This window comes from Schistocerca cancellata, chromosome 8 (assembly GCF_023864275.1).
Source record: "Schistocerca cancellata isolate TAMUIC-IGC-003103 chromosome 8, iqSchCanc2.1, whole genome shotgun sequence".
Lineage (NCBI taxonomy): Eukaryota > Metazoa > Arthropoda > Insecta > Orthoptera > Acrididae > Schistocerca > Schistocerca cancellata.
This window is the reverse complement of record NC_064633.1, coordinates 131,938,071-132,226,428: the sequence shown is the minus strand read 5'-3', so window position 1 is coordinate 132,226,428 and position 288,358 is coordinate 131,938,071. Positions and strand designations below refer to the sequence as shown.

Sequence of the window (288,358 nt, the reverse complement as noted above, 5' to 3'; positions counted from 1 at the left end):
CATGAGCCGTATGCGTGTGTTTGAGTGGCATGCTCAGTTTAGGGCCGGACGTACAGATCTCGAAGATGTTGCTCACACTGGAATGCCCATTAGCTGCACAACACCAGACATTGTTGCCAAACTTCAACAATTGGTTCGTGTGGATCGACGTCGAACTGTTCAGACCTTACATGTTCAAGACCTTGCAGATGAAGTGGGTATTGGCTATGGGACATGTCAACGAATGTTGACTGATGAATTGGGCATACACTGTGTCACCACAAAATTTGTGCCATGGATGTTGACTGCCAATCAGAAGGCACAGCGTGTTTAAGTGTGCACGGACCTTCGTCAGACCACATCTGATGATCTAACCTTCTTGTCACGAGTTATGACCCAGACACAAATCAACAATCGTCCCAGTGGAAGAGCCCAGGCTCTCCAAGACCCAAAAAAGTGAGACAGGTGAAGAGCAAAGTGAAGAGCATGATCATCGTTTTCTTTGATACCAAGGGAATTGTGCACAAAGAATTCATCCCACCCAACCAAACAGTAAATTCCACATACTACTGTGACATTTTGCGATGGCTCCATGAAAACATGCATCGACGATGGCCCGAACACTGGCCTCGACGTAACTGCTTGCTGCATCACGACAATGCACCCTGTCACACATCCTTGCTCACCAGGACCTTTTTGGCAAAAAACAACATGGTGGTTGTACCCCACCCACTGTACTCAGCAGATTTGGCATCTTCCACACTCTAGAGAGGATTCAAGAAGCATGGCTAGTGGTGATAAACATGTGCAAAGAACAGGACTTCCAGAAAACTGACCAGTGGCAGAAGCGCTGGGACTGGTGTGTACATGCGGATGGGAACTACTTCGAGGGTGATGGTGACCATAAGTCCAAAGGTAAGGTTTTCAACAGATGGCAGCACCAGTCCTGAAAATTTTGGATATCACCTCATACTCTGGCCACATGGCTGAGAAAACCCAAGCGTACAGCCATTGGCATGAAATATGGAGATGGCTGAACTATTACCAGCACAGATATTAAATAAGACTGAATCCAATAAAAACTGAACCCATCTTGTAACAGAGAAGCCACTAACATGGGTGATAATGATCGCTTGATCTGAAGAGTAATTTTTTAGTTATTTATTTAAAAATAAACATTGAAAATTAATACACTGACAATGCCTCAAGTGCTTTTCACAAACAAAGTGTCTATGGACAGGTCTCACTGAGCACTACCAGGAGATAACAGCAAATGTTTTTGTAAACATTGCCCACATTAAAGTGCAGGCTGGAATGTACATTCCACAGGTAAAAAGCTTGAATTTTTATCTAAATAATAAATCAAACATTGAGAGTAATGGCAGCACTAATAATTAAATATATACTACTGGAAAAAATGTTAGTACATCTGGAAAGATGATGTTGATTTTGATATGATGAAGGCATATGCCACCTGGGGGATAGTAGATGTGCTGATAGTAGTTTCAATATCATCTGTTAACAGACAGCTTAGTGGCATAGATAACAGAGCACCATCTGTGTCTACTCTTCACAGCCAGAAGGCTTAGTGTGGGGCAAATGTGTGAAGTAAGCAGGCAATCATGCCACAGAGATGCACTGGAATGACATTAATGTGGTCAGCTTGTGGCCTTCTGAGTGCTTGGATGATCCTTTCAGAGAATTGCTGTATCAGCTGTGCAATTATTCTGGTATCAGTGGTCACATTATAACGTTCTTCTCAAATTGTTGCATTTAACTTAGCTTTCTATTGCCTGGAGTTCATTTGATGAAAGAATATAACAGTTTCCGACTTCACAAAATTTATTGACAACTGAACTGCATACTCGTCACATTAACTAAACACTGACTGACATACTTCACAGATCTCTCTGTCTGACTAACAAAACAACAACTCAACAACTAACTAACCCTCTCACAGCATCGCTGCTTTTCTTTATATAGAATTTTAACAATAAATTTCAAAATAACCCATTATTAATTTTGTACAAGTTTGATGTTAAAATTAAAATTTACAAAACGTAAAGAAACTGATGTTACAGCCGAATAAGGTATAAAATACAATATTAATTGACATAACTTTTATAGAATCATCACTAGTTTTAAATATGAAAATTTATCTAAACTTTTATTACAGTAATGTCTTTTTTTATTATTTTAGTTACATAATTAGTTACACTTTACATTTGGTTACTAACATTCAATGACAGTACAAATCTCGTGCTTTATCCAACCACATATGTAAAACTTACAAATAAGGCCTCAAATTCTGAAAATAGGAAAGTTGTGTGATGTAAACAATTGAAGAGTTACTTAGAAATGTAATTAAAAAGGATATTAATTACACAGGACATAAAAATAGATAACAAATGAAAATACTTCGCTTGGTAATAACATTTAAACTGTTTCTCAAGATAACGATGTTCTCTGTGTCAACCCACCAATCAACTGCAATTAAGGTAATTAGAGATGCCAACCACCTATGCCAACATTTCCATAGCCTCTTAATATTTGCCACCAGATATTTAACACTTCAATTTCTTGATTTAACATTTAACTCAGCACCTGTACATAATTTTGTTAATGACAACAATTCCTTGATAATCATGATAATATACGTCCTTCCAGAACATTCTACGTGCTTTCAAGTATTTTAGCTATTTTAGCAAAGTGAATATCAAGTGTTTTAGCAAATTGGACAGAATAATACATATAAAGACACACGTACAAGTCCCTAGGAAGCGCTGACTCAACCGATAACTATCCGGATTTGTATATAAAAAAGACATTTCATATGGTTCTTTAGGAAGGCCATATCGTTATAACATGAACATTCTTACAAGTGTAGATGACGTTCTGGATGTCCACACAGCACAGACACCTGCCAATATCATTGCACTGTAAGGACAGAAATGGCAAATTGTACAGCTACCACAGCACATATAAGAGGGCTTGTGAGCCCAGTCATGTCAACACACACTGTTGCAAACTGGGTGCTAGCAGTGGGACTTCATGCACAAAAACCTCTAACCTATCTTCCACACTCACAACAGCATCAACATGCATGGCTCAACTAGAGCTGTCAGAAGATCACTTGGAAGATGGAATGGCACTCTCTAGTCTTCATTGCTGAAGATTTTACCTGCATGCAAGTGATGGTTGTTTACACGTACAACATAGTCCTGATGAGCACTGTTTTGTAGAACGCAATCATCCAATGGACCCACTCTAGGTCTTATAGTCTGGGGGGTGATAAGCTAGAACTCTCAGTCACCTTTGCTGTTTCTGGAGGGTGCTAACGAGTGCTGAGTAAATGCAAAATATTTTTAGACCCATTCTTTCGCTGTCTTGCAACAGGAAGGTACTGTGTTGTTCCAATAGGATAATACGTGCCCACACACTACCCATGAAGCTGAGTGTGGTGTGCAACAACTTCCCTGGCCAGTAGCAGATTTGTCTCCAATGGAGTACATGTGTGATACGATGGGACAGAAGTGACTCGTGCGACTCATCAACCGACAGCTCTTACAGAACTATGCGAACAGGTCAAGCAGCCATGGCATAATGTGTCCCTGGACAATATTCACTACCTGTATCATTGTGTAAAGGATGAGCCAGGCAATAGGGGATTTTACTTTATTATATGAGCACCCAAACGGTAACTTAATTTTTCTATTGCGGCCAAGTCACGGCCGGCAGTGTTAGCTGCCTGTAAATTCTTTCATTCCACGGTCTAGTAACAGGAAGTCAGCACCGAGGAAGGGCACCTTGATCACGCGCCTCTCTCATGTGCTTACGAGGTAACGCCGCCCCAGGCGTTGCTTAGCAGGCAACGCTCTGGAAAGTTCCCTGTCGCCCGCACGGTTTGCTCGGTCCTGAACAATCAGGGCTGAGGAAGCCACGTGGTGCGTCGAACATAACCGGCCACCCGTCGCCGTGCTCGCTCTCTCGTATTCTTGCTCACCCGCGAGTCGGATGCGCGCCCTGTAGCATCGAACATCTCCCGCTTCTCCCGGTGCTGTGGCACTGAGGACTTAGTTTTGCCAGACAACAACTTTCGGTAGCTTCGCGAACAATGTTCGTCAAATTCTAAGCTCTGGCTCACCCTCACCTCCCTAGACCAATGTAGCCCCTTTCAACATGCTTTAGCCAATAAATGTCCTTTCTCTAAAAATTACACTATTATTTCATAACGCCCACTGCCTGCCCATACGCCCATCCTGTACAATTGACTCGATGCCAGAATCAGTGCCTGTACTACTGCCTGTGGAAGCTACACCGCATAATAACGTGGATGTTTCAGCATGGGTTGATATCTGGTACCTCAAAACACTTGCGCTATTGATGTGTAAATGTAATCATTTTGTCTGCTCCATATGCTCTGCTGTAACAATAAATCTTGCATCAACTGTAAACCTCTAAAAGAGAATACTAATTCTTTTTCTGGCAGTGTAGATAGGGATGTATGAATGTACTCAGTTTTAATTTTTTATATTTTTTAGCAACAAAACAGTATATCACAGTAGTTTTTATTGTTGTAAAATAGTTCTTTGTGAACAAACTATTTAACATAGAGAAAAACCAAATACAGCAATAAAAAATTATGTTGCAAAGTCAGAAACGTGTGGTCTTGATGTAAAATTGAGGCCTAAATAGGGGCAGCCATCTTGCATGGAGCATTCGTTTGGCAGCCGATTTTTGGTTCAGAAGCAGAGGCAGTCAGGCTTGAGATCTGGGAAAGCGAGTACATATGAACGGTAATATGTCATGTCGCAAGTTTGTTAATATTTTTCTAAGTACTAAGTCATGCATACTTTACCTTAATGATCTTCAGCCTTTCCTTCTCAAGCCATATAATATACCATTTTCAAAAAGGAAAGGTGCAGAGAAAGAAATTCAGAAAAATGGAAGCATGGGGTGTAATTGAGAGAAGTAGGAGTGCTTACAATAATCATTTAATTGTGATAAATAAGAGAAATTGTGGAGTGAGAATTGCTTTGGACTCTAGACATCTTAATAAATTTTTTATCAGAGAGAATGACCATCCTGAGAACATGGACGAGATGTTACACAAATTTGATTATGTAAAATACATGAACAGTTTGGCAGTGTAGATAGGGATGTATGAATGTACTCAGTTTTAATTTTTTATGTTTATTAGCAACAAAACAGTATATCACAGTAGTTTTTATTGTGATAAAATAATTCTTCGTGAACAAACTATTTAACATAGAGAAAGATGGCAGAATGTGTAGATGTAGTGTGTGTTAGCTCCGCAAATGTGAACAAAAACAGTGGTAAAAAGTGTGCAAAATGTAAAAAACAAAACATTTATAGTGAAGTGAAATGTGTTACATGTCATATGACTGTAAAAATATGAGAAGAAAGGATGGGAAAATCAACAAATTTCGTTAACGCAATCATCTACATCTACATTTATACTCCGCAAGCCACCCAACGGTGTGTGGCGGAGGGCACTTTACGTGCCACTGTCATTACCTCCCTTTCCTGTTCCAGTCGCGTATGGTTCGCGGGAATAACGACTGTCTGAAAGCCTCCGTGCGCGCTCTAATCTCTCTAATTTTACATTCGTGATCTCCTCGGGAGGTATAAGTAGGGGGAAGCAATATATTCGATACCTCATCCAGAAACGCAACCTCTCGAAACCTGACGAACAAGCTACACCGTGATGCAGAGCGCCTCTCTTGCAGAGTCTGCCACTTGAGTTTGTTAAACATCTCCGTAACGCTATCACGGTTACCAAATAACCCTGTGACGAAACGCGCCGCTCTTCTTTGGATCTTCTCTATCTCCTCCATCAACCCGATCTGGTACGGATCCCACACTGATGAGCAATACTCAAGTATAGGTCGAACGAGTGTTTTGTAAGCCACCTCCATTGTTGATGGACTACATTTTCTAAGGACTCTCCCAATGAATCTCAACCTGGTACCCACCTTACCAACAATTAATTTTATATGATCATTCCACTTCAAATCGTTCCACACGCATACTCCCAGATATTTTACAGAAGTAACTGCTACCAGTGTTTGTTCCGCTATCATATAATCATACAATAAAGGATCCTTCTTTCTATGTATTCGCAATACATTACATTTGTCTATGTTAAGGGTCAGTTGCCACTCCCTGCACCAAGTGCCTATCCGCTGCAGATCTTCCTGCACTTCGCTACAATTTTCTAATGCTGCATCTTCTCTGTATACTACAGCATCATCCGCGAAAAGCCGCATGGAACTTCCGACACTATCTACTAGGTCATTTATATATAATGTGAAAAGCAATGGTCCCATAACACTCCCCTGTGGCATGCCAGGGGTTACTTTAACGTCTGTAGACGTCTCTCCATTGATAACAACATTCTGTGTTCTGTTTGCTAAAAACTCTTCAATCCAGCCACGCAGCTGGTCTGATATTCCGTAGGCTCTTATTTTGTTTATCGGGCGACAGTGTGGAACTGTATCGACCGCCTTCCGGAAGTCAAGAAAAATAGCATCTAACTGGGAGCCTGTATCTAATATTTTCTGGGTCTCATGAACAAATAAAGCGAGTTGGGTCTCACACGATCGCTGTTTCCGGAATCCATGTTGATTCCTACATAGTAGATTCTGGGTTTTCAAAAACGACATGATACTCGAGCAAAAAACATGTTCTAAAATTCTACAAGAGATCGACGTCAGAGATATAGGTCTATAGTTTTGCGCATCTGCTCGACGACCCTTCTTGAAGACTGGGACTACCTGTGCTCTTTTCCAATCATTTGGAACCTTCCGTTCCTCTAGAGACTTGCGGTACACGGCTGTTAGAAGGGGGGCAAGTTCTTTCGCGTACTCTCTATAGAATCGAATTGGTATCCCGTCAGGTCCAGTGGACTTTCCTCTGTTGAGTGATTCCAGTTGCTTTTCTATTCCTTGGACACTTATTTCGATGTCAGCCATTTTTTCGTTTGTGCGAGGATTTAGAGAAGGAACTGCAGTGCAGTCTTCCTCTGTGAAACAGCTTTGGAAAAAGGTGTTTAGTATTTCAGCTTTACGCGTGTCATCCTCTGTTTCAATGCCTTCATCATCCCGGAGTGTCTGGATATGCTGTTTCGAGCCACTTACTGATTTAACGTAAGACCAGAACTTCCTAGGATTTTCTGTCAAGTCTGTACATAGAATTTTACTTTCGAATTCACTGAACGCTTCACGCATAGCCCTCCTTAGGCTAACTTTGACATCGTTTAGCTCCTGTTTGTCTGAGAGGTTTTGACTGCGTTTAAACTTGGAGTGAAGCTCTCTTTGCTTTCGCAGTAGTTTCCTAACTTTGTTGTTGTACCACGGTGGGTTTTTCCCGTCCCTCAGAGTTTTACTCAGCACGTACCTGCCTAAAACGCATTTTACGATTGCCTTGAACTTTTTCCATAAACACTCAACATTGTCAGTGTCGGAACAGAAATTTTCGCTTTGATCTGTTAGGTAGTCTGAAATCTGCCTTCTATTACTCTTGCTAAACAGATAAACCTTCCTCCCTTTTTTTATATTCCTATTAATTTCCATATTCAGGGATGCTGCAACGGCCTTATGATCACTGATTCCCTGTTCTGATCTTACAGAGTCGAAAAGTTCGGGTCTGTTTGTTATCAGTAGGTCCAAGATGTTATCTCCACGAGTCGGTTCTCCGTTTAATTGCTCGAGGTAATTTTCGGATAGTGCACTCAGTATAATGTCACTCGATGCTCTGTCCCTACCACCTGTCCTAAACATCTGAGTGTCCCAGTCTATATCTGGTAAATTGAAATCTCCACCAAAGACTATAACATGCTGAGAAAATTTATGTGAAATGTATTCCAAATTTTCACTAGTTGTTCTGCCACTAATGCTGCTGAGTCGGGAGGTCGGTAAAAGGAGCCAATTATTAACCTAGCTCGGTTGTTGAGTGTAACCTCCACCCATAATAATTCACAGGAACTATCCACTTCTACTTCACTACAGGATAAACTACTACTAACAGCGACGAACACTCCACCACCGGTTGCATGCAGTCTATCCTTTCTAAACACCGTCTGTACCTTTGTAAAAATTTCGGCAGAATTTATCTCTGGCTTCAGCCAGCTTTCTGTACCTATAACGATTTCAGCTTCGGTGCTTTCTATCAGTGCTTGAAGTTCCGGTACTTTACCACGCAGATTCGACAGTTTACAACTACAGTACCGATTGCTGCTTGGTCCCTGCATGTCCTGACTTTGCCCTGCACCCGTTGAGGCTGTTGCCCTTTCTGTACTTGCCCAAGGCAATCTAACCCAAAAAACCGCCCAGCCCACGCCACACATCCCTGCTACCCGTGTAGCCGCTTGTTGCATGTAGTGGACTCCTGACCTATCCAGCGGAACCCGAAACCCCACCACCCTATGGCGCAAGTCGAGGAATCTGCAGCCCACACTGTCGCAGAACCGTCTCAACCTCTGATTCAGACCCTACACTCGGCTCTGTACCAAAGGTCCGCAGTCAGTCCTGTCGACGATGCTGCAGATGGTGAGCTCTGCTTTCATCCTGCTAGCGAGACTGGCCGCCTTCACCAAATCAGATAGCCGCCGGAAGCCAGAGAGGATTTCCTCCGATCCATAGTGACACACATCATTGATGCCGACATGAGCGACCACCTGCAGATGGGTGCACCCTGTACCCTTCATGGCATCCGGAAGGACCCTTTCCACATCTGGAATGACTCCCCCCGGTATGCACACGGAGTGCACATTGGTTTTCTTCCCTTCTCTTGCTGCCATATCCCTAAGGGGCCCCATTACGCACCTGACGTTGGAGCTCCCAACTACCAGTAAGCCCACCCTCTGCGACCACCTGGATCTTGCAGACTGAGGGGCAACCTCTGGAACAGGACAAGCAGCCATGTCAGGCCGAAGATCAGTATCAGCCTGAGACAGAGCCTGAAACCGGTTCGTCAGACAAACTGGAGAGGCCTTCCGTTCAGCCCTCCGGAATGTCTTCACCCCCTGCCACACCTTGAGACAACCTCCCACTCTACCACAGGTGAGGGATCAGCCTCAATGCGGGCAGTATCCCAGGCAACCACAGTCGTAGTCCGATCGGGGGATGCGTGGGACAAGCTGGCCGTCCCCGACAAACCCCCATCCGGACCCCCACAGTGATGCCCATTGGCAACAGCCTCAAGCTGTGTGACCGAAGCCAACACTGCCTGAAGCTGGGAGCAAAGGGATGCCAACTCAGCCTGCATCCGAACACAGCAGTTGCAGTCCCTATCCATGCTAAAAACTGTTGTGCAAAGAACGTCTGAACTAATCTACAGAGAGCGCAAACGAATCGACACAAAATTTAAACGGTTATTAAAATACAAGATTGCCTAGTAAATGCAGTAAATGCTGCTACATGCGCACTGCTGACACACTGCTCGGCGGCGGAAGGAGACTACGCGATTTTACACTATTCAGGTACTAAAACGCGATGCTATAACTCTCAAATACTATAATACGCCCGAAATTTGTGAATTAAACAATGCAAGTACCAAAAACACGCAAAGAAATTAAGAATTATACTATGTAACAAATGAGTGAGCTAGGAGTATACGACTTGCTGCTGCAGCTGCTTATCCAAAGGCGGCAGGGAGCACACTGACTGTGACCAACCGACACTGGCCGTTCAAAACAAAAACAGAAGACAGACGACTACGCGAATTTACACTATTCAGGTACTAAAACGCGATGCTACAACTCTCAAATACTATAATTCGCCCGGAATTTATGAATTAAACAATGCAAGTACCAAAAACACGCAAAGAAATTAAGAATTAATCTATGTAACAAATGAGTGAGCTAGGAGTATACGACTTGCTGCTGCAGCTGCTTATCCAAAGGCGGCGAGTATAGCATCCACATCGTCTTCCGATCAATCTCGTGGTGAACATTATCGTGTATACTCAGACTTGACTTCTGGATTTCACCAGATCCCACTTGAAATTAATTCTAGAAAGTATATAGCATTCTTGTATGGAGGCAAGTGTTTTCAATATTGTGTGGCGCCATTTGGGCTAAATGTCTCTGTAGGTGAATTCATTACAGCTCTGGATTCTGTCTTGGGAAGTGAAGTGAGTTCAAAATTAATAGTGTATGTTGATGACATGTGGCTGCTGAAAAGACTTGGGAACAACATTTAAATCTGTTAAGAGATGCATTTTCAAAATTATAATCAGGGAGCATGACTTTGAAAATAGGTAACTATGAATTTGATTTGGAAGAAATAAAAATTTTAGGACATATTATATCTGTAAAAGGAATTGCACCTGATAAAGAGAAACGTGATGCTATTGTTAATTTTCCTCCTCCTTGCAATAAAAACAGCTTAAATCTTTTTTTTGAGTTAACTGTATTTTATAGAAAATTTTGTAGCAGCCAAGCTTTGAAAGCTCCGTGCTTGTGTGAACTTTTCAAGAAGAATACTGTATGGGATTGGAATCAGGGGTGTCAGGCTGCCTTTGATGAGATCAAATGACAATGTTTTCAAAGTCAGAGATTGTTCAGACCAGATTTGTCTCTTCCTTTTTTGTAATATGACAGACAGTAGTGATGCTGGATTCGGCGCTCATTTATTTCAGGAGACTGAAGTTGATGGTGTTATTCAAAATAGATCTCTAGCATTTGCTAGTAGAGTATTGCAGAAACATGAAAAGACATACACAGTAACTGAGGAAGAACTTTTGGCTGTACATTGGACATTCAACAAATTCAAAAATTATTTACTAGGTCAAAAAGTCATCACCTATACCGATCACAAAGCATTATGTTATCTTCAGGTGTGTACGCTGTAACATAACAGAATTACTTATTGGGCCTTGTGTTTACAGCAGTTCAACTGTGAAATCAGATACATTTTAGGGCACAGACAATGTAGTTGCTGATGCTTTGTTTAGGCTACCTTTAGGAAGTGAACACCAAACAGCTTTGGAGAAGGAGAAAAATAGTTTAAAATTATGGACTTGAGAGGAGTGAAGGAGGAAAAAGAGATCTTGAAAATTTGCAAAGACATCTGTAGATTTCAAAATCATGATCAAAATTGGAAATTGGTTTAAGAGCATGTTGGGTAAGAAAGGAGGAGAAAAGACAGAACAGTATCATAAGGTACCCAAGGCTATTTTATTCAGAAGGCACAAGACTGACCCAGAGGATTGGAAACTATGTTAGCCAGAACAATGTATTGATACTTTAATTACTTATACACGTGGGAGTTTTGGTCATTGTGGATCAACCAAATGCACACAAAAGATTCAGGAAAACATCTATTTTTATAACATAGGAAGAAGAGTCAAGAAGATTGCCAGCTGTGACAAATGTCAAAGAGTGAAGGTAAGTAAGTAAACAAGTAGAGGCCAAATGCAAAACATACTTCCTAGTAGTAACCTAGATCTCACATCTGCAGATGTTTATGGACCCTTACCTAAGTCCAAGAATGGATTTTGTTATGTTTTTGTGGTGGTTGATGTATTTTCAAAATTCATGGAGTTGTTTCCTCTCAAAGAAGCTATCAGTAAGCAAGTCATCTCTGAGTTTGAAAACACATATTTTCATCAGGTGGAGATTCCGAAAACAATTTTATCTGATAATGGTTCTTAATTTACATCACAAGCCTGGAAAGTTTTTGTTGATCATACAAAAATAAGGCATATTCCAACCTCAGAGTATCATCCTTCAAGCAAGCCTGCAGAATGATACATGAGAGAGATTGGAAGACTGTTTAGAACATATTATAGTAAGAATCATACCAGTTGGATAGAGTATGTCAGTGATTTTGCGGATATTGTGAACAGCTTACAACATTCTTCAATAGGGTTTTCACCATTTGAAGTCACGTTCAATTGCAGACCAGCTAACTTTATTTCTGAAAATGCCGGACCAGTTGACTTCCAGGAGAATATAGGTGCTGGATAATGTACTCGAGCATCTGTCAACTAAATCAGTGCTGTGTCTGATATTTGTGAATTGTTAGCCAAGACTGCTAAAGACAGTGTTATTCAGCATACATGCATGTTTTTTAAATAGAGGGATTGACTTTCCAATACATTATGTAGCTTTAAATCAGTATTTATTTTTTATCATTTGTGAATGAATCTTCTAGGTCTTTGTATATGTAGGTTAGTTTGTATGGACAATTAGCTAATGGTGTAGAAGACATTTATTAGTATAAACAATATAACAAGGTGTATACATGTCTGCTTTCATACTCTAATTTCGTCCTAAAACTACTGAATTGCGTCTTCATTCAACGCTATTTATGAAATGTTTACCTGAATTTTGACGACGCGCAAGTCGTTGAAGTTGTGTCAAATTGAAAGACTTGCACCCAACGAATGGTCTACCCAATGAGAGACCCCAGTCACACAACATTTTATGTTTACCTTAATTTATCCTGAGTATTGCAATAATGTATCTGATTGGAACTTGAGTTGTGGACACTCATGCTTAGCTCTGTTTTGGGTACCCCTGGTTATCATGACTCTGTGTGTGTGAACTCAAGGAGAGCGAACAACCATTGACTGAGGCTATATGCTTCTTACAATTACTCTTTGCATATAATTGAACTTATTGATATGATTATGAACATTATTCATTTTGTTGTGCCGAAACATTTTTGCTGATTTGCACCCAGTGTGGTTTGGAATCAGGGTCAATCCCTACATTGTAAACTTAAGCCCCAATATTTTTCCATTATTTTGTTCTTTTATGAGTCAACATATCATTGAATACTATGGTTTAGGAGGTTGATAGATTCCTACTCATGATTGAGCATATTCTTTTGGTCTGTACCCATCATTGTGAGTCTTTCAAGTCAGCTCACTCACTGTGCACTTGGACTCTGAAATTTTTCTCTTATCTTTTGAAGATTTTGAAGGTTTGGTTGTATGGATTAAACTTAAAATTTGTTATTTTAGTAATTTACATTGTCTCTGTAATTATTTCTATAGTTTAGTGTTGCAATGCTGTAGTTTTGATTTTGTAGTATTTTCTTGTATTTTCAGTATGCTCCTCTAATCTGAAAATCTGAATGTCATATCCTGATGTACATATAGTTTATGATCTGTATAGTATATATTTTTCTTACGTTTCCTGTAATATGTTATGTATCTTATAGTTCTATACATCTATATATGATCCTGGGCATCATTTTGTTCACTGTTTGGCAATCCTTATAGTCTGTCACAAAATATTGTAAGCACATTGTTTCCAAATTCTGTGAGGGGGGATATTGTAATGGGACACCCTAAAAGAATTCACATGATTTTTTACATGGTGTACTATATATCAGGCTTAAATGTATAAAAAGAAATTAATTTGTTACAATCAATATGTACTTGTGGTTAAAATTACTCTCTTTTTGGAAATGTTTGAAATTACAAAATTTCTGGCATACTTAAAATTCATGTTATTAATTTCACAATCTAATGCTTATTTCTGGATTCATTTATAAAATAATGATGTGGCTTAGTAAAGTTTCTTCTCTCATCAAGAATGTATATAAACTCTGTTGCTTTGTAAACTCTTCAGACTATTGTGAGTACTGCAGAATTTAAGTAGTAGGGGCATGCCTTTGATGGAGACAGATGTATTTGTACGATCAGCACTAACAATGAATTTGGAACATTAAGTGGAAATTGTAAAAATGGTGTGATATTGAATAATGTGACAAAGAATAAAATTCAACAAATATACAGGCAAATCTCCATCAGTTATTTAGTCATCAGGAACCCACAACATTAAATCAAAATTTCAGCCACAAGAATGTATCCCCTAGATGCAAGACTTGGAGCCAACAATAAGAGATAATGAAGATCAGCAAAAAGTTTTTCTGTTGTATATCTTATGCCTCTCGAAGCATTTGAAAATAATGAAGACACTAAGAAAAATGTAATAGTGATGTGTGTGAGAGTAAGATTACAAAGCACATAAGAAGACAGCAATGGTGTTCTGATAAGTGTTTTGTTTGTGTTTGAAAAATGTATATGAAAAGTGTGATGACATAAATAATCAAATGGATAAGTTATTACAAAAAGAAAAGAACAATATATAGTGAACTTTAAGCAGCTTGATAGTGTTATATTAAAGCAATTTGACAGTGGTACTGCAACTACAGAAGTGAAATTCTTGATTCTCTTTTCTGTATTGTCTTTGCCATACATGTTGTAGTCACGCATGCACACAAATATGAGTAAGTTTAGAAGAATTAGTTTACTAGGATGTACGTTGTTGTTTACAGGTATGTGCTGACTTTTTGGGATGCACAGGAATATCAATATTTAAATACATTTCAGATAATGTTTAAGGAAGAAGATGCTTCTGCATAAGTTAGCTGATACATTTTTCATAAATTTTCTGTTTTAAAGATATGAATATAATTTTTTGTGGGTATATCAAAGTATTGGTGCTGCTTGCGACACCATCCACTATACGTATGGAGTTGGGGTACTCTCTGTAGATGGGAGTAGAAACTTTAAAAACAGGTATGACCATGCATGCATTGTTGTTGTTGTGGTCTTCAGTCCTGAGACTGGTTTGATGCAGCTCTCCATGCTACTCTATCCTGTGCAAGCTTCTTCATCTCCCAGTATCTACTGCAACCTACATCCTTCTGAATCTGCTTAATGTATTCATCTCTTGGTCTCCCTCTACGATTTTTACCCTCCACACTGCCCTCCAATGCTAAATTTGTGATCCCTTGATGCCTCAAAACATGTCCTACCAACCGATCCCTTCTTCTAGTCAAGTTGTGCCACAAACTTCTCTTCTCCCCAATCCTATTCAATACCTCCTCATTAGTTACGTGATCTACCCACCTTATCTTCAGCATTCTTCTGTAGCACCACATTTCGAAAGCTTCTATTCTCTTCTTGTCCAAACTAGTTATCGTCCATGTTTCACTTCCATACATGGCTACACTCCATACAAATACTTTCAGAAACGACTTCCTGACACTTAAATATATACTCGATTTTAACAAATTTCTCTTCTTGAGAAACGCTTTCCTTGCCATTGCCAGTCTACATTTTATATCCTCTCTACTTCAACCATCATCGGTTATTTTACTCCCTAAATAGCAAAACTCCCTTACTACTTTAAGTGTCTCATTTCCTAATCTAATTCCCTCAGCATAACCCGACTTAATTTGACTACATTCCATTATCCTCGTTTTGCCTTTGTTGATGTTCATCTTATATCCTCCTTTCAAGACACTGTCCATTCCGTTCAACTGCTCTTCCAAGTCCTTTGCTGTCTCTGACAGAATTACAATGTCGTCGGCGAACCTCAAAGATTTTACTTCTTCTCCATGAATTTTAATACCTACTCCGAATTTTTCTTTTGTTTCCTTTACTGCTTGCTCAATATACAGATTGAATAACATCGGGGAGAGGCTACAACCCTGCCTTACTCCTTTCCCAACCACTGCTTCCCTTTCATGCCCCTCGACTCTTATAACTGCCATCTGGTTTCTGTACAAACTGTAAATAGCCTTTCGCTCCCTGTATTTTACCCCTGCCACCTTCAGAATTTGAAAGAGAGTATTCCAGTTAACATTGTCAAAAGCTTTCTCTAAGTCTACAAATGCTAGAAACGTAGGTTTGCCTTTTCTTAATCTTTCTTCTAAGATAAGTCGTAAGGTCAGTATTGCCTCACGTGTTCCAACATTTCTACGGAATCCAAACTGATCTTCCCCGAGGTCGGCTTCTACCAGTTTTTCCATTCGTCTGTAAAGAATTCGCGTTAGTATTTTGCAGCTGTGACTTATTAAACTGATAGTTCGGTAATTTTCACATCTGTCGACACCTGCATATGCAATGTGTTATTATGTCAGGAGCAAGCGCAGTCAGACCAGAATATGTTTTGACAGTCAGGATGGTAGTTCGGCGAACCAGGCAGAGCTCGGTAAGGCACATGAGCTTTGCAGTGTCATCAATAGATGGTGGCATCCTTCGAGCCCCAGTAATCAGTGGACACTCTTGAGTATGTGAATTTCCAAGACTACAGGACATTAGTTGGTAAGTAAATGCATGCTCTGGCTCTGTGGTCAACAAAACCTGAGTGTCCGGCCATTCGTGTGAAACATGGAGAGGGTAACCACCATGGCTGAATTGAATGATCAATACAGATATTAAACATGACTTAATGTAATAAAAACTGAACCTAATTAGTTGTAGAGAAGCCAGAATCATGGTCACGAACACAAAAATAATACAAGTACATGAATTAACACGTGCCCTTGATCCGTAGATCATTATGACCAAATTACAGGAAATACATTTCCTCAATAATTTTTAAATTATACGTCTTAACTTCACCTTTATAGATTTTATTTAGATACTAATATGAATAATTTGTCTTTATGATCAGATGAATAAAAATTACTGCTATTTTTCTGTGTATGAATTTTATAAATACTGGTTTCAAAAATTGTTTACAGTGGTTTTTACATTTCTTCAGTTAGTGATTAGATATAATGATATATTAATTATATTTTATGTTGAATACTTTCCAGATTACTGAACTTCATCACTACAGTCAACTAATATCAGTACAATGTATGTTCATTTGTATATAGCAAAACTATGTCATACATGCTGCTTCTTAAATACCTGGAGTATGTTGTTCTAATGATGAGGAGGCATGTGGAGCCAAAGTTTATAATATAAACTGATAACTATTGGTAATTCATTTTTGAAAACCACAACTTTTATGTACATGACTTAGGTATATCTACCACTTATAAGCTACCATCAAGAAAATCATGTATTTACAAATATAATAATAATTTTCTCATCAGGAAATATATGAGCTATAGTTTCTCTTGATAACATGTAAATCCTTTCATTCTTATGAATACTCTTCAAAAGTTTTACTTCATATCAGATAAGTGTCAGAGTATAACTTTCAATATTTGTAATTTCTGTAGCTTACTCAAGAATGGTCTTGTTGTATAATATTCATTTCATAGTGTTACAGTAAATTTCATCTTCATTAGTTAAGACACAAGTCATTTCAGTCGATTTCAAACACGTGTACATGTAAATTACAGTATAAATCAGTTCTGATTCGTCTGATACAAGCTTATGCAAGTGTTGCTTTCACAAAGATATAGATCAGAAGCTATAACTGTATGTGTCTTACTTCTCCCATATAATTTCATAAGGTAATGAAATCCAAGTTCAGGGTGTTTCACATTTCTTTCATTTATCCATAATGTAATTATCTTGTGTTGGCAAGAACTAATATGGCATAAACTTTCACAGATTCTTTTATACATATTGCTGTGTTAATTTTCCATTTTCAGATTGATCTATTTAATTTCAAGATGCATATTTTCCATTTCATATAATAACTCTGTCAATAAGTAGCGACATGAGTATTTCTTTAGTTTTATCATAACACAGTCAATGGATTTTGTTAAATAAGTAGATCATTATTTGCATTGAGGTAGGAATGGCCAGGAAGTCCAGAAATAACAAGGATGACCCCCTTCGTAACAGAACTATCATCCAAGTTGGTGAAACACCATGCGTATAAAGAAAATTCATGTAAATGCTTATACTTACTCTGTGTAGTGCATAATTTCACAATCCTTCTTTATTCAGAATAAATGTGTTCTCATACAAATTGCAAGGTACAAGTTTTTCTAAGTGTATCAGTAGTATAACAATTTCATGGCATATTCACAGCATAGCATTTACATCATGAACAATAATTGCAGTGATAATCAGGGTACTCATATACTATATTTCATGTTTTCGTGTGAGCGTCTAAATCTCTATGATTAATGCATATGTAACTTGCATAGGTGTACACTCTTAAGTCTCAAAGTACTAACAGTACTCAGCATTTCTTACAAAATGTATTTACAGATAATGAACATATTAGTCAAATCAGTGCTAGTAGATTTATGAGGTAATTTCGTGTGTATATTATTGCATGATAGTGTGTGTGTGTGTGTGGGGGGGGGGGGGGAGTGTGTGTGTGTGTGTGTGTGTGTGTGTGTGTGTGTGTGTGTGTGAAATATTTCGTTGGTGCAAAATATGTACCTAAACACGATTTACAGTACCAATAAAGAAATACAAATACAAATACAATTAAGTAACAATAATCAATACATGTATTCAACAAACTTTGCAATGCATACAAATTCAACATCATGAGCAGCTATAGTTCATCTAGAATTGACCAGAATCACTCCACAAATATAATTTGAAATGAGTATCTGACTCTTTCAGTAACATGAAATATTCTAATCTCACCATCTGTACTTTCATTACTAAGTTTTCACTTTAGGTGCAAAACATATATTATGATAATACTGTAGTCGTGCAGATCACATACAAGAAAAATAACATTTTAGCCATTCCTGCCACAAATGTGATACACATGTGCGGCAACTACATTATCATCCTGCCTGGCTGTGAAAACTTCACCTTCAAGAACTGAGATTTTACATTGTTCACTACTCACTAAATGTATTGTATTGTATATTTATTGGTCCTGTGAATCATACATAATGATATATGACAAGTCAAATAATTGCAATAAAGTTTAACAGAAAACTGTTGTATGGTTTCCAGTACATAGCAATATAAGTCTAACATATGTGAATAACATTTCACAAATACAGAAGTAAATTTTACACCTACACATTTCTTATTTTCAGCCTTGATTATCAGATACACAAATATATGTAACAGACCACATATAATACACAGATAAATCTACATGTACACATTTCTTATTTTGGCCTTATTTGTATAAACTATTTAAATTTTCAAATATTTACATTGTAGATAAAAATTCATCAACACTATAGTAGCAATTCTGTAGCAAGTAGTCACTCACTGCAGTCTTGAATTTATGCATGCCAGTTATTGCCTTAATTTTTTTAGGTAGTTCTTTATACAGTTTTTTCCTGCTTTCAAGGGTCCTTTTTGTTTTAGCGTTGCATGTGAAAACTGCATATGTAAATCCTGATTATTCCTTGTGTTGTATAAATGGATATTTAGATTTTTTGGAACAATCTTGCTATTTTCATCTATGATTTTCCTTATAAACATTATTGTTTCTAGGATACATATGCATGGTAATGGAAGAATATGCAGCTTTTTAAATGAGGGTTTGCATGAAGACCGAGATGCTGTGCCTTCCATGGCTCTTACAATTCTTTTTTGTGCAATAAAACAGCTTTTGCTGGGTGGCGAATTTCCCCAGCAAATTAAACCAAATCTTAGTAGCGATTCTGCTTGGGCATAGTACACATTTTTTATGACTAGCATTGATGTGCATCCAGCAAGAATTTTTTTACTATAACAAATGGTATTTAATTTACTACATAGGTGTTGTGTGCGTTTCTGCCATCTTAGGTCATCTTGGATCCAAACTCCCAGAAATTTTGTGCTATTTACAATTTCAAGTCTTTTGCCTAACAGTTCTATGGTTGCAGTTTATTCTACACTGTGTGTAGATGCATAGTGTTTGTTTTATGTGTGTTTATTGTTAAGTAGTTCACTGTGAACCATTCTGATAAATGTGAAGTGTTCTTTTTTATTTCATTTTGGAGCTCTTCTGGGGTCTTTCCTCGACAAGTATATTTGTATCATTGGCATATTTAATGTACTTATAGTTATAGCTGGATGTTTCCAAATCATTTACAAACAGCAAGCACAAGATTGGTCCCAGCACGGAACCCTGCAGCACACCGTATTTAACACACTGTTTTTCTGATTGATAGGAAATTGAATTTTTTCCTTCTTTGTACGATACTTCAACCATTTGGTGTCTGTTTTGTAGATACGACTTTAGCCACTCATAAGCTGGGCCTCTGACACCAACATTTTCTAGCTTTCCAAGCAATAGACCATGGTTAATGACGTCAAATGCTTTTGAAAGATCTGGGAATATTGCTGCTATGTGTTCTTTTTTATCTAATGCATTTAAAGCTTCATTTAAGAAATCGATAATAGCTCTCTCGGTGGATTTACATTTTCAGAAACCATGATGTGTAGCTGAGAAAATGTATTTTTTTCAATTAAATCTACAAGTCTTTTATAAAAGATTTTTTCAATTATTTTAGAAAAAAACAGGTAGTTGAGAGACTGGCCTATATTTTGTTATATCTGTTTTTCACCCTTTTTGTACAATAGCTTCACTTTAGCTATTTTTAACCTTTCTGGGAAGATTCCCTGAGAAAGTGAACTATTGCATATGTCTACCATGGGCCTAACTACTAAGGGTGCACATTTTTTAATGCTATGGTCTGGTATCTTGTCAGTACCAGAGGAAAATTTTGATTTTAGCTCCCCTATTGTTTTTAGCATTTCCTGTTCATCTGTTAGGTGTAGGAAGAGAGACTTGTTACTAGGAATAGTTTTAATCTGATTTGCAGTGGCAGCATATTGAAAGTTTTGCTTCACCAGAGTCTCAGCTGCCTCATAGAAATATGAGTTAAAATTATTTGCTATATGCTGTGGATCAGATGTTACAGAAGAGTTATCTTTCAGTTTGATATTATGGTATTCTCTCCATTTTACTCCTGCTTCATGTCTTACAATGTCCCATGTGGCTTTCATTTTATTTGATACATTTGCTATGAAGGAACTATTTGCCATTCTTTTTGCTTCTCTTATAACTTTAGGTAAAATCTTTTTGTAATTCTTAAAATAGGAATCAAATTCTGGGGATGTTGTGTGCTGTCTAGATATTTCATGAAGTAATCTCTTTTTCTTCACAGATATTTGTATCCCTATTGTGATCCATTTTATTTTCAGATCCTTTTTTGTGACTGTCTTTTTATGGAGTGGAAAGCAAAGTTCAAAATAATAGCTAAAACTATTTTGGAGGTTGCTGAATTTATCATTTGTACTTTTACATTCATAGAAGTATTCCCAAGTTTCTTAACTCAGGTAGTTAAGGAAATGTTGTATATTCTGGTCATTATACTTCCTAGATGTAGTCGTTAGACATTCAGTTGAACCAAACTGTTTTCTTAACCTTATACTAATTTATTGGGCTGTGTTGTCCCCAAAGCCTCTATTGTGAGTTTGTGTTGAATATTGCAAGGGCGCATTTGTAAGTATTTGATCATGAATTGTGGCTGATGATTTTGTGATGTGTGTTGGTGTTTCTACAGTAGCCTTTAAATTGAAAGTTGCTAAGAGGTTCGGTAAAGCAGTTTTTTGTTTGGACTCATTTGCAAGGTCAGTGTTGAAATCCCCATGTATAATTAGTTTTCTATTTTTTTGTGTAGTCTTGTGTACGATATTTTCAAGGTTCTTTAACATGATGTTAATATTGCCAGTTGGTGCCCTGTGTAGACAAATTATAGTAATTTTTTCATCCATGATTTCAATTCCATTTACCTCAATATCTTTCTCTATGGATAATTTTTCTATGTAAGGCATACATTTAAAATTTATCGTATTTTTAACATAAATGCAACTACCACCATGTTTATACAATTTCCAACAAAATTACTACCCAATACAAAATTTGAAATGCATACCATATGAATATTCTCTTTGTCAAGCCAATATTCAGTAAACATAATACAGAAGTATTTTTCATGTCATTTTCTAACAAAATATGAAATTCATTTACTTTGTTGGATAGCGATTGTACATTTTGATGAAATACCAGCAGGTTTGGAGTTAACACAAGTTCTGAAACTTACTGTCCTTAGTACTTATATTTGTATTGGAAATTTTGCCTGAAAGATATTTTTTAGTTTCAATTTTCGCTTTTGAATTTTCACCCCCTTCACACGGTATCAGTTTCCCTTGTTCTTAATGATTTTACAGATGTTTGTAATCATTTTACTGAAATTCATTGAGCCTAGTCTGTTTAAATGCATGCCATCCTTTCACAAGCATTTGTCACTTGAAAATTTGTTGGGGTCAACAAATATTGTGCTGAGTTCATCGCACTGTTCCCCGATAGCATTGTTTATGTTGTTCGTATAAGAATTGCTTAACTGACCTTTTGTGTAGAATTCCACTTATAACCAGTCTTGAGTTTGTGTACAATGCTTTGGCTGAATGAATTATGTTTCTCGTCTCACTCACAATTTCTTCCTGGAAATGAAATGAGCGTTTGGCATCATTGGCTGGGAGGCCCCTTGTGAGGCAGGTCCGGCCACCTTGGTACAGGTCTTATTACTTTTGACACCACATTGGGCGACCTGCGCGCCGGATGGGGATGAAATCATGATGAAGATAACACAACATCCAATCCCTGAATGGAGTAAATCTCCAACTCAGATGGGAATCGAACCTGGGCCCGTAGGACAGCAATCTATCACGCTGGCCACTCAGCTATCAGGGCAGACAATTTCTTCCTGAGTGCTGCTTTGTATTTAATTCGTCCCAGAATTAATGAAAACACCTTTGTAACTGGTGTTTAGATCATTTCCAATTTTAGTTGTAGACTGTTTTGCACATAAGAGGTTTTTAAAATGTTTGTTGAGCTGCTGAGGTCAGATACCAGGGTGAACATTGATTTCACAGTTTGCTGAAACCACATTTTTAATATAGAATTGCCAATAACAAAGAATTCATTTTCATTAATCTGCATTTGTGCAGTAATTTCACGTTTCACCCTTTTATTATATGTCACTGTTTTCCAGCTGTATTTACTTATCAATTTTCCACAGTTAAAATCTCTGCACCTTTTTTGATCGTATTTTGCCCATGAGAATTTTCACTGTTGCTTTCCACACTAGGCACAGGATTCATAGATTGCACACTAGAATTTCACAGTTTTTTCCTTGGTTGGTAGGCTACTGGATTCCCACAAGCACAGGGTGCCAAATCTCTTAGTAACTTTGCGTTTGCTTCCTTGAGAGACACAATTTCACTTCTAAGCAATTCAATATCACTTTGCAGCAGTTTGATTATTTTGTCCTTCGATTTGATCATAGTTTCTAGGTATGTTGTTTCACTTTGTAAACATACTGGGCACATCCACAGAGAACTGTTGTTTATGAGTTTTAGATTTACTTTTACACACTTCTCGTGCAGCCAGAAATTGCACTTTATGCATAAGATACCTTTCATAACTTGCTTGTTACCCTGTTTATACAATGAACTGATTGTTTTTTTCCTTTTTGTGGCAGAGCAATGTTTCGTTACACTGTATACCGGGTGCCATCTTAACATGGAGCCACAGCTGCAGATCATTTTTTTGTTGGTTTCACCTGCTCATAGAAAATATCAAAAAGACTCTTCATGATGAACAAAATATCAGGTACAAACTTTTTAGTGGACACTGGGCCAGCATCAACAGTTTACCAATGACATGGTTTCAAACAGACTGTATGGGCACTACCCTCCACATCATGGCAGACCCATCTCAGGATATAGTGAGAAGAGGTTGTGCATTGACATAGGCCTAAATTGCACATGCTACATGGGCTAAAAAAATGCCCAGATGCGGCAGCATTTCATCCACCAAGTCCTCTGAGGTCTAAAAGGTTTATATTGTTATACGGACGATATTCTCATGTTTTTTCATTCACTGGCTCAACATCCTAAACACCTACAATTATTATTAGAATGAAATTTTCACTCTACAGCGGAGTGTGTGCTGATATGAAACTTCCTGGAAGATTAAAACTGTGTGCTGGACCGAGACTCGAACTCGGGACCTTTGCCTTTCGCGAGCACTTGCCCGCGAAAGGCAAAGGTCCCGAGTTCGAGTCTCGGTCCAGCACACAGTTTTAATCTTCCAGGAAGTTTCATATCAGCACACACTCTGCTGTAGAGTGAAAATTTGATTCTAGAAACATTCCCCAGGCTGTGGCTAAGCCGTGTCTCCGCAATATCCTTTCTTTCAGGAGTGCTAGTTCTGCAAGGTTCGCAGGAGAGCTTCTGTAAAGTTTGGAAGGTAGGAGACGAGGTACTGGCAGAAGTAAAGCTGTGAGGACAGGGCGTGAGTCGTGCTTGGGTAGCTCAGTCGGTAGAGCACTTGCCCGTAAAGGCAAAGGTCCCGAGTTCGAGTCTCGGCCCGGCACACAGTTTTAATCTGCCAGGAAGTTTCACCTACAATTATTGTTTGAATGCTCAAACAAGCAGGAGTTATGGTAAAAACAGCTAAATACATTTTTGTCCAGGGTAGTGTCAAGTTTGAGGTACTGATAGTGGGCATCTTCCCTATAGCAAAACAAGCCAGAGTGATTCAGGAAGAGATGCAACCAAGGATACTCAAGGATCTTAGACAGTTGTAAAGTATGCTCAACTACAACCGGTGCTACCTATCTCAAGCAGTACCATTGTTGGCACCACTGACTGAATTACTTAAGGGAAAAGACAGAGCAGGTACTAGGAAGGGCCCTAGAGAGAGGAAACTATAGCTGCATTTGAGTTAGTGAAAGAATATGTTGCACATGCCATACTATTGAATCATCTACACAAAAAAGTGCACTGACAGCTGTTATGGTGGACACAAGCCAGCTGCCAGTAGGTGCCAGTGTCTCCTTCTTCTGGTAGAAGGATTGAAGGGGAGAAAAACCCAATGACTCCGAAAGCTTGCAAACTTTAATATCTTTACATGTGCATTCTCCTGCCACAGCTTGGTGAGCAGATTTTGAAGGGAAAGGAAAAGGAGTGAAGGAAAAAACTGACAACCCTTCTGCTAGAAGAAAGAGCCACTGGCTCCAAAAGCCTGCAAACTTTAATACCTTAACATGTGTGTTCTCCTGTCAAGGCATGGTGAGTATATTTCTTACCTGCCCACTTACATTATATTTTCAAAAATTGATCATCTTTGTTGACATAGATCATGAGCTGTATTCTGTCTACCTGGCTGTTAAGCACTTCCACTAGTGTGTGGAAGGCAGAGGCCACAATTTGCACAGGCCACACCCATAACACTGCACTGTTTCAAACTGAGTCGCCTAATGGTTGACTTCAACAGATCGGACAGGGGCTCATTTCCCAGTTTACTACCAATGTGAGAAGCCGCAAGAGTTTGCACCAATATTAGGTCAGTATGGTGGGACCACATTGCAAATGCACAGGTGATGGACAAGGAGCTAGACATGCAACAGGAGAAGCAGAGTTCAAGCCTACAATCACAGAAAGTCAAATCAGCACAGGCAAATGTAACTCTGTGGTGTGATGTGGCACATGATAGCACATATGTCTACATTTTTGCAACTATTGGAAAATTATTTTCTGTCCTTCCATGATCTCATGTATCCAGGAGTATGGGCTACAGCAAAACGAGTGAAGAATAAGGTGGTGTGACTCAGGATTCACAGAGATTGCCTCATGTGGGCAAAGCAGGGTGACAGGTGTCAGCAGAGCAAAATCAGCCACCATGTCTTTGGCTCACAAAGATCATTTGTTACATGTTTGGCCAGATTCGGGTATATCCATATAGACCTCATGGATCGCCTTCCATATTCCAGTGGCTTCTATTAGCTAATAACCTTTGTGGATCACTTTATTTGGTGGTCAGAGGCCATTTCTGTGACAGACATCATAGCAGCTATGGTGGAAAAGAATATCTTAGGGGTTTGGATCATGAGGTTTGGCACACTGCACATCGCCATGACTGACAAGGGCTGGCAGTTCATGGTGTCCTTACTTCAGGAAGCTGTATGTTTATGTGGCTGTTCCCATATACACCACACCAGCTATTGTCCAATCAGCAGTGGTATGGTGGTTAGGTATCATTATACCTTGAAGCCAGCATTGATGTTTGCCAACACTACATAGTCAGAGGTAATGCTGCTCATCCTGTTGGGTTTGCGATCACCAGTCACAGAGGATCTGCAACATTCACCAGGTCAACTCGTTTATGGCCAAGAGCTATGCCTACTGGTAGAAATAATTACTGAGAAGCTTTCCAACCTCCTCCTGCCAGCCTCCATCACCAAGTTCCATCAGCACCAGTGAAAAATGAAGGCCCAAACACACCTGTCCATGCTGTCGTTACATGGACACAGGGACATCTACATAAACAAGGCCTTGTACAGTGTACCTTTCATCTGACTGCAGGATGACTCAGTTGCCCCACTGGTTGCACCACCATATAGTGGCCTGTAGAAGGTTCCGCACTGTGGACCACACTCTATTAAAGTTGATGCAGCAGACAAGAAAAAATGGTTTCCGTCAAGCAGTTGATGACACCATACTTGGGCATGGAGAAAATAGAGATCACCACTCAAGTACCACCAACTACATCACCACGACAGCACAGCGGAGAGGAGCACACCCTGATCAGCTATCACCAGTGAGAAGCCCCCTCCCTCCCACTGGAACTGGTTCTAAAGACTAGAAGATCTGCCCACACTGTTCCCTGACATACCCAGGGCTCCAGGTTTAAAGATAAAAAAAAGGGGGGGGGTGATGTAGTGACACAGATGAACAAACTAAAGACAGTGTGAAATAACTGTAACTGAAGGATTTTGGATCAAACTCTGCTGGCAGTGTTCTCCATGTTGTTACTTTGTACTTAGTTCTGAGAGAGAGTGTGTAATTTAAGAGGTTATAGTGTGCAACCTATGTTCTCCATTCGATTACCTCCACCTTCAGTGACCTCCCTACAATATTATTTCTGATTCAGTTTCACTTGAAAGGCAACTTCATCACAGAGAAAGAAAGAAAGAGGTATCATCAGTGGTAAATGTGTATCATTTGTAGTATCAAACAATGGAAAAAAGAGCCCCTACAGTGAATACACTCTTTTGACACCAACTCTACCAATCAGACTCAACTCAAAACCAATGTTGAACCCTGCCTGACTCAGTTCACTCATCCACCTAACTATGATCCACTCTCGCTGCCCTCAAATCACCCCTCTTAACATTCCACAATTTCTTAACCTCAAATCTTGCCTCAGCATCACTCCCCAAATCTCTCAACACGCAAGCTAATTTTACGAGGTGTGCTTGCAAAGTCTTAAGAATGGGCTTGAAATTGTACAATGGTGGTACTTACATGCTACTGTGATGCATCTCCTTCAAAATAGTCCCATTCTGACTGAAAACACTGACTCCAATGGTGTTTCCACTTTTGTAAACGTTCCTGGAAATTTTTGTCCTGAAGTGTGTTAAGGACACTCTCCATATTTGCCTGGATGTCTTCAGTCGAGTCAAATTGCCTTCCTTTCAGTGAAAATTTCAGTTAAGGAATCGGGTAAAGTCCGCAGGGGCCAAATCAGGGGAATATGGCGGTTGTGGAAGCACAGGAATTGTGAATTTGGTCACAAATTCAACAATGGAGAAGGCACAATGAGCTTGTGTAGCACCCAACTCCAGTCGTTCCACAATTCAGGCCTTTTCTTCCGCACCTATTCATTCAAATACTCAAGGGCAGATTTGTAGTATTTTTGGTTAATTGTCTGTCCCCCACAGGTAAATTCATGATGCACAATACCGGTAGAATCGAAAAAAAATCACCAACATTGTTTTCACCTTCGACCGACTTTGCCATGCTTTTTTTGATTGTGGTGAACCTGGAGTCTTCCACTGCGAAGACTGCACTTTGGTTTCAGGATCATATCAACATACCCATGATTCGTCACCTGTAATTACCCTATTTAACAAATCTGGGTCATTTTTAGTCCAATTTATCAGTTCTTGGCACACTTCAAGTCAGTATTGTCTCTGGTCAATTGACAACACTTTATGAATGATTTTTTTGGACACTCAACGGTTGTTCAGATCTTCAGTTAAAATTGACTGAACTGCATAGAATCTTAAATTAAGTTCATCAGCCATCTCCCTAATTGTAAGTCTACAATCAGAGTGCACTAAGTTGCAAACTTTCACAACATTTTCATTCGTTTTTGAGGTGGATGGACGGCCGGACCATGGTTCATCTTCAAATGATTTGTGGCCATTTTTCAATCTGTTGAACCAGACAAAAACATTTTACTGCCTCATACAATTGTCTCCAAAATCTGTTTTTAATAGTTCGTAAGTCTCAAAAACTGATTTCCCGGTTTTAAAACAAAATTTGACACAAACTCGTTGCTCCATTTTTATGTCCATTTTCACGCAGACAGAATCCAGCAACAAGCCCTAACAGACCCACACTCAACCAGCTGCCACAATGAACTGAATAAAGGAAACACAGTTTCCTGTCAGAGGGTGTTCAAGGAAAAGGCAGTGACTCACTCCCCACCCTCTGTGTACCTGCCCGCCAAACCAGTAAGCAGTAATAGATCCATTCTTAAAACTTTCCAATCACACCTCGTACATCTTCGGAAAGAACTGCAATCTACCACTTAAAAACTGATACCAGCCTTATAATACTACATGCTGACAAAGGCTCCACCATTGTGGTTTTGAACTGTAGGAATTACCTAGTGGAATGTCTCCACCAGCTGTCAGAGTCATCCACTTACAAACTCTGCCACAGTGACCCAGCTCCAAAAAGCCAACAGGGTCTCTAGTTTCTCCTCAAATCCTTAGGCACATCCCAGAAGCTCTCCCCTATCTCTCTCTTCACTCCTACCACTTGCCACACTCCTATCGTCTACATGCTTCCTAAAGTTCATAAACACAACCATCCAGGATGCCACATTGTGGCCGGTTACTGAGGCCCTACGAAGAGACTCTCTGCTCTCATAGACCAAGCCCTTCAGATTATTTCCTGCAACCAACTCCCCCCATACAAAAGGCACCAACCATTTCGTTTACCATCTCTCTGTTTCACATACTTCCCTGCTCATCACTTTACACTAACACCCCAAATGTCCATAGCCTTGCCACTATTGAACACTACCTGTCTCAGTGCTCCATGGATTCCAAACCTACAACCTCTTTCCTGGTCACCATGATTAACTATATTCTCACACATAATTGCTTCACCCTTGAAGGCATCACCTACAAACAAATCCATGATACAGCAATGGGCACCTGCTTGGCACCATTCTGTGCCAACATACTCACAGGCTATCTAGAGGCATCCTTCCTAACCACCCAGAATCCCAAACCCCTCACTTGGTTCAGATTCATTTTTGATATCTTCAGTGTCCGGTTCGAGAGCAACGACACCATATCCACATTCTTCCAGAATCTCAACACCTTCTCCCCCATTCGCTTCACCTGGATCATCTCAACCCAACAAGCAACATTCATCAATGTTGACCTCCACCTCAAAGATGGCTACATCAGTACCTCATGTCCATATCAAACCAGCAGTAGCTCCACTTCAACAGCTGCCATCCATTCCATACCATTAAGACCCTTCCATACAGCCTAGCCACTCATGGCCATCGCAACTGTGATAACGAACAGTCCCTCTTCAAATACAACAAGGGTCTCACAGAGGCCTACACAGATGGAAATTACCCTCCCAACTTTCTACAGAAACAGATCCATTCCTTGTCTCTCCAGTTACTTACCACCTTCCAGATATAGACAACCTGGCCACAAAAAAGCACTTCTTTCATGACTCAGTACCACATAGGACTGGAGCAACTGAATCACATTCTCCACCAGGGTTTTGATTACCACTTGCCATGCCTTGAGACGAGGAATATCCTACCCACTATCCTTTCCATCTCTCCTGAAGTAGTATTCCACCACCCACTGAACCTGTACAGTATCCCCATTTATCCTTACTCCACCCTTGCTCTCAAGCACTTGGCTAATATCCTTATAATAGACCTAGATACAAGACTTGTTCCATACATCCTCCTGCCACCACCTTCTCCAGTCCAGCCAGTCACAAGCATCACATATCCCATCAAAGACAGGACTACCTGTGAAAGTAGTCATGTGATCTACAAGCTAAGCTGCATCCACTGTACTGCATTCTCCTTGGGCACGACAACCAACAACCTATCTCTCTGCATGAATGGCCATTGGCAAACTGTGGTCATGAGATAGCTGGACCACCCAGTTCTCAGTCATTGACATGAAGAACATTATGTTGGGCAGCATGCTCAGAAACTGGGTTGTCTGGCTATTTCATGGCCACAGTGGCCATTCATTCAGAAGACTCAAAATTTGTATTGTACAAAAAAGTTGTGTGGAGCAACAAGTACTCCTCATTTGCGCCAGGCAATACAATAGAGACAAATGTCGCCAACGTACCGCTGTCATCTCAGTGTGAACCAATTAAGTTGTTTCAACTACTTTCCTATGTGATCCACCAACACGGGTTGCTTCCATGTCACATCGCATATCGTATCATATATTAAATCGATGGAAAAAATTCTCAATACCTAAAAATAATTAAGGTAGAATAATGAAATTTTAATGGCTGCGTAATTGGCTTAGGCGCCTCGCATACTGCCACGTCGCCTCCTGTCTTGACCAGCCCTCTGCTATCACAATCACACCAAATCCTCCCTCCCTCCCCCCCCCCCCCCTCCCCATGGTGCCTTCTCCACTCTCCCTCTTCATCTTTCCTCCTCTTTTCCCATTTTTGCCAAATGTGATTTGTTCCTATCAAGTGAGAGAGGAGCTATCCGTATTTTTCTGTTTCTGGTTTTGAAGAGTAAAATTTAAAGCATTATCATCATTCAATTTAACTACAGAACTTTTTGCTGTACTAATGATCGGATTCCACAGGCATGTATCCTGTGCCATCTGTATCCTTATTCCCACCAACACCAGCTTTTCTAAACTATGTGGGTGGGAACTCTCCTTGCTATATATCCTATGTTCCCGTAACCCCCTAGCTTCAACCTTCCTGTGTGTGTGTGTGTGTGTGTGTGTGTGTGTGTGTGTGCGTGTGTGTGTGTGTTGTCTACTTTAAAAGAAGGCCTTTTTGCTGAAAGCTCACTTGTTTAGTAGTCTCTTTGTTGTGCCTGTCTGTGACTCAATGTCTCTACTACATGGGGAGTAGCAATCTGTCCTTTTCAAAATGTTGCATCATTTGTAGTGTATGTTTGTCACTTACAATTCTACTGTGTTAAATAGATACAGTGTGTACGTGAATATTTCCTTTTGAATCATTTGTTCAAAGTAAACACTTGATTTATTAAAAGTTTTTAACGCTATCCTCCAAGAGTTAGGAAATGTCTTTAATTCTACGGCTTTAAAAATGCCACTGAATAAGTGAAATTTTATTAAACTTGTAGAATAAAAAAAAATTGTTAATGCTTCACAGTACGGTTACTTGTGGTTGCATCAGTGCATACCACAGTTCTGGGTCCAATCCTATTTATTATTTATGTCAATGACCTGCCATATAATATAACGTGGCCATGTCCTTGTTCTTAGTTATTTATTGATGATCTAGCACTGGAAACAACAGAAATGTAGAAATATCAAACAGAACACTGATATTATTGAAGCTTGGCATAAAGCAAACTCAGCATGAAGTGCAGGACCTACATATTATCTGGAATCATAACACACAATTGGAACAGAAATTAAAAGTTGTTAATTTTCATGAGATAACAATTGATTTCAAATTTTCTTGTGACAGTCACATAGAAAAACTGATATTTAAATTAATTACAAGTATATTTCTTCTGAGAAGACCGCACCTTTGTGTTATTAATAGAGAGCTTAAAATTGTCTATTATGCCTTAATACATAGTCATATACCATATGGTACCACTACAGAGGGCCACCAAAAGAACAGAACATACTTGTATTGTATTGTATGTTAACCAGGGCCTAGAAACGACGGAGAGGCTCCATCCCTGCCGCAGCTGAAGTGGTCTACAACCCCACAACGACTACCGCAGTCCACTTCACCCCTCTGCTGCCCCACACCGAACCACTCGCGTAACCACTATGTTTGCGTGGTATAGTAATTGTGGTGTACACATACATGGAGAACTTGTTTGTGCATCAATCGCAGACATAGTGTAGCTGAGGTGGAATAAGGAGAACCAGCCTACATTCATCAAGACAGATGGAAAACTGCCTAAACACCATCCATAGACTGGCCATCTCACCAGAATTCAACACAAGTCTGCCGGGCGGATTCGTGCCAGGGACCAGGCACTCCTTCCCAATCTGGAAAGCCATGTGTTAGGCCACACGGCTAACTGGGTGGGCACAGAATATACTTAGTTAAACGAGAAAAGCAGCTGGTAAAGATAAAATGGCACTTCATTGTAGACCTAACTTCAGAAAGTTAAAGATTATGACTGCCGTCGTTACATATCTTCCATCCAGATCTACATCAATATTCTGCAAACCACTGTGAAGTGCATGGGCAGAGGGTACTTCCCATTGCACTAGTTATTAAGCCTTCTCCCCTTTCCATTCACATACAGAACACAGGAAGAATGATTGTTTGAACACCTTCATGCATGCTGTTATTAGCCTAATCTCTGGGAGTAATATGTAGGGGGTTGTGATATATTCCTAGATTCATCATGTACAATTGGTTGTAGAGAGTTACTAAGTTGGTTTTTGCATGAGAGTTTGCATCTACACTCCTGGAAATGGAAAAAAGAACACATTGACACCGGTGTGTCAGACCCACCATACTTGCTCCGGACACTGCGAGAGGGCTGTACAAGCAATGATCACACGCACGGCACAGCGGACACACCAGGAACCGCGGTGTTGGCCGTCGAATGGCGCTAGCTGCGCAGCATTTGAGCACCGCCGCCGTCAGTGTCAGCCAGTTTGTCGTGGCATACGGAGCTCCATCGCAGTCTTTAACACTGGTAGCATGCCGCGACAGCGTGGACATGAACCGTATGTGCAGTTGACGGACTTTGAGCGAGGGCGTATAGTGGGTATGCGGGAGGCCGGGTGGACGTACCGCCGAATTGCTCAACACGTGGGGCGTGAGGTCTCCACAGTACATCGATGTTGTCGCCAGTGGTCGGCGGAAGGTGCACGTGCCCGTCGACCTGGGACCAGACCGCAGCGACGCACGGATGCACGCCAAGACCGTAGGATCCTACGCAGTGCCGTAGGGGACCGCACCGCCACTTCCCAGCAAATTAGGGACACTGTTGCTCCTGGGGTATCGGCGAGGACCATTCGCAACCGTCTCCATGAAGTTGGGCTACGGTCCCGCACACCGTTAGGCCGTCTTCCGCTCACGCCCCAACATCGTGCAGCCCGCCTCCAGTGCTGTCGCGACAGGCGTGAATGGAGGGACGAATGGAGACGTGTCGTCTTCAGCGATGAGAGTCGCTTCTGCCTTGGTGCCAATGATGGTCGTATGCGTGTTTGGCGCCGTGCAGGTGAGCGCCACAATCAGGACTGCATACGACCGAGGCACACAGGGCCAACACCCGGCATCATGGTGTGGGGAGTGATCTCCTACACTGGCCGTACACCACTGGTGATCGTCGAGGGGACACTGAATAGTGCACGGTACAACCAAACCGTCATCGAACCCATCGTTCTACCATTCCTAGACCGGCAAGGGAACTTGCTGTTCCAACAGGACAATGCACGTCCGCATGTATCCCGTGCCACCCAACGTGCTCTAGAAGGTGTAAGTCAACTACCCTGGCCAGCAAGATCTCCGGATCTGTCCCCCATTGAGCATGTTTGGGACTGGATGAAGCGTCGTCTCACGCGGTCTGCACGTCCAGCACGAACGCTGGTCCAACTGAGGCGCCAGGTGGAAATGGCATGGCAAGCCGTTCCACAGGACTACATCCAGCATCTCTACGATCGTCTCCATGGGAGAATAGCAGCCTGCATTGCTGCGAAAGGTGGATATACACTGTACTGGTGCCGACATTGTGCATGCTCTGTTGCCTGTGTCTATGTGCCTGTGGTTCTGTCAGTGTGATCATGTGATGTATCTGACCCCAGGAATGTGTCAATAAAGTTTCCCCTTCCTGGGACAATGAATTCACGGTGTTCTTATTTCAATTTCCAGGAGTGTATATTCACATATCTGCCAGATCAGTTCTTTTGGCTCATGACATTCTGCCACTGGTTAAACAAACCTGTGACCATTTGTGCTGACCTCCTTTGTAAACATTCAGTATCCTCTGTTATCCTATTTGGTATGGGTACAAACACTTGAGATATTTCTAGGATGAGTCCAAAGAATGTCTTATAAGCAATCTCCTTTTCAGGCTGGTTACATTTTCCTTCTTTTCTACCAATGACCTGAAGTCCACTATTTGCCTATCCCTACAAACTGTTACACTGAGGTATTTGTGTAAGATGATGAATTTCAATCTGTGACTGGATATTGTAGTCATAGATTACTATGTTTTCTCATTTTGTGAAATGCGCAATTTCAAATTTATCAACATGTAAAGCAAGTTCCCAGTCTCTACACCACTTTGAAATGTTATCTAGATCTGACTTGTGCAGGTTTTAGATAACTGTGCCACATGTGAGATGTATGAGATCACTATTAATATTGCCTGCAAGGTCATTAACATACATGAACAGCACGAATCTCAACTCTCTTTCCTATGACACAAGTGAAGTGAAATCTATATTTATCAATGACTCTAAATCCGAGACAACATGCTTCATCCTCCCTACTGACAAGTCTTCAATTCAATTGCTGAGACTTGAAACTAAATTAAAATCAAATGGTAATTTTTGTAATCTGTACCAAAGTTAAGCCCGCAAATTTTGATTTATTTATTTTTTTATTTTCATGTTCCATAGATCCTCAATGTGAGCATATCTCTAGGATGTAGAACATGTTAGATTATTACAGTAATAACCATATCTAAATGGTCATGTGGCTTACAAAGTAAATCATATATAAAAGATACATGAGGTTCAAGTGTTTAAACAACAACATAGATTATAGTGGTAATAATGATTACACAAATGAACTGTAAGTCTTACATTCTAATGCATATAAAAAGCATTATGTCTTTAATTGATAGGCCAGTGCTACAGAAGTAGTCCTTATAGGAATGCTTAAAATTAAATACACTGTACTAATTGTTACACACTGTCAAAAAATTTCTGTAAAGAATAGAAAGAACTATTCAAAAGATAAAGTTCCAGCTGTTTTTTGAATTTAGTCATATCCTCAATGATCGATTTAAGATGAAATGGAAGTTTATTGTATACTTTTATGCTTGAATTATGTACTCCTTTCTGTACCATGCTGAGATTTTTTTTATATCTTTGTGGAGATCATGTTTACTTCTTGTATGATGACCACGATATTCACTGTTTGTTTTGTAAATTGTATCATTACTGTTCACAGAACACATTAGTGAAAAAATGTGCTGAGATGGCATGGTGAGGATCCCAAGCTGTTTGACCAAGTTTCTGCAAGAGCATCTGGGCCACACTCTAGCCATAATTCTGATGACTCTTATCGGTCCAACGAAGACTTTGTTAGCTCATAACTGGTTACCCCGAAATATAATGACATATGTCATAAGTGAATGGAAATATCCTAGGTATGCAGCTTTAATTGTTTCCAAGTCACACACAGATGAAATTGATGTCAACTGAACAGTTTAGATTGTTGTTTAGAGTAATCCCAGGAATTTGGAAGACTCAACCCTCAATATTTCTTTGTCACCACATTTCATTTCAGTATTTTACTGTTTTTTATTTGCTGTTTGAAACTGTATGAATTGAGTCTTGTTCACATTGAGTAATAGACCATTTGAAGTGAACCAACCTAGAGCTTCTTTGAATACAGTGATCGCAGTGTTTTCTAGACTTCAATTGGGTGTTTGGTCAATCACAATGGTTGTGTCATCAGCACACAGGGTGAAGTGTGCTTTTTGTGTCATACACATTGGCAGATCATTGATAAAGATGAGGAAGAGTAAGGGACCCAGCACCGAACCCTCCACATTTTACTGTGGAGCAGGCAGGTGCCATTGCAGAATTGTTCATTACTACTTTCTGCCTTCTGCCATCAAGATATGACTTGAGCAACATTTCATCCATACTGCTCAGCCTTTGTCAGTAGAATTTTGTGATTACACAGTCAAATGCTTTAGACAGATCACAGAATATTCCAACTAGTGACATTTTATTGTTCATGGATTCAAGGAGTTGGTTGACAAATGAGAAAATGGCATGTTCAGTTGAAGTACCCTTTTGGAATCCAAACTGATTTTTGCTAAGGATTTTATTTTTATTAAGATAATTCATGATTCTCCTGAATATTAGTTTCTCTAGGATATTACAGAGACTTGTTAACAATGAAATTGGCCGGTAGTTGGAAACAACAGCTTTATCACCTTTTTTTTTTAACAGTGGTTTCACAATCACATATTTGAGTCTATTAGTGACAGTACCATGACTTATGGACTCATTAAATATGTGACAGAGAACTTGAAGAATAAATCTGAAGTAGTGCTTTAGTACTTTGATAGATATATTATCAACACCAGTGGAATTTATTTTCATTTGCCTTATTACCTTCTTAATCTATTCAGTTGTAATATAGGGTACATGCACCTGACTAATTTTGTTCTGTACACCCTTTTGGTAGAAAACTCATGGCTTCAATTCTAGATCCTTTACAACCAATTTAATCTGCTGCTGTCAAAAAATAGTTATTGGAAGATATTGCTAATTACATCACCATCATCTGCCATGCTTCCATTACAACACACTTCTACACTGTCGTATCTTCTGTAATTTTTCCCTTCTCCCTTTTGACCATCTTCCAAATAGTTTTTATTTCATTGTTTTAATTGTTAATTTCAGACTTAGTAAACATGCTCTTGGATTCTTAATGACACTCTTTAGGATGCTAAGCATAATTTGTAGTGCTCCTTATCCTGTGGTTTGTTAGAATTTCTGAGTGAGACATAAAGCATTCTCTTTGCGTTACAGGATGTTTTGATTCCCTTAGTGAGCCATTGTCTCCTGTAATAATTCAGATTGCCATTTTTTTTAATTCTCTTGAGAAAAACAGCTTCAAAAATCGTAACAAAATCATTCAGGAACATGTTAGATTTATCATTGACAGCTTTAGCCTGATACACTGTATTCTGTTCTAACTGCTGCAAATGTCTGCTGAAGGTTTCAAGATTCTCACTATTGATTAGTGTGAAAGCTCTATTGGTAAAACTGCTTTTGTACATGCTCTTTTAACAACTGCCCATCGAGGTCAGAAAATCCATTTAAGATTTGTGTTACACATATGTTATCAATTCTGTTATTCTCTACAAAAATATTGTCAATCAGACTTATGCAGTTCATAGTCACACTTGTGGGAAATTCAACAACTGCCGTCAGATTAAAAGAGCTCATTACATTCTCCAAACCTGTTCAATCATTATTACAGGAGAGGAAATTTACATTAAAATTACCAAGCATGATTATTTATTTGGTTTTTGACAATGGGCGAGTTAAAAGTGACTCTATTTACTTAAGGAATATACTAAGCTTTCCTGAGGGTGCTCTGTAAACAGTAATCACATAAACAGGCAAAGTATTAATGTGGAGTTCAATGCAGAAAGCCTCAAAATGTTGATCAACACAATAATTTTTTACATCTACAGACTTGTACACTATATTATTTTTAACATACATTATTACTCCACCTTCATCTATTGTATTTCTAGTATAATAAGCTGCTAGGTTGTACGTATATAGTTGAAAATTTTCAATTCATTCCACTAAATGATGTTCAGTAAAACATAATATATGGGCATTGTTTACTGCATCAGTGTCACTGATGCAAACAAACAACTGGTCCAGTTCGTTTCTTAGACTCATTATTTTCTGATGAAAAATACAAAGTTTGTCATTTCTTAAACTCTTTGTTCTGATGTCACTGTTCTGTTGTACATTGAAATTAGAGATTATAGGCAATGTACCTGCAGATTTTTTACTTAAGTTAATCCTGGAACTGAGGCTGGATACCAAAAATCCTGTAGAGTTCTGCATTTCCTGGTTCTTGCACTACTTCTGCTTGCCTCTGTTACTGTTGACGATGGTGGAGACACATCAGGTGGAGCAGGATCTTATACTGCTGTAGCTTGTGGAGGGACTAAAACTGATGAAGCATCTTGAGCCACTAACGGAAGGTCAGCAGTAGATGAAATTTCTACCATTGCTGCTGGTGAATGAGGGGGACAGCAGTTGCAGGTTTGATGGCTGTGTTTAGAGATTCCACTCTTGCCACATCTTAAGTTTGTGTTAGTGTTCCTGTTGAGTAATCTATTTGCACAAAAAAGTTCACTTGGACCCGAATCACATTAAATGATATTCATAACTCAATAAACAAATTAAGTAATTCCAAAACAGAAGATTATTATGGACTCAGTAATCTCATCAGTAAATATATAACAAAAGAAATTGAAATGCCACTTCTCTCACTATCAAACAGAGTACTTGATGGAGGAATATTCCCCGACTGTCTTAAGCTGACAGTTACATTGCCTGTGTATAAAAAAGGTGAAAGAAACCTCCCAAATAACTTGTAATATCTCTTTATATTCGATGAATTATTCTGATACAATTCTACCCTTGAATAACGTTTACAAATTTTCTATCTTCATACTCGCAGAATCCATGCGCAAAATAGTTTCATACAATAGCTATGCCATGAGCGCATAATTATTCTTTGTAGTACTCTCTCTGGTGGTTGTTAGAAGAAGAAAGTTACCGAGATTGTCTTAGAGCCGATTAGCCTCAGCATTGTTTGAAGAACATATATATATATATATATATATATATATATATATATATATATATATATATATATTGCTCCTTCATACAAAAGGTGAGTATTTGACATTTGAGAATTAATGATATTCATCGATATATTGCGTAGTTGTTAATCGGAAGGGAGCTTCCGAAAGACTGGATACGAACCTGCATTTAATAATCCAAGACCTCCATTACTTCTTCGGAAGGTTAAACTTCATCAAAGCCAAATATCCGCTTGATCTGAAGTTTCCCGACTGATTATACAACGCTCCCAAAATTACGAGGCATTTTATTTGCACAGATTAGCAGACTGCCGCAAAGCACGAGCCTGCAGAGAAGAAGAATCATCGCCTGATTTCATCCTAACAAGTAAAATTTCTGAATCATTTTGAGTGACTGAGCTATGTCTGTGTTTCATATTATGAATGATTGATTGCTCGAACGAATTGAGAACTACATAGATAAGAGGAAAAATTACAGTGGCGCCAGTGTGACAGGACACTCTTGGATTGTTATATAATATAGGTTTTTTTTTTTTTTCATGAAAACCAACGAGAACGAGAGGTAACTAATCTGAAGAGAGATTCGTTGCCCATAGTAAAAGATTGCTGATACCTAGAAACGATTTCAACTATTGGACAATACCGAGACTACAGAACAAGGCCAGAGAAATCTAATTTTTTTATCCTGTAGTTAAAATAGTTTGAAATCAATTTAGAAAGAATTTTTTTCCAGATAGTAGTTAGATTGTAGAACTGTATATTGTGTGATTTTCGTATCTGGAAATTGAACTTTATACCATCTGTGAAGTAATTTGAAAGCTAAGTGTGTCTACGATAGTAAATTTGAAACTGTATTTAGTGATTAGAACCTGATATTGACAGTTATTTCATGGTATTGACTAGAGCGGCATTTAAAATGTCATTGAATCAGCAACGAGACGTGCAACAGCCTTCATCTGTTTTCACAGAAGCAGAGGCCACGGATAGCAATTCTGAGACTGTTGTGGCTAGCGGTAGCAATATAAATAATCCCGCTGGTTCAGAAAACATTCATACAACAGCTGATCACAGTGTTGTTGACACATTAGTTGTTATTATGCAACAGTTGTCTCAATTAGCCGAAGGCCAAGCGGAGGTAAAACGAGACTAATCCGTTATACAAAATGAACTCCAAAATCAATTAGCCGAAAATCAAACAGAATTACAAAATCAATTAAGAGCAACCTTTCCGAATTAGATCAGAGATTAAATACCCAGACACAGGAAATAAAAGAACAGGCAGTAAGGACCGAACAGAATCTTATTGCCCAAATTGAGCAGGTCCGCCAACAATGCCAAGAAAACAATAGTAAATTAAAAGCGGAACTAACCGGATATGTATCCGTCAAAATTGACACGATACAAAAACAAGTAGAATTGTTTCCTCAAGTAATACAAGCTCAAGAGGACATACAGTGTTCCGTAGCTATGATACCAGAAATTATAGAATCCCAAGATAATCGAAAGAAGCAATTTGACGAAGTGAAGGAAAAACAGGCGACAGTGGAACATAGAATGAATGTACTTGCGGGGAAGTTTTCAGAAATGACATTAGAGCGGCAAAATTTTCCTTCGGAAACGATAGAAGAAACTGTGAAAGTAGCTTTACAGTCAATTTCGAAGAGTTCCGAGGAGAATTTTTTCAACAAAGGGTTAAAGGAAGTTCGTGAACAACTTGGCGAAGAATTCTCGCATTGGAAAGAAAATATAGATAGATCACTAAATCTCTCACAGGAGGATTTAGAAACAGCGAGAAGTAGGAAACAAAATTCTCAATCTGCGCGTGACATTCCGTCCACGTCAAGATCCGATGTAGACAGAACTGGAACGTCACAAGTTAGATTCGATATAACGGATAGCCACAGGGAAAAGTACGAACAGGATGATTTTTGGAATCGTAGTACCGTTGAGGAGAAGATGATTAAACAGAGACAATTTCAAATCTTTAACCCTGACAAAAAGAATGTTCATCCTGTAGTCTTTATTCGAAGTTTCAAAGGTCTGTTTCCACTATCTTGGACAGAATGGCAAAAGATTAGTTTTGTATCTGGATATATACAAGGATCAGGAGCATTCTGGGCATCCAAACAAACATCTTCTTGTAAATGTTACTAAGAATTTGAGCAGGCTTTTCTAGCAAAATATTGGTCTGCTGGAATACAAGAAAGACTTAGGCAGGAAGTATTAGATCCTGAGCCTTTCTCATTTTCTAGAGGACCTCTAAAGAGATATTTTGAGAAATACATTAATAAATCTTTGTATTGGGATGTACCGATTCCTTTGCCAGATATACTTAGAATACTCAAGTCCAGATTACCAACCAGTATAAGGAATCAGCTGTTATATATAAATGATAAGGATATAGACTCATTTATGACTACACTTGATCATATTGATATAATTGAGGAGGACAATAAAAGGGCAAGAGAAATGTCATGTCAAAGAGGAGCAATAGAAGCGAATCCGAGCTGCGACACTAATGGGAATGGCAGTAATGGTAGCAGTAACAATAATCATAACCAACTACACTCTCCGAGGAGACTTAGAAATGGACAAAATGCAAACAATAATTATTACCATAATGGAAACTTTAGTAATGGTGCAGCGAGGGGCTATTTTAGGAACAATAGGAATTTTAATCGATATAATCCAATGTATGACAACACAAGACAGTTCTACCAACACCAGCAGAACAACAACAATAATTACACGAATCAAGCAAGACAATATAGACCGAATTCACCACAACAACTGATAATCACTGAAGTAGCTGAAGAGACAAATACCAATCGGATCAACAATCAGTCAAACTAAACATGACCGCATCGTGACCCGGAGGAGCGGTCAGGGGATCTGTTAGGGGCGAAACAGTAAAATTACAATTGTTAAGATATAATGATGGTGAGCTGAAGAGTTAACAAAGGATTTAATAACGTGTCAAAATGACAGATCAAGTGTTCCGGTATCGGAAGTATTTGTTGAAATAGAGGAAGTTCCAACGAATGTGATATTAGACACCACCACTTCCACCAATGTCATCTCAGGCGCTCTTTTTAGGAGAATTATTAGGAAGAAGAAGGTACCAATTCTGCTGGTACAGAACTGCAAAATCATCGGAGCTGTTGGAGCACGTTCTCCCAATGTCAAAATACAAACACAGTTAGAGATGAAAATGGGAAACTTAGCAATAAAATGCATGTTCCTTGTAGTGGAGAAGTTATTAGTGGACTGTATTCTTGGTATTGGGAGTATGCAGGAGTACGATTGTCAGATTAATTTTTTGGAAGGAATAGCTAAATTTAGATTAAATGGAGAAGAGATAGCACTGGCTTTAAATAGAAAGGAAACGGTGCATGAGAAATATTGTGGCGGTGCCATAATTCAATTAATTGACACTACAAACGGTCATTGGAAGGAGCTTTCAAAGGATTTGATAGAACAGAAGGACTATAACCAAACAACAATGATAAAAGCTAGTGAATCAAATCAGTTTACCAGATAACAAAGGCAGCAGCTTCGTTATTTGTTAGAGGCATATGAAGAGATTTTTTATGAGAAACCAGGAATTATTAAAGGGTATATTTGTCGCCTACAAGTGAAGCCACATCAGACTTACTGTTACACGCACTATTCGATCTCCTGGCGTTTAAAACAATCTGTTCAAAGGGAGATAAATAGAATGTTAGAATGGAACTTGATTGAGCCATCAACTAGTCAATATTGTTCTCCGCTCTTAGTCGTTCCAAAACCTGGAGGCAACGTAAGATTAGTTCTGGATGCGAGAGAGATTAATAAAATAATATGGAGAAAAGGTTTTATTGAGGCGATTCATCCATTCCTCGAAACTGATGAAGAACATAAAGAAATGGAATCTTATTTATACCAGACCATATGTTATTGTAAATATACCAAATCCTGGATCATACTTGTTGGCATATCCCAAATCGAAAAGAATAAAGGGATTATACCCGCATAATGATATTAAGAAATTCTTTGAAGGATCATAGATCTGTGATGCCAAATATGGAGAAGAATTTAGAGTGGAATTTGACTATGAGTCGAATGTGTATATAAATATCAAGATGTTTATGTTGTCTAGAGGGTAAGAGCAGTGAGATTGCTCCTGTGATAGGTTAAGAGACAGTGAGATTACTCCTGTGATAGTTTAGCACAAAATTTTAAGATAGGTAGAAGAATTTGTTAATTACTAGGGTTTGTAAGTGTGGACTATGAGCAGAAGCCATAGTGATATACAATGAAAGTGTATCTACATTTCCTCAAGACATGGCACTTATGTGAGAATTGCATGTGAAACTTGAACAGTGCGGGATATGCAGGTAAATACGCTGTGTGTATCATGTGCGCTGTTCGCTCGAGAAAACAAATGAACTGTGAAACGAAGCAACAGTCGATAATGTCACTGCTGCAAACAATTGAAGAAACTCTCTGGTTGCGCGAGAGAAAATTATTATAATTTTTAGATTTTTTATTATGCCAGGAGGATTAATTTAAGAATTTTAATTAACATTTCAAGAAAAGCAGTTTGTGTGTTTCATATTATGGACATAATTGTTGAAATATATTTCCATAAATGTTCATGAGAGAATGAAGACGATTCTGCGAGTGGATGATTTGTTAAATGAACATATGTCATCATTAATGATAATTATTTGCAGGTCGATCTATAAATCAATTAATTATAAGAATAATGAAAATTTTTTAGAGAATATTTTTCTAGAAATTATTCCGTTTGTGGAGTCAGTCTCATATGCCTATGTTTAAAATTTTTCATCAGGTGTAAACTCAAATTTTATCCATAATTTCGTAATTGAAAGCAAACCTCGGACAGATTCAGTGCTCTACTTCCACCTGCACTATAACAAAACGAAGATTAGATCTAAAAACTTTTTTGAGAGGAATACATTCGATATGAGCTACAACAAAATTTTAATGCCCACAGTCTATTTGACAATGTTTTGGACAATCAGCAGTTGTAATGGAAAACAACTTTGGTATTGAGGACTACAAAAAAATTCACGATTGTCAGGACTGATGGATATTCCAGTCTAGTACAGATGGAAGAATATAAGAATCCACTCCGATTTTGAGTTCAATGATGAAATACGGACTTCGTTGCCTTAATCCACTCTCTTCCAGCGATTTATTCAGTCAGAACCTTTTCTTATTCCACTTTAAACCTGTTCCATGTTCACGTCCCTGACCATCTGTTCCTGAGATCATCTTGCTGTTTCTACGGCACATTAACAGCTTCTATCCTGTACCATAAGCCATCGCCTGTCCTCCGTGCCGCCTCCACCAAACGCTGTACGTCACCTACCCCCTATCCATACCCAGTGTTCCTGTTCCATCCACTTCACGAGATCACCGACTACGTCGTCGAAAGAAGAATTTTGAAAATTTTTTTGAGCAATATTGTAAAATTTTTTTGGCTATGAGGCACTTTTCCTTCGATCTAATCTATGGAGTTTCTATATATTTCAAAATTACTGGATTTAGGCTTTCCTATCTTCTTTAATACCTGAGCTGGGGTCTATTCTTCTGGGTTTTCCAGGGTTTCCCTGTGAAGGCCAGTTCCAAAATGGGTAGACCTTATTCGTAATTACACCAATCTACATATTCCCTGGTTATGTACTCAGGATGCGGGTATACCCCGGTACATGTAAAAGCTACAGCTTAGATATTCTCGTAACTTACTGTCTTAACATGATACCCATATTCTCTATAGTAAAATTCTATTAAATCAAAATATTCCTCTTTTGAATAAACAACCCAACAAATTTTTTCTGTTAGCTCGCAAAGTGTATTATCATTAACTTTGCTCGCTGCGAGGGGCTATTGTAATATCTCTTTATATTCGATGAATTATTCTGATACAATTCTACCCTTGAATGACGTTTACAAATTTTCTATCTTCATACTCGCAGAATAAATGCGCAGAATAGTTTCATACAATAGCTATGCCATGAGCGCCTAATTATTCTTTGTAGCACTCTCTCTGGTGGTTGTTAGAAGAAAAAAGCTTCCGAGATTGTCTTCGTGTCGATTAGCCTGAGCATTGTTTGAAGAACTGTAATTTGAATATTGAGATTTATGACAGAAGATAACTCATACGAAATTGTACGATTAAAAGGGATATATATATTGCTCCTTCATACAAAAGGTGTGTATTTGACATTTGAGAATTAATGATATTCATCGATATATTGCATAGTTGTATAATCAGTCGGGACCACTGTAATTTTTCCTCCTATCTACGTGATTGTGTAGCTCTCAATTCATCCGAGCAATCAATCATTCATAATATGAAACACAGTCATAGCTCAGTCACTCAAAATGATTCAGAAATTTTACTTGTTAGAATGAATTCAGGCGATGATTCTTCTTCTCTGCAGGCTCGTGCTTTGCGGCAGTCTGCTAATCTGTACAAATAAAATGCCTCGTAATTTTGGAGTATTGTGTAATCAGTCGGGAAACTTCAGATCAAGCGGATATTTGGCTTTGATGAAGTTTAACCTTCCAAAGAAGTAATGGAAGTCTTGGATTATTAAATGCAGGTTTGTACCCAGTCTTTCGGAAGTTCCCTTCTGATTAACAACTACGCAATATATCGATGAATATCATTAATTCTCAAATGTCAAATCCACACCTTTTGTATGAAGGAGCGATATATATATATATATATATATATATATATATATATATATATATATATATATATATATATATATATATATATATTTCCCTTTTAATCGTACAGTTCGTATCAGCTATCTTCTGTCATACATCTCAATAATCAGATTACAGTTCTTCAAAACAAAGCTCAGGCTAATCGACACGAAGACAATCTCGGAAGCTTTTTTCTTCTAACAACCACCAGAGAGAGTACTACAAAGAATAATTATGCAATTGTAATATCTCTTTATATTCGATGAATTATTCTGATACAATTCTACCCTTGAATGACGTTTACAAATTTTCTGTCTTCATACTCACATAATCCATGCGCAAAATAGTTTCATACAATAGCTATGCCATGAGCACATAATTATTCTTTGTAGTACTCTCTCTGATGGTTGTTAGAAGAAAAAAGCTTCTGAGATTGTCTTCATGCTGATTAGCCTCAGCATTGTTTGAAGAACTGTAATCTGAATATTGAGATTTATGACAGAAGATAACTCATACGAGATTGTACGATTAAAAGGGAAATATATATAGATATATTGCTCCTTCATACAAAAGGTGTGTATTTGACATTTGAGAATTAATGATATTCATCGATATATTGCGCAGTTGTTAATCAGAAGGGAACTTCCGAAAGACTGGATACGAACCTGCATTTAATAATCCAAGACCTCCATTACTTCTTCGGAAGGTTAAACTTCATCAAAGCCAAATATCCACTTGATCTGAGGTTTCCTGACTGATTATACAATGCTCCCAAAATTTGGAGGCATTTTATTTGTAAAGGTTAGCAGACTGCCGCAAAGCACGAGCCTGCAGAGAAGAAGAATCATCGCCTGATTTCATTCTAACAAGTAAAATTTCTGAATCATTTTGAGTGACTGAGCTATGACTGTGTTTCATATTACGAACGATTGATTGCTCGAACAAATTGAGAACTACATAGATAGGAGGAAAAATTACAAACTACACACCCATTTGAATAGTACCAATCATATTCAAGTTAGTAGAAAATTGTGTGCATAAGCAGATATACAGGTATTTTGAAACCAACAAAATTTTAAATGAACAACAGTTTGGCTTGAAGTCACACCTATCAACCGTAAAAGCAGTAGAAGCTTTGGTAAGCAATGTTTATGAACGGTATGAGAAAAGGGTATCAATGTCTGGAACACTTATTGACCTAAGTAAAGCTTTTGACTCAGTGTCACATGACACACTCATCAAAAAGTTAAAATACTATGGCATTGAAGATGACACACTCCGACTATTCAGATCTTATCGAAGCAATAGGTTACAACTTGTAGATGCAAATAAGCAGAGGTCAGAAATACTCCCTATAGAAATAGGAATACCCCAAGGCTCTGTTCTTGGACCTTTTCTGTTCATTGTCTATGTTAATGACTTCTCGAATTACATACCGTGTAAGAACATACTATATGCTGACGATATGACATTAATAAGTACAGGAGACAAAATGAGTGTACTGGACAAAAATAGAGAAATGGTGCAAATGCCTAATTACTGGTGTCAGGCTAACCAGCTGTGCATAAATCAAACAAAAACAGAAGAATTAATATTTAATCTCAAAGTAACTAAAAATGAAAACAAAACAGTGAAATTACTTGGACTAATCATAGACCAAAAGCTCTCATGGGAAGGACACACCAATTATCTATGTAGTAAACTAGCATGAGTACTTTTCTTATTGTATAAATTAAGAAACAGCATGAGCAAACAACTGCTACTCCACTCACACTATGCTTTTTTTCATTCCCAACTGCAATATGGAATATTGCTTTGGGGTAACTCCCCAGGGGCTGAATGTATTTTCAGATGGCAGAAGAAAGCAATCAGGTGCATGGAGGGGTTAGCACCCAGAGAGTCCTGCAGAAATTATTTTAAATCTCTTGGCGTAATGACAGTGCCAAGCATGTGCATATATAACTGTCTAATATATGCCAGAGAAAATCTGAAAAAATTGAACATGAGATGTGATGTGCATGCACACAGTACAAGAAACAGTCACCTGCTGAACTTGCCTTCCACAAGACTTGCTGTAGTCTATAATAACTAAAAGTACTTAAGCATAAAATTTTTCAATAAGTTACCATACTCAGCTCGTACAGTACCACTAAATAAATACAAGAATACATTGCAAACCTGGCTAAAAAACAAGGAATTCTATAGAACTGAAGAATTCTTAGAAACTAATTATCAAAATATTTTTTACCTAAGTTATGAAGAAAACCTTTTGATATTATATAAGCAAGTTATTTACTGTGATTCTTTTCTTATGTGTGTATTTAATTACTGTATAAAACATTGTTTTACATAATGCTGAAGAAAAGGTCTTTAGTTTCTTTCCTCCCCTTTTTGTAACTATTTGAATATTGTACTGAAACTAAAACCCTCTGTAAACTTTGACGAAGCCAATTGTATGAAAAATATTGAAAGGCTAATAAAATTATTCTATTCTATTCTATTCTGTTCTATGAATGGATCTTCAATACTTGTCACAGCTGGCAGGAGAATTGGGATACTGTTGACAGCAATGAGCCTTTTTTTTTCTTTTTTAAAGAAAGGAGTAATAAGTTATTTTTACTCCAATGAACAGTATTTTGCTCTGTGATTTTCTGCCAAACACAATTAAAGACTTCAGGTTATGGGCCCAGGCAAACGCATACATACAGTATTTGTTTCTGTTCTGTGAATTCATTGCTTTTATCAGAGATTTATTCGCATGAACCATGATGCTCAAGTTCTGGAACCGTCATATTTTGCTGGTCTATTGTGGAAAACCTTTGTTTTCATTTAGAACTGAGAATTTAAGTTTGACTTACATTCAGCCTACACAAAGATGGATAAATTGAAAACATACAGTATCCAGAATTTTGATGGTAAAAATTTTCAGTTGCGGAAATATCAGTTGCAAATTATTTTTTGTGCTGAAAAAGTTCTCGATATAGTTGAGGGAAAACCTAGGCCAAATGAAGCTGGTGAGAGTCAAACCACTTGGGACAACTTAAATGTGAAGGTGATGCTCATTCTATCTACTGCGAGGGAATTTGACCGATTTCAATCTGTTATCATGTGCACAAATGCAGTGGAAATGTGAGCCAGACTAAAGACTATTCATGAACAGCGATCCGCAGTTAAGAAAATGGCCCTGAAGCAGAATTTTTTTGATTACAGTATGTTGCCAACAGACACAATCGCACAACACATCAATCGAGTCCTTGGCACAAGCATTAGCTGATGTTGGGGAGTCTGTTGCAGAAGATGACAAAATGGCCAAAATTTTGGAAAGTCTGCCAGCGAAGCTCACAGTTTTTGCAACTGCCTGAGACTCATGGGCTGAAGATCAACAAACGTTCAATAATTTGACTTTAAGTTTGCTAAAAGAAGAACAAAAACTTTTACAATGTGATGAAAAATCAGCAGCCTTCGCAGCAGTTAATGTGGACAAAACAGGCAAGTTCAGTTCAAATACCAATAACAACAGTACATCTAACATGGGCAACAGAAAAGACAATGAATGATATCACTGTCACAAAAAGCGACTTTTTAAATCTGAGTGCAGAAAACCTTTAGCAAAACTTAATACGAAAACCGATACGTCTGAGCACCAAGCTCTGAGTGCAGGATATGCATATCTTTTTGCTCCAGGTTGCGAAAACATTTGGTTAGCTGACAGTGCTGCATCAAAACACACAACGTCACACAAAGAGCGGTTCAACACATTTAGGCCAATTAAGGTGGATAACTCATTTGTTCATACTGGAGACAACTTGATCATCAAAGCAGAAGGCATTGGATCAGTTGAAGTATTGTCATTAGTTCGTCTACCTCTACATATATACTCCGCAAGCCACTCAACCATAAGTGGCGGAGGACACTACGTGCCACTGTCATTCCAGTCGCGTATGGTTCGCAGGAAGAACGACTGCCGGAAAGCCTCCGTGCACGCTCGAATCTCTCTAATTTTACATTCGTGATTTCCTCAGGAGGTATAAGTAGGGGGAAGCAATATATTCTATACCTCATCCAGAAACGCACCCTCTCGAAAGCTGGACAGCAAGTTACACCATGATGCAGAGCGCCTCTCTTGCAGAGTCTGCCACTTGAGTTTGCTAAACATCTCTGTAACGCTATCACGCTTACCAAATAACCCTGTGACGAAACGTGCGGGCTCTTCTTTGGATCATCTCTATCTCCTCCATCAACCCAACCTGCTCCGGATCCCACACTGATGAGCAATACTCAAGTATATGTCGAACAAGTGTTTTGTAAGCCACCTCCTTTGTTCATGGACTACATTTTCTAAGGACTCTCCCAAGGAATCTCAACCTGGTGCCTGCCTTACCAACAATTAATTTTATATGATCATTCCGCTTCAAATAATTCCGCACGCATACTCTCAGGTATTTTACAGAAGTAACTGCTACCAGCGTTTGTTCCACTATCTTATAATCATACAATAAAGGATCCTTCTCGCAATACATTACATTTGTCTATGTTAAAGGTCAGTTGCCACTCCCTGCACCAAGTGCCTATCTGCTGCAGATCTTCCTCCATTTCGCTGCAATTTTCTAATGCTGCAACTTCTCTGTATACTACAGCATCATCCACGAAAAGTGGCATGGAACTTCCGACACTATCTACTAGGTCATTTATATATATTGTGAAAAGCAATGGTCCCATAACACTCCCCTGTGGCACACCAGAGGTTACTTTAACGTCTGTAGATGTCTTTCCATTGAGAACAACGTGTTGTGTTCTGTTTGCTAAAATCTCTTCAATCCAGCCACACAGCTGGTCTGATATTCTGTAGGCTCTTACTTTGTTTATCAGGCGACAGTGCGGAACTGTATCGAACGCCTTCCCGAAGTCAAGGAAAATGGCATCTACCTGGGAGCCTGTATCTAATATTTTCTGGGTCTCATGAACAATTAAAGCGAGTTGGGTCTCACACGACCGCTGTTTCTCGAATCCATGTTAAAACAGGGTAGATTCTGAGTTTCCAGAAACGACATGATACGTGAGCCAAAAACATGTTCTAAAATTCTACAACAGATCGACGTCAGAGATATAGGTCTATAGTTCTGCGCATCTGATCGACGATGCTTCTTGACGACTGGGACTATCTGTAATTGGTATCCTATCAGGTCCAGTGGACTTTCCTCTGTTGAGTGATGTCAGTTGCTTCTCTATTCCTTGGACTCTTATTTCGATGTCAGCCAATTTTCATTTGTGCGAGGATTTAGAGAGGGAACTGCAGTGCAGTCTTCCTCTGTGAAACAACTTTCTAAAAAGGTGTTTAGTATTTTAGCTTGAGGGCCAATGGCAACCTCGCACTTTGGAAAACACATTATACATTCCTAAGCTAAAGAAAAATGTATTTTCGGTGGGAGCAGTCACAAAAAGATGAATGAAAGTAATTTTTAATGACAAGAGAATGGAAGTTTTAAGTTCAGGTCTAATTCCACCAGGAATTAAGATGGACAATTAGTGTTATCAAATGTTATTTAAATGTCCAGATGTACTACAGGCAAATCCTGCTTCTTTGAATTCCACCATGATCTGGCATTAGAGAAGTGGGCACATTAATTTCAGTGGTCTCAAGAATATGGGTGATCTGAACTTAATACTTGGTTTCAATATGAAGGAAATTGAAGACCTTCATTGTGAACCATGTCAGTATGGCAAGATGAAAAGAAAATCTTTTATTTCAAATTTGGAATCAAGATCAAGAGTTCCTGGCGAATGTATTCATGAAGATTTCAGCGCCTTCTAAATGAGGAAGTTTGGATCAGCAGCATATGTCCACGTTCCTGATAAATTTAGATCAAAATGGCATACTAAATCAAAGAAATTGATCATCGTTGGCTGTGATGGGTATAGTACGAATTATCACCTCTACAATTATGAGTCAAAGAAAATTACAATCTCCTGCAATGTCTCTTTCAATGAAGAACAAATACATAGCTTAAACATAGAACAAAGATATACTGAGTTTTACCTGCGAGACCATTCTGCAGAAGATGTTCAAGAGAAATCTGAAGAGGATGGTACTGGTGAACAAATGAAAGAAAATCAAAAGATGAATCTGAGAGACTGGTCTAATCTGTGAGCACCTGCGCAATTTTGGGGCCAAGATATAGCTTGTTCTGCCATTATCTTTGAACCTCAAACTTTTGAAGGAGCAATGGCATCGAAAGAGTCATCCAAGTGGAAACGGGCAATGGAAGAGGAAACGACATCCCAGAAGAACAAAACTTGGGATCTAGTACCATTACTACACAATCTCAAGGCAGTTGGATGTAAGTGGATCTATCGTGTGAAGTAGAATTCTGAGGGAAAAATTGACTGCTTTAAAACTAGATTATATGGAAAAGGTTATTCACAATGAGAAGGCATTGATTATGAAGAGACATTCTCTCCTGTGGTCCAATATGATTTAATCTGAGTTTTATTAGACATAGCAGCTTCACGAGACATGTAAATTAGGCGTTTGATGTTAAGACTGCATTCCTGAGTGGGGATTTGAGAGAAGAAACTTACATGGACCAACCAAAATGTTTTTTTTGTAGAACGCCCAAATAATGTTTGCAAACAGAAGTAGAGTCTATATGGACTCAATCACCACGTTGTTGGAAACAAAAATTTGTACAGGTTTAGTCAATGTTTGACTTTGTGCAACTGAATGCAGACAAATATGTTTTCCATGCTTTAACAGATGATACTTATGTTTACCTGGCTCTTTACGTGGATGATGGCTTGCTTATTTGTAAGCATCCAAAAACACTGGAAAATGTTTTGACAGCACTGGGATCAATGTTTAAAATTACTGTGGGCAATAGAAAATACTACTATGGATTGGAAATTGAACACAGCCCTTCTACAAAAGAAATCTATATAGGCCAGCATAGATACATGAATTGTTTACTTCAGAAGTTCAACATGGATGATTCAAAACCCGACTCCACTCCTTTTGACGTTGGAACCATGTTGCACTGTGGCCAGTCTCCTGCAAACCAACAGGAGGTAAAGTAGATGGAAAGCAAACCTTATCAGCCGACAGTTGGCAGCTTAATGTGTGCAGCAACTGTCTCACAGCCAGACATCATGTTCGCTGTGAGCATGGTGAGCAGATTTTTACATAAATTGGCGTGCTGGTAAAAGGATTATGAAGTATCTACAGGGGACCAGGGACCTGACCATAAGGTACAAAGCTGACTCTACTGGACTGGTGGTCTACTCGGATGCCGACTTTGCTGGTAATTGTGACACTCGTCGGTCAACAACAGGCTATGTGAGCTTGTTAGCACGTTGGCCTGTGACATGGTGTTCATGTCGGCAGAAATGTGTAAGCAGATCAACAACAGAGGCCAAATACATAGCAGCTTCAAGTGCTACTGAAGTTGATTGGTTGCGTAGTTTTCTCAGTGAACTTGGTTTTCAGTTAGACAAACCAACAACACTCCAGGTTGACAATCAAAGTGCTATTCGCCTGATTAAAAACACAGAACATCACAAACACATCAAGCACATTGGCATTAAATACCATTATATCCCCTACACGTGAACATGTTGACAATAATGAGATCGAAGTCTATCATGTTTATTCTAATAAACAGTTGACAGACTCATTCACAAAACCTTTAACTAGACATTTTTTTCCTTGCTTCATTTTCTGTTTTAGTGGTGTGAGTGCACCAGATATTTATATTCATTCCATCTGTGTGCAGGCCTTTTTTTTTTTTTTTTTGTCCTGTTGTTATGGTTACGGTGTAACTTTTGGTTGCAATAAAGAAAGGAGCAATAAGTTATTTTTACTCCAATATACCGTATTTCGCTCTTAATTTTCTGCCAAACACAATTAAATACATCAGATACTGTTTACTTTACTTATTGATAGAAGAGCTTTCATTATTTCAGCACACATGGCATCTTTTACCTCTGGTGTTACTGTGCAGACCGTGTTTTGTAAAGTGCTCTCTCGCAGAGCTGTTCAGTGGTATGAAAGTTGCATTGGGAAATGATTTACAAATTTCGTGATTTCAATATTAACACACGATTTTTCTATTAAGTCACGCCTCCATGGAGTAACAACAACAAAAAGGTAATATGTAGGTTATTTCGAAGTTTGTCTTTCAAAACCCTCATTGCCCACCTACTTTCATTACAGTAGATGTCATTTGCGCCTCCTATCGCAATGCGTTTGCTTCCAGACTGAAGGGAGCTTCTACAGTATTTTAGAATTTCAGATAAAGGCGCTCCTGGTTTGACAATGCTAGTTATGTCAAGTTTGGCGATTCCTTTACCATGGATATCTGCAAGAACATGTATTTTGCTATTTTTTCGGTATATGGGTATATACACGATTTACGTGATGTACGTTTTTGTTAGCTATATCTTTCACATTCATATCATTATTACGTGCAATGCACTGCTCCTCAACAGCACTGTCTTTCCTAATGCACAATTTAGACGATGTTTCACCATTCTGTCGACACGGGTGTCATTCAGTTCAGTATTCCCCAAGCCACCATATTTTGTGTGGCTGAGAGAGTGTACTACCTGTACCAGTGATTTGTGCTCCCTGTCCTCTTCGAATTGTGGGCGCCAAATATTAGCAGAGCTTGCCGATCTGCCACAACAGCACGCGCATCGCGTTACCCTTAGGGCACTATCTGCTTTGTCTCCATTGTCGTCGTTGCTACTATTGTTAGACTGCTTGTCCACAATTCAGGAGCCAAACAAAACGGTCTGGGTGCCTTCACGTGACGCCACCGAGAAGTGCTTCTCTGCAGCGCCCGAGCCTTCTCGCAGCACCGCCATTGTGAACAATTGCCACTGTTGCTGCGATCAGATTTTGATGTTACCACGAGCAGTTTTGTTGGTGCAGTTACTGCTACTACTACGCTGACTTCACGTGCCGGCTTTTCATAGGAAGCGATCCGAGTTTGGTCAGTCAAATGCGCCACCGAGTGGTGTCATGTCAAGGCCGATATTGAAAACAAATGTCTGCCAGCGGTAGCTCAGCCTGAAAGGAACTTTCGCTTTGACAGTGTGCAGTTTTTCAGTTTTGCGCGACATGAAACTAGTTTCAAAAACTTCTCTAAGAAACAGAAGACAACATGTGACTCCTTCTGTATTATGTTGACCAGCGCTTTTATTTCCTACATTACTTAATTTCGGAATAAATGGTAGTAAACTAACATTATTTGAGATTACAAATTTTTATATGTTCTCCTTCATAGTGGACTGCTTTTCATGCTGCGACTGTAAAGTTAAATCAGAAAGTACATAAATTTCTATGTCAGTCGTTTTAGTTGATAAGATATTTTGATGTTCACCCATCTTCAGGTTGTAAATGGATCAAACTAATTGATGAAACTAAATTAGTTTTACTGTATTTACTTAGGCAGCGAAAAGTGAGCTTTCGTGGACAGTGAGTCCTCTTGGGGGAATGACTGTATATTTCCTTGATTTTTTCCAAACGTCTGTACCCAGATCAGAATAACAAAATGATTGACAGCGAAGCACAGTTGATCATGGTAGGGGCTGATGTCGTCAGTTTGCCGATGCGTGTGATCGCAGTATGGCTGTAGAAGGAACAGCTGTGCGGTTCCTATATAACTGGGCTACGTTTGAAAAAAAAAGCACTTAGATAAATAGAAATCATGGTTACCTTTGTCACCATCAAAACGGCCAATTTTGCAAAGTATGTCCTTTTCTTGCGCCTGCTCTTAAGGGTGGTCACCATAGAGGAATGAAACTAAACATGTTATTGACCGTACTCCTAACAAAATTCTCAAGTTACTGGGAAGAGGCGGTGACTTGGAATGCCACAGCAAACGCTGCTTCATCAGCAAACTTTAGAACATGCTAACGACTTTTTTATTTCCTGCAGAAACCCCTAGAAATCCATTGAAAATAAAGTGGACACATACAGATTGAAAAGGGCAAAATGAAACCGAAAAAAGTTGTCATTTTCTTTGCAAAACAATGTATTTCTTGGAAGGCAGAACATACTTGTTTTGATAGCTCTGTTTTCTCAAAAGATCCCAGAATATAAATAAAGGCAACTTTAAAGAACAGACGAAATTTCCTGCAGAAGATTGTGGAGCTACTGAATTAGCTACACAAAATATCTCTGAGGGCAAACGAGGTACATTCCTTAGTAAGCCTATACAAAATGATTTGATTGAATGTTGTGGCAAAGAAATTATTTCGCAAATATTAAAGAGAATCCGAGAAAACAGATTCTATAGCTTTGGGTTTGATGAGTCCACTGATATAAGTCGCAAAACTCAGATGACAATTTTTCTGAGAGATGTATTTACCAATATATGATCAGAGAAGATTTCATACGTTTTATCAGTCTGCGAAAGCCAGAAAAAATTGTGCAAACAAATAATCCAAGATCACAACAAACGTAAAGTAAACAACGATTTCTCTTCAGTTTCTGAAAGCCTAATCCAAAGGCAGCATGTAATAATGCTGAATGAGCCCCTTGTTTTAACCATTCTTTGAACTTGCCTATGTCTAAGTGCTCTGAGATGCAATTAGTGCAGAACTCAATTGGTGTCATTAGAGATGTTGTCTCTATTTTTACAGATTCGCCAAAAAGAAATGCTGTGCTCATAAAGAATGTAAGGTACCAGCTAGTCTCTATGTGTGAAACAAGGTGGGTAGAAAGGTATCATCTATCTGTAGCGTCTTTTCTAAAAAAAAAAAAAAATGAAAAAAACAGTCTCATACCTTGAGGGAATTTCGCAATGGTCACATTTTTCAAGTGAGACCTCCAGTATAACATCTAGGATCCTTTTATTTGCAATCAGCAGTGGAGAATGCATCGTAACTCTCATGTGCCTTGCTGATCTGCTTGGCCAAACATAAGCTCTCAGAAGGCCGGGATCTAGGGGAGGGAGGGTAGCAAACCTGGTTATGTGCCCCGGGCGGCAATTTCAGGGAGCGCCAAATTCATATTCTTGAAGAAAAAAAGCCTTGTTTCGCAAAGAACATAACATGCAGTGCACGTTGGTCTATCGATTATTTATGTGATTCTGAAATGCATCCCAGTTGGTTTTAGAACATTCTTGAACACATTCTAAGTTGATTTCTGAACGAATCATAAGTTGATTTTTCAATGCCGCCAGGGGAATCCCTATCGCGTCTATAACTAAAAAAAACTTTCAGCAGACAAAAGGGGACTGGGCTATAGGATCTGAGCCGAATGAACCCGAACGGGTGAATGCGAATCACTGTCTGCTGCTGTGGTAGTGCAAATAACCAGCGAAATCCATAGGTTCACATTACTAGAGTGGAAATAAACGACTGTAACAGTAATAACAGGTAAGGAAGATTACGTATTATCTTCTCAGTGTATCCAAGAAAATGAAGATTTGACAGAAATTTTTTGCCAGATCGCTATACTACTGAGGACCAGTTGTACAGTCCCCGGTTAGCAGCCTCCTGTTTTCGGAATAGCGCGGAGAATGCGTTGTACGAACACACAATAATGCCGAATCGGAGAATAAGCGCTGGATAACTAAACCGGTGATAATGACAGGGTTAGCGAAGTTAACCGTAGCATACGTTTTGACAATGGCAGTAATATTTACAGAATTACTGATGACAAGATTGTTTATTAGAACGAGGAAGAAGAAGAACCGAGGATATGAAATGGGGACGTTTCACGAATTATATGGGAGAATATGACGATCCCAAATGTTTATAAAAATTTCGTACTACTACTTTTCGATGTCGCTTGAGAAACTGGAGCGTATGAATCAAATGTGAAGCTATTTCCTAACGTAAAGCTTTTTGCTTATAGTAGTCCTTATAGTCATTTGACATTGGTAATTCGTGAATTATATTGTGCCGTGTTATTTATGTAAATGAGGTACATAAAAATGGCCATTTGCGCCAAAACAGTCTCGCTTATCTGGCGTCTGTTAAAATTGCTATAATATTAGGAAGCCCTATTTTGCTTTATCAAGCAGGCAGTGACAAAACAGACGTAATCAAATCGAGAAACTACACCAGTCTTGGGTACTATTTGTATTAACAACTTTTCCAGTATTAAAAAACAACATTTTGATTTTTCATGTAGCAAAACGTTTGACGAACTTTGATGAGGTAATAGATTCATTCGCAGAAAGGACAGTACGCCGCGTAAAGCTGTAGCAAGATTACAGACAAAAAGAAAAAAAAAATGCTGTGGCCTAAGAATTGAAGAAATTTGTACTGTCTTGCTTGGCTCTTGTCTTTACTAGTTTTGTGTTTCCTATAGTTAATTTTGTGTCAACAAAAGAGTAAGTTATTAGCTAATAGCCAACAAAGGGTGCAAATTTTCCGAAGAATTCCTATTCTCCCGGTTACAAATAATCTCTCTCTATTGGTTATGAATTGTAGATTAAAACTGAAGAAACTGCAAAAAGATGGGAATTTGAGGAGATGGGACCTAGACAAACTGAAAGAACCAGAGGTTGTAAAGAGTTTCAGGGAGAGCATTAGGGAACGATTGACAAGACTGGGGGAAAGAAATACTGTAGAAGAAGAATGGGTAGCTTTGAGACATGGAATAGTGAAGGCAGCAGAGGATCAAGTAGGTAAAAAGACGAGGGCTAATAGAAACCCTTGGGTAACAGAAGAGATATTGAATTTAATTGATGAAAGGAGGAAATACAAAAATGCAGTAAATGAAGCAGGCAAAAAGGAATACAAACCTCTCAAAAATGAGATCGACAGGAAGTGCAAAATTGCTAAGCAGGAATGGCTAAAGGACAAATGTGAGGATATAGAGGCTTATCTCACTAGGGGTAAGATAGATACTGCCTACAGGAAAATTAAAGAGACCTTTGGATAAAAGAGAACCACTTGCATGAATATCAAGAGCTCAGATGGAAACCCAGTTCTAAGTAAAGAAGGGAAAGCAGAAAGGTGGAAGGAGTACATAGAGGGTCCATACAAGGGCGATGTTCTTGAGGACAATATTATGGAAATGGAAGAGAATGTAGATGAAGATGAAATAGGAGATATGATACTGCGTGAAGAGTTTGACAGAGCACTGAAAGACCTAAGTGGAAACAAGGCCCCAGGAGTAGACAACATTCCATTAGAACTACTGACAGCCTTGGGAGAGCCAGGCCTAACGAAACTCTACCATCTAGTGAGCAAGATGTATAAGACAGCCAAAATACCCTCTCACTTAAAGAAGAATATAATAATTCCAATCCCAAAGAAAGCAGGTGTCGACAGATGTGAAAATTACCAAACTATCAGTTTAATAAGCCACAGCTGCAAAATACTAACACGAATTCCTTACAGACGAATGGAAAAACTGGTAGGAGCCGACCTCGGGAAAGATCATTTTGGATTCCTTAGAAATGTTGGAACACGTGAGTCAATACTGACCCTACGACTTATCTTAGAAAATAGATTAAGGAAAGGCAAACCTACGTTTCCAGCATTTGTAGACTTAGACAAAGCTTTTGACAATGTTGACTGGAATACTCTCTTTCAAATTCTGAAGGTGGCAGGGGTAAAATACAGGGAGCGAAAGGCTATTTATTATTTGTACAGAAAACAGATGGCAGTTATAAGAGTCGAGGGACATGAAAGGGAAGCAGTGGTTAGGAAGGGAGTGAGACAGGGTTGTAGACTCTCCCCAATGTTATTTAATCTGTATATTGAGCAAGCAGTAAAGGAAACAAAAGAAAAATTCGGATTAGGAATTAAAATCTATGGAGAAGAAATAAAAACTTTGAGGTTCACCAATGACATTGTAATTCTGTCAGGAAAGCGTTTCTGAAGAAGAGAAATTTGTTAACACCAAGTATGGATTTAAGTGTCACGAAGTTTTTTCTGAAAGTATTTGTGTTGAGTGTAGGCATGTATGGAAGTTAAATGTGGACGATAAATAGTTTCAACAAGAAGAGTATAGAAGCTTTCGAAATGCGGTGCTACAGAAAAATGCTGAAGATTAGATGGGTAGATCACATAACTAATGAGGAGGTATTGAATAGAATTGGAGAGAAGAGAAATTTGTGGCACAACTTGACTAGAAGAAGGTATCGGTTGTCAGGGCCTATTCTGAGGCATCAAGGGATCATCAGTTTAGTATTGGAGGGCAGTGTGGAGGGTGAAAATCGTAGAGGCAGAACAAGAGATGAATACACTAAACAGATTCAGAAGGATGTAGACTGCAGTAGGTACTGGGAGATGAAGAAGCTTGCACAGGATAGAGTAGCATGGAGAGCCGCATCAAACTAGTCTCTGGACTGAAGACCCCAACAACAACAAATAATCCCAACTAGTATTAATTGTAGGTTTTTTTAAGGGGGTAGGACGTCAAATTCCCCGACTGGAAGCAGCAGAAGTGCCATAGAACATTTTCATTTCCACAGTCTTGAATATAGATTTGATGGCCTCCATTACAAAAACTATATATTTTAATTCCACAGAGCGAAATACAGTGACAGGCGATAGGAGTATGCTGTGTGAAGAAACATGGCACTGCACTTTGGCACACTTAAGACCAAACAACACCGAGCGAGGTGGCGCAGTGGTTAGCTTACTGGGCTCAGATTCAGGAGGATGACAGTTCAAACACGTGTCCAGCCATCCTGATTTAGGTCTTCCGTGATTTTCCTAAATCACTTCAGGCAAATGCCAGGATGGTTCTTATGAAAGGGCACTGCCAATTTCCTTCCCCATCCTTCCTTCATCTGATGGGACTGATGACCTCGCTGTTTTTTTCCTTCCTCAAATCAACTAACCAGCCAACCAAATAACATGTCTTACATTTCCGTGAACATTTAGGTTTGATATATAAAACACTTCAGAAAGATGTGCACTAAAACATGAATATATTTTTGTAAAATCGATATTTTATGTGCAATATCAAACGCTCGAGGGGTGGGGGCTGCCTCTATCAATTTTTGCCCCAGTAGTTTGGACATAGCGTAGATCCAGGGATAGCTTTCAGTAGGTTTTTCCAAAAAGAGACCATTGGTGATAGCAAAGCAACTGAGATGTTGACTAATACTTTTTCGGCATTGAAATTAAAGGGAGAAAATGTGGTTGAATAATTCAGACTGCTGTATGATCAAGCAAAAAAACTGGAAGATGATATAGGAAACATCACTCAAACACCCAGGATCACATCTTGACAAGTCAGCAGGCCCAACAATGCTCCATCAGGTGTGGAAACTATTTTACGGTGAATGTCTTTATCCTTTTTCTTGACACCATAAACACTGATCTAGGAAACAGATTCACTAAAGGCGTCCTCAGTCTCTGTAATCTCAACATTCTTCTACCAAAAATCTGCTCATCTTCAACAATGTCTGCTAGTAGGGATGTAGAAACTCTGGCTAAAAAGTACTACAAAGTAATTGGAGAGGATGAAAGTGTCTGCATTCCTAACCCGAAGGCAGAGATTAAGCGGTGGGTGACAAAATGGAGAAGGCAAGAGTCAAACAAAACATTTCTACTAGCCTATGTAGTTGAGTGTTTGCAGTTCTGCACTCCAGACATTTTTCACACAGTTAGATCTTTGATGTAGATTCTTTCTTCTCTTCCTGTATCAACTGCAACAGCAGAAAGATCTTCCTCAATGTGCAGACTCATTAAGAATTGGTTGAGAAACCATTGTGGGTAAACATGCTTAACAAGGCTTTCTTTGTTGTATGTCCATAGAGACGTCATTACCAACAAAGAAAAAAGTATAGATAGATATATTGAGAAGGGTGGAAAGAACAGAAAAAATATGTCTTCTTAAGAACAGATAATATTCAATGTAACGATAGTTGTTCTTCAGTGATGTAAAAAGATTGAGCAATTAGCGGTCACACACTTAGAGTACAATTTTGTATAAAAACTGAAAAAAGTGCGAATCAGAGCCTAGTGTACATGAAGCATGCCACATATACACAGTATGTGTAGAGAAATAAAATGAAAAATATAAACACGACTGGTTTTTGTAAAAAGATCTTCTTTACTAGATTTTAACCACTCAGTGTTTCAAAGAAACACAACACGAGGTCCATTCAAGTTCTAAGGCCTCCGATTTTTTTTCTAATTAACTACTCACCCGAAATCGATGAAACTGGCGTTATTTCTCGACGTAATCGCCCTGCAAACGTACACATTTTTCACAACGCTGACGCCATGATTCCATGGCAGCGGCGAAGGCTTCTTTAGGAGTCTGTTTTGACCACTGGAAAATCGCTGAGGCAATAGCAGCACGGCTGGTGAATGTGCGGCCACGAAGAGTGTCTTTCATTGTTGGAAAAAGCCAAAAGTCACTAGGAGCCAGGTCAGGTGAGTAAGGAGCGTGAGGAATCACTTCAAAGTTGTTATCACGAAGAAACTGTTGCGTAACGTTAGCTCGATGTGCAGGTGCATTGTCTTGGTAAAACAGCACACTCACAGCCCTTCGTGGATGTTTTTGTTGCAGTGCAGGAAGGAATTTGTTCCTCAAAACATTTTCGTAGGATGCATCTGTTACCGTAGTGCCCTTTGGAATGCAATGGGTAAGGATTACGCCCTCGCTGTCCCAGAACATGAACACCATCATTTTTTCAGCACTGGCGGTTGCCCGAAATTTTTTTGGTGGCGGTGTATCTGTGTACTTCCATTGAGCTGACTGGCGCTTTGTTTCTGGATTGAAAAATGGCATCCACGTCTCATCCATTGTCACAACCGACGAAAAGAAAGTCCCATTCATGCTGTCGTTGAGCGTCAACATTGCTTGGCAACATGCCACACGGGCAGCCATGTGGTCGTCCGTCAGCATTCGTGGCACCCACCTGGATGACACTTTTTGCATTTTCAGGTCGTCATGCAGGATTGTGTGCACAGAACCCACAGAAATGCCAACTCTGGAGGCGATCTGTTCAACAGTCATTCGGCGATCTCCCAAAACAATTCTCTCCACTTTCTTGATCATGTCGTCAGACCGGCTTGTGCGAGCCCGAAGTTGTTTCGGTTTGTTGTCACACGATGTTCTGCCTTCATTAAACTGTCGCACCCACGAACGCACTTTCGACACATCCATAACTCCATCACCACATGTCTTGTTCAACTGTCGATGAATTTCGATTGGTTTCACACCACGCAAATTCAGAAAACAAATGATTGCACGCTGTTCAAGTAAGGAAAATGACGCCATTTTAAGTATTTAAAACAGTTCCCATTCTCGCCGCTGGCGGTAAAATTCCATCTGCCGTACGGTGCTGCCATCTCTGGGACGTATTGACAATGAACGCGGCGTCATTTTAAAACAATGCGCATGTTTCTATCTCTTTCCAGTCCGGAGAAAAAAAAATCGGAGGCCTTAGAACTTGAATGCACCTCGTATTACATTCAAACTATGGTTTTATGTACCTGCAATTAAGCTTTGAGCTACTATAATGATGTAATATTATTCTCACTGTCTACATTGTACTTGTTTGGAGGTATTAGTGTCAAACACATTGTTTTGAAAATGTACCGTAATTAATATGGATATTGCATTTTTATTCCCGCTATGTTTGCTTAAAAAGAGTATCATTGTGAATTGTATTAAAAATAAAAATTAGAAAAAAATGGTGTATCTACTCTAGACTTTGCAATTATTATATTTAAGAATTATATATATAAAGAGAGAGAGGGCGAGAGAGAGAGATAACTGTTGTGTCTAGGAATCCTGCATACTCGGTTCGCTACACAAGCAATCAAACAACTCGCATTAATAACTTTTATCACAACAAGACAAGTACAAATACTTAAATTTGATCTGACAATTCTAGCAGTCCTTTATACATGATCATCCACAAGTGCAGTTACACAGACGTGTCACAAGCAAAGGGCGACATTCAAAATAATCAGTCTTCTTTAGAATTTAGAATAGACAAACACAAGTAACACTTCTGGTACTAGTGACTGCTACTAACTAGAGTCTGTCAACTGAACTGCAGTGACTGATGATCTCTCACTCTGCTATGTAGAGATTGCTAATGAAGAGGCTATGGTGCATCGGCTAACAAAATGGCTAATGTTGAAGCTGCTATGAAAGGGGCTGCCATCAGACGGGCGTGGTGCTTATGTCGTCTTTACCTAGGGGCCGCTGCTGTCACGTTGCTGTGCTGGAGGGAGGTCAGTCAGTGTGCAATTGGCTGACCTCTTGTCACAGCCTTCTCTTCCCTGTAATTCCCAACTGGCGTGCCAGTGCTGACTTTACACTGTAATAATAAAATTATAGAAAAGGAGTTACTCAGAAAAAGATTGTGAATGCTGCCCATTTCAAGAAATTTAAAACTTGTTTGTCTGAAATAAAACACATGTTTGCTATTGTTTGGTTTCAAAACAGCTTAAAACAGTAGTTTTTGCAGATTTTTTTCAATAACTTTCAAGGGGGGACCCCTGGGTCTTCTCTCTCTTGTAGCCAACTGGCCCATCCACTTCTTTAACCAGTCTCTGCTGATGTCACCGACTTGAAGGAAGCATATAAGGGCTTACCTAACAAGATGTCACAAAGTAACAACTGTTACAACTTATATGTACCATGTTATGTAAAAGTAAATCACCAAGTGATTACCACTGCATGGCTGCTTCAGTATTCTTCCACCATTCAAAGGGGGGGGGGGGGGCAATATTAATAACTATTTCAATATGAATCACAGATTCTACAGCAATCACTGGTATGAATTATGACTTTCTTTTGTAAATAAGAGAGGCATGATTCATTTCGAAAATTTGTCACTTCTCCATTACCCATCTTGCTTACAGCAGCTTAGCACGTAAGCATCTCTGAACTTATTTAAGGAGTTGGAAAACAATTATTATAAAAGATACTTCTGTCTGTTTCATTTTTAAAGCACTGTTGATATCCCTCGTCAATAATAATAACAAGATTTCTATTGTTTTAGTGTAATCGAAGCTGGAAGGAGATCAGGTTTGAGGTTTGTTGATTTTTGCACCAACCACATGTCATTTCAAGCAGATATGCACACTTCAGAAAAGTCGAACCTTTGCAATCTTTGCAGTCCTTGCTATACCACATAATGTGAAATTATTTGTTGCACCACATATAATACAAACACAGTCTGCATTCACGAAACTTATCTGCTTGCCAAAATTGGTTTGGCACCTGGTTAGCAGCATTTCTAATAACAAAATCAATCATAAGAGACCATACACAGTAGAAACTGCAGTGTATCGGCATTACTTGATTTGCTTCTGATTTTCGTACATGATTCCTGTCGTATCATTGTGACTCATCCTTTCTTCTGAATACTCAAGATTCAGAAGAATGCTACATCAGGAGTTTCTCAATTTTAGCTTTCCAAAAATGGTTCAAATGGCTCTGAGCACTATGGGACTTAACATCTGTGGTCATCAGTCCCCTAGAACTTAGAACTACTTAAACCTAACTAACATAAGGACACACACACATCCATGCCCGAGGCAGGATTCAAACCTGTGACCGTAGCAGTCACACGGTTCCGGACTGAGTGCCTAGAACCGCTAGACCACCATGGCCGGCTTTGGCTTCCCCTTTCCTTTTGCTTTATTACAGATAAGTAAAATCACCTATACCAGTTTCAATGTGAACAGCTTCAAAGGGGTTAGGTTTATTCATTGCCATTAGATCTAACATATTTCAATCACAAGTGAGTTTGCAAACCATCTGTTCTATTTAGTTTTCAGAGAAATTTTTAACATTATTTTGCAGTATGTATTGTCAAGCCACTACTTAAAACAGGCTGTATACACCCCGGGGCAACCGGTAGATCTGGGAAAAACCTGGGAATTTTTTTCATCCGGGAGAAAAGCGTGAAAAACACGGGAATTTTTCAGTTTTAGTTTCCAATTAAATTTTTGTAATTTTAATTGCTAACAATTGATAATCTAACAAAGAATATTACTTTACCTCACTACAGCAGTATTAAATTGCAGCAATCAAACATAAACGGGAGAAAAAAATTAAGTAAAACTGATGCTGCAAAGGAAATGCACTATTTACAACAAAACAAACTGCGCACGCATACGTCTGCCAACAACAAAACATGTTAAAGGCACTAGGACGAAATACTATGCAATACTTCATAACAGCAAACTGCTTGCGATTAGCGTGACATCACAATTGTTTGCGTTAGCTTCATTAGAGAAGATGCCAGTCGGGTATGAACAGTACATTCTCCCACTTCTGGCTACTTGGAAGTGTGGCTGTAGCAAGCAGCCAGATGCCACCCGGAAAATTTTTCTGGGATGCAGTGTTTACATTTAGTTATTTTGCCTGTTTCCTCTTCATTTACAGATCTCACGTCAAATGAAAACAAAATGGATTTCTGTGGCCGGGAGCCATCAATTAATAGATTTCATAGATAAAATTGATCACATAATTATGGAAGCCATTTCAGTTTTTTGGTTTTATTTTAATTCCAGGTTTTTAATAGTCAAGCATTAACTGCTTTGCAGAACGGTGAAGCTATTTTCATCGGTTTGCTAAAGAAATTTTGTTGTTATTAATCTTTTCCACTGAGGCAGTTAATCTGTTTGAAACAAAGTGTTTCGTTTCATACTATTGGCTAGTTTCAACTGGATTTCAAGTGCACGTTTTCATTTTCTAACACGTATGGCACTATCGATAAAATGAAATGAGTGTACGGCATCGTTGGCCGGGAGGCCCCTATTCGGGGAAGTTCGGCCATCAGGTGCAAGTCTTTTATTTCATTCGACGCCATGGTAATAAAGAACCAAACTTGAGATAATGCAGTATTGATACTTCAAGAAAATTTACATGCCGAAAACCACACCGAAAAGTTTAATTTCAGGTTGGGGCCTACTTCATTGTGAATCTGGACATACGAATGTACACTTTAAGTGGAATTGGGTATTTTAGTATGGTTTACGAAATTCTGATGCTCTTGGATTACAACACTCGTAAAAAAAAAGACCAATTTATACGTGAAACCTTAGCTTTTCTTGTGGCTAATTGATCTTCGAGACCAGTACTATATGTGAAAGCGTCGCCACACTTGTATTTTAATTTAAACCATTAACTTTCCCTACTCGTGTGTTCGCACTATTTAACAGTGATGTTGCTGTTGGCTGACTACATCCATATTTACTCTATGAGTACATCATGTGTTCTATGCTCTGAATAACTGCTTTCATTGGCTGATGAGATCACTTGGCATGAGCTATGATTGACTTACAAAAGTGCATTGCAAACTCGATTTCAATGCTTCGGAAACTAACATGCCGAGTTTGGTGGAATTCGAATTTATACTTTCGTATTATGAAAATATGCACCGTACTTGAAGCTGCTGCATATAATGAATGAGATTATCACTCTGCAGGAGAGTGTGCACTGATATGAAACATCCTGGCAGATTAAAAATGTGTGCCCGACTGAGACTCGAACTCGGGACCTTTGCCTTTCGCGGGCAAGTGCTCTACCATCTGAGCTACCGAAGAACAACTCACACCCGGTACTCACAGCTTTACTTCTGCCAGTACCTCGTCTCCTACCTTCCAAACTTTACAGAAGCTCTCCTGCGAACCTTGCAGTACTAGCACTCCTGAAAGAAAGGATACTGCGGAGACATGGCTTAGCCACAGCCTGGGGGATGTTTCAAGAATGAGATTTTCACTCTGCAGTGGAGTGTGCACTGATATGAAACTTCCTGGCAGATTAACACTGTGTGCCCGACCGAGACTTGAACTCGGGACCTATGCCTTTTGCGAGCAAGTGCTCTACCATCTGAGCTACCGAAGCACGACTCACGCCCAGTACTCACAGCTTTTCATATCAGCGCACACTCCACTGCAGAGTGAAAATCTCATTCTGGAAACATCCCTCAGGCTGTGGCTAAGCCATGTCTCTGCAGTATCCTTTCTTTCAGGAGTGCTAGTTCTGCAAGGTTCGCAGGAGAGCTTCTGTAAAGTTTGGAAGGTAGGAGACGAGATACTGGCAGACGTAAAGCTGTGAGTACCGGGCATGAGTCATGCTTTGGTAGCTCAGATGGTAGAGCACTTGCCTGTGAAAGGCAAAGGTCCCGAGTTCGAGTCTCGGTCGGGCACACAGTTTTAATCTGCCAGGAAGTCCCATTCATGCTAATTGATAATTTGGTGGTAGTCATGCCACCATAGAAAGCCGAACAGTGTTTATATAATACCTCGTACTGTATATGACGTGTCATTTCACAGGTGGCTCTCCCTTTGATAGTATGAGTTTTGCCAGTTATAGGATTGTTATAGGTGGTGGTAGGAGGGTGCATGTCTGACAAGAATATTGAGGGGGTTGGGAGGGTGATGGAAAGCTATTCTAGGTGTGGTGGGCAAAATTTCAGACAGAATGGATCTCATTTCAGGGCATGATTCTAGGAAGCCACGGCCCTGTCAAAGTAGCTGATTAACACATTCCAGACCAGAATAATACTGAGTCACCAATGGTGTGCTCCTAAGTTGTTTTTTGGAGGGATCAGCAGTACCAGGATTGGAAGTGATGGTCCAGGAAATCTGCTTTTTAACTAGGATGGTGGGGTAATTATGTGCAGTGAAGGCTGAGGTGAGGATGGTGGTTTATTGCTCTAAAGAGTCTGCATCCGAACAAATATGTTTGCCTCAGATGCCAAGGCTGTATAGTAGGAAACATTTGGCATGGAAAGGATGGCAACTGTGAAAATGTAAGTACTGTTGTTTGTTGGTAGGTTTAATGTAGACGGAAGTGTGTAGCTGGTCTTCGGTGAGGACGAGATCAACATCAAGGAAAGTGGCATGGGATTCAGAACAGGAAGATGTGAAATTTAATTGGGAGAAGATGTTCAGAGATTCCAGGAATTTTAGCAGATCAGCCTCACCATGAGTCCACATGGTAAAGATGCCATCAATGTATCCAAATCAAACCAGGGGCTGAAGACTTATGGATCCCAGGAAAGACCACTCCAAGCAACCCATGGAAAGGTTGGAGTAGGAAGGAACCATCCTGGTACCCATGGCCGTACCCCTGATCTGTTTGTATGTCTGCCCATCAAAAGTAAAGTAGTTGCTGGTAGGTGTATAGTTGATTAAAGTGAGTAGGAAGGATGTCATAGGTTTGGAATCAGATGTGCGCTGACTGATTAAATGTTCAGCAGCAGACAAACCAAAACCATGTACATGAGGGATGTTGGTATGGAGGAGGTGGCATCAATGGTGACAAGCAAGGTGTGTGGTGTGAGTGGGACATCCTTCCTACTTACCTTAACCAACTTTATAAGGCTATTAAGTGTCAACTATTTTGTGCACAGTTTGGATATTTGCTTATCTTCCTCATAGAGGGTGACTGATGAAGATGCACATAGTAGCAGGGCAAAGAGCCACAGTTAGTGTACATTATTATGTACAAGGCTTACAAGAAGGTTCCAAGAAATGTGCCATGAATAGTTCATTCAGTATACAACAGTGGTACAAGGCATTAATTTGATGCCTATCTGTCAACCGTTACTCAACATATGCAATCAATTCATCATTAAATCTTTGCATTTAACTGTTTCTTTCCATTATTTTCAAAGAAGTACATAACAATGTAACTGTAATGGGATTGAAATCATTTTTTTCCTATTGGGTGATAGCATTAGGAATGGATGACAGGTCGAGTTGGAGGCTGTGTCACAGTTTGGTTTCCTCATAGTCGCACACGTGCAAGCTTAGAGTGTGGCCGAACAAAGATGTACACCATCCATTGTGATGGGTCTGGCTACTTTCTGCATGATGTTACACTCTTCATGATGGGGCCAATGGGATATAGAAGCCCAGAAACACTCTCATGGTATCACACTAGTCGGCTTGTCTGCCACACTTTATGGACACTCAGCTCCATAGGGGGCCCGCGGGAAATCAATATTTAATTGAAAAGGTACCAACACTACAAATTTGCACTCAGTGTGTTGTACCTGCAACGCATCCATCATGAAATTTATTGGTATTCTCAGCTTACAACCGGGTTGCTGTGTCCTAACAGGATAACATTATGGCAGTCTCTAGGTAGTGCCTGGGTGCATTGCATGAACCCAGGTTTCTCACAATATTCCTTGTGGTACTGTACTACATCTCTCGGCACTGGTGAAAATAAACTTACTCTGATTGACTCCTAAGTTCAGAACAGGTTCCTGTTATTGCAAAGATGTGGATTACTAAGCATGGAAGATTTTATCACAACTAATTCATTGAAAAGCAACTCATTAAAGGAGTGTAAAATGATTGCCAATTACATCACCTACTTCAGAATCAGTTTCCTAAATAATTTGAACAAATGCAATTACTTTATGTAGTATTAGTTGTTTCAGTGATTGTACCTCAATTAATTGTCATTCTTCCTAATGTTGCTATTTAGATATGGCCATCTGCTTATTCAGTTAAGAAAACATACCCATTCAACAATGTAATCTTAATTTCTCAATGTTCTACTGTGTCCAATAGGTCACAGCTCAGTTGTGCAGTAGATTGACTGAGAATAAATAGTTAACTGTGCAGTGGTACAGTGTTAAACTTGCTATATGTCAGTATCACTGTGAGTTGCATGGAAAGATAAAATTGGTAGACTTTCTACCAGAGAGTAATTCACATCCTTTTTGTGTACACAGACATCTAAGTGAGACTCATATAGAATGTAAGTATTAAGTGTTCTTTTGAAATTAATTACTGGTAAGCATATGAGAGGCACTCCATAATATATGAGCACTCTGTTTTGTTATGTTAATTAACTCTATTTAATATTTGTCTGTCAATTCAATGACATTTGACCTAAACAGCAAAATGCAGTACCTTCCTTAGTAGCGAGCTTTAGGTCATTTACAGCTTAACAGTTGCTAGCCATTTGACTCAATAACTAATGTTCTCATATGCCTAATAGTATCTTCACAGTTATTCCTCAACTACTTGGCATAAATTACCATAGCTCCCACCATTTAGTAGATCATCATTTTACCCACTTTCTTGTTTAAGACAACAAAGTTCATTTTCCACTGCTCCAAGTTACTTATACTTAATGCTACAACTTATACTACAGCACAGCACACTTATATGTGATAAAATGGTGCAAGTATATTATTCTATCATTTTGAGGGGAAGCATGGATTTCCATTGCAATTAAATCTGTCCATCTGATACATGTTTATAAAGACAATTCAAATTGTTGTGTCACACTTATGATACAACCACAGAAGGAGATTCACCTCATTGCCACCCCAACTATTTATAGTGTGCTGAGGGAAACACTGAGAGGAGAATGAGGAGAACACTGAAATACTGATGATGATTAGTGACAAGAACAAACACATTTATTGGCAGACACTCAACTTCGCAGAAAGCAGTGCAGGCAGCAGATCCTGGATTTCCATCAGTATTCCAGAAGATAAAGCAGGATAGTAAACAATTCTTGTCCTACTAGTATTTTCACTGAAGATGGTCTGGTGTCGACTCAGTAGAAGCAGATGTTGCAGCGCAAAGTACACAAGTAGGAGCGGGCTTCTCGGTAGTTGAGCTGACTTGGAACTGCCCACCAGGTTGTGGCGCTGGTGCATATCGCTTCTCTATTGGCACCACTACTGTAACTTCTTGGTGCCACAATTCCTCGGCTATACACTGCCTCTAGAATGCTTTGTCAACCTATTGACATCTATGGAGCTGCTTAGTGGTGCATGCTGTGCTTATGACACCACATTCCTCCCCTGCCCTCTCCCCCCCCCCTTCCCCCCTCTGAAAAATCTCCTGGCCACGATTGCATATGGTTGTTGTGCAAACTGATGGCAAGGGGGAAGTCTGGGTGCAGGTGCAGTAGATGGGATGGGAACCAGTACTGTAGCCAGCTGCAGGCTCCCGTGACTGCCCTGACATTTGCCCTGAGTCCCCATGGGAAAGCCTTGTAAACTGCAGGGAGAGCACAGCCTACAACCAGGGCAAGAGTCTTGAATGCTGAAGGACTCCCCTCAGAGAGGAAGGTGGCAGGGCACTGAAGCGTCATCCATGGCAACATGGGGTGCTGTGATCATGGCATCAAGGATGAGGGTGTGTCCACCTTCATGGGAAACACCTCTTCCTCTGGTCCATGGTGGACAGCTGCAACCCTGGCTCCTGGTTTCGTGCTGAATCTGTAAAACAAAATGTGGTGGCAGAATCACGGAGTCAGAGAGGGAAGCTGGATATGGTGTCATTTGAGCAGTGACCCTCTTGGGGAAAAAAACCAAGAACATGATGTGTCCAAGAACATGATGTGTCCAAGAACATGCAAAACATTCCCCTGTTGCCATCACTGTCTGGGCTGGAAGAACCTGAAGAGTTCTGGGTCCTGGATTTGAAAATGAGAATCTTTGCACTGACCAGTACTCCTCATTGGTGGGTGCAGCAGATGAAGCAGCATGCGTTGCCAGTGGCCATGCAGGAGTTTGGCCAGAAAAGGTCCATCTCGAGGCATAGCATTGTAGGTGGACAGGAACAGCTGCAAGGCCTGCTCCTGTGAGAGAGTTCCACAGAATTTATTCACCTGCACCTTGAATGTTTGTACGAAACATTCAGCTTCATCATTTGTTGTGGGTGGAATGGCGCTGTGGTCACATTTTCAATGCTCTTGACCATGCAAAATTGTTCAAATTCCTGTGAGGCAAACAACTGTCCATTATCAGACACTAACACTTCTGGGAAGCCCTCGATGCAGAAAATTGGAGTAAGTGTTGTAATAGTACTGGCTGACTTTGTAGCATTCATCGGAACCACAAATGGAAAACAACTAAAGGCATCCACTACAATAAGCCATCATGTGTTCCAGCAAGGTCCAGCAAAATCAATGTGGATGCATTCACGTGGACGGCCGGGGCATGGCCAGTCAGAAAAGCACTGAGGTGGAGCTGCCTGTTGATTCATGTAAGTGGCACAGTGTGGTGTCACATCTTCAATCTTGGCGTCCATCCCTTGCCAAGAAAAATGGCATTGAGCAAACTGCTTTGTCCTTACACTATCCCATTGTCCCTGATGCAACAACCTTAATACATCTTGCTCAAGGGTACATAGGATGATGACTTGGTAGTGGCCATTTTCAATGTGTAACAGTAAAACATCATGCAGTACTGACAAGGCTTGACGGTAAGCAAAGTATCGACTTACTTCTGGCTGAATGATGTTGTTCATGCTCCTTGGCCACCCTGTGCACATTTTATTCAACACAATGCTTAAACCTGCATCCACAGCTGACTCTTGTGCTACACAATGAAAAGTCCATGGGAAAATTGTGAACTGTAGAAGCATTCAGAGCTTCTATCTGACATGATGCTTCAAAGGAGGCGAACTGTTCATCCATGTCCACCAGTGACCTAGACAACACATCAACATTGCAGTGTTGAGCCATAGGGTGGTACAAGATTTCATATTTGTAGCTCAACAGCAGTTAAGCCCGTTATTGCAATTTATGCACCATTTGTTGCAGATCAGGCTTTGTTGGATGGAAGAGTGAAGTGAATGGCTTATGATCCTTGACCAACTAGAGCTTCCTTCCATAGAGGTAATGATGAAACTTGATTACAGCATAAATGATCATCAATGCTCCTTTTTCAATTTGACTGTAATTTGTCAGAAGTTTGGAGGCAAATGCTACTGGATCATCCATTGATCCAACAGAACAGTACCTAGGCCAATAGCAGAAGCATCAACTGCTAAAACTACTGGTTTAGCTGGATCAAAATGTATGAGGCATGTGTCACTAAGTAGCGCCTATTTCAATTGATGAAAATCAAACTGACATTCCTTGGTCCACACAAATGGTACATCCTTATACCATAAACTGTGAAGCAGAGCTGCAATGTGAGAGGCATGAGGAATGAATCTGAAGTAGTAGTTGGATGGCTTGCAAGTGAGTCTAGATAGGGTGAATACCTTGCATATTAATGACATGTCCCAGATATTCTATTTTTGTGTGGAAAAAAGAGCAATTGTCTTTGCAACATTTTAGGCCTACCAATAACAGTACTTGAAAAAGGCACTCAAGATTGGTTAAATGTTCTTCTGCAGAATGTACATACATGACAGTGTCATCCAGGTAATTTGAGTGTGAAGGCACCTTGGCAGTCACTTTTTCTAAAAAGCATTGAAAGCTCCCCAGTGTTGAGGCACTACTGAAGGGCAGACATTGAAATTCAAATAACCTGAGAGTAGTCATCGAAAGGCAATTTGAGGTAAGAATCCACCAAATCCACCTTGGAAAAATAATGACCCTCACTTAGTCTGTCCATCAGTTCCTCTGGGCAGGGCGAAAGGTACACGCCTACCACCGTCTGAGAGTTTACAGTCAACTTAAAATCAACACACAGTCAAAGACATTATGAAGGTTTGTGAAGGATGACTTAAAGGTGGAAGACACCTTTAAGCTCTCAGGTTTTCAAAACTCATCTGGTGTAGTCCCCAACAATCAATCTTTCCTTCTCATCCCGTCTGGTAAGTCTCCTCTGACCCAAGGTTTTGGGTAACTTTCCTGAACTCTACCTCTTTTCTCAAATCTCTCCAGTTCCTTTCCCTTCACCCCTCTTCCTTCCCCTTCAATCCTTCTGCTGGAAGAATGAGCGACTGGGTCCAAAAGCTTGCATAAGTGAAACCTTTTTTTATATGTGAGTTCTCCTGCCGCCACTTGGTGACTAGATTTTTTTATCTATCCAATTACATTATATTGTCAAAAATTGATTATTTCATTGTCATAAAAATAATAAATGGCATTGCAACTTGGGCACTGAGCATGCTTATGGTGACTAAAGCACTTTAGGAAAGATTTTTCTATATTTTTCTCTCTACCAGCATTCTGTGAGAGTGGTGTGGCACTGTCTGTCTCTGTATGTGATGTCACATGCTTTGCTGTGTCTCACAGGCCGGGGCACAGGACTCTTTACATTCCACAGCACTACTAAGTCTGTCATTATGCAATTCATTAATATTTGACATCTGCATCTCACACTTAGCTAAATCATAAGTGTCATGAGCCTCAATTAACTGTAACACTGTATCTAAAGAAGGATCAGGTTGTTTCAAAATAGCAGCACTAATTCTATTGTCAAAAGTATTTTGAGTTATAGCGTCATGCAGCATGACATTACTGTATAATTATCCACAATGACACAAAAATTTGCAGTGCCTAATCAAACCTCGTAATTCAGTGATCCACTCTTTGAGTTGACCTGCTGCCCACTGAAGATGGAAAAACTTGAACCATACAGCAGCCATGATCATCTGTTCATCAAAATAAATGGTTAACTTGCCAGCTAAAGTTTCAAACTGGTTGTTTGTCAGGAAACAATTTCACTATGAGCATGTAAACTTCCATGCTCACTATGGGAAAAAAAATATATATATGCTTTACTCTTCATACATTGCAGTTGTGTACTCCATGTGATTCATCAATCGAGCTAAATATTCAGACCAGTCCTCATGCTGTTTGTTGATACTGCAGAATGGTGGAATGGCTGATGGAGGCTAAGGTTGAGGCTGTTGTGCTGCTTGTACATTCCGTTGTGATAGCTGCATCACGACATGAATAACATGCGTTAGAGGGTCGTACTGTTATGCAAAAGGCATGCCTGTAAGGAATTTGGATTAGATGTCGCAGACAAAATAACACACTCATCTCAGTAGTAGTGCCCATTCTGAGTCAAAACTCCACACACTAATGTGCTAGACAAGTAAAAAGAAACAACAAGAAATAAATAACAAGTAACGAGGGTGGGTGGGTAAAAACAAAACTTAATCCTGTAAGTTGCACATCCCTCTTTGGCCACAGCTGTTGTAGCAGACTTTTGATACAACCACAAAAGGAGATTCTACTCGTTGCCACCCTCAACTATTTATAGTGTGCTGAAGGAAACACTATGAGAGGAGAAACAGGAGGACACTGAAATGTTGTTGCTGTTGTTGTGGTCTTCAGTCCTGAGACTGGTTTGATGCAGCTCTCCATGCTACTCTATCCTGTGCAAGCTGCTTCATCTCCCAGTACATACTGCAGCCTACATCCTTCTGAATCTGCTTAGTGTATTTATCTCTAGGTCTCCCTCTATGATTTTAACCCTCCACGCTGCCCTCCAGTACTAAATTGGTGATCCCCTGATGCCTCAGAACATGTCCTACCAACCGATCCCTTCTTCTAGTCAAGTTGTGCCACAAACTCCTCTTCTTCCCAATTCTATTCAATACCTCCTCATTAGTTATGTGATCTACGCATATCAGTGCACACTCTGCTGCAGAGTGAAAATCTCATTCTGGAGGATGAATGGGCATAGGCAGAGGATGTATAGTGGCAACTTGCAATATCCTGTTGTGAGTAGATTTTTTATCTATCCGATTAAATAATTTAAAAAGAAAGATGATGAGACTTACCAAACAAAAGCGCTGGCAGGTCGATAGACACACAAACAAACACAAACATACACACAAAAATCTAGCTTTCGCAACCAACGGTTGCCTCGTCAGGAAAGAGGGAAGGAGAAGGAAAGACAAAAGGATATGGGTTTTAAGGGAGAGGGTAAGGAGTCATTCCAATCCCGGGAGCGGAAAGACTTACCCCTTTTTTCCCCCTAAGGTAAGTCTTTCCGCTCCCGGGATTGGAATGACTCCTTACCCTCTCCCTTAAAACCCATATCCTTTTGTCTTTCCTTCTCCTTCCCTCTTTCCTGACGAGGCAACCGTTGGTTGCGAAAGCTAGATTTTTGTGTGTATGTTTGTGTTTGTTTGTGTGTCTATCGACCTGCCAGCGCTTTTGTTTGGTAAGTCTCATCATCTTTCTTTTTAAATATATTTTTCCCACGTGGAATGTTTCCCTCTATTATATTCATACGATTAAATAATTTTATCAATAATTAATTGTTTTTGTTGTTATAAATACTGACTGAATACCTTTCTATACTAGAATAAAAATCAATTCCATGTATGCTTCCTGCACATACAATGAATGAATACAGGTGTTGATGCTGCCTATTAAAATGGAATGTTGCTGCCTACTAGCCATGAATATTCTTCATAACAACCGCCTGTTGAGCCGAAGCAACACACTGCTATGAGCCACCTGAGTGGCGCAAAACCTGACACTGCTGAGATGGAACACATCAAATGCCAATAAGCAATGCACTCTGGTACGAGCCAGGTGCTAAACAGCACACTAGTGACCCAGTGCACTCGACTTTAAAAACTTTTCCACTGTGCACTGTTTAGCTCCTAAGTGATACAAAATTACTTCTTAATATGCTTACCCCTGTGCTCATTGGAGTACCTGCACTGGATTTGCTGGCAAAAACTATGACTCCAAGGAGGTTTTACAAACTTTTAGCCTGTTGTTAGTGTGTACCCTATGCCCTGGAATTAGGCTGCCCCTAACCTTTTGAACAAAAGAATACTAGCACAGCACACTGGAATAATGTGTTTGGACACATAGTTGACCTTTAATGTTCAAACACAGCATCAAAGCTGTAACAAATTTTTTTATAGTTAGTAGTGTATCCCACCAAACTGGAGATATTCTTTAAATTTGTACATTCTATCCTATTGCATTGTACAATATGACAAGGGAAGATGTACAGAGCCACTGAAAACACTACAAATGAATCATGTGTTGCAGCACTACACATAAACCCAATATTGAAAAGCTGATTGTTATTATATTATTAGTAGTACCATGATACACTCACACTTGATCACGAACTAGATATTCATGAGCCAGACATAACTTGCATATTTGGCACCAGACCAGTCCAGTGCTACTTTAAGAGGCCACACTACATATTATGTTTATTACTGAGCTCCCATTATTTGTTGCATCAGTTAGAAACTTCCAATCTACACAGGTAAGGTCATCACTGAAGGACTGTCAATGCTACCTACAAGAGTTGTTGACTGAGCACAGCTGATTGTTACAGTTGCAGGTAAGCTGAGCACAAATGATTGAAGTACAAAAACACATGAGGATTCATATTCGAAATAAAGGCACCCTGACCCAGTAACAATGACTATGATAGGAGGCTCCATAATGGAGGTTCCATAAGGAAACAAGAAAATATTTATTATTATTATTATTATTATTATTAACAGGACTCAAAGAGCAATGATAACATGAGCTGTAAAGATGTAAAGCAGTACTTTCAAAGGAAGCAGACAGTTTCAAACTACCTCAACAAGTTTGAGAGTTTAAGAAATAAAAGATGGGAGGAAATTGCATCAAAATTAATAACAAAAGAATTGACTATGCCCACTGCTGCTCTAGCTACTAATAATGAAGCTCTGCCTTGCTGTTTTTGCATTTGCGTGTGTTAGATTCTATGATTTTGTTACATTAAGAGAGACAGTTTTCTCCTCCCTCTGAGCTTGGCAATAGACTTAAGTATGCTTTGTGTTATGTGTATACTGATAATTAATGAAAGGAATTACCTTAGTGCAGCTAGGTGTTGATCAATATGAGTGAACATTATTTTGATAAAAGTGGGTAAAGTATGTCAGTTATCATTTGTTCATCTATAAATAAAACTGTCAGGGAGTTTATTTATTTATTTATTTATTTTATTTATTTATCTCTTGTTCTGGTGATCCATGTTGTGACAGTATCACAGGATATGGAACGTGTCAATTTTACAAGCTTTTGGCCAGAATTTATGGTAATACATAAAACAAAACAAAAACAGTAAACAGTAACTTAGGTCCCACTACAAAAAAAATACATTTTAGATATAGATAGAGATTACAAAACAAAAAACAGTGAACAGTAACTTAGGTCCCACTACAAAAATACATTTTAGACAGAGATAAAGATTACAAAATAATAAGTGTTACAAAGAAATAAATATTGCAAAATATATGTTCACGATAAAAATATTCGGTATTACAAATACAAATTTGGGCATACATTTGCAATTTACAATACAAGAGATGTTAAACACTGTAGTTCAGGAACTCTTCTAATGTATAAAATGATCCTTGCAATAGGAACTGCCTTAAGGTTTTTTTAAACAGGAGATCATCATCTATCAAACACTTAATTCTTGAAGGGAGGGCATTAAAAATCTTACAGCCACTGAAATGGACTCCTTTCTGCACCATACTTAGATTTGGCTGTTCATAGTGGATATCATGTTTCCTTCTAGTATTGTGACTGTGATACGCACTATTCAGCTTAAAGATGGATTTTTCTTTCCTTATGAAGCACATCAATGAGAATATATATTGCGCAGTGGATGTAAGTATTTCAAGCTTCTTAAAAAGATTCCTGCATGTGGCTCTAGGATGGACTCCACACATGATCCTTATGGCTCTTTTTTGTACACACAGTACTTTTTTAGCCAGTGGCTGATTTCCCCAAAATATAATTCCAAATGCCATAATTGCATGAAAGTAACCATAATATGCTGACTTCATGGTTTCCATATTTCTATAAGAAGAAACAATGCGCAATGCATATGTTGCTGAACTTAGTCTTTTGCACAGATCCACGACGTGGCTGGACCAATTCAGTTTGCTATCAATATGCAAGCCTAAGTATTTTGAGGAATCTACCCTGTTTATTGTCTGCTCACCTACCTTTACAAATATTTCCTCATCTTTGGATGTTTTGTGGAACTGAATGTAGTTTGTTTTACAGTAATTTAAAATAAGACCATTAATGTTGAACCAGTTCACCGTTTCATTTAAAACCTTATTTGCCGTTACCTCAAGCTTATCTTCCGAATTATCAATAAGTAGTGTAGTGTCATCCGTGAAAATGGTGAATCTACAATATTCCGTAGAGAGAGGAAGATCATTTATAAATATAATAAAAAGTAGCGGGCCCAGAACTGAGCCCTGCGGCACTCCACATATGATGGTACCCCATTCTGAAGATATAGGGACACCATCTTGACTATCTACTACAACTTTTTGTTTTCTGTTTGACAGATATGAGTCGAGCCATTTCCCTGCTGCACCACTTATACCAAGATGTGCAGCTTTTTGTAAAAGAATTTGGTGATTTACACAGTCGAATGCTTTTGTTAGGTCACAAAATATGCCAATCACTTTCAGTTTTTTGTTGATAGATTCCAAGAGTTTGCCAGTAAATGCAAATATTGCATCTTCTGTTGACAAATCTTTTTGAAATCCAAACTGACTTTTGCTGAAGCTATTGTGTTCACTGAGATGCTTAACTATCCTGGCATGCATTAGTTTCTCTAAAACTTTTGAAAAGCTTGTCAGTAGTGATATTGGCCTATAGTTAGCAGTATCCGTCTTATCCCCCTTCTTCTACAGCGGTTTTAGAACTGCATACTTAAGCCTCTCAGGAACTATTCCTTGCTTAAGTGATGCATCAAAAATGTGGCAAAGGACTTTACTTACATGGCTGGAGCAGTATTTTAATAATTTGTTAGAAATGTTGTCAATTCCAGCAGAGTTTTTACTTTTCAGGGATTTAATAACTCTTTCAATTTCTTGAACAGTGACTGTTTTTACCTTCATGTGTTGCACTAAACCAGGTACTCTAGCTTTCAAAAGATTGATGGCTTGCTTCATGGACCCTTGTAAACCTATTTTTTCTGTTACTGTTAAAAAATTGTAGTTGAATGTGTCTGCAACTGTTTTTGGATCGCTAACAAGATTACCCTCACTTTTGATTTGGATATTTTCACTACAAACTGCATTTTTCCCCGTTTCCTTCTTTACAAATTTCCAGATAGTTTTTACTTTATTGCTCGAGTTGTCAATTTCTGCCTTCAAGCACATGTTCTTTGCTGCCTGAATTGTCTTATTCAGAACTTTATTGTAGATTTTATAGTGTGTAATCCTACTGTTATCATTTGAACTCCTGGCTGCAGCATATAGTTCTCTTCTTGTTTTACAAGAGATTTTGATGCCTTTAGTAATCCAAGGCTTGTTTCCAGATTTGCACAGGTTTTTCTCTCACTGATTTTTTAGGAAATGCTTCTTCAAAAAGGCTTGTAATTTCATTGATAAATATATTAAATTTTGAATTAACGTCAACTGTAGCATATACAGGAGACCAGTCCACAAGCCGTAATTGCTGATTAAAGGTTTCAGTGGTGTGTCTGTTTATAATCCTAAATGTTTTCCAAATGAAATTTTCTTTTCTTTGTACATTCATTTGGTTTAGAGTGAGGAATTGCCCTTCATGATCAGAGAGACCATTTATAATATTTTTCATGGTTAAATTATTGCAAATATCCTTATCTACAAATACATTATCTATTAAAGTGCTAGAGCTGGCAGTTACTCTAGTTGGAGTGTTCACAAGTGGTACTAAATTGTAACAGTACATTAAATGTTCAAAATCTGTCTTGTTTCTATTTTCTGTTAAAAGGTCCACATTGAAGTCACACATAACAATGATAGATTTAGTTTTCCTACATAGGTGGGCCAGAAGTGATTCAGTTTGTCTTAGAAAAACATTTAGATTTCCAGCAGGTGCCCTGTAAACAGCCAGAACAATAACAGTTGCACTATCTGCTGTTAACTCAATGAAACACACCTCAAAATGTTGTTCATCACAGTATTTGCTTAAATCTAGGGGTTTATACACTATATTATTTTTTATAAATATTGCAACACCACCTTTTTCCATAACAGATCTACAGTAATGAGTAGCTAAACTAAAGTTCTCAATCTGTATCATGTGGATCCCATTCATAACGTGATGTTCTGAGAAACACAGTATATCAGGCTCACTTTCACACTCGTCTTTTAAATTTATTAGCAACTGGTCTATTTTATTCTTGAGGCTACATATATTTTGGTGGAATAAAGACAAAGTTTGATTTTTTCTCACCTCTGCATTTGCGTGATGTTTCCTAGGAGTGGCTTTTTTCAGTACATTAGTTGATAGTATTGCTTGGGGTGTGGAAAACTCATATTGAACACACGAGAGAGATGCTTCACGCAACTTTGAATCCTCATCTCTCGTGTTACTCACAATAAAAAAACGCTGAGTTTGTTTTCTGTTGCGTGTAGGACGGGCAATAGTTACCACTGAATATGTTGTTTTAGCTGTTGGTTCCGCCACTGACGATTCTGCTGCTTTTGAGGATGCTTCTTTTTCTTTTGCTGAGACTGGTCCCATACCGGTACATGGAATTTTTCTGTTCGCTCTCTCTCTGTTCGCAATGATTTCTTTTATCATTTTACATACAATGTTTTTTCCTTCATAATTTAGATGCATTCCGTGTTTGGTATGCTGGTATCTGTCCAATTTGCCTATATCAAGGACGCTACATTTTCCAAACAAAGAACACATCTGTTTTATTTTAATGTTAGTTTTACGAATTTCTTTATTTACACACGAGTGATACATTAGATCATATCTGTGTGGTAATGTTGCAACTATCGTATTTTTTTGTTTACTGCGTTCCAGGAATTTCTTTAGTTCAGTGAGACAGTTATTTGCTTCGTTTTTCGCAACATCATTTGCACCCGCTATACACATGACGTAGTCATTTTTTCCTGACATTTTGTCTTGTAAATCAACACCAATAACTTCCCTCTAACTTTAATGTCACTTCCACTGCTTTGACTGATTCAGTGATTTACTGTTTTCTGCGGTGGTGTGCATACCTTCTTAACTTGTTGGATTTGAAATGAACATGCACATCCTAACATGAATTGAGATATTACCCTAAGATTTGGCCTATGGCAACAATTCTAACTGAGCACAAGGTAGAATAGGGTATTTCTATAAGAACTAGCAGTAGTCGTCTGTGACAAGGAATGTCTGTGGTGGGTTAACAACATTACTGCACTAGTGGCACCATCCAAGACATATCACCTTACCATAGGCTCACTGAGTGAAAATGATGGACTGTACTTAGGGAGCGATCAAGTTTTGTGATACAGCATTTTCTGGTTGACGTGCAAGAGAGCGTTTGGTCAAGAGAGTGGACTGGAATGAAGTTTTGTTAATGTGGCTCCTTACGCTACTGACGGGGCATGGCGTGTGTGTATCCATTCTGCCAGTGAAAGCCCATTGGATTCCCATAACTGCATGCCACCGTAGTAATTTTTTGAGGCCCCCCTCAGTATCTCTTACCCTACCACCATGTTACCAACTCTACTCTGTACTTCCTTCTTCTGTCAAGGGTTGGCTAGCCAAGGATAATCTGGACTGAGTTGCTCTGACAGCACTGAATTTATCTCACCTTTTCTATCCAACGGCAATGAGATATTGTTCCTCCCTTACTGCAGCATTTCATACTTAGGTTCACCCTGGTTTACCAGGAAGAATGGGTGACATCTCAGTCTGTCAACTGAGCAGATGACCAATCTGTTGCAGGGCAAAACAATGTATTGATGACAGTAAATATTGGGGCAATTCTCAGGAGGAAAGGAAACCTTTTGATTGTGGCTCACACTAGGCCTCTGACATATCTTTCGCTAGCTGTACTTACTCCCTGCCGATACTACTCCTGTTACTCTACATTCTGTCCTCCACAATTACATATGAATGGCTGTCATACATCTCTGCTTTTTCCATTAGATATTTTTATTTTGAGGAGAACTGAGTGGCCTACTCAATTGTTGTAGCTTGAGTAATGGACAATGAATGACACTATTTTTGCTGTATCACTTATGTATGGAATGAGTTGTAGGTTTCCAATTACTCTCTCGTCTTCCAGGCATGTGCTCTGGCATGGTATGACTAGCAACTGCAGAGATGCTGAACTGCTCATTGTATTTTCTTCTGCTTCATGTTCATACTATGGCCTGTCTACTCTCTGTTGCCTTGCTGTTCGGCGAGAGATACACATGTCTTCTCTGCACACTGAGTGCTATGCCACACCTATTAGACTGTAGTGGCTCCACACACACACACACACACACACACACACACACACACACACACACACACACACACACACACACACATCTCAGGTCCATCTGACACCTCTTCTAGTCATGTTTACCTGTGTTTACTGGTTGCAACATAAGCTGCAGTCAGCATCTGTGTATTCAAAAGATTCACAGACAGTGTACCACTCTGATGGTTAATGCCTGTATGCATAGCCATAACAGTCACTGTCCCCTGTTTGCAGTCCTTCAGTTACCACCAAAAATTTGGTACCCACCACATCTCATCAGTGTGATACTCTGTCATCATGGAGTGATCAAGTATTATAGACTGGAAAGAGCTATCAGTCAGTCAGTCATTCTTGTGTCAAAACTTGGTGTTCTGACCAGCAGAATTGTAACTCTACATGCATATTCAGTCCCTCACGTTTTTCATGACCTATGGACGTCACTGATGCCCACTGGTCACTAACATGATATATTGGTTTTAAACTTCTGTATACATCTTGTTACGTCTGACATGTATTCTGCAAGCACTACATCGTTTCCCTCAGTCATAGCGTACATACCTTGTTTGTTGACTTATTGCAGTTGCTCCTTAGATGGCTACACAGTCATTTGTTCTAGGTACAGAATGCGCTAGCATGTAGCATGGGGCTCTCAGCTAATGAGATGTCCATAAAGAGCATAATCTGCTCTGAAAACAGTATTTGTTTTATTTACGCTTGGCAGAAAATATCCCCACAAGGGCAGTTGTATTCATTTTGCAATTACTCCACCTTTCCTGAGGTGACCTCTCAGTTTGTCTACACCCTTGCACTGTGTTCTCAACTGTATCCTGTGTCATTTTAACTGGGTAGTGACTATGTACACGCATAACAATATTCCCAGTTTCTTTCAGAGTTCCAGATAGCTCTATATCTCGGTGGAACCCGTAGCAGTACTGTCAAAAATGTTATGATGGAGCTTATATCAGTTGGGGAGAGAGACATATGCAGTAATTATCATTAAGCCACACCAATAATTGTCTGCCCGGAAATGTGCACAGGCATAGATGTGTGCATGTTAAGAACATTGTGGCAGAACTAAAACATGAAATTCTTGTGATTCTTCAGTTTCTCCTGGCCTATTTGTTGCTCGAAAAGTCCACGGGTATACTGCCGGTTCATAGTGTCCAACGGGCACAATATTTCGGCAATTAGACATGTCGCCATCGTCAGGTGTGCTGACAAACTGAGCTCCTGAGGGTGGGCAGCCGATTTAAATCCCCTCCCCCCGCGGGCTGCCCTCTCCACCATCTGTGCCCGCGCACTGGCAGTCACGAAGACAGAATCCGTCGTAGCGTCTCAGCAAGGCTTGGGACCCGGCATTGAATGTAATTAAGAAGACTCTCAGCACAAGTACAAACCGGCAACCAGGGCGGATGTAGCAAGCACATCGACGCTATGACAGATTCCGACACCCACGTCTTTGCGACCGCCAGCGCATGGGTGTGGGTGCAGACGGCGGAGAGAGCGGCACGAAGGGGGAGGGGATTTAAATCGGCCGCCCGCCCTCAGGAGCTCAGTTCATCAGCACACTTGACGATGGCGACATGTCTGATCGTTGAAATATTGCGCCCATTGGACACTATGAACCGGCAGTATACCCATGTACTGTTTGACTATGAAATTCTTTTAGTTAAGTGTGTGGCTTGGTAATTTACCTTTTCTCCCCAATGATGCACAACAGTGCCGTCATGGCTGCGACAGTTATTTTCTCTTAGTGTTGACTTTGCCTCTGAAAGTGTCCATTTAAAAATGTAAGTCATCATCACATCAGGAGAAAGAAAGTAGGATGTAGCTTGGCAGTAGAATGAAAACTTACAATTCCTGTATATTATAGCTTTCACTTAACTCAGTACTAAGTGAGCACTATTACATATGCCTTTCTTGCACCAGCTCAAAAAACCAACAGACATGATTGGTGAAAAAAGACAAATGAGATACATAAAATAATTGCTATTTCTGCTCTTCAGTTTTCTGTCACCATATATATAATTATACATACCTACGATATCTGCGCCATACAGAGATGATGCAGATATTTATTTATATACGTAGGCCATTTAAAGAACCTACACAAGTTCTTGTCTTTGTGGACGTAAACTACCAATAGAGTAGAATTCTTTTGCTCAAGGGTAGTGACCCCCTTGTTAATTCATCACTTTATGGGGCAAAAAAGTCAAAGTAAAACATAGACAGTGTACCAACGAACTGGTCACAACATGCTCATCCCTTATCTACACATGGAATGTGCTAGTCTGTCTTCAGCTCATACCGGTGCCCTGTATTCATCTGCAAGATGCAGTGTATTCACATAAGCTCAACATCTTGCATGTCAAGCTTTTTATTTGTTTTACTGATATACATGTTTTCATTTTTTATGCATTCTGTGTGTTTGGACACTTATACAGTAATGTGGCATGACAAGTTTTTTCCCCTTGACTAATTTTGATACTATGAAAGTTAAAAGGGACATTGCTGTCATACATTAAAAAATGCCTGTACAAGATCCTCTGCAAAACAGATGGCATTCTGAAATGGGATTGTCATCTGGATTTACTCCAACATATCAGGTAGTGCCATTTGGTCACACTCGACAATTATCTTCTATATAATATTACTCTGCACCTCCTTAGTACACTACCAAATACACTCTTTGCACACCACTAAAAAGTCATTTCATTTTGTTCAGTGAGAATAATTTGGCATTATTGCTATAATTTTACTACTAGGGGTATAGAAAACTGAATTTATGATACCTCAGGGTCAGGACACCACTACTGATGGGTTCCCATTCTATACCTGGTATCCATTTTGCTGAACTACCTGTATGAGCATCCTGCTTCTCTTGTAACCACTGTTAGGAAATATACACTATTGATTAACTGTACACCCAAGCTTGCAGCTGAGACTGCTTGGATTTGTCCATTACTTGCCAGTCTGAATCAGCACTGCTCATTATCCAATCAATTTTGCTGACCAAATGTGTAGGTTATAATAAAAATGATTTCAGGCATCAGACTACACCTGCTTCCATATGAACACCATCTCATGTGATTTGTAAGCATTTATAACTGCACAATGCCTCATAATTCCCCCCCCCCCCTCTTGTTTTCCACTTCTGGGTGGATGCAAAGTATTATCATCACACATGTGAACGTGGCTCACTCCATCAGCTGCTGTCCAGGTTCAGTGTTTCATGCTGCCACATTTGACATAGCCTCCTTCAGCAGTTTGTTTAATGACATATGGGTAACTATCTGCCAACATTCTCCCTGTTGCTAGTTATCTTATGTGAAATAACTCTTCTGCATTATAAGCTGCTGAACTGAAACAGTGCTAGGACTTACTTACCCTAATGTAACATAGTGTGTATTATTGTAGGCATTGAGGCTAGTATCAGATGGTGCTGCTACTAATGTATCATAAACAAGTGATAACCACATTCACCAAGACATTTCAGTACCATTGCACTCTCATCAGCTGCTGCCAATCCTCACCATGAGGTGCTGTATTATGTTTGCCCTACTTGCATGCATTGCTAGTGCCCCACCATTCCAAAGCTATCAATCATCATAGGGTTTGGTATTTGAGCAGTTGGATAATGTACTGTTTGCCCCTCACCAAGTCACATAATGATTTTAAAAGAAGAAGAAGTAGCTCTAAAATAAATTACCAATCATTTATGGCATGTGAAACTTTGTTATGAAGATTGTACCACAGCAGAATGCTTCACACCTTATGGAACATGAAACAGGTGCTTATTACCACCCAGGAACAATTGCAAGTACACCATGCTGCTGCAACATACCAAGTGAGCTGGGTTCAATTTAGGCAGCATAGTACTGAAAACAATATTCGACACCCCTGACCAAGCTGGTGCTGGTTGTTGGGTTAAAAGTCTTCGATAGTTCACTTCTTTTAGTGCCAAAAACCCTGAAACCCTTGTATGCCAGCACTCACACTTATTGAGGGCAATCTTCTGTCTACCACAATACAAGTTCATAGTGTAGCTACTGAACATTTACAGTAATATGAGGAACAAGGAATTCAATCCAGCATGAGTTGGTTACTATGCACCAGGAGCTATCAAACTTAACCACTTCTGTGGAAGAAACTAAGGCACTAAAAATTCTATTGTATAACAACCATGCAACCTAATTACATGTTGCTACATTGCATGCTATTATTCAGCTAGGTTTAAACTAAGAACTTAGCCCTAGCTTACTGCCTGCTGAACTGTCCTTGCAAATGCTTACTAACATTTTTTTTACAGGCACTAATACCTCTACCTGTCACTTGCACCAGTTGTGAATTCAAGTGTTACCATCTATACACTCTTTCCAGGTGCCTGGTCAGCTTCTCATAAAACACATCCTCCAGCAGTCCCAGGATGTCCTGATCATTCATGAAGATCATCAAACACATGTGATGATATCTCTTACAGCCTTACAGTCTTGTACCCAAAGCAATTATTACAGGTTTTCTATGTTATCTCTTAATACTAGTGTAAGGAACTGTGAAATTGCACTGGTCTAAAAGAAACTAAAACTTCTACTTGCTCTTGTACCGTCCTTATGATGCATGAACCTTGGTTTGTCCCTGTCAGAAACAGTTTGTTGTACTCTGTGCCACAACCTACCTCAGCAATTTTGATCTGCTATTAGTCTATACTCATGTCTCAGACCTACTGGGCCATCATAGCTAACAGTGGATTACTGTATAATATTTTTCCTTGCAACATTGTTATGCCCACTACTAAGCTTCCTGATTATTTAATCTGCGCCCAAAAATCTGGTCTCAAGCCTTTTATGTTATATCTGCCAGAAGCACCTACTGTGTTACCACACACAGACAGCTTCCCACTGTTACCCAACACATCTAAGACTCAACTTTTAGATGCAGTTAACAAATTATTAGCTAAAGAGCATAGAGAAATCCCACTTGATTGCTCATATCATGGAATGGATGACAAAGATTACATGCACCAAGTGATTATTCCCAGTTCTATGAATGTCCCTCTCACTCTAATCTCTGTTTGCCTTGGTTTATGGAGCTTGTATACCTGTGGCTATTATATAACCCATTACCTGACCCAATACCTGAGCAAAAGCCATTGGGCAATTATCAAGGTTAATACTGAGGGGCATGTTAGGCGTCTCCTCTCCTTATGTTAAGACATAGAGATTATTGGTTTGTTTTATTACACTGATGTTTCTCCTAAATGGTCAAATTTTGTGTCTTATCATGGGGTCATGCATATTCACTATAGTGGATGATTGTGTACCAAAGAATTTTGTATTTCTACATCTACATCTACATCTACATCCATACTCCGCAAGCCACCTGACGGTGTGTGGCGGAGGGTACCTTGAGTACCTCTATCTGTCATTTGAACATTAAAAGTCCTGCATATCAGGCACATGGCTTATTTTGCAATTTTTACTAAGAAATGTAGATGATTTTACATTTTTGTAAACCACAGTCATGGAGAATGCCTAATTTTCTTTATTTGTTGAATGAACCCAATTATGTGGCATTCATGTTAATGAAAAAAATGAAATGGTCATTTGGCATTGATGGCCGGGAGGCTCCATGCAGGGAAGTTTGACAGCCAAGGTGCAAGTCTTATTTCAGGTGATGCCACATTGGGTGACTTGCGTGTCAGTAAAGATGAAATGATGATGAGGACAACACAACACCCAGTCCATGAGCAGAGAAAATTTCCAACCCAGCTGCAAATCAAACCCTTGCCTGCTGCACGGTAGGCAAATATGTTACCACTCAGTTGAGCAGGCATACATTCTTGTTAATAGTAACTGTGCTACAGCTACTTTCTAAAGGGCCCTGCACCCTGAATCTTCTGTGGGCCCTCCACTGATGTGAGTCCTATCTTTGAGTTTTACAGTTGCCTGTTTTATCTGGGGGCTTACTCATCAAGCCTGACTATCCCTCTATGGTAGCACAAGCCCTGTCAGTTTTGTCCACAGCCTGCTGTGTGCCACTCGGCCCTGTGCGCCACTCAGATGCTGTTCTGCTGGCTGCCTTGAGTGCACCCTTGCACCATCCACTGGCTTTGACAGCAGTCATCCTCCTGACACCATCGTCACACCAACGGCATCACATCAGCGGCCTCATGTGAAGACCCAACTCACAGGGCCTCTTCACTGTAATTTTGTGTAATTTTGTAACAGGTTGTATGAAGTCATTCTACACTTGACTTTCACAAGTGTCAAAACCAATTCAATGTAAAAAATTATATGATTTTTAAACCATGTCCTTTTTAAATGATTTGCTATAACTCAATCCTCCCAAATTTCATAAGGTCCCATATTACTCTAAAGGTCAGCAGAACTTTCCACAAGTGCCATTTAAATTTGCATTAAGTTTTACAATTTGTAACTCATTTTTAAGATCCATAAAATAGCTTCCAAAGAAGGAGGAGTGTGCATGGTGAGCAGTTTTATTGCGAGGAAAAATGGTTCTTCAACTTTTTTTTAAATTTTTCCATTTTAATTGTCTTTCATACGACACATGGTACTGCCTTTTTGGTAAGACTCTGACTGAGCCTGGGCCAGCATAGTGGTGAATGTCTTGCATAACACCCTCTCTCAGTCGATATGAACATCATTCCACAGTAGTACCATTGACTGTGATGCTATATTGGGTACTACTGATGGAGGGACTCGCACTGAAGCACCCTCTCTCTACTTGTAGAAGGACTGGGGGGGTAGTCATATGGAGTGTATTTGATGGGTTTGTGAGAGTGCATTGGTACTGAGAATGCTCTCTTGCCTGCCAACTCATTCTGCGACCGGACGTGTCCACTAGTGCCTCCCTTTGGGGGCACAATGCCTGTCAGTTTAACTGTGGCAACCTCCCGTTACCATAGTTAGTTTGCGTTTAGTGTCCCCCTTAGGCATAGGCTTTTTGAGAACTAAAACCTCCCTGGTAACAGTCTTTTCTTTCAAAGGTTTTCTCCTAACAGCACCAAACATCCCACTTCCTGTTCGTTTTCCCATCCTGACCAAGTCCAGAACATTGCTTTCATTGCTCCACCAATATAGTTATAGATAAAAATAGTACTGAATTAATTTTTAAAAACATTAATCTACTGCTGGTATACAAATTGTCCTATTGTTTATCTTAGACTATTCAATGTCACTTTTAACACATTCCAAATTATTTTACATTCTTGACTTGCTTCAAACTTTACATATCATCACTCATTAAAAGATTTATTATTTTCCACACAGTTTCTATCATAACTGGTTTGCATATAACATAAGACATTTCTCACATCTTAAACTGACATAACATAAGTTTCTATCCTCTTTAAATGACATTTGGTGTACAGAAAATTCCATTATTGAAGTGAACATTTTGTATGCATATGTACTGGAAGTGTCAGAAGATAATTACCTTCCTCTAACGGTATGTGAATAGGATAGTTAGGGAATAGATTGATCCAAAAAAAGAATTTTGTGATACCCAGATGGGGAAGGCACTAGTTGTGAAATAGTGTGTTCACTAAAGTTTTTTTTACCAATACTAAATCCTCTATTTTGAAACTAGTTGGCTTTACTTCAGCATCGTGTCTCATTTTTCTTTCCATAGCCCTTTTCTTCATCACATCTTTTGCCATTCTAACTTTTTCATCCTTAGCTAATTCACTTGAGGAGGAAGTTCGGGTCGGTTACACCAAACAACACTCCCATTTTGCAGTAGTTTGTTTATTGACATAAACACATCAAAGGCTTACAAAGAACTTACATGGTGGAACTGCACAAATATAATGTTTAGCTTATTTCAAAGATGATATTCAGATCGATGCTGGTGTCGACCTCATTGGCGCCTGAACCTGGAAGTCGTTGAAGCGCGCTGGGTGTCGTACTGGGCGTGACGGTCGTGCGGCGACAGGTAGGCCAGCGTTTAGCAGGTGGAACAGAGCGACGACAACGATGTCTCTGGTGGGTGTGGTGAACACGCGAAGCATGTCCAGGTCAATGTCAAGCAAGAGGAGAACACATTTCACTAGGTGGCAGGGATGGCGGAGGTTGTGTCATGAGCACTGGATGAAGGGAAACACACGATGAACAGTGTATCATCACATAGTATTATAGAGATGTTGTGGATTATGTCCAGGGGAACAGGCACAAACACCTCGAGCGAGGGCACGTTCAAGATGGGGGGGCATGAGAAACCTCAACAGGGTGAGGCAGGCGACAGGGGAGAGGTCGAAGGGACCAGCGAAAGGCCCAGCAGTGAGGGCATGATTGTAGGTAAGCTCAATGTGGGGAGCATGGGGTCACTCGACGGAGTGTGTGAGACAGGAGTAGGGGGCGAGGTTGGGGGAGACCTCGACGATTGGAGCTGGAAGTCAATCGACCGAGTGTGTAAGCCCGACGTACAGGGAATGGTCGGAGCGTCATGAGCCATGAAAGTGAGTGGCTTGGTCGTGGCCTGAAGGGGGGTAGAAGAAGGCTCAACATGAGCAGGTTTAAGTCTGTTGAGAGAGACTGTAACAGTTGAATCTTTTATCTGGATGTCATAGGTGTTGGCTGAGCGCCGGAGAACTCGGTACGGGCCGGTATATGCAGGTTGGAGGGGAGCACAGACAATGTCATCTCGAAGCATGATGTATTCACAATTGTCCAGAGATTTCAGGATGTGAACCTTATAGCGGGAGTGGCTAGCAGGCAGAAGGATATGGAGGTTGATGAACTGGCGTCTGACGCAGTCCACGAATTAAGGTAAGTCAGACTGAGGGAGAGAAGTGGAAGGGCTCCAAGTTCACCAGGGAGAACAATGTTCTGGCCATATACAAACTCGGCTATTGTGCCTTTGAGGTCTTCCTTATAGATCTGTCAGGATTAAACAGCGGCAGCATCGGTAAGCGTTGTAGAATGTTTGGAAGAAGAGGTTGAGTTGAGTTTGTCAGGGCACTGCCTGAAACGAGCTGTTGTTCCTGTAGTATTCCAGGAAAGTGTGCCTCCAGGGGATGTGGCAACGATGGCTGTTTGGGAGGCAGCATGAAGGTGACATGTGGTTGAGCGCGAAGTCCGACGCGGGTGAGACACCATAATGTGTCGATTGCGGTTGGGGAAGCTCAACACGTTGCAGGTGTGTTCGAATTGACATGTCGCGGAAGACTGATGCGGATGAGGCACCGAGATGTGCCAAGAACAGTAGCGGAAGTTCAACTGGAGCCGGCACGTAGGCGACAGGTGCGAAAAAGTTCAAAGTTTGAGAATGCGTGTTAGTCCGTGGAAAGCTCGACATATGATCAGAGCCAGGGCCACCTGTGTTGCAGGAAGGCTGCAGAGGTGCGGGCTGTCCAGAAGCACAGTGTGGGAAATGATGTTGAACGTGGGACGGAATGTGTGAAAGTTCACCGTTCATAGTCACTCCACTCAAAACGGTGTGCGGATAAGGTGAATGTCACGGTACAAAACACTGAGGTGTAGCAGTGGGACGGAGGTGGAGGTCAGGCACAGATAACAAGTTATTGTTCCTGTTGCAGACCGAGGTATCGAAGTAGGAAGGCAAGTGCTGATGCAGAACCAAGGCAGGTGCAGGTGTGGTCGGATGCTGAGTAGGTTGACCTGTGAACAAAGCAGTTCTGGCCACGTGGCAGGTATCCGCGTGGTGAACACGCGAAGCATGTCCAGGTCAATGTCAAGTGAGAGGAGAACACATTTCACTAGGTGGCGGGGATGGTGGAGGTTGTGTCATGAGCACCGGATGAAGGGAAACACACGATGAACAGTGTATCATCACATAGTATTATAGAGATGTTGCGGATTATGTCCAGGGGAACAGGCACAAACACCTCGAGCGAGGGCACGTTCAAGATGGGGGGGCCAATTCACAAGGAGCAAACCCAAAGACTCACCCCATAGGTTGTTTATTAAGGTCTAAAAACTTTGTATGTGTAGACAAGGCAGTGTGTTTTTGCTACAATACATGCAGTGTGGTCTACTGATCTCTTTCATTACTGTTTCACTCATATTCTCTTGTGGAAAATAAGTGGATACATTAATTGGTTTATTTTGATCATTCCCATACATTGCAAAAATCTTTTAGAAATAAACTGAGGCTCACTGTCTGACGAAAGTGATTTTGGCACCCTCATGTTATGTAAATAACCAGTTTCCAATTTTTCTACTTTAGTTTTAGTGTTGGTCTTATCAAATAAAGTTTTAAATATTTTGAAAAAGTATTTGACACAGCAAAATTGTGTTCCCAGTAGAAGTAGGTATGGTCCTGGCAAATCCACAGAAATTAGTTCCATTGGAGCATTAGGAAGGACAGAATGCATTAAACATTTTGATGGTATGGTGGTGGGTCTTCACTCTTTGACATTTATCACTTCCAGCTAGTCTTTTCTTGACTCTTCTCCACAAATTATTGAATATTGCTGTTTCCTGTATTTTAGCGTGTTTTCTGGTCCCATATGACCATAGCTCTGATGTAGTATATAGTTAATCAATCTATCCACAAGTCACTCAGAGAAACATAACTTCCAATCTGGTTTACACACAGATTTTCTACTAAATAATAGTCCCTTGTGGATAATATGATACCATTTTACTTTCAGGTAACCATCTGAATTATAATATTATTAACTTTTTCTGAGATTTGTATCTTTGTTCTGCTCCCACAGCATGCACTTACAAACCTGGGAATTCCAAGTAGGTTGGCAGTAGGAATGACATTGCAGGTAAAGTATTGACTATTTATTCACATAATTGCAGAACACTTGTACTAAGCACATAGGAATGGAATGGGATAGACCCACGAATACAGAAGAGCTGTTATGTGGGTTGGAGGAAGCTCAATTCTTCTCAACTTGGTAAGTCCTATTACAAGAACAACCATGACTATACATGGCTTTTATATTTGAGAGGAAATCATTTCAATGTAAAGTATTACCATTCAGTCTGAACATTTCACTGGCAGTTTACATCTGCACTTTTGATAAATCACTAGCCATGTACTTGGTACAAGCCTCTAAGATGTGAAAAGATCATTGAGAATTACTGAATCATGCCCTAATGCAATCAGAAGAAATGCAGATAACAATAAAACTTTCCAAGACACACTTTGGGTGACAGGAATTGAAATTTCTAGGTCATTTTGTAAAAATAAAGGGCATACAATATAATCCAGAAAAGATAGAAGCTATAAAAGACTGTTCTGTGCCAAAGTACATAATATAATTGTGATCATTTTTAGGTTGAGCCAGTTTCTATGGAAGATATGTAAGGGCCTTGTATATTAAATTTATTAGAAGAAAAAGCTGCTTGGATCTGAGATTACTGTACAGAGGAAGCATGTAATAATATTAGGGAAGCTCTTTCAGAATCTAAAATTTTATATGATTTTAAAATGTATCAAGTGTTTAATTTGGCCACTTGGCCACATGTGTCAGAATATAGCTTAGGTTGTGAGCTATTCCAAGGAGAAGGGAATTGGAAGAGGGTGACCATCAAACAGTAGTTGAAGTCTTAATAAACATGGGCTGAATTACTCATCTACTGAGGAAGAATTGTTGCCCACTGTTTGGAGTCCACAAAAGTTCCACACTGCACTACTGGGCTCCAAAATAGTGGTATATATGGACCATCAGACTTCTTAATGGAAAGTAAACTGTTGTATAATAGACTAATGAGATGGTTTATAAGAATTTAAGTAAGAGATTATCTACATCTATAATTCACTTAATGTAGTGCCTGATGCTTTATTTAGACTACCTTGGATATGGACAATAAAAATAGAACTGTAGGACCAAGAACCACATTTAGAGTAAGTTTTGTTCTGGTAATATATTGTAATAATGATGTAGCATTAGTAGCACAAAAAATGAGAAATAGCTTCCAATCTAATGAGTATTTTGGTCCTATTGTAATTTTATGTAACCAATGATCACTAACTGAAAGTGAGAAACATAAGTGGTCAGTGTATAGTGATACTATATTTTGGAGAATTGTTTGGTTATCAAAGCAATGGAAAAATGTGTGGCAGTACTGATTATAGCCACTAATTATCCTGTATGGTATATACACAAAGGTTATAGGCACTTTGGAATACATACAGGGGTTGGATAAAACTATAGAAACACTGCAAAAACATAAATGCAGATGCTAGCCTAGCCTGCAGTTTGCACTGTTGTATTTATCCATGAATGACACCTGTGTAATGTCCTTAATATGTTGCATGTGCCAGTTGTGGTCATAACAGTGTTCTGTTTAGTAGTGAGTGTATTATGTCAAAGCTAAGTGAATTCAAAGATGGGCAAATTATTGGTGCTTGTATGGTGGGTCCTTCTGTGACCAAGGTAGCTGAAGGGTTTTGTGTTTCAAGAGGCACTGCATCAAAGATTTACATCACAAGCATGGCTTCAGAAAGCATCACCACTAAGTCACAACACAGAGCAAAAGTGTGTCTTGAGTGATCGTCACAAACAGTCACTGAAGAGGATTGTGTCAACAAATAAGAGGACGACAGCTGCAAAAATCACTGAAGAACTGAATGTTACACTCATGAACCCTGTCAGCACCAAAACAACATGAAGGGAGCTCCATAAGCAGCAAATTGCCTCAAAGTCATAAACATGAACTATGAGCAACAGAATCTGTAACAGGAAACCATGGTGGCAAAGCCTTAAAACCTGGTCTATGAGCAATAGAAGAATGTCGTTTGGTCAGATGAGTCTTGTTTCAAACTGTTTCCAACTTCTGGTCAAGTTTAGCCCAAGAGTGAAACACATCAGGGGCTTGGTGATGATCTGGGCAGGAGTATCATGGTATTCCATGGTCCCCATGGATATTCTGCAAGATCGCAATACTGTCAAGGAGTACGTGCCCATTTTGACTGATCAGATCCATCTCATGGTACAATATTTGTTCCCCAATGGTGATGCTGTGTTCCAAGACGATAGTGCTTCTGTTTACACAGTTCACACTTTCCAGGACTGGTTTTGTGAGCACGAGGAAGAATTGTCACATGCTTCCTGGCCACCACAGTCACCCAATCTCAGTATTGTTGAGCCTTTGGAGTCTACTTTGGAGACAAGGGTGCATAATCACTATCCACCTCCATATCATTGCCACTACTTTATGAGAATAATGGTATAAGATTCTACTGAAAACCATACAGCACCTGTATTTATCCATTCCATTTTGCATTTCATCACATGCTCAGTGCTCGCTAATTTAGCACGAAATGCTTCTTGACATACAGAACAGTGAATCCTGTCTACTGATTACTATAATTTTTTGTTCTTTCATCATCAAGTAAATCTTTAAATTATTTCTGCATGGTGTTGTAATATCATTCCATAGCAAATTTGTGGTACCTGTTGATTATGTGACTACATAATAGGTATTGAGAAATCTCACTGTTCCATGTGTCATTCCCATTAATTTTTAAAGAGTTGTGATGATATATTTCTAGACTAAGACAGCCCCTTTTGGTGCAAACAACCACTGGACATGTGAAATTTTTACATGCCATGAACAAATAGTGAAATATTATGAATAAATAGTGAAGGGTGAACAGCACTCATGTGCTAAACTGAAGAAAGTTGTGCTGACTGAAAAATGCTAAATGCTAACTAAAAGACTGCACTGTGCCATGTACTTCTGAGAAATACCAAGCATTTACATCTACATCTACATCCATACTCCGCAAGCCACCTGACGGTGTGTGGCGGAGTACCTCTATCAGTTCTCACTTCCATTCAAGTCTCGTTTTGTTCGTGGAGAGAAGGATTGTCGGTATGCCTCTGTGTGAGCTCTAATCACTCTGATTTTATCCTCATGGTCTCTTTGTGAGATATACATAGGAGGAAGCAATATACTGCTTGACTCCTCCGTGAAGGTATGTTCTCAAAACTTCAACAAAAGCCCGTACCAAGCTACTGAGCATCTCTCCTGCAGAGTCTTCCACTGGAGTTTATCTATCATCTCCGTAACGCTTTCACGATTACTAAATGATCCTGTAATGAAGCGCGCTGCTCTCCATTGGATCTTCTCTATCTCTTCTATCAACCCTATCTGGTAAGGATCCCACACTACTGAGCAGTATTCAAGCAATGGGCGAACAAGCGTACTGTAACCTACTTCCTTTGTTTTCAGATTGCATTTCCTTAGGTTCTTCAAATGAATCTCAATCTGGCATCTGCTTTACCGACTATCAACTTTATATGATCATTCCATTTTAAATCACTCCTAATGCGTACTCCCAGATAATTTATGGAATTAACTGCTTCCAGTTTCTGACCTGCTATATTGTAGCTAAATTATAAGGGATCTTTCTTTTTTGTGTATTCGCAGCACATTACACTTGTCTACATTGAGATACAATTGCCATTCCCTGCACCATGTGTCAATTCACTGCAGATCCTCCTGCATTTCAGTACAATTTTCCATTGTTACAACCTCTTGGTATACCACAGCATCATCCGCAAAAAGCCTCAGTGAACTTCCGATGTCATCCACAAGGTCATTTATGTATATTTTGAATAGCAACAGTCCTACGACACTCCCCTGTGGTTCACCTGAAATCACTCTTACTTCAGAAGACTTCTCTCCATTGAGAATGACATGCTGTGTTTTATTATCTAGCAACTCTTCAATCCAATCACACAATTGGTCTGATAGTCCATATGCTCATACTTTGTTCATTAAACGACTGTGGGGAACACTCTTCTAGAGACCTACGGTACACCACTGTAAGAAGGGGGGGGGGAGTTACTTCGCGTACTCTGTGTAAAATCGAACTGGCATCCCATCAGGTCCAGCGGCCTTTCGTCTTTTGAGCGATTTTAATTGTTTTTCTATCCCTCTGTTGTCTATTTCGATATCTACCATTTTGTCATCTGTGCGACAATTTAGAGAAGGAACTACAGTGCAGTCTTCCTCTGTGAAACAGCTTTGGAAAAACACATTTAGTATTTCGGCCTTTAGTCTGTCATCCTCTGTTTCAGTACCATTTTGGTCACAGAGTGTCTGGACATTTTGTTTTGATCCACCTACCGCTTTGACATAAGACCAAAATTTCTTAGGATTTTCTGCCAAGTCAGTACATAGAACTTTACTTTTGAATTCATTGAACACCTCTCGCATAGCCCTCCTCACACTACATTTCGTTTTGTGTAATTTTTGTTTTTCTGCAAGGCTTTGGCTATATTTATGTTTGCTGTGTAGTTCCCTTTGCTTCCGCAGCAGTTTTCTAACTCGGTTGTTGTACCCTGGTGGCTCTTTTCCATCTCTTAACGATCTTGCTTGGCCCATACTCATCTAACGCATATTGTACGATGGTTTTGAACTTTGTCCACTGATTTTCAACAGTATCTGTACTTGAGACAAAACTTTTCTGTTGAGCCATCAGGTACTCTGAAATCTGCTTTTGTCACTTTTGCTAAACAGAAAAATCTTCCTAACCTTTTTTAATATTTCTATTTACGGCTGAAATCGTTGATGCAGTAACTGCTTTATGATTGCTGATTCCCTGTTCTTCGTTAACTGTTTCAAATAGTTCGGGTCTGTTTGTCACCAGAAGGTCGAGACACAGCTACTCCCTCCATAAGATGTTAGTAGCAGGTTGCCAGGACCAATTTTTGGGATTTGTGGAGGTGAAGGTGGTCGTGTCAGTCTGTAAGACTGATGAACATCTTCATCCTCTGGCCCGCTTGTGAAGTATCTCCCAAGGAGGAATCTTTGTAGTGGGGAGTGGTATGGGCATCTGGTTTTATGGACTCTCTGTTCTTCTTCAATTCTAACATTCCTAGTCCCTCCTTTCCTTTATTTCCTGTCCACCAGGAGTACCATGCCTATCCTCCCTCTTTCATATTCAGTAGTTTCCATCATGGAAACCCTTCTGCTATCCATATAATAAAACCTGTTTTCACAGGAGTGCCAGATGTGTAGTGCACACACAAGTAGCTTCTGAAAGTAATCAGACAACATTAAATGGAAAATAGAAGATGACACTTACTGAAGGATTCTGTCTGCATGATTAAGCACTGAACACTCACCCAATTTAACTACATAATTGGTAATTACTTTTTGCAACTAGTCACTCACCAAGTATAAACCAGATGCCTATCCCACTCCCCACTACAAAGATTCCTCCTTGGGAGATACTTCACAAGTGGGCCAGAGGACGAAGAAGTTCATCAATCCTGATACGACTGCCTTCACCTCCACAGGTCCCAAAAATTGGTTCTGACGCCCTACTACTGACATCTTATGGAGAGAGTAGTTGCGTCTCGACTTTGCTCGGTATTTCTCAGAAGTACATGGTACAGTGCAGTCTTTTAGTTAGCATTTAGCATTTTTCAGTCAGCACAACTTTCTTCAGTTTAGCAGAATCATGCTTTGTAATGCTGTTTATATAATTTTCTCCAGAGGAATTTATTGTCAGGTATATTGAAGTAATTGATTGTGCTGATCCTTTGTGAGTAGTCCACATGCAATCATTTATATATGAAGTGACTTCTTATTGTAAAATAAGAATAGGTATATCAGTGTTTATAATGTGCTTTCTATTTTTTAGTAGAGAGTTGGTGTTTAGGTAAAGTTTATAGCCTCCAACACGGAAGCAGTTACAGATGTAAAGAAGTTCACTGTAGAGAAAGAAGAACTTAACACTGTAATCCTGAATGTTGGATTAAGAAGCAACAGTATAACAATCATGCTCCAAATGTACACACACCATCATGTCAAACTAGGAATCGCTTGACAGTTGACACATCACCTAAACCTATCATGCTCTGAAAGATGGAGCAGCAAAATTGGCCACTATTGTTGCCTGAAAAGATTCCTGGACATTGCCACATTGTATTTTTGTCCGCAGTAATAGTTGGAAGGTAAAGTCGACAAAGTCAAAGTAAGTACAAGAGGTTAATTGATCGTTTGGATTATGAGTAACACTGCATTCATAAAAGAATGCCAAGACCATCTCAGAAAGCATTTAGTTATAACGTGGATCCAAGAAGTAGTGAACAGCAAATTGAATGTGCACTGTTGTGCTACAGAGGCCATCCCTCTCAAGGACAAAAATAATGAATACTTGGGAGAATCAACCATGAAACGCCAGGTCGGTAAAACAATACATCAGCAGCATGAGATTTTCACTCTGCTGCGGAGTGTGCACTGATAGGAAACTTCCTGGCAGATTAAAACTGTGTGCCGGACTGAGACTCGAACTCGGGACCTTTGCCTTTTGCGGGCAAGTGCTCTACCAACTGAGCTACCCAAGCAGGACTCATGCCCCGTCCTCACAGCTTTACTTCTGCCAGTACCTCGTCTCCTACCTTCCAAGCTTCTGCAAAGTTTGAAGGTAGGAGACGAGGTACTGGCAGAAGTAAAGCTGTGAGGACAGGGCGTGAGTCGTGCTTGGGTAGCTCAGTTGGTAGAGCACTTGCCCGCGAAAGGCAAAGGTCACGAGTTCAAGTCTCAGTCCGGCACACAGTTTTAATCTGCCAGGAAGTTTCAATACATCAGCAGTACAAGTGCGATGTTTTTTAGAACAATAAAACCTTCCACCAGTGCAACACCAAATGCAAGTGTATGTGTTTCATATGTGCCCCAAACAGACTTCAATCCACATGAAAATAATTTATCACTTTTGCATTACGATGTACAGGGTTTAGGAACAAAAATATATGCTTTTGAATCTTTTATCACAGGACTATCTCCATATGTAGTTACATAATACTAGAAAACAGTGGACAATATTCAATATTGCAAATTAGAAGGCTACAGCCTAGCTAAATTCTACTGTAGAACACATAATAAAGGTGGTGGTGTTGCCATTTATTCAAGAAACTGTAAGTTCATTATCATCACAGAAAAAGTGCTATGGGGGAACAATTTCTGGTTGACAAAGATTTTGAAATTGCAGTTCTTAAACTCACATTTTGCACCATTCCTTTCTATGTCTTAGGTGTATATACGAGGTGCGACAATAAAGTAATGAGTCTGATTTTCTTTGCAAGATGTGGCAACCCTGCAGGCTTGCATAGGCACAGTATCTTTGACCTTGGTCTACTCTATAAGCTTCTTCTAGCCCAAGCCGCACATTAATGCAACTACTCAATTGTGAGTTGTGCTGTAATAAGTTAACATGTGTTTGTGTCTCTTGTCATTGAAATGGAACTGCATAATATTGCACAACAGTATGCAAAAACATGTGTTTGTGTTTCTTGTCATTGAAATGGAGCTGCATAATATTGCACAATGGTATGCCATTTCTTTTTGTGTTAAATTGGGTGAAAATGTAATGACAACTTACAGTAAGCTTCAGAAGGCTTTTGGAGAGGAGGTTATGTCAAGAGCTCAAGTTTATCGTTGGCATAAAATGTTTAGTGAAGGCAGAACGAATGTTGAAGATGAAGACCGCAGTGAACGACCATCAACCTCATGGACGGATGTCAACTTGGCCAGGGTGTGTGAACTTGTTCGATCTGATCAAAGATTATCTGTGAAAATGATTGCAGAAGAACTGAACATCAATGAAGAAATGGTTTGTCTGTTAATAACTGAACTGATAATTGGATTCTGTGTCATGATAATGTGCCATCCCATACTGCTCTGTCAGTACAGCAATTTTTAACCTCAAAACAAATTTCAGTACTACCACGGCCACCTTATTCACCAGATATCGCTCTGTGCAACTTTTTTCTATTTCCAAAAGTCAAAATGGTGGTCAAGGGACACCATTTTCAAAAAAACACAAGATGTCCAAAAAGCTGTGACGTGGATCTTGGAGGATATTACAGAAGATGAATTCCAGAAATGTTATCATCAATGACAGAAGTGCTGGAAAAAGTGTGTGCAATCAGAAGGGAACTACTTTGAAGGAGGCAACACTAAACTTGACTAAAACGGTAAGCAACATTTTTTTTCACATCAGTCTCATTACTTTATTGTCACACCTCGTAGGTGCCACTGTGGAAATTTTGATGCTTTTCTGAAATCACTTGATGGAGTCAGGTTGTAGAAATGTAAATCTTGTCATATTGGGAGATCTGAACATCAACACTTTACATGATGGTCAGGAAGGCAAATGTTTTACAGATTGTATCCTGTTTTATGGGGCTAAAGATCTTCTCGGACTAGTACCCACCAGAATAGCTAACACACACAGTAGTTCAATTGATCACGTTCTTATAAATTATGACCACATAACAGCAGACGCCCTCCCCATGAACCATGGACCTTGCAGTTGGTGGGGAGGCTTGCGTGCCTCAGCGATACAGATAGCCATACCTTAGGTGCAACCACAATGGAGGGGTATCTGTTGAGAGGCCAGACAAACGTGTGGTTCCTGAAGAGGGGCAACAGCCATTTCAGTAGTTGCAGGGGCAACAGTCTGGATGATTGACTGATCTGGCCTTGTAACACTAACCAAAATGGCCTTGCTGTGCTGGTGCTATGAACTGCTGAAAGCAAGGGGAAACTACAGCCGTAATTTTTCCCGAGGACATGCAGCTTTACTGTATGATTAAATGATGATGGCGTCCTCTTGGGTAAAATATTCCGGGTGGGGACTACTCAAGAGGATGTCATTATCAGGAGAAAGAAAACTGGCATTCTACGGATCGGAGTGTGGAATGTCAGATCCCTTAATCGGGCAGGTAGAGAGAAATGGATAGGTTAAAGTTAGATATAGTGGGAATTAGTGAAGTTCGATGGCAGGAGGAACAAGACTTTTGGTCAGGCGAATACAGGGTTATAAATACAAAATCAAATAGGGGTAATGCAGGAGTCGGTTTAATAATGAATAAAAAATAGGAGTGCGGGTAAGCTACTACAAACAGCATAGTGAATGCATTACTGTGGCCAAGATAGACACGAAGCCCACACCTACTACAGTAGTACAAGTTTATATGCCAACTACCTCTGCAGATGACAAAGAAATTGATGAAATGTATGATGAGATAAAAGAAATTATTCAGGTAGTGAAGGGAGACAAAAATTTAATAGTCATGGGTGACTGGAATTCAAGAGTAGGAAAAGGGAGAGAAGGAAACATAGTAGGTGAATACGGATTGGGGCTAAGAAATGAAAGAGGAAGCCTCCTGGTAGAATTTTGCACAGAGCACAACTTAATCATAACTTGGTTTAAGAATCATGAAAGAAGGTTGTATACATGGAAGAACCCTGGAGATACTAAAAGGTATAAGATAGATTATATAATGGTAAGACAGAGATTTAGGAACCAGGTTTTAAATTGTAAGACATCTCCAGGGGCAGATGTGGACTCTGACCACAATCTATTTGTTATGAACTGTAGAGTAAAACTGAAGAAACTGCAAAAAGGTGGGAATTTAAAGAGATGGGACCTGGATAAACTAACTAAACCAGAGGTTGTACAGACTTTCAGGGAGAGCATAAGGGAACAGTTGGCAGGAATGGGGGAAAGAAATACAGTAGAAGAAGAATGGGTAATTTTGAGGGATGAAGTAGTGAAGGCAGCACAGGATCAAGTAGGTAAAAAGACGAGGGCTAATAGAAATCCTTGGGTAACAGAAGAAATATTGAATTTAATTGATGAAAGAAGAAAATATAAAAATGAAGTAAATGAGGCAGGCAAAAAGGAATACAAACGTCTCAAAAATGAGATCGACAGGAAGTGCAAAATAGCTAAGCAGGGATGGCTAGAGGACAAATGTACGGATGTAGAGGCTTATCTCACTAGGGGTAAGATAGATACTGCCTACAGGAAAATTAAAGAGACCTTTGGAGAAAAGAGAACCACTTGTACAAATATGAAGAGCTCAGATGGAAACACAGTTCTAAGCAAAGAAGGGAAAGCAGAAAGGTGGAAGGAGTATATAGAGGGTCTATACAAGGGCGATGTACTTGAGGACAATATTATGGAAATGGAAGAGGATGTAGATGAAGATGAAAAGGGAGATATGATACTGCGTGAAGAGTTTGACAGAGCACTGAAAGACCTGAGGTGATCAAGGCCCCGGGAGTAGACAACATTCCATTAGAACTACTGACAGCCTTGGGAGAGCCAGTCCTGACAAAACTCTACCATCTGGTGAGCAAGATGTATGAGACAGGCGAAATACCCTCAGACTTCAAGAGGAATATAATAATTCCAACCCCAAAGAAAGTAGGTGTTGACAGATGTGAAAATTACCAAACTATCAGTTTAATAAGTCATGGCTGCAAAATACTAATGCGAATTCTTTACAGACGAATGAAAAACTAGTAGAAGCCGACCTCGGGGAAGATCAGTTTGGATTCCATAGAAATGTTGGAACACGTGAGGCAATACTGACCATACAACTTATCTTAGAAAATAGATTAAGGAAAGGCAAACCTACATGTCTAGCATTTGTAGACTTAGAGAAAGCTTTTGACAATGTTGACTGGAATACTCTCTTCCAAATTCTGAAGGTGGCAGGGGTAAAATACAGGGAGCGAAAGACTATTTACAATTTGTACAGAAACCAGATGGCAGTTACAAGGGTCGAGGGACATGAAAGGGAAGCAGTGGTTGGGATGGGAGTGAGACAGGGTTGTAGCTTCTCCCCAATGTTATTCAATCTGTATATTGAGCAAGCAGTGAAGGAAACAAAAGAAAAATTCGGAGTAGGTATTAAAATCCATGGAGAAGAAATAAAAACTTTGAGGTTTGCCGATGACATTGTGATTCTGTCAGAGACAGCAAAGGACTTGGAAGAGCAGTTGAACGGAATGAATAGTGGCTTGAAAGGAGGATATAAGATGAACATCAACAAAAGTAAAACAAGGATAATGCAATGTAGTCGAATTAAGTCGGGTGATGCTGAGGGAATTAGATTAGGAAATGAGACACTTAAAGTAGTAAAGGAGTTTTGCTATATGGGGAGCAAAATAACTGACTATGGTCAAAGTAGAGAGGATATAAAATGTAGATTAGCAATGGCAAGGAAAGCGTGTATGAAGAAGAGAAATTTGTTAACATCGAGTATAGATTTAAGTGTCAGGAGGTCGTTTCTGAAAGTATTTGTATGGAGTGTAGCCATGTATGGAACTGAAACATGGACGATAAATAGTTTTGACAAGAAGAAAATAGAAGCTTTCGAAATGTGGTGCTACAGAAGAATGCTGAAGATTAGATGGGTATATCACATAACTAATGAGGAGGTATTGAATAGAATTGGAGAGAAGAGAAGGTTGTGGCACAACTTGACTAGAAGAAGGGATCGGTTGGTAGGACATGTTCTGAGGCATCTAGGGATCACCAATTTAGTATTGGAGGGCAGTGTGGAGGGTAAAAATCATAGAGGGAGACCAAGAGATGAATACACTAAGCAGATTCAGAAGGATGTAGGCTGCAGTAGGTACTGGGAGATGAAGAAACTTGCACAGGATAGAGTAGCATGGAGAGCTGAATCAAACCAGTCTCAGGACTCAAGACCACAACAACAACAACAACAACAACAGTAGACATCATAAATGGTCACCTCTCATATCATTAAGGCCAAATACTAGTGCTAAAATGTAATATCAAATTCAAACCAAGAAAAGTGTATGAGCACAGGTGAATACCATCTGCAAACAACATTGCTACACTAATACAATTCAAGACAGGAATCATGGGAATCAGTTATAACTACCATTGAGGTCAACAATAAATGGAACATGTTCATAGAAATTCTTACAGAGCACTTAAATAGAGCCATGCCTAAAAGTGAGTATCCAGAAAAATCAGCCTTCAAAATCAAAACCTGTGCCACTAGATTTTAAAATGAAAGATCTGAAAGATAAATGGAAAATATTTATAGCTTACACAAACTGGCTAACCCAAGGAGTTACATAAAGAACTCTACAAGCAGTACAAAAATAAGTACCAGAAAAAAGTCAGGAGATTAAAATCAGGAAGAGTCAGCCAACAGATACAAGGTACAGATAATGTTTCAAAGAGTTGCTGGTCAATTGTTAATAAAATCAGAAGCAAAGAAATAGAAACTAAAATTAATAATGTACAATTAACTGTGAATAATAATGATTTCTCTGATCCCCTTTTAGTCAGCAATGTTTTTAATTATTATTTCATAGATACTGTTGAAAATGATGTCTCTTTGAAACAGGATATACAACACACATTTGAATTTAGTAGCAAAAAATTGCAGTACACTACCCGTATAAGTGAAGAAATGCAAACACGAACTAATCAAACCACTAGTTTACCTAATAAACTGTGTTCTTAAAGATGGTGTGTTCCCTGACAAATTAGACTGGTTGTAGTTAAACCAGTACACAAAAAGGGCAGCTGTACAATTTTCAATCATGTACTTGAAAAAAATAAATTAAAAATCCCAAACAGCAGGAGTATTCCTAGACCTCTCAAGGGCTTTTGGTAGGGGGCATGCATCATGACGTGCTTATCAAAAATTGGGAAGAGTGGTGTCACTGGAAAACTAAAGCAATTACTAGAAACATGTGTAAAGGGTAAACAGCAGTGCATGGAGACTGTATACACTAACGGAGAAACACTGGAGAGGATAAGGTAACATATAAGAAATATACATTTTTTGTGTCCCTCAGGGCTGCATTTTAGGTCCAGTCCTATTCATATGCTATGTAAATGATTTCCCAAGTTCTCTTGACAATCAGCAATAGATCACTATGTATGCAGATGATACATCAGGTGTCTGCTATGCAGACAGTGAGCCCAGCCTAGTTGAAGAGATACATAACTTTACTGAAAAGGCAAGAGCTCACATTAAAAGAGACAACCTAAAAGTAAACATAGAAAATACTAATATTATTCTTTTTAAAACAAGTGGTCCAATGAAATCAAATGAAATGAGTGTATGGCATTGTTGGCCGGGACACTCCATCCGGGGAACAGACAAAATACTGTGATTTATGAAATTCTACCAACAATCTGTACAGATCTACCAAAAACCTGTACAGATTGTAAATTTTTGAGTTTATGTATAGATGATCGTCTTTCATGGAAGCAGAAAGCTGATTATATCTGTAAAAATGTAACACCCAGTCTATATGTATTAAGGTTACCACCATATCTTAATTCTGATACACTAAGGGCTGTATATTACGGATTGCTGTACTCCTTGTTTAATTGATTAGTAATGTGGGGTGGGACATACCAAACTAATATGAAAAGGGTTTTCATACTGCAGAAGTGAGCCTCGAGGATCATAGCAATTGTAAAACCAGGAATTTAATTCAAACCCATATCATTAGATACAATATTCTCACAGTTAATACCGTGTATAGACTAGAAACTATAACGATAGTGAACGAACACACTTATACCACAAAAAGAAACATGGATATTCACAACTATGAAACAAGGCATAGAAAAGCCTTTCCTATGGCTAACAGAAAATTAACTTTAACAGCAAAAAGCCCCTGTATCAAAGGAGCTGTTTTTAATAACTTATTACCAAATGAAGTCAGGACATTTACAGGTGATACTTTTAAAAAGAGAGTTAAGCAGTGACTTATCCAAAAATGCCCTTATAGCTTGAATTTATCGTGAATTACAATATAACAAGAAATAATGTAAACTAAAAAAATTGTAATTGTAAAAATTTTATACTTAGCTGAAAATGCACATGTATTTAAAATTACATGTTACGAGTAATAAATTGAAATTGAAACTGAAATACAGTATTGTCAGCGAAAGTGCAATGCGTGTCCAAGATTGATTTATAAAAATCAACCTAGATCTTAATCACTTACCTTTGCATAACACTTTCTGTGAGTATTTGTTTGGATTACATTTTGACTGCTTCACCTCTCTAAGCAATAAAAATTTCATGTCATATGGAATGTTTTGTTTGAATGTCTGTACTATTACCTCCTAAAATATTTACTGTTTCCTGAAACATCTCATATTTTGTAATACTCTCATTGCTACATTTCAGTGACACTGCTTATGTCAACAGAGATGAAGATAAGCATGATCCACTTTATAAAGTGAGATCATTCTTCCACTTGCTTGTATGAAAGGGTAAAAGCTGTTGTCATTTGCATTGTTGCTTCAACCCTAGTAAAGGCTAAAGACAACACAACAGAAATTGTGAAACCAGAATTGACCTATGACTGTACTGTCAACAAAACTTGTTTTGACAGAGCAAATAAAATATACAGCTTTTCTGACATGCTCAAAGATTTTGTCACACTGAAATAAACTTCCTTTCCAATCATTTTTACGTTCCCATTCAATAGCTTCTACAAAGGAAAGAAAGCAAAAATTATCCCTAATGGTCTTCACGAAAACAGTGGGGAAGAAGTGGGCTGAAAACAAAGAATTCAACCTGCAACAGTTCACAAAGAAAACATAGTTGTGCAAATGCACACAGTTTTCAGTTTTTCAAAGGAAAAATTGTCATAACTTCCAAGTACTCTTCCAAGTTCTCATCTGTCAATGTAGTAACTTGCACATTACTGTACTTCTGCAACCACTACCGTGATGCATGTCAATACACACACTCATTTGAGTAGCATACCATTTGGCTGCTCCAGGTCCCCACCTGCCTTGGCTGTCAACCTTGGTACAGCACCTCTATAGCTTTCAGCCAATAGTGAATGACCCGTGGTGGGCAAATGCTTCTTATACAGCCACGTACTGGCACTGGCTGGCAGTCTTGTGTACGTTCTTATGCTGTCATGCCATGATTCAATAAATAGTTCATTTCTTATGACCATGTAATTTATTGCATTTGGAGTTAGAACACGAGTGGCAATGAGTAGAACTTTCTTGTGCTCAACTTCAGTGATTGTTTTTTTCATGTGACTTATCCATGGATGTGATACTTCAATCACTTCTCCAGCAGCAGCAATTTACTATGGCCATCTTGAAAAGACTCAGAGCTATGTTGACTGTTTGGGCTTCACCATCCCAGGTGCACCCACAAAGCTAGAGAGAAATGGCTCTGCCAGCACTTCGTTGCATTTAGGATGACAGACAAAGAAACATTTAAGTCTTTGTTTTTATCACGAATTCCTCCTTGCATGTACCAACATGTCAATGAGCCACTTTGCAGGAATCATCCTCAATCTTTTTCAACAAAATGTGTACTTTTTTGTCTCTGTATCGTCGCAACTGCACTCATGTCATTGCCAGTCGCATTGTATTGTACTAGTGCCACAAGCAACCACATCAGTCTTACTGGGCTCAGGCAGTTGAGCACCACAGTTTGAGACATAAGTGTTGCTTTATTAATAAACATCCAAAGAATCATATGCAGCCTCCATAGTTAAAAATGTGATCATGCTCCTAGCACCCAATAAGGAAGTTTATCTGAGAGCCCTTCACCATAAGGATCAGTCCTTGGAATAAGTTTTAAATATTCCTCCGTCCCTTGAAGTCACTCGCCCTGCAGGCCATCAAATTGAAACGAAGGGTGCTGTTATCATCATTGAAAGTGAACCCATTGGTATATAATAACAAGCTCGCCAAGCAAAGAGGAAGTTGATGCCCTTCAATCCGGCAGACATAGCTGCAACAGACAAACCCATTGGCAACAAGGACACTGTGTGGCACTTCTGTCGTACCCCTCTTGCTTTGTGAAACTCGAGATAGCTGTATGCTCCAAGGCTTGGGCATTGTGCCACAAGAAAGGTCACATTGAAACTTCCTGACAGATTATAACTGCATGTCAGAGTGAGACCTGAGTGAGGGAACTTTGCCTTTTCCAGGCAAGTGCTCTATGGACTGAGCTACCCAAGTATGACTCACAACCTGTCCTCACAGATTTAGTTCCACCAGTACCTCATCTCCTACCTTCTAGGCTTCACAGAAGCTCTCCTGCGAAACTTGCAAGACAGTCACTCCTGGAAGAAAAGTTATTGTGGATATATGGCTTGGCCAAAGCCTGGGTGCTGTTTCCAGAATGAAATTTCTACTCTGTATCAGAGTGCATGTTGATATGAAACTTCCTATCTGATTAAAACTGCGTGCCAGTCCAAGACTCAAACTTGTGACTTTTGCCTTTTGTGGGCAAGCTACCCAAGTGTGGCTCTTGAACCATCCTCACAGTTTTTCAGGAGAACTCTTGTGAAGTTTGGAAGGTAGGAGACAAGATAGTGGTGGAAGTAAAGCTGTGATGATGGGTTCTGTTTGGGTAGCTCAGTCAGTAGAGCACTTGTCCGGAAAAGGCATAGGTCCCTAGTTCAAGTTTCGGTCCGGCACACAGTTTCAATCCGTCAGGAAGTTTCATATCAGCAAGCACTCTGTTGCTGCATAATAGAAACAGCACCTAGGCTGTGGCTAAGCCAAGTCTCCACAATATCCTTTCTTCCAGGAGTGCCAGTCTTGCTAGTTTCGCAGGAGAGCTTTTGTGAAGTTTGGAACGTCTGTGGATGGTATTTACGCGGTTTTCCATCTGCCTCGGCAAATGCGGGCTGGTTCCCCATATTCCGCCTCAGTTACACTATGTCGGAGATTGCTGCACAAACAAGTTCTCCACTGGTGCGAGACGTTCCTTGGGGGGCGGGGGGGGGGGGGGGGGGGGGGGGTCCACCGGGGGCCGAACCACACAATAACCCTGGGTTCAGTGTGGGGCAGCGGAGGGGTGAAGTGGACTGTGGTGGTCGTCGTGGGGTTGCGGACCACTGCGGATGCAGCGGGGACGGAGACTCTCCATTGTTTCTAGGTCCCCGGTTAATGTCACATAACATAACCCCATGTATTGTCTGCCCGCAGTAGCTGAGTGGTCAGCGCAACAGAATGTCAACTCTAAAGGCGCGGGTTCGATTCCCTGCTGGGTCCGAGATTTTCTCTGCTCAGGGACTGGGTGTTGTGTTGTCTTACTCATCATCGTTTCATCCCCATCGACGCGCAAGTCGCCGAAGTGGCATCATATCGAAAGACTTCCACACAATGAACGGTCTAACTGATGGGAGGCCTTAGCCACATGACATTTACATTTACCCCATGTATTTGTCTCCTCACATTTTTCTTAAGCCTTCTGGTTTCATATGAAAAAATGCCTTTTCCCATAATATTGAAGCCATCTTTGAAGCGTGTTAACATGGAATACTCATAGAATTAACAGTCTGGTATGCCAATGTCACATTTCCTGATACTTTTTCACAATAAATTGCACCAGGAATGATGCATTTTTGAGAGAACCGGCATAGTGCCCGACAGCTATCCTGTGCTGCGATTGGTTGATAGAAGTGAACATAGCAGGTGCCATGTTGCTTTACCTGTCTGTGAAGCAAAGTGTTTTATTTGGAGGATTTTGCATTTATACATGCATATTTCAAAAATATGCAATTTAATTGATGCATCACATAAAGGTCTCTCAAAAGCTCCACATTTGTGGTACATTTTGTTGTGAAAAAGGGTTAGGAAATGTGATGTTTGCAAGTACAACTGTTACCAGAACATGTTTAAATGGAAATAGGGTATTTTTATTTAGCATTACATGTAGGGCATTAGTTCTTTATACTGGAAGTGAATGGTCATTTTAAAATTATGCTTGAACTTCAGCCTTGAGGAAACAGTCAAGGTCCAATTTCAACATTAAATAACTATCAGGTACCAATACCAATAAACTGTTTCCCAGATTTATGACACTTTTACATAGGAACAGGGGAAATGCCCAGTTACATGGCATTCTGCAAAAAACACCAATTCAACATTATTTTACCAGTTATCACTTTATGTGAAATTTTCATGTCGTTAACTATTGGTCCTATGATACGAGGGTCACTCCAAAAGGAATGCACACTATTTTTGTAAAAATACGTTTTCATTCTGCATGTGTGAAAGTTTTACAGTGTGTAGATACATCCTTCCTGCTCGTTTTTAAACTTAGTTCAACCTGTTCCCATGAGTGGCGCCATCACAGCATGTCTTCAAGATGGCTGTTACACTTGACGTTCGTCAGGAGCAACATGCTGACATAGAATTCCTGTGCAATGAAAACGAGACAGTGGGAAACATCCACAAGAGGTTGAAAAAGGTGTATGGAGATGCTGCTGTTGATCGCAGTACAGTTAGTCGATGGGCAAGCAGGTTACGTGATGAAAGCGGGCACGGCAAGACTGAGGATTGTCCTCGCAGCCGCAGGTCTCGTACTGCACACACTCCAGACAATGTGCACAGAGTTAACAAATTGGTGACTGCTGACAGATGCATCACAGTGATCGAGTTGTCACGCTACGTTGGGATAGGGGAAGGAAGTGTTTGCAGAATACTGAAAGTGTTGACGTTAAAAAAGGTTTGTGCCAGGTGGGTTCCCAGGATGTTGACAGTGGCTCACAAAGAAACAAGAAAAACGGTATGCAGCGAACTTTTGGAACAGTATGAGAATAGTGGAGATGAATTTCTTGGAAGAATTGTGACAGGTGATGAAACATGGCTCCATCATTTATCACCAGAGACGAAGAGGCAATCAATGGAGTGGCATCATGAAAATCCACCCAAGAAAAAATTTCAAAACCACAACTTCTACTGGAAAAGTTATGGCTACGGTGTTTTTTGATTCCGAAGGACTCCTGCTTGTGGACATCATACCAAGTGGAACCACCATAAATTCTGATGCATATGTGACGACACTGAAGAAACTTCAAGCTCAACTGAGTCGTGTTCGACCACTTGGCAAAAGCAGGGTGTTTAGCTGTTGCACAACAATGCACGGCCACATGTCAGTCAAAAAACCATGGAAGCGATCACAAAACTCAGATGGACAACATTGAAACACCCGCCTTACAGACCTGACCTAGCTCCATGTGACTATCATCTCTTTGGCAAACTGAAAGACTCTCTTCGTGGAACAAGGTTTGAAGATGATGACTACCTTGTGCACACTGCCAAACAGTGGCTCCAACAGGTTGGTCCAGAATTTTACCATGCGGATACACAGGTGCTGGTTCCAAAGTGGCGTAAGGCAGTTAGAGGGATGGAAATTATGTGGAGAAATGAAAATATTGTTCCTAAAGGATGTATCTCCACACTGTAAAACATTCAAACATGTATAACAAAAGATGGATAAAAAAAATAGTGTGCATTTCTTTTAGAGTGACCCTCATACAATAGCAAAAAAAGACACTGCTTGCATCACACATGAACAACTTAAGTACGCATTATGGAGAAGTTCATTAAAAACTTGTGCATCATATGGGTGTCATAAGGAATGTCGTTGGCCAATAATACATTGGCACTATGCACAAATCGTACACTAAGATAAAAAATAAAAACAATTACAATTATATTAAGGGCAGCCAAATTAATACATGACTATCTGAATGCAATGCTAAATATTTATTCTTGGAGCTGAAGGTATCAAAAGAAAACGAGAGCAAAGGAAAAAAGATCAAGAAATATATTTCACAGTTCTTTATTGAATACAACTAAAATAAGAAAACCTTAATCATAACTGAGAACAATAAACTTATCGCCAGAGAATCACTTCACTAAACAAATCATGCAAAGCAATAATTTCTTACAGAACACAACAATATCACTTCATTGATTTACACAAGATGAAAGAAAAGAAAGTTTTGCCTCAGAAGGGCAGTTAACAATGAACATAAACAGAATCAACAGTCTCAAACATGCCATTTCAATATAATAACAGAAAACACTGCAATATTTACAATCAACCTCTCTGCCATATTAACAATACAGAATAATGGCATTAAAATTGCATATCTAGAAGAGTTTAATCTCTTCGTGAACAGAAACAATGATATGTTTCTGAAGGAACTTTAATGTTCTCAATGGCATATTTCTGTAATTGGAACACATTACAACCTTAGCAACTAGCACAAAGATGTTCCTATGCCTGTTATATAGTGCTGGTGTATACATCATACAACAGAAAGAAAAAACAATTTAACCAATATATTACAACATATGACCTAACATATTTGGCACCAAAACTGTTTTCTAATTACAACAAAAGTTTTCAAATTAAAAAATGCATTAAACAAATACTGCTGAACAGGAAAAATAGTAAGAAAGGATATCATTAGGGAAGAATTCTATTATTTAGAAACTTAACTTTCATACAAATATGTAATATCTTACACTGGCACAGCATGTGTCTCACACTTTTAGTTTAAAGATGACTGTTCAAATATTGACGGCAATGACCAACTGTCTGGCTAAACAGAACATGTATAATCCAAATCTGGCAGCATTCAGCATCTTGTTCAATTGTCTTTATACCCATAATCATAATGACAACTGTTTTCCTTTACACCTGTTGTTCAAATCAGTTTTCATCAGCTTTAAAACATTTGTGCAGCTCTTTAACAGAAGTTTTGAGAAGAAATGAGTCATGATTAGAAATTTTTTAAAACTAGTGTTTCCAACTTTATCAACAACATTTTGCACCAAACCTTAAAAAGGAAAGTTTTCATAGGGGTATTCTCTATACTGTGGTGTTCTTAAACACCAGCTCAAAATAAAAACCACTGAGGTGTAACTTGTAGCTATCAATTAATATTTTCAGAAAAAAATGCAACAAAATTGTGCAAATTTAAATGGGTGGTGATTTCAACATCTCCAAAAAAAGGCAGACCTTATTATAATGATACATGCTATTATTAATAGTAAGAATATGTGGTATCCAGAATGCCAAATGAGCCCAAGCATGAATATTATGTTAGGACAGTAGCCAATGCCTTCTGATGTTAAAATTTGTTCCTCCTGTATCTGGCAGCGTATAAAGGAAGAATAACATAAATACCAATGAAAATTTTCTCTCAAATCTACTAAAAAGCATACATTTAAAGTTATCATCACAGTTAAATCCAGATGAAACCCTTAAAGTTGATACCAAACCAAACAAACACAATTATCAAAGATACTGATCCAGTCACAAGATGCAAAATGACATATAAAAGTTGTTCAAAAGTGTTCTGCTTTGCCGCAGACCTGAAGACTCCACCATAAATGGCATGCAGCGAGCAATTTGATTTCTTGCTTAGTTTATCTGGAGACAGCAAAAACAGTTCCACAACAAATCTGCAGGAAACTAGTTCTGGTACATGTTTCCCAGTTTCTTCTTCTGCCATCATTGTGCTGTTTCACTTGCACTCCGTTTCTTGTTCTAAAACAAAAAATTAAAAAAAAATGGTCAAAAGTTCCCCACTTAAAATAAATAACAGTAGACTAATACAAATCAAAGTTTTGTGCAAAGGGAGCAGCAATGGCCATGTATATTGTTTGTATTCACATTTCATATTGGGGACGGGGGGTGGGATTAGGGGAGGTGGATGTTGGAGTTGAAGAGAGGGGAGGAGAGGGGGAGAGAGAGAGAGAGAGAGAGAGAGAGAGAGAGGTGTGTGTGTGTGTGTGTGTGTGTGTGTGTGTGTGTGTGTGTGTGTGTGCGCGCGCACATATTAGAACTCAGCTTGTGAAATTTTGTTGTTATTATTCACAGCACAGATATCCAATGCTTGCGCGCAAAACAACAAAATTTCACAAGCTCCGCAAGCATTGGATATCTGTGCTGTGAATAACAACAAAATTTCACAAGCTGAGTTCTAATATTCTTATGGGTCATTGTATCTAACACACAACAAAATGTTTCTGGTGGAAGGGAGGTAGATGTACAACAACAAAAGCACCGGAAAATGTCTTGCTGTTTGTGACTATGGCAACTAACAGAGAGCTATTACAAACAAAACCCTGTCCAAATTATACTTATGAGGCCTGAAACAAACCCAATACCAACCATCATCGTGCAGGTTTACAGAACCACACCAAAATTTAATGATGAACAATTGATAGAATACGTGAAAAATTAAGAAATCTGATAGTCAGATGGTTAGACTATAATTGAGGGGAGAGGGGGAGGGGAAGGGAGAAAGGTAGAATTATGGGAGATTGAGGAATGGTGAAATACGTAGGAGAAGAGAGGCTTCTGGAGTTTTCCAACAAAACGCTAGGAGCATAATTATCAGGTAAAAATTGCGCCTTTCTGTTGAAACAGTACCCTGTTACTTCAGTGCACCACATCCAGCATTATTCCACAGAGTAGGTAACATACTTTAATTGTAATTCTGGAAAATCTTCGAAAACCTTTCTAAGGCAGCCACAAACTTCCCATTTGATTAGAAATGTTTTCCTAAACCCAGTTCCTCAGATCAAGTTGACACTTGAGTTATTCAACATATATATAAACACAGAATGTCATCAATGTCACCTCTATGCCAGTCAGAAATTTATTTCTGGCCAATGTAGATTTCTACTTTCAAAAATTAAGTAAAGTGGATACCACAATTACACAAAGATATAGAGACTAAATTGCGGACTGCAAAGTATGCACACAAATATGGGCAACAGGAATTCAGGAGAAGGAACTGTGTATTTTATAGTTGTTACACATTAGGCAAAAAACTGATGCACAAAAAGTTGTTAGAAGGAATAGGAGAGAATATGTTGATGAATAATATTACCAAGAGGAGGTGGCATTATTGGAATATCTACTGTGTGCAACAATGAGCATTTTACTTGTACTGTAAGGGGTAAAAGAGGAGAGAAATTTTTGGAGCAAACCAATATTGTATAGTATGTAGGTAGTGTAGTAGACATGTAGTGATGAAAAGGAAACAGTTAGTTAAAATACTACTAGTGACTAGAAACAATTTAAATGCATCAAACTAATAGTAAAAGAAGAAAATTTTTCAAACTCTTTTAAAATAACAGCATTCCAGAAAATTGAGCAGCTGCAAAACAAATATTGACCAAGTGTTAGACAAAATGAATGGCCGTCAGTTACTATCAACATAGTCTCTTTAGTGATTTGATACTTATTATTTTACATTTCTACAATGATTTTTCAAACAATTTCTTTATAATTAAACAGCCAGAAGTACAAATAATTGAACATTTGTAACTGAAAGCCTACTGACACACACCTGGGATTTGTTTTTCGTATCAGAAGTTAGGGCCCGTACTTTTGAACGTTCTTGCTCTAACAAAGTGTGAAGACTGGATACTTCTGATGACAGTTCATCCCTCATTTGTTGGAGGCGGTCAACTTCTAGGAGAACTTCTGCCTTATCTTTCACTGTAATAATGATTCCAATTAATTAAACTGCACTCCAAAATCACAACTACTATACACCACAAAAAGCGAAAAAATGCAAAAACCTATGGTCACAAAAAATTACATTTATGCTGCTACGTCACAGGGCAGTATTAAAAAAATGCCTCTTTCATTTTCATACAGAATTAGCATGACAGAAAATTAATTGTAGTTATCGAAGAATTTTTGTCAACATAAGTGCAAAACAGTGTTTGATTTTTAAATTGTTCTCTCAATGTCACTTAACTATTTGAAATTATTCACTTAAAGTTAATAGCATGGTGTGAAGGTCATTGCTCAGGCACACACACAACAGAAAAAACACATGATCCTTACATATAGTAACTATGGTCAAAAATACTGCACCAATACTAAAGACCACAGCACTTTCAAAAGAATTATACACTCCTGGAAATTGAAATAAGAACACCGTGAATTCATTGTCCCAGGAAGGGGAAACTTTATTGACACATTCCTGGGGTCAGATACATCACATGATCACACTGACAGAACCACAGGCACATAGACACAGGCAACAGAGCATGCACAATGTCGGCACTAGTACAGTGTATATCCACCTTTCGCAGCAATGCAGGCTGGTATTCTCCCACGGAGACGATCGTAGAGATGCTGGATGTAGTCCTGTGGAACGGCTTGCCATGCCATTTCCACCTGGCGCCTCAGTTGGACCAGCGTTCGTGCTGGATGTGCAGACCGCGTGAGACGACGCTTCATCCAGTCCCAAACATGCTCAATGGGGGACAGATCCGGAGATCTTGCTGGCCAGGGTAGTTGACTTACACCTTCTAGAGCACGTTGGGTGGCACGTGATACATGCGGACGTGCATTGTCCTGTTGGAACAGCAAGTTCCCTTGCCGGTCTAGGAATGGTAGAACGATGGGTTCGATGACGGTTTGGATGTACCGTGCACTATTCAGTGTCCCCTCGACGATCACCAGTGGTGTACGGCCAGTGTAGGAGATCGCTCCCCACACCATGATGCCGGGTGTTGGCCCTGTGTGCCTCGGTCGTATGCAGTCCTGATTGTGGCGCTCACCTGCACGGCGCCAAACACGCATACGACCATCATTGGCACCAAGGCAGAAGCGACTCTCATCGCTGAAGATGACACGTCTCCATTCGTCCCTCCATTCACGCCCGTCGCGACACCACTGGAGGCGGGCTGCACGATGTTGGGGCGTGAGCGGAAGACGGCCTAACGGTGTGCGGGACCGTAGCCCAGCTTCATGGAGACGGTTGCGAATGGTCCTCGCCGATACCCCAGGAGCAACAGTGTCCTTAATTTGCTGGCAAGTGGCGGTGCGGTCCCCTATGGCACTGCGTAGGATCCTACGGTCTTGGCTTGCATCCGTGCGTCGCTGCGGTCCGGTCCCAGGTCGACGGGCACGTGCACCTACCGCCGACCACTGGCGACAATATCGATGTACTGTGGAGACCTCACGCCCCACGTGTTGAGCAATTCGGCGGTACGTCCACCCGGCCTCCCGCATGCCCACTATACGCCCTCGCTCAAAGTCCGTCAACTGCACATACGGTTCACGTCCACGCTGTCGCGGCATGCTACCAGTGTTAAAGACTGCGATGGAGCTCCGTATGCCACGGCAAACTGGCTGACACTGACGGCGGCGGTGCACAAATGATGCGCAGCTAGCGCCATTCGACGGCTAACACCGCGGTTCCTGGTGTGTCCGCTGTGCCGTGCGTGTGATCATTGCTTGTACAGCCCTCTCGCAGTGTCCGGAGCAAGTATGGTGGGTCTGACACACCGGTGTCAATGTGTTCTTTTTTCCATTTCCAGGAGTGTATGAAGAACAATTTACAAGAATTTTCGTTCATAGCCTACATTGCACTATGTGGACACCTTAGTTTTCTTTCATGGCTCATGTGCAAACAAATCGTTCACATATTGTCATTAAATTAATTTATGCATAAAAATTTGAAATTTGAATATGATGATTTCAGTGTCTGCTACAGTATAGCCCACAGCAATATGTAGCACCAACAAAAATTTCACTACTGATTACAAATGAACAAGTTAGTGACTTTGCTAAAAGTTTTCCAGGTTGAAATTTCACATTCCTCCAAAGCAATTTTTGTTGTGTATAAGAGCAACTTTTAGATTAATTGTTATCACGTTTTTTGAGGTGCCACATGACATACTGAGATTATTCCAAGCACAGCTGGAACTGAAAACAACATATACACAAAAGAGAGAATTTTAGGTTGTTCAAGTGTCCAATTGCAATACTTTGTAACACAGTTACTTTAGATAAATTTAAAATGTTTTATAATAAATGTTTTGCAATGAGAAAATGGTTACTGGGTATAGAGTCTCTATTAATTTATTGTTCAGATCCATAGCATTAACTAAGCAGTCAGAACACATGAATCTGCTTCTTGTTGCAATATCAAATGAAGCCACTGACAATAAATTTACCAATAGACAACTCTGCTCATTCCACAGTACGAAAGAGCAAGACCTTGATAGCACCCTCATTTTTTTCCAGAGTAAAGACAGTTTTCATAATTAAACTTATTCTAGAGCCAATGCAATGGAGTAGTCACTTTGAAACGTGCAGCAACAGTGGCAAATGAAAGCACATCACATACGTTTGTCAAAATAATTTAGTACCTGTTCTTAATTATGTTGTACGACTTCTTGAGTATGACAAAACTAATCATATTACAGAAATGATCAGAAATCCCTATGACATAAATTACCTGAATATACTGATGGAGCAGTTTGTGACTAAATCACAAACTAGATGCCAAAACAATGAAAACAAAACAGTAGTGTATTCAATTTTATTAACAACTAGTGGAGAAATCTGGCATTGCCCAGATATTTATCTATAGTTGTGCATCATGCCAATATCATGCAATGTCTGGCCTTGTGCTTAATGTTTATGACATCATATCTCCTGAACTATGAGTCATACAATGATATAATTTTGTAGGTACATTCAGTGGCATACATGGATACTGTCTGCAACATGTTTTGCAAATGCAGTTAGTAGCAACGAATTAATAAATTTAAACATCATGCGGAGTGCGACAGTTTTTCATGACTCTCTCAATTTATATCTCCTGAACTGTAGGTCCTACTATGAGATAATTTTGCATTTATATTCAACTATAAATGTGCATAGTGTCTGTGAAATGTGTCATGAATGCAATTAGTGGTAAAGAAGTAGTAAATATGTGGTACTTTTACTGCATGAACAATGGAAAAGTAGTATGTGACAAATATTTCTCCTTTTATCATTATGAAAGAAAGAGAGAAAAAAAATTTGTCAAGGTTTGAAATTATGTGTAAAGTTTGTTTCAAGTCACTAAATGCTCTCATTCTCAAAAAAATGGATGAATGAAATCTGGGAATTCAACCATTGCAGGCTACATTTCTTTTTGACCCCCACACCCACAAATTTGACAGGTAGGTGGTTCTTATTCCCTCTGTGATTGTCACCTGATGATATGGTATACTTGTACCAAGTTTTGTTGAAATTGTTTCAGTGGTTTAGGAGGAGATATGGAAAATGAGCACGTGTGCGCACACACACACATGCACAATATGTATTGAGTCTGCAAGTTTCCAGAACAAATTTAGCTTTGTAGCAGTGTGTGCACTGATCTGAAAATCCCTGGCAGATTAAAATGGTGTGCTGAACCAGGAGTCAAATGTGGGACTTACGTGTTTCACAGTCAAGTGCTCTACCAACTGAACTATTCAAGCACGACTCTCAACCTGCCCTCACAGCTTTAGTTTCGCCAGTACCTCTGCTACCTTAAGTTTTCCTGCACTCTTGGAAGGAAGGAAAATGCAGACATGGCTTAGTTACAGCCTCGAGAATTGTTTCCTAAGGACTCAGGTTCAGTTCCCAGTCCAGTACACAGTTTTAATGTGACAAGAACTTTCAATTCTATTAAGTTAAAAGCTCTCGCTGCACCTGGAAATTCCTTTGTTGCCGCTGTCTGTCACCTTTCCATACCACGCAATATTACTGTGTGATATCCTCACGTACATGAGAAATTCTTGCCAGAGGAACTGTTGTCAATATCAATAAACTTTGATAGGAACAATAGATCATGTTTCAAATCAGACACTCTTCAACCAATGGTCATTGTTAACTTGATTCATGACACTGTGATAAAGTCAGTATAGTTCTACTATAAATTGGAATTGTTACAAAAGAACCAGAGAATGAATATTTGAAGCTGCTCTACAAAACACCCACAACACTCAAAAATGGTATTTAAATATGTATATCTTTTAAACTGCTTTTATGTGAATGACGAATTGACATCTACATGACAAATTCTCAAGCACGTTATCTTCTTTTGCACCTACAATCATGCCATAGAGAGACAGACCTGGACTCCAAGGACCCAAAGACAGTAACAGTGTTTCCCTGGACTGGTGAAGGCATCAGGGGTAGCAGGGATCAACAACAAACACAACAACGATTCCTTCCTTATGTGAATCCACAACTGATCATTTTCAGAGCAGAAGTTCACAGTGATTTGTAACAAAACTGTTCGGTACTTTTCCTTTCATTAACAACCCATTCTTTTCCTCCAAGAATCTCTAAAAGTTTCCGAATTTTTCCATTCACTGAGAATTCCCGATTTTCCAGACAAGTAGCCATCCCACTGAAGAACTGTTTACACCTTTCACAATGTCTATTTTGCTGTTTCTCATTCATCTGAATCTACACAGCATTTACTGTTTCTTTAACATCTATAATCAAGATCCTTTCATAAAATTAAGGGGGAAAAATCCTCTAAATAGTTTTAAATACACTGCCTACAGCTTCTTCATCTACATCTATGCTCTGCAAACCACGGTAAATGCATGGCATTCGGTACGACGACACATTCTGTTGTAGTTTTAAATATAAGTTCAATTATTCATTCATTTTTTGTGTGAAACCAGTCTATGGGAGCAACTCAATCAAAACAACTGATTCAGGCAGTTGTAGTTTAGTTTTATATATTGGTTGGATTATTATTCATTCATTATTTTCAGATGAAAGAAGTTTATAGGAGCTCCCGAATGAAAACAGTCAGTCCACTGAAGTCCTGCATACTGACTGAATTACTCAATCTTTCTTTTCAAACAAAACCAGTTTAATTTTTCTTTCAGTAGAACCATGCATTTGTTCTCTCATCTGCAAAAACTCTTTAGTGCTTTAGTTGACTGATCTATCCATTCTTTTTTTTTTAGTGAAACTAGTCTGTAGTTGAACTAGAGCTGTGGTATACAACTGGGATACCCATACCCCCCGGAGGGCAATCCAGCACCCACGGTACATGAAGATATCTAAGGGCTACATCAAACTTAAAATAAGCATTATACAGATTCATTTAATTATCTACTAAATAAGCTAATTTTTCTTTTCGCTTAATATATTGCTAAGGATTAAGTTGTTCCAGATGCGATTAACACATAACTAATTAAGCTGATGTAGCACTGCGGATACAAAGTTGAGCATAACAGTTCTGTTAAAGAGTATGTGAAGAAGAAAGGAACAGTGCCACATTTCCTGGAGAAGGGTGCATCCTACCATCGTTATGGGGCAGGGGTGCTACTTACTACTTTCAATGCTGCATCATACCAATGATGTGGGACAGAGGGTGCATCCTACCGATGTTGTGTGGCAAAGGGTGCATCCTACTGAAGTTACATGGCAGAGAGTGTTTCTTACTGATGTTATGTGGCAGAGGATGCTTTATACTGCTGTTGGATCACAGAGAGTGCATCCTACCAACGGTCTCTGCCAGAGTGTGCATCCTACCAACATCTCTAGCAGTGAGAGCATCCTACCAATGTTGAGTGGCAAAGAATGCTTCCTACCTATGCTGCATTGCAGAGTGTATTTCCTAGCAATGTTGAACGACAAAGTACTTCCTGCTGATGTTACATGGCAGAGTGTCCTTTGTACCATTGTTGCACGGTAGAGGGTCCAGATCATTCCATGTGAAATCAGCCAATTAAATAGATAAATAAATAAATAAATTTGAACCTAGATGATTTAGAATTTTGTAATTTTTTGTCATTTTATTCAACCTATCAGAATAAAATAAGATATAAAAAAAGAATTTTTTTGGGGCGTTTCGTTTTCGAATTATTAATTTTTAAAGTTTCCAGAACTGTGCAATTTTTGCCATGTTTTGAAAACTTAAAACGGTCATGTCTCAAAAACTATCTGCCATACAGACCTGATATTGTATGCCGTTTTATCCAGTTTATTGTTGTTGTTGTTGTGGTCTTCAGTCCTGAGACTAGTTTAATGCAGCTCTCCATGCTACTCTATCCTGTGCAAGCTTCTTCATCTCCCAGTACCTACTGCAACCTACATCCTTCTGAATCTGCTTAGTGTATTCATCTCTTGGTCTCCCTCTACGATTTTTACCATCCACACTGCCCTCCAATGCTAAATTTGTGATCCCTTGATGCCTCAAAACATGTCCTACCAACCGATCCCTTCTTCTAGTCAAGTTGTGCCACAAACTTCTCTTCTCCCCAATCCTATTCAATACCTCCTCATTAGTTATGTGATCTACCCACCTTATCTTCAGCATTCTTCTGTAGCACCACATTTCGAAAGCTTCTATTCGATTCTTGTCCAAACTGGTTATCGTCCATGTTTCACTTCCATACATGGCTACACTCCATACAAATACTTTCAGAAACGACTTCCTGACACTTAAATCTATACTCGATGTTAACAAATTTCTCTTCTTCAGAAACGATTTCCTTGCCATTGCCAGTCTACGTTTTATATCCTCTCTACTTCGACCATTATCAGTTATTTTACTCCCTAAATAGCAAAACTCCTTTACTACTTTAAGTGTCTCATTTCCTAATCTAATCCCCTCAGCATCACCTGATTTAATTTGACTACATTCCATTATCCTCGTTTTGCTTTTGTTGATGTTCATCCTACATCCTCCTTTCAAGACACTGTCCATTCCGTTCAACTGCTCTTCCAAGTCCATTGCTGTCTCTGACAGAATTACAATGTCATTGGTGTTTTGTTTCCTTTACTGCTTGCTCAATATACAGATTGAATAACATCGGGGAGAGGCTACAACCCTGTCTCACTCCTTTCCCAACCACTGCTTCCCTTTCATGCCCCTCGAATCTTATAACTGCCATCTGGTTTCTGTACAAATTGTAAATAGCCTTTCGCTCCCTGTATTTTACCCCTGCCACCTTCAGAATTTGAAAGAGAGTATTCCAGTTAACGTTGTCAAAAGCTTTCTCTAAGTCTACAAATGCTAGAAACGTAGGTTTGCCTTTCCTTAATCTTTCTTCTAAGATAAGTCGTACGGTTAGTATTGCCTCACGTGTTCCAACATGTTTACGGAATCCAAACTGATCTTCCCCGAGGTCCGCTTCTACCAGTTTTTCCATTCGTCTGTAAAGAATTCGTGTTAGTATTTTGCAGCTGTGACTTATTAAACTGATAGTTCGGTAATTTTCACATCTGCCAACACCTGCTTTCTTTGGGATTGGAATTATTATATTCTTCTTGAAGTCTGTGGGTATTTCGCCTGTCTCATACATCTTGCTCACCAGATGGTAGAGTTTTGTCATGACTGGCTCTCCCAAGGCCATCAGTAGTTCTAATGGAATGTTGTCTACTCCCGGGGCCTTGTTTCGACTCAGGTCTTTCAGTGCTCTGTCAAACTCTTCACGAATTATCTTATCTCCCATTTCATCTTCATCTACATCCTCTTCCATTTCCAGAATATTGTCCTCAAGTACATCACCCTTGTATAAACCCTCTATATACTCCTTCCACCTTTCTGCCTTCCCTTCTTTGCTTAGAACTGGGTTGCCATCTGAGCTCTTGATATCCATACAAGTGGTTCTCTTCTCTCCAAAGGTCTCTTTAATTTTCCTGTAGGCAGTATCTATCTTACCCCTAGTGAGACAAGCCTCTACATCCTTACATTTGTCCTCTAGCCATCCCTGCTTAGCCATTTTGCACTTCCTGTCGATCTCATTTTTGAGACGTTTGTATTCCTTTTTGCCTGCTTCATTTACTGCATTTTTATATTTTCTCCTTTCATCAATTAAATTCAATATTTCTTCTGTTACCCAAGGATTTCTATTAGCCCTCGTCTTTTTACCTACTTGATCCTCTGCTGCCTTCACTACTTCATCCCTCAAAGCTACCCATTCTTCTTCTACTGTATTTCTTTCCCCCATTCCTGTCAATTCTTCCCTTATGCTCTCCCTGAAACTCTCTACAACCTCTGGTTCTTTCAGTTTATCCAGGTCCCATCTCCTTAAATTCCCACCTTTTTGCAGTTTCTTCAGTTTCAATCTGCCCTTCATAACCAATAGATTGTGGTCAGAATCCACACCTGCCCCTGGAAATGTCTTACAATTTAAAACCTGGTTCCTAAATCTCTGTCTTACCATTATAAAATCTATCTGATACCTTTTAGTATCTCCAGGATTCTTCCAGGTATACAACCTTCTTTTATGATTCTTGAACCAAGTGTTAGCTATGATTAAGTTATGCTCTGTGCAAAATTCTACAAGGTGGATTCCTCTTTCATTTCTTCCCCCCCAATCCATATTCACCTACTATGTTTCCTTCTCTCCCTTTTCCTACTGACGAATTCCAGTCACCCATTACTATTAAATTTTCGTCTCCCTTCATTACCTGAATAATTTCTTTTATCTCGTCATACATTTCATCAATTTCTTCATCATCTGCAGAGCTAGTTGGCATATAAACTTGTACTACTGTAGTAGGCATGGGCTTTGTGTCTATCTTGGCCACAATAATGCGTTCACTATGCTGTTTGTAGTAGCTAACCCGCACTCCTATTTTTTTATTCATTATTAAACCTACTCCTGCATTACCCCTATTTGATTTTGTATTTATAACCCTGTAATCACCTGACCAAAAGTCTTGTTCCTCCTGCCACCGAACTTCACTAATTCCCACTATATCTAACTTTAACCTATCCATTTCCCTTTTTAAATTTTCTGACCTACCTGCCCGATTAAGGGATCTGACATTCCACGCTCCGATCCGTAGAATGCCAGTTTTCTTTCTCCTGATAACGACGTCCTCTTGAGTAGTCCCCGCCCGGAGATCCGAATGGGGGACTATTTTACCTCCGGAATATTTTACCCAAGAGGACGCCATCATCATTTAATCATACAGTAAAGCTGCATGTCCTCGGGAAAAATTACGGCTGCAGTTTCCTCTTGCTTTCAGCCGTTTGCAGTACCAGCACAGCAAGGCCGTTTTGGTTAATGTTACAAGGCCAGATCAGTCAATCATCCAGACTGTTGCCCCTGCAACTACTGAAAAGGCTGCTGCCCCTCTTCAGGAACCACATGTTTGTCTGGCCTCTCAACAGATACCCCTCCGTTGTGGTTGCACCTACGGTACGGCCATCTGTATCGCTGAGGCACGCAAGCCTCCCCACCAACGGCAAGGTCCATGGTTCATGGGGGAAGTTTATTATAGGCTTTAAAACATTTTATTTTACTGCAATTCACATTGCAAACTGTATCTCAACTGCATGATTTGCAAGCTGGTTCATAAAACTTGTTAAAAAGAAATTATTGAGTATTAATTAAGCACACATCAGTTTATCACTTTAAAACTGTACTAAACTATGTTATATAACAATTAACGTAAATAATGTATGGGATGATATGCCTTTTCCATTTCATATAGTTTTAATTTAATTTTAGTTCCTATTTCTAGAACAACAGAAATTATATATATATATTCCCACGTGGAATGTTTCAATATATATATAATAGAGTGAAACATTCCACGTGGGAAAAATATATCTAAATAGAAAGATGATGAGACTTACCAAACAAAAGCGCTGGCGGGTCGATAGACACACAAACAAACATACACACAAAATTCTAGCTTTCGTTACCAACGGTTGCCTCGTCAGGAAAGAGGGAAGGAGAGGGAAAGACGAAAGAATTTGGGTTTTAAGGGAGAGGGTAAGACATTTCTGTCTGCTTGTGTCTGTGTATATGCGGATGGATATGTGTGTGTGTGTGTGTGTGTGTGTGTGTGTGTGTGTGTGTGTATGTGTGCGCGCGAGTGTATACCTGTCCTTTTTTCCCCCTAAGGTAAGTCTTTCCGTTCCCGGGATTGGAATGACTCCTTACCCTCTCCCTTAAAACCCAAATCCTTTCGTCTTTCCCTCTCCTTCCCTCTTTCCTGATGAGGCAACCGTTGGTTGCGAAAGCTTGAATTTTGTGTGTATGTTTGTGTTTGTTTGTGTGTCTATCGACGTGCCAGCACTTTCGTTTGGTAAGTCAAATCATCTTTGTTTTTAGATATATTTTTCCCACGTGGAATGTTTCCATATATATATATATATATATATATATATATATATATATATATATATATATATATATATACAGGGTGTTTCCACTTCAAAACACTGTCTGCTAAGGTTCTGGAGAAAATGACTACAAAATTCAGAGACTGGTGGTGGTGGGTGGTGGTCATGACGATTTATGGTGGAGGATGCTAAACAGCAAGGTCATCAGCACCCTTGCATTAATGATATACCAAAGAAGATTGGGAAAAATCTATGGAGAAAGATCACTAAACTGAAAAATTACGTTTCATCCCACCACAAGAATCATAAAGCAGCCCCGAGAAGGCAAGTTTCAGAAAAATCCATAATAAAATGCCAACAAGTCATAGCTGAATAACTCAGTAAAATAACTGATAAAATACCTATAAAGATGCTGTTAAGAAAGGGATAGACAACCGTTTCTGGATGATGACTTAGAAATAATACATGACCCAGCAACTCTGCGACACATTAATATCTCACACCCAGTTATTTTGGGAAGAATTCTGGACACCACACAAAATATTAAGACAAGGACAACACATGCCTCACTATCAGTTAAAACAGAGGGAAGATCCTGTGGGATGCCCAGTTCAACCCTCAGATCATCATATAAAACACACTCACTTAAAATATGTTGTACTGACAGCTGCGTCCTGCATTCTCTGACAGACTGGGGGCTCCTCTCAATGTAAGTGGAAGCCATGCATCAATGGGCAATGTCCCACTCTAAGCTGAGTAAGGGCTACTTATTCACACCATCGCGAGCAGATGGAGGTAATCCATGGTCGCACTGAAGTCTTTATGGAACATACTTTTATTATTCCTCAATTCTAGCCACTGAGGCTCCCACCAACATATGGCCTTCCTGATCACAAATGAAGTGACAGCCCACAGAGGGACTGAACAGTGAGCAGGAGGAGGAAGCAAGCAAGTTTCCTTGGCAGCCGCATCAGCCGTTCATTTTCCCTATGTGCCCTGGAACCCAGCAAAAAAATGATTTCCTTGTTATGCCTTTGCAAGAGAAGGAGAGCATCTTACACCTGTTGCACCAACCAATCTGCTGCATACATCTGTCCAATAGCGAGAAGAGCACTTTGAGAATTGGAGCAGGTGATAAATTTTTTGACACGACACCGTCTCATCTAGTCAATTGCCCTCAGGATAGCAAACAGTTCTGCATAATAAACTGAAGACTGCTCTGGGAGCCCTATCCTGAGGACAATGTTGGGGAACATGACAGAGCAACTGAAAAAAATCTCCCTGCTTAGAACCATCTATGTAGACAGTAATAAAATCTGGATGGCAATGTAAAATCTCATTAAACTTAATTTTAATTAATAAAAAAGCTAGCAACAGGGCTCATGCAATAGGCCCCTTTTGACAGCCTAATATCCTCGTGGTAAACTGCATTGAGCATTTTAAGGTATGAAGGCCTTGCTGACCCATAAATCTGGCATCTGTATTCAAGCTGGGGTCGCACAAGGGCCTTATAAAAGTTGTATGGCCAAACTGCTGGCATTTGAAGCAGCACATAGGATTAGGTACATAGGACCTAACCCTAAGTCGTAGGAAACCTACCATGATGTGTTCAGGTAGTATTGGAGAACTGAAGGTCACAATGAAGGTGGCAGTCATCTCAAATTCTCCACTGTTCTTACCTGTCCTTTGCTCCACATCTATTATCTCCTGTGGTGTCCATTCTTGTTTGAGTTCAGCAGCATATATGTACATAATGTCACCGCAGATTACCACACCTTTACTGGAGTTAAGAGAGGTATGTAACTCAACAATGATGTGATATTCACCCAATTTTTGTGACTTCTTAAGTAGTTCCACCTGCTTTGCCTGGTTAGTCTCAACCAGTAAGGAACCATTTCACAACCGCTTAATAGTCTTTAGAGTACCAGCGAGCCCTTCTAAGCCTTTATAAATATAGAAGTGGGACACTTTTTCAAACATGCCCTCCTTCCTCTTGATCACTACAAAGACTTTCTGATTCATGACTCCTTGAGTCCTGTTACTAACAACAAATTGATAATCAGGAGGACTAGCCTCCCTCATTCTTTTTGATTAGTGGGTATGAGTACTCTCAGGCAGTACACACTTCCCACTGGGAGGAGAAGAAGAAGAAGATTTTGAGGGTTCCATCTTGGTCCCATGAGCAGCTAGAGAAATAAGGGTCCACTCAGACAGAGTGCCTGCCTGAGTAAGCCTTATACAACTTAGATGGGGCAGGCAGGTTCCCCAGATGCTGCCTGTTAACGACTGTTTCTCCTCAACAGCCATGCATCTCATTAGCACACAGCACACCTTGGAATTGAGTTTTTATATATATATATATATGAATATAATAGAGGGAAACATTCCACGTGGGAAAAATATATTTAACAAGAAAGATGATGAGACTTACCAAACAAAAGCGCTGGCAGGTCGATAGACACACAAACAAACACAAACATACACACAAAATTCTAGCTTTCGCAACCAACGGTTGCCTCGTCAGGAAAGAGGGAAGGAGAAGGAAAGACAAAAGGATATGGGTTTTAAGGGAGAGGGTAAGGAGTCATCCCAATCCCGGGAGCGGAAAGACTTACCTTAGGGGGGAAAAAAGGACAGGTATACACTTGCACACACACACACACACACACACACATCCATCCACACATACACAGACACAAGCAGACATTTGTAAAGGCAAAGAGTTTGGGCAGAGATGTCAGTCGGGACGGAAGTACAGAGGCAAAGATGATGTTGAAAGACAGGTGAGGTATGAGCGGCGGCAGATTGAAATTAGAAATTAGCGGAGATTGAGGCCTGGCGGATAGCGAGAAGAGAGGATATGCTGAAGGGCAAGTTCCCATCTCCGGAGTTCTGACAGGTTGGTGTTAGTGGGAAGTATCCAGATAACCCGGACGGTGTAACACTGTGCCAAGATGTGCTGGCCGTGCACCAAGGCATGTTTAGCCACAGGGTGATCCTCATTACCAACAAATACTGTCTGCCTGTGTCCATTCATGCGAATGGACAGTTTGTTGCTAGTCATTCCCACATAGAACGCTTCACAGTGTAGGCAGGTCAGTTGGTAAATCACGTGGGTGCTTTCACACGTGGCTCTGCCTTTGATCATGTACACCTTCCGGGTTACAGGACTGGAATAGGTGGTGGTGGGAGGGTGCATGGGACAAGTTTTACACCGGGGGCGGTTACAGGGGTAGGAGCCAGAGGGTAGGGAAGGTGGTTTGGGGATTTCATAGGGATGAACTAAGAGGTTACGAAGGTTAGGTGGACGGCGGAAAGACACTCTTGGTGGAGTGGGGAGGATTTCATGAAGGATGGATCTCATTTCAGGGCAGGATTTGAGGAAGTCGTATCCCTGCCGGAGAGCCACATTCAGAATCTGATCCAGTCCCGGAAAGTATCCTGTCACAAGTGGGGCACTTTTGGGGTTCTTCTGTGCAAGGTTCCGGGTTTGAGGAGATGAGGAAGTGGCTCTGGTTATTTGCTTCTGTACCAGGTCGGGAGGGTAGTTACGGGATGCAAAAGCTGTTTTCAGGTTGTTGGAGTAATGGTTCAAGGATTCCGGACTGGAGCAGATTCGTTTGCCACGAAGACCTAGGCTGTAGGGAAGGGACCGTTTGATGTGGAATGGGTGGCAGCTGTCATAATGGAGGTACTGTTGCTTGTTGGTGGGTTTGATGTGGACGGACGTGTGAAGCTGGCCATAGGACAGGTGGAGGTCAACGTCAAGGAAAGTGGCATGGGATTTAGAGTAGGACCAGGTGAATCTGATGGAACCAAAGGAGTTGAGGTTGGAGAGGAAATTCTGGAGTTCTTCTTCACTGTGAGTCCAGATCATGAAAATGTCATCAATAAATCTGTACCAAACTTTAGGTTGGCAGGCCTGGGTAACCAAGAAGGCTTCCTCTAAGCGACCCATGAATAGGTTGGCGTACGAGGGGGCCATCCTGGTACCCATGGCTGGTCCCTTTAATTGTTGGTATGTCTGGCCTTCAAAAGTGAAGAAGTTGTGGGTCAGGATGAAGCTGGCTAAGGTAATGAGGAAAGAGGTTTTAGGTAGGGCGGCAGGTGATCGGCGTGAAAGGAAGTGCTCCATCGCAGCGAGGCCCTGGACATGCGGAATATTTGTGTATAAGGAAGTGGCATCAATGGTTACAAGGATGGTTTCCGGGGGTAACAGACTGGGTAGGGATTCCAGGCGTTCGAGAAAGTGGTTGGTGTTTTTGATGAAGGATGGGAGACTGCATGTAATGGGTTGAAGGTGCTGATCTACGTAGGCAGAGATGCGTTCTGTGGGGGCTTGGTAACCAGCTACTATGGGGCGGCCGGGATGATTGGGTTTGTGAATTTTGGGAAGAAGGTAGAAGGTAGGGGTGCGGGGTGTTGGTGGGGTCAGGAGGTTGATGGAGTCAGGTGAAAGGTTTTGTAGGGGGCCTAAGGTTCTGAGGATTCCTTGAAGCTCCGCCTGGACATCAGGAATGGGATTACCATGGCAAACTTTGTAAGTAGTGTTGTCTGAAAGCTTACGCAGTCCCTCAGCCACATACTCCCGACGATCAAGTACCACAGTCGTGGAACCCTTGTCCGCCGGAAGAATGACGATGGATTGGTCAGCCTTCAGATCACGGATAGCCTGGGCTTCAGCAGTGGTGATGTTGGGAGTAGGATTAAGATTTTTTAAGAAGGATTGAGAGGCAAGGCTGGAAGTCAGAAATTCCTGGAAGGTTAGGAGAGGGTGATGGTTAGGAGAGGGTGATTTTGAGGAAGAGGACGTGGGTCCCGCTGTGACGGAGGATGGAACTGTTCCAGGCAGGGTTCAATTTGGATAGTATCTTGGGGAGTTGGATCATTAGGAGTAGGATTAGGATCATTTTTCTTCGTGGCAAAGTGATATTTCCAGCAGAGAGTACGGGTGTAGGACAGTAAATCTTTGACAAGGGATGTTTGGTTAAATCTGGGAGTGGGGCTGAAGGTGAGGCCTTTGGATAGGACAGAGGTTTCAGATTGGGAGAGAGGTTTGGAGGAGAGGTTAACTACTGAATTGGGGTGTTGTGGTTCCAGATTGTGTTGATTGGAATTTTGAGGTTTTACAGGGAGTGGAGCTGGAAGTGGGAGATTGAGTAGATGGGAGAGACTGGGTTTGTGTGCAATGAGAGGAGGTTGAGGTTTGCTGGAAAGGTTGTGAAGGGTGAGTGAGTTGCCTTTCCGGAGGTGGGAAACCAGGAGATTGGATAGTTTTTTAAGGTGGAGGGTGGCATGCTGTTCTAATTTGCGGTTGGCCTGTAGGAGGATGCTCTGAACAATCGGTGTGGATGTGGGAGAGGAAAGATTGAGGACTTTTATTAGGGACAGGAGTTGATGGGTGTGTTGATTGGCTGAGTGGATGTGTAGGTGAAGGATTAGGTGGGTGAGGGCAATGGATTGTTCGGTTTGGAACTGGTATAGGGACTGATGGAAAGAAGGGTTGCAGCCAGAGATGGGAACTTTAAGTGTGAGGCCTTTGGGGGTTATGCCAAATGTCAGACAAGCCTGAGAAAATAAAATATGGGAGTGTAATCTGGCTAGGGCGAAGGCATGTTTGCGGAGGGAATGTAAATAAAACTTGATGGAGTCGTTGTGGAGGTATTGTGAGGGTGACATGGTACTAGGAGGTGGAAAGTGGAACACGAGGCTGAAATGAAAATGAATATAAATATAAAAATATATGGGGAGAGATAAAGGTAAAACTAGAAAGCAAATGGAGATCTGGTGTGAAAAAAGGCGAAAAAGGGTTGGTTAGAGCTGGGCTATGTTGATCCTGTGGTGAACTTGTGTAGGTAGATAATGATGTGCATAAAGGTTAGGTGGTTGTGTTGCCGCCAAAACACGTTAAAGGGTGGAGAAATACAGGAAAATTTCGAAAAAACTACGTGAGGATGTATTAAAAGGGTGGTTTGGTGGTGGCAGATTATGGAAATGAAGCTAACAATTGTCTGATGAAGAAATAATGACGTTAAAACCTGTGGGAAGCGGCTAAAAATGATCGATGATGTGAGAAAAACGGAAATGGAAATAAAGCAAAAGATATTAAAACTAGCCGAAAAGGTTGTTTAACAGCTGACAGGAACTGTTTGTGAACTGGAAACGTTGGATTTTATAGCAGCGGTAGAGTTGCAAGCGGAAAAAAAAAAATTTTTTTTTGGTTATGGTTTGGAAGTGGGTTACGTATTATAACGTATTATTGAGTATATATCGGCGGGATAAAATTGTATACTGGATTACGGTAAAAAAGGAGAAGGTGAATAGAAAGTAAAACTGCTGGCAAAAACAGAAGGAGGAAATAAGATGACAGAAAAGACTACGAAATGTAACAGTGACAATAACAATAACAATAACAAACGTGATTGTTGGGTTCAAATTAATGATATGAATATAATAGAGGGAAACATTCCACGTGGGAAAAATATATTTAACAAGAAAGATGATGAGACTTACCAAACAAAAGCGCTGGCAGGTCGATAGACACACAAACAAACACAAACATACACACAAAATTCTAGCTTTCGCAACCAACGGTTGCCTTCCTCAAAATCACCCTCTCCTAACCTTCCAGGAATTTCTGACTTCCAGCCTTGCCTCTCAATCCTTCTTAAAAAATCTTAATCCTACTCCCAACATCACCACTGCTGAAGCCCAGGCTATCCGTGATCTGAAGGCTGACCAATCCATCGTCATTCTTCCGGCGGACAAGGGTTCCACGACTGTGGTACTTGATTGTCGGGAGTATGTGGCTGAGGGACTGCGTCAGCTTTCAGACAACACTACTTACAAAGTTTGCCATGGTAATCCCATTCCTGATGTCCAGGCGGAGCTTCAAGGAATCCTCAGAACCTTAGGCCCCCTACAAAACCTTTCACCTGACTCCATCAACCTCCTGACCCCACCAACACCCCGCACCCCTACCTTCTACCTTCTTCCCAAAATTCACAAACCCAATCATCCCGGCCGCCCCATAGTAGCTGGTTACCAAGCCCCCACAGAACGCATCTCTGCCTACGTAGATCAGCACCTTCAACCCATTACATGCAGTCTCCCATCCTTCATCAAAAACACCAACCACTTTCTCGAACGCCTGGAATCCCTACCCAGTCTGTTACCCCCGGAAACCATCCTTGTAACCATTGATGCCACTTCCTTATACACAAATATTCCGCATGTCCAGGGCCTCGCTGCGATGGAGCACTTCCTTTCACGCCGATCACCTGCCGCCCTACCTAAAACCTCTTTCCTCATTACCTTAGCCAGCTTCATCCTGACCCACAACTTCTTCACTTTTGAAGGCCAGACATACCAACAATTAAAGGGACCAGCCATGGGTACCAGGATGGCCCCCTCGTACGCCAACCTATTCATGGGTCGCTTAGAGGAAGCCTTCTTGGTTACCCAGGCCTGCCAACCTAAAGTTTGGTACAGATTTACTGATGACATTTTCATGATCTGGACTCACAGTGAAGAAGAACTCCAGAATTTCCTCTCCAACCTCAACTCCTTTGGTTCCATCAGATTCACCTGGTCCTACTCTAAATCCCATGCCACTTTCCTTGACGTTGACCTCCACCTGTCCTATGGCCAGCTTCACACGTCCGTCCACATCAAACCCACCAACAAGCAACAGTACCTCCATTATGACAGCTGCCACCCATTCCACATCAAACGGTCCCTTCCCTACAGCCTAGGTCTTCGTGGCAAACGAATCTGCTCCAGTCCGGAATCCTTGAACCATTACTCCAACAACCTGAAAACAGCTTTTGCATCCCGTAACTACCCTCCCGACCTGGTACAGAAGCAAATAACCAGAGCCACTTCCTCATCTCCTCAAACCCGGAACCTTGCACAGAAGAACCCCAAAAGTGCCCCACTTGTGACAGGATACTTTCCGGGACTGGATCAGATTCTGAATGTGGCTCTCCGGCAGGGATACGACTTCCTCAAATCCTGCCCTGAAATGAGATCCATCCTTCATGAAATCCTCCCCACTCCACCAAGAGTGTCTTTCCGCCGTCCACCTAACCTTCGTAACCTCTTAGTTCATCCCTATGAAATCCCCAAACCACCTTCCCTACCCTCTGGCTCCTACCCCTGTAACCGCCCCCGGTGTAAAACCTGTCCCATGCACCCTCCCACCACCACCTATTCCAGTCCTGTAACCCGGAAGGTGTACACGATCAAAGGCAGAGCCACGTGTGAAAGCACCCACGTGATTTACCAACTGACCTGCCTACACTGTGAAGCCTTCTATGTGGGAATGACCAGCAACAAACTGTCCATTCGCATGAATGGACACAGGCAGACAGTGTTTGTTGGTAATGAGGATCACCCTGTGGCTAAACATGCCTTGGTGCACGGCCAGCACATCTTGGCACAGTGTTACACCGTCCGGGTTATCTGGATACTTCCCACTAACACCAACCTGTCAGAACTCCGGAGATGGGAACTTGCCCTTCAGCATATCCTCTCTTCTCGCTATCCGCCAGGCCTCAATCTCCGCTAATTTCTAATTTCAATCTGCCGCCGCTCATACCTCACCTGTCTTTCAACATCATCTTTGCCTCTGTACTTCTGTCCCGACTGACATCTCTGCCCAAACTCTTTGCCTTTACAAATGTCTGCTTGTGTCTGTGTATGTGTGTGTGTGTGTGTGTGTGTGTGTGTGTGTGTGTGTGTGTGTGTGTGCAAGTGTATACCTGTCCTTTTTTCCCCCCTAAGGTAAGTCTTTCCGCTCCCGGGATTGGGATGACTCCTTACCCTCTCCCTTAAAACCCATATCCTTTTGTCTTTCCTTCTCCTTCCCTCTTTCCTGACGAGGCAACCGTTGGTTGCGAAAGCTAGAATTTTGTGTGTATGTTTGTGTTTGTTTGTGTGTCTATCGACCTGCCAGCGCTTTTGTTTGGTAAGTCTCATCATCTTTCTTGTTATATACATATATATATATATATTTTAATTCCATCCTTGAGATTCGTTCAGTCAAACCAAAATCTCCGCTCCCTGTCACACACAACATTCCAACATGGCGCCACATGGTGTTTGCTGAAGCATGCCCTGAGCTTACAGTGATAGAGGAATGGCAGCACTTAGCAGTCCCCAGCTCAGGAACACTGGGGTCACCAAGCACATACTCAGCAAACAAAGAGACAGTTTCCTTTGAAGTGCAATGTGGCAGAGGGAGGAAAGCTGGTCATCCGACACCTGTCAAAGATATGGCCACAGCAGGTGAAAATGTGGCCACAGCATTGCAGGACAGGACAAATGGCGGCGTGCAAACATGCAGTGAACGGGGCACTGCCCAAACGTTGGACATGACTGCGAGCACAGTGCACAAAACCCCATAAAACACCATGCACTGCTAGCCACACAAAATCATCCACATTCAGGAGTTGCTTCCTGCTGACCTGCCAGCAACACAAACACTGTGGAATTTCTCGCTCGCATGGAAATGGACAATGAATGGCCATGGAACATCCTGTATATAGACAAAGCTCATTTCCATCTTCAAGGGCATGTCAATAAGCATAATTGCAGAATATGGGCAATGGAAAATCTGCACACACATCAACCAGTACCACTTCATTCAGCAAAAGTAACTGTGTGGTGCAAGTTGACGGCATCATTTATTGTAGGCCATATTTTTTTCGAGGAGATGAGTCCTGCAGGTTCTGTTAACTATACCATCACTGGTAAATGCTATGAGGGCCTGTAGTGCATCAATGTCATTCCAACCCTTCAACTGCATGTATGTGTGGGTAGGATCATTTTTATGCAAGATGGCAGTACTCTGCACATAGCACAGCCAGTGAAGCAAAGGCATTTCGGTAGTGCTAGAATTATCAGCTGTCATTTCCCTACAGACAGGCCGTCCAGATCACCTGATCTTAATCCATGTGACTTCTGGCTGTGGGATAATCTGAAAGACATTAGCTCAGTGCTCCAATTATGAATGTAGCTGAACTGAAGGCACACGCTGCGCAACACATTCTGAACAAGACCTCCGAGGCACTCTGATCTGTTATGTAACATGCTGTTCCTCAATTCAACTTGTGGCAGAGAATGGTGGACAGCTTACTGTACATGCCTTGCACCATTCTCATTACAATTATAAAGTGATATTTTCCTTTTTATGCGTTTGCGGCCTCAGGACAATTAAAAACCAATTCATTTTGCTTTTCATGCAGTTTTTGGTCCCAGGACAATTAAAAACCACTGTTGTTTTGCTTTCTGTGCAGTTTTCGGCTTCAGGACAATTAAAAACAAATTTTTCACATCTGATGTGGTACGATCTTGCCATGATGGATGCACTTACCTATTAGTGTCATACCTGTTGACTGCTGAACTTGTGGAGTCACACACATTGATCAGTGTGAATGGTGTAATGTGTAACTCAAACCATAGTCATCATATTGTGATTTGTCTGTCATTTGTAGCTGATTCCACATAAGTTAAGATGCTCACAGTGCAATCTGTTGGTAAAATTTTCATTGACTGTTTTTGTTCCATGACATTTCCTCTTGTATCATTAATATGCTGCTTAAATTTGATGTCATTCTGAGCACTAGTTCTCTTTCTAAAGTTTTTTAAAACCGGAACTTTAATTATGGATACCTTGTATAATAAAACAAAAAAAAAACATTCACTTCTCTTGACAGTAATTCACTTCAGTAAAGATGAATACTGAGATCAAATTAGTTAAGCACTGGTGAGGGAAAGAGGAGCTGGTTAATGCTTGTATGTATAAGTCATTAAGCACATTTGCTCAGGGGATAAATAGGCAGAAAAATGTTATTGCCATGATTTAACATGCTTAACTGTCCAATAAAAAGAAAGACACATGTTGGAATACAAGTACCAAGCACAGCTAACGAAGTGGAGTACTGTATTTGCTGTACTCCAAAATTTGCCTTTCTACATTTTACTGGGCAATTTAGGGCTTTAAATTATGACACTGGCACATATTTGCCATCTGAGAACGTTCATATTGAATGACACCAGAGGCTTAACAAATGTACCTAAAATAAAATTTGAGGAGACTTTCTTAATACTTATAGTAATCAATTGTGCAAGCAAGTTCTGAGGCATCAAGAGATCACAAATTTAGCATTAGAGGGCAGCGTGGAGGGTAAAAATCGTAGAGGGAGACCAAGAGATGAATACACTAAGCAGATTCAGAAGGATGTAGGTTTCAGTACGTACTGGGAGATGAAGAAGCTTGCACAGGATACAGTAGCATGGAGAGCTGCATCAAACCAGTCTCAGGACTGAAGACCACAACAACAACAAAGCAAAACCTGATCAAATATTAACTTTCTTCCAATTGTCTGACTGAAGTATAGATGCCATCAGACATTTTCTATGTGACAAATGATGAGCATCCAGCATAAAAAAGGAGCCAGGCAAAGAGATTTTATAAAGCTATAACAGTCACAGGGACACAAAGTATCGAACATTTATTCATATAAGCAAATACTGTTTCTCATCTTAAGGATTTTGCTGTTCATATAATTCATGTGAGTCTAGATGACGATAGCATGCTTTTGAACAAATTACAGGACTTCTTCAATGGGCCTATGCAAATGATGGATGGTTTGTGGGCTATCAAAAGGAGAAAAGGGAAAAGTACAACTTTTATTTATGCATCCTTGTGGACCAGCAATTTCTTTTTCATAACCAAGAAGACAAGATGAATTGAATGTACTTTTAAAAAAGATTCATATTTCGTAAATTTGATCTCACAACTGCCACTGGAAGTACATAAGGACTATCAGATAAGAGCTGTGAAAGCCTTGCATATTATAATGTAAAAGAATGTGTTGTTACATCACTAATGTGTCATTATTGATTGGGAGAACTACGACTTGGTTATGTCAGTCAAAAGAAAATTGCAGTATATTATCTTAGACTCTAAGATTGTTACTGGATCACTATAATGATTCCCACTGCAAGGCATTCATAAATAACACATTGTTAAATAATGACAGCCACACCATTGTTTAATGAGTAATACTGATTAATATTACTGTATTAACTTCTGCATACATGGTGGGGTCTAAGCAGAGCCCATGACACATAGTTTGATTATAATTTCTATTGTTGGTACACTACAGACTCGTCATTTTAGTTATTCTTAGTGTGCCGCGGTGGCTTGTGAAAGGTGGATGTGTGGCATGCTCTCGCAACAGTACATACCTATTTTATATTGTCGCGGTTTCTGTAGACCACATGCACGCTTTAATGCAGTATGTATTTACAATATGCCAATTTGCTTTTATTTCAGTATATTTATAACAATGGCTCACTTTCTCTATGATGAGTACATTTCACGACTGTCAGAAGGACAGAAAGGACTCAGAAAGCTAAGACATAGAAAGAAATAATCCAGAAAAAGAAGTTAATGAAAGTAGTGATCATGATTCGGTACATAGTGAACACCTTTCTGATTCAGAGATTGAGCAAAGTGAAGGCTCTTCTTCTAGTGAGGAGGGGGAGGAGGAGGAGGAGGAGGAAGAAGAAGAAGAATGCCCAGGGAACTATTTTTATAGTAAAAACAGACATAAATAAAGTAAATCTGCTCCACACTTATCTCATATATGACAGCACAATATCGTATGAGTGTGTGTGGGATTGAAACAACATGCTCCTTGTAGAAATAAAATGTCACCAATAGAGAGTTGGGAACTATTATTTACCAATGATGTGATTGAGACTATTGTGCACTACACCAACAAAAAACTTGAGGACAGATATTCAATTCCATTATTATGGCCATATTATTGCTGTGAGTTATGAGCTTACATTGGATTACTTTTGTTTACTTCGATATTCAAACTAGGACACTATTGCCATGATGTCCAGAAGCTGAAAGGCTTTCACAAAAAAAAAAAAAGGTTAGATACATCTTAAAGTGAGAGAACCATGTGATCCACACTGTGGTTCCTGAGAAAGTGCATCTAAACAGCATTGAGGCAAACATCATCATTCATCAGCTGAGATGGTTAGATCATGTTCATCCCATTAGTGGTACAAGATTTCCCTGCCAAATCCTTTATGGTGAACTCTGCTCATGCAGTAGACATGATGGGGCTCCTCTGAAACACTTTAAGGACCAGATAAAACCCATCTTGAAGATGACTGGCATAAACATACAAATATGGGAAGAATGTGCTGTGGACTGTTTCCAGTGGAGGAACACTATGTCCACTGCTGTAAACTTGTTTGAAGAAGAGAGGTGAACTGACATGCAAGAAAGTTCCATCAATTACACCCCCCCCCCCCCCCCCCCTTCCAACAATTCAGTCCGATGTACATGGAAGCATGTTTTATGCCAGGATTGGTCTGTTCCGCCACAGAAACACTTGCACAAGTTGAAGTGAAATGCTCATAATATGCAGGAAGAAGCTGTGCATACTTGACATCATGCTGAATGCCAACGATAAAAATCAAATTGTGCAGATGTTAGATCACAGAGGGCAACTGATTTTACTGGTAGAGATATTTTTCGAGGAGTGATGGGAATAAACAGATTTTTATTCATTGATTTGAAATGTAACTTTCGATGACATCGGTGCACGAGAAGAAAGAAAATCTACAGATGGCCTTGATACAAGAAAGTTTTGAAAAGTTTATTATCAATTGTAGCACAAACTATTCTTGTTTGGAATATTTATGTGTTTATGAAATGTTGGTAAAATTTTGAGGAAGGTGCACTTTCATAATGTTTATCAAAAGTAAACCTGGAAAATATGGCCTGAAAATGCATTATATTTTCAATGCAAAAACTTATTACTTATATAATGTATTTATATACTCTGGAAAGCTGCTTAGCCAGAGAAATATCCCTTTTGCAGTGCAACACAGGATGTTCTAAAACTTGCACAGTCATTTTATGAAAATAATAGAAATATCACTGGAGGCAGTTGGTTTAGATCTGTTGAGTTAGTAGATGAATTATTGAAACGAGGACTAACATATGTGGGTACTGTATGAAAAAACAAATGAGAAATTCCTCATTAGTTTTTGCCTAATAAAACGAAACCCACTGAATAATCTTTATTTGGATTTGTATGAGACAACACCTTTGTGTCGTTCGTTCCAAAGAAAAATAAAAGTGTAGTTTTACTTTCTCCTATGCATCACAAAGTGTCTGTAAATCACAAACTACATTATACTCCGGGCAACTGCAGCTGTTGAAAGGCAAGATGTTCAGAAGAATTCTGCTCACAGCTTCTTCTTTACCTTTCGCTTGGCACACTGTTGACGACAATCTCTGAATAGAAACTCTTGAGTAGAAGCAATGGGTATGCCTATATGCTTTTAACACTGTGAGTATATTTTAAACATCCCTTTGGTAATTTTAATATCCGTAAAAAATTGTGACACTGTACTTTGCTTTATATGGCGTAAGTACACCTGACATGTGGCTTAAAGCCGTGAAACTGGTGGTGTTATAATAAACAACAATTTGAATTACTGAATTTTACAGTAACACTAAAGGAGTAGTTGACGTCTTAGATTTGAAATGCTCAAATTACGCTTGTTCACACACAACAAGATGATCAAATGCAGTCTTCAGTGCTATGCTGAGTATTTCCCTTGCTAACGGATATGTTCTTTGGGTTGGTTCTAACCCAAATAAAAAAATCAGCAGCAGAGAATGCATTAACTCCATTGCAATGAGTCTTCTAAAGCCATACATTTGCATCAATTAAAAAATAACCCACATTTGGCCAAAGATGTAAGGTAAATAATGTGCAAATTGATTGGCAGAGAACACATTTTATCAATGCTTAATGCGGATAAGCCTGGTCCTAGTGCTTCTAAAAAGCAAAGGGGTTATATTTGCCTGAGGTCAAAAGATAAAAAGAGCTCTCTAATATGTAAAACTTGCAAAAAATATATTTGTAAGCCTCATTTGGAGAAAATCAATTGTCGTTTGTCCTGTGAACTCAAAGAAAACTAATGAGTTTGTAGGCACACAATAATTTGCTACAATCATTTTTATTATTAGTTCTTTTCATTTTATAATTTTAATTTCATGTTCCCATTCAGAAAAAAAGTTAAATTAGAAGCTAATTTTTGAGATGATTTTTGTGTCATTTTATCCAACCTTTAAAAATAACAAACCAAAAACATATTTTTGTAAATAAGTTACAATTTCTGTTAAGACTATACGATTTAAATAATAAATATGTTTTTTTTATTAAAACATATAAATTTGCATCTTATTTCCAATAATTATTTATAAGCATACCTAAACTCTGTTTGGGTATATGTAGATCCCACAGGTGACTGTTTGTTACTAAAAACAGTGCACATACTTAAAGGCTAAGTCAATTATTCATAATCTTTTTTGACCATGTGTATGGTGTATGATAAAAGAGTTCCACAGGAAAGACACATCTTAATTTAAATTTACACTTATATTTCTAATAACATACTAAATTTATTGTCACCACATAAAAATAATAATGATTTGGCAGCCTTACCTGATTTCTGACATACAAAGTTTGCAGTAAAACTTAGTAATAAGTCCAAAGCTCTACAGATTATGCATTAGGTGCTGTGCACACCAGAAAAATAAAACTTATTTTAATATGTTCCCACTGAAGCACCATCACAAAATTTGGCATGTACATCAACTGACAATATGCAACTAACATGTTTTAAAAAAATAAAGCAATAAATAAGTAAATAAATAATATCCATTTTGAGATTTTCAAAATAAAAAAAAAGTCTGTTTGGAAAAATTCTGTTTTGTTATGAATAACACAAAGTAGGATGTACTTTTAAAGCTTATAATACACTGAATAAAATGGCACAAATTTTAGTTCTGTAAATCAAACAGTTTCTGAAATATGGTGATTTTAAGTTTTCTAAACATAACAAAAATCATATATTTTTGGAAGTTTTTCAAAAAATGATAAAAGAAAAGATCACACATTTCATGCAAACAAATACTACTACAAATGTAAAAAAAAATCAAACTCTGAGATTTCAAGATCCACATTACTGGTTGATTTCACATGGACTGACCCATGCATCCAACTGATGTGTTGCAGAGAATGCTTCTTACCAATGTTATGTGGTGGAGGGTGCTTCATTCCAAGGCTGCATAGCGAACAGCACTTCTTACCAATGTTGCATGGCAGAGACTGCTGCCTACTGATGTGTGGCACAGGGTGCACCCTACTGAAGTGTCAGAATTTCATGTGCGCAACTTTTCAATAATAACTTGGCAGAGGAGACTAGGCCTAGTTCTTACATGGAGTAATTTGTAACACACGAGTTTTGAATTAATGATTGGTAGTAACACATTTTCCTTCCAGTATATGGTAGCACATCATAGTACAGCTCTCCTGCTGATCGCTTGAGGGCAGGCTGTAACTGTGATGTAATGTCCAATCGTGCTTCCTAAATTAAGAAAAATCGTCATGTTGATCTCATTAAAGTTTTAAGTTTGTGAAAACTTAAAACTTGCCCAAGATTGACAATGATACAGTTGAGACTCTTCTTTTACATTCGTCTAGAAAGGGCTGGAAAAATTAACCTTACAGCTGTCATGAAAGAATTTGTTTCCTCATCCGTGGAATGGAAATCTATGTTTGGAAATGGTATATACAATTTTTGGAGTCTAAAAAGAAACATGTAAAAGCACAGTATTCCTAAAATAATAACAATAATAATAATGAGAGCTATGTCAATGGCTGTTTGGTATTGCTGTCTACAGTAAATCAGAAATACGGTTCATAACTAGTCTCAGAGAAAAGTACAACTAATTCTGTCCAAGCTAAGTGATCTCTTTTTCAAAATTGAAAGAAAGAAATTGTTTTCAAGAAGCAAGCTCTATAAAACTGGACAAATATTTAGGACTTCTAATATAAATGAATTGCTTCTCTTTGTAAACAACATGCCGTAACACCTTCCCACTCTATCTATATACATACTTGCTTAAAGGTTTTGCTGAAAGATACATATCTAATTCACATTACACAAAATCAGTGACTATGTTTGCTTGCTGGCAACAGCCCCCCTCTGTCCACCAAACAATCACTGATTAGGCTTCCTTCCCCCTCACCCCTTCCAACAATCAGTAGGTAGTCTACTGACAGTGGTAGAGGTGATGCATTAAAAGCAGCATCTTTACTAATATATTGTTGTTGTGGTCTTTAGGCCAGAGACTGGTTTGATGCAGCTCTCGACTCTACTCTATCATGTGCAAGCTTCTTCATCTCCAAGTACCTACTGCAACCTACATCCTTCTGAATCTGTTTAGTGTATTCATTTCTTGGTCTCCCTCTATGATTTTTACCCTCCGCGCTGCCCTCCAATACTAATATATTATGAGACCAATATGGATAAAACTGGCAAATACACTATGATAGTTAAAATAGGACGCAGTTCCCTATCATAGGTTTTCTTATTATAAAATATATAATTCTTTTGAACATTCTCTGACTTGTTATTCATCCTACACCTCTGCAATTTAATTGTTAGCTACCCAGTAGATGTAATTACTAACTGCAAATATTCACTTATTTATAGACATTTCCATTTTCACATTCTCTACTCACCTTTCTTGGTTGTTTCTGGAATTTGTCTCTCCATTGGCAGGTGTTATGAGGTTCCGCAAATGATAAGCTGAAACAACTTTCACACTGTTCATAGTGTTTGATGTTCCTTTGCAGACTCCTGTTTTATCAGTTAAACAACTACCACCTTACATGAAACTTCCTGACAGATTAAAACTGTGTGCCGGACTGAGACTCGAACTTGGGACCTTTGCCTTTCATGGGCAAGAGCTCTACCACCTGAGCTACCCAAGCATGATTCACGACCTGTCTTTCACAGCTTCAATTCTGCCAGTACCTCATCCCCCACCTTCCAAACTTCATAGAAGCTCTACTGCAAACCTTGCAGAACTAGCACTCCTGGAAGAAAGGATATTGTGGAAGCATGGCTTAGCCACAGCCTGGGAGATGTTTCCAGAATGAGATTTTTCACTCTGCAGCGGAGTGTGCGCTGATATGAAACTTCCTGACAAATTAAAACTGTGTGCCGGACCGAGACTACCACCTTATAAACTTCATAATATTTCTCACTGAATTCTTCTAACTAAATATTACAATGAATGAACTATTACTTACTTTCACCATGAGCAAGGATTTGACAGAGTTTCTTGTTTCTTGTTCTCACATTAAGCAATTCTTCTCTTAATTCAGCAATTTCTTGTTTTAATAACTCATTTTCGTCTTTTTTCTTTTCTAGAGCATCTTGCAACTGAGCTACAAGAAGTAGTTCATTAAGAAAAGGCTAAAAATAAGAACAAAAAGGAAAATGTTTGTTTAATAACTTCTGGAGCAGTAATTATACTTACAGTATCAATGGGCTACTACAACACTATGGAAAGTTAAACAAAAAAATCTATCTTGTCTTACAATATTATGAAAAGGAAAGTTGCAGCATTGGCTTGGATTGAACTAGCCCAGTGAAGTAATGATGAGGGTCGGTGTGCTACCCAGCCTGGACATGGTTTTTAGGAAGTTTCCCCACATCCCACTAGGTGAATACTGGGCGGGTGCCGGAGTCCCGCTTCAGTTACATGAATCTCAAACATCCAGAAACTTATGCTCACTTTCACATGAATAATACTACATGTAGAAATTTTTTGCTCACTTTCACATGAATAACACTACATTCTGATAGTTCGGAAGAGACACATTTTTTGTCCCGGGTAGGGGAGGGAAGATAATGGGGTGGCGACAGGAAGGACATCTGGCTACCCCTTGTTTCATTAAGATATGTTACTTGGCAGCAACACATCACACAAAAGTTACTTTCAAACCTTAAGTTTTGCATAACAGCATATATTGGCAGACCCAGATCAATCATTGGCACTGCAGTACTTGTAAAACTACTTTTTGTAAGGTTTACCATCTTCACTTTGACCTATGAGACAATGTTAAAATAGTCATTGCTCCAAATCCAATGATGAATACCTTTAAGCCGTCGGCACACGGACCGTGCATCCGAACGCTGAGCGTTGAGCGTGCTGAGTTTCTGACGTCATAATGTGGAATAGCACGTTCGGGAGTCTTTCGAGCGTGCAGGGCAATATCTGGCATGTCAGATATTCCGAGCGTGCGTCTGAGTGTTGACCAATGAGATGGCACAACGCCACCTATGTCACATGCACACCATCTCCCTTCAGCATTGAGCTGTGAGGTGCCATAGTGGCATTCAATTCAATCTTATACCTATATATGTCATTTCTGAGCACCAGTAAATTGAGGATAATTCGAAAGCCAGTTGTTAACTGTGTGATTCGTTGCAATAATATAATGAGAAGCGTCATATTTGTCGCAGAAGAGTTATTGTAACTTGCGTGTTATGAGAGTATATCATTTGAAGGTAGCAACACACTGAGGATCCACCAAAAATGCATTGTTCTTAGTACAATTTGTTATAATTAAATTTCAGTTAGTAACATAGCTACGATTAAAGCATTCAGCAAGTGGTAACATCTTATAGACGCCGGCACGGTAGCTCAGCGTGTTCGGTCAGAGGGTTAGCTGCCCTCTGTAATAAAAAAACTGAGTAACCGATCAACAATGAACTTAAATGGATGTCGTACGACGTCCGCCCCGAGCAGATGCAACGAACAAAAGAGAACTGTGCCCGCACGGTAGTTCAGCGTGTTCGGCCAGAGAGCAGGTTGGCCTCTGTAATAAAAAAACTGAGTAGAAGGGTCAACAAACAAACTTTAACGGATGTCCTGTGATGTCCGCAACGACCAAACCCATCGATCAAAACAAAGGACCAGATGTGTGATTGATGATGGTTCATATCTTGCCAAATCTTAATATTTTTTTCCATAATATTCGCGTATATATAAGGTTCTGATGCTTTATTATTCGTTTTAATGTGAGTATATACTATAATATTTGATGTTATGTAAATATAAGATCACTTCCCTTTTTTTTTTTTTGGGGGGGGGGGGGGGGGGGGGGGGGGGGGGGGGGGGGGGAGTGAGCTTGTTCGATTGGTTTCATCTGCAGAACAGCTTGCGCTACTTGCATAAAGATATTTTGTTCCTTTTGAGTTTCGTAATTTACATGTTGTAAAGTTTCTGCTGATGGGTAGGAACAGCGGTTCAAGTGAGAATGACTTTAGGGTTTTACTAAAATGTGGGGAAGATAAAATAGTGTTTATCTTATGTGGAGAACTATTGCAAATATGTGTCGCACTGTTTGTAATGGAACTTTTATAAGCTGTGTCCTTATTGATTGGACATGGTACTTTCCTTTTTGTCTTAAAACATGTACATTAGTACTGAAGTTTTTATTTGTGTATATTACATATAGAACAACGCGACTAGGATATGAACAATGGAGGAAATGTGCATTTGAATAGAGCTAACGTAGGAATTTTACGCAGCCTGTTGAGTAAACAGTGGGATTTACGAACTAGAAGCATCCCACAACTGTCGCAGGAGTGCGTTGCGATCGCGTATACCACGTTGGGGCCCACGTACCGTATGCACAAGTCTCATCGTTCCTGAGCGTTCAGCAGCACGTTGAACTTGGCACGCTCAACGTTAACGTTCGACAGCACGCTCCGTGTGCTGACGGCTTTAACAAACTAAATGCATTCAGGAAGATTCCGAGATATGACCACTGGATGGAAAAAAGTACACTGCTACCAATCAATACACCATGTCAACTGGTTCCTTGTAACTTATGGAAAAATCTCCACAATGGACTAAGGTAGGATAACAGTTCACTGCTAATTTGGGCAACAGTCACAGTAAAAACAAAACACTTCAAGTCTGTACAGAAACATACGCAGCTTACTGATTTCAACTGGATCTCACCAACTCTGTTTCTGTAACTGAATGCTTACTTTAGTTAGGTAACAGCTCCATGATCTGATAGAAAGGTGGTGTTTACCAGTCACTTGCATACTCTCTAAGCTGCATTGCTCATGGGGACAAAGTTCCAAACTATCCAAAACTTTAAATACTGACAGAATAACTTTAATGAACATTGTATATATCTAATTCCTTAATTCAGAATCATCAAACACTTTTAAACACTAACTCTGCCCTACGCTGCCCATGACTTGCCTTCTTTACTCAGAAAGACTGCCAGTCATCTTCTTGATGTCTCAAGTTTCAAGAAGTTCCTGTAATTGTTTACATATTCAAGCCTTTCTGCCCCAGGAAAAATGTAATGATTCTCACTGCTCCTTCCTTACTCCACCTGCTAGATTCCTTTGAAAAGTGTTCCTTCCTGCCAGAACTTCTAGCATGTTATTTCCAACTTAAAAGATCCCAGGAGAAAACCTGTCATCATGGGGAAATCTCCAACACTTAAGCAGCCTAGTAAGTTTCCAACCACAATACACTTTATGCAGCTTCAGGACAAACCAGCATATCAGATCCAGACTGGCACCGTCAAATTCCACCAGATGTGTCTACAACAGCCAAGATGACCCCACAGTGTGGCCACCTGTTATAGCAGACTCAAAAAGATTGAACACCCTGTCCCAACCACAATATAGTTCAGGTAAGTTTAACTCTGAACCCTCATTTCAACAGGCTCAGGAATGATATGTTACACAGATGAACTGCTAGTACTACATACTACTTTGACAGAACACTTACATGAAAAAGAACCTCTGCCATACACTAGTTAACTTTGAATGTACTCACCATTATCTCTCTGTATGAAACCACTACACTAAGAGTACAGATTGATGAACACAGACAAACAATCTAAACTGGTGAAAACTTCCTGTTGTGGAGCAGGCAACAACACTGGTGGTTACGACAATGGAAAATTTGAGTCTTTCTTCCCAAATGTCTTAAGGGGAGCTTGCTCAACAAGATATCCCCAGTTACATTACCCAACATGCTATTTCTCTTACTGTGACCTATCCTCCTTAATGTTTATTTCTACCATCCTCTTCTAACCCTTATCATGTATCTTTTCTCCACTTTCATGTCATCTTTTGTGGCTTTAATTAGCGTCTTTATTCTAATGCCTTTTCCACAATTTACTTAATCTCTGCTTTTTCTCTCTCATTGCTCTTCTTAATCTCATCTATCCTTCTAGTCCATGCTGCTTTTTTCCACCTGACTGCCCCTTGCCACTTCTGGTTACTCGATTTCAAATCTCACATGTTTATAGAATTTTATTATAAATTTCTCTCTTGATCTGTCTCATGTCTGCCTTGTTATGGGAGCACAGGGTGGCTTTCCTAGGTACTTGTTAAAATATCTAAAATATAACAAGTACCTAGGAAAGCCTTGACTGGAATACTCTCTTTCAAATTCTGAAGGTGGCAGGGGTAAAATATAGGGAGCAAAAGGCTATTTACAATTTATACAGAAACCAGATGGCAGTTATAAGAGTCGAGGGGCATGAAATGGAAACAATGGTTGGGAAGGGAGTGAGACAGGGTTGTAGCCTCTCCCTGATGCTATTCAATCTGTATATTGAGCAAGCAGTGAAGGAAACATAAGAAAAATTCGGAGTAGGTATTAAAATCCATGGAGAAGAAATAAAAACTTTGAGGTTCGCCGATGGCATTGTAATTCTGTCAGAGACAGCAAAGGACTTAGAAGAGCAGTTGAACGGAATGGACAGTGTCTTGAAAGGAGGATATAAGATGAACATCAACAAAAGCAAAACGAGGATAATGGCATGTAGTTGAATTAAGTAGGGTGATGCTGAGGGAATTAGATTAGGAAATGAGACACTTAAAGTAGTAAAGGAGTTTTGCTATTTGGGGAGCAAAATAACTGATGATGGTCGAAGTAGAGAGGATTTAAAATGTAGACTGGCAATGGCAAGGAGAGCATTTCTGAAGAAGAGAAATTTGTTAACATCGAGTATAGATTTAAGTGTCAGGACGTCGTTTCTGAAAGTATTTGTATGGAGTGTAGCCATGTATGGAAGTGGAACATGGATGATAACTAGTTTGGACAAGAAGGGAATAGAAGCTTTCGAAATGTGGTGCTACAGAAGAATGCTGAAGATTAGATGGGTAGATCATATAACTAATGAGGAGGTACTGAATAGTATTGAGGATAAGAAAAGTTTGTGGCACAACTTGACTAGAAGAAGGGATCGGTTGGTAGGACATGTTCTGAGACATCAAAGGATCACCAATTTAGTATTAGAGGGCAGCATGGAGGGTAAAAATCGTAGAGGGAGACCAAGAGAAGAATACACTAAACAGATACAGAAGGATGTAGGTTGCAGTAGGTACTGGGAGATGAAGAAGCTTGCACAGGATAGAGTAGCATGGAGAGCTGCATCAAAGCAGTCTCAGGAATGAAGACCACAACAACAACGCCAACCTAGGAAAGCCATCCCGAGCTCCCACAATAAGGCAGAAACATGACAGATCAAAGGAGAAATCAGTAATAAAATGCTACAAACATATGAATATTTTAATTTCCTACAATCCGTCCTCCTTTCTGACATATCAAAACACTTTTTGTTTCAACATACATTTTTTTGTTTTTATTTATGGTTAAGCTTACTGTCACCTCATAAATAGAAGTTTTATTTGGAGCTACAATATACATATGGAAACACATTTACTCACCTCACGTGCTTTTCGTAGTTCTTCAGAGTGTTCACGATCAAGAACTTTCTTGGTATCACTCTGGATTCTTTCAAAGAATGTAGTATCATGTTCTATTTGATTTGATGAAATTATTGATGGCTGTTCTGACTCAGACTCTTCTACAGCACCCATTGCATTAAGACCATCGGATTCCACCATATTATTAAACTGCTCTAGTGACATGGGTTGTGCACGGTTCTGCTGCTTTTTTGCCCGTTTATTTCCTCCATTAGCTGCCTGTCGTTTTTCTTGTTCTTGTGATTCTTTCTTCAACTGCTCGTAAACATCTTTCTTTTCCTCATAGTCCAGCTTCGAGAGGAGGATGGCCTGCTGCAGATCTCTTTCATATGATTCTTCTACAAACTGCAGAACAGTGGAAAATTAAATATCAACATTATTAGATAATGGTTTTGAAAAGTTGAAAAGTGTTATGTAGTCTTTTTACACAGTTTTCACAGCACAATTTATATTTATTCTTAACTCGTGTTCACTCGATTACATTACAATATTATTTCAAAGGTGGAAAAAAAAAAAAAAAAGAGAAGAAGCCACTCCACAGACAGATGTTCGCTAACATTCCTGACACACACATTATGTAACAAATACAGTATATTGGCTACAAGAAAAATTTCTAGACTTATGATTGCGTTGATGATGTGCATAAAATTGCAATTTTCAAAACTGGATATTAAATGCTGAATGTAATCACTGATGAATGAGTTTCATGCCAAGGAAGACGTGTGGTTGTATCATGTGTCACCTTATAGGTGACCTGCATGTATGCTGTGCCATCTTGTACAAATTGTAAAATGAAACAAGTATGTAAATGTCAAAGATTGGAAAAATCAGATAACAGTAATCACCTAGGATGTATTCAAGACAACCACAAAAATAATTGACTTTATCTTGAAATGAAATAGCAAGGTCTATTATAGATGTTTCCAACTTGCACGTCCCTGCCAGATATACAACACATTTATATGGACGCTACATCAATGATCACTGATCAAAAAGGAAAAGAGGTAGATCAGTCTAGTCTGTCTCATACATGACCACTGGTTAATGTAAGTCCAGAATGTGAAACCTGCACAACCATATTTTCTGGCCATGCTGTGCTACCTGGTGCTGTGAAATTGTGTGGTTTTGTTTTCTTTCTTGCGGTCAGTTTCATTTACAACAGCAGGGCTTTGAAACCATTAAATAAATTGTTTCTACTATATATTCATATATTCTTTCTTCTTATATACATACGTTGGAACTTAAATAGTGGCAACACTGCTGTGGAGACACTATGCAATGGAATTTACTATTGTCGCTAATAGCACACGTTGTTGAAATACCTACCTTACCTCTGAGCAAATGGACTCGCCCTTCACACATCACCGGCATGCGCACAATCGAGGGGAAAACAGTCACTTGTGAGTGAGCAGTCTAACGTAACAGTGTCACTATTATTTTGAAACAGGAACAACAGAGTTGTATCAAGATTGAATGTGTCAGAGGTCGCACAGCACAATAGTGTCATCTAGGTCTTCAAGAGGCGTGCAGGGAATCGGCACTGCTGTACAGAACAGTGGCATGTTAGGTAAAAGCCTTCAATGACGGTCACAAACTGTGGCAGACATACATTGGGCAGGTCGTTCTAGAATCTCTGAAGAAGAAGTGCATGCTGTTGCCACGTTAGTGGACAGTGATTTGTGAGCTTGCCCACGAAACCAGATTAGCGCATACAACTGTGCTTTGCATCCTGAAGGAATGCCCGGGCGTGCAAAAAATAGCATCACAATGGGTTCCGCATGACTTGAGGGAGATGCAGAAATGGATTCATTACAACACTGCTCAAACGCACTTCGAGCACTGTGAGTGCGAAGGAGAGGCTTTCTTACACCTTATCGTAACACTGGGTGAGACATGGGCCAAATCGTAAGAGCCAAAACTGGAACACCAATCCAATGAATGGTGTCAATATGCATCACTGTGAAACTCAAAAGTGCGTCAGAGCCCCAGTGTGGTGAAAGTTATGGTGATTCTCATGTATGACTGTGATGGTGTTATCCTAATCCATTATGTTCCTCCACAGCAGACCGTCAGTGCACGGTATTACTGTTTGTTTTTGGAGCATCACCTGCGACCAGCTTTGTGAAAGAAGCAGCGATACTTTCTGCGCAACCCACCCATCATTTTGCACGACAACGCGCGAGTGCAAACAGCGTAAGCTGTGGCTGCTCTGTTCGGTCGATGGGACTGGGAAGTACTGTACCATCCATCATACTCCCCGGACTTAATTCCTTGTGACTTTGATTTGATTCTGAAGATGAAGGAACCACTTTGTGGTATTCGCTTCAGAACTGTTCCAGAGATTCAACAGGCAGTAGACCTCTCCTTTCGCACCATCAACAGAACAGGCTCTGCTAACAGTATATTTTGCCTTCCACATCACTGGCAACAGGTTCTACACAATGCTGGTGACTACTTTGAAGGACAAACAGGTGCAAACATGTAACTCTTTTGTATCGGTTGTGAATAAATAGTTGCCACTATTTAAGATCCAACCCTCGTATAATTTTCCACAAAAATTGTATACACATATGCATGCTGTTTCACCCTTCTCCTCACACTCAGTTTTAACAAAAAACAAGAAAGTTTTATTTATGACTTAACAGCTTTTGAATACTACTATGGAATCTGAATCATCTGAAACTTTGTAATCCAACTGATTTGCAGATTAAAACTCTGTGAAATACTGTCATTGATACTACTATCATGATAGATCCAGCAACAGGTGGGATATCTCATATGCTGTATACCAATCATCCCAACCAATTTAGAAGTTACGTCGCATTTACCCATTCTTTTCAAGAACATCATTTCCCAACTGAAGTTCACTCTTAATTACAATAAGCGAGGCTCAAGGTCAGATAGAAGGGGAGGATTAGATGGGGAGGGAGAATGGACAGAGATAGACAGGGAAGGAGGAAATGAACACTGAGAGGGTAGAGAAGAAGGTGGAGAGATGTAGAGGCGAGGAGGAGACAGACAGATAGAGGGGAACACGGTGATGGACATAGAAAGGAGGGAGGAGGAGGAGATGGACACAGAGAGGGAAGATTATTGTTATGATTATCTTCTTTCCTTTCTCAGACCTTAGGTCTGGTTAAAAATGGAAAGTGCCGCAGACCTTGATCAAGTGTGGACTGTCTTTTAACTGTACGGTATATGTTACATTGCATTTAGGAACTTTCAGGTAATTGAACATGTATCAATAATTACAGATTTCTGTAGTTGTATATATAAGTTTGGATGTAGCTGTATTGCGTTGATGTACTGGTGGATATTGTGTGGTATGACTTCTGTAGTTGATAGTATAATTGGTATAATGTCAACTTTATCCTGATGCCACATGTCCTTGACTTCCTCAGCCAGTTGGATGTATTTTTCAATTTTTTCTCCTGTTTTCTTCTGTATGTTTGTTGTATTGGGTATGGATATTTCGATTAGTTGTGTTGATTTCTTCTTTTTATTGGTGAGTATGATGTCAGGTTTGTTATGTGGTGTTGTTTTATCTGTTATAATGGTTCTGTTCCAGTATAATTTGTATTCATCATTCTCCAGTACATTTTGTGGCGCATACTTGTATGTGGGAACATGTTGTTTTATTAGTTTATGTTGTATGGCAAGTTGTTGATGTATTATTTTTGCTACATTGTCATGTCTTCTGGGGTATTCTGTATTTGCTAGTATTGTTATGTGGTCTACTGTTTCTATTTGTTGTTTGTAAAGTCTGCATTTATCTGTTGTGGTATTGGGATCTTTAATAATATGCTTGCTGTAATATCTGGTGTTTATTGTTTGATCCTGTATTGCAATCATGAATCCTTCTGTCTCACTGTATATATTGCCTTTTCTTAGCCATGTGTTGGATGCATCTTGATCGATGTGTGGCTGTGTCAGATGATACGGGTGCTTGCCATGTAGTGTTTTCTTTTTCCAATTTACTTTCTTCGTATCGGTTGATGTTATGTGGTCTAAAGGGTTGTAGAAGTGGTTATGAAATTGCAGTGGTGTAGCCGATGTATTTATATGAGTGATTGCTTTGTGTATTTTGCTAGTTTCTGCTCGTTCTAGAAAGAATTTTCTTAAATTGTCTACCTGTCCATAATGTAGGTTTTTTATGTCGATAAATCCCCTTCCTCCTTCCTTTCTGCTTAATGTGAATCTTTCTGTTGCTGAATGTATGTGATGTATTCTATATTTGTGGCATTGTGATCATGTAAGTGTATTGAGAGCTTCTAGGTCTGTGTTACTCCATTTCACTACTCCAAATGAGTAGGTCAATATTGGTATAGCATAAGTATTTATAGCTTTTGTCTTGTTTCTTGCTGTCAATTCTGTTTTCAGTATTTTTGTTAGTCTTTGTCTATATTTTTCTTTTAGTTCTTCTTTAATATTTGTATCATCTATTCCTATTTTTTGTCTGTATCCTAGATATTTATAGGCATCTGTTTTTTTCCATCGCTTCTATGCAGTCGCTGTGGTTATCCAGTATGCAATCTTCTTGTTTAGTGTGTTTTCCCTTGACTATGCTATTTTTCTTACATTTGTCTGTCCCAAAAGCCATATTTATATCATTGCTGAATACTTCTGTTATCTTTAGTAATTAGTTGAGTTGTTGATTTGTGGCTGCCAGTAGATTTAGATCATCCATGTATAGCAAATGTGTGATTTTGTATTGGTGTGTTCCAGTAATATTATATCCATAATTTGTATTATTTAGCATGCTGGATAGTGGGTTCAGAGCAAGGCAGAACCAGAAAGGACTTCATGAGTCTCCTTGGTATATACCACGCTTAATCTGTATTGGCTGTGATGTGATATTATTTGAATTTGTTTGGATATTGAGTGTGGTTTTCCAATTTTTCATTACTATGTTTAGGAACTGTATCAATTTAGGATCTACTTTGTATATTTCCAATATTTGTAGTAACCATGAGTGGGGTACACTATCAAAAGCTTTTTGGTAATCAATGTATGCATAGTGTAGTGACCTCTGTTTAGTTTCAGCTTGATATGTCACCTCTGCATCTATTATCAGTTGCTCTTTACACCCTCATTCTCCTTTGCAACAGCCTTTTTGTTCTTCATTTATAATTTTGTTCTGTGTTGTATGTGTCATTAATTTCTGTGTAATGACTGAAGTTAATATTTTGTATATTGTTGGTAGGCATGTTATGGGCAATATTTTGCTGGGTTTTCTGTGTCTGCTTGATCTTTAGGTTTCAGATAAGTTATTCCATGTGTAAGTGTATCAGGGAATGTGTATGGGTCTGCAATGTAACTGTTAAATAATTTAGTTAGATGTGAATGTGTTGAGGTGAACTTCTTTAGCCAGAAATTTGTTATTTTATGTTTCTCAAGGGGCTTTCCAATTGTGCGTAGAATTAATTGCTCGGGTGACTTCATGTAGCAAAATTATCACTTCAGGCATTTGTGGTATCATCTTGTATGTGTCTGTTTCTGCTTGTATCCACCATGCATGCCTGTTATGTTGTACCGGGTTTGACCATATGTTGCTTCAGAAGTGTCCCATGTCTTTTATGTTTGGTGGATTGTCTATTTTAATGTGTGTGTTATCTATTGTCTGATAAAATTTCTTTTGGTTTGTGTTGAATGTTTGGTTTTGTTTCCTTCTATTTTCACTTTTTTTGTATCTTCTAAGTTGTTTGGCCAATGATTGTAATTTCTGCTTCTTTTCATCTAATTGCTCTATTGCTTCTTGTTGTAAGATTTTACGTAACCTTTTTCGTTTTTTGTCTCATATTTAATTTCTTATAAATTGTGTTAGCTGTCCAATGTCTTTTCTCAGTTTTTCTATTCTGATCTGTAGCCTGTGTTGCCATGCTGGTTTTGTGGGTTTCTTCTGAGTGTTGGTTTGTTCTGATCTCTGCCTAGTGTGTATATTTAGTGTAGTGAGTGCTCCTATATAAACCAGTAGTTGTAACTTTTCCATAGTTGTATTTTCATTTATTTTGTTGTGTATGATTGTGTTGATAGTTGTTATTGTTGTTTCCACTTGTGGGTTATTTGGTGGTCTATGCAAGAATGGTCTAATGTCTGTATTTGTGTCTTTGTATTCTATATATGTTAGCTGAAATTTTTCTTCTATATCTAACATGTGTGTCACTTCGTGTTCTATTTGTGCTTGTTCTGGTGGCTGTCTTAAGATTTCGTTTTCCTCTGATTGTTTAATTGATGCGTGGTGTTCTTTGTTTGTTTGCTCTGGGATGTTTGAGTCAATTACTGTATTTTCTTCTTCTGATTGCACATTATTTTGTTCCAGTATTTGTTGTACTTGTTGTTTAATGTTTCCTAATTCTGACTGGGGTATCCTGTTATTTTCTATTATTACACGGATCTGATCAGCTAGTCGTTGTTCTGTTAAAAATTTTAATTCTGGGTATCTGGTAATAAATTTTGTGTATACTTGTGATCTGTATCCAGTTGTGTTGGTTCCTAAGTTTGTTGCTTGGTAATAATGTTATATCCTAGCCAGTGATGCCAACCAAGCCCGCTGCCAAAAGGTTGGCAGCATCAAAGTCCGGACGCCGTCCGCATAAGCAGCGCCAGCGATACAGGAAATCGCCGCAAGTCTGCGCGCGCCACCGCTGGCTTCTGCCTTCTTAAGCGCTGGAGTCGCGAGCGCTAGGACAGTTCTGTATTCGCTGCTCAGTTGTATACTCACCACTGATTTGTGTACTTGCTAGTCAGTTGTGTGTTCATCGCAGCAGAGTTGTTGTTTGTCGTCAGCCGACGCTGACCTAGCCGCTCCGACTCGAACTAGACAGATTTCTGTAGACACGGAGTTCACTACTGTGTTTCTGTATCTCCGTTAATAAAGATAAGTACCGACTTTTATTTAATCAGAGTGTTTGGGTTTTCATCTTTCTGTTCACTGTTCCAGCGGACCAGTCGGCCCGCTATTAAAAGTGTGGCGGTGACTTCGTAAGCCGTTTCTACAGCGAAGTGTTTGTCGTTACGAACGCCGCCACAAAAAATAACAGAACATGAGGTGTCGGTTAATTACATCTGACCATCTCATCCTCTGTCTTTGTTTTCCTTCTAGAATGGTTGCAGGAAGCATATCCTGCAAAACACCTCTATTTGGATTTAAATCATTTTCCGTGTGGCTAGTAGTGTCGTTACCATTGTGGACGGGCATAGGGTTCAAGCGTCGTCCCCAACCACAACAGCGCTTGTCCGAGACTTCGTTAGTTCTGTCCTGAACCAACTAATCACACTAAAAGGGGGGTTAGCCCTATTAGTGGTTTGTTCTTTTCGTCGCCTTTTACGACTGGCAGAACATACCGAAGGCCTATTCTTTTCCCGGGCCTCCACGGGTAATTATTATTATTATTATTATTATTATTTATTTATTTATTTTTTTTTTTTTGATACAGTGAGGTAGGCAAGCTGAGAGTGGACCACAGATTGGCCAACAGGGCGCACTCAGTAAGAACATGGGCTCTATCATCAGTAGACCCCCCCCCCCCCCCTATCGCAGAAAGAACTCCTGGGTGAGCCCTGTATGGCTGATGCGTAGTTGGCACAACACAAACGGCATCTTTCTGAGAGGTGTGGAAAGATGTATGCCACACCTTAGTGGACCCTTTAATCACTCTCAACTTGTTTTCGGTTGTAGTAGCCTGCCGTTCCAATTTCCAGAGCCTCAAAATATTGAGTCAAAGTTGTAATCTTAAGTCTGCCCCATATCCCAACATCAAGTTGATCTCCTGTAGTTGTGTCTTTGGCTACACAGTCAGCAAGTTCATTTCCTGGAATGCCTATGTGGCTCACTGTCCAGATGAAGGCCACCATCTTTACATAGCTGTAGAGCTGAGCCAGTAGGCCCCAGATGTTGGCAACCAAGATTTTTGGGACAGCACAGGGTTATGTATTTTAAGCAACCCATGGAATTGCTACACATCAGAAAGTTCATCTGGGATCTTATGTACTGTAAAGCCTGAGAGATGGCAACCAACTACGCAGTGTATACACTGCAAGCACTCAGCAGAGAGTGCTTCTCTTGCCCCTTGCATATGCAGAAGCATAACCGACGCAGTCATTGCCTTTCGATCTATCTGTGTAGATGCATTACTGAATTAGAATAATCATGGAGGATTGAAAGAAACAGGTGGTGGAGAAGGGTAAGATCAACAGTGTCAGTTGGTCTGCCCAGTTTTGGGCTATGCACAAACCGTCTGAACTGCTGGTTGTGGAACAGAGTTGAGTGATGTGGGTGGGTAGGCATCTGGCAGATTGTGACACATTAACTTGTCAGAAGCTGCTGCCATCAAACTCACAGCGGTGGGACACCACCTTCCACCAGGAGCCTGTCAACAGGGCTCGTACGAAAGACCCCCGTTGCCAACTGCATGCCAGTGTGGTGAACAGGATCCAGCACTCAGTATGGATGGTGCTGCCAACCCATAGGCAATACATCCATAGCCCAAGCGGGTTGTAATCAGTGGTTTGTAAGATCTCAGAAGAACTGCACGGTCCACACCCCATGAGGAGTGACTACGAAAACTAAGAGCATTCAGCTTCTTCATGGAAGTTGCCTTTAGCTAGCAGACGTGCAGCAGCCAAGTTACCTTGTGGTCAAATAAAATACCTAAGACTTCGAAAGTTTCAACAACTTCGCTAAGATAAAATTCTGGGTGCGGGTGCACAGTCCAGAGTCGACAAAAATGAATAACTTGTGATTATGCACAAGAAAATTGATACCCGCAATTCAGAACCCAGTCATGGACTCTCCAGACAGCCCCCTGAAGTTGGTGCTCAGCGATGCACTGTAATGCAAAGGCATAGTACTGGCAAAGACCATGCAGGTTCAGTGGTGGAGAGACTGTGGGGTCCACTGCATTTACGAAACCACTGATAAAGATAGCAAACAGTGTTGTGCTCAGAACCGATCCCTGAGAGTATCCAGTTTCCTGTACATATTGGTTGCTGAGGTCGAACTTATCCAGACCCAAAAAAAAATCGGAGAGATCTGAAATTCTGCATAAAAATGGGTAAACAGTCCAGAAACTTCACTCATGCAGTGTAGAGAGGATGTAATGATGTCAGGTGGTATCATACGCCTTCTACAGGTCACAGAACACAGCAATCAGATGTTAGTGATATGCACTGTGGATTCCAAACAAACCAGGTGATCTGTGGTGGACCAGAAAGCCTGAAAGCCGCTTTGGAACTGGCTTCAAAGTACCAACAGAGATAGTGGTTGACCATTCATTCGAATAGCTTACACAGCCCATTCATTGCAGAGATTGGCCAGCAGTTAGTTAAAATATATGGGCCCTTTCCTGATTTCACGACAGAAATGATAATACCTTTCTGCCACTGAGAGGGAAATACTCCCTCCTGCCAAATGCAATTAAAAAGCTCGAGGATGTGTTTCATGCTATCAGCACGACGATGTCTGAGCATTTGGTCATGGATTTTGTCAGGTTCAGGGGTCATACCATGACACTCTGCCAAAAATGCTGCTAAGCTCCCATTCACTAAAATGGACACTGTATGATAGAGAGCTGTATGCTTGGAAAGATAGCGGGCGGCACTCAATAAGGTGTTTAGATGAGGATGGACACTTCAGCAAAGTGTGCCGCAAAACATTCGGCAAGTACCACAGGATCAGTGCAGATGTTACCATTGACAAGGATGCCAGGAACTGCTGTGGGCACTGGGTGGCTGCAAATGTCGCAGAGTTGAGTCCATACTTGGGATGATGGGTTGTGGGATCCCTCCCAACAGTTCTGCTTCCTTTTCTTTATTAAAAACTGTGCTCTCATCTAGAGTCTCTTGAATGCTATTAAATTATCCATACAGGAATGGCACTTGTTCCACTGAAGTACACTGGGGCATTCCCTGTTAGCTGTGGCTATATCTTCAGACCACCATTGCACTGGTGGTCGTCAGGATGAGCCAGAGGAGTAGGGTGTTGGCTCTGCTGCAGCATGGGTAATAGTATTAATAGTATCCTGTGCCAATTTGTCGATATTCATCACATGATTGGCTGCAAAAGTGGCTGCAGAGGAGAAAGCCTGCCAAACGGCTTCCTGAAGTGACCAACATGGAGCATGTTCTAGATGTCTGTGAGCGGAGAGGGAGAGAATGATAGGAAAATGGTAACTGTCACAAAGATCGCCATGGGCACACCACTGTAAGATAATTGGGCTGCAAACTGCGAGACCAATAGCTGAAAACGTTTTGTGGGCTGCACTGAAATGGGGTGCAGCTCTAGCACTGAGTAGGCAGACATCCAATTCCGAAAGGAGGTGATATAGTACTTGGCCCCTGTTTGATATAGTGTCACCTCTCCACAGAGAATTATGGGCATTAACATACCCCAATAAGAGGAAAGGGGTAGGGAGCAGTGCTACTATCTGTAACAGCTCACGATAATGGAAACATCTTCTGGGGGTAGTTAAACATTACATACTGTCATCCAAACTGACAGGCAGACACTAACGGTCACAGCCTCTAGTGCAGCAGTAAGTGGCACCTGCTCACTGAAAATATCAGAGCATATGACCCCAGCAGACAGCCTCTTGACATTAATGTGATTAGTACAGTGGGGTTGGTAGTTCTTCAGAGCTGGGAGGTGTGTTGGCGTAAACAGTGTTTCCTGAAGAATTATGCCAATTAAGGAGTAAGTAGCCATTAAATGACAGAGTTTGGTCAAATGGTGCTAGTAGCCATTACAGTTCGACTGAAGGAGCATTGGTGTCAGGACTGTGAAAGTGGCGAATGCAAAATATGGGTGTGATTACTTTGCTACTAGGTCGTAGTCCACCTGATAGCGCAATCGATCATCCATGTGGACAGGCTAGACTGCTGCAGGGCTGGGTAGCAGAACATTCGAAGCTTCAGAAAGTAGTTTACCTTTCTGCTTATCCTTCTAAGACTTCAATTTCTGTGAAGATTTCCCCCTTTTATCTTCTGGAAGCGAATAGGACTGTACTTTTCTTTGGTCCCAGCCTGTAGCTGTTGGTCCTTGTCTTCAGAGGGGGGCACCTTGACAGGTGTCTTCATCCCTGATGGCAGAGAATGACTAGGCACCTCTGGCCACCCCAATGGAGTAGGAACCACTGGTGCTATAGGTGTAGGGTATGAGGGAGCTGACGCTACTTGCCACAACTACAGGGCAGGTCCTGGAATATGACCAAGGCCTGGAGGTGTCATGTGACACACACTCATCGTGTAAGGTGTGGACTGTGACACGACAGTTGCAAAATCGGAGACCATATTAGTTGGATGAAGTCTTTCAAACTTTTTCCTTGCATCTTGGTAAGACAGGTGGTCAAGGGTTTTATGCTCTTGAATTTCCTTCTCCCTCTTGAACAATAAGCATTGCGGTGATCGGGGAGGGTGCAGTTCCAGACAGTTGACACACTGAGGGAGTTGGTCACAAGGCCTGATTTTATGGGACACCTGTCCACATGCCCTACAGATAGCCTCATTAGAACAGTAGGCGGACATGTGTCCAAACCTTAGGCAATTAAAACATCTCATCGGAGGAGGAAAGTAAGGCCTCACGTCACACCTATAAGCCATGACCTTAACCTTCTCAGGCAAAATGTTGCCATTGAAGGGTAGGATAAAAGCTCCATCATCTACTCTATTATCTACATCTACATCCATACTCCGCAAGCCACCTGACGGTGTGTGCCGGAGGGTACTTTGAGTACCTCTATCAGTTCTCCCTTCTATTCAAGTATCATATTGTTCGTGGAAAGAAAGATTGTCGGCATGCCTCTGTGTGGGCTCTAATCTCTCTGATTTTATCCTCATGGTCTCTTCGCAAGATATATGTAGGAGGGAGCAATATACCGCTTGATTCCTCGGTGAAGGTATATTCTCGAAACTTCAACAAAAGCCCGCACTGAGCGTCTCTCCTGCAGAGTCTTCCACTGGAGTTTATCTATCATCTCCGTAGCACTTTCGCGATTACTAAATGATCCTGTAACGAAGCGTGTCGATCTCCGTTGGATCTTCTCTATCTCTTCTATCAACCCTATCTGGTATAGATCCCACACTGGTGAGCAATATTCAAGCAATGGGTGAACAAGTGTACCGTAACCTACTTCCTTTGTTTTCAGATTGCATTTCCTTAGGATTCTTCCAATGAATCTCAGTCTGGCATCTACTTTACCGACGATCAACTTTATATGATCATTCCATTTTAAATCGCTCCTAATGCCTACTCCCAGATAATTTATGGAATTAACTGTTTCTAGTTGCTGACCTGCTATATTGTAGCTAAATGATAAAGGATCTTTCTTTCTCTGTAATCCCAGCACATTACACTTGTCTACATTGAGATTCAATTGCCATTCCCTGCACAATGCGTCAATTCGTTGAGAACCTTCTGCATTTCAGTACAATTTTCCATTGTTACAACCTCTCGATATACCACAGCATCATCCGGAAAAAGCCTCAGTGTACTTTTGATGTTATCCACAAGGTCATTTATGTATATTGTGAATAGCAACAGTCCTACGACACTCCCCTGCGGCACACCTGAAATCACTCTTACTTCGGAAGACTTCTCTCCATTGAGAATAACATGCTGCATTCTGTTATCTAGGAACTCTTCAATCCAATCACACAATTGGTCTGATAGTCCATATGCTCTTACTTTGTTCATTAAACGACTGTGGGGAACTGTATCAAACGCCTTGCGGAAGTCAAGAAACAAGGCACCTACCTGGGAACCCGTGTCTATGGCCCTCTGAGTCTCGTGGACGAATAGTGCGAGCTGGGTTTCACACGACCGTCTTTTTCGAAACCCATGCTGATTCCTACAGAGTAGATTTCTAGTCTCCAGAAAAGTAATTATAATCAAACATAATACGTGTTCCAAAATTCTACAACCGATTGACGTTAGAGATATAGGTCTATAGTTCTGCACATCTGTTCGACGTCCCTTCTTGAAAATGGGGATGACCTGTGCCCTTTTCCAATCCTTTGGAATGCTACACTCTTCTAGAGACCTACGGTACACCGCTGCAAGAAGGGGGCCGAGTTCCTTCACGTACTCTGTGTAAAATCGAACTGGCATCCCATCACGCCCAGCGGCCTTTCCTCTTTTGAGCGATTTTAATTGTTTTTCTATCCCACTGTCATCTATTTCGATATCTACCATTTTGTCATCTGTGTGACAATATAGAGAAGGAACTACAGTGCAGTCTTCCTCTGTGAAACAGCTTTGGAAAAAGACATTTAGTATTTCGGCCTTTAGTCTGTCATCCTCTGTTTCAGTACGATTTTGGTCACAGAGTGTTTGGACATTTTGTTTTGATCCACCTAACGCTTTGACATAAGACCAAAATTTCTTAGGATTTTCTGCCAAATCAGTACATAGAACTTTACTTTCAAATTCATCGAACGCCTCTCGCATAGCCCTCCTCACACTACATTTCGCTTCACGTAATTTTTGTTTGTCTGCAAGGCTTTGGCTATGTTTATGTTTGTTGTGAAGATCCCTCTGCTTCCGCAGCAGTTTTCTGACTCAGTTGTTGTACCACGGTGGCTCTTTCCCATCTCCTACGATGTAATCTAATGCATATTGTACGATGGTTTTGAACTTTGTCCACTGATCCTCAACACTATCTATACTTGAGACAAAACTTTTGTGTTGAGCCGTCAAGTACTCTGAAATCTGCTTTTTGTCACTTTTGCTAAACAGAAAAATCTCCCAACCATTTTTAATATTTCTATTTACGGCTGAAATTATCGATGCAGCAACCGCTTTATGATCGCTGATTCCCTGTTCTGTGTTAACTGTTTCAAATAGTTCGGGTCTGTTTGTCACCAGAAGGTCTAATATATCCCTTCTGGATGCAGTGAACAAAATGGACTCCACGACACGTCAGGTTAGTACACAGCTCTTCACTGATTTGTAGCATTAGATCCCAATGGAAGATAATACCTTGGATTCCACTGAGCTTGTTATGAGGAGAAATGGTGACTGGTACATCTCCTAACTTGACCCAGGTCTGAAGTGCTCGTGATTGGTTGGCATGTGGTGTTTTGATCAGCAAAGATTCATTTCTCACCTCTATTGACGCAGCCTTCCCAAATCGATCTTCAATATTTTCAATGAAAAACATTGGCTTTATTGAAGTGAAATGGCCACTGTCAGTGCAGGAACAAGCCAAGAACTTGGCAAACTGTCCACGCCCATTTCTCAGAGCTGACTCTCGTCTTGAGTCATGGTCAATGATGAAAACACTGTAGGATTGTAAACTTCTGCATTAAAATCACTGATCCTGACTGATGAGATGGCTGTGTTGGCAAGGCCACTATTAAGTTTGGTCCGTTTCATTGCGGATCATCTGCACCGATGCCACTCACTCCGACTGGAGGTCCTCCCCACGGTCACCACCCCACCCAGGCAAAGGCCACCTGGCACAGTAGATGATGTACGGAGTCCTGGTACCCCAAAGAGGAGAGGCTGACATGGGGAGGTCACAGCTCAGGCATCAGCAGTACGATATCTCCGTTGTCAGGGGGCTAACACAGAGAAGGTACATGACAATCTCACTATGACGGACCGGCTACTGAACTGGATTGGTTGGTCCAGAAGGTAACAGTGCACAGTAGAGAAGTAATGCACCATAGTAAGGCAACCTTCCTCAAATGGCCCACACTTAAAAAAACTTGATCCAATAAAAATGACTGCTATTAGTCACCTCTTGAGAAAGGCAACGAAGGGCCATGGGTCTATTCTAGCCCCTGACACGACAGGGGGACAGGGGATAGGAAGCTGGGATGTATATACGATTTCCATGAATACTCAGCAAATGTGAAGCATTGCTGGGTTTGCTAGTAACATTATAAAGTAATCACTTATTTATCCCATGTTGGAATACTGCTTAACTGTATGGGACTCAAAATAAATATGAATAACTGAATTTATAAATAGAAGGGAAGCACAAATGGTCGTTGGTTAGTCTGACTCACTGGACAGAAGCTATTAAAGATAGATGTAAAATATCTCACAGAAAGCCCACTTACAAAGTTTGTGCAGTATTGGCTGCCATCTGGTCGGCCGCACTTTAAAATACACATGCCGCCAACCATACTGCTGTGTTTCCTACAGCCTCCAGTGTGGCATGAGAGTGTTGCCTCGAATGCTTATGCTGCTACCAATGATATGCCCAGAGGGGTGAAGGAAAAAGACTGGCGAGATTTAGGGAATGGAGTGAGTTCGTGAAAATTGCCCACAATCCGAGACAGGGGAGACCTATCACACGGGAACAGAAGGAAAGACTTCTTTCCTTCTCATCGCGTCCAGTAAATCTGCCCTGGCCCAGGGCCTGGGAGACTTTTCTGAACCTTCTCCACTTGCCAAATTTCACCAGTCCTCCCCCTGCTGCTTGGTGTTTAGGTTTTTCTATCTATCCAATTATGTTATATTTTCAAAATGTTTTTGCACTGATGTAACATTATAAACAAGCAGTACCGGATATAAGGTTCTGTTTACAATAAAATTTGCTTCAGAACCTTGTATTTTTATTCTGGAAATTATCTTGTTTATGTCATTTGAAACATACTGTACTCTAAATCACAAATAAGACATTTTGGATAACACTGATACCAAGTATTGCAACAGGAGAGTTACGTGTGTTGATTTTCTAATATGTTTTGTGAAAACTGAATTTATAAATTACTTGTACCATATATTTCAACTGGGCACTGCAAGGGGTCAGATGGTTTTGTCAAATTACAAATCTTTATTCAAATGGTTGTTTTCTGGGAAAATATTGTTTGTTTATATATCCCTGAACAATTGAAATAGTTTTACATGATTCATAATATAAATTGTCCGTTTTCACATTGTATCAGCAGTAAATCAAGCAAACTTCCAATACTGCCTCTACGGCCAAGAGTACTAGCCAAAATATTAAGATTTGTACGTTCTTACTAAACACTGTACAACACAACACCACCACTGTTACACTGTGAACAACATTCTATGAAAATGCATGTAACATAAACTAAAAGACTGATGTAAGGCAGTGAGTGTTGTACAATCAATTGCAGTTGAGTACAGTTACAATACAATCTGTATGGAGTTTTGAGAGGAAAGTGGAGATAGTGAAATTTTAAACTGTGAAATAACATTTTTAAATTGATTCATTACTTAAACTGCAACCTTATGATACATGACAGGACTTTTTACAGCTAGTTAAGAAACCTGACTCCAGTTTTGAAGGACTACCTAGATAAGATGACACCAACATCTACACCAGTCATTAGGATACATAATACTATCATTTCTTTGGGCAATTCTGTGTAAACTGTAATTTTAATAAATATATAAGAGTAACGCACATCTTTTGTTAAGTGCAATTAGCTCACCATAGGAGTGAGTGAATGCACTTTATTATTCAGAGGACATGTTCATTTCAGTTCGTCAGCAAATGAGGAGATGGGAAGCCTACGAAGTTATGTCAGGAGTTAGGAAGTTACTAAGTGACTATTTAATTCATGATTCAGAAGCATGAGTATGGCCACACGTCTCACTTCCTTCTTCCTTCTCATGTATGGTGGGTTGCCTGCCTGCCTGCCTGCCTCCCCCCCCCCCCCCCCCCCCGCAAAAAAAAGCTTTCTCAGCCTATCAAATTTACCATCTACGCTCCCCTTCCAAATGAAACCCATGGAACTGAAATCTAGTAGTATTTTCATTTATCTTTGTGTGTAAGTTGTAGTGGCAGTTTTAATATTTATGAATGTAATTTTTATTTCTGTCAAGTTAATTGCCTTTCTGCCATGCAAAATTCCATACGTAAAATTACATTCACATTTTCCAGTATGTACAGAACAAGAAATGCATGTAATGACAAATTTTTGCTTGTTTGCATTACAGTAAAGTTATTATAGGCCTATGTGGGAGCATATATGCACATCTGCCACATGGAGTAGCTTGAAACTGTGAAACAACTCAGCTCAGCCAGTTTTGTATAGTCAAAAAATATTTCACCTCATATCAACGTAAGTATTACCAAAACATAATAAATGCATAGAAAGTTTACTGTTTAATAGTATCAGGAAAAAATTTCTGGGTAGCTTGCAGTGAGTAACGTTCACAATTTGGTTGAGGCGAAACAGTGAGTAATGAAAACTAGTCAACACCTGGTAAAGACAAGTATGGAAGTAGTTATAATATGGTGCAGAGATGACATCTGACAACTCAGCTACCAACCCACAACTTGTAAACCATCAATTTCGCCGAGAAAATAGGAAAGATTACGTCTATTGCAATTAACCATTTTTGTTTTCTTTTTACGTATTGCCCGTCTAAAACTGCATTAATTTATTTCAACACCCATTACACAACCAGTGTATCCCCTACCTGTTCCACATTAATTACTTGACTTGGTTTGTTAGTACTTCTACAATAAATTGTCTCCCATGCTGCAATAACCAAAACTTCACAAATTTCCCCTACTTAAATTATTATTAAGTATTCTTAGTTTCCAATTATTTTGTCACTGGTGGGAAGCAACTGAACTAAGCCTATGACAAAACACAATCCTCCCCTCATCTTTCCCCTTTTTATGAAGATGCTGACCTGCATACACTCCGCCACTATCATGTAAATATTATGGCCTTGCAAAGAAAAACGTGATTAGATGATAGAAACTTAGGCAATAAAGGCCACAAGCTTAAGCTTGTGACTAACTTTTTTAATATGACAGTGAAGCAACAAGTGTATTAAGATATTTAACAAAAATTAATTTTTTCCCCCCTTGACAGTCCCTTTATGGACTAATGAATTCATTCTACTTCATTATACACTTACCTCTGAATCTTTTTGTTTCCACTGATCCCACTGATTGTCTTGTGTAGCAGATTTCTTTTTGTTTGTGGAACTTGCTTGCTTGTTTCCGTCCCCCTTGGTAGAAGATTTAGCTTTTGGTTTTGCATTCGCTTTCTGCTGGTTCTGTTGCTGTTTAAATGAAAGACGTGTCATATATCTAAGATTTTTTGCTGTATCATGATAGCCAATTGAAAATAAATAAATAAATAAATCTGTGTCAATCACCGGAATCGTAATTTATTTAATTTAATTAGCAGTCACAATCCTCACAACATAGTCCACAATTGATGAAACTCTTATAAAGGCAAAGAAACCACAGATTTTACAAAGTACAACAAAAGAAGTCAGATTAGAAGATTAAAACAGTCTGGATTGCATTTCTCGGTGCACAAACATCACTTTTCAGGAATGTTCTTATAACCTTGTGGGAAAACTAAACAACCACAACAGATGCATGCAAACAATGTAACCAAGTGCAAATGTACAGTAGACAAAACTTCAGAATTAATAGTAATGGCTGATTTATCTTGATCATATGGGCACAAATATAAACTCAAGAGCTGGCTTACATTCTGAGCTCATGAAAGTGTGAGTTTTTAATTGTGTTTTATTTGTTATTTTACCTGCTTCACATTGTAGATAATTTCTTTAGTATTGTAATAGTCTTAATATTCTATGATGAAATTGCACTAGATTTGACTGAGATCTGTTAATGTACGGCCAGCATACTGACTCACACTCATAATAATAAACTTTGCAGATTCTCACATATTTTTGTGTATGAATATATGCACTGTAACGAATATATGCACAAGTGTCATTTTTTGCCAAACAAGTTAAAATTTGACATTCTGCTGTGGTTTTATTTTTCCCCTCCATGAAATATGCTGTGCCATTTGAATTTCAGTTAGGTGCGATGTGGGCCTTGCATTTTGTTTGCATACGTATGGCTGATGTACCCGGACTTGCACTCGAATGAACGTAGCACATTCCCTTGAGATGACATATTGTTATAGCTGAATAAACACAGCAAATTTCAGAACATTCAATCATTTTAACAAACTTTGGATTATTCTATTGCTATAGTTAATTACTTTGACAAGAATTTTGAAGTTGATTGGAATTGGCAGCTGGTACGAAGGCTGGAAGGGGAAGGATGCAGTCTGACAGATTGTTGGAAGCACCAGAAGGAGGTTTCAGCTGCCAGAGTTGAATGGAGAGGAGCATTACACAAGAGTACCGTAGACGTGAGAAATAAGCAGCAGTAGTTGTCCATGCTCAAGAACTCAGAATATCACTAATGTCAAGAAGACAGAAGTACTGCTGTTAGGTGGTGGTTATGCCAGAGGTGTAGGCTGTCAGTTACAGGAGAAGTTAGGATTGGTGTGTAAGGTCACCAGCTTTTTCAAGTCAAGTGCTGGGCTCAAAGGAGATAGCGGACACAAGGTCTTTTGCATAAAGAACGCACTAAAGATAATCAGGTAGTAATAGTGGTTGGGGCAGAGAACAGGTTGGAGAGAGACAGGGCATGTGACTTGAGTATCATAGCCTTTTCAACTGGTGGCGCACATGTGTACCTCATTCAGCTGTTCATATAGCGGAAATGCTGAGTCACGATAGGCACAACAAAAAGATTCACACAATTATAGCTTTTGGCCATTAAGGCCTTTGTCACCAGTAGACACACATACATGCACACATACACACACTCACGCAAACGCAACTTGCACACACGTCTGCAGTCTCAGAGAACTGAAACCACACTCAGTTCTCTGAGACTGCAGACATGTGTGCAAGTTGTGTTTGCGTAAGTGTGTGTGTGTGTGTGTGTGTGTGTGTGTGTGTGTGTGTGTGTGTGTGTGTGTGTGTGTGTGTGCGCGTGTGTATGTGTGCCCGCTGTTGACACAGGCCTTAATGGCTGAAGGCTATAATTGTGTGAATCTTTTTGTAGTGCATATCGCGACTCAGCATCTCTGCTATACGGTGAGTAGCAACTTTCCTTCTCTGGTATTGTTACATTCCATCCTGGATTTTCCATTGTTTGATTATTCAGCTGTTCCATTGCCGTGACTGGCTTCGCTGTATGGTGAGTTAATGTGGAGCTAGCAATGGTGCACATTGCATTGGTGTTGGTTGGGAGTACCAGATAATGAGGTTTCACTAGGAATGGCCTGCACCACATTAGGACTGGAGAGTGAAGGTTGCTGGAGCTAAAATCTCTATTGCCATGGGTACAAGAAATAGGACTTTTTTTACAATAGGTCATACATAATAAAAGGTCTCTCTAACTAAAATGTGTCTCAACCAGTTCAGAGATTTCTTCAACAGGTACAGAGACAATAGACTGTACCATACTGCAGGACACACACACCATTAATGGTTAAGAAATCTTAATTATCAACTCAACAGAAATATAGATACCTTACCAATCCTACACAGAAAAATAGAATTATAGTCTATTAATACTAACATACAGCAACTACAAATTTATGTTTTGGGATCTGAGAATACCCACAAAGCCATGGTCCACTTTTTCCTAGAATTTTCCTATGCAACTGGTGAGGTCAACACTCAAATGTCTGGACTGGTTGAGTAGTTGACAGGTTCTTATACAGGAATCATTACTGCCTTATTCAATGTGGTGTACTATCCATGTTAACATATTCTTAATAAATAATTAAGTATTACACTTTGGGAATCCTTACACTTTGGGAATCCTCACTATTCAGAGACTTAATCATAGCCATATTTTCTTTTCTATTAGTCTCCAGTAAACACATCTTCTGATGTGCTTTTTAAAGAGGTTCGTATGAGAAATATATCGAATGAGTGTGTAAAAAGTATTGTTCAGTTCACCCAGAATAAACAAGATTTTTCATATTTCATAAAAGTCAGTATTCATCTTAATCCTCTCATTTTGGTAAACTTAGAACTGAATCTTTCTCTTGCTTCTCTGAAGCTGTTCTCAATACACTTCACATTGTTTTAATTTTATTCTGAGACATGTGTATCCTTCTTGAAAAGCTTATTCTTTTATTTACTTCAGTAACACATCTTCTTAAGTCTTACTGCATTACCTCTAATGATTTACTGTAGGTAGACCTCAGAATCAGATCTATTTCCTTTTACATGAGGTTCAGATTTTTTGTGTTAACAACACTGGCTGCCTCTGCTGATCCACTGTGGATATGGGATAGTGGCCTGTCAAATATTTACCAAGGAAAATCACCAAACTGGTATATGTTTTGAGAAGTTATTTTATTTAGACAATCATGTTGAGGGTTAAATAAATGCTCTGTTTGTAGTGTATTAACCTATGTATTAGGTATCTCTGACTAACAATGTAAATAAAGTTGTAAGAATGATACATGTTGTGCTGTCAGTTATATTATGATACATAAAATGGTGCAAAAAACCAGGACAGCTGTGACTAGTGGTGAAGGAACCAGCTGCTAGACAGAAAAGGAAAGAAGGAAACAACTTCTGCTAGTTTCACGTCTTTGAAATGAAGTAAGAGCAGAGAGAGCCTGTAGCAGGGCAGCCATAATTACATTACTTCATCACCCCCATTTGACTATTATGTTTTTCCATATTAATGGATGTGCATATTAACTCACATTCATTAACAAAGATTGAGTAATACATGCAAGGATACTGAGTACTGACAGAAGAACAGTTAACTACAATACACTTAGGTCCTGAACCTAGAATACAGAAGGATCTGCAAAGAGAAGCCAGGCTATGAGAAAAATTGCAAAATGGTTTTATGAAAAGATGGAAGAAAGAATATTTGTTAGAATTAAGAAACTTTCATGACGTACAGCATCCTCACAAGGAACCATTTAAATGTAGGGTGGGAGACACTGTGCTCTTATGAGAGGATAAGCAACCAAGATATATGTGGAAGAGTGCCCGCATTATGGAAACAAGAGCAGGGAATGATGGAATGGTACAGACCTTAAGTCTTTAAACTCCAGATGGAAGAAATATTACTTGGCAGCTGCAACTTATTCCACTGGAGATCGACCACAGTGGAGAGGATGTTGAAGACAAATAAATACTCTGTTTGTAGTGTATTAATCTTTGTACTATATATCTCTGATTAGTAACATAAATAAAGCTGTAAGAATGATATACGTTGTCCTGTCGGTTATTATATGATACATAAAAAAAAAAAAAAAACCAGTTTCAGCATGTCCATAATGCCATCATCAGGCTCCTAAGCACTCCATGTATAGACAAGCAGATATATTTATATGTATATACTGGAGTCAAAGCTTTTGACAATGTTGACTGGAATACTCTCTTTCAAATTCTGAAGGTGGCAGGGGTAAAATACAGGGAGCGAAAGGCTATTTACAATTTGTACAGAAACCAGATGGCAGTTTTAAGAGTCGAGGGGCATGAAAGGGAAGCAGTGGTTGGGAAAGGAGTGAGACAGGGTTGTAGCCTCTCCCCGATGTTATTCAATCTGTATATTGAGCAAGCAGTAAAGGAAACAAAAGAAAAATTCGGAGTAGGTATTAAAATTCATGGAGAAGAAGTAAAAACTTTGAGGTTCGCCGATGACATTGTAATTCTGTCAGAGACAGCAAAGGACTTGGAAGAGCAGTTGAACGGAATGGACAGTGTCTTGAAAGGAGGATATAAGATGAACATCAACAAAAGCAAAACGAGGATAATGGAATGTAGTCAAATTAAGTCGGGTGATGCTGAGGGAATTAGATTAGGAAATGAGACACTTAAAGTAGTAAAGGAGTTTTGCTATTTAGGGAGTAAAATAACCGATGATGGTCGAAGTAGAGAGGATATAAAATGTAGACTGGCAATGGCAAGGAAAGCGTTTCTCAAGAAGAGAAATTTGTTAACATCGAATATAGATTTAGGTGTCAGGAAGTCGTTTCTGAAAGTATTTGTATGGAGTGTAGCCCTGTATGGAAGTGAAACATGGACGATAACTAGTTTGGACAAGAAGAGAATAGAAGCTTTCGAAATGTGGTGCTACAGAAGAATGCTGAAGATAAGGTGGGTAGATCACGTAACTAATGAGGAGGTATTGAATAGGATTGGGGAGAAGAGAAGTTTGTGGCACAACTTGACTAGAAGAAGGGATCGGTTGGTAGGACATGTTCTGAGGCATCGAGGGATCACAAATTTAGCATTGGAGGGCAGCGTGGAGGGTAAAAATCGTAGAGGGAGACCAAGAGATCAATACACTAAGCAGATTCAGAAGGATGTAGGTTGCAGTAGGTACTGGGAGATGAAGAAGCTTGCACAGGATAGAGTAGCATGGAGAGCTGCATCAAACAAGTCTCAGGACCGAAGACCACAACAACAACAACAACATACTGGAGTCATCAGTATCTGGATTCTGTGAATTCATTTTTTGACTCTTGAATTAAAAGACTTGACAACAACTGAGACTTTCTCGGACGGCATGTGTGTTCTGTTGTTGTATCCACAGTATCCAAAGTATGCATGGTATCCAGATTTTGGTGGCTCCTTTACGCAAGTATTGATATATCTGGTTGTCTAGATATGGAGTGCATGGGAGCCTGAAGATAGTGTTATTGAGATGCTGAAACTGGTTGTCTAAATAAAATAACTTCTCAAAACAAATGGATGTTTGTCGATTTTCCTGGGTAAATGCTGGCTACCTGTCATTACTGAGTTTGTACTTTACATATAGTACTGGAAAACAGCTTTCAGTAAAAATAACAGAAGCTTTAAGTATACAGTGTATTTATCACACAAACTGTGTGTGCTACAAACATCATGGCGATCATCCCTTGTACAGTTAAATAAATTTTTGCACTGCATCTTTGCTAGCGATTAAATTTCTTTCACATATTTGTGCTCTTCATTTCATTCTTAACACTTACCGACATGCCTCATGATCTGACAATCCATTAGTAATTGCTTCCACACTGAATGAAACATCAACGAAAATATACATTGCTGTGGTGCATTCTCCCCATATCCTTGTAGTAAAAGTCACAGTTTGGAACACATTAAATGAGGAAGGGAGAAGCTGCAACCCTGTAGCATGCCATATACAGGCAATACAGAAGCTCACACAAGATTTGAATCCCTTTTAAAGATTCAGCTCTTATCATCAAAAAGGCTACATTTGAGACATATTAATGTTGCATGTCTATTCATAATTGCAGAATAAAAGTCCTCAATGAAACGGGGCTCTCAGTGGGTTGATGTGTTATGTTGATAATACAATCCAATATATCCAGAAAGGTAAGAAAGATGTATATAGCATCCTTTCTGGATAGCTGAAAATAATTTTAAGAGATTTCCTCTCAGTGCCCTGCAATTTGAAAAGTGGATCTAGAAAGAGGAAATAGTTAATGGAATTTAAAGAGTTCTTGCCATGTCTGTTAGTGTGTCAATGTATATTTCACCTGCCACTCAAGACAAAAGCCTTCTTGGGGTCTGTTAAAGATGACCTAGGACTCTGAAAACAAGGAATATACTGTTCCCATGACAGTGTGGGGAAATGTATGTAGGTCAGATCACACAGACGTGACAGGAAAGATGTTTGGAGCACAAGTGTCAAACAAGGAACAACAACAATCAGTTGTGGTAGAGCACTGCCTCTCCAATAGACATACTAAGTTTATGATAGCACATACTTGTTAAAACAAGCAAACATATCCTTGGATTGGGTTTTAAAAGAATCTGTAGAGATCTGGCTACATGATGAGCTGATAAACACAGTGGTTCAACTTAGGGAGACTCAAAGCACAACAACAGCCGATGGGAAGGTCCATTCATGTCATGCCAACCCAAGAGTTTACATCACACTCCTTCGATGCATCTCCTTTACTCCAGCAACTTTCAGACCGTCTCACTGCTGGCACAAACACTGAGGACAGCCACTCTTATCCTGGCCTTGAACTCCCCCCTCCACCTCAACAGTTGGGCTGCCCACAGGTACTGCAGACCCAAGCTCGACAGCGGGCAGGAAGGGGTTATGTAAAATGGCGTCCAGCAGAAGATACATAAGTCATCAGGACCACATGAAGATGGCAACAGGTCAATTTGTCAAAACAATGCATCATCTGGAAGATACCTGAATACCCAAGAACATTTCAAATCATCATTCACTGGGAAAGTATAAACCCACACTACATTTATCTTTGGCAACTCAACAATTTAACATCCACATGTGTGAGAGGTACTGACATTTCTTCCTCATTATCGGGCATTTGAGCTATTACAAACAGAACCAAAGTTCATTCTTCTTCAAGAAGTTTCTTACAAGACTATATTTTCCACACATCTCAGCACATCTCCAGGTATAGCTGCAAAGAATTATGAACACAATCATCCTTCGCCAATTTCAACCATAGAGAACTGCTATGCATCAAACAATGCAATTGAAATAGGTAACCTTTGTGACTGCCAATATAAATCAAACAGAAACATAAACCTTATCTTGATCAAATTGCCTGCTTTTAGACTGACATTGGTGAAGGAACATCAAACCCATTGTTTGGAACAGAAATAGGTCAAGTTTAAAAAAATGAAGTTCATGTGGCACAAAATGTGAACTTGCTCCCGATAACTTCAACATATTATGAAATATTAACCGTTCTCAAAATACCAATAGAGGCTAATCAAAATGTACAAGGAAGGTATTGCTGTTGTGCTCGAATTTGCTCTTTAGCCTTGTCTAGTTTTCACTTAAATCATGAGGGATGAAGTACATCCACGAAGAAACCACATCACAGTTAATCAAAACTGGATTTTTTTTTCATATTTGTGGTCTACATGTGCACTTTACCAACCAACTCCCCCCCCCCCCCCCCCTCTCGTGTGTATGAAATTTTTCCTTATGGCATATATTAATAAAACTTTATGACATATTTCAAACAAAAATATAATTGTCCTTCAAAACTACTATATTGTCCTCCCCTTTTTTTCAAATGTCTTAAACAATAATATACTGCCAAGGGGTGACTGCTAAGAACAAGAGGAAGAAGAGCAGGAGGAGGAAAAGCCTTAATTACTTCTTGGTGACAGTTAATGTGGACCGAGCTGGCTTCTACTCAGAAGCCTATGCTGTGCAGATGATAACACCTGTAAGGAACACCCTGCAAGCATTGTTTTGTGGGAAACAAATGTGGATGGGCTGCTCATCAAACCGCACAGCAGACAGTGCAATGAGAAGTGTGCGCAACCCTCTAAATGTATTGCACAAAGACAAACTGACTTTTAAATGGCAAAACTCATCTCAGGACTGGGCTGACAGATTATCAGAATATGAATGGGCAATGTTGATCACAGGCTTTTAGATTGACAAGTACAATGGGCTGGACTACGAGGCACCAGGCAACGGCTTTCGGCACACCCACTTCCTTCTTTGCTCTCAGCTCTCAATTTGCTGCAAGAATACTGGCTAAATAAACATTATGACAAACCTTAGCAGCCCAACTTCTTCTACTAGTTTTCATTTATGGAGAATAAACTGAAGAACTTAAAGATCAGAGAATGGATTAGTGGAGTTGGAGTCGAAAAGATCTAATGGGTTACTGCAAGATTATCATAAGGAGCACAAAATGACAACCAAACAGAATAAAATCAAGACATTTGTCTCATAGCAGAGAACGAAAGCAGGTAGAAAATTAACATATGAGATTTACTGTAAATAAGATAAGTAAATAACATATTATACATATTGACAGAAGTTCAATAAGATTAGCAAGACTTGTTTCCAGATTAAACAAGTATTGCATGGAAACTAATCAAAGCTATGCATAAATATGCTCAAACTATAATATATGTCATTACAGATGCCTAATAAGAAAGAAATTTGCAAAGTATATACAAAATGTCTGAAATAAACAATTCCCCAAAAACTAGAGAGAAATGCTACAACTGTTCAGTTTCATAAGGAAGGAGACCAAGAAGACATGAAACTATACACCTATCAGCTTCCTCTCTTTAATGTAGATACATCTAACAAATTTATCAGCATCTTTACATTTTCTTGCCCCATTCTAGTTGCAGTATAAATGTGTGCTTTATCTCCTTACTTTTATATGCAAATATGATGTGTAATTTATCTGAAGTAGGACTGGCTTGTACAGCCGAGCATATTAACCTGCTACTTCTGTCAGGCTCCAGCACACATCCGCGTCGCAGATTAATGAAGAAGATTGATGAACTGGACAGCCTGGCTGTGGTTTTTGGACAGCTTTCCATATCCAGCACCCATCCGCGTCACAGATTAATAATGAAGACTGACAAATTGGACAGCCTGGCTGTGGATTTTGGGCAGCTTTCCATATCCAGCTAAGTAAATATCGGGGTGGAACCCATGTTCCACCTCAGTTACATGGTACACAAACATTTAACAATGTTTTCACACTTGAACGTGTCATTTATTCTAGACACAGACAATTGGAGTAAACAAATTCTGTTCCGAGGAAAGCGATGGTGTCAGGAAGGACGTCCAGCCACCAACTATCGCTAACATTGTTAGAGATAATGTGGAGAAATGAGAAATGGCAAAGAAGAAAAGTAATTTATTTGAAGTATTGAACAGTATTGCACAAATTGTATGACACCAAGGTTTTAAACAGAGAAAACATTAAATTTCAAACAGGCAACAGAACAAGTCAGTTTGAGCAATGACTACAATACAATAGAATGCTTGCGTGATGTTAATGAAGCAACAGGACTGAGAAATGAGTTTTACAGTAATATTCAATTCAGGATTCACAGAATCTGAGCAACCTTTGACTGAATCTCAGCAAAATATGTACTAATAGACTTTGTGAATAAAATCTCAACCTATTTTAATTTGTTGGATATATACACAAATGCTACTACTTCCATTACAATTCAATGAGGTGCTATGAAATTAGAACTGAAAGACGAGTCAGACAAATAAATTCCAAATCACCAGAATTATTCTTAGCAGATCTAGATGAAGTTATCAGGTCACTAGACTGGTTAAAAACGAGAATGAACAGGTCATACGTATTAATGAAACATACATGAACCACATTTATTTTGGTGAGAAAAATGTACAACTCGACGGCGGTGGCCAGTTATCATGTGCTATACACCACTTCTCTTTGACTGTGTGCTGGTATGCAAATAAAATGGATGAAAACAGGTTTCGCAGAGTTCTCTCCACAGTAACTAGAAGTTCTGAAATGATGGTCAGCTACATTACTATCAACTCAGAGAAGAGACGCAGCTATCTGTTTCCGACTGTGCACGCTTTGATGTGATGTCGTCCCTGCCGGCACTGTGAGTTGTTCTACATTGCTCACAGCTCCAGATCAATATTTTTCTTTGCAAGCATAGAATATGAGGAGTTTATTATGAGTGGTTGCATCAACAGCTCAATGCACCAATGACTGGTAATTTGTTGGTAAGGGTTCAATTCCTGCTGCTATTAACTTTTTACTGCATTTTATGTTATTCCTCACAATGTTGAACAATTAATTAACTATAGCTGCGCAGGGTAGCCGCGCGGTCTGAGGCGCCTTGTCATGGTCTGTGCGGCTCCCCTGTCGGAGCTCCAAGTCCTCCCTCTGGCGCGCGCGCGCGCGTGTGCGTGTGTGTGTGTGTGTGTGTGTGTGTGTGTGTGTAAGTTAGTTTAAGTTAGATTAAGTAGTGAGTAGGCTTAGGGACTGATGACTTCAGTAGTTTGGACCTACAAGACCTTAGTAAAAATTTTCAAAAATTAGTATAAAATAGCACTTAGCAGCTCCATCAGTCAAACAAATCAGTAACAGCTTGCACAGTATGTGCTTGAGCACTGTCCTGCAAAATGATGGTCAGGTACTGCAGAAACTGTCATCCCTTCTGGCTCTAAGCTGGTCGTAGGTTGTGTTCCAAAAATGAACTGCATAGAGACAGAAGTGATGCAAACTGCTACTGATTTGTTTGACTGATGGGGCTGCTAAGTGCTATACCACCTACTGCACTCCCCTGAATTAAGCCCTCATGAGTTCAACTCAATTTCTAACCTGAAGGAAACACTTCACGGCATTCGCTTCAGAACTGCCACAAATTCGTCAGGCAATAGACCACGCTGCTCGAACTGTCAACAAAACTGGCATTGCTAAGAGTATCCTACAGCTTCCACATTGCTGGCAACAGGTTACACACAATGCTGCTGACTACTTTTAAGGTCAGTAAAACTTTGATACACATATCTATTTTGTATGAGCTGTAAATAAATAATAGCTGCTATTAAAGTTCCAACACTCTTATATATCTTAACTGATCAAGTTTGAAAGTAGGCTCAAAATGAATTACAATGAGACAAAGATAATGTACAACCAACATACCAAATAGCACAAATTAACAATGAAATCAAAGATTCAGTTAACAATTTCTGTATTTTATCAGGTAGATGAAGAGAATGGCTGAATGAAAACTGAAAGGAAAAAACTAAAGAGAAAAATGGTTTGGAGTGCCGTTTTGGCCCAATTAGGGTTACCAAAACTAAATCACCAATGAGCCTGAAAAAGTAGTTTATTTTCAATAAATGTAACTAGTTTCAACTTACCACAGGGGAACATGGAATTTTAATGTGTAATCAAAATAAAAACTCAGAATTAATCCTCAGATGAGATTAATGTTGAAAATTACTTGAAAAGACAGGGAACAGACTGGAGTGGTAAATGTAATCATAACTGCAAAGAAAATTAAGTGGATGCAGGTGGAAGATGAAGTCACGCAACTGCATAACTGATGGGTTCTATGGATTTGAACAGATAAGGAAAGTGTAAGCAGGTATTGTAATGGAATGCACATAAGCTATGTTAGAAAACATGCAGGAGGTGACCTTTAATCAACAGTAGGAGACAAATGGTTGAAAATGAAATAATACAGTATGTATCACATATTGAACACAGGTGGTAAATCTGCAGTTCATACACAGACATAAAAATTCATAATACAAATGAATCAGTGACTGCAGAAACATCAATGTTTCTATATTTTATGTGAAACCAAAACAACTATATCTCTTTTCAAAATCTTATGAATATAAACACATTAATACACACACACACACACACACACACACACACACACACACACACACACACACACACAGGGTGTTACAAAAAGGTACGGCCAAACTTTCAGGAAACATTCCTCACACACAAATAAAGAAAAGATGTTATGTGGACATGTGTTCAGAAACGCTTAATTTCCATGTTAGAGCTCATTTTAGTTTCGTCTGTATGTACTGTACTTCCTCGATCCACCACCAGTTGGCCCAACTCAAGGAAGGTAATGTTGACTTCGGTGCTTGTGTTGACATGCGACTCATTGCTCTACAGTACTAGCATCAAGCACATCAGTACGTAGCATCAACAGGTTAGTGTTCATCACGAACGTGGTTTTGCAGTCAGTGCAATGTTTACAAATGCGGAGTTGGCAGATGCCCATTTGATGTATGGATTAGCACAGGGCAATAGCCGTGGCGCGGTACGTTTGTATCGAGACAGATTTCCAGAATGAAGGTGTCCCGACAGGAAGACGTTCGAAGCAATTGATCGGCGTCTTAGGGAGCACAGAACATTCCAGCCTATGACTCGCGACTGGGGAAGACCTAGAACGACGAGGACACCTGCAATGGACGAGGCAATTCTTCGTGCAGTTGACGATAAGCCTAATGTCAGCGTCAGAGAAGTTGCTGCTGGACAAGGTAACGTTGACCACGTCACTGTATGGAGAGTGCTACTGGAGAACCAGTTGTTTCCGTACCATGTACAGCGTGTGCAGGCACTGTCAGCAGCTGATTGGCCTCCACGGGTACACTTCTGCGAATGGTTCATCCAACAATGTGTCAGTCCTCATTTCAGTGCAAATGTTCTCTTTACGGATGAGGTTTCATTCCAACGTGATGAAATTGTAAATTTTCACAATCAACATGTGCGGGCCAACGAGAATCCACACGCAATTGTGCAATCACGTCATCAACACAGATTTTCTGTGAACGTTTGGGCAGGCATTGTTGGTGATGTCTTGATTGGGTCTCACGTTCTTCCACCTACGCTCAATGGAGCACATTATCATGATTTCATACGGAATACTCTACATGTGCTGCTAGAACGTGTGCCTTTACAAGTATGACACAACATGTGGTTCATGCACGATGGAGCTCCTGCACATTTCAATCGAAGTGTTCGTACACTTCTCAACAACAGATTCGGTGACTGATGGAATGGTAGAGGCGGACCAATTCCATGGCCTCCATGCTCTCCTGACCTCAACTCTCTTGACTTTCATTTATGGGGGCAGTTGAAAGCTCTTGTCTATGCAACCCCAGTACCAAATGTAGAGACTCTTCGTGCTCGTATTGTGGATGGCTGTGATACAATACACCATTATCCAGGGCTGCATCAGCATATCAGGGATTCCATGTGACGGAGGGTGGATGCATGTATCCTCGCTAACGGAGGACATTTTGAACATTGGAACATTTCCTGTAACAAAATGTTTGAAGTCACGCTGGTACGTTCTGTTGCTGTGTGTTTCCATTCCATGATTAATGTGATTTGAAGAGAAGTAATAAAATGAGCTCTAACATGGAAAGTAAGCGTTTCCGGACACATGTCCGCATAACTTATTTTCTTTCTTTGTGTGTGAGGAATGTTTCCTGAAAGTTTGGCAGTACCTTTTTGTAATTTTTGTAACACCCTGTGTGTATTATATATAGCCCTGGACAATGGCGTATTGTATCACAGCCGTCCAATAAATATATATATAATAGAGGGAAACATTCCACGTGCGAAAAATATATCTAAAAACAAAGATGATGTGACTTAATAAACGAAAGCGCTCGCAGGTTGATAGACACACAAACAAACACAAACATACACACAAAATTCAAGCTTTCGCAACCAACGGTTGCTTCATCAGGAAAGAGGGAAGGAGAGGGAAAGACGAAAGGATGTGGGTTTTAAGGGAGAGGGTAAGGAGTCATTCCAATCCTGGGAGTGGAAAGACTTACCCTATTGGGAAAAAAGGACAGGTATACACTCGCGCGCACACACACACGTATCCATCCGCACATACACAGACACAAGCAGAAATGTCTGCTTGTGTCTGTGTATGTGCGGATAAATACGTGTGTGTGTGCGCGAGTGTATACCTGTCCTTTTTTCCCCCTAAGGTAAGTCTTTCCGCTCCCAGGATTGGAATGACTCCTTACCCTCTCCCTTAAAACCCACATCCTTTCGTCTTTCCCTCTCCTTCCCTCTTTCCTGATGAAGCAACCGTTGGTTGCGAAAGCTTGAATTTTGTGTGTATTTTTGTGTGTCTATCGATCTGCCAGCGCTTTTATTTGGTAAGTCACATCATCTTTGTTTTTAGATATATGTCATTGTCTATCACACTACAAGTCAAAGCTGGCCAATTCAAACCAATGTTGCTAGGCTTTGTGATTATTTCTATAGTGGCACATAAATTGCTGTTTTATGACACCCTCCAAATAATTACTGAATTATTCAATGAGAGGTTAAAACAGTGGGGCACACTTGGACTCTAATTCCAATTGCTTGCCTTTTGTAGCCTGCACATTACTTGAGCATACCTTGTTAAGATTTCTACCCTACAAACTCCAAATGCCCCTCACAGCATTTTGGAACTAGCATTTCTGGGATAATAGTTAATGCATGAAGTTCAGTTTCTGCCCAGTGTTTACTGAGATAGAAGACTATTGTCTTGCCAATTCCAGCAGGATGAAATTACTTAGTGGAGCTATATCTGCTGAAAGAACAATGAAAGAACTTGTAAAGCTTCTTGGGACTCCGTGACGTAGGACAGCATATGGTTAGACTCCTGTTATTTAAAAACAAGATATGACAGTTGCAAGATTACACTTTAAGGACAGGGCTTTTGCTACCTCTGAATGTAACCTTCTAGTGTAAATTATTCTGCCAGATAATCATGCCTAATATTCTAGTAAAGAACAGTTACGCCATAAGACATGAATGGCTGGAAGCCCCGGAAATGGTCCGCCTAATTGGTAAGTTTTTCCCTATCCCCTGTGCCAGCAGGCACCTTTCCTTCATGGAGTATAAGAGCTCTGTGCTTCAATATATATCTGTTACATGTAGGCAACTGTAATGGTGTGTGTAGTGTAGTGCCATATTCATGTTGGAGATGATGAGAAAAGGCAGAGGGTGAATCACGGTGCTGCATTTAGCCTACTCCCCTCAAAAAGCATCAAGGTGGCCACCGTACTTAACAGCCTCATCTAACAGATATATCGCCAGCAACAGTGACACATGTTCTCACTTCATGAAAGACGGTGGAGAGGTTTGGAACTGAATCCAGGAGACTGATGCAAAGACTGGTGATAAGGGACATTACACCACCACCACTCCTGTCCCTACTGCCATAAAGGCAAAAGGAAAAGTAACAACAGCATGTAGCATACTCAGATGGACACACGTCCCACTCCTGCCAATGCCCAATGGTGCTTAACTTCGGTTATCTGGTGGGAACCAGTGTGTCCACCTCGGCTAAACTGCTGACATATTCCAGTAACATTAGTTTAGAAGTGGATCATCTGTACTCCTACTGAAATGAAAATTAGTGCTTAACACATGTGAGGCCCAGATTATCAACTCTTGAGTTATAGACACTTTCTTGCTTATATTATTCAGTGAACAGAATGGTTGAGCTTTTCTTCCCCCTCTTCCTGTATTAGCCCTAATACTGAATCTTTGTACTCCAAATTGTTTCGAATACATTTTACCCAGAAAGTTTGATTAAGCTCCTCATTGTTTTGACCCATGAAGAAACTCTCCAAGGCGATTAGCATCAAACACTCAATGCAATTGTTCCATCAGGTTTACAGGCACATCACACTGTATTACATGCACCACTGCTGGGTGGAGATCGGTAGGCTGTGTACAATGTGAATGATAGGGTGAGAGATGAATTACAAGTTTCATTATCTTATGGCCATAAATAGCATTTCAAGACTGAGTAGTACAATGTGTATCTGGCACAGAAATCGAAAATTGACTCGTAAATGACTTTTTCTTTAATGTTACGCCTGTAGTGAATATCGCAAACTAATTTCTCACACATGCAATTCACACATCTGACCCGCTCTTTATACTATTTGGTTGATTTTAGTTATACCATGGTATGAGCGATATTTCATAACATGGCAGCAAATGGTATCACAATAGAAAACTCTAGGATACTGGCTTCTTTTAATATAATGTTTTATCTTTAAATGAATATCACGATAAATGCATGGCAATCTATGCATGAAATAATAGTTATGGAAATGTATTACCTTTTCGCTGTAGAAATAACAATGCTGATACAATAAAAATTATTGAATGATTACCTTTCCATTTTCTTGTTTCTTATTTTTCTTTTTCTGATTTGTATCCGACTTTTGGGTGCCCGAAGCTGACTTTTTATTGTCAGTCTTTTTCTTCTGTTGACTCTTCTTCGGATAATCATCTTCGCCTTCAACAGTAAGAACAGCAAATCGTGAAGCAACTGCGGTCGCCATGGTGTATCAAGTAACAAATCAGACTCAGTTTTAAAAGGGTTAAATTTCTCAGCAATGTAAGTACACTTATGAGAAACACAAGCAAACAACACTTCAATGAAACTTGCGCCTCGAGCTGTCACAACAAGCGCAACACAGGTCGCACCACTACACGATTATCGTTACTGTTTTTTTCCTAGGGCATTATGGGTAGGCTTCTGTAACCTACAATGCATTGTGGGTAAAGGAATATGTCCACCAACTTGTAAAGCGGTGTATTAGATACGAAGCGCGCGTGTGTGTCAGTGTGTAAGTTCGTTTTGTTGTTATATTTGTGTGCTGCCAGAGAATTAGAGCTTGGTGTGATGTCTGAGTATCATTTAAACCCTTGAATAATTTTTGATTGTGTCGGAAGTAACACAATATTATTAGCGTCACTGCCAGAGAACGGATACAATTTTTGTATGTAAATAATGTGTGTTTGCGCCAAAGATGTGCGGCAGGCTTAAATTGTGTGTCACCTGTGTGAAGCGAGCGTCAGTGCTAAGTTAAGGAAATTAAGTAATTTCATACGTAACGTAGCTATTTTGTTTGTGGTAAACGTCATATTTTTTTTGTTTTCTGAGACGTAATGGGAAGCTCACCACAGTCGGTTTAGCACCAGTAACACATCTGCGTCATCTTATGCCCTGAAAATCTGTGTGACTTTTCTTGAGACTTCTCTATGAGTACCATGATACATCATTGAAATGTTTGCTGATTACTTTATGTGGTATCAGGTTTGCACATTTTGTGCTTCAGTGATAGGGTAGATTAACGCTGCAGATAGTTGCTTTCTCATGTTTTGGATAATCAACTGCATCATGTTAACGCCTTTCATTTGCAACTACAGTTTGTTCTTTGCAATTTATTGTGGGGATCGCACAGACAACTTGATGTCAATATTTGCTATTTTAAATGTATTTCACATCATATCAAATACTGTATGCAGTTATTGCACCTGCCATTTCTTGCCTGGTAATGCCACAGACTTGTATTAAGAGAGAAACGAATGTAGAATATTCTTATGTCACCAGTCCATGTTTTACCACTGGTAGGCATACCCATGAAAGGAAAAAAAAATTGCGTAAAATATGCTCATCACAACATTTTATGTTTCAGAACCACATAATAATGTGTACTTGTTTACTTCTCCTGGGCCGAGAAAGTAGACAATGCACTATAATATAGGACAAATATGTGATGGTCTAGGAATGGTTAATTTGCCTACAAAATATTCATTTGCCTCTACATTATAGTTTGACAACTGTATTGACAACTTTAATCACTAAGGAAATAAATTTTTCAGGAGTGAGTGGGTATGGTTACGAGTTGCATATTTAACTATTGCCCATCTGAGTTGTTCACTGTGACAGACGATATTTTTTTGTGTGAAATTGTATGCTAACTGCTATACAGAACCTCAGATACAATATTGACCCATACTGCAATAAAACCCATTGTACTATACCCCAGTTTGTGTGACAATAAAGTATGTATGTAAAACACAAGCTATTTCTGTAGGTTGTTGAAGACTTTGATTCATACTACTTCTGAATATTTCATAGTTCACACAGTTCGGTATGATTGTATAAAGATGTGTGTGTGACAATGCCTCTTCATTAAGTAAATTCATTTGTATGTATTGCATGCTCCCCCAGTAGCCTACTGAACTTTTTTCTTGAAATTAATAAAAATTAAGTAGCAATCTTGAGTGAATAAACACATTTAGGCTATTTAAAAATTGTGACCAGTTTGAATCTGTTTAAGACCATCTTCAGAATGTACTGCAAAGGTGATAGGCAGAGACGGTGACTCGGACCAGTAACCAGCACTGTGTATTCGAGACATGGATGTCAACTCCTGCTGTTGATGGTCTAAATCAGATTGAAACCAGTTGCCACTTTTAAATAAATCTGTTTATGTAATCAAGACTGCTTTTCATCTCTTTATTAAATATTGTTTGTATGTCACTGCTTTTTTAATTATGATTAAAAATATAGCTTTTTATTTAAGTTGTGGTGTAACATATTATTAATACACAAATCATGTGGAATTCATTTAAGCTGCTCAATAACTGTCTTTTGTAAGGGTAGTGATATTGCATCAGTTAGGCTATGTGGCATCAGTATATTACTTCAAATTTAATTTTTTTTAAATAAATAAAGACACTAAGAGCAGTTATTAAATGTGATTATTTACCGTTATTGTTATTGTTGTGGTCTTAAGTCTGAAGACTGGTTTGATTCAGCTCTGTACACTAATTTATCATGTGAAAGCCTCATCATCTCCAAATATCTACTGCTCGCTGTATTCATGCCGTAGTCTCTTTATTATTAAGACAGCTCTATTCACAAAATATTCCCAGTTATCATGAACTCATTCTGGAAATGTATTTCCTTTACTATTAGGTTAATTTGTATTGTAATGATCTGGATTAGTTGATCAGTAAACCATACAGGGTGTTCCTGTAAGAGTGTGCAAAAATATAACAGAACATAGAGAAGGCTCCATGAACAATTTGAGGTAGGGAACCTGGGTTTGGAAAAGCCAGCTTAAGGAGATATGGAAATAAACTTATCTACTGTTTTGTCTAGCATTGCTGTTTTCCAGCTTATTTCCATCTAACATGCATACAAGTTTACTCGTACTGTGCTGTTTATTTACATGTACATTCCTTATTTTCTACAAGGAACAGCGAGGACAAGCCTGATTATTGGGAAGTCATGATGCAGATCTTGTTTACTTTACTTGTCCATAAGGTGGCTCTGTTGTATCATATTTACATTGTCCCATGACAGAATGTGCTATGAATCAATGACAAACCCATGTTTGTTGCAATGCTCTTGCTGCTGAAAGGCTGTGCAGGGAATGATTTCCTATCGGGCATCATCCGCCACGACGAGTGTTTATGTCTCTCAATTGACAAATATGGGTCACTGGTTCATTAGGAAGGAGAAACGAGGGACCCGGCAATTAGAAGACCACATGAGGGATGTTTGTCAGAGTGCGTCAGAATCTTGTTCACTGATGTCATGCTCGCATTGAGGTTTCAGCACATTTTTTAAGATACAGCACAGACGGTATGTTAATTGTGTCAGTGATGGTATTAGCAGTTAACTGCAACTAATGTAAATAAAAAGGTACACAGTCATGTGGTTTTAGTTCTATTATCTTCTTAAGCTGAATTCTCCGACCCCAGGTTCCCTGTCTCAAATTGCTCATTTGAGCATCCTTTATGTCCTGTTAAATCTTTGCACACTCTTACAGAAACACCCTGTATATAAAGAAGTAATTTCAATGTGATTTTCTCAAAAGAAGAAAAAAAGAGAGAGATCCTATTCCAAAGGAGACCAATGTTGGCGACACTTTTCTTAACTGTATTGATCCACCTCCTCCTTGGCTAACAAACATGTCTTTTGCCGTTTATAGTCATTTCAAGGAATTCCTTGTCTATCCTAGTTTCTTCTATCTGTTTCTCATGACGATACCCTCCTAATCTAGATTAATGGAGCTTTTCCAGTACACTTTAACACATACATCCATTCTGTTTTGAGTCGTTACCATATCCTTCTTTATTCGCCTCAGCAAACTTCATTTCGGCAGCTTGGATTTCATTATTCTCTCTTTCAGTGCACAGGTCTCCAGTGACTAAGGCTGGTTTGATTTGCCTTTTGTGGTATATGGTTGTCCCAAAGGAGGCACCTTTCTTGGTTGTAAAACTGGGCAGCTTTGTGTGTACAGTTCAGAAGTTCAGTTCACATTTCTCAGAAATGCATAATTAGTAGCAAAGTGTTGAGCTATCCAAACAACTGGTATATTAGTAATTAATTAATAGTACCCCTTTTTTAAATACACAGCTGAGTTTCACCCATTCACCAAGAATTTAAAACATAAAAAAAGAGAAGTGAAATATAAATAGGTAGGCCCTAACAGAAATAGGCTTATATAGGTCTAGCTGTGGGTCTCTTCTTCATACTCCATATCTCCACCCCCCCCCCCCCCCCTCTCTCTGCTCCTCAACTCGGATCTGAATCATTTTCCCTTGGGCCATATTATTTCTGTCTCCTTACCACATATTTTCCTAGTTCCTGTTTTTGTCTTGTAATTAGTAATGGAGGAGTGATTTAAAAAGGCATTTAGTCCTGGTGTTTGTTTTGTATACATACAATTTTTGTGCTATTTGCAATGTACATGAGTCCTTATTTGCTAGTTTTCTGATACAACTTGATGACTTTTGTGACATTCTTGTTAACAAAAAAATGTAATTTCTTTGCAAACAGGTTACACAAACTTCATATTAACCTGTCTGTTTTAAATCTGTTTTATTTGTTTACACAGAATTGAACTGACTGAACTCAGAAAACATTAGAGATGTACTGGTGATATTTGTGTTGATGCAAGATAGTTTGGCAGAAACTTTTAAAGCATTGTGCTTTGCATTTTCTTCTTTCTTTCACACATTACATTATAAAGACTGAAAAGGCAATTGTAATCACAGTGACTCACCACACCTCTAGGGACTCAGTTTTGCTGAAGGTCTATGGGAAATAAATCCCAAAGATAATTTGTGAAAAATAAATAAAACAATTCAATTTCTTTTGTTGGCAGCTCCACAGGAGTAAGGCAGCTTAAACATCTTCTGCCCCCACTTCTCAATTCAACTAGTGCCAAAGAAAACATGTGCGTACAATAAAACTTTTAATTTATTGAGACCAATAAGGTAACAAAATCAGACCTGATTTACCTTAATATGAATTAATTTTAATGAAAATTCATGTTTTGACCATGGAACAGGTTTTGTGTGCCTAATTTTGAAGTTTTAAGGAAGGGCTAAATATTCACTGGTGGCAAATTAAGTGAAATGCTGCACATGAAGTGTGCTTCTTGTGTGTTATCTCTAAAAATATTTATAGTGTGATAGCGAAGAGACTGGAAGTTTGGAAAGAAATTGAGACTGTAACGTTCAACAATTTGGTAATTGTGATGCAACGTAACTCATTTCGGAATTCAGAGTAAGTGATGATGCCTTTTCTAATCCAATAACAGTACCACTTTATCACATTTAAAATTCAGTGTTAGCATATGAAAGTTCCAGGATGCAACAGGTTATCTGCCATATTACATTCAGTGTAATCTACATTTCTTGACTGAAATTTGTCATCTACTCTGTCCGCCTAAATCTTTCCATGAAAGATCTGATTTCTCTTATGTTATTGTGATGGTGATTTCTCCCAGTGAATGTGAGAGTAAACAAAATATTATGGCATTTGGAGGAGTATATTGATTTAAAATGTCATGAAAGATCTAGCCACATGAAAAACATTGTTTTAATGATTGTCACCCGAGCTCATTTATCATATCTGTGACACTGTCTTCTGTATTTCATGACTAAACAAAACAAGCTGCCCTTTTTTTTAACAGTTTCAATGCCCTCTGACAATCGTGTCTGGTAAGGATCACAGACCACACCTCAATACTCCAGAAGAGGATAGACAACGGTAGTGTAGGCAGTCACTTAGTAGATTTATTGCACATTATAAGTGTTTTGCTTAAAAATCTCGTTGATGGTTTGCCTTCCTCACAACCTTCTCTAAGTGATAGTTCCAGTTTTAGTTGTTCATAACTTTTATCTCTAGTTTCTTACAGGGTTTTGCAGTACAATTCTTTATTTTGTCAAATAGTAAAAGGTTTGTACATTGCGTGTTTCTAGTGGTGAAAGAAAACTTTAATATTCAGGAAACATGTCTTTCCTGTCATTTGTTTACTTTACATTAACAAGCTTGTCTTCGCACTTCCTCAAATCTCTTAGCTGCAAATACTTAGATTAATATTGATGTTCAAGGTAGCACAAGAGATTGAAAAAAAATTTAGATGGCAGCCTGTCATCCCTTAATTTGACTTAATCAAGTTCAGATTATATTTTAAAATATCATTAGACTGAGTTTCACAGACATATAGTGCTACTGCGCATCATGTGTGATATAATCATAGCTTAATACTGTCATGACGACATCAATCCAGCACCCCTTTCCTCCCATATCACAGTGTGTTGCGCATCAGAACTGCAGTAAGTGTAGTTATTTATTATCGTGATTTTTGTTTTGCAGTTTCAAGTTATTCCTACTTACAATTATAATTATTCAACACATCTCACACTAGTACAAAATATCACTGTGTAATACTTGTCACAAGAAGATCTATATATTATAACTGAGAAAGAAAGATGATGAGACTTACCAAACCTCTATTATATTTATAACTGAGAAAGGTTTACATGTTTTGTTTCACATCAAATCACGATTCTTATGCATTAGACTGAAATGTAATTTATCACTGTCTGGTGACTGGATATAAGGCAGATGCCTTCCTTAAATAAGAGTGTAAAAACACGGTTCCACAAAATTGTGTACCAATATTCTTAATGTAAACTTGCTGTAGAATTCTTGAGCATATTTTAAGTTTGACTATCATAAGTGTGTATAAGAAAGAAAAACTTCTATTCACAAATCAAAAATTATTTAGAAAATATCACTAATGCGAAACTTAGCTTGCCCTTTTCTGGCACAGTATCCTGCAGACTATGAATGAAGAGCAACAGGCAGATTCCTAGATTTCTGGAAAGTGTTTGACACAGAGCCATTTGAAGACTGTTGACATAGGTCTGAGGATACAGAATAGGTACTCAGCTATTTGAGTGGCTTAAAGACTTTTTAAATAATGGAACTTGGTGTGCAGTAGTGCCCCAGGGAAGTGCGATATGAACTCTGTTGTTTCTTATGTATGTGAATAATTTGACAAATAGGGTGCGCAGCACTCTACAACTGTTTGCTGCTGCTGATGATGGTGTGGTGTATGGAAAAATGTTGGCATTGAATGGCTGTTGGGGGATACAGGATAACTTTGGTAGAATTTCTGTTTGGTGATGTGAATGACAACTTGCCCTAAATGTGAAAAATTGTAATCTGATTCAGATGAACAAGAAATACAGTCATGTAATGTTTGGTCATTGTGTCAGTGGTGTGCTGCTTGAACCAGTAATGTCCATTAAATTTTAGGCATAACAATGTAGACAGACATGAAATTTATTTAGTATTTTAAGATTGGTTCTAGGGAAAGTGAATGGTTGACTTTGGTTTATCAGAAGAATTCTAGGAAAGTGTAGCTCACTTATAAATGAGGTTACACACGTAACACATGTGAGAACCATCCTTGAGTACTACTGAAGTGTTTCATATACCCACCAATTTGAATTAGAGGAAGACATTAAAGAAATTCAGAAGTGTACTGCTAGATCTGTTACTAGTAGGTTTGATCAACATGTATGAGAGAAATGTTCCAGAAACTCAAATGGGAATGTCTGGAAGGACGACAATGTTCTTTTCACAAAACACTATTGAGGGAATTTACAGAACTGGCATTCGGGACAGACTGCAGAACAATTCTACTGCGCCAATGTACATCTCGCATAAGGGTTACCAAGACAAGAGAAGGGAAATCAGTGTATATAGAAACATATAGTAGGTCGTTTTTCACTTACTCCATTTGTAATGTCTCGGTGGTACAAGGTATTCTCCGCCATGCACCATATAGTAGCTTGTAGGGTATGTAAGTAGATAGTTTTTCCTGGCTGGCTAACAGTGTCACAGGAAGGGTGTATTATGCTATTTAGGAGGAGGAGGGGGGGGGGGGATTACTAGATCTGAAGGATGATTCATGATTCATCCAAAAGCTAGCAACATTCTCAGTCTTGTTCATATGGATTTCAATGCCACAACTGTTCAGTGAGTTGTTGTCTTTACTTTTTATGTTAATTACGTATCAAGAAGGTAGTTTATATTTAAAACCATTTGACCTCATGGATAAAAGTTTGGCATCTAAAGCATATCATACATTACAAGTGAAACCTAAGCTTTTCATACCTTCAGGCACCATTATCATCAGCGATAGAAACAGATGGTGAGGGTGGATGAAGGCCTTTCTAGAAATTTTGTTCCACATTTTAATGACACATTGTGCTAACTTGTAGAAATTTATAATACTTTTTACATAAATTTTTGGCAGTTCCCCTGGCCACAGCACCTCCAACAATAGCTTTAGTGGCAATATGTCATTTCCTTTCTCAAGACCTATGAAGACCAAATAACTGCTTACATTTCTTTCCATTCTCTTCTCCATGGTTTGTCTTAGGGTAAAGATATTATTTGCACATGACCTGCCTCTTCTAAAGCTATTTTGTTCTTCCACTTCATTTACAAACTTCTCTATTCTTGATTTTAAAATCCTCTCGTGCACCCTGCTAAATGAACTTATGCCATGATAATTGTTAGACACCTTCTTGCTTCCTTTTTTGTGTGTTTTTTCTATCTTAAAAAAAAAATCATTTATTTCTAGCATTCTTGTATGTGGAAAATGGAAAGCAAAACCATCACCCAAGAAAAAATATGAAAAATGTTAAGCGGTTTAACTGCAGATTTCAACACAACAGTATTTGACTTGCTGTGGCCTTAAATACACTGTAGGTAGTTTGTTGTTGCCCATTCTATGAAAACATCCATAGCTATGGCTAATTGTTGGTTAGTTTGTTGATGTCTTCGTCATAATTTTGGTGTTTTTTAAATTTTTTGTGGAGACATACATGTATATATATAAGATGTACAACTTTGCTTCCTCCAATTTTTCTCCAACATTTTACACTTTAATGAACCATCACTGGCCATACCTTCTTACATCTTCCGGGCAGTGTACAAATCCCCCATCAAAAAAATTGTTTATCTTTTGAAGGGATCCACGACTCGATCAAATTTGTGACTTCTCCATGAGATCGGAAGTGTTGGTCAGGCAGCCCTTGGGCAATTGATCTAAATAGGTGATTGTCAGAGGGAGCAATGTCTGGAGAATATGGCGGGTGGGGTAGGACGTTTCCAAGTATTTTTTGACCTCTTCTGCAACGTTGGATCGAGCGTTGTCATGCTGCAAAATCACTTTATCGTGCCTCTCACTATATTGCGGCCATTTGTCTTTCAGTCCTCTGCTCAAATGCATTAATTGCGTTTGATAACGAGCACCTGTGATTGTTTCACTTTATTTTAACACCTCATAGTACACAATGCTGAGCTGGTCCCACCAAATGCAGAGCATGATTCTTCGAACCATGAATATTCGGTTCAGCTGTTGACGTGGAAGCGTGGGCGGGATAGCCCCATGATTTTTTGAATTCAGGGTTATTGTAATGAACCCATTTTTCATCCCCCGTCACAATGTGATGCAGACAACCCTTCCATTTTTACCTCTGAAGCAACTGTTCACAAACACACAAATGCTGTTTAACGTCTCTTGGTTTCAGCTCACACAAGACCCAAGTTACTTCTTTCTGAATCATGCCCATAGCTTTGAGACATTTTGAAATCGCTTGCTGTGTCATTCCCACTAATCTTGCCAATTCTTCTTGAGTTTGATGGGAGTCTTCGCTCAGAAATGTCTCAAATTCTGCATTTTCGAAAACATTCTCTCTTCCACCACTATGTTGGTCTAGGATGTTAAAATTGCCATTCCTGAAGTGTTGAAACCACTCATGACCCGTTCTTTCACTAATAGCGTCCTTACCATACGTACTTGAGACCATTCAGTGAGACTTGGGTGCTGTTTTCTTCATATTGAAACAAAACAGTAACACCTCCCGCAAATGACGAGAATTAGGCTCATAAACTGACATTTTCAATCAAGAACAACTTTATGATGCTGACACAAATCGACTAATGTTTGAATGAGGCTATGTTGACCAAGATTCAAACTAACTGCGTGATGTCTGCAATCTGTTTCTTTTGACTGCTACTTACCACTGTTGCCACCTATCGGCAAGCGGTGGAAGCAAAATTGTACACCTTGTATAATTTACAGTTCTTGCTTTTCAGTGCCTACAAAATTAGAGTGACCTCCAGTATTTATGATTTGTTTGGAGTTTTTATGGTGAAACGAAAATCGTGTGATGGCAAGACAGTGAACAGATTAATGATAACCATCCATAAGGCATTTAAGTAGGCACTTGAAAATGATAGCCCAGTTTATGATTTTGCATTCCCTTTTAGAGCACACATCATATACAACTATGTTGCATAATGTAATGTTGCTCTAGTAATTCTGCAGTAGCCTTTGTGCTTTTTGGAGTTCTGAGACTCATTTTAAGTTTGCGCTCTGTTCGAAATCTGTTACCAGTATATCTCGAAGATATTTTATGGAAGACTCACGCGTCACATTTCTAAATGTACTATTTCAGGTTTTCAACATAAAATGTTTCATTGCAAAGTATTTGGAGGTTTGTTTTTGTGTAGATTCACTGGAGTGTCTAGTTCTGGACTAAGCATCCTTTAAATCAAATGTTTTTTGGTGGTATGTTGTTGATACTTCCATGGTAGGACCCCAGGAGTGGTGAAGTAATGAAATTTTTGCATCATCTCAACTCCACTAGTAAGAACGTTGTTTTCACCATAGAAACAGAAATAAATGGTTGTCTGACACTCTTTGATGTTTTGGATATTTGGAAGAGTGGTGAAGCTCTGTGTCATTCAGTTTACCGGAAGCCCACCCTTGCGAACTTATATTTACAGTCTTCAAGTTCTTAAGTGAATCAACAGGGCATTATCTGTTGAAGCAAAAAACCAGCAATCAAGCAAGAAGAATAGTACACCTGCAAAATTGACAGCTTTTCTTCTATTTATTGTTAATGTTTTGTTGCATATAACATCATCCTCTTTTTTAAATTTCAAGTTCAAGTGGTTTTCTGTCCTCTATATAAGATTTTAGATATTGGATTGTTGAAGTATAAGTTGGAAAGTTGCTGCTCACCATATAGCAGAAATGCCGAGTAGTATGTAGCTCAGCATCTCCACTATATGGTGAGTAGCAACTTCTCTAATGTTGTTACATTCCTTCCTGGATTTTCCATTGCTTGAAGTATAAGTTGTTGTTATGGTATATCAAATTCCTTGTGAAGAGTAATGTGGCTTACATAGATCAGACTACATATGTAAACCATGAAAGGATGTTACATAGAACATCAATGCTGCACTGAAATAGAAATTTAAACTACATGCAAGATTATATGGACAAGACTTATTGTCATAGGTAGCATCAAATTGTAATTGAATACTTCTATCGACCACTAGACTCACCTCCTGATGTAACAAATAACTTCAGAGAAAACATGATTAGCTAGTGTGTTAACTCTCCAATCATACTGTAATCTTCTGTGGAGACTTTAACCATTCATCAGCCAGTTGGGAAAATTAGTTTTGTTAGTGGTGAGCATGACAAGATATCCTGTGAAACCATACTAAATGTGTTCTCTGAAAAATGCTTAGAACAGATGGTTCAGAGCTTCACTCATGATAAACTTGTATTATAGCTAATGGCAACAAATAGACTTCATCTCCATAAGGATGTCCACTTCAAAACTAATATCAGTGACCATAAGGTGGTTGTGAGTGACCATGATGTGGTTATCAAAGTGCAAAGGGCCACTAAAACAAGTAGAAAGTGTTGCATGTCCAGTAAACTAAATAACAAAAGGAGTAGTGTTACACTGCAATGAGGACATGTAAATTTTTAGCATAGGGCAGGAGCATGTAGGGGAACAGTGGCTCAAGGTAAAAAGAGTAGTTGACCTCGCTCTGGAGAGATATGTACCCAGCAGAACGAGAGAGAGAGAGAGAGAGAGAGAGAGAGAGAGAGAGAGAGAGAGAGAGAGAGAGAGAGAGAGAGAGAGACATGCTGAATGGAATGTCTTTTGCTGTCTAGACAGCAATGAATGAAGCCTTCAGTGTCTGTTGTAGCAGAATATTGTCAAATGATCCTTCACAAAACCCAAAGAAATTTTGGGTGTATGTAGACTGTTGTGCCACCAAAGTCCACATCCACTCATGGATGAGACAGAAACTGAAATTAAGAGGGAAGCAAAGTAAAAGCACAAATGCTAAACTCTGGTATTTTTCAATGTTCCTTTACATGGGAAAACTGAGGGGTATTGTCCCAATTTAATTCTAGTGCCATTGAAAAGGTGAATGAAATAGATATTACTGGCAGTGGTCCTGAGAAAGAGCTTAAATCGTTAAAATTGAATAACCTCCAGGGCCCAATGGAATCCCTGTCAGGTATTATAATGAATTTGGATCCGAGTTAGCCCCTCTTTTAACTATATTGTATTGTAGATTTGCCTTGTAATTGAAAAGAAAATATGGGTCACACACATCTGCGAGCAGGGTAGTAGAACTAATCCACAAAACTCCTGCCCAATATCCTTGCCATCAATTGGTTGTAGAATCTTAGAACATATTCTGAGCTCAAATGTAATGAGATGTCTTTAATAGAATGATCTCCTCCATGCCAACAAACTTGAATTCTGAAAACATTGATCAAGATGCAGTATTTCTCGATTTGCAAAAAGCATTTGACTCACTAATATATCTATGCTGATTACCAAAGTATGACTTATGTGGTATCAAGCATTATTTGTGACAGTTGAGGATTCTGTGGTAGGAAGGATGCAGCGAGTTATCTTTGATGGAGAGTCATCAACAGATGTAAAAGTAACTTGTGCTGTGCCCCATGGAAATGTGTTGGCACCGTTGCTGTTCATGTTGTACATTAATGACCTTGCAGACAATATCAATAGTAACCTCAGGCTTTTAACAGGCAGTGCAGCTATCTGCAGTATATACTGTCAAAAAGAAGCTACATAAATATTCAGTCAGATCTTGATAAGATTTCAGAATGGTTCAAAGATAGGCAACTTGTTTGAAATTATGCACTTCATGTCCTATAATATCAATGAGTCACAGTTGGAATTGCCAGTTAATATAAATACCTGGATGTAACATTTTGTATGGATATGAAATGGAATGATCATATTGGCTCAGTCATGGACAAAGCAGGTGGCAGACTTCTGTTTATTTGTAGAATACTGGGGAAGTACAATCAATTTACAAAGGAGATTGCATTCAAATCACTCGTGCAATCCATCCTAGGGTACTGCTCAAGTGTGTGAGACCTGTACAAAATAGAACTAACAAGGGATATTGAACATATACAGAGAAGGGCAGCAAAAATAGTCACAGGTTTGTTTGACCTGTGATAGAGAGAAGAAACTGAACTGACTGATTCTTGAAGATAGCCATAAACTATCCCGAGAAAACCTACTTGCAAAGCTCCAAGAACTGGCTTTAAATTATGGCTTTATGAGTATGTTGCTACCACGTACACATTGCTTCTGTAGGGATTGTGAGGACAAGAATATATTAATTACAGGATGCACGGAGGCATTTATACAATCATTCTTCCCCCACACCATATGTGAATGGAAAGGGGGAAAGCCCTAATAACTGGTGCAGTAGGCCGTACCCTCCGCCATGTGCTCCACAGTGGTTTACAGAGTATAGATGAAGATGTGCTTGCCTTTTTCATGCCATAAAATCTGCCCTTGCTGATCATTGTATATCCATGTGGCATACAATGAAATACGATACAACACTGATTTTGTGTACTGCCTATTAATTTTGGGATTCTGTTATTAAAGAGTCTCATGAGATACACATGGCGGAAAACTGTATTATTTGGAAAAGCGGTTATCAATTGGATAACGTGTGGAATCCCCTTATTTCCACGATATGCTCTGAACAAAAATAATGGAGTACACTGAGGGTTGTGGTAATCCATCAGAAAACAGTATCACATTTTCAACATAAAAAAATGATGCCTGCTAGCAGTACACTCAGTCTTGCAATTACAATCTTGATGCATTAACAAAACATGTACAACACTGTAAATAATTGTGTGACATAGACATTCATTGTGTTTTTGATGACCCACCTGAAGATGTCTGGCAGGAATGCAGACAAAATATCGTGTGTCTTAATAAATGTCGACTGGCTGCACTCCCAGAATGTCATTGAGTATTCAGAACACTGGAGAAAGCCTCAAGGTTCATAATTAATTCCTGTTTAAGAGCTTACTGGATCCTAGTGATAATATTGATTCATAAATCATCAGTGAATGCTAAGCACTCAACCATGATTTTGCGTACAATGTATCCAATATTTATAGCTTTATATATTTTTCTCAGTCTCTGATAACTTTGTGTTAACTAAGTTAATTATTCATATTGTGTATTATTCCTTGTGACCATTGTTTGTATTAACTAAGCTCTTTATTCATATTGTGTATTATTCTACGTGACCATTGTAACATTCGTGTAGGGCCATGTAACATGTCAGTTCATTAAGTGCTTTATAACTAAGTTCACTGAATCAGTAAGAAATAATAACAACAGTATCACTGTAAATGGTACTCATTTTCAGTTCTTAACAAAGGCCAGGAAACGAGGATGATGGTGATCATGTTAGTAACATGTCAGCCTATGCCTAGAAGAAACCATCCTGTACTCACATTGGAATGACCCTTTCAGTTTATTAGCTCTAATACTGATACTTCCTACAACAGACTTCAGAAGAGTAAGACATTAATTATCATAGTAGAGAGTTATACTTATTTCTACAGTATATTTTTAAATTCATGATGCTTTCATAGAAGTTTGACACTCGCCCTGAATAAGCTCCTCAAAATGTTTTTGACACTTGGTTCCTTTGTGAATCATTCGTCTAAGAATAAATTTTTTAGATGCTTAGAACAATAGTACTTCGTTGGCATGAGCTCTACACTTTATATAGCAAAAAGAAGAACCCTGACAGTTGTCAGTCATGTTGTCAGCTTTCCAGTGCAAAGTGCAAAAGGCTGCTGTCAGCACCAAAGCTATGTGACTAAAAACAGTACTCATCTATACAGCTGGAACAAAACTGGTACATTGCTGAAGAGATGTATACAAAATTGCAATACATGAATGGTTGTGACAGATGCGTGACGCAACTGTGCCAATCCCGCTGTGACTGTCAGGGCTGTTCTTTCATCTTAAGGACTATAATGAGGAGGTGGCTTGTATGTGGTAGAGTTGTATCACGTAAAAAGTCTGTTCTTCTTAATTGATCTTTAAATTCTCATCAACCACTGAACTTCCATGATTTATAACCAATATATGCTGCTTAATGTATGATTATTTTTAAATTATATTAGGTATAGTAAAATATGCACAATAGCAGGGGACCAACATACCATGTGACTCACTCATGAATGGCATTAATCTATGGCATCTATCTGTAGCTTGAGCCGTGGTCTTAATTTACAGCAATTAGCATTGGTTTCTGTATTAATGTAGATATAATGAGGCTTTTTAGTCATGGCTGAGTTGATTACTTCTGTGACATGAAATACAAGTATTATGTCAGTAAATAATAGCAATAATTTACCAAGTATAGAGGATGATTTTTCTACCGTGTACAAACTCTAGTGGCCTAGGGATTGATTGATGAGAGGAATAAAAAAGGTCTAATGAAATTATGTTTGGAAATGAATGGTTTCCATGCTAGAGAATATTTCTTCAATCACACATTGCTTTAGAGACTGTGGTCTAATATGCACTGTACCATGCGGTCACAGTTACAGTGTGTGTCGAAAATGGCTTCATGTGCCTCAGTACATGCGTGTATACACCTTAGCATGTTGTGTCTCTCATGATCACATTGGCCAGGCTGCATCCGAATAATGTCAGAGGCAGCTTGAATACACTTCTCCATTGTCTCCACATCTGGAATGGGCTCTGCAGACATGATTCTTTTGGATGGCCCCACTACCAGAAATCACACGGGTTGAGAGCCAATGAACGAGCAGGCCATGCAATTGGACTCCATCGTCTGATCCATTGACCAGGGAAGACACAATTGAGATGCGTCCGGACATTAAAGGTTAATGGTGAAGTGGGCTGGAGCACCATCATACAGCACTCACATAACCATTTGACTCATCAATGACACTTCTTCCAGCAGGGGACGCAAAGTTACCCGCAAGAAACACCGTTAGCCTCACCCTGTTAGGTGATGTGGAAGGAAGAGTGGTCCCAAAATGCGGTCATCAGTTATGCTGGCCCACACATTCCTGCTGCACCAATGCTGACGATTTGCTGTCACCATACCGTGGGGGCTCTGCATACTATCCCACAGATGACTGTTTTGTAAGTTGAAGATAACACTCCGCGTAAAGGTGGCCTATCTGTGAGTAGGTTGGATGACACAAATATCAGAATCGTAACTGTCTGGTGAAGGAAACAGTGACAAAACTGCTCCCAGAGTGGAAATTCTGTAGCTAGTAAGTGCTACATACACCGTAAATGATAAGGGTAGTAACAATTGCCATGGGGAATGTTCCATACGGTCACCTGGCTTACCCTGTACTGACGGACCAGCTGCCCGTTACTGACACAGCGGTCGCCTTCACAGTGTAATCACATTTTCCTCCAAGTCTGGTGTCCAAACGTTTAGGGTATGTCCTTGATGATTTCCTGAAATGACCCTGTCTCAGACCAATAGCGAAACACTGTTGCAAACATTGAGTGCTGTGTTTGTTGTTGGCAGGGATAGGTCTCCTGACACAACCTCGCTGCCTGTTGCCACTTGCCTTTTCATAAGTAAATACCATGTTGGCAAGTTCTCGATTTGAATACAGAACCATTGTGTACAATGCTGTATCACATCCACTATAAGGTGAGCCAGCAAGAATTGTGAATCAGACACGTTACCAATGACTGGCAGGAGAATGGGTTAGGGCATGACATGAGGAACAGTACCACCCTCTAGGAGCAAACCACGCATACTGTAACTGTGGCTAGCAAGGAAACCACACGTTTCTGGATGTAAGTTCATTATACCTTTTTTGTTCCTTATCCTCTCATTGATCAATCTCTAGAGTTTGTACACGGTGGAAAAAATCATGCTGTATAAATATAGAGTATACATCGACTTTCTAGTTGCCAGAGTAGAAAACAGCTGGAGCATGTGGCATGCAGCAGAAATCATACTGGTGTTGTCACAAAGTATTTCTTTCTCTTCATCTGCATTATGCATCATTTGCCTACCTTGCAACTTCAGTAGTGCACTTTGTGCATAGTTATTCTGAGTATCACAGCTACAGTTTTTATCTTGTCACTAAATGGTCCATAATTTGCTAAAGGTTATATAATGCCCTATATAATGAGCTAGGATTAATCTAATATCTTATATGCTTTTAAACATCTGGGAAGCTTTGGATGGTCTCTTTGCTGTTTCTCTATACCTAACAGCTTCGCGTGCTTGAGGTTTCATTTGCACTTCCATTTAACTGAAGCAGTGGGTACTGAAATATGTCAACATGTTTCACTCTTAAGTGACATTGTTAGATCAGATCTCATCACTTGTATAATTTATCCGTTTATTTTCTTATGTCTAAATGTTTTACTGATGTTATTAACTACCTTTTAATTTTTTTGGTTGATAAAACTGCATTGAAACAGGTAGCATTATATGAGGAATGCAAGTCCAAATCTGAGCTGTGATATAAAACTTCTTTTTATGTGGCTTCTTTCTGCGTAATGTCTCCACTATACTTCACTCATTGTAGTGTGTCTGTTTGAACCTGGATTTTTCATTATTGTTTTTGTCATGTGAATATGACCTGATGTGTCTAAATCTTTTCTTATTTTTACTATCACAATATGCCACCGTTGTGCTGTTATTGAAATGGTAAAGAATTTAGTCTTTTCTTTAGAAACACTATAAAATATTCTATTACCCTCTGTATACTTTGAAGCTATCTGAAGACTATATTGTATATCCATTTGCCTATTTTGTCAGTATCATTTTTTCTCAAAGGTCTCTATCTTATTTGTGTTTTGGTGCATTGAAAATTACTTTTCACGTATTAGATATTACATTTTTATGGTGCTGTTGATATGTATTGTATGTGGAAAAATAAATATATCTCTATTAGAGCTACATTTCTGTAACCATACTTTGAAATACAGGAGTTGTTAGAGAGTAAACTTATAAGTAATGGCTTTATCATAAAATACATTTGAAATAATGTTCTAAAAATGTGTTACTGTTACAATTTTTTCCTTTTGTATATAGGGTGGGCATGTGTGAGCAAACAGAGGTACAGTACTTAGAAGGTGATGTTGTGTGGGTGAAATTGGGTTCATGTTGGTGGCCTGGTGAGGTACAGGATATTACAAAACTACCAGAAGAGGTGCGAGAAGATTTGCGGAGAGATCTTATTGCAGCTGTCAAATTCTTTGATGAAGATAAATAGTAAGTTTTTATTGGCATGGTTAATAAATTTTAAATAATCTTTCATATACCAATATGTTTTAATCTTGTGTTTTAATCTTGGACCTTTTTGTTGTGTAAATTCACCAAAAGCTAATTAATGTCTTTATGTTTCTTGTCCTTTCTTTAATAACTATTCAGGATAAAGTAATAAAAAGGTCTAGTCCAGCAGAGATGAAAGAGCAATAACTGTTAAGTTCTCCTGATACCCAAAAAATAAAGTTGCTCATTCTGTCTTAGTCAGTTTGTCCTTCTGGACCTACTAGCATCCTCAAAAAATAAAGTTGCTCATTCTGTCTTAATCAGTTTGTCCTTCTGGACCTACTAGCATCCTTTTCATTATAAGTAGACAGTTAATATATTTTCATTTGATTCTACTAGCATCCTCAAAAAATAAATTTGCTCATTCTGTCTTAATCAGTTTGTCCTTCTGGACCTACTAGCATCCTTTTCATTATAAGTAGACAGTTAATATATTTTCATTTGATTAAATTGAATAGGTGTAACTAGTTGTCATGCTTTGATTACCAGTGAAAATGTGCTGATCACAAGAGCTAAAACTGTGGGCTGCCATTGAGAATTGGTTGCTTTCAGTTTCTGTGTTCTTTCTTTACAACCCCTAACCCTCTTCACAGTTTACTGAAAGGACTGACTTTATGACTGTATCTGTTTTTAATTGTATAAATTGACTATGTTTCACAAAAATTAACCATTCTAACCTAGTCCACCATTTTTTATTGCATGTACCGATGATAATTTCATTTACGTTATGTGAATGATTTCTCCTCACTTAATTAGTTGAAACTGTGTACAAGTAGAGAACTGCTATTTGTCTTTGTTAACCACTTTGATATATGTTTTTAATGTCTCCTTGTGATGTCACTATTCAAATTTTTCATTTACCACAATTGATCTTAACCCTATACCATTTCGTCAAAACCACCTTGTTAATCCATCAGACAATGCTGTAATTTTTGTAATTCTTCATGCTGTAATTTTTGTTGTTTATTTTCATTCCAGTGAATATGTACATAAACTGGATCACATTTGCATGTACAACTGCAGGCGGAAAATGGAGTTTATCAAGAGAGGTTTGGGTAAGTGGTATATATTAAAAAAAAATGTAGTATATCAGTATTTCCATGTTTACCTATGAAGTGTTGTAATTTTCCTTAGGAGTACTATTACCTGTCAGCCACAGAGTGAATAATATTAATATGCTAGAATGTCTTAGGAATACATTTTGCAACACACACTGTTGTATGCGATTCTGTTGAACAAAATCATCCCAGATGCTTGCATTTTTCCTCAATTTATTTTCAGTTGCAGCTTCATGACTTTCCAACTGAATATAGTTCCATTACCTTTTAGCACTTTGAATTTGAGTGTGGTATCTGAAACTGCTTTGGTAAAGTTGTGCATAGAACTTGTGACTTTATACAACAGACATAGGTACATAGGTGTTTTTGTCACATTATTTCAAAAATCCAGTTTAATGTTGACTGTACAACCTTTAATAGCAAAATTAAAAAGTGATGTGGCGCATTACCTGTAACAGTAGCTTATCAGATTTGGTATATAATTGTCCACATTGTAGTTGTCAAGCACATATCCTGGAATTAAGTTAGAATACAGTGGAATGGCATTTAGAATACTTTTCAATTGTCATTTCTCTGATGCTTATCATTGCAAGATTTGATCTTTAATATAACCCATTTCTTACCTCATTTCATTAGTCTCATTGCTTTAGTTTCCCCACAATTTGCTCAGCAAACTGCATGTCAGATACAAAACAGTGTTTTGGAAATTTAAGTCTTAAATCTTGTTGAAAAGAGGAAATGAGGAAAGAGGTACGTGGCACATCTGTATTGCTGTATTGTAAATGTACAACTGCTATTAAACAATGGAAAAACCAGGATGGAATAATGACAGTATTATGAAAGCAATAGATTGTTACTCACGATATAGCAGAGATGTTGAATTGCGGACAGGCACAACAAAAAGACTATTAAACAGGTTAGTTTTGGCTAAAAGGATTTCTTCCATGTGTGCACGAGCGCACACAGGCCCCCCCCCCCCCCCCCCCCCCCCCCCTCCCCCCCACACACACACACACACACACACACGGCCACTGGCTGACAGAGGCCAGTCTGTGAGTTCTGTTTGTGTGTGTATGAGAGAGAGAGAGAGAGAGAGAGAGAGAGAGAGATAGTGATAGTGATAGTTTAATTCTAAAGGCCTTTGCCTGAAAGCTAACTTGTTTAACAGTCTTTTTATTTTGCCTGTCTGCAACTACCATTAATCTTTTACAAATGTGCCTTTGACACTGTTGTGTGTTCTGCATGGCTGATATCCACACACACTTCTAATTCAGTATATCTTATAACTTTATTGGAGGTTTGTGAGTAGTAGTCATAAAGTTTTAGGTATCACCTTGAAAAAAGAAAGTTACATAGTTAATTTTCAGATACTTATCTACAGTCTCGGTACACATTGAAATCACCATGCGACAATAATGGAACAAGCCATTAAAGGAGCCACAAAATGACGCAGCCCATTGATAAAGTGGAGTGTCATGCAGTAATCCATTTTTGGCTGTTACGGAAATGTTACAATAATTTCAGGCCAATTCATGTTACTTGTTTAGCAGTCTAGATTGGCCTGACACAACTGCAACATTTTCACTACTGCTGAAAATAAATGACTGCCTGATACTCCACTTTATCAGTGGGCTGCACTATTTTGTCGTTCCTCTAGTGGCTCGCTCTGGTACTGTGGCATGAGGTTTTTGCGTGTGTGCGTGCATGCGTCTGTGTGTGTGTGTGTGTGTGTGTGTGTGTGTGTGTGTGTGTGTGTGTGTGTACTTACCTACAACAAAATAATAATGACATAAGTTTGTTTATTTGAGGTGATAGTTAAAACTCTGATTTTCCTTCTTAAAGCATTAACAGTAATTTTTTTTTTTTTCCTGTCTCACTGTGTGTTGCAAAAGTATGGCATGATAAAAGGTAAGCAACAATAGGACTTTTCTGGTAATAATATTGAAGCCTTGGTGATAATTTTTTCACACTAATCTCCTTGAAAGGAATAGCTATGAGTTTCACTGTATGTATTGATTATTTGGTGGGATAGTTATAAAACTTGCGTGAATTTTTTATGGTCATCGTATGGAGTCGGTGCTTATAATTGTTGCATCTAGGGAACACTGTATGCATATGCACATTTAATTTTAACACTCACATTGGCAATCCTTTCATACCATCACAGTCAGCAGTTTCAGTAACCATTCCAAATCCACTGTTGGTTGGTGGACTCCTGATTCTTCCGTGCCTTGTAAGGATTGAGTTCCACATATCCGTGTTCATGGTTTCTAATGCTATATACGTTCTGTTGTTGTCACCTTGAACTTTTCTTAGCCCTTAGAAGCCTGCAAAGAATTTCCTTGGCCCATTCATCTGCCCATCTCCATTTCATATGCAAAATATGTATAATTACATCATCATGCAAGGAACAGCATTTGCACGAATTTTGTCGTGACTTGCAGTGTGATGTTCTGTGTGCTCGGAAAACACACTGAGATATGCAGCAGTGACACACATTTGTTCCTAGCATGAACGGGTTGCTGAAAGATCACATGCATGGTATGGAAGCAATGTTTTGGTAAAGCCCAGTTTGAAAATCTGCAGTATTTGCCGATCAGATGAAAACAGTATTGAAATTATCTCTGTGTAATTAAGTAGCGATGTAGTTACCTCAGTTTATAAACCTCCTGCAACAAAATTTTCCTTTGTTCCACACCAGAAACTTTCCTAAAGGTAAAGCCGCCTCTCTGATAGGTGACTTCAACAGCCACAGTCATATTTGGGCTTATGCACATGACGACAAAAGTGAAGGAGTAGTTCAGTCATGGGGTGAAACTTTTCAACTTACCCTCATCCACAATAGCAAACTTCCTCCTTCTTTTAGCTGTGAAAGATGAGGATGAGGTTGTAACCCAGACCTTCTTTTTTTTAATGAAATTTTTGCACATAGATGTTCCAAAGCTATATGTCCAATACCAAACAAATGACACAGGCCAATTGTGTAAAATTTTGCCATCACTAAAACCCAGGAAGTCTGTTATAAGTGGAGATGTATCTTCAAGAAGGCTGACTGGGTGAAATTGTCTGATATACTGGATGAGAAAATTCTGAGCATTGTTCTAATTCCTGAAGAGGGCAACAATTTTCTTGACAGTGTCCAGGCTTCTTTAAGGGTGTCAATTCAGAGGATCTGCAGAACTTTCACACAAAGTGTTCTTTCCTTCATATCTGTGGCTAAAATAGTTGAGTGGTTTCAGTTAATAGCAGATTGTGACATGAGTAAGAGCAATCAGAAGGCCTAGAAACTATTATGCCACCTCGGTAATGATAACACTGAAGCTAGCAAGCATGCTATGATTGCCCATCAGCTGCTAGTAAATGGAAAACTAACTCAATAAATAAAGATAAGTAAGAACCAATAACACAGCAGTATGACCAAGAAAGTAACATCTTGTCTCCACCATTTACTGAAGCTTAGTAAGTGCAAATTGGGTAAAGTAGCTGGATTATATGACATATGAGTAGAGAAAATTAAGAACTTTGATCCTGTTAAAATGTGTTGGGTGCTAGATGTAACAAACAACTGTTTCCAGAATTGCAATATCCCCAAAGTCTGGTGGAAGGTTTGAGTTACTACTATCCCTAAATCACACAAAGATCGCCTGGATCCTAAAAGCTAAAGACCTATTTCCCTGCTCTGTCACCTGTACAATGTCCTGGAAAGGCTCGTTTTTCAGGGACTGCAAGCAAGCTGGCTTCAGAGAAAGAAAAAGCTATGCATCACAGATATTAGACTTGAAATAGCACATCGAGGATGTCTTCGAGAAATGGCTTGTCACTGGCACTGTATACATTGATCTCACTGCAGCGTATGACACAGTCAGTCATCAATTTCTTTTCACAAATGTGTATGACATCACCAAAAACTTCAATATCAGAAACCTTCTCCAGAACCTGAGGTCCTTTGTGGGATTTCAAGGGCATAGAAGCAGATGAAGAACGCAGAAGTTCACTGGTCGTTCAGAGTTGTGAACAACATGGAAGGCTCTCAACAGACTACGCTGTAGTAGTATCAAGAGATGCAAGATCAACTTGCAGTAATGGAAGTGGGGCATTTTTTTAGAATCAAGTTTTTGCAAGTGTGGTGCTGTGCAGGCTAATAACCATCTACTGCAATGTTCTTCATCTCTAGACAAATGCACCTTGAAGAGACCTGATGAGGGTGACACTGAATGCCCTCGACGTGCCCAATTTCTGGTCAGCCAATGTACAAACTAATGTCAATAATCAATTTCCTTTCATTGATTATATACTTTATATTTCTGATGCAATAATAAATAAATAAAATAATTATGTATTTCATTCCAGTCTCTTAACTGTTGTATTTGTGTGATTTCCTATCTCTCCTTGTAACTCCTTCATGCATCTCTCCATTGCTCATTGAGAAGCTCACTGTTTGTCAACTTTTTTTGCATTAAAAGTCAGTGTCTCACTGCCATAGGTCAAAATGGGTGCTATAATGATTGTGAATTTTCCAGTTTGGATGCATTAGAGACATACTTCTGAAAACCATGTTTAACAGAAATACTGGAGTCCATTTTACCCTTTGTTTTGTTTCTTTCATTGTAGGAAGCATCAGAAGTCGATAATATAAGTATCACACGTAAAAAATCTACTAAATGATGCAACAAATATATTAAATGATTGAGACTTTTGATTTTTACAGCTATTTCAATTAAGTGTTGTATTTCACCTACTTATGATTAACTGTGTGCAATAACTTTTCACAATCTTTCAGAATTTTATTAAGACTAACACATTATTCTGCCTTATTTTCCACCACTATTGCAATTTCCTCCACAGGTCATTATCAAACAGTATGCTAGGAACTGATGTGCAAATCATACAAATTGTATGAGTAGAAAACATTTTTTTGTATTACATCTTATAATTCATCATTGATGTATTATTTTAAATGTATATTCTGTACTGTATCACATGTAAATGAGAACGGAACACCCGCCACAATGGGACCATGCAATGGTTACATTCAAAAGTAATCACCACATGCCTTGAGACATGTATTCCAGCGGGAGACAAGACGACCAAATCCTGTTTCATAGAACATAGTCTGCTGCCAGCAGATCCACAGTTGCACTCACTATTGCACTTCCTCATCCTACTGAAACAGATGTCCATCCATGTCTGTCTTTGGCACCAAATATCTGAAAATCACAGAGAGAAAGATAAGGGCTGTATGGAGGATGTTGCAGTGTTTCCCAAACCAAATCGCTGAAGTGTAGCCTTCATCTGATTTGAGGTGTGGGGGGTGGGTGTTGTGCAATAAGATGATTCCATCCAACAGCATTGCGAAGGCCTGAGGACAAACAGCAAAACCAGCAGTGGACACATCCCATGTTTCTTCCATCAAAGAAATCCAAAGGTGTTCACACCAGTTCTGATAAGGTCATGATGACCCTCTTCTTTGATTGTAGATCACCTCTGCTCGTCGAGTTTCTCGAGTGTGGAACCCCAATCAATGCGCAGTTATATGAAGACACTACAGAAACTGTGACATGCCATAAAGTCAAAATTCCCAGGAATGCTGTTGGATGGAGTCATCCTGTTGTGTGATAATGCCTGCCCTTGCACGGGTTTAAAATCTAATAGTTTCTGAGGAGTTAGGGTATTAGTGTTTTTGATCCATTGCAGATATATTTGATGAGGAAAGTTCTTGCTAACTGTTGTGGTGGTCAAACAGTGCAAGATCTGCATTCTGATCAGTCAACTCTGTAAATGCTGGTTCAATTCATTTTCTTACAAATTTTTTCCTCTCTTTTCCAAAAATATGACTATAATGATGTAAACATTTTTGTAAAAGCTATTTTCAAGTCGCCCCAAGTACAACATTAAAGCCTGGTGATGTTGGTAGATCCCATGGGCTGGCCTCTTATGATTGCACAAAAAGAGATGCTTCATGTGTTTTATTTGTTCTGACTTCTGCTGGCTCCAGAGCCAGGTGGCATGTCTTGGTCCAACAGGTAAGCTAAGGAAATGCAGTATATGTATTTTTCTGGTTAGTTTCACTTCGCAAGACCTCTGTCTCGAGGATGTGATCATGAAATGTGAACCAAGCTCATGCACATGCCACTGTCATGTACCAATATGTATGTGAGCTTGCTAGAGGAACCATTCTTCACCAAAAGCTGGACCCAGTGCCAGTATATTCTGATCTCTTTCCTCTGGTTTTTCAGTATTTTTTATTAAGAGCGCTAGCTATCATTTAACTGTGATGCTAACCTTTTATTAAACCTGAAACTACTGCTCCTACATTATATACCTCCAGCTTTTTTGAATGTGTAGTTTTTTTTTTTTTAAGTGAATGTTAGGTTTAGCAAGCAATATAAAGATTTGGCAAAGTCAAATTAGTTTTTATTTATCATTCTAGTCCACTAGTCTGCTTTCAGAAATTAAAATCTTACAACCCAAAAACATATTTATAAATTGTTCCAATTTTTTCAAGCAGCATAGCTTTTTATGTGACACACTTTGAAACAAGGCTCTTTGCTCATCGCATCAGAAAAGAACACAATGTTTCAGTGAACATTTTATGAGATCAAAATGAGAAATACTCACTTGAACGTTGATGCATTTCTTCTTGCGCAAAGTTGTGGTCATCATCTGAATCATCAATAGTGTCACCCTCATTGTCATTGTCAATAAAATCTTGTCCCAATTCACACAAAATTTCATCATCCATAAGAAAATATGAAGCCACGATTTTGGTTTTTTTACTTACTGAACAAATAGCTATTATCCTCCAGCAGCTTCACTTTATATAATAAATGGCTGCTTTAGAGAAACATGTCCATTGCAACACATTGAAGACTGATTAACCACATCAATATACATGATTTTTTATTTGAAACTGGGAGCAACTGTACCCTGTCTAATAACTGGCACAGCAGTTACCAGAATTTTCACATCCCGACAGTTGATGGGATTGGTGGTCAAAGTGTTAACATCTTTGCTCCTATCAATTTCACTTGGAATGAGTGAAGTTATACTGGGGTTAAGGCAGTGAGCTCACATTTGGTAGTACCATCGCACCCTCCCCTGTAAATCACTTAATGTAAATACTGGAATTGGTTTAACTTCTGATTGACAAATTCATACAACCAATGACAATTACGGCCTCTCATTATGATTCAGAGTCAAATTTGGTTCTGTGTTATACATAATTACCAAGTACCATGATCACAGATCTTCACAATGGGTGGAACTCCATGGCAGTACCACACTGCTGTGTAGACTCTTGAGCCCCAGCCTGCTCTGACGTTGTGAGCAGCCATCTGCCCCCTCCCCTCACCCCCCCCTGCCCTGCCCCAGAATATCTCCAGAATAAATCACTTCAGTCCAAACAGAATCTAATATAAACCTGTAATTATTATGACTTAAACATAATCTTGCACAATTCAGTTCTCAGCTTTATATATATTTCTTTAAACACACACACACACACACACACACACACACACACACACACACACACACGATCTCGCAATCTCAATTCAACAGTAAGGGTGCATATCAGCTGCTCTCATTGACTGCCATGAACTTTTGCACCATTACAAGACAAATGAAAAAAGACTGCTAGATATTAGTAGCTATCGGACTAAATCCTTCATCACATGTGGACCAAAAAAAAAAAAAAAACCACACATCACACATTCACATATGCATAACTTACCGTATTTACTCGAATCTAAGCCGCACGTTTTTCCCTGTTTTTGTAATCCAAAAACCCGGCTGCGGCTTAGAATCGAGTGCAAAGTAAGCGGAAGTTCTGAAAAATGGTTGGTAGGTGCCGCCACAACTAACTTCTGCCGTTGAGTACATGTAGCGCTACACAGGCATGCTTTGCAGGCACAAAGATAAATACTGGCGCCAAAACCTCTGCGTCAGTAAATAAATTAAAAGAAAAGGTAGAAGAATGTAAACATTATGCCATGTATTCTTTTGTGTTTGCTGCTATCTCATTTAAATCCTGTCTGCCTAATTAACTATGAAACTAGAGTGAGACAACAGTAAATGCAGGAGAATATACGTATCATGTCATGTTATCGACCTAAATTGTGTCTCATGTTACAATGGACCAACTTTGTTTCGATTTGAAGGTGTGGTCGAAACTTTTCTCTCCCCTTGAATTTCGAGTCTCAAATTTCAGGTGCGGCTTAGATTCGGGAAAAATTTTTTTCCTTAATTTTGAGTCTCATTTTTCAGGTGCGGCTTAGATTCGAGTAAATACGGTACACATGACCACTATCGTTTGTGGATGCTAAGGCCTGACTCCATGTGTGGTGAGCAAGTTGCTTACTGGGCCGGGTGGTGGTGTAGAAGAGGGATGGCAGGCTAGGGATATGGGAAGACACTAGTGTTTCCTTTGACAGTATGCAAGTATGTGGTGGAGACAGGATAGTGGGCTACAAGTTGCAGCATCGAGAGATTGTGCTGAGAGGGAGGGGAGAAGAGTGTGTAACACCCAGCGGTGGAGCAACTGAGTCTTCTTCTTTGGCCAGGTTTCAACTACCTCTCATCGTGCCCGGAAATGAGAAATCTATTGTGTGGTTGAAACATGAACAATGTCTCCAGTATCATTTTCATGTGGAGCAGAAGAACAGTGTGAAGCTTGTAGTGTTTTGTTTCGCTGTGTTCTATGTGAAGTCAGGAGGATGGGTAATATTGTCCAATCTCTTTGTTTGGCATCAATGTACAATGAGAGCACAACATTGTATTAAAGCATTCTTTGAGGTCATTCTTCTGTGGATGATAGGCAGTTCTCATCCTGTCAGTGAGATCACACTGTGAAATTACCTCTGAAACTAGTCCCCAAGCAGAGATCATGAAAGGGGTGCTGTGTGCTTCAGAATGATGTCTTCTGCAAGATACTTTGCAATTTCTTTGGTCCTTTGGCAGTTGGCACAGATTTGGTGACAGTGTAGTGGGTGAGGCAGTCCATGGAAACTGTTATCCATTGATTCCTGTTTGTTAACTTTGGCAATCTCTCCAAAATGCCGGATCCAATTCAGTGGAATTGCACTGCTACAGGTGGAATAGGTACCAGATACCCAGAAGGTGACATCTAATTCAATCAATGGCATTCCTTGCAGTGGTTCACGTAGTGTCTAATGGATTCGTAGTGCCCTGGCCAGTGATACCTGCATCTCATTCTGTTTATAGTCCTCATGAATCCCAGGTGACGGAGATTCCTCCATGCTGCATTGTTCCGTCAAAGAATTCCTTGAAAGACAGTTAACATCCTTGTGTTTGTATCCGCTTTTGTATACCATCGTGACTTTGTACTCTCTGAAGCCTAAGTGCCCACCTCGGCAGTTGACCTGACCGATCCTGCAGGCTTGTCAGTCAGCTAGAGAATAGTGTCCATCACAGTGGTGAATGATTTGCTGAATAAATATGGGCAGAACTTGATCATGACTCAAACAGATGCAAGACATTCTCTATCATAACTCTTTTTCAGCACCTTCCTGAATACGCACTAGAGCTGCACCTATCCCATAACTGCAAGTGTCAGCGCAAACTTCTCTCTCTGCTCTCATGAGGGGAAAAAATCTTCCTTGCACCTAATACCAGGAAAATTTTTCGTCGCCATGCAGTGATTCTTGCAAAGGATGTGTCTGGTAAAGACGTCCTTTATGAATTTCCTGTAATACAAGCACATTCTAAGAAAACATCTTACATCATGAACATGCCAAGGAGTTGGGAAGTCTGTGACAGCTTTTATTTTCTCTGGGTCAGGATGAACTGTGATACAATTCACTAGATACTCCAAGATTTTTGTTTCTTAGGTGGTGAAGAGTCACTTTTCTGGGCTCAGGTGGAGGCCTGCAGTCTGAACACGCTTCGACACAGTTGCCAGGTGACATTGTTCTTAATATGTTCAAAGTCAGCTGGAGCATTACACAGCCCAAATAGCATAACTTTAAACTTATAAATCTCATCAGCAGTAATGAAGGCAATCTTTTCCTGGTCAGCCTCATCAGCCTCGATTTGCCCAAAACCTGTGTGCATATCCGTACTACAGAAATACCTTGCTTCATTCAAGCATCCATTTCCTGTATATATGGACTATGGAGACAATGGCATGTGTTTATGTTGGTTCTTGTCTATGTGATGGCTTTTTCGTTGCCTAATTTGAGCGATGGTGATGTAAATGTTTTGAAGTACCCAGCATCTCCACCAAACAGTGTTGCTTTGTAACCACACAGAAGTCCAAATCTGAAAACAGGATCATCAGGGAAATTAGCACTAAAAGCATGTTTATTATGACCACCATTATACAGCCTGAATAGAACTCTGCTTCTGCCTGGAGAGTGCGGCTCTTTATATAATTATCGAATATCCAGAGTGCTCTTATTTATATGAACATAGAATGTTCTAGAATATACAAACATTACAAATATAATGTGTTTCAAGAACCTTCTGTGTATGACAAATACTACACTGTCCAGTCAAATTAATATAACCACCTGTTAAAGTCCTGAGAATCCACCTTTTGCAGTGGAGACCACTGTAAGATGTGCAGGAAGAGAGTCAGTGAGGCTCTGGAAGGTACTGACAGTGATGTGAAGCCATGGCAACTCTAGTATTGTGGCCATCTGCTCTAGGTTTGTTGGTTGAGGACCAATGGCACGAACAGCCCGAGTGAGGTTGGTGGCCAGGGGTATATTGTAAACTCATCCTGGTGATCTTCGAAACATGCACGAACGCTGCAAGCTCTATGACATGTTACACTGTCTTCCTGGTAAATGCCATTCTGCCAAGGAAAAACAAACTGCACATACGTGGTCTCCAAATATAGATGCATACTTGTGTAGATCCTTTATGCCTTCTACAAGAATGAGATCACCAAGGAACACCACGTAAATATTCCCCAGACGATTGTCGCAGGGAGTTTGCTTTCAGACATTTCTTGCTGTACAAGGCAACGACCATCTGTTCAATGGAGCTCAAAATGTGATTCATCTGAAAAGGCTGACTGTCACCACTCAGTGGATATCCAGTTGGCAGCCTTTGTCGTTGGTGAACAGCAGTCAGCAAGGGTGCATGAACTAAGTGTCTTCTGCAGATGCCAATACACAGTAACAGTCACTGAACAGTCATTGAGGAGACACTATTGGTAGCCCCATGATTCATCTTAGTTGCTTAGTTGCTCAGCAGTCGCATGCCTGTTCACCCGTACACATCTCTGCAGCCGTCATTCAACCATGTTATCTGTGGCACATGAGCAGTTTACAAACTTAGCAGTTTTGGGAATGCTTCCACTCTTTGCCTAAACGCCAAGGATTGTGCTCTTTTTTTAATGGCAGATAAATCACTCTGTTTCCGCATTGCAACAATGACCAATGACTACACTGTTTACCTTGCCCCCCCCCCCCCCCTACAAGGACCACGTGCCAACATGCTTTGCATGCCCTCCACTGCCAGGGGTGCCGCCTGTACTGCCTGTGAGTGGTTATGCAATGTTGATGTCAAACTTGGTCATATTTATGTGACTGGGCTGTGTAAATAACAAATAATTGGTGGTGGTTGGATTTTAAGCTGGCAACCTGCAGCACGCCAGCCAACGACACTAACCACCATGTCACAGTGCATTCACCACAGCTTGTGGCAATATTTATAGACATTGTAGATGAATTAAACATGGTGTCGTCTGCTTGCTAAGTTGATAATGACCAGGAAAAATCAATACCAGTCAACATCATTTGATTTATATTGGTTTATCGCATTCGGATTGAGCAGGGAAATCCCTGTCCATCCATCCAGATTTAAGGTTTCCATGATTTCCCCAAATGTTGTTATGGTTCTTGTAACAAGTACACATTTGATTTCCTTTCCAGTTCTCTGCAGTCTGAGCTTGTGTTGGATCTCTGATTACATCCATGGTATATTAGACATAATCTTTCCTTATGTCAGTTCAGTTCCTGCCATCAGCCAAATTGCCAAGAGTCTTTCATAAAGTGAGCATAAAATATCATTTAACTCGTGGGAAAAGAACAACACAGTGAATTAAGCTTAAGGTGGTTTGGGAATGGGACAGGTATTGATGTAGAACAGGGTCCTCTTGAAGCCACAAGGATTGTAGGACAAAAGGATGTGTTACAGATAGATGCTGGTCATTTATATAATTGTCTTCAAACCTTTTTAGCAGTTGATATTTATAAGTAGTGTTAATTTTTAGTTTAACTTTACAAAATGGTAGATATAATGGCACATTACCAAATGCTCAGGAATTAAAAATTTTATGTTAGTCTGTACAGAATTGAGTTCTTACTCCATCATGCTGATACCAAATAATGGATAGCATAAGTCATCTTACATGTCATTATTTATACATGTTACTTCTTTTGTGCATTGTGATTAGCAAACTTGATAAAATAATAAACACACTGTTGTCTATATAAACCCATGTGTTATCTTTGTTACATGTTATTGAGTGTTGAGTATTTACTTCTTTAATGAAGATAAGGTAAGGTAAAGTTCCACATTATGGCGCCAAATGGGCCCTACCGACTGCTGTGTCATCCTCTGCCATTGGTGCCATTGGATTTGGTATTGAAGGGCAGGTGGTCAGCGCACCACTCTCTTGTCTTTGATGGGTTTCTTTACCGTGGAACCATTACTAATTGATCAAGTATCTCTTCTGTTGACCCGACGATGCTGAGAGTACACACCATACATGTCCTTCCACCAAGGGAAAATCCCTTCAGGTATAGGGAATCGAATCCAGGTCTCACACATGGTAGTCAGTCACACTGACCGCCCTGCTACAGCGGTAGACTGTTTAATGTAGAGTTTCCACAATATATTATCCTATAAGGCATTATATAATGAAGATAGACAAAATAAGTTAAACAATGGAAAATCCAGAATGAAATGTAACAGTATTATGAAAAGGATAGTTGTCACTCACCTGATAGTGGAGATGCTGAGTCACAGATAGGCACAACAAAAAGACTGTCAGAAAGTGAGCTTTCAGCCAACAAACCCTTCCTCAGAAATAGACCCCCCCCCCCCCCCCCCACACACACACACACCTGACCACTGTCTCTGGCTGCTGAGGCTTGTGACCTTCGTACTGCCCTTCTCTGTATGCGTTCGTTCCAGTTAATACTGTTTGGTATGGGTCCCACACACTTAAGCAGTATTTTAAGACCAGTCGTGCAAATGTTTTGTAAACAGTCCCCTATTAGACCGATTGGATTTCCCTAATATTCCGCCAATGAAGCAAAAAGTCTTCCACCTGCTGTACCTACTACTAAGCATGTGTGATAATTCCATTTCATATTTCTACAAATTGTTACATCGAGGTATTTGTATTAGTTGACTGTTTCTAATTGTGATTCATTGATATTGTTGTCGTAGGACTTTTTTTCCAATTTGGTGAAGTGCGCAGTTTTTCATTTCTGAACATTTAAAGAAAGTTGCCAATCTTTGAACCACTCTGAAATCTTATCAAGATCCTACTGTATATTTGCAAAGTATGTGTCACGTCCGTCTTGCTGGATTCTTTGCACCAAGAAATATTCAATCCAGTCACAAATTTTGCTTGATACCCCTCACAATTGTACTTTTGATTTTTAGGTGTGGCACTCAGTGTCAAATGCTTTTCATTAGTCAAGCAGTACTGTATCTGCTTGACTGTTTTGATCCATGATGCTCAGGATGTCGTGTGAGAAAAGAGCATTGGGTTTCACATAATTGATATTAGTTGGAACCAGGCTGGCTGACATGGAGAAGTTCATTCTGTTCGACATACTTCATTACATTTGAGCCAGGATATGTTGCAAGGTTTTACAACAAATGGATGTTAAGGATATTTGACAGTAGTTTTTTTTGTATCACATTTGTTTCTCTCCTTGTAGATGGACGTGGCCTGTGCTTTCTTCCAACTACTGGGCATGGTTTTTTTGTTGAGGGATCTATGGAAGGTTATTTTTAAAAGAGGGGCTTACTGAGCTGCATATTTTGTATAAAATCTGATAGGGATTCATTTGGGTCTTGGAGCTCTGTTCAGTTTAGTAATTTCAGCTGATTCTCAACACTGTTGACACTAATACCAATTTCACTCATCTTTGCAGAGGAGCAAGTATCAGCATTTCTGTTTTTGCTTTGCTATCCTTAATTTCAGTTCATTTCTCATCTTTAAGTATCTGGCCATTTACTTGCATGCCATGAACAGCCTTTACATATGATAATAACACCTTTAGATTTTATGAGACATCTTTAGATAATATTCTACTACAGTAGTCTTGAATGCTTTACACTTTGCTCTCTTGACAGCCAAAAGCATTCCATTTAGCATGAGTGTTCTTGCAAACTAGCTGTTACAGACAATTTAAAGAAAAGCTTTTAGTTATGTTTTATGTGATGATTAGTCATGTCCACCACTTACAACCATGTAATTTAACAAATTGACTGTTGGATAATTTAAATCTGCTCTGGCGATTATGATAAGATTGGGGAATGTAGCTACTAGTGAACAGAAACAGGTTGTATACAACCCAGGAAATCTGGGAAAAACCCAGGAATTTTTTCATCCGGAAGAAAACCAGGAAAAACCCGGGAATTTTTCAGAATTCCGGGAATTTTTCATTGTTTTAGCTTTCAGTTAAATTTTTCTAATTTTGACTGGTAATAAGTGATTCTCTAGCAAAGAATGTTACTGTATCCTGCTAATGGAAAATGATGCTGCAGCAATAAAATATAAACGAGAGGGGAAAAAAATAAAACTTCAGTGGCAGAGGAAATGTGCAATTTACAACAACAGAACACCGTGCACGCACAAGTGTCCGCAAATAGCAAAAATATGTCAAAGGCTGTAGGGCGAAGACTATGTAATTCTTCGTAACAACAAACTGTTTGCTATGAGCATTAGGTTCGTTTGACCAGTTGCCAGCGGGCTGATGCACATGCGCAGTTTACTCGCGTATGAGCAGTGCCTTCTCCTGCTTCCTGCTACTTGAAGTGTGGCTGTTAGCTGTATGCGAAGAAGAAAAATTTTTCTCTCGCATCCTAGCTGCCAGACTGGTGCATGCGCTGAGTTGTAATGGGGAGGGAATTAGTCTCCACGTGACCCGTGTTTATGTTAAGTGATTTCGCTGCTTCTCTTCGTTTACAGCTCCCACGTCAAATGAAAACAAACGGATTTTTGTGGCCGGGAGCTATCAAGTGAATTAAAATACATTCACATAAATACGGAGGGCAAAAATATATTATTAGTTTCAGTTTTCTGATTTTATTTTATTTACAAGTTATTGGCTGTCAAGCCTTGCAGAACAATGAAGTTATTTTTGCAAGTTTGCTAAAGAAATTTTGCTTTATTAATCTTTCTGCTGGGGCAATAATTTTATTTGAAATGAAGTGTTTCATTCCACAGTATTGGCTAGTTCCAACTGTTCGTTGAATTTCAAGTGCACATAATGATCTTCTGCCATGTATGGCATTATGCCATAATAAAGAACCAAAAATGAGATTGTAGAGTACTATTACTCCAAGAAAATTTGCATCCCAACATTGTGAATCTGGAAAAAACCAACGTGCGCTTCAAGCCGAATTTTGCATTTTACTATGGTTTATGAAATTCCTATGCTGTTGGGAGTATCCTCTGATGCCCTGTTTCTTTTAAGGTGTAATGTAAGCTGTCTTAGTGCTTTATACGTACGAACATGCAGGCTTCCTACACCACTGCAGCTGCGCATGCGCAATAATGCCTGTTTTCTGGTGCTCTCTGGCAACTGGTAAATTGAACCTATTTCTAACAGACTCCGGATAGTATTGTGAACGGTGGTTCGAAAAGCATTACTTTCAAAGTAAATTTCTTTTTATGCAAGATGAATCATGTTACGTGTGAGAAAGTGGGATGGATTTCTAGATCACAGAGCGTTTAAAACTGAACAGTTTGAGGACAAGCCACTTACAAGAATTTTGAGCCCAGACGTTTATGTCATAATTTTAAATTTACTGGCACATTTGTGTGATCTATATTAAAGTATAACACACGCAAAAAAAAGATCAATATTACATGTGGAAGCTTAGCTTCTGTTATAGCTTGTTAATCTTAGAGACCAATATTATATGTGAAAGCTTTTCTTGTAGCTATACCATGTACATTAATGTAAACCATTAACTTTTCCTCTTTGTGTCTTTGTGCTACGTAACCAGTGATCTTGCTATTGGCCGACTATAACACGTGTCCTATGCTCTGAATATCTGCTGTCATGGGCTGGCGAGATCACGTGGCTTATGATTGGCTTACAAAAGGACGTCGCAACTTCGGTTTCAACGCTCCGGAAACAAACACGCTGTGTTTGGTGCAATTCGAATTTATACTTTTGTGCTGCAAATCAAAGGTCTTTCCAAAGCTTCTCTCCTTTTTTCTATTAAAAGTCATTCCAGAACTCCTCCCCCCCCCCCTCCCTCCTCCCCCCCCCCCCCTCCTCCCCGCGGGAAGTTCTATGTGAGTGTATAAAACATTAACCATTCAAAGGATTTACAGTTCCGAGGGAAAATCTACAGAAAACCTACTGTCACTTAGCACAGAAAAAGTGTATTTTCACCCAGAAAAAGCATATTTTTTAAACAGGATATCTGGGAACTTTTTTTCATTGTCCCCGTATACACCCTGAGAAATTTTCTCTGAACTTTCTGGTTACTTCTGGATGGATGTCTGGTGGTCAATAGAATGATCTAATTTGTGCTCACCCTTCGCACTGAATCTTGTCAAAACAATCTCATGTGTACCTTCAATTTCTGTCTTGGTGGTTTTGATTGTATTGTCTATAAATACAGCACTCACTCATCCCTAAGTCTACCCTTTTGATATAGTCATAAATTTTCCTTGAAAACTCACTACTATCAATTTTGAGTTTCAGCCAGCTCTCTCTACCTAGTATTATGTGAGCTCCATTGCTTTTTAGGAGCACATCAACCTCTAGCACTTTGTTGTCATTGATTTGGCAGTTAATCACTAGGATTTTAATATTTCCACATGTGGGTCATTTCTTTAGATCTTACTCATAATATTTCTTGATCTCTTATACACACACAAGTTAGCTACTTGTGTAGCAACCTCTGATGTGTAGTGAACGTCTTCTGGAGAGACACAGCATAGTTTCTCACATAGTTTGTCAAGATCTGCGATTTAGACCTTCCACTCATCTCAGAACAAGGACGCCGCAATCAGTTCTTAGGGACACTGCTGTAAATACACACTAAGTGCACTTTGTTTTCCTTCCCATCTCTTGCTGCCAATTCTCAAGGGGTACCATCATTCATTGAATGTTTGAACTGCTGACTATTAATAGACCCCTATCCTTTTGCATTTGCCTGCCTTTGACACAATACATAACAGGACTTGTTAGTTAGTAGACTGTGTGCGGCCGGTTGATGAGAATAATGATAATAATCATAAGTCATAGGAAGAAATTGGAATTGATGTAACTATTGATCGTCATCTTTTACGAGAACCTGGAGCTACTTCCGTGGTCAGCCAGAAAGCGATGGAGAACATACTGACCATAGTTACCAGTCTGCAAGTCCACATTCTTGTCCAGCCCACATAAAGAAATGTTTCTATTCTCTCTATGGCCAGTGGGATCAGGACTATGATTATAAATGAAGACTTTGAGTTCTAATTGATATATATATTTGGTAAAGTTTAACATGCACAACATTGTAATATTCATTGTGTTCATACTGACAGGAAATCTTTCTATCCTAAACAGCACTATGAGCATTTCAGAGGCGACCTCTGCGGTAAGTTCCTATCAAATTGTCTTTTGCCCTGACTACTGATGATCAAAATAAATGCTCATCACAAAAGGGGAAAATAATTATAATCACTTTCCACGCGGATCTGTTAACATTACGGGCGGCACACTAACAGGTACTTTTGTGAAATCTAAGCGATCCAGGATAGTGTACAGTCCTCGCGAGTTCACTTTCTATCATTACTGAAAATAAGCATTTTTTTAACAGTCTGTCCCTGACATCATCCGAGGCAGAGCACACTCTGGCATTTGACTGACATGGATCTTACAGTTGCTGGGTGTGAAGTGAAACCTAGTATTGCCTCTCAGGCTGTATTTATACATGTGCTGCAGTGAACAGCCAAGGGAACACCTGCTGTCATCCGCTATATGCACACAGTGGCTGTCTCTAAATGGCTGCTTTCTCAGACACACAATGTTATGAATCAATTTAGACTCTTCATAATTTTTGCATGCATGCTTAAAATCACAGAAAAAGTTTTAGCTCACCTGCATTAAAACTTTGCCTTCTAGAATTTTTAGAACCGAACTGACTGTAGAACATGACCTCTGAACTACAATTTTAAGAGACCTTGTATTGGTTGTTATTAACATCAAGATCCTAAAACTTGTTATAGCTGTATTATTTAATAGGTTTCATACTGAATCTATTACAAATTTAGTTTTCAGTAAATTACTCAAAAACTATTAGAGCCGGCTTAAGGGGGTCATGTGGCAACGGTCTTGTTGCAGTGGGTACACCAGTTCTTGTTAGATCACTGAAGTTAAGTGCTGTCAGGCATGACTGGCACTTGGATGGGTGACCACCCGGGCCGCCATGCGCTGTTGCCATTTTTCAGGGTACACCCAGCCTTGTGATGCCAATTGGGGAGCTACTTGACCGAATAGTACTGTCTCCGGTCAAAGAAAACCATAATAATGACCAGGAGAGCGGTGTTCTGACCACGCGCCCCTCCTATCCACATCCTCAGCTGAGGATGACACGGCAGTTGGATGGTCCCGATGGGCCACTTGGGGCCTGAAGACAGAGTGCTTTAATGGGGTCACATAGTTACTATTTTTATGTTGAAATGAAGTGTCATACAAATTTACACATTTCTAAGTCTAATATTTTGCACCTTCAATTTTTCTTAAAACCGTGGATTCTGACCAAAATATTGCTTTAATCACGTTTAGCAGACATCTGCAAATTATGACCAATTTCTGGCTTTCTAGATTTATTATTTAGCGCCACTTATTTTTTTTTCTTAAATTGATGTATTTAGGTAAAATATTGACCTAATCAATCTGATACTTGACAGTTCAAACATTATTACACTAAATCGTATGTTGAAAAAGCAACTTTAACTTTTAATTTCATTCTCAATTATGATGCAGTCTGTTACACAAAACACATGCATTTTGGTGACGTTTTGCTACTAGTACTGGACTGGGATAAGTCCCGGCACACTCGCTCGCCTCTGTATCTCTCAAATGATAAGGTGCTTGTTTTGCCACAAGTGGGTGTAACACCTTGAGTTATCCACAAACCATGTCCCCCCCCCCCCCCCTCCCACCTCCTCCAACCACGCCATGTATGGGTGCGTAGCTGTATCACTGATATGCCATTCACTGTCAGGTGAACAAGTATTGACATATCCCATACTTCCTGTAGAGGAGACAGGATCCACAGGAGAGGATAGCACTTGAGGTACCTTTGGGATTTCTAGTACAGGGTTCTCAGAAATTCTACCAGTGCAGCCTGTATACATAAATATAGGTAAACAAACTTGCTAAATGCACAGATTTTGCACGTAGCTAGTTTCATGACACTTTCTACGCTAGCATGCCAAATATGAACTCTTTGGTATACAGTCTCACAAAAACAACAAAATGTGTAGTGCAACAAAACAAGTCTTTTGTTTGTGGCTGTTAACAGTGCAAGGCCCACAGTGTCAACAAAAAGATTTCAGTGTAAATTTCTTATTGGGATTCTGTTAGATAAGTGAGTTGATATCCAATACTCACTACATCCCTGATGTATTTGATATATGTTTCCCTAAAAGAATGCTGTGAATGGAGCAATCACATAATTAAGATAAATCACAGGATATATCAGGTTTTGTGTTTTGTCATTTCAGCATTGTATTATCTGGACAAGGAATTGAACAGTACCATATTCTGTGCAATAGAAATATTTGCTGAATTGTGGACCCATATCATTGACATTGATTTGCTATTTGACTTTAGAATATGTACTGGTTTTGAGCGTTATGAAATATCTCAAAGAAAACAGTTTGGTGACACCCAACCATCACGGATTTATAAAATATCATTCTCTTGAAACACAAGTGTCTTTTCATTCACATAAAGTAATGAGTGCTATTGACAGATGACCTCAAATTCATTCAGTATTTCTAGATATTCAGAAGGCTTTTGACATTGTTCCACTGTAAGCAGCTTCTAATCAGATTTTGTTGTGCAATGAATTCCTTCTCAGAGAAATCACAGTTTTAAATAATTGATGGAAATTCATCAAGTGAAACAGAAACGGTAAGTAGAGTTCCTCAAGGAAGTGTTATAGGCCTTCTGCTGTTCCTAATCCAAACAATTTAGGAAACAATATGGGCTGCCCTCTTACATTTTTTTTACAGCTGATGCTGTCATTTACCATCTAGTAAAGTCATCAGAAGATAAAAAACCAGTTTTAAAATAATTTAGTCAAGATATCTGTACGGTGCAAAATTGGCAATCGACCACAAACATCATAAGAAATGTAAGGTCCTCCACATGTGGGAGGGGGGGGGGGGGGGGGGAGGGAGGTTCTTAAATTTCGGTTACATCATAAACCACAAAAATTTAAAGGTTGCCAATTCAGCTAAATATGTAGGGATTACAATTACAGATAATTTAAACCTTAACCCTCACATAGACTATGTTGTTGGGATGAAGAACCAAAGACTGCCCTTTATTGACAGAACATTTACAAGGTGCAACAAATCTTCTAAAGAGACTGCTTACACTACATTTGCTCATCTCATCTTGAGTATTGCCGTTAATTGTGAGGTTCTTACTAGATAGGATTGACAGAAGACATTGAAAAAAGTTAAGAGATGTGCAGCTCATTTTGTATCATTGTGAAATAGGGGAGAGAGAGAGAGAGGGGGGGGGGGGGGCGAGAGAGCATGCGTCATTGATTACAACATGTGAGCTAAGGTGGCAATCTTTAAAATGAACACTTATTTCATTGTGGTAAGTTTTGTGGCGGGGTTCGTAGCGACAAACACTTCGCTGTAGAAACGGCTTACGAAGTCACCGCCACACTTTTAACAGCGGGTCGACCGGTCCGCTGGAACAGTGAACAGAAAGATGAAAACCCAAACACTCTGATTAAATAAAAGTCGGTACTTATCTTTATTAACGAAGATACAGAAACACAGTAGTGAACTCCGTGTCTACAGAAATCTGTCTAGTTTGAGTCGGAGCGGCTAGGTCAGCGTCGGCTGACGACAAACAACAACTCTACTGCGATGAACACACACAACTGACTAGCAAGTACACAAATCGGTGGCTAGTATACAACTGAGCAGCGAATACAGAACTGTCCTAGCGCTCGCGACTCCAGCGCTTAAGAAGCCAGAAGCCAGCGGTGGCGCGCGCAGACTTGCGGCGATTTCCTGTATCGCTGGCGCTGCTTATGCGGTCGGCGTCCGGACTTTGATGCTGCCAACCTTTTGGCAGCGGGCTCGGTTGGCATTACTGGCTAGGATATAACAGTAAGATTTCACAAAATTTCGACCATCAGTTTTTGCCTGTGAATGTGAAAATAATTTGTTGACGCATAAGGAGAAATGATCATTGCAGTAAAGTAATAGAAATCAGAGCTCGCACTGAAAGATTTGTGTGTTCATTTTTCCCACATGCATTTCAAGAATGGAATGGTCAAGAAATAATCTGAAAGTGGTTCTATGAATCCTCTTCCAATCACTTAAGCATGAATTGCAGAGTAGTCATGTAAATGTAGAAATACCCTTCAGAATTCCAAATTAAAACTAAATATCCTATATGGAAGTGATTTGCATCAGGAAAGGCGGTGAGCAGTGGATCTAGTTGAGATTTGTCTGTTTTATTAACTATCTCCTAAGTCTATGTGAACATTAACTTCTGAGTGAAAAAGTATTTCGTATGTGACTAACAAGAGAATGATCAGACTTTTTGTCAAAACCTCCTGTGGATTTTTTACCACTTACAGTCAACATTTAAAATCCTTGCATCATGTTTCATCTGTCAATAAACTTCAACTTATCTAAAATAATTTCATAAATTGATATTTCATGGTGTGACACCAGACACTAAGAGATGGACAGCCCTGGATTTTTTACCTTTTGTCACAGTGACTGGTACTGCACAGTGTTGGGGAAACGCAGTCAAGTTATCGTGGAACAGTGTTTGTTGAAGGGGAATTTTGCTTCTATGCTTTGTTAAAAACAAAAGTTAATATTTATTTTTTGTGGCTCTTTGTTTTAAATGTCTGATAAATGTTAGGAAATACATCATTTTGTTCATAATCCACACTCCAAAAATTATTCTGTACATTCAGTCCCTCCTTTCAAGTCATAAGGAACCTCGGAATGTTTTGATAATTTATGTGGAGATGTACAACAGACACCAACTAAAGCCATCAACAAGAAACATGCAAAGATTGTTATGTATGAAATGGTGGTTAAACTGTTAGGTGGATATTTAAATATTGCAATAAGACAGGCTGTGGGTACACAGCCATGAGGAAGCTGAAGATAATTATTTCCATGAAGACTCTGCAAATCTTAGTACCACATTCGATTAATAACTGTCTCCAAGAGAAAAGTGAAAAACTAAAATTTCCTTAAAGAAAAAATGGTGGTGTATTGAATCAACAAAGATGGTAAGAAACGCCTTTGCATCAGCAGGCCTAAGGTTAACCACTCTGCCACAGGCCATGTGTTGTGAACAAGTGCTCGATTGTGTTGAAAGCTGTAATCACCATCCCCAAATTGCTCTTCAACAGTGGGAAGCAAGAAGGTGCATAAAACATCATTGTAGGCCTGTTCTGCAATAGTACCTCGCAAAACAACAAGGGGTGCAAGCCCTGCATGAAAAACTTCACCACACCATAATACCACCACCTCCGAATTTTACAGTTGGCACCACACACGCTGGCAGATGACGTTCACCAGGCATTCGCCATACCTACACCCTGCCATTGGATCGCCACATTGTGTACCATGATTTGTCCCTCCACACGTTTTTCCACTGTTCAATCGTCCAATGTTTACACTCCTTACACCAAGCGAAGTGTAGTTTGGCATTTACCTGTGCGGTGTGCGGCCCATTAGCAGCCGTTTGACCATGAAATCCAAGTTTTCTCACCTCCCACCTGACTGTCGTAGTACTTTCAGTGGATCCTGATGCAGTTTGGAATTCCTGTGTGATGGTCTGGATAGATGTCTGCCTATTACACATTACGACCCTCTTCAACTGTCGGCGGTCTCTGTCAGTCAACAGACGAGGTTGGCCTGTACACTTTTGTGCTGTACGTGTACCTTCACGTTTCCACTTCACTATCACATCGGAAACAAGGACCTGGGGATGTTTAGGAGTGTGGAAATCTTGCTTACGGATGTATGACACAAGTGACACCCAATCACTTGAACATGTTCGAAGTCCGCGAGTTCTGCGGAGTGCCCCATTCTGCTATCTCACGATGTCTGATGACTACCGAGGTTGCTGATATGGAGTACCTGGCAGTAGGTGGCAGCGCAGTGCACCTAATATTAGAGATGGACAAAGATGTTCATCCTTGGGAACTTGTTCACTGGTGATCGCTCTTTTTTGGGAACTGTTCATTTTTACTCGTTCACCGTTCATTGTGCTTGGTGTATGGTTCTTATGAAAAATTGAAAATTAGTAGCATAGGTGACTGAAGATGGAAGGTACCAAGAGGGGGCACTTGCCTCCTCCCTAGAGTACGGAATTTTTATTCATAACAGAATTCTCACACACCTGTAATTTTTGTGATTCTGCAAAACATCTCGTTTAGCCAACTGTAGCGTTATGTGGCTGATCGCAGTAAAATGACTTAAGGTGGCGAATGAAAACCTGGCCCTGAGTACAGACTGCTTGCCAATTATGCACGATTTGATGACCGCTACGAGCAGAATAGATAAACATGTAATAATTAGGCAGTGAAGAAATAACAAATAAGCTAATGCAAACAACTTTGAAACAATAGATGATGATTGGTGGGTGACAGTGAGCAGTCTAGTACTTGTGGCCAAGTTTTCGTGCGCCCCCTGTACCCCTGAAATAATATCTTATCATAATCTTTACATAATATGACACCATACACTCAATTACAAAGCACAGGCTTCATTCGGTTGTAAGTCAGTCTGCCTTTCATAATAATGAACATGCTCTTTTACCTTGGATCAAAAAAGGACAGAAAATGGCCACTCGTGTGTGCCGCGCCAAAGTTCTTTGCATGTGTAATAACAAAAAAATCTCGCCTTTTTACAAATATTTCTTCTGCTTTTTATCAAAATAGAGAAGTAAGCAGATATGCAGTTTTGTTACCTGGAAAGATGCATGTATTACATAACAAGTAATTATAAAATACAATTTAATTACCGGTCGTGGATGCTGAATAGAATACGAAAAGAACCAGAAGTTCAGAGTTCAAAACAGGTTTGAAACAGATCTAGAATGGGTGTGGGAAGTGAACGAAATGAACAACAACTCGAAACTGAACTAACTATGAGCAGTCGGCAGTGGAACTGCGATGAGTGGTCACGCGAAAAAGAAAGAGTCCGGCCAAGCGAGACCACGACTGAGACAGACGGGAACAGGACCGAGGCTGGAACGAGACCGGCTGTTGCAGGAACAAGACCGACCGTTTCACATTCCCGAGAACTATAAGCAGAAAGCCGTGACCGAAGTGAACTGTGAATGGCCGTTCCTTAGAATTCATTCCTTGCTCGTTCCGTTCATCTTGGTGAACCGTACCTTTGGAGCCGTTAGTTCATGAACGACCCATCTCTACCTACTATGAGAAACTTACGTTTTTGGGGGTGTCCGGATACTTTTGTTCACATAGTATGTTTGTAAAGTCTCAAACTCATAGAAACCTGGAAAAATTGGAAAGGAAATTAATTATTTCTCTTTCTTGGTATTGCTTAGGTCATATGAGTTCTCTCCCATCATCAGCTGGTTTTATCGATCACACTGAGAAACAAATACAGATTCATCAGACTCCTACTACAAAAAATGTTCTACAACTCTTGCACAGAATTTTTCTGTTATGTGAAGGAATTTTACAGATCATTAATGGAGAAAATTACGGTGGATTGATCAATATGATTTCCATTCCACCATCATGATAATATCCTCAATAAGTAATCAGTAGTGCACTCTCAGTCTTCCTCTTTTCAGGTTTCAAAATCTGTTTAAGTGTGTGTAACAATCCTCAAAATATAACATTGATCGTCTCCAGTGTAATTTTGTACCAAAATATGTAAGTCTCTCTGATTCACAAGCTGTCAAAGGTCATCCTTAACTTAAGTTCATGGTGCACAAATAAAAATACACTTGGTGAATTGTATCATTACTTCATATTTTTGTATTCAGAATGAGATTTTCACTCTGCAGCGGAGTGTGCCCTGATATAAAACTTCCTGGCAGATTAAAACTGTGTGCCCGACTGAGACTCGAACTCAGGACCTTTGCCTTTCGCGGGCAAGTGCTCTACCATCTGAGCTACCGAAGCACGACTCACGCCCGGTACTCACTGCTTTACTTCTGCCAGTACCTCGTCTCCTACCTTCCAATCTTTACAGAAGCTCTCCTGCGAACCGTGCAGAACTAGCACTCCTGAAAGAAAGGATATTGTGGAGATATGGCTTAGCCACAGCCTAGGGGGTGTTTCCAGATTGAGATTTTCACTCTGCAGCGGAGTGTGCGCTGATATGAAACTTCCTGGCAGATTAAAACTGTGTGCCCGACCGAGACTCGAACTCGGGACCTTTGCCTTTTGCGGGCAATTGCTCTACCATCTGAGCTACCGAAGCACGACTCACGCCCGGTACTCACAGCTTTACTTCTGCCAGTACCTCGTCTCCTACCTTCCAAACTTTACAGAAGCTCTCCTGCGAACCTTGCAGAACTAGCACTCCTATAAGAAAGGATATTGCGGAGACATGGCTTAGCCACACAGGTTCGCAGGAGAGCTTCTGTAAAGTTTGGAAGGTAGGAGACGAGGTACTGGCAGAAGTAAAGCCGTGAGTACCGGGCGTGAGTCGTGCTTCGGTAGCTCAGATGGTAGAGCACTTGCCCGCGAAAGGCAAAGGTCCCGAGTTCCAGTCTCAGTCCGGCACACAGTTTTAATCTGCCAGGAAGTTTTTTATTTTTGTATTATTTATGAGAAATAAAATTAATTTGGCCATTTTTGGTGGTGGTGGTGGTGGTGGTGGTGGTGGTAATGTGTTGGCTTGGGCACTTGACAGCAGGGTCTTAAGCTCGCGTACAAAAATTCGAAAATCTTGTATTTATTTCCATATATTCCTCATCAGTTTGCAATGAGCCTAATGAACAAGATATAAGTTGGAGTTAAGACTGTTAACTTGAGACGCCTTTCAGTCAGCAGTTCAGTGCTTGTCTCGCAAACCAGTGGACGAAGTGACAAGAGAAGGCCATGTCACATAGTAAAGGAATTCAGGGCAGTACATGATATAGTCACAGATATAGAACCTGTTTAGAAAAATGTTGTATTTCATCATTATTTTTGAGTGAGTAACTTCCAGTTCATGTTGGCAGCTGAAATTTTACATATAGTATTTTTGCTAAGCTAACTAACAGGGGAAAAGAAATCAAAACATGTTTCGATTTTATTTCCAACTGAGTATAATTTGATTAGGACAAAAGTACAGTTTTGTACTTCAAATGTTATTGACCTCTCAGGAATCATTTTCTTTGAGTTAGTTGCATACCTTTAATTTCATTTTTAGAATTGTTTGTTTCGAGCTCCATGATTTTTTTATTGTATATACAAGTACAGAACATTGTCTTTTTAATGAAATGAAATCAGTCCTGCATATTTTCTAATCCTCAGTATTTCTTACAAATCCTTTTTTCTGTCTCTCAATATTTTGATTCATAATGTAACCCATAACTTCTTTTGTGCTTTAGTAGTATTTTCATTCAATTGGAAACACCTATTAAAGACAAATAAAATTTATCTACCAAAACATTAAAACTTTGATTAAAGTCTGAGACATCCAACAATATGGGCATTGTGAGTCCAACTTGATGCAAAACACTTTTTTATTTGTTTACTTATTGATTCTCCAAACTAGTTTTCAGCTACAAACATCACCACATCAGTGAGTTCTGTAGATTGAAAACATGCTGAAAATAGCATACGTATACAAGCATTGTAACCTATTATTATATTTTAACTGTTCATTTTTTGAAATATAGTTTCCTGTGGATACTTTCATACTACCTTATTTATTGTACATTATGTTCTTAAAAATTGTTATCGCTGCTTGCGGCATATTTTATGTTGCCATTTCTTTCAGCATACATGACATACATCATGTCATCTACAACTGTGTGAGTGGCTGTTAGTAAAAAAATAATAAAAGGTGAACTTACATATGTCAGCGTTATACACTTGTGGTGCAGTAGTGTTGTGGATACAGTTTTGGTGTGTACTGGGCTGTTAGTTTGTCGTGTACTGACATTTGTTGGAGGGCATGTAGCTAATTCTATATACAGAAATGCAAAACGTTTGCATGTTGTTTATGATCCAAAACGTTATGCCATCTTGCTGTTCACGTGTGTTTGCAATAAATGTATCGCATGTTGTGAGAAGGCTATAAAAACTATAATGGGAGTTTTGATGACCTCTGTTCCTTAGTTATGTCTCTGTGTGTGATAGGGAAGTGGTTCTTTTGTGTGTGAGTGTGTGTACTTTCTGTTCTATGTCCTGAGTCAGTTTTCTCAGAGCGGTACAGAGAGTGTTGTTGCAAAAAGGTTGTGTTTTCGTTTATTACATTTTTCCCTTCCATTATAACCTTTTGTATGCAGTAATTTTCTCCTATTGTTACTTGATCAGTATAGTCTGTATCTGTGTTGCAGAATGTGTGGATCACTTTAGATATTAGTGGGGTTATGATTTTTGTCCACTAGGTGTTCTGCGAAAGTTAAATGGGTGCTGTTACTCTTTAGAGCTCTCATGTGCTCTGTGTATCTCGTTCGGAAATGTCTGCTTGGTTGTAGGTTTTTTTTATCTGCTCTTAAGCCTTTTTTGAACTGTGTTGTTTCTTCTGAATGTTATCAGGCTCCCTTGCTCTTTCAAGGTGTTTCCAATTCTTTGTGATTTTGTTGTTGTTGTATGTTAATGTGTACCATCTGTCTCTTTTTCCTCATGTGGTGTGGTCTGCTGGGTACTGTGTGTTCTGCCTCTGGGTTTTCAGTAGTTATTTTTATGTTTCACTTTTACCTTGTTGTCGAGTTTGTTTATGATGTCTGTTTTGTAGTCATTTTCAACAGCAATTTGATTATATTTAGTTCCTGTGTGTAGTTTTCTAGTTTAAGAGGTGTTCTGTTTATCCTGTGGAGCATGTGTCTGAAACTCGCATATTTATGCACTGTCGGGTGGTTAGATGAGCTATGGATAACAGTGATTGTGGATGTGGGTTTTCTGTAGATGGAGAATTCATGTTGGTGTTGTTTCTTGTGATTGTTAAGATCCAAGAAATTTAATTCCTGTTTTATTCTATTTCCATTGTCAAGTGGATTTGTGGGTGTACTGTGTTGATGTTGCTGTGTAGCTCTTTATACTTTTTTGTGTTTCATCTACAAGACAGATTATAAAACTGTCCTTTGGTATGTTTGTGTTGGGTCACTGGTTAGCTTGCTTATTTTATTCTCTTCCAGAATTTTTTCTGTTTTCTCAATGTATTCTGTCTGTGTTATTAAACTAGAGCATTCCCTTTGTCCACATTGGTGATGAGTGTGTTATGTTGTCTTAATTTTTTATGTATACTGTTTATTGTTTTCTCATCAGATGTTATTGTATTTGTGGTTATGGATGGTTTATTCTTTCTGATGATTTGTTTCATTTCCTCTGTCACTAGTTCTCTTGTTTAGGCCTGAGTTGAAGTCTGGTGTGCGAGTTTTTTCATGTTGTCCTATGATGTATTCAGTATCAGTAATATGATTTTCTATGTGTTATGTGAGTGTTCAAATTGTATTTGGGGCCTTTCTCAAGTAGCTGCTGATCTTCTTTTGTGAATGTTACGTCAGTAACAAATCAATCAAGTATTCATGGTTTTGTGTGTGTGTGTGCGCGCGTGTGCGTGAGCAAGCAAGCGAGCAAACGAATGAGCGAGCGGTTTTAGAGCTATTTTTGTTCATAATTCTATTTAATTTTTGTTCCTGTTGCTGCCATTTCTTTTCCATTATTGACTGTGAGTGGTGATTTATTCTTACCATTATGTCATACAGTAATAAGGAGTTGGTGATTTTGTTTGCTAATTCTACGTGTAATTTGTATAAGCTGATGCTCAGTTCTGGTTTCGTTGAGTGTAGGGAGCTAATTTCATATTTCACCTAAGCTCTTTCAACTGTTTGTTTGGCATTTGTGCTGCAGGTGACATGTTGTTTACATTAATGTTAATACACTCCTGGAAATGGAAAAAAGAACACATTGACACCGGTGTGTCAGACCCACCATACTTGCTCCGGACACTGCGAGAGGGCTGTACAAGCAATGATCACACGCACGGCACAGCGGACACACCAGGAACCGCGGTGTTGGCCGTCGAATGGCGCTAGCCGCGCAGCATTTGTGCACCGCCGCCGTCAGTGTCAGCCAGTTTGCCGTGGCATACGGAGCTCCATCGCAGTCTTTAACACTGGTAGCATGCCGCGACAGCGTGGACGTGAACCGTATGTGCAGTTGACGGACTTTGAGCGAGGGTGTATAGTGGGCATGCGGGAGGCCGGGTGGACGTACCGCCGAATTGCTCAACACGTGGGGCGTGAGGTCTCCACAGTACATCGATGTTGTCGCCAGTGGTCGGCGGAAGGTGCACGTGCCCGTCGACCTGGGACCGGACCGCAGCGACGCACGGATGCACGCCAAGACCATAGGATCCTATGCAGTGCCGTAGGGGACCGCACCGCCACTTCCCAGCAAATTAGGGACACTGTTGCTTCTGGGGTATCGGCGAGGACCATTCGCAACCGTCTCCATGAAGCTGGGCTACGGTCCCGCACACCGTTAGGCCGTCTTCCGCTCACGCCCCAACATCGTGCAGCCCGCCTCCAGTGGTGTCGCGACAGGCGTGAATGGAGGGACGAGTGGAGACGTGTCGTCTTCAGCGATGAGAGTTGCTTCTGCCTTGGTGCCAGTGATGGTCGTATGCGTGTTTGGCGCCGTGCAGGTGAGCGCCACAATCAGGACTGCATACGACCGAGGCACACAGGGCCAACACCCGGCTCATGGTGTGGGGAGCGATCTCCTACACTGGCCGTACACCACTGGTGATCGTCGAGGGGACACTGAATAGTGCACGGTACATCCAAACCGTCATCGAACCCATCGTTCTACCATTCCTAGACCGGCAAGGGAACTTGCTGTTCCAACAGGACGATGCATGTCCGCATGTATCCCGTGCCACCCAACGAGCTCTAGAAGGTGTAAGTCAACTACCCTGGCCAGCAAGATCTCCAGATCTGTCCCCCATTCAGCATGTTTGGGACTGGATGAAGCGTCGTCTCACGCGGTCTGCACGTCCAGCACGAACGCTGGTCCAACTGAGGCGCCAGGTGGAAATGGCATGGCAAGCCGTTCCACAGGACTACATCCAGCATCTCTACGATCGTCTCCATGGGAGAATAGCAGCCTGCATTGCTGCGAAAGGTGGATATACACTGTACTAGTGCCGACATTGTGCATGCTCTGTTGCCTGTGTGTATGTGCCTGTGGTTCTGTCAGTGTGATCATGTGATGTATCTGACCCCAGGAATGTGTCAATAAAGTTTCCCCTTCCTGGGACAATGAATTCACGGTGTTCTTATTTCAATTTCCAGGAGTGTATAATTAGGAATGATGTTGTTGAGTGAGTAGATTTTGTTGTACTTGAGATTCATGTTTCTTTGATGTAGTTTCACCCTCATTTTTTTAAGTTTGTTGAAGAGCTTTACTGGAAATACCTTGCATGGCGTAGAAACCATAACTTTATCTTGGAACTCTTCCATTTGGTCTGTGTTTGCAGAGAGAAAACAACAATATGGGAATTGTGAGTCTGCCTTGATGCAAAACACTTCATTTGTTTACATATTTATTCCCCAAACACACGTAGGACAAAGAAGCAGAAATTTCTGAACAAGATACACAGAGCACATGACAGCTTTAAATAGTGACAGCACACATTCAGCTTTCGCAGAACACCTAATGAACAAAAACCATAACGCCACTAATATTGAAAGTGATCTACACATTCTGAAACACAGCAACAGTCTATACTGATCAAGTAACAACAGAAGAAAATTACTGCATACAAAAGGCTTTAGTGGAAGGGAAAAACACACATTCTTTACTGCTCTGAGAGAACTGACCCAGGACACAGAACAGAAAACACACACACACACACACACACACACACATACACACACACAAAGAACCACTTCCCCATCACACACAGAGACATAAATAAGGAACAAAGGTCAACAAAACTCCCACTATAGTTTTCATAGCCTTCTCGCAACATGCGATACATTTCTTGCGACACGAGTGTGAACAGCAAGATGGCATAATGTTTTGGATTGTAAACAAAGTGCAAAAGTTTTGCTTTTCTGTGTATAGAATTAGCTACATGCCCTCCAACAAATGTGAGTACACGACAAACTAAGTAACAGCCCAGTACACACCAAAACCTTATCCATAGCACTACTGCACACCAAGTGTATAATGCTGACATAAGTAAGTTCACCTTTTAGTATTTGTTTACTAATAGCTGCTCACACAGTTGCAAATGACATATGCTGAGAGAAACAGCAACAGAAAAAGCACATAAAACATGCCATAATGTACGATAAATAAGGTAGTATGAAAATATCCACATAAAACTATATTTCAAAAACCAAATGGTTAAATGTAATAATATGTTACAGTGTTTGTATAACTATGCAATTTTATGCATGTTTTAGATTTAAAGAACCCACTGCTGATGGCGATATTTGTCACTGAAACTAGTTTGGGGAATAAATAAGTAAACAAAATGTTTTGCATCAAGACAGACTCACAATTCCCATATTGTGGTTTTTCTGTGCAAATACAGACCAAGTGGAAGAGTAGCATGATAAAGTTATCTTCTGAGACATTGTGAACATCACCCCAGTTTCTTTCAGAAACATTTCCTTGACATTTTCTATTGTCTGATGATTAGTCGCTGTGTTTTGTATGAAACCAATAACTGTGATGTAGCAGGTTATTTATTATAACTACTTGCATATTATGGTGAGAGAAGCTATCATAACTCTTTAAATATTTATGACATTGATTTGTGTAAAGAGTAATGGTAACAACCCAGCAAACAGTTGAAGGCACATTAAACAAACTGGGGATGTTGCTAGCTGTCAGACAAATCATTCTTCAGAGCTGTATAGTATACATACACCTGTACTGTGACCGTGTTGTGCCGACACTGCAAGTTGACTAGGGTAACAGGTTGTGTCGAGTGGAATGGCGGAACGAAGAAAGGCCACTGGTAGTGGGGGGGAGGGTTGAGGAAGGGTTGCTGATGACGACGAGTAGGCACACAAAATATAAATTTGACACCAAAGAGCTTTTCACCGGTTTCAGGCTGGGGGGAGTTGTGTACAGCACGCAATGAGATGGGGGAATCGAACCAGTAACCCTCCTGGCCTCAGTCTCTGCTAGTGTCTGCCTCACACTCGCATCCATCCCTGCCCCATGACCCATCTTCATTCATCCTGCACTCACACCCTCTTCTCTCCAGTCTCCCTCTACCTCTGTTCTATTTCCTCCTCTCGATCTAGTCCTATACACCATTGCAGACTCTGGACAACTCCCCATACCTGTAGGCAGAACGAGTTCGCTGGTGTAACATTCCCAGCCCATGCATCTCCTGCCTCTACCTCTTGGCTGTCAGCCATGTTCCCAACCCTCCCTTACACTTTCTATCTGCTTTCTTCCCTTACCCACTCCATTCGACACAACCTCTCAACCTAGTGAAGCTGGAGTGCTGGCGTAATATAGTCAGCAGGAACAGTGTAGCCATAGAGGTAGGTGTGTGTGTGTGTGTGTGTGTGTGTGTGTGTGTGTTTGTGTGTGTGTGGGCGTGTGCACGTGCACTAAAGCTCTTAAGTAGTATTTGCCCAAAAGCTACAAATATTCAGTCTTCTTTGTGTGCCAATTGATGAGTCAGCCCCTTAATTATTCAGTCAGTTGCTACTTTTACCCCTAAAACTATTTATATCTTACCAGTGACTTTCCATTACTGTATTTGTGACGTTGTTTATATCTGCACATACAAATATTGAGTGCTCAATATCTCGTCAGTATCATGAGTAGTTATCTCTACTCCTTCCATTACTTTATATTCTACCCTGAACTTTCCAGTATTGCATTAAGAAAGGTATTCATAATATGTATGTTTAAATATTGCAACTGCTTATTATGGTAACTCTAAAAAATTCTTTAACATTCTATAAAGTTAATACATTACTAATGTGAGAATTAGTTGTAATTGTGCATTCACAAATTTCCTAACCTAAATAGGAGTATTTCTGGTGTTACAGATATGTACCGTACCAAGAAGAAAGAAGGTTCGGCCTTTATGGATAAATTTCCTGCTGATGTAGAAAAGGCTGAGTCTATGACAGGTGGTGATCCACAGATTCTGTCAGACAGTGAGTTTGCTCCAAAGGAGAAAACAACTTGGAAGACAATATTTTGTGAAGATAAGAAACCTGTTTCTCCCACTGAGTGGTTTCCAAAGCCAGCAAAAATGAATAAGAATTCAGCAGCTACTCCAGAAGTGCAAAGCCATAAGCCTACTGTTCGTCGTCGTATAACCCACCCACGTCTTCTCAGAATACTGAGAGGTGAGGAGGCAGATCATGAGGTACGGATCAGGCCACAGCCCTCTGTTAACAATAGTGCTTCAGAGAAGAGTGCACCCTACCATTGCCCAACATGTGATTTCACTAGTAACCGTCTGAATGTAATCATACTTCATAACAAGTATCACTCAAATATGCCACTAGCTAACCGTGGTCGAGGTAAAGGAAAAGTTTCTTTAAAAGCAGACATTTCATTAGGATCCGCAGCAGGGAGAGGAACAGCTAAAGGTCGAATGAAGCAGAGTCAGAGCAACATATCTACAGATGGGTCGAAGGAAAGAGATTATCATTCAGACAGTGAACCTCCTATAAAAATAGTTCGAAGTAAAGACAAAGTTATCAAAATGGATATAAGTCCAGATAGTTCAGCTTGTGACAAGCTTAATGAAAGAACTGAACCACAAGCTGATAAGCCGTCAGAAAAAAAAATGGAAAGGAAACCTATATTTGGAAAGAGAAAGGGTTCAAAGAAAAAAGAAATACCACCAAAGAAAAAGAAGACAAATGAAGAAATCAGAGAGAAATTGTTGGCAGATTGGGAAGATGATGATGATGATGAACAGGAAGAACAAGAAATTGAGCTACTAAAACAAGTATTAAACAAGAGCTCCAAACCAGAAAATACAACAAGAGCTAAAGAGATGTCGTGCTTTGACTTTGATGAGAGTGCAGACTCAATGTTGGATGTAGAGCTTGAAGAGAGAGCTAAAAAGTTTGCAGAGAACCTCAGGTTCCCCAGAGTCACAGAGGACAGAGATTCGGTACAGAAACAAAAGAACCCTGAAGTGAAACAACATCAGTCTTCATTTGCTGTCACTAGAGAGGTTGATACATGGTCACAGGAAACTGCAGAAGCTGTGGACAATAATGACTCTTTGTTGCATGAGCGACACCACAAGGAAACAGTGAGTACAGAGGACTGTGAACAATCTTCTATATTGGCAAATGAAGATGTGCGGGAAATAATGACTGGCACACATGAAAGGGTGAGTGGCAATGGTACAGAAACGGAAGAAAAGCCCTCAGAAGTAATGAGCTTCACAAATACGTACGGAGAGAACATTGACCATAAATTTCTGGAAAACACAGGAATGGATGTGCCACAACACTCAAGTAGTGGTGAGGATTCTTGCATAAAAGTTAAGACAGAAGACTCAAATGAGTTGGAAGATTTGAAATCAGAATTTGAAACTGTTATGGCAGAAACAGTTATTCCTGATCTGCCAACAGTGCCAGAAAATAGACTCCTTTCAGAAAGAAAATCTCTTTCTGTATCTGAGCTAGATGAAGGAAGTACTGAATCCTTAGATGGCAGAGGTGATGATTGTGATTATAGTACAAAACCTGACGATTCTCCTCAGCATGAGCAAAAAAATGAAAGTTTTTTATCTGAACAAAAAAATTATAAAGACAAATCTCTCACCTTGAAGACAGAATTTTCAGAAACTGAGGAAGAGAAAAATTTACTGGAATCAAACTTTGAATCAGAAACTTATGTTGAGAAAAATGAGCTATCAAATCTGGAAGTAGTGAAAGACCACCCTGCTGAGAGCAGTGAGAAAGAGTTTAAAGAGCCAAATGTGACGGATCAGATGTGTCATACAAGTGAAAATGAAGATGTCCAAAACTTGACTGCAAATGAGGAATCTTCTCCAGATAAAAACTCTGTACTCCCTGCATCAGAAAATAGTTCAAATATGCAAAATTTTCTGCCAACTGATGAAAGAGAAGTAACATCAGATATAAATACTGATGATCAGATTGATTCTGAAAATCCTGAAGAGATCCCTGAATCTACAGAGCAGAATGAGTTACTGTCTTTGCAAATAAAAGAAACTACTGACAAATTGGAAAGTGAGAATCAAGGAAATTCTGGCAGCAAAGTGTTTGCTGGATTATCAGAAGAAGAAATTTCAAAGCCAGTGTCATGTCCAGTAATAGATAATCAAGTTTCTGATGTTGATATTGTGGACAAAGTCGAACCAGATGTTGGGAAAGATTCTTCTGAAACGACAGAAGAGAAATTTGTGTGTGACAGTGAAAAGCTCTCTCTCCAGGAAACTGATACGATTGATGATGATGATGAACTTGATATAAACTCCATGCCTGTAGTAATGACTGATGCTGTTATTAAGGAGGAGTTAGATGTGAAAGACACCATTAAACAATTTTCTGCTATACAGCCAGTTGTCGTTAGTGCAGCAAATATTGATGGACAGTTGTCTTCTGCATCAGTGTTAGTTCCAGCTTCTGCTGAAAGTGGATCTTTAATGACACCTGTTTCTTCGGTGAAAACAGTGCATGGTGGTAACACAGTTTTGAAGATTATAAAATCTTCTCCTGCTCAAGGTACAAATGTTAGTGGTTTAAAGTCAGTACTACCACATAAACCAGGTAGTAAGTATGTAATTATACAGCAGAGCCCTGGTCAACAAGTGCAATATCCTGGAAAACCTCTTCAGCAATGTGTTACCCTAAAAACTATAAACCAGCAACAGGGAAACAATGGTTCAACAAAGAAATTATTGATAATGAAGACTTCACAGAGCACTGGCTCTTCAGAGGTCCAGTCGGTACTTACAACGAGCAGTAAGATTCCAACATTTGGGCAGCGAGTGATCACAAGCTCAGGTGCAATTGTCACTGCAGTTCCTTCTGGTAAAGCAGTTTTACCAAAAGGTGCAAAGATAGTGCCCATGCCTCAACAGCAGTTAAAAGTTTTTACAAGTACTGGAAAACAGAAACAAATTGTTGCACCCAAATTAGCTATGCAGAGCACCAAGGCTAAAGTCTCCTTACCCTCTATGCAGAGTCTTCAGAAAGTTAATGTGCTACAGACTTCGACTGGGAGAATTGTGGGTAGTACCAGTAAATCAAAGAGCAGTACAATATTGATTCATTCACCACAGGTTACATCATCTGTGCAATCTAAACAAGGCATCATCTCGAGTAGTCACTCCACTCAGAGTGTCCCTCAAGTAAGCCTGAAACCACAGTTAGTAAGAGGTAAACAAATCCCTTCACCTGGAACATCATTACAGCGTGTTCTTCTGACTACTGGAACACAGTCTTCACTCCAACCACAACAGCAGAGACCAATAATGACAAAACCTTCTTCACAGCAGAGAATGCTTGTGCAAAGGCTACAAGTTCCAAAATCAGCAACTGTTGTTGTCTCTACTGACAGTATTAAAAAGACAACATCAGGTATTAGTACAGGTCAGGTGCCAAATACTTCAAAAATATTACCTCACACACAGCAGAAAGGTACCATTCAAACAATACACCCAAAAGGAAGAGTACTGGCAATACAAAATGCAAAACAGAAATTACCAGCAAAAATTTTACAGCCTGCAAGTGTATCACAGTCACTGCAATCTGTCCAAGTTCTTCAAGCAGCAGTGCCAGCTGAAGCTGCTGAACACCCCGTAAGTGGAACCAATATTCTTATTCCGTCATCAGCATCATCTGGTACGACAGTAAACATTCAACATTCACCATCGTCTGGATCCATATTGACATCAGAACAACTGGCTCAAATGATGGGGACATCAGGCCAAATTGCTACAGACTCTGGAACTTTGGTACTTGTTACAATAAATGAATCAGGTAATTTACAGCCCTTTGACAATTCAACACTGGTGGCATATGATACATCAGCTGCACCAGATTCTAAAGCAGCCAATGCTCTGTATATTGATTCATCAACTTTGGGATCTCAGAATGATCTCGACAAATTGATATTAACGATAAATAATCAAGCTGCTACTACAAGTGGTGTTGTAAATATGGAACAGCAGTCTCCTTCAGTTTCACAGGATCAGCAGTGCACTGTCTTCAGTATTGCCAATAATAGCCAGACAGCTGCTCCAGGTGCCTGCAATCAGGACATATTAGCAGCTGCTTTGGCCAATACTGATGTTTTCCAGCCAGAATCCACTAATGTTGTAGGTGATGCTTTGACTATCAACCACCCTGGAAGTCCTGGAAGACTTTTGGAGTCGTCCTCACTCTTAACTGTTTCATCCACAACATTGCATCAAGCTGCTATGCTGCTTCCCTCAGTCACAACTGCTGGGCTGCCTCCTGCAGCTCCAGGTGTTTTAGAGACATCACTGACACTCAACCAACCAATAATGACTCCATTGGAAGTACCATCAGCTGTCACTCATCTTGAAAGTCCACCACCGCCGCCGCCCTCCACTTCAATGCAGTTGACTCAGTCATCTCTTGTTATTCCTACTTCTGCATTTTCATCAATAAATTATGCCCCAGAAACAGCACCATCAACAGAGTCTCCAGTTTCCAGCTCAACAGTGATGAAAGCCTTGCCCAGTTTACAGCTACCTGTGCAATATGTCTCTGAAGAGGTTAGTGAATCATCACAAATGCAAGATAAAATTGGAGATACAGTTGTTCCCCCTTCTAGCTCAGCTGAAGCTTCACAAAAAAAAGATAAAGTGTTACCTTCTTTTGAAAACATTTCTGAGGGAGTCACAAGTTCAGAGGTTGCTGGAAATTCGTGTTCAAAGTATACTTCTCTTGGTGAAGCAGCATCTGCACAAGTCCCTGAAATATCATCTCCTCAGGAAAATACAGTCAATTTCAACAGCATCCAGCCAGAATTTCAGCAGATGCCAGAGAGCACATCAGAAACACCGTGTTGTACAAAAAAGCTGACTGACCAAGCTGTCTCTACATCGTATGTCACAGATGTTAAAGATAGTTCTGATGGGATAGGTTCTTCTGTCCACATAACCAGCACTCCAGTGGTATTTTCACATCAGCTAGAGAGCACTTCAGAAGCAATTGCTAGAAAAGCTTCAGATACTGCAGCTGCTGAGGAAGAACAGTCACCACATCATGAAGACCAGTCATCTGTGAACTGTGTAGAAAGCACATCAGAAAACATGTTAATGGATGCGAATGTGTCAACTCATCAATTGGCTGCTATCGAAGATGCAGAAAGCACCTCAGGCATACCTGAGGAGACAAATTCCAGTTCCACTGCAGTTATCGGAGGTCACCAAATCGTATCATCAGTGTGGGCCGAAAGTGGGAATAATTCAGAAACTGCTCCAGCAAAAGAAGAAAGTGAAAGGTAATGACATGATTTTAAGTAAATTGCAAGCTGTCACTCAAAAATAGAGAGAGTGCAGCTGCAGTAAGTGGGAAAGATTTTAGTTGATAATTCAAAACTGCACACAAATACGAGCATAATGTACATGGAAACTTTTTAAATATTTTTATTCGTCTTTTACTTGATTTTAGTATTTGAACATGAGTTTGAGATCTCATCAAACTTAAAATTGTTTTGGAGTTAAATTCCTGATGCTATAAGTTACATGAGAGAACTACATTGAGCTCAAAATTGAGAGACTCCTTTACTTTTCATACATTAAAGTGGTGTTACTTGTATGTAGATTTGTATTGTTCATGTAGCATTGCTGCGTAGTTTTAAAGGATTTTTATTATAGATATTGTTTGGGTACCATAGTAGTTCATAGGTGAGGAGCACTTTCAAAAATGAGGTAACAGTGCTTAGTCTCCACGCATCTTTCATTCACCCAGCTGATATATGTCTTGTTATTAATGAAATTTGGGTTTGTAAAATGAAACAAGAAAATTTCTTACTTTGTACCCAAAGGGTGTGACAGTAATCAGTAAGACTGTGGTTTTCTTTTATTGTGTTGTATATTAGAATCTCTCTGTAAATATGTCTCCTGTCAGATACCAGAATAGTGTCAGATTTTGTTTTATATCAAATCCTATAGGAACATTTTTATGAAATTTTTATTATTTTATGACTGTTGTAAATATGAAATTATTAATTTCAGTGTAGGCTGAAAATATTGAATGGTGAACATATTTTATTAAAAAAGGTAACTATGATATATATACATTTGTATGTGTGTGTTCATGTGTATGTGCATAAGACAGAGGTTATATGAATATGAGGTGCCTGACAATTTTGTATACATGTTTGAATGTAATGTGAATGTCTTTTTGTGCTGACAGGAATGAAAAGAATGGATGCAAGTATGCACATAAAGTATCATAGCTTCATATAGTAAGTAAGATACATAAAATGTTGTCACCACTGAGTTGCATACTTGGTATTGGAGTGAGTGATTTTATCAGTGATTTTGTACATGTGTGTCAATTATATGTACTTTGTAAAAAATTGTTAATATCCAATACATTAGGTATTTGGCATATGGTATTATGTTTTGTTTCCCTTAGACCTGAAACAACAAGTCCCATGTTCATGAGTTTACATACATCCACATGAAGAAAGAAACAAGGGGGAAAAAAAGATATTTCAACATGTCCTGTAACATTTGTGCAATACACCACCTAATATGCAGTAAACAGATTTTTATTTTGGCATTGTCTTCAGAAGTCTTTTTTATGTGATTTTCTGCCTTTGCAAATTAACAAAACACTATTTCAGCTGAAATGAAAATATTAAAACAATAAAATATTTAATTTGGCATAAGCTCTTTGGAAAATTGGTAAAGTATTGCATTTGCAAAAGAGTATAAGGACTGTAACTTGACTAATAACCATGCATAATAAATGGCATTAAACTTCTGTAATTAAGGATTACCTCCTTGGAAGCCATACAGGAAAAGGAATTGAAATGCAGGTTTTCAAAAGGAAATCCAAATTACACAGAATGGCATATTAAATTATGCACATTTAGGATAACATGTAAAAGGATGGTTCATAAAAAAGCGAAACAACAGAATCAGGTTGGAATAAGACAGGGAAGTGTAGAAAGGTCTAAAAAGAGAATGATTTTGTGTGAGGGGAGGCAAAAGTATTGTAAAGTGAATTATTTGGGAAGTCCTGACTCTAAATTTGTTCTTCCTGTGACCATTTCTACAAGTGTGTCCCGTGCCCCTCTTGTTTCAAGCTTTTAAATAAGTGAATCCTGTTTCTAAAAGCTGTTAAAAAACAACAATTATATCAGATGTGTGTAAGAATGGTTAATTTGTCTGCATATTCCAATGATTATGTTTTGTTCTGGACTTTTATGATAACATGAATGTCTTCATATGCAGATAGGCTACAGAATGATCTATTTTCATTTTGTTTGGTGGGTCGTAAAACTGTTTTATGTTTCTGGCAGCTTTTGATACTCTGTAGTGCTTCGCAGTGCTGTGAAAAGTAAGGTGGTGATACAATTCTGAAACTTGTATTCACGCTAATTTGTCACAAATAAATGAAATTCACAACTTCTGTTTCTCTAGTAGCTAGTATGATCATCTTTTTTATGACTTTTGCACTAGGTTAGAAGTTTCATGTAATTCACTGTAGGGGAAAATTATATTTGCTATTGTTCACTGGTAATTATCGTCAGCTTTGGAGAGAGTTTGGAACCTTGTTGATTCTAATTAATTTTCATTAATGTACATAAATTGTGACAATTGACATATTGGTATGCTTTTTGTTTCTTGCCGTATTATTTCTTATTGTTTTCTTCCACTGTGAATGAGCAGTTGGTACCATTTTTGTCCATGATGAACAAATAGGCTCATGCCATTTTTTATAATGGAATTCTATAATAGGAAAAGGAAGAGAAGGAAAAGTAGTAGGTGAATATGGACTGCGGGAAAGGAATGAAAGAGGAAGCCGCTTGGTAGAATTTTGCACAGAGCATAATTTAATCATGTGTAAAAATCATGAAAGAAGGTTGTATACGTGGAAGAGACCTGGATACACTGGAAGGTTTCAGATTGATTGTGTAATGGACAAAATTTTGGAAGCAGGTTTTAAATTGTAAGTTATTTCCAGGAGCAGATGTGGACTCTGACCACAATTTATTGTGTATGAACTGCAGATTAAAACTGAAGGAACTGCAAAAAGGCAGGAATTTAAGCAGATGGGACCTGGATAAACTGAAAGAACCAGAGGTTGTAGAGAGTTTCAGAGGGAGCATTAGGGAACGATTGTCAAAAACAGAGGAAAGGAATACGGTAGAAGAAGAATGAGTAGCTTTGAGAGATGACTGTGCAAATGTAGACGAGATGTGGCTCAAATTCAAAGATATAGTAGCAACAGCAATTGAGATTCATACCTCATAAATTGGTAAGAGATGGAACTGATCACCCATGGTACACAAAACAGGTCCGAACGCTGTTGCAGAGGAAACGGAAAAAGCATGCTAAGTTTAGAAGAATGCGAAATCCCGAAGATTGGCTAAAATTTACAGACACGCGAAATTTGGCACGGACTTCAATGCGAGATGTCTTTAATAGGTTCCACATCGAAACATTGTCTCGAAATTTGGTAGAAAATCCGAAGAAATTCTGGTTGTATGTAAAGCACACAAGCGGCAAGATGCAGTCAATACCTTCGCTGCACAGTGCCGATGGTACTGTTACTGACGACTGTGCCGCTAAAGCGGAGTTATTGAACGCAGTTTTCCGAAATTCCTTCACCGGGGAAGACAAATGGAATATTCCAGAATTTGAAACACGAACAGCTCCTAGCATGAGTTTCTTAAAAGTAGATACCTTAGGGGTTGCGAAGCAACTCAAATCGCTTGATACGGGCAAGTCTTCAGGTCCAGATTGTATACCGATTAGGTTCCTTTCAGATTATGCTGATACATTAGCTCCCTACTTAGGAATCATATACAACTGCTCGCTCACCGATAGATCTGTACCTACAGATTGGAAAATTGCGCAGGTCACACTAGTGTTTAAGAAGGGTAGTAGGAGTAATCCATCGAACTACAGACCTATATCATTGATGTTGGTTTGCAGTAGGGTTTTGGAGCATATACTGTATTCAGACATTATGAATCACCTTGAAGGGAACGATATATTGATACATAATCAGCATGGTTTCAGAAAACATCATTCTTATGCAATTGATTCCGTATTTCTAGATTTCTGGAAAGCTTTGACACCGTTCCTCACAAGCGACTTCTAATCAAGCTGCAGGCCTATGGGTTATCATCTCAGTTGTGCGACTGGATACGTGATTTCCTGTCAGGAAGGTCGCAGTGTGTAGTAATGTACGACAAATCATCGAGTAAAACTGAAGTGATCTCAGGTGTTCCCCAGGGAAGCGTCCTGGGACCTCTGCTGTTCCTGATCTATGTAAATGACCTGGGTGTCAATCTGAGCAGTTCTCTTAGGTTGTTCGCAGATGATGCTGTAGTTTACCGTCTAGTAAGGTCATCCGAAGACCAGTATCAGTTGCAAAGCGATTTAGAAAAAATTGCTGTATGGTGTGGCAGGTGGCAGTTGATGCTAAATAACGAAAAGTGTGAGGTGATCCACATGAGTTCCAAAAGAAATCCGTTGGAATTCGATTACTCGATAAATAGTACAATTCTCAAGGCTGTCAATTCAGCCAAGTACCTGGGTGTTAAAATTACGAGCAACTTCAGTTGGAAAGACCACATAGATAATATTGTGGGGAAGGCGAGCCAAAGGTTGCGTTTCATTGGCAGGACACTTAGAAGATGCAACAAGTCCACTAAAGAGACAGCTTACACTACACTCGTTCGTCCTCTGTTAGAATATTGCTGCGCGGTGTGGGATCCTTACCAGGTGGGATTGACGGAGGACATCGAAAGGGTGCAAAAAAGGGCAGCTCGTTTTGTATTATCACGTAATAGGGGAGAGAGTGTGGCAGATATGATACGGGAGTTGGGATGGAAGTCATTAAAGCAAAGACTTTTTCGTCGCGGCGAGATCTATTTACGAAATTTCAGTCACCAACTTTCTCTTCTGAATGTGAAAATATTTTGTTGAGCCCAACCTACATAGGTAGGAATGATCATCAGAATAAAATAAGAGAAATCAGAGCTCGAACAGAAAGGTTTAGGTGTTCATTTTTCCCGCGCGCTGTTCGAGAATGGAATGGTCGAGAGATAGTATGATTGTGGTTCGGTGAACCCTCTGCCAAGCACTTAAATGTGAATTGCAGAGTAATCATGTAGATGTAGATGTAGCTGAAATAGTGAAGGCAGCAGAGGACCACGTAAGTAAAAAGATGAGGAGTAGTAGAAATCCTTGGATAACACGAGATACTGTATTTAATTGATGAAAGGAGAAAATATAAAAATGCAATAAATGAAGCAGGCAAAAGCAAATACAAATGTCTAAAAAATGAGATTGACAGGAGGTGCAAAATGGCTGAACAGGAATGGCTAGAGGACAAATGTAAGGATGTGGACGCATACATCACTAGGAGTAAGATAGATACTGCCTTCAGGAAAATTAAGGAGATCTTTGGAGAAAAGAGAACCACCTGTATTAATATCAAGGGCTCAGTTAGGAAACAGTCCTAAGTAGAGAAGGGAGAGCAGAAAGGTAGAAGGAGTATACAGAGGGTCTGTACAAGGGAGATGTACTTGAGGGCAATATTATGGAAATGAAAAGCATGTAGATGAAGATGAGAAGGGAGATACAATACTGTATGAAGAATTTGACAAAGCACTGAGAGACTTAAGTCGATACAAAGCCCCAGGAGTAGGCAGCTGATAGCCTTGGGAGAGCCAGCCATGACAAAACTCTTCCATCTGGTGACCAAGATGTATGAGAGAGACGAAATACCCTCAGACTTCAAGAAAAGTATAATAATTCTAATTCCAAAGAAAGCAGTGGTGACAGGTGTAAAAATTATTGAACTATCAGTTTAATAAGTCATTGTTGCAAAATACTAACACAAATCCTTTACAGAAGAATGGAATAACTGGTAGAAGCCAACCTTGGGGAAGATCAGTAAATGTAGGCACACGTGAGGCAATACTGACCCCTATGGCTTCTCATAGAAGATAGGTTAAGGAAAGGCAAACCTACATTTATAACATTTGTAGACTTAGAGAAAGCTTTTTATAATGTTGACTGAAATCCTCTCTTTCAAGTTCTAATGCTTGCAGGGGTAAAATACAGGGAGCAAAAGGCTGTTTACAATTTGTATAGAAACCAGAGATGGCAGTTATAAGAGTCGAGGGGCACAAAAGTGAAGCAGTGGTTGAGTTGGGAGTGAGACAGGGTTGTAGCATACCCCCCATGTCATTCAATCTGTGTATTGAGAAAGCAGTAAAGGAAACAAAAGAAAAATTCGGAGTAGGAATTAAAGTCTAGTAAAACTTTGAGGTTTCCCGATGACATTGTAATTCTGGCAGCGTCTGCAAAGGACTTGGAAGAGCTGTTGGATGGAATGGACAGTGTCTTGAAAGGTAGATATAAGATGAACATAAACAAAAGCAAAACGAGGATAATGGATTGTAGTTGAATTAAATCAGGTGATGCTGATGAAATTACATTAGGAAATGAGACACTTAAAGTTGTAGATCAGTTTTGGTATTTGGTAAGCAAAATAACTTACGATGATTGAAGTAGAGAGGATATAAAATGTAGACTGGCATTGGCAAGAAAAGCATATCTGAAGAAGAGAAATTTGTTAACATTGAGTATAGATTTAAGTGTCAGAATGTCCTTTATGAAAGTATTTGTATGGGGTGTAACCATGTGTGGAAGTGAAACATGGACGATAAATAGTTTAGACAAGAAGAGAATAGAAACTTTCAAAATACAGTGCTACAGAAGATTAGAAAGGTAGATCATGTAACTAGTGAAGAGTTACTGAATAGAATTGGGGAGAAGAGAAATTTGTGGTACAACCCAACTAGAAGAAGTGATTGGTTGGTAGGACATTCTGAGGCATCAAGGGATCACCAATGAAGGGAAGTGTGGGTTGTAAAAATCATAGAGGGAGACCAAGAGATGAATACAGTAAGCAGATTCAGAAGTGTGTAGGTTGCAGTAGTTACTCGGTGATGACGAGGCTCCCACAGTACAGAGTTTCATGGAGAGCTGCTTCAAACCAGTCTTTGGACTGAAGACCACAACAATTATTGAATGTTTATCTGCTCATCTAAAGTCAGAATAGTTCCATTTCTGGAAAAAAAAGAAAATATAGTTATCGAGCAGTTTATAACCACTAAGTTACAATTAAGTTTGTCTCATCATAACAACTTGTATTAATAGAACTATAACTCGAAGTAATCTGAATGGTCCCAGTCTTCTTACATGGCTGATTTGAATACATTTATTTATGTATCATTTGGTTCTTAAGCATAATAGTAAATAAAATACAAACAGTATCACATGTAATTTATGAACAGACACACAAATTTTAAATATAGTAAGTTGCGTCATTCGTTACCATCAGGAAATCATTGAAAGTTCCATGATGTGTCCTGCTGGGAAATTATGTAACAGTGTGGCAAATGGTTTGCATAGTTGCTCCACACTCACATTTTGGAGATGAAGCCTTATCCCATCTAAAAAGAGAGTCCACTCTTCTAGGAAAATTCTGACAATATGAAAGGGAAACCTCTGTTCAGTTTCGTTTCCATAAGTCACTGAAGTTGGTCTGAGATGTGCAGTTCCATGGATGGTTTTGTTGATCAAAGCTGATTTCTTTGTAGGATAGCTGCGTCTTGATGGATAGGGAGTTTCTGGTTGCCTTGTATGCATTTAAACTTAAAGAAGAGAGCTGCTTTTTGTCAAAGGCCGGGGCTGTGCAGCTGTAGTTACGTGTGCATTAATTTTTACAGCATAAACCTTTCAGTCAGTCTGGACATCTTTACCAGCAATCAGTTCCATCACTGCACTTGTAATGTTTATTATTTCATCTGGTCAAGAAGACAAATATTTTCCATAATTAGAAGAACTGAATTGTTAATAAATGAAATAAATATGACATAGTCATAAATATTGTGATACAGTTTGGAAACATGGGTGTAGCTGTTCACAAGAAAAGTGTAATCTGGTTGAAAGGTATTGTAACCATAAAACTCTTATGCATACAGGGTTGCAGCTTTTGCAATGGCATTACCAGCATGACTAAACTGTGTTTAATATTGATTCCATTAAAAAAAACCTAAGCTAAAGAGATCATGCACCATTGTTGCTGTATCTGTGGTGTCTTTTGGATGACGAGGGAACATTAGTGATATGGATGTAATCAAGTTTGTGGAAGTGTACTGCATGTAGTGCCAATGGCGTTTTCTTATCTCTTGGGGAAAGTCTCCTGGCAATGAAAAACTTTTAACAGTTTTCGATCTTGTTTATGAAATGGGGTATCCCTCTTCTTGCTCATTCTGGAAATAACGCTGTATTCTCAACAAGTATGTGTTGTTATATATCATTATTGAAATGCAGTGTTGTTTTTGGTTTCAAATACGGTGTTCCATAAGAATCCTGAAAAAATGGTGGAAAGAACATGACTCCAAACAAGTAGCGGACCAAGGTTGAATATTATCAAGAGTTATCCAGGGCTGTTCTCCTGTGAAGGTATTGAACTTTGCCTTAAGAATAAAACCCTACTGCTCCTCCTCAGTCTCATCCAGTGTGATCAGTTGGTTCGCTACCAGTAAACCCTTTGATTCCATGTATGTATAAAACAGCTTCAGACTTGTGATTACCTTACAGAGGAGTTAATGTGTTAAATATTAGATGTTGATGTTAAGCATGTGAGTGAGCAGTGGTTTAGAAAAGGTTTGAAACTGTGTTTAAAGTTTGTTGGAAATGCTTTCAGTATCAAACACTGGGTCAAGTACAGTGTAGGAAATTTGTGCTCTGTTTGTAGCAGAAGCTAGTTATTCAAACATCTCAATGTTGATGACATCATATCTTTCGAATTATATGTCATACAATGATGTAATTTTGCAGGTACAATCACAGTTGTATGTGGATGCTGTCTGTAAAATGTGTTTTGAATAGAATTAGTAGTAACGAGGTAATAAGTTAAAATGTTATGCCTGATGCAGCAGTTTCACTGCACAAACAACGAACATGTTATAAATGATAAACTTTTTTCTTTCATCAATTTGTTGGAAGGAGGGGCGGGGGGGGGGGGGCAGCTGTCAACAAAAAAAGTTTTGTAAAGGTTTGAAATTATGTGTAAACTTCGTGCAACTCACCAAGTGCTCTCATTCTCAAATATTTGGTGAGTATAGTCTGGGTATTTGTGCACCATAATTTACAGTGCCTGAAGATGTACACTGTTTTTAACTGCAACACTCGTCTTACTGTCTCAAAAGTTAATGAATAGATTAGATTTGGTCAATAATTACATGGGACATTGAAAATCAAATTTTTGTAGCCCCTGGAAACTGTTAGACAACTTGCAACTGAAAATCTGTGCTTTGAAGTATGAACTTGGTTAGTCATTTAGTATTATAGATTGCACTTTTAGCAGCAGTGCTTTTAATCTCTGTGCAAGTTCACAAAATCTTTGGAAGAAAAATAGCTTGAGCATTTACCTCTAATCTTTGCCAAAAAGATGGGTACCATCAATAACTACTATTCTCGTGGCCCATGTAACTGTCACGTGTAAACCTGTGTTTTTAATAATCGCACGTTATGAAATAACAGCTCATAGTCAGCTTGCTAGAAAGTCCTTGTAAACGATTTCCTGTATGCCTCTGCGAGAGCCTGTTTTTACATGAGATGAACATTGGAGGCTGTAGAATTGCCGTGTCTATTGCAAATTCTCATGATCTAAACTTCTTCAATAGTCTTTTGTAAAGATATTGTATTTTCCTTTCCAAATGTGTCCCTTTAATACAACCTGGTGAGGATCCGCAGCACTTAAGCACTGCACAAGAATGGGTCACACAAGCAATCAACATTCCATCTCCTGTAAAGGTGCGCCACACTTTCCCTGAACTCTCCCAGCAAAGAATTGACTATTTGGCTTTCGTACAACAGACCCTATGTTCTTGTTTCGCAATGCTGTGTCTAAATATTGACTAACTATATGGCTGAGCCAGACAGCACACAATTAATATTGTATTTGAATTATTCTGCTTCCCATCTGTATGGACTTATATTTGTCCACACTTAATGAAATTTTCCATTAGTCACATGAAATAGAAATTGCATCCAAGTCTTCCTAAATCTCTCAACAATCTCTAAACAACACTTTCCCATGTATAATAGCATCATCAGCAGTCTCAGATTCCTGTCAGTGCTATCTGATTGGTGTTACATTTATACATGTTGAACGGGTGGAGTGTTGTTGTGCTTATTTCTGGCACTCTTGACATTATTTTTCTCTCTGATGAATCCTCAACAACAGGTATGATTCATTAAGTTCTATTACTCAATGTTTCCGAGCTAGTCACGTATCTGAGAATCTGCTATGCATGTTGAGCTTTGTCCATGCTGTGGCACAGTGTTAAATGCTTCCCTTAAATCTAGGACTATAGAATGTGCGTGTTGACTGTGACCAATGGTTGCAAGATATTGTTTGTGAAAAGGAGCAAAGTGTGTTTTCCGCAAGTGGTGCTTTCTAATCCACCCTGATTGTGGACAATAGTTTTCATATGTCTACAAGACTCATTATGTTTGATCTTAGAATATGCTCAAGAATCTTGCAGCAGACTGAAATTAAGGCTCTTTGTCTGTAATTTTGCAGACAGGCCACCAGTAACGTTACACTGTAATGAGTTAGGTAAACTAGTTTCATTTTTGTGTATAATTGACAATTTGGGAGTAAATTGTAAGGAAAAGTGCCCAAACTTTAATCTAGATGTTTCTGTGTGGTAGTGCACAATTTGATTCTTGTTTGTTTATCCTGTGCTAATGACTTTTTCTAAGAAGACAGTGTAAATCAGTTGTTGATCCAACAAATAAGGCATTAGTAATAAAAAAAATTTACTTGAAAAGGATAGCACAGTTCTTTGTCACTTTGTCTAATATGTTCTTAATTTACTGTGCTGACAAACACTTAACAAAACTATATTCTCCCTCTGTAAGTTCATTTCTTATATTGACAATATTGTGAAAAGGATTACATTGCTACTCATCATGTAGCGAAAATGTTGAATCACAGACAGACACAGCAAAAAGACTACTAAACACACTCTTGACTACTGTCTCTGGCTGCTGAGACATCAGCAGCCAGAGACAATGGTCATGTGTGTATGTGTGTGAGCTATTTTCGCGTGAATATGTGTGTGTGTGTGTGTGTGTGTGTGTGTGTGTGTGTGTGTTAGGAGGCAGCCTTCTGGCCAAAAACATACGTGTTTTAGTAATCTTTTTGTTGTGCCTGCCTGGTCTGTGGCCCAATGTCTACACTATGTGGTGAGTAACAGTCTATTCTTTTCATAATACTATCATTATTCCATAATGGATTTTCCATTGTTTCATTCCCTATAATTTTAAGTATTATATTAGCTGTATGGATTATGGCTTATTACATTTGGTACAGTAATATTAAGAACTCATTCACGTGAATTTCTAAAAAAAAAAAAAAAAAAAAAAAAAAAAAAAAAAAAAAAAAAAAAAAAAAAAAAAAAAAAACACGTTATTGAGCTTGTTGGATTGCCAACTAGAAAAGTGTCATAACTAACACCTGAAATAAAAGCTGTTCATTCTACAGTAGCTGTGATCAGCCTTCATCCAATGTCATCTCATTTTCCTATAATCTCCACAAACCCATTTAAATGCATTTGTTTGTGCACAGTAGAAAAGTCCTCTACCCAAGCATTTGATTCACTTCCAGAAAAGCACTTCATATGCACATAATGTTGTCTGTGTGGCAAAATGCTTATGAAAATGAAATTGTGTTTGTTCCATGATTTTTATAATGTTGTTGTTGTGGTCTTCAGTCCTGAGACTGGTTTGATGCAGCTCTCCATGCTAATCTATCCTGTGCAAGCTCCTTCATCTCCCAGTACCTACTGCAACCTACATCCTTCTGAATCTGCTTAGTGTATTCATCTCTTGGTCTCCCTCTACGATTTTTACCCTCCACACTGCCCTCCAATGCTAAATTTGTGATCTCTTGATGCCTCAGGACATGTCCTACCAACCGATCCCTTCATCTAGTCAAGTTGTGCCACAAACTTCTCTTCTCCCCAATCCTATTCAATACCTCCTCATTAGTTACGTGATCTACCCACCTAATCTTCAACATTCTTCTGTAGCACCACATTTCAAAAGCTTCTATTCTCTTCTTGTCCAAACTATTTATTGTCCATGTTTCACTTCCATACATGGCTACACTCCATATAAATACTTTTAGAAACGACTTCCTGACACTTAAATCTATATTCGATGTTAACAAATTTCTCTTCCTCAGAAACGATTTCCTTGCCATTGCCAGTCTACATTTTATATCCTCTCTACTTCAACCATTATCAGTTATTTTGCTCCCCAAATAGCAAAACTCCTTTACTACTTTAAGTGTCTCATTTCCTAATCTAATTCCCTCAGCATCACCCGACTTAATTCGACTACACTCCATTATCCTCGTTTTGCTTTTGTTGATGTTCATCTTATATTCTCCTTTCAAGACACTGTCCATTCCGTTCAACTACTCTGCCAAGTCCTTTGCTGTCTCTGACAGAATTACAATGTCATCGGTGAACCTCAAAGTTTTTATTTCTTCTCCCTGGATTTTAATACCTACTCCAAATTTTTCTTTTGTATCCTTTACTGCTTGCTTAATATACAGATTGAATAACATCGGGGAGAGGCTACAACCCTGTCTCACTCCCTTCCCAACCACTGCTTACCTTTCATGCCCCTCGACCCTTATAACTGCCATCTGGTTTCTGTACAAATTGTAAATAGCCTTTCGCTCCCTGTATTTTACCCCTGCCACCTTTAGAATTTGAAAGAGACTATTCCAGTCATTGTCAAAAGCTTTCTCTAAGTCTACAAATGCTAGAAACGTAGGTTCGCCTTTCCTTAATCTTCCTTCTAAGATAAGTCGTAAGGTCAGTATTGCCTCACGAGTTCCAACATTTCTACAGAATCCAAACTGATCTTCTCCGTGGTCAGCTTCTACCAGTTTTTCCATTTGTCTGTAAATAATTCGCGTTAGTATTTTGCAGCGGTGACTTATTAAACTGATAGTTCGGTAATTTTCACATCTGTCAACACCTGCTTTCTGTGGGATTGGAATTATTATATTCTTCTTGAAGTCTGAGGGTATTTCGCCTGTCTCGTACATCTTGCTCACCAGATGGTAGAGTTTTGTCAGGATTGGCTCTCCCAAGGCTGTCAGTAGTTCTAATGGAATGTTGTCTACTCCCAGGCCCTTGTTTCGACTCAGGTCTTTCAGTGCTCTATCAAACTCTTCACGCAGTATCGTATCTCCCATTTCATCTTCATCTACATCCTCTTCCATTTCCATAATATTGTCCTCAAGTACATCGCCCTTGTATAGACCCTCTATATACTCCTTCCACCTTTCTGCTTTCCCCTCTTTGCTTAGAACTGGGTTTCCATCTGAGCTCTTGATATTCATACAAGTGGCTCTCTTTTCTCCAAAGGTCTCTTTAATTTTCCTGCAGGCTGTATCTATCTTACCCCTAGTGAGGTAAGCCTCTACATCCTTACATTTGTCCTGTAGCCATGCCTGCTTAGCCATTTTGCACTTCCTGTCAATCTCACTTTTGAGACGTTTGTATTCCCTTTTGCCTGCTTCATTTACTGCATTTTTATATTTTATCCTTTCATCAATTAAATTCAATATTTCTTCTGTTACCCAAGGATTTCTACTAGCCCTCGTCTTTTTACCTACTTGATCGTCTGCTGCCTTCACTACTTCATCCCTCAGAGCTACCCATTCGTCTTCTACTGTATTTCTTTCCCCCATTCCTGTCAATTGTTCCCTTACACTCTCCCTGAAACTCTGTACAACCTCTGGTTTAGTCAGTTTATCCAGGTCCCATCTCCTTAAATTCCCACCTTTTTACAATTTCTTCAGTTTTAATCTACATTTTTATAATGAGCAGTACTTAAAGGAAACATTGTGGTTAGCATGCTAATATTTGTGAGAGTTTACCTCTTTAAGTATCTCATGTTGGTAGACTGGCATACTAATATTGAAGTAAAACACAACAGTGTAGCTTACAGAGTCAGGAAAATGAGTTATCTGGTCAGTAAAGATCACACTTACGAGTGTTTCCTCATTTGCAGTGATGAGAGCAAGGAAGGTATGATGTCAACTATGATCACTAAAGTTGATTAAGCCCAGATATTTTCCTGTAAGTCAGTCAGTGCATACATAATTTATTTACCCAAAGGAAATGGAAAACATTCAGCAATAGTGCTTTAATATCACATAATGACACTGTGACCTTGAATGTATTCAGAAAAAAAGTGAAGAAGTAAGCATTTGTATGCACAGTTATTTACAGAACATTCATGTTTTACACTGGTATTCAAATTCAATTGAACATCCAATAACTACAAACAGCCACCTTGTACTGCTTGTACGAGGTGCTATCCGAAATTTTTGGGACTGGTGCTGCCATCTGTTGAAAACCTTACCTTTGGACTAATGGTCACCATCACCCTCAAAGTAGTTCCCATCCGCTCGTACACACCGGTCCCAGCACATCTGCCACCGGTCAAACGTTTTCTGGAAGTCTTGTTCTTTGAGGGTGTTTATCACCGCCAGCAATGCTTCTTGAATCCTCTCTAGAGTGTCAAACCGACGGCTTTTCAACTTGAGTTTCAGGTTTGGGAATAGCACGAAGTCGCAAGGTGCCAAATCTGGCGAGTATGGTGGGTTGGGTACAACCGCCATGTTGTTTTTTGCCGAAAAGGTCCTGGTGAGCAAGGACGTGTGACAGGGCGCATTGTCGTGATGCAGAAGCCAGTTCCCTTGATGCCAAAGTTCGGGCCATCATTGCTGCTTGTTTTCATGGAGCCATCGCAAAACGTCACAGTAGTACGCGGAATTCACTGTTTGGTTGGGTGGGAAGAATTCTTTGTGCACAATTCCCTTGGTATGAAAGAAATCGATGCTCATGCTCTTCACCTGTCTCACTTTTTGGGCCTTGGAGAGCCCGGGCTCTTCCACTGGGATGATTGTTGCTTTGTCTCTGGGCCATAACCATAAATCCAGCTCTCGTCGCTGGTGATAACCTATGACAAGAAGGTTGTATCATCAGATGCGGTCTGACGAAGGTCCATGCACACTTCAACACGCTGTGCCTTCTGATTGGCAGTCAAGATCCTTTGCCCAAATTTTGCAGCGACATGATGCATGCTCAATTCATCAGTTAACATTCGTTGATATGTCCCATAACCAATACCCACTTCATCCACAAGGTCTTGAATGGTTTGACGTTGATCTGCACGAACCAATTGAAGTTTGGCAACAGTGTCTGGCGTTGTGCGGCTAACTGACCTTCCAGTGTGAGCATCATCTTCGATGTATGTACGGCCGGTGCTGAACTGAGCATGCCACTTAAACACATGTGTACAGCTCACGCTATGTTCCCCAAACACTTGTTGAATCATTGCGAGGATCTCCGTAGCACTTTTCCCGAGATTTGCACAGAATTTGATACACACGCGCTGTTCTGTTCGCGGATCCATTGTAAAATCACCACACACCAGACACAGAGTATTACGGAAATCACTGTGGACACGCAACACGTCCCATCAGATATACAGCTCTCGCCACTTAGCGTTGCAAAGATCTCCTACTCCTACTTTCCAGATGGCAGCGACAGTCCCAAAAATTTTGGGTGCCACCTCGTATCTGCTGTTGTATGCATCTGTGTCTTCATGTGCAAGGATTACAATGTTGTTTCTGATTATGTTTACTCATGCACATCAGTAATGTACAAGAGTTTTGTTTTCATTGTCCTTCTGCTGAGGATCACAGAGTCCAAATATTCTACTTCTGGACCAATTTTTAAATTAGTATGTGCTGGGTTTCAGTCCTTATACCTTTTTCCATAGTCTGTGTTTGTCTCATTTGCAGTTTTGCGTCTTCATGTTATTTGGTAGTACAGATGCTTCAATTGTGAAATTGATTTAAGGTCCATATCTCAGTTTGTTTTTCCATCTAAGACTTGTTTGGATTCTGTAAACAAAAATTGTTTTTCAAATAATAGTGTCGTTAATGTGACTTCACAAGATTCGTGTTAGATCTTATTTTTCAGGATTAGTAGCAGCTTTCACAGCAATGGCAGGGGTCTGAGTTTGTGGTTGCATTTTACTTAATCCCTACATCCCTTTACTTCATAACTTGGATGGTTTGAAATACTCGTGGAAGATTTGTTTTCTAAATATGTTAAGTATTTGTTTTTCATATAGTGATGAACAGCACCTGCATAATGATATATATAAATTTCAAGATATTTCATAAATGTAGTTTTCCTAATTATAACAATATATTCCCAAGATTTTGTGTAAAAGTTTCATTTTTGTTGCAAGTGTGGTTATTTTTAGGTTTTATCTCTTTGCAAGGTTACGGTTTCCAGTTTTGGTAGAGTTAGCTGATATGTCCACATATAATTCGCAAATGTCGAAAGAAAATTATGATTTCACTATCTCTTAATGTATATCTATCTGCCCATGACGAACTGTAAGGGCCTCTCCAGTTAATTTGAGTATGCTTTTGTTGGTGTACAGATAGATGATGCTACATAGATTTTACGTAGCCCTCTTAATCAGGAAGAGTATTAAATAAATTTGTTTGATCCATACTACGAGGAAACTGCGTGAAGATACATACATGCCTGTAAATTATTTGTGATGAGTTTGCAATTTTCGATTGTAGCTTAATACAGAGATAATTCATTATTTTCAGTTTTTTTTTCCAGTCTCACAAATATTGCATTCCCACAATCCTTTGTAAAATGTTTACATAACTTCAGGGCTTTCATGTACTAGATGCCATTTTATCTTTACCTTTCTGACAATGGATATGGAGTATTATAGAATGTGCCTTTATAAGTTGTGGAGAGTTTCCACAAGTTTTACACCAAAATAGGTCTGTTTGCTTAAACTGAAGGGGACAGACACAAACAAGTTGGTAAAGTAATAGATATGTCAGGGGAAGACCATGTTACACATAGACACTTGTTCTACCTAATTACAGAGCTGTGTGACTAATAGAGAACTGTTTCATTGTACTTTAAATTGTACAAAGTGTTGCTTTATCAGTAGAGATATTTTTTGGAAGGTAGGTTATGTTAGTGTAACAATTTCTACAGAATGACATCAGATGGAATTAACAAATACCATGTTTGTATCAAGGTACTGCCATGTGGCATTTTATCAGATTTGATTACATGGTCCAGTATGGTTCAGAATGGCACTGAAAAAGTGTTGCGTCCTATGCCAAAACATGGGTCATAGCTGTCACAGTTAGGGCAATACCATGGTGTCTGACACTGGATGAGACTTAACATCTGAGCTGATCAAATACATGTTCCACCAAGAGAAAAATGATATATTATACTGATCACAAGAGTACCTTAGCCTAGTGCAAGGTGTCCATACACATTTTACATATGGACAGAGTTGTTGGTGAGAGGTTTAACCTGTCCCATGAGAAGTAAGTGTCAAGATACTCAGCAGTGCTCATCATGTGATGTGTGCTATGCTGAAAGAAGAGCTGTCTCTGAAATTAATGCAGCACTTAATCATCAGCAGTCCACAACTCCTCATTTATGACACCATACCAAAACCATAGTTTTAGTGCCGGAATTAACAGCATGCTTTGCATGGAAACAGAGAAATATTATTTTTGCCAGTCACTCACAAATGGCACCTGATAATTTAGAATGCTGCAAGAAGCCCAGTGGCTGGGACCTGACAGCACAGAAGTACAAAAATGGAGTGGCTGTGCATTGTTTGGCATACATGACAGTAGTGAGATGTGGCTCCAGAACCTTAGTGATGTGAGAGTGTTTCCTCACATGGTTCATTTTGTGTTTTACAACAGGATTACTAGTACCCTTACATATAAAATAAATATAGCACAGTGTGGTTAAAATTCTTTGAGGCAATAAAAATATCTAAAAACCAAACAGGATTTAAAAATACAATACTGACCTAAAGGAGGACACTAAAACTAGTTGCACAAAACACAGGCAATATAACATAGAGTAACTGTTGATAGAATCCATTATAAAATAGCTGGACAGATACATTTAATAATGGACCAATTTATTGGGGTTGGGTGACATGAGCAACCTTGTATCTCATTAAAGTCAAATGACCAAAATGAAGATGGGTAGACACCTACAGAGGCTCAACCTGCAGAGCTGCAGCAGAATGTTATGCCTCCAGGTAATATAAAAGGCCTTCTCCTGATCAAAGAATAAACCTATAAGGTTGTGCTTGCACAGGAAAGCCTGCCCTCCATGAGCCATGAACCTTGTGTGGATGGGATGACTTGCATATCTCAACAATGCAGAGAGCTTGTACTGTAAGTGCAACCACAATGGAAGCTTAGCTCTGATGAGGTCAGACCAACCCTTGATCCTGAAGAGAGGCAGCAGCCTTTTCAGTAGTTACTTGAGCAACAATCTGGGTGACTGACTGATCCGGCCTTGTTACATAGCTGACAAGGTCTTGCTGTGCTGTTACTGAAAATGGCTGAAAGCAAGGGGAAACTACAACCATTATTTTTTTTGTCAAGGGCATGCAGCTCTAATGTACAGCTTAATGATGATGGTGTCCTCGTGGATAAAAAGTTTTGGTGATAAAAATACTTCCCCATTCAAATTTCCAGTTGGGGATTATGCAGAAATATTTCATCATCAAGATAATACAAAACTGGCATTCTATGGGTTTGGGGTGTACAGTATTTTAGAATTATAGGTTAGACACTTTCAGAAGGAAAATGAATCATTTAAAAGTAGATATAAAAGTGGGAAATAGTGAAGTGTGTTGGCTGTAAGAACAGGACTTCTGGGCAGAAGAGTACAAGGTTACATGAAATAGAGGTACTACAGGAGTAGGCTTAATAATCAGAAAATAGGAATAGGGGTAAGCTGCTGTGAACAGCATAATAAATGCGTTATTGTAGCCAAGGTAGACACAAAGCCAACACCCACCACAATAGTACAAGTTTGTATGCAAACTAGCCCTACATACGATGAAGAAATTGAAAGACTGTATAATGAGGTAAATGATAGTATTTGGATTGTTATGGGAAGTGAAAATATAACTGTGATGGTTGACTGGAATTCAGTAGTAGGAAAAGGAAGAGAAGGAAGAATAGTAGGAGAACATGGACTGGGAGAATGGAAGGAAAGTGGACGCTGCTGGATAGAGTATTGCACATAGTATAATTTAATAATTGTTAATACTTGGTTTTAGTACCATGAAAGAATGATCTTCATATGGAAAATATCTGGGACAACTGGAAGGTTTAAGGTTGGTTATATTATGGTAAGACAGTGATTTTGAGACCAGGTTTCAAACTAAGACATTTCTAGGAACAGATGTGTATTCTGACCATGATTTATTGACCATGAACTTCAGATTAAAATTAAAGAATTTGCAGAAAGGTAGGAAATTAAGGAGATGAAACCTGGATAAATTGAAAGAAACATAGCTTTGGGTTTTCAGACATAACTGTAGGCAATGTAGACTGAAGCAGGGGAGAGGATTTTAGTAGAAGACAAATGGGTATGTTTGATACAAGAAATAGTGAGAATCACATAGCTAAGAAGCCAAGGCCTAGTAGGAATCCTTGGATAGCACTGGAATATACTGAATTTAAATTACGAAAGGTGAAAAATACAGAAGTGATGCAGGCAAAAGGTAACACATACATCTAAAAAATGAAACTGACAAAAAATGAAACGACTAAGCAGAAGTAACTGGAGAACCAATCCAAGGTTTATAGACATGCGTGATTGGAGCAAAGGTAGATGCCACATATAGAAAAATTAGAGAGACCTTGGAGAAAAGAAAAGCAGCTATATGAATATCAAAAGCTCAGATGGCAAGACAGTACTAAGCAAAGAATGGAAAGATGAAAGGAATGTATAGGGAAGTAAATATGAGGACAATATTATGGAAAGAGAAGAGAAGATGCCTAGACAGTACTAAGCAAAGAATGAAAAGATGGAAGCAAATACGAGAACAATATTATAGAAAGAGAAGAGAAATAGGAGAAAATGAGATAGGAGATGAGATACTGCTAGAAGAACCTGGCAGAGCACTGAAAGACCTGAGTGGAAACAAGTCTCCTGGAGTAGATGAGATTTAATATACAATATAATAGTACAAATTCCAATGAAGACAGATGAGAATACTACAGAACTATTGTTTTATGGTAGAAAAGTGTTGACATGGAGTATTTACAGAAATATGGAAAAATTTATTGAATCCTATCTCAGGGAAGGTGGGTTTTGGAGAAATATAGCAACATGTGAGGCAGTACTGACCCTAGGTTTTATCCTAGAAGATAGATTGAAGAAAAGCAAATGTAAATTAACAAACAATGTGAAATCCAGGGTGGAATGTAACAATGTTATGAAAAGGATAGTTGCCACTCACAATATAGCAGAGATGCTGAGTTGCAGGTAGGCACAACAAAAATACTTCGCAGAGATGCTGAGTTACAGGTAGGCACAACAAAAGACTCTCTCAAAATAAGCTTTCGGCCAACAAGGCCTTTGTCAAAAATAGAAAACACACACGCACATATGACCACAGTCTGTGGCAGCTGAAGGCACACTCTCCCTCATGTTAGTTATTCTGTACACTGAGAAAACGGCAAAGGAAACGAAAAAAATTTGGGAAGGATACTTAAGTCAGGTTTGCTAATGTTTTTGTAATTCTGTCTGACATGTGCAAAGGGCTTGTTGAATGGGACAGATAGCATCTGAAGAGAGATTATAAGATGAACATCAACAAAAGTAGAACAAGGTTAAAGAAATGTAGTTGAATTAAAACTGGTGATACTTGGGAAATTAAATTACGAAATGAGACAATAAGAGTAGTAGATGAGATTATCTATTTGGGCAGCAAAATAACTGATAAGGGCCAATGTAGAGGATAAAATAGAGACTGGAAGTGATAAGAATAGCATTTATGAAAAAATAGGAATTTGAAGGTATTTCTGTGGACTGTAGCCTTGTATGGAAGTGAAGCATGGGCAATAACCAGTTCAGATTACAAGAGAATAGAAGCTTTTGAAATGTGGTGCTATAGAAGAAAACTGAAGATAAGATGGATAAATCAAATAATTAATGTGAAGGTACTGAATGAAACTTGGGAGGAAAGGAAATTTATGCCACGACTTGACTAAAAGAAGGAATCAGTTGACAAGGCACATCCTGTGCTGTCAAGGAATTGTAATAGAGAAAAGTGTGGGAGATAAGAATTACAGAGGGAGACTTAGGCATGAATACAGTAAGCAGATTCAAATGGATGTGGGATGCAGTAGTCATTCAAAGAAGAAGAGGTTTACACAGGATAGACAAATGTGGAGAGCAGCATCAAACTAGTCTGTGGGTTGGAGACCACACAAACAATAGGGGAGCCTATTGAATTTACACTCCTAGCTGTGCAAAGTTATCAGTTGTGCAATTATTCTTCCTGAACTCACACTGGAAGCAACTTAATAGTGATCGTGATATGAGAAATCACATTAGACACTAGTTGACAATTCACTACATGTCTTTTCTACACAGCTAGTCAGAGCATTGCTACGATAGCTGTTGGGTCAAGGTTGTCTTTTAAGAGTTTTGAAAGGGGATTAAAATAGTCTCTTTCCAGTAGTCAAGGAAATATTCCTGCTAACCAAATTCCAATAAAAAGCTGAAGAAAGGTTTCCTTCGATTGCTGATTCAACTGTTACGAAGAAATCAGATCCTGCTTTCTCAGGTTTTATCCCCAGTGTGTCCTAGGATTTTTGCCTGCCACTTCTGACAATGTTTGTTAATGTGTAAAATGTTGAGTTCCACCTAATTCGGAATCAATGTTGAACTGTGGATCCCCCTTGGTCAGTCAGTTCAGAGGAGGGTAATGGGATACTATCTCTAATTGGACATTGGACAATGTGTTGTACAGCACTGCATTGTTGAAACCAACCTTCAAGTTGATGACAGCTTTACCCTGTACCTTATTGAGCTGTAGCAGGTATAGTGTCACAAATGCAGACAATGCATATTTCAGATGCCATAGTGTGGAGAAGCATATTTATTCCTCAGTGTCTGGTGGTACAGAAATTGCAGCCACAGGTACAAACTGATAAAATGGTGCTTCTGATAGGATTAAATGTGTGTATTAAAATTAAATAAAGTGAACATTACAGTTACACACTACTGATACCAATCTGTGTCACTGAACAGCTAAAGTGATCACCTGATAATGAGTGAAAGCCAGGTCCTGGCTGAAGCTAGCCATAATGTTCTTATAAAATTCAACCATAGTCCAGGTGATGTACCCTGGTGATGTTAGAAGACAAGCATGATCTTGTGCAGCTGCTGATAGTAAACTTGGATACCATCTGGAAATCGTCTGATGAATTCACGTACTTAAATTCGAGAAGCTGATGTACTGATGAAGTTGAAGATCACTTGCCAGAGCTCCCATCACTCTCTATAATTATTCTAATTGCCACTCAGTTAGTAAAAGGGTTACAATTTCTTTGGCTTTGGGGCACTGCTTGAACCTGTGCATATTTGTACAATGTATCCTTGAATTTAGAACGGCACTCCAATCATGATGTACTTCATCTGATGGGACAGGGAGGGGGTGGCACTTCCATGCAAGCTGTGATCCATTTCCCACTGAACAGTGTCTGCAAGGGCAATTGAGCAGAATGAAAGGTATTTAGCCATATAAAATTCTGTAGCAGTACTTTAATGAATAACATATCCCATTTCTGAATAGGATAAACTCGGTTTGTGTGAGTCAATAAATTACTTGAACCAAGGAGCAGTTAGTGGTAGAACCACATAGAAATACAATGAGGTGACAGAAGTCATGGGATAGTGATATGCATATATACAGATGGTGGCGGTATCACATACACAAGGTATAAAAGGGCAGTGCATTGGCGGAGCTGTCATTTGTATGTGATTGTGACTGCACGAAGGGAATTGATGGGCTTTGAATGCAGAGTGGTAGTTGGAGCTAGATGTGTGGGACACTCCCTTTCAAAAATAATTATGGAATTTAATATTTCGAGATCCACAGTGTCACGAGTGTGCCAAGAACACCAATTTCAGGTATTACGTCTTGCCACAGACAACTCGGTAGCCAGTGGCCTTCACTTAATGACCGAGAGAAGTGGTGTTTGTGTAGCATTGTCAGTGCCAACAGACAAGCAACATCACTTGAAATAATCACAAAAATCAATGTGGAACGTATGATGAACAGATCCATTAGGACATTGCGAAAAAATTTTTCATTAATTGGCTGTGGCAGCAGACAACTGATACAAATGCCTTTGCTAACAGCATGCACCTGCAGTGCCTCTCTGGAGCTAGTAACTGTGTCAGTTGGACCTTAAACAACTGTAAAACCTAGTCAGATTAGTCTAAGTTTCAGTTGGCAAGAGCTGATGGTAGTATTTGAGTGTGGCACAGACCCCATAAAGCCATGGACCCAAGTTGTCAACAAAGCACTGTGCAAGCTGGTGGTGGCCCCATAATGGTGTGGTGGTATGTGTTTACATGGAATGGACTGGGTCCTCTGGGCCAACTAAATGGATCATTGACTGGAAATGGTTGTGTTTGGCTGCCTGGAGGTCATTTGCACTCATTCATGTTCCCAAACAACGATGCGCCACATCACGGGGCCACAATTGTTCATGATTCATTTGAAAAACATTCTGAAAAATTCGAGCGAATGCTTTGGCCACCCAAATTACCCAACATGAATTCCATTGAACATTTATGGGACGTAATCAAGAGATCAGTTTGTCCATAAAATCCTGCACCAGCAACACTAGTTATGGATGATTATAAAGACAGCAGGGGCCCTCCAGAGACTTGTTGAGTCTGTGCTATGCTGAGTTGCTGCGCTATGCCAGGCGAAAGGTGGTCCAACTTGATATTAAGAGGTGTTCCAAGACTTGTCACCTCAGAGTGGTATATTTGTGTGTGTGTGTGTGTGTGTGTGTGTGTGTGTGTGTGTTGAAATCTCATAAAGTAGAAAGGGATCGGCGAGTTAAACAGTAATTTGATTGAAAGTCTTGCTGTCAAAAGGCTCATTTGGCAGAAGGTACACAGAGCAAACAGACATAAACTTGGGCATGAACCATGGCAGTCACAATTTTCAGTGTTGAGGTTAAAAGCACAGTTGAATTTGTGTGTCTTTGAACACTGCCATCCCCTCCTCTGCCCCCATCCCACAAGCATTTAGACTGACACTAGGCATTGCGAAATTAAGCCCAAAATTATGTGAACTGTTAATATTGTTGTGTGATGTATCTGTGATGCATTCTTTTTACTCACTCGTGTATTTTACTAATAATCTATATTACTAAATCTTTAATGTGGTACTAGTTGTAGGCTGCCTATCTGACTGTTCCCAGAGGTAGCAAAATTTGGTTTTCAACATTTTATGTGATTATTGATCAAATTTAAAAAGCTACCATAATCTGCTTGTTTAGAGATACAGTCTTATGTTAAAAGTTAATACAATAATACAGTTACTACAGTTAGGAGTTTGTGTGTGTGTGTGTGTGTGTGTGTGTGTGTGTGTGTGTGTGGTTGAGAATTGGAGCACTTAGTAACTTCCAACAAACTTTACGCATGATTTAAAACCTTTACAAAACTTTTTCTTGCTGACACCCCTCCCCCACCCCCCACCCACCCACACACACAAAATTATGAAATGAAAAGAGTTTACCACATACTACATTTTCGCTGTTCATTCAGTCAAACGTAAGTTCAGACACGATGTTTCTATTTAATTGGATAGATAAAAAATCTACTCACCAAGCGGTGGCAGAAAACACACCAATCGCAATAGTCTTTTATGTGTTTGTTCTGCCGCTGCTTGGTGAGTAGATTTTTTATCTATCCAATTCAATAATTTTATCAATTGATTTTTTTCATTGTTATGTTAGACATGATTTTTTGTTTTATTTCTGCTGTACTATCGATTCTATTTGAAACACAGTTTGCAGGCAGTATCTACATATATCACTGAATGTACCTGCAAAAATAAATCATTGTAGAACATAATTAATGATATATGATGTCATAAACATTGATTTGCCTGAAAAACTAGCTTTAGCTTAAAGTGGAGCGCAAATTACTATGTTCATTCAGTGTTTCATAAAGAGAGTACTTAGCAACTTCCAACAGACTTTTTAAGTATAAAACTTCCTGGCAGATTAAAACTGTGTGCCCGACCGAGACTCGAACTCGGGACCTTTGCCTTTCGCGGGCAACTGCTCTACCAACTGAGCTACCGAAGCACTACTCACGCCCGGTCCTCACAGCTTTACTTCTGCCAGTATCTCGTCTCCAACCTTCCAAACTTTACAGAAGCTCTCCTGCGAACCTTGCAGAACTAGCACTCCTGAAAGAGTAAAGGTTAAACAGAAATATTCTCCTTGGTCTGTGCTAACTTGAAGACATTGCAAACATAAGGATATCGGCTTCCATGCACAGAAAGTGAGATTCAGAGTCCCATTTTGACCAATCTGTCACTGAGGTAGAGTGTGATTCAACAGCTGTATTATGTTAATGTGGCAGTACTCCATTGTGGTGGAGAATGAGTGTGCTTGCAGTGGAAGGAAGAATCCAGTTCTTTACTCGTTGTGCAGGGCTTGTCTTGTAACACTGTCTTCTGAAAACAAAAATTAAGCTCTGTAATCACACACCACACATGGTGTTCATTATAGGGAGATCTCGTAAGAGGTCAAATCATTTATGAGGCCAGTCTGTTTCTCAAATGAACACATGGCTGCTCTGGTGGAAAGCCTGCACACGAAAGGATGATATCAACATATTCCATAAACTCTTTCATAGCTTCAAAACCTTATGGCCACTCCTTGTGTCATTACGGCTAAGCACTGAAGAAGCACAATGAGACATAGAACACCCTGAGAGATCAAAATATAACAGATAACTTCAAATAAGGACTTCTATGGACTTTGCTGAAAGCATGCTTGAATGATTATCCCCTTGTCTTCCCTAGAAATAAGCAATTGTCCATGACTTCTTGTACACAAATGATGGAAACTCCAAATTTAAATACAGACAGTGGAAAGTCTGTATACATGAAGTGTGCTTGCTTGTTTGAGTGTGTATAAATTTTTAATGTTGTGAAGAAGGCTTTGGCCAAAAGCTGAACACATAACAATCTTTCCATTGTGCCTGTCTGCAAGTCAACATGTCATCTTTATAGTGAGTAGAACCTATCCTCTTTATAATAGTACTTGTATGCTGACTCACAATGCCCTGAAATTATCATAACATCTTACAGTTGCAGGACTGCTTTGAGAATGTTTTTCCACATAAGCAGCTTACCACAGGGCAGTCCTCCCCCCCCCCCCCCCCCAAATCCATTTGTCCACTTAAGTGACGTCATTTGGCCCCCTTCATTAACATACTTTTACCAATGCCACGTTTCACTTCTAATTATTATTATACAGATTTTTCACTTGTGCACCTCTGGTACCCCAACTAGCCACTTGTGTTGCTTGGTCCTTGAACTGGCCCTGTAAAGATGTTCTTGAGATCTATGTATTTGTTAAAATCTTCTTCAAAAATTACCAAGTACTGCGACAGTATAACTAACTGGTGCAAATTTGAGAACACCAACAGTTTGTTATGGAATATTGCATTTTGTGCATTATAATGTATCTTGCAACAGCAGTCTCTCTATAACTGTGAAGGAGGGGTCACCATCTGAGCAATGTAAAACACTTGTAGGACAGGAAAAAAATTTAAGTATCTGTAGAATGCATACAATTTGACTTGTATTGTGTAGCTCTTTTTCTTAAGAATGCACACTTTCATGAAATTCATTCTTTCGTTTTCAGTAACCTTGTAATTATCCATACCAGCACTGAATTTGATCATCAAGGAAAAATGCATTTGTAAATTATTATTCTTTTAAAGGAGATTCTCACAATTTTCAATTTGGCAGTTGTTCTATATATCATATCATATGATGTGTATGTAATAACAGAAACATTTGTTCCAAGTAGATGTTATATCCCACAGAAATCTGATGAACTGCAGTTGTTGGTTCAGAAATGTGGCATTGCTGTGGTGTGAGTGGAAGGGAGACATTTTTGGAAGATATGCCAACTTGTTTTCTGAATAAGTCACTGCCCTTAACATATTCTGGGTTACACTTCTGGTCTTCATCTGTCACTTCCTGTATCCTTTATCCAGCCTTGCTCTCCATTTTCTCTTTGTTGTATTGCACCTCACAACAAGTGAATCACTCTCAACTGGTGATTTGAGTAACTAGTCACTCCTTCCCAACCTTCTCAAACCTTCCTTCCTTCCTTCCTTCCTTCATGAGGAAGCAAGTAACAGTTTCACAAGCTAGATAATAGCTATTTTTGTACTTGTAAAGCTAAAGAGTAAAAGAAATTTTGTCTCTTGGAGGTAAGTACTGGCCAGCTATTCTGTTGCCTTGTAATTGTACTGTTTTTCCCATTGAATTCACCTTCTGATGAAATAGTGTCATTTTTATGATACATTAAGATAGTGGCTTTCATCAAATCAGCAAAGACTTTTGAGAAAACTTACTGTGTGTAGCAAATCTTACTCTCAAAATTCTGCAGTTTGTGTTGTTAAATAACTGATGTAATTGTCATATCTGCCCTATGTGATGCATGTTGTGGTGAGTTCTCTTTTTTGTGACAGTATTCTAGAATGATATCATCACTGGTGGCACTATTCTAATGACTCTTGCCAAAGTTGATACTTTATTTGCCCAATTTTCCCAATCATTTGAGGGAAGGGGGCAGTGAGAACAACTCTTGTGTGGGAATTACATTGGGGGAATAAGCTTCGCCTAGTTACTGCACATGTGCCATGTATTTCATACTGCTTATTAGTACAAAAGCTGAAGTAACATAGAGTAAAAAGTTCCAAAAAAGTACCTTATTGACAAGTCTCTTTGCAATACTGTAGCTTATTGCTGCTAATTCAGACAGCATAACACAATATTCCCAATGTACCATATTATAGTAGAGACTACTAAAATCCTGCTCACATTATTATTAATGTTATGTGTGAAAGGTTAGCAGTGGCTGGACGCATAAAACTAGTGTCCCAAAGTGTACCAATTCAGAACTAGGCAACTGAGTCATGAGGAAAAGTTCAGCCTATAATAAACTGATAACTGTTTTATTTATGATGGACAAAGTGTCTGGGAAACTCTATCTGACGGGGTGAAAAGCAATCACCAGCTATTATGTCAGTTAAATGTGTCAAATAATCTCCACTTCAAGTATGTAATGAATAAAGTTTTCTATTATTATAGATCTTGGAGCTTCAGTGAAATGTTCATTCAAATTGTTTTTGGTTACTTCTGAAGTTTCTGCTACTAGTGGATTTCTGTTGTAGTGTAGCAGCTTCTATAGTCTATTTCCCAAAGTACTAAGAGAAATAATCCACAGAGGTCAATTCTAGTAAGCAGAAAGAACATTGAAATCATTTAACCGAACAGTCTGATGCTTCTGTGAACTGCAAGAACTATGACAGAGATACTGTGATTCAACAATGGAGACTTGTCATTTTTTTGACACTACTGTAGCATTTCTTGCAAAATGTCCTTTTCATTATTTTGTTTGGTGTGCTACCTTGGCATCATTTTTTCCTGTTACTTAGTGATGTCATTGACTGGATTTCTTAATTTTTTTATTTGTTATGATGATACTTTCTCTGTTCAAGGTAGTAGTGATGCCAAACACAAATAGATTTAGTGTCCACAATACATCTTACTCATATGTCTGGGTGAATTTACTAGAAAATGGAAGAATGATCTGTAGTGAGATTGAAAAGTCTTCCAAACAAATATGTTTAGAATTTCTTAATGTCTCGAATAGTGTGTCTCGCTTTTAATGTATGAAATACGCCTGCAGCAGTCTTTTACTGTCAGATGTCACTAGTTTATGAGCGCAAGTCCATAAGTGAGTTGATGCATTTTAAGGGTAAATGCTCAGTCGAGGCATTGAAAATGTTTCTAATGAAAAAAGGCTAATGAATTAGAGACAGTATTGTTGCTGTGAAATTAAAGAAAACATATGTGTGAAATGGATCCAGCAATTTATTATTATCAAGTGTGGAAAATTTTTGTGAGAAGATAATTCAAAAACTTAGCTTCAGAGGTCTCACAAAGGATCTTGTTCAAAGACTTAATGCTACCATTTTTACTATTTGAGCGGTGTCTGAAGTGAGTGTTCGTTCGACACAAAAATTAGTCTACTTTGCTTATTTTCTTTCGCTTATGTCATATGGTATTATGTTTTGGGGTAACTCTTCCCATTCTAAAATAATATTTTTGGCTCAGAAACAGGCAGTTCGGGCAATAAGTGGTGTAAGTTCATGAACCTCTTGTCAACCCCTGTTCACCAATCTCGGTATTTTGACATTGGCCTCTCAATACACATATTCCTTACTGTCATTTCTTGTTAACAATATTGGCTTATTCACAAGAATAAGCAGCTTTCACTCAGTTAATACTCAGCAGAAATCAAACCTGAATTTGGATCAGACCTCCCTAACTCTTGTGCAGAAAGGTGTGCAGTATACTGCTGCAGCCATTTGCAGTAAGCTACCACTAGAATTCAAAAATATTAGCAGTAATCCATACACTTTCAAATCGAAACTGAAGAGTTTCCTAATGGGTCACTCCTTCTATTCTGTCAAGGGGTTCCTTGGAAAGTTAAGCTGATTCTTGTTGTATTGTTGGTTGTGTTTACTTAAATTTATGGCTTGACTTTTTTTGGGTTCATAAACATTTTATTTTTCTTGTGTTATTACTTTTATGTTGTAATTTCATGTACTGACATGTTCCATGACCTTGAGATTTGCGCCCCGATTCCGTCCTATGGAACTTGACATGGAAATAAAAAATAAATAAAAGAAACGGTTATGTAAAAAGGTAGTAGAAAGTACGAACTCACATTTGTGTTCTTGTGGCTATCCTAGTCACTAATTCTGTAATGTGTGAGTGAAATATATGAACAGATGAAATGAATGCAGTGACATTAATGAGCAGCTGCATTGCCAGTTTTTATGATGTTGCAGCTTTCTAGGTGAGCATAATATAAAGGCAGCTTAAAGATTCATCTGGCTGATGTCAGTGTGCTACTCCAGCAGGACCTTCCCCTGTACAGGCTTACGTGGTCTCCAGAAACAACTTTTCAAGTGATGCTGTTGGGGTGAATAAATTTAATAGCATCTTGTAAAAACACGGAAGTCATTAATATGTAAACAGCCAGGGGACATTCATTACATTGCTTATACACTGTAGTGTGGAAACATTATCTGTATCTCACATTTTTGTGCAAATCAATATGGTTAAGAATTGGTCTTCTTAGCACAAAATATAATGTTTTTTTTGTTAAGATAGGTTAGTGGTCCATAAATGAATGAAACACAATGCACAATCTTTGTAAATGTTTGGATGAAGTTTTTGAGAAGACCAGTGTACTCTAACAATGTGTGGACAATGTGTTGGCAATTGCCCTATCAGTTCTCTTGTGTATGATGAATTATAACTAATCTGTTTCTCCTTACTCTTGTCTCATTTATTGATTTGCTGGTACTTATTTAAGTGCTGCCATTACACTTTCTCAGTTTCGAAACACGGGGATAGTGTATGCACTTTTCTGAGTGTATATAAGAAGTACTGGAATGGTGATACAGTTTATGCTCCACTTCATCTGATATGTTTGGGTTTGTAAGCTATCTTACCATAAAATTAGCTCATTCTCTCTGCAGTGTTTTACTGTGTTTTCATAGTGGCCACAGTGAAGCACAATGATCAGTTTCCCTCCACTCTGCATTTTTTTTTAAATATACTTGCTCTCCATATCAGTATGGTTATGATGTAGCTTCTGAATAGTTACAAAATACGCTTTATCAAGCATAGTTTTAATCTCTCAAGTTTTTGCCTATAGTCGATGTGTAACATTTCTTGGGTTTTAATAGTTTCCGTTGTTTCACTTACTATTATATTAATAATTTCTACCAAAACTCTTGTTAGTCATGGAATTACAGGAATGCAAATTACTTGGCTGCTGTTTTGATCATGTATTGAATGTGCTTATTTTACTTTGTATCTAAGAATTTTTCCCTTGTAGAATGATAGATGAATGTTGAGAATATCTGTACATGAAGGAGAACTACATTCTCATTATTTGTGACTGCAACATTTTTTATTCTGAGCAGGGAATGACTGCTGCTTTCTTCAGAGAATTGTGAATAGTCTGTGGAATTATAGGTAGTGGTACAGCAGCCATATCGTTACCATTTTACATATGTGGCAACTATTCCAGTCATTAATTAGGTCTTACAGGCTGTGTTTGATGCATGAATCTCCCATGTGAATAGACAGAATAAATTTACTAATTTTAATGAATAGCCATGTTGCCAATTAAAAACTGAAAACATGTATTTTTTGTAATTTGTCTGAGAATATTGCTTGGACTCTTATGTATGAGTATAGGACAATAAGCTAGCAATCTGGCTGTATAGTCTTACATATTTGTGCACAATATGATGTGGCAGCTTTAAGTAGTGGTGTTTTGATCTATGATTGCTTAAGATACCAGTTGGAGTTGGTCCTGCACCACTATATTTACAGCAGTGTTGACCATTACTGAATGCCTCAAGTGTTTTGCTTTGTGTTCTGCACTGCTTGTTACCTTATTTTGAAATGAGTGAAGACGCTACTCCATTTCCATCACAGGGTTTGAGTTCAACTCCCATGACCCCTAACAGGAAAGGAAGGTTTATAATACGCATTGAAGCTCACCTAAAATGATACACAATGTACTAGACTATTGTGAGATAGTAAAAGAGTACAAAAAGCACGTACAGCCCATTGCTCAGATGAGTAAAAGAGGTGTCACTTACAATGGCAAAAGTTTATGGAGCATAGGAAGGATTAGGAATTGTGCCAGCTCTTACTCTGGTGAATCATCTGTGACTCCTTAGAAGAAGAGGTCAGTTTTAGTTATAATTTGTACTGTACAAGTGGTGGTGTTGTTGTGATCTGCAGTCTGAAGACTGGTTTGATACTGACCTCTAACCTGTGCCAGCTTCTTCACCTCTGAATAACTACTGCAACCTACATTCATTTGAACCTGCTTACTGTATCGATCCCTTGATCTCCTTATACAATTTTTTACCCTACTACACTTCCCTACATTACCAGAGTGACAAATCCTTCATGCCTCTGGATGTGTCCTATCAACCAATACCTTCTTTTAGTCAAGTTGTGCCATCAATTTATTTCCATAATTTGATGTATTACCCCTTCATTAGTTATTCAGTCTACTTATTCAATCTTCAGCAATGTTCTGTAGCATCATATACCAAAACCTTCTATTTTCACTTCTGGACAAGGGTTCACTCAAGAAAATACACCAGGAAAGTCTTCCTGACATTTAAATTTACATTATATGTTAATAAAATTCCTCTTTTTTGAGAATGCTTTCCGTGCTATAGCCAGTCAACATATTATATCCTCTCTGCTTGGCCTTCCTCAGTTATTTTGCTGCCCATATAGCAAAAGTCATCTACTACCTTCAGTGTCCCATTTCTGAGTCTAATTCCTTCTCAATTGCCAGTTTTTATTTGATTTGATTTGATTTGATTTATTTCGTGTTCCATAGGTCCAACTGTGTTGGGTACACAAGGACGTGGAACGAGTCAGTTTTTTACAAATACAATCTGATAATCTTATAGCATATACAGAAATTTGAGTACATAATTATATAAAAATTTATACAGTAAATTCTTTGGGCAGCAATACAGAAAAAGAAAATACATATTTTCTTAGAATCATTAAAACACTACATAAAACAGATATGGAGCACACACAGTTACAGAGCTCAGGTTAAATAAAATTCATAGTGGCATTTTGTCAACTTGTATTATATAGTATTAAAATATTACAATTTATTTAGTTAAAAATTCATCAAGACTGTAAAAAGCTTTTTCTAGCAAAAATATTTTTAGAGCTTTCTTAAACTCACTATTGGTATGGATCTTTGTCTTTATTACGGGAGGAAGAGCATTGAAGAGTTTTGCTCCAGTGTAGTGGACACCCTTTTGTGCCAAGCTCAAATTTCTGAGTTCACTGTGTATGTCATTCTTCCTCCGTGTGTTATGCTCATGATAATTACTGTTTGGTTGAAAAATATCTATATTTTTACAAACAAAACACATGAGAGAAAAAATATATTGGCATGTAGTTGTGTATATTTTAAGATTACGAAAACTATTTCTACAAGAGTCTCTTGGGTGCAATCCACATATAATTCTTAAAGCTCGCTTCTGTGCAATGAACACTTTCCTTGCTAATGGCTGGTTGCCCCAAAAAATAATTCCGTACTCAATGAGACAATGAAAATAGCCATAATATGCCACTTTTGCAGTGTTATGTTCAACACGTGCAGTGACAACCCGTAAAGCATAGGTAGCAGAGCTAAGCCTCTTACAGAGATCAATAATATGTGAAGACCAGTTCATTTTCTTGTCAATGTGCACTCCAAGAAATTTTGTTGTTTCCATTCTAACTATTGGTTGATTACCACATGTCACACTTATCTCTCTCTCTTTTTCTGTTTTTGTACAGAATTGAATAAAGCTGGTCTTACTGGAATTTAATGAGAGACCATTCACCTTGAACCAATTAACCATATCTGAGAGTATTTGATTAGTGAGTTCCTCAAGAGTGTTGTCTGTTCTACTGCTCATAAAAATTGTGGTATCATCACCAAATAATGTAAATTTACACGGCAGGCTTGTACATGATGGTAGATCATTTATAAAAATCAGGAATAATAGTGGCCCAAGAATTGAGCCCTGGGGCACTCCACATGTAATGGAACTCCATTCAGAATCTGAGGAAGTGTCACATACTCCACCTGAGCTATTCAACACAACTTTTTGTTTTCTGTCTAGGAGGTACGACTGTAGCCAATTGCCTGCAACACCACTTATTCCTACTAATTTTGCTTTTTGCAAGAGAATCTGGTGATCAACACAGTCAAACGCTTTGGATAAATCACAGAAGACACCAAGTGCTAGCATTTTTTCATTAAGAGTTTCTAGGACTTCATTTGCAAGTGCGTAGACTGCATCTTCTGTTGAACGGCCCTTTTGAAAGCCAAACTGGCTCTTACTGAGAACTTCGTTCTTCATGAGATGATCAGTAATTCTTACATGTATTAGCTTTTCTAGAATTTTGGAGAAAGCTGTCAGCAAAGAGATAGGTCGATAGTTAGTTAGTTCAGCTTTATCACCCTTTTTGTACAGGGACTTCACAATGGCATACTTAAGTCTACTGGGAACAACGCCTTTCTGAAGGGAAGCATTGAAAATATGACAGAGAATGTCCCTTATCCACACACAAGAATATTTCAATAAATTACTAGATATATTATCAACCCCTGCAGAATTCGTACTTTTTAGAGACATGATGATTTTTTGAATTTCTTCTACAGTGACAGGATTAAAGTGCATTTCTGAAATTGTGTTTGAATATACGGCTTGACAAAGAGTTACAGCTTCATCAACATCGGGCTTGCAACCAATCTGTTGAGTTACTGATAGGAAGTGTTTATTAAAAATCTCAGCCACCGTTTTGGGGTTATCTACTAGGATACCTTCATATCTGATATTATTTATATCTTCTTTACTTGTTGTATCTCTTCTTGTTTCTTTTTTTACAATGCTCCAAATTGCTTTTATTTTATTATTAGAATTATCTATTTTCTTCTCATAATAAAGGGCTTTTGATTTCTGTATTAGTTTCTTCAAAATTTTACAGTATATTCTATAGTGTTCCCATTTTTCTACATCTTTACAGAATCTTATTGCAGCATAAGTTTCCCTTTTGGTTTTACATGACTGTTTTATACCTTTTGTAATCCAAGGCTTGCTTACAGAATTGGAAGCCCTGTTTCTGACCCATTTCTTGGGAAATGTTTCTTCAAAAAGAGCACAGAATTCATTTATAAAACAGTTAAATTTAGTATCAACATCATCATGGCTATATACTAAAGACCAATCCATTTGCTGCAACCTGTGGTTGAAAGTTCCTTTCGCCTCTTCATTAATTACTCTTATGAATTTCCATCGAGGAAATTCTTTTTTGAACAGATTTTTGACTGCATCCTGTTTCCCTTCCTTTACTTCTGTTGGCATTAATCTTATAACCTCTTTTCAAGATACCATCCAGTCCATTCAGCATTCCTCTTAAGTCCTTTGCTGTTTCTGACAACATTATAAAGTCATTGGCAAACTGCATAGTTTTTATTTCTTCTCCCTGGCTTAAATTCTCTTTACAAATTTTTCCTTGATTTCATTTACTATTTGCTCAATGTACATAATGAATAACATTGGGTAAGGGCCACAACCCTGCTCACTCCCTTCTCAAATATTGATTAACTTGAATGTCCTATAACTCTTATAATTGCAGTCTAGTTTCTGTACAAATTGTAAATAATGATTCTCTCATTTTATTTTTATTCCTGTTTCTCTCAGAATTTCAAAGAGTGGATTCCAGTTATCATTGTCAAAAACTTTCTCTAAATCTACAAATGCTATAATTGTAGCTTTACGTTTCTTCTATCTTCTAAGGTACCAGGTGTACAAGTGTGAAAGGCGGATTTGTTTGTCTTAAAAAGAAACGTGTTAAATTCAGATGAATGATAAATAGTGTTTTATTCTATGTATGCTCCATCATTTGTTATACATTTTTCCAAACTTTTGGGCAATTTGTGAATACCATAACAGTAAAAATTTTCCTGTTTTGTTGCGAACCATTCGTTGAACCCTTTTACACATCTTCCTACGAACCGAGCACTGCTCAGCGAGTGCATGACCCATCAATGCAAACAAGTGGTAACTGGAAGGAGACAAGTCTGGTGAGTAAGCCACATGGAGTACAACTTCCCAGCTGTGAGTGCTTCCAACATGTCGCTAATTAGTTTTGCTGTATATGGAGGAGGATTGCCACGAAGAAAACTGACTTTGTTTTGCCTCTTTGGGTATTGTAGCCTTTTTTCAAGCAGTGATCAGTTCAAATTGGTCAATTGTTTTTGGTAACATATAGCTTTAACTGCTTCCCCAGGTTTTAACAGCTCATAATAGACCACGCCCCTCTGGTCCCACCAAAACAGAGCATAATTTTTCTACCAAAGCAATTCGGTCTTGTGGTTGATGTGACTGGGTCTACCCATGACTTTTTCACTTGGGATTTTCAAAATTAATCCACTTTCTATCCCCTGTAACTGTATGTTGTAAAAATGACTTCCTTTTGTACTGAGCAAGCAAAATTTCACTTGTGTTTTTGTGCTTTTCCATTTTCCTGTCGTTCAACTCACGGGGTACCCATCTACTGGTCTTCTGAATCTTTCCCATGTCTCATAGCTGATTGGAAACATCTTATTGACTAACGCCCAATTGCTCGGAAAGCTGTTTTGGTGTTTGTGAATCATCTTCATTCAACAATGCTTCCAGTTCCACATATTTGTATTTTGTGGTGGTTTACTATGTTCCTTGTTTGCAACGTCAAAGTCACCATTTTTGAAATGCCAAAACAAACGTTCACATTTCTCTTGCAATGGAGCTTGTTCACCATAAGTTTCTCAAAGGAATCCGTATGATTAAATAGCAGTGTTCTTCAAATGAAAACAGAAAATTAATGCTGTCCACGAATGCTCTGAGTTTTGTCCTCTCCCCAGGACCTCAATAATTCTCACAGAATGTCATCTGGAATAGTCTTTTTTTTACGTAGGTTTTTCTTCAAACTCATCTTCATCATCTCTTCTCTTTCTGTAGTATTATATTTAAGTTTATTTCTGTTGTGTGGATATTCTGTAGTATATTCGCCATTGAGAGGAGACTTTGACGCACAGACAGGCACAATGAAAAGACTGCTATACATTTAATCTTTCCCTTCTTCGGAATTTGGAAACACACACATACATTCACATAAGAACAACCCACACACATGTGACTGCTGTCTCTGGCTTCTGAGGCCAGAATGCGGACTGCAACAGTGCCTCATGGAGGAACAGTCTAGTGTAGGTGGTGGGGGTAAGGAGGAGGCTGGGTGGGGAGAGGAAGGATAGCAGGGTAGGGGTGAAGGAAGGTGTACTGGTGTGTGTGGCAGTGTGAAGGAATTTGGGGGTGGGATAGGGCTGATAGATGCAATTGAGAGCTTTCAGGAGGTTGGAGGGAGAGGGTGGAGGAAGACATTGGAAAAGGTGAGAAATAGAGAGGGTGAATATGCCTAGTGGGTGCATTGCTGGTTTAGAAGGCTGTGTACTGCTAGAGTGGAATCAGGAAAGTGAGTAGCTAGGTGAAGGATAGGGACTAGCGAAGGTTGAGATGGGGTGGGTGTTATGTTATTCCGTCCCGGTCTTTCCATTATTTCGTTCTATATATTGCTTCCACATTTTTGTTCTTTGCTTAGTACTGGCTAGCCATCTGAGCTCTTGATATTCGTACAATTGCTTCTCTTTTGTCCAAGAGTCTCTAACTTTCCTATGGGTGGCATCTAGCTTTTCCCTAGTTCTGCATGTCTCTACATCCTTGCATTTCTCGTCTAGCCATTTCAACCTTGCTGGTTTACACTTCCTGTATTTTCTTTTTCCCAGTTCATTTGCTACATTTTTAGATTTTCTTCTTCAGTTATTTAGATTCAGTATTTTGTACATTATCCAGGAATTTTTACTGGGCTTTGTCTTATTGCCTATTTCATTCTCTGGTGCCGTCACTGTTCCATCTTTCAAATCTACCCATTCTTTGCCCCTGTTTCAATCCATCCGAGACTCAACTACTTCTGCTTCTTTCAATTTATGCAGGTCCCATTGTCTTAAATTCCTACTTATTTGCAATCTCTTTAGTTTTAATCTGCAACTTGTAACCAATTTTTATTGCAGAGTCCCCATCTGCACCTGCAAATGTTTTGCATTTTAAGATATGGTTGTGAAATCTCTCCCATAATACATAATCGAAATGAAACCTTCCAGTGTCCCCAGGTCTCTTCCATGCATTCAGCCTTCTTTCATATTCTTAAACTAAGTATGAGTGATGATGAAATTATGCTCTGTGCAAAATTCTGCAGGCAAGTTCCATCTTCATTTCTTCACTCTCCAGATCTGAGCACTCCTATGTTTCCTTCTCTTCATTGCCATTTTATCGAATTCCAGTCCATCATCACTATTAAATATTTGCTTCCCTCATCTATTGGAATAAATTATTTTATCATACATTCTTTCAATATCTACATCATTTGCACAGATAGTTAGAATAAAAAGTTCTACCATTGTGGTGGGTGTTGTCTTTTTGTCTGTCTTGGCTACGATAATACATTCACTATGCTTGATAATATGTCCACCGTGCTTTATTGAAAAGCTTACTTGCATTCCTATTTTCTTATATATTATTAGACATGGTCCTGCATTGCCCTGAAGAGATTTTGTATTTATAACCATGTATTCATCTGACAAAAAATCCTGTTCTTCCTGCCACCACATTCAACTAATTCCCACTGTATCCAACTTCAATGTGGTAATTTCCCATTCTAAATTCTCTAGCCCACCTATTAAGTGAGCTAACATTCCATGCTTGGACCCTTAGATGCAAGTTTTGTTTTTCCTGATGGCAAAATCCTCCTGAGTAGTCCCAACCTGGAGATACAAATGTGAGACTATTTTACTTCCAAAATATTTTACCCAAGAGGAAGCAACAATATTTTGACCATACAATAGAAATGCATGCCTTTGGGCAGTGTAACAGTTGTTTTCCCTATCACCTATTCACAGTACTAGCATAGCAAAGTCGTGTTATAAGTCCAAAACAGTCGAGAAGTTGTTCTTGCAGAGGTAAATAACATCCAGTGTTAGAAGATACATTGAAGATTGGGCAACGCCTCGTTGAAAATGTATTTAAATTCAGTGTGATCCGTACCTAACAAAATATATCTGTTACTAGAACATGGCGGCGTTTTGCTCTGGTGGTCACGTTTCCTTGGACACATGCAGAGTATTATGTAAGCTTGCCAGAACATTTTTTATCTTGATAGGTAATAGATTGACAGGAAACTATCATGTGACAAATGATGACACTATCAATACATGTAGTTGGTGTTATGATGTGGGGAAGTGGCACTAGAAGAATGATAGTGACAATTGTTGGATCGGATTGTCAGGAAAGCGCAGCTAAATTTCTGGCCGAAATCGACGCAAGGCGAGTTACCATAGGAAAATGAATTGCGAAAATTTCGAGAAATGGTTTTCGGAGATGGTGTTCCCTATCACCTGCCCAATGCTGTCATTGTGATGGGCAGTGCATCTTGCCATTCCAGGCAGTTGGACAAAATGCCATCGTTATTATACCCAGGGATACTGAATGACTGTAAAAGAAGTGTAAAATACAACGGCAACATCATAAAGACTGAGTTGTATGTTCAAGTGTAGGCGAAGAAATGTAATGACAAGATTAGTGTATTTAACGGACTGGCTAAGAGCGTGTGCCGCACCTTGCTTCGCCTTACGCGGCACAATTACACCCAGAACTTCATGAAACTGGTGCGAGCATAGTTTGAACATTATGTAGGGGAGCACAATGTCTTTGGCGACATGTCTGCATCAAACCCTTAAAAACTCGCAGACGCTGCGTTTTATTTTGTTACTGCAAACTCTTGGATAGGGAATTGCAGAAAAAGCAAGATGTGGAGGATGATACAGGAGGCGCGATGGTGTCATGGAAATAGCAATTGACGACATGATCGCTAATGACTCTAGTGACTACTCATCTCATGTGAATATAAGGGTTCAACTCTTATGGACACAGCCGTGAATGAATTTAGACATGGTCGAGAGTGACATGAAAGTGATTAATGTAAGGCGAAAAACATTTTTAATGCAATGTGCTTACATGAAAGAAATTGTGTTTAGTTAATTACACTATCAAACAGCCGTAATTGTTCTTCTATCAGGCTTTCAGTTTGCGTATAATTTCATATTATTACTGATAACAGACACGCACTTTGTAGTAATAGGTATCCTCACTGAATATGTCAGTTAGAATGACAGATGTAGTTCCCATTACACAAAACGTTTATATGTTCGCTGTCACCACAGTCAAATACCTATCACAACGCACATAGTTCTATGTTCGCTCAAGCACAAAACACGAATGTGCCGGAGTGGCTGGCCTGCGAGAGGGGTGGCGGTTCCCTTCCCCTCCCACCCCACACAATCCTCCGTCAACCGCCCAAAAAAAAAAAGGTCTTAGTTTGTTTACGCGTGGCATACCGCCACGATATTGTGCCCCCACTCACGTTTCTTTGAAAACGCCCATTTGTAGCATAAATTTAAGTAACATCGTCACTTGGGCGAATTGTACTAATAACAGTAGTATAACTCTCGCAACAAATATGTTCCGTCATTTGCGCGCAACTGAAATCAGCAACAAAACACGTTACAATGCTGTTTCCGGAAGTTCTTGTTTATTGCAGCTCACGTACTATACCAAATAAATATATAAAAGTACGTCAGAAATTGGATGTATGAAGACTTCAATTCCTCAAATAAATAAAGCAACGGGCGTATAAAATACACCACAACTAGATGTGGGTTATATTAGTGTCGTACACAATGTGGACATCGGCAAAATTGTCATAGGTTTTTTCCCAGGCTAATAATAGTGAACAGTTATTGTGGAAAAATGAACTTTGTTGTGAAACATAGATCGTGTGTAACAAGTTATTGTGATTTGAAAGAAGAGGTTTCATCAAAATAACAGAAGAAAATGATTTATCCGAGTAATTCAACAATTTATTACTTATTGCAGGTATTTTTAATGATTTGTTTACATTCCTATTGCCAAAATTAACGAGAAAACCGGTGTATTATAAAGTGGTAACATTAATTTCCTGTCTTAAGTTTATTGAAGAAGAAAGTGCTTAACACGTCTGCTACAGTACAATATCTGTATGTTGCTTGTAATATTACAAATCTAAAAGGAAGCTTCCACAGCTGTATATTGTTTACCAATATAATCGTGATTATGTTAATAGTATTGTTGTATGACTACACAGTTGTTGTGGTTGACAGTATGTTATGTCACCACACAGTTAAAGTGGCTGGGCGATGTAGATATGTCTTGTCGCCTTAAACTGAATATTGCGTGCAGTTTTTACAGCAACGTTTGAGTTCTTAAAGTGTCTGATGTTTGTATCACATAAATTTTAACCCAATTACCAGCCCTTTTTGTTTACATTACCCATCATGGATTATGCATACTAATAAAGTTTTGGATAAGATGAAACCAAGGTTGCAGGATATTCAAATTTTTCCGTTTTGAAATATTTAAGTCCACACACCTCCAGGATGCCACACATTAACTCCTACAGGTAGGACATTTTGGAATTGTCAGAATCGTGCTAGGAACGCATTTCTTTTCTACAACAAACCAATATAAACAATATCCCAATATAGTTGTAGAGCTGACTTTGAATCTGTTAAAGTACACATTTTACATGACTTTCCTTTAAACTTTATCTTAGATTAGGAAATTCTCTGTATAATACCAATAATATATTTCATGCATAAATACAAGTGATTAAATATTATATCACTCTTTTCCTTTGTGAATTTTGTGTTGATCTGACCTTTTCTTCAGTGTCATCCTTGACTGATATGATTACCTGTTTTACTGTTCAGAACAATACTCAACACTGAAAAGAATGAAGTTGTCTTTATATGCAGGCACCAGATGCTGTTGTTTATTATGCAGCTGTTGGTTATCAATAAATAAAAATAGTGGACAGCTTGCTGATTGCTGTACAGGTTTCATGTTTAGGTGACACAAATTGTTGTTTAATATGACTCAAAATCATTTGGTCAGATTAACAGTCTGTGTTCTTAACCTGTATTATCAGGCATATATACGTACATCATTTTCATGTCATATCTGTTGCTGCCACCTCTTTCTTAATGGAGGCCATTTGTAGGTTGAATGTGATAGTGTTCCCTCTTGAAGTCTTTATCTAGGTGTCAGACTGATCTGTAGTATCACACGAAGTATGAGATGACAATTTGATTCTGTGTTGGCAAAGCCATTAAATGTGAATAAAAAGTAAAGATTGTGCTAATAGAGCGATATGTAGCATAGCCCAAGGTCGATGTTTTCTCCACATTTAACATATGGTACTTTCCAAATTATAACTAACTAAAGCTGCTAGATAAACCTGGAAAAGCTGCAGTGCATAACAGACAAATCTAAGAAAAGTTCTTTGATGTGTATTATGTACATATATTGTACTGTGGCATTTGATTACATACAGTATTTTCAGTTTTTGCTTTAGGAGGAAGAATAAATAAAGTAGCCTGGTAGTTATGGACTCAGCACTATTAATAATAAAATAAAACTGCCATTTTCAGTTATTTGTACATGTCATTGTCTTTCTAGCCTACTTACTCTCCTAGAGGCTGAATTTGACATTAATATTAGTCTCTTTTTGTTTTGTTGTTATCTTCACATGTTGCCTCCTACCTTGAAACCCCAACCCCAATGTCACATCTGTCACCCATAGTATTTTGTTTCCCAGATAGGAAGTCATATAAATTAAGTTTCCTTTGAATCCCTCCATGCATTCCAGAGCTAAGCTTTTACATCCCCACTCTACCCCGTAGCCTTGTACAGAACTTTATAAAGCCTTTAAGCAATAAATATTAATGGTTGCCTACTTATTGAACCTTATACCCTAAAGACTAAAATGAGAACATCAATAAAATAAGTGATATAAATAGTACAGATTGTGTGAGCTTCACACGGTCTCCAGCTGCCTCAGGTTGTTAAATATTTTTTATACTGATTAAATAGAATTTGACATCCTGCCACAATTGTCAGCTATTATTATAGATCTTAGAAACTGAGGACTATATTTTAAAATTTTTGGCCCTGAATATCTAAAATGCTGCATCACCCATTTATTTTAATGTTACTTGCAGAAACTTTTATTAATTTCATCATTGTCAACAAGTTGACATCCATGTCAACCAGTTGACATCCCCTGATGGATAGATGTCTCCCCTGTCTTTTTTTCATGTCATGTAGCCTACAATTGTATCCATATAATCCCTGCATCTTTTTTGTCATTTACTCGCCTTCCATTACATTGTTGTCTCAAACCTTCCTTCCTTCTCATCATCCTGCGAAGAACTTCTTTGTTAACTCATTTTTGTTATATTCGTAATTAAGTCTCCAGCTCAGTCTGTTAATGAATCTAGTTGTCTGATTTCTTCTGTCTCATAGTAATTTCCAACATGCCTGTCTCCATTGCTCAGTGAGCAATCCTTGGCCTTTCAGTGATTTTTGCATTGAAAGTCCATGTGTCACTGTCAGAAGTTACACTAATTGTGAACTTTCTATTTCAGGTGCATCAGAAACGTAATTTTGAAATGCCTGTTCAGGTTAACCAAATCACTCCAGGCCATTGTACTCTTCTGTTTATTTTTCTGCTGTGCATTTTACTGTCGTCTTCAACTGCTGTAAATACAAAAACTGTGACTCCATTGTAATTTTTTACTATTTTATTTTCAGTGTATTGATTACATATTATTTTAATCTTATTCATTATATGAATACAAAGTAAAGGTTGGGGTAGGCCTAATAGATATGTAGTATAACCCAAGGTCTACTTCATGTTTAATATTCTTTCCATAATAAGCAACAAAAATTACAAGATAAAATGTTATTTTATTCTTATTGTAATTGATTTTCAGCCTTGGTATCTTCAGTTTTCTTTCATTCATTATTGAAGTTTATCTGTGGTGAAAATGGTACTGGTTTCTGTTGTTTACTTATACAAGGAGCACTGTGCAGTGTCTGTTGCACAATAATTTATGTTTGATGATAGAAAGTTAGTGTGAAACCCATCATGCTCTTCCACCTTGCCCCCATTAAAACTGATGGTAGCATTTTCACTCCCAGTGCCCAATCTGTCTTCAAATTCTATACTGGACCTCTTTGCTGTCACATTATGCATGTCGTGATCATCCATACAGGTAACATGTTATTTATGTATTGAATACCCGCCTGCTTTATAATTCCTGTTACTGCCGTGACCTCTGCCAGGGTTGTGGTGGTCACAATAACTTCGTGCATCATTTTCAGGAATTCTCACCTCACTTTAGGGGAGACTTCTTAAGGTAAATATCCAATGCCCTCTGCTCTGCTGCAAGCACAAGTGCTTTGTTTGAACTGTCACCGTAAGTATTAATATTCAAATTTCTAATTCTGTTCAAAAATGCTTCTGTGGTTTGTCGATGCCACTGGGTAATGCCATTAAACTG

General features: G+C 39.3%; 2 protein-coding genes and 1 non-coding gene across 6 annotated transcripts; 1 reads left to right on the top strand and 2 right to left on the bottom strand.

Moving 5' to 3' along the window:
* Positions 1 to 113,493: 113,493 nt before the first annotated feature.
* Positions 113,494 to 185,851, bottom strand: LOC126094822 (G kinase-anchoring protein 1-like). The gene is made up of 6 exons (XM_049909402.1): positions 185,531 to 185,851; positions 169,153 to 169,299; positions 151,263 to 151,646; positions 145,793 to 145,958; positions 117,042 to 117,193; positions 113,494 to 115,228 (listed from the first exon to the last, which is right to left on the bottom strand). Exons 1-6 carry the CDS (start codon positions 185,699 to 185,701, stop codon positions 115,193 to 115,195), a joined length of 1,056 nt encoding a protein of 351 aa, XP_049765359.1. The 5' UTR covers positions 185,702 to 185,851; the 3' UTR covers positions 113,494 to 115,192.
* Positions 185,852 to 185,924: 73 nt separating this feature from the next.
* Positions 185,925 to 245,285, top strand: LOC126094821 (mucin-17-like). Of its 4 annotated transcripts, none has more exons than XM_049909399.1 (5): positions 185,925 to 185,989; positions 200,071 to 200,223; positions 203,764 to 203,943; positions 204,982 to 205,058; positions 238,739 to 245,285. In XM_049909399.1, exons 3-5 carry the CDS (start codon positions 203,771 to 203,773, stop codon positions 244,165 to 244,167), a joined length of 5,679 nt encoding a protein of 1,892 aa, XP_049765356.1. In that variant the 5' UTR covers positions 185,925 to 185,989; positions 200,071 to 200,223; positions 203,764 to 203,770; the 3' UTR covers positions 244,168 to 245,285. The 4 variants fall into 4 exon arrangements, with proteins under 4 accessions (XP_049765356.1, XP_049765358.1, XP_049765357.1 ...); XM_049909400.1 differs by lacking the exon at positions 185,925 to 185,989 and adding an exon at positions 190,331 to 190,402; XM_049909401.1 differs by lacking the exon at positions 200,071 to 200,223 and having other exon boundaries at positions 185,933 to 185,989.
* Positions 245,286 to 269,183: 23,898 nt separating this feature from the next.
* On the bottom strand, positions 269,184 to 269,258 carry Trnas-cga (transfer RNA serine (anticodon CGA)). Its single transcript has one exon. It is a non-coding gene; the product is annotated as a tRNA-Ser (tRNA).
* Positions 269,259 to 288,358: the final 19,100 nt, after the last annotated feature.

Bases quoted from the DNA above. Each gene is read 5' to 3' on its own strand.
- LOC126094821 (XM_049909398.1), top strand. The intron at 203,944-204,981 runs GTAAGTTTTTAT...TTTTCATTCCAG, and splicing joins TTCTTTGATGAAGATAAATA to TGAATATGTACATAAACTGG. The intron at 205,059-238,738 runs GTAAGTGGTATA...CTGGTGTTACAG, and splicing joins GTTTATCAAGAGAGGTTTGG to ATATGTACCGTACCAAGAAG.
- LOC126094822 (XM_049909402.1), bottom strand. From the start codon at position 185,701: ATGGCGACCGCAGTTGCTTCACGATTTGCTGTTCTTACTGTTGAAGGC. The intron at 169,300-185,530 runs GTAATCATTCAA...TCATTTAAACAG, and splicing joins AGAAACAAGAAAATGGAAAG to CAACAGAACCAGCAGAAAGC. The intron at 151,647-169,152 runs GTAAGTGTATAA...ACTGTTCTGCAG, and splicing joins GGAAACAAAAAGATTCAGAG to TTTGTAGAAGAATCATATGA.